The sequence below is a fragment of the Cryptomeria japonica genome, chromosome 2 (assembly GCF_030272615.1).
Source record: "Cryptomeria japonica chromosome 2, Sugi_1.0, whole genome shotgun sequence".
NCBI lineage: Eukaryota > Viridiplantae > Streptophyta > Pinopsida > Cupressales > Cupressaceae > Cryptomeria > Cryptomeria japonica.
In genome coordinates, this window is record NC_081406.1 from 577492331 (window position 1) to 577738569 (window position 246239).

Consider the following 246239-nt stretch of genomic DNA (forward strand, 5'->3'; position numbering starts at 1 on the left):
TTCAGTTTTGGATGGTTATTCAGGATGATTATATGATTGTCATATTCAATTGGTTAATGATTTGGTGCTCCGGAAGCTATTGTTTATGGTCTGGTTTGCCGGTTGATATTCTTGGTCCTGGTTGGTGATATTTGATGAAATGGTTAAGTGGTTTTGATCCGGCTTCTAGAAATGGTTCTTAACGTGCTGAAGGTGTTCTTGATCGTATCCCAATTGTTTGGTGGCTTCACATTGGCTGGCGTGCTGATTTGGTGATACCATTTGGGTCCGGTTGGTTATTTTGTGTTATTGACATTGAGGGTTTCTACCAGTTGGAGTTACGTGCTGCACTTGGCCTTGGTGCGATTTCCGATGGGTATAATTATTTGTGAATTTGAATTAGGTCCATGCTATGTAATGTAAATCATATTATTGGTCTGGTGGTATCGTGTGATGTAACTTATGCAATTATGAATTATGGGTTTAGGGTTTAATCGACCTTGCTTATCAGGGCTGATCATATATATATATATATATATATATAGGTGATATATTCATGTAATTTGTATGGGATGGTTATGTCTGCATTATCAGAGAAAGGTTTATGTGCAAACAAGGATATATCATTCAACCAAGGGTTTGACGAAAGTTTGGTGTTGTAGGGCACACACGTGCTTAACCGGAACTGTAATCAAGCATTAGGAGATGCTATTTCCACAACTCATTTCCTCCAGATTGTAGTCTGATGTTTATGTAAGTCAGTGAGACTTCCCTTTTGTGTTCAACAATGAGATCTAGGTGGTTGGTCCAATTGCAAGTGCAATCCCCATTGTAATATTTCAAATACTGCTGCAGAAGTATTATCTGACTGTGGGCAGGGTTTCCCATCGTGGTTTTTTCCTTAACCGAGTTTTCCATGTCAAAATTATTTGTGTTATGTGTTGTGTGCTTTCATGCTTTATCTTTCTCTGTGCTGTTGTTATATTGCTTTGGTAGAAAGTTTATAAACTGCATTAATTTTTTAACTTGTGGAAAACTGATTCACCCCCGCCCCCATCAATTTTCCTCCAGCTCATTCTAACTATTGGAATCATAACTTGTTAACACTATACACTATTCAAATCAACAAGCATCCAAGTATGCTCATTAAACTGGATATTAGTAAGACATGTGATAAAGTTGATTAGAGGATCTTTTGTAAATGTCTAGAGGCCTTTGGTTTTTCGAAAAAAGTGGATCAATTTAATTTTCTATTGCATTTATACTCCATGTTTTTCAGTTCTAATAAATGGATCTCCGCAAGGTTTCTTTGACTCCTCTAGAGGTCTTCGACAGGGACTATTTCTCCCTTTCTTTTCATCATCTTGACAACATCTATGGGTAGAACTTTCTACAAATATCAACGGGATGGTCTAATCAAAGGAATAAAGATTACTAATGCAGTTGAGGCGGTCACTCATCAACAATTTGCAGATGATACTATGCTTTTTGGTCAAGATGATAGAAGAGAAGCAATCAAATTTAAGAAAATTCTTAGAATATATGCTTTAGCTTTAGGTCAATAGGTTAATAAGGAGAAATCATAAGTTTTCTTTTTTAATGTGAAGAAGAGGATATAACATTAGATTCGTGCTCAGTTAAGCTTTAAAGAAGGGAAATTGCCTTGTCTTTATTTAGGTCTACCCTTAGACAAGGGTTTACTATCAACCAAAGTTTGGGATCTGATGGGAGAAAGGATGGATAAAAAAATGGAGTCCTAGAAAACAAAATGGCTCTCTTGGGCAGGTAGAATTATAATGTCGAAGACAGTTCTCTCAGTTATCCCAAATTATCTTATGTCTTGCCTTTCCCTTTCAATAGAAGCCAATTCTAAGTTAAAAAAGAGAATGAGATCCGTCTTTTGGCAAGGAATGGCAGAAAAAAGAAAAATGGCCTTAGTAGATTGGGAAAAGATCTCCAAACCCAAATCCTTGGGGGCAGGGGGGGTTGGATTGAGGAACCAATTATGACAAAACAAAGATTAAGGAACAAAACTAGTATGAAAAGTCTATAAGGACTCCAATTGGAAATGAGCAAGAATTCTAAAAGTGAAATATTTGGATGACATGTCCCTAGAAGGCATTTTCAGAGTCCATAACCCACCAAAAGGCTCTAGGGTTTGGAATTATATATATATAATTGTAGAAAACTCATCACAGATCCAATTACATGGAACGTGAAAGATGGAGGAAAATCTCTCTTTTGGTTAGACTCATGGGGTGGTTACTCGACTATAGATAAAGAGACGGTACATACTAATCTTAAGGATATTGCAAAAAACAGGTGGGGTATTTATGTGATAGACTATATTGTAATGGCAAAGGAGAACCTCCCAATGGGCTGGAAATGGAAAAGTCTCGAAGAATTACCAACAAATAGGGTAGAAATTAAGTCCTTAATAGATATTATGATGAAGAGATCTTTAGTATTAGAAGAAGGTTCTGATAGGATCATTTGGTTAGGGGAAAATTCACAAAACTATAATACAAGGGATGACTATAAAGCAATAGTTCAAAAATAGAATTTTGAGAGATTTGAAATCCTTGTATCTTTGTGTTGGGATAAAAGATGTCTTCCCAAAGCTGGGTATTTTGCATGGGCAACATTATAGGGCATAATTCTTACATCAAATGGTTTGAGAAGATTGGTTACTTAGGCCCCTCAATGTGTGTTTTATGTGAAAAGGAAGAAGAATCTACTAACCATATCCTCTTTACATGTCATTTTGCTTCCAAATGTTGGCAATGGTTATGCGCCAAACTAGGATGGATTTCTGCTTTGCCAAATGACATTTTGAATTTATTTAAAAGTTGGCCTAATCTGTATTCATCAAGTCTATTCAATTCATTATGCATTTCTTCTCCTTCCATTTTAATTTAAGAAATTTGGAAGGAAAGAAACGAAAGAAGTTTTCAAGGGAACAAATTGCCTTGTGAGAGTTTTATGAATAAACTTGAAGCGACTATTGTGGAAGTAGTGAATAGTAGATTCTAATTTCAATTGTCAAAAAAGACTCAATTCTCTTGTTGGGATAACAAAATGAAAGGAAATTAGTTTGGATTAAAAATTCCTCCTTTTGTTGGGAATGGGGGTGCGTAGGCAGTTAAATAAAGAGCTTTGTCGGTATGGATTCCACCTAAGGGAGGATGGTATAAATAGAATTTTGATGGGGCTTCTCGAGGTAATCTAGGAGCCTTTGGAGGTGGATGTATAATTCATTCATCAAATGGAGCGATTGAAGCTAAACAATCCAAATTTCTAGCCGAGGACACTAACAATGTGGCAGAAATCCAAGCTGCTATAGAAGGTCTTGCTATTTGTAAGGAACTTGGCCTAAAAAAAGTAGAGGTAGAAGGAGACTCAACAATAATAATTAATGCTTTGAGAACCGGCAACACACCTAATTGGAGACTCAATTTTTTTTTAAGAAGAGCCACAACATTACTTAATTTTTTTGAAGACATTACTAGATCAATCACATTTTTAGAGAAGCAAATGGAATGACAGACCACTTAGAAAATAAGGGAGTAGATGGCTTCAATGAGAAATACATTAGACATCCAAACCTTTTGGAGATTAATGATATAGAAGGAGAGTGATCCATTCTCTCTTTCTTCAGAATTTTGAATTATTGCCTTGACAGATAGATTCAGTATCAAATGTCTTGAAGAGATTTATAATAGATTCAGAAATAAGAAAGGTAGATTAATCATGAAGTATCATGCTAAATGTGAATTTATGTTTAGTAGATACCAACGACATGAATTCAAAGATGATGATAAATGCTATGAAGTCTCCAACAATCGACATCCTAGGGTGGGTGATATGACAACTGCTTCAAGAATTTGAAGTTTCCCTTTTACAACTCGATTGCCGCCTTTTTTGAAGAAGTTTTTTGTCAGAAGATCTTTTCAAATTTTGACTTAGATTAAGGGAAGCAAAAACCATAGGGTGGATCGCCTTCCAAAAATTAGTTGTCCTTGTCATGGGTTGAAACATTAAATTTTTTATCAGAGTATGGATATAAATCTTCCATTATAGTAGGAAAAATCCCATCTAATTTGGCAGGGTTGAATGAGACTTGATGTCTTCTTCATTAAAGACTTCTAAAAGTTTTAAAAAGAAGATGACAGAAGATAAACTGCCTATTTAGTTGGCAACCTCCACTAAATATGGTTAATAATCTCTTTGTGATGATCATTTAATAGAAAGGATGTGAAGTACATATAGGCTTTGGGGGTTGTCATATCCATGGGTATTTGTTAAGTTTGATGAGTCCTTTGGCATTCACAACAAGTTTCTGTTGCCTTCATTCTTATTCTTTGTCCTCTAGAATATAAAGTTAGTTTCTATTGCTTAGGACTTTATCTTAGCGACTTGTCTTTAGTGTCTTCTATGTTTACAGGTGCCCAAAAGCAGCAGAGAGAATGGACTCCCCGATTGGTCTCCTATTGTCAAGAAGGCAGATGACTTTTATTGGGGAAATTAAAGAAAAACGAATGAAGGAGGTGCTCAACGAATCCCATTTCATCATTTCCAGAGCAGTCAAAAATATTTTGGGTGAACAATTCATCAGAAACAACTACAAGTATAGGGATAATATGGAGATCCTTGCGGGGTTCGTGCCACCCTACTCCATTTCGGCCTACGAAAGAACAAAACATAGATATTATGTAGAAAAGTCTTCAAGGCAGATTTTCTTGGAGGTTTGAGTAACGCCTTGAATAACATTGTTGCCCATAGACTACAATGTCACGATCAGGAGTTGAAAACTGCCACCCAGGTTCCAATTTTTATACTATGAGGATGAGAAAAGCTTCAAAGCAAGGAGTTTTATTATAAAGGAGAATGCTCATTCCTTTGGGCACTATTTCGATTGACATAAATTACTGAAGAAAATTGGATCAAGTAATATCTCAAATTCCATGGTTTTTTAGAATTTGTTCTTGCAGAAAGGCTAACAGATTGGGAAGCAGAACTTAAAGATGTTATGGCTCGTGGGGATCTAGAACCATTGGAAGTGATAGGTTGCTTCCCAAAACCAAAATAATTAGTATGGAGCAACCAGATTCCAATGGTCGTTGAATGGGTGGACACTTCGATTGCTCCAGGACATTCTTCACTTGCTAGGTGACCTTCCATGACAACATTGGTACTTCATGGTCGAGTTAGGTCATTTTTTATTTTATTTTTAAATTATTTTTTAATAGATGCTAGAAATAGTTTTCTGGTTTAGCGAAGAACTCTGTTTTTTGCAGAATTTTTTGATTTATGCCCTAAATGATCTATGGGATAAATCTTTTATGTTTTTTTTATTTAGGGCATGTTGCTTCAGACTGGTAAAGACCTCTATATTGTATTTTCCACGCAACTATATATTATTGGTCTCGGCCCTTTGATGATCAAAAAAACAAAAAAAAATATTAACATACTAATCTTGTAATAAAAATAATATAAAATTAAAAATAATTTTTTTGTTTTTATTTTTCATGCATTTAAATGTCACAAACATAACAAATTAAATGCTTCTAGTTTTTATTATGAACATTTTTACATTTTACATATATTAGTAAGTGGCGTAATAAGAAATATCAAATTTAATTTTTATGTAATTTTAATTATATGTAAATTTTTAATTGACGTGTTCGATTTTAATGATTTTATGAAAATATTTAAGTATCATAATTTACATATTATATATATTATTTTAAAAAATAAATAAAAAATGAATAGAAAGTGATATCTTTCTTTAATATTAGACAAACTAGAAGGTGAGCATATATTAATAGGAAAAACATTGAATCTAAATTTCAAATATTGATATTGTATTAAAATTAAATTATTTGTTAGAAATTTTAAAAGCTTTCTAAAAATTCTTATGCATAATAATATTTTCCTAGTCAATTTAGATAATGAGTTTGAAGATTAAATATACTTAAAAATATTTTTTCTTTTTAATTATTATTATTGGTTTAGAGGGGTGATGACATGTAGAAATATGCAAAAGATGAAATATAAACAAATCAAGTTTCATTCAAATAGATTTTTTTTTTAAAGGCTAAGATATATGATCGATTATACATATTAGAGGTTGTTTAAAAGAAGCAACTTGCTTGTTTTGCAAATTACATGAACAATAAGGTATACATTAATTACATAGATGACATTTACCATCCCTAACATTATAAAGATTATTTCGATTCATATTTAATATCTTAACCATTTAATACAAGGCAAGCCCATATCTAGTGGCAACATAATAAAGGTCCATGTCAATAGAAATTCCAAGGATACCACACCAAGGTAAGTCAAGTTAAAGAAAGTTTAAAAAACAAAACCCATTGACTTATTATTATATCAAGACAATGAAGTGTTTGGATGATATTAGTTGTTCGATGAGGATCACTTCAATTCATAAGTATGCATCATTATTTTTTACCACTATACATCTCAAGTGATGCTTCAAAAGAGGGTATTGACTCTATGTAGTTGTAGCATCCTAAATTGTACTTTACAATTTTGTCCTCACTTTGGCATTCTATCCACTAAGGCCCGACTAAAGCACTGATTCTGCTCAGACCCTTCATTCATGTCACCTCTTCACCAGTTTGACCCTCTTGATTGAGATCTTGACTTTTAGGACCAGGGTGTCTGGCCATGGCACCCACACCCTGGACCTAATCAGGACCAGGGCACATACTGTTACAAGTGCGGTTGTCGTTTCACCAAAAGATTGACCTGTTAATGCCCGATACAATCACTAGACTTATATAATCCACAGGAGACGATTAAGCCATCCCACAAACCCAAGCGTTGCGTTGCACAACACAAGGAGACCAAGGGTGCACACTTTCTAACAATCCCTCCAGTGCAAGCGAGGGGTTTGAACCTATGACAAAAGCTCTGATACCACTTGTTACAAGTGTGGTTGCCGTTGCACCAAAAGATCGACCTGTTAATGCCCGATACAACCACTAGACATATAGAATCCACAGGAAGCGGTTAAGCCATGTCACAAACCCAAGCACTGCGCTGCACAACACAAGGAGACCAAGGGTGCACACCTTGCAACACATATACCTTGGGCTCCTCAATTGGGCCCCAAACTGGCCCCTTTCAACAATCACATTTTGAGAGGGGGAAATTAGATCCCATGTCGGCTTAGGTTAGACATTTAATTAAATTTTCAACAAGCAAGTATAAAAGGAGGTGTACCTCTCTCATTTCAAACCTAATTCGAATTCATAATCAACTCAAGAGAAAAAATTGAGATACTACATTCAAGTGAGCAAGCAACTAGTCTTCTATCAAGCATAGAAGCAAAAGTGAAGTCAAGATTCAAGCATTGGAGATGACATTCATGTTCTATGTTTTATAAAGACAATCTACATGAATTCCTCATTCCTTGTGAAGACAAACAAAACTTCATTAAAGGTATATCATTAGTGTTTCATTCATTTTCAGCCTTTTCCTCAAAAGTAAAGTATTTTACTACAGTACTTCATTTACATTTTCAATCCAATTTCATGGTTAATTCCAAAATCAGGGTTTGACCTAAGGCAAACCCCTATTCCCAACAATTGCCCCCTTATTGAGCAGATCAAAATATTAAGAGGAGGGGGGTGGGGGGAGGGGGGTGAATCAATATTCCACTTAAATTCTAAAACTAAAATAGATAATATGCTGACCTTAACTTAATTTTGATTATCCTTGAAATGAAACACACAAATGAATTGCATAACAATGCCACATAAGAGACACCACATATTTTTATACGAGGAAAACCCAATAGGGGAAAAACTACGGAGATGGTTAACTCAACATAATATAACTAGTTATTTAAGATTACAAAAACATGCTCACTATCCGGAGAGCTTACTACTCAGATACAATCATCTTACTATCGAAAAGGCTTACTGCCAAAAGGAGTGAACTGAGAAAATTGCATCTACCAATGCATGAAATTAGTTCCAGTTAAAACTCTGACAAAATACTGACTGCTTGTAGCAGGTCCGGTTAAGAACCACTGCAAAAACACTTCACCAACTCATTGCGCCAATCTGCTTATACTGGACACAACTCTCTAACTCTATCGCTTACCACATTAATCCTTCATTCATCTTCACAATATACTCAATCCATATCTCATATTCTTCCACATGCTCTCATATATACTCACACACTCTCAACCTATATATATATATATATATATATATATATATATATATATATATATATATATATATATATATATCGATTTGGAAATATACATCAAATTGGCCTCAAATACTTTACAAAAGAACACTCTTAATGATCAGAATACATGCTACAATCACCAAAGTAGAATACCAATATAAGTCTTCAAAGTCGACCAATCCAAAAACAAACACATCCTCGAAGTACCAAAACAATAAGCCACCAAAATGCCGCAATTATCGAAGCACAAAATGGAACAATTGGATCATAACTAAGACCAATAATTACGAAGCACAATAATCATGATCCAAGTCAACATTACATGACTCTCAACATTGCACGATTCAAAACGTGAACAATAAATCATCAAACAAATATTACCAGCAATCAAATGAAACTAGAGAGAACCAAACCATAAAAATCTGCTCACCACAGCATATCAAGACATATAACTGAAGCACAACATCCAAAGAACAACTTCCGAAGCACAGGACCAAATGTAACAACCAACACAGAAAAATATCACATCCAGATACTCATGTCCTCATAATTCCAGAGCAATAATCATATCAAAAACTGCGACAACAAGAAGAAGGATATGCAATCTATAACATACATACACACCTATCTTACATTGTTCATTGTTATGCATACATACCTATCTTCCACGGTTCTACATACATACCTATCTTTCACTGTTCTATGACTTAGCATATACGATATCTATTGTTTTCACGTCTAAAATCATCATGCTAAATAGGAAATAAGGAAATCATGATTCCTTAACTACTAAAGCAATCCTAAACATAAATCAATGAAAGTAATTAGCTTAATAAGAGATTTTAATCAAATAGATCTAATTAAAACTCCCTATTATTCGCGTTGCTCCCATTGTTCTTCTCTTCTTTGTGGTATGGTGCCTCTCTGGTATTGCGTTGGTAACCTGCAAGTGGCACAAAGATTCGAAGTTTGTGATTGTTGATAATGGAGGATTGATGCTATTTTTATAGATATTTGGGTGGGATGGGGTGAGAAATGGAACTCAAGTGCTGATTGATAGTTAAACTGATTTGATTGATCAGTTAACTCCTTTGATTGATCTGTTAAGTGGATAGATTGGATAGTTGATTGGATAGATTAAATAGTTAACTGAATTAACTAGGGAGATGACTGAATTGATTGATTAGTCAGAAAAAGGTGATTGGGAGTTAAAAGTGGAGATTGGAGAGGTAATCGAGTGGACTCGTTAGTTAACTGATTTGATTGACTAGTCCTGATTTTCAACATGTGATATAGGACTTTTGAATTGAAATTCATTTGTATTTAAATTTAAATTTTGATCCTCAAATAATGAAATTGGAATTTGGTGAAATATGAATTTGGAAAGATGGAATTAGACGGAATTAATTAAAATCGGAATTTGGGAATTTGAAGAATGAATTAATAAATTAAATAATTTAAATGAAAATATTTATTCATTAGAAATGGAATTAATTAAATAATAAAGATTATTTAATATTTGAGAAAGGGATAAATGAGGAATTATGAAGGGGATGGAAATTGAATAATTAACAATGTGAAGAATAATGATTAGGGTTTGATTTTAGAAGATTTTAATTGATTTAAAAAAAATTAATTAATTTTAATTAAATAATTAAAATTTTAAATAATTATTTAATTAATAAGATGAATAATTAGTACAGATTAATGAGATATTTTTAGGTCTCTACATTTGCCCCTCTTTGAACAATGTCAGAACAACATTGTTTCAAAGAAAACGAAAAAATTTCGGCCTCAACGATAATAGAGTATAATGCCCCAGTATGTCAATAGATGGAGGTAGGATGCCCCCTTGAGAGATTGTTTGTACATTAAAAGTATGAATGATTTCTTGAAATAAGAAGAATGTTATATGAGAAATGGAATAATGGTTAGTTGATAACATAAATGAGTTTGATTGGATAAAAGAAATGGCTAGAGTGGTTTGTAGATTGATTGAATGATTGATCGGATTGATAAGATAAAGATAAGTCTGGTTTCAGGTTGGACACATCCTATATAAGATAAAGATGATCAAAACGTCTGGTTTCAAGAAGGATAAATCCTGTATAAGACGAAGATAGATGATCGTGTCTGGTTTCAGGAATGACACATCCTGTATAAGACAATTGATAGGTGAAAGTTGGATGAGAGATAAAATATGATGAAAGTGAAGAATGGTTAGTAAGAAGTGACAAATGCTAGGGAATAGAATTGATTGATGGATAGAATAGTTGATGTGAGGAATCAATTTGAGATGGAATTAGAAAGATGTGAGTAGAAATTGAAATGAAATGATTGATATGATACATGAACTTTTGTGCCTTTATTCATAGCGCAATATATATTCATCATTGAGCCTTATTATGTAACAATGGAGCCTTGTACACCAAGGTATAAGGAACCAAGGTGTAAATGATATCCCATTGCAAAAACAAACACACTACAGACAAGGAGTGAACCCCTCCATTCTGGGTGTAGCACCAAGGGTTGAGGTATGTGTGATAGTTACAAGCATAGTTATCCTTGACTTCATTTTTGCATAGGATACTTGCCGAATGAACGTACCAACACAGACACCCACTGGAACTATTGCCCCAAACCTCATTAGTTCACACCACAAACAACAAATAAAGAAAAGGATCATGCCCATCTCGACTCCTCTAGTCACTTGTGGACATCCTTGAGTAGAATAGGAACATGATCCGTTATAAAATGATAAAGATAAGAGTAACTTGACCAAATGAGCCAACAACCATACTGATCTCTTGCCAAGATAAGTGTTTCTTGATGATGATTGTTTGATACGAAAGATATATCCATTAGGACATGATATCTGATAGGTTGCCTATTTTAGGAACGATATATCTGTAAAGACATGTTGTTTGATAAGGATGCTTAAACTGATAGGCAATTGATCAATTAAGTTGTAGACTAGCTTGATAGTTTGTTTGTTGATGCATGATTTGTTAAGCTAAATATTTTGATTTGATGCTTTTGTTGTGTTTGCTCAAATGTTTGTCTTACAAAGGATAATTTATTGTGAATTGCAATTGATTGATTGTTTTTGAGTTTTTGATTGTTGTCTCTGATTTTTAGGTTTTTTAGGATTATTTGATGTTTTTTGGATTTTTAGCTTTTTTCGATGTTTTTTAATTTTTGCTTTCTTTTTAGATTGTATTTGAATGTTTTTGATTTTTTGGTCGTTTTCTTCATGTTTTTGGATTTTTGTTTTCTTTTTAGATTGTATTTGAATGTTTTTGATATTTTTGTTGTTTTCTTCATGTTTTTTTAATTTTTAGCAATTTTTAAGCCATGCCCCCAATATGCAGACCTGTTATGATATGATGATCAACAAAATGCTTATCAAGACAATGAAATTTAGACATGAAACCTATGCTTATGCAGTATATGAAATGAAATTGCATTTTCCTATTTTAACAAGGATGATTGCGTGTGTTTATCATTCTATAATACACCAATTGAATTGTAGATGCAAAACATTTTAGAGATAAGCAATCATTTGGTTCTCAAGAACCCTTGGAACATTCAAATTAACACATTGAGTTACTAGGATTTGCAAATGGAGACGCGAAAAACTTCCCCTCTGATTCTCAAAACTTTCGGTCTTCTTTTGCCTATGTGTGTGCAATTGAGTTAATTCAAACTCTTGTGCTCATTAAAAACCCTTGGAATCCTATATGACTAGCTACGTGAGTTATTCTAACTTTAAAAGCATCCAAGATAGAGCCTCGCTGCCAGCAAGCGTCTATAGCTCCAATGAGGTTATCACTGTAATCTTGAGTATTGCTCCATTGCCAACAAACATCTATACCTTGATGGAGTTACTAGCATGTTCCCATAGCTAATCTTTTATTGCACTTTTATGAATGCCTAAAATCATCATGTTAAATAGGAAATAAGCAAATCACGAATCCTTAACTACTAAAGCAATCCGAAACATAAATCAATGAAAGTAATTAGCTTAATAAGAGATTTTAATCAAATAGATCAAATTTAAACTCCCTATTATTCATGTTGTTTCTATTGTTCTTCTCTTCTTTGTGGTATGGTAGCTCTTAGATATCGCACTGCTAACTTGCAAGGGGCACAAAGATTCAAAGTTAGTGATTGTTGATAATGGAGGATTTGTAATGCCCCGCCAGGAAACCTCGAAAGGATAAAACTAAAACACAAGAATAAAGTGCAAATATTTTTTTTTAAATTAAACACAACACAATGGTACAACGAGTTATCATAAGTTCAGAATATACAGTGGAAGATTCAAATAACACCTAAAGAGTTTCCCAACGTGATTACTTAATTCAACATTAAACTTAACTCACGCTAATTAATCCAATTAAGCTGAATAACTTAATGACAAGATAATACTTAAACAAATGATACTATCTTTCGGTAAGATAAAAATATAGATCACATGATAGGGTTCAACCATTGAGGTAACAAGTATAGGTGACATGATTAAGGTCATCCAATAAAATTTAACCAGCCATTACATTCAAACTTTTCATTAAAACATAAGTCATGCATCTAATTTCACAACGTACTTTAATTTCATCATAAATTAATGAGTTCTTTCCATGCATACTTAATTGCGCTATCAATAACTGAATATATTCCATTAATCTAATCTAAAATATTTCATGATCCAATTTACTGCATTTAATAAGATGACTACATACATGCATTTAACATTAACTTTATCTAAACCACATTATACATACTAACATAATGCCGTGCATACATGCTAAATTAAAAGGAAACATAAGAATGTAAAACACCACATAACACTGAAATGATCTCGGAGTTCACCCCTAGTGGGCTACATCTCCGAGTCTACTCAAATCCAAGACCCCTTTGCTAATTAAATAATAGAGAAGAATACATAAGGTTCACATCATTTACAATCCTGCCATCAAGGCGAACATAACCAATAATACATACGACCCCATTGGTCAAATAAATACATGAATGATCCCTCAATAGGAAAGGATCTAACTGAACATAATAAGAAGCAATTACAAAAGATCAACTAGAGCATCAACGAAACTAAATCTTCGCAACCCAAGGTCTAACATGATATCAGGTTCTCACGAGGGCATAAACATCAGGACGACTCCACAACAGTGCTCCTATCAAAACAACACAACATCACACTAGCAAACATAAGGGACAAATGTCATCAATAACTTGGTATGGTTACCATGGCAGGTCTTCATAGGTTCCGACTCCATCCATTGGGTTACCCTAGCAACCTAATCCGAACCTCTGACCCATCCAAGCCCCATGTGGACCCACACATCCTTTCGTGAAGACAAGGATGATGGTTTGCCATTTCAGGCCTTCTCACTACATGCCGAGCATGTACTAGCACTCATCCCATACGTGAGGCACAATTAACTTACTTAGTGATTCATTAACTAACTTTCTAATATGCTATTAGGTTATCACTTATTTAGACACACTTCCGATGGGTTACCCATCAACCACTTTGGGCGCGACCCCCAATCGAAAGCCACTTTCCCAAATGATACTAGACTATACTCAAACCAACTCCTAAACCAAGGAATACACAAGATCAAGAAAACGGAGTTCAACACGGTAGGAACACCCACTTGGTCAAACAAAACTTCATACGAGGTGCACTTACTGATGATACTCTAACTAGAGACCTGACAGCTATGGTCTACCACAAACCAATATTTAACACCCGCATAAAGGACATGATTGAATACAAACCATCACATGAAAATAGTAAAAACTTGAGATCATGGACATAAACAGGTACCCAAATCAACAAACGACAATAATTAACAATCACAATCAAGGACTTGCCATTTCATAAGCAAATACGAATACAAAAATTTAAACATGCATAGGCAACAACCGAAAAAGACAATCTTTTTCCATATTGATTAAACATTAAAAATCGATCCAGTTTTCTAAAGGATCTAAGTTTGATTGCAGTTATCTACCTCATCTAGTTACAGATCGTTCATGGTTATCTAACTCGCTAAGTTCATATGCATCATAACATAACATAAATAATTCATCATGAGTTTTGAAACCAAATTCACATTAACATAAATAGTCTATACGTAGAACACCCAATGATATAAAATCGAATATTCAAATTAATCAACTAACATATGATATTTATTTTTCAAAATAACATATCATTCCCATTCTTTTTTTTAAAATCACTGAACTATTCTCATCTTGGCAAAGCAAATAAATAAATATATACTTTCCAAAAATGGAAGTATATATTTAAAAAGGAAACTACGAAGTTATTCATTTTTCCATTGAAATAAAATTTCGTTGTATAAACATCAAACCAACTTAAATATTAACATATATTTATCTATATACATTAATTAATAATTAACTAATCAAAAAATATTATTTAATAAACTTGAATTAAATACTATTAATTTTTTTTTTGAATTTAAATAATTAAAACTTCATTTAAAATTTCTATTAATTTAATATTATATTTTTTTTCAGCAATATATATATATATATATATATATATATATATATATATATATATATATATATATATAAACGCCCCTTGGTAGCCCACACTACCATTGGTAGTGCTGCTACCAAATGGTAGCAGACCGCTACCATTGGTAGCGTTGCTACCACTTGGTAGCAGATCTCTACCTCCCTGCGTGGTGGGGGTTTAAATTCATTTTTACTTTATTTTATTTTATTTTTAATTTTATTTACAAAAATAAATAGAATACTCCAAATGCAAAGTCTCAGACAAAGACAAAACAAAAATACAAAAATAACCTTCCAGAATGCATGATTTTCTCAAAAATCCAAATTTAGAATAACCAGAACTAAAATAGGCAAATATTCCCAACCAAAATATCATATTTGACAAACTAAGATGGATTTACACCATTTATCCAATCCATGCAACCAATCTTGCCCAAAACAAACTAATTTCCCAGATTAAAACTTAAATCTGAGAACAATCATGGAGTTTTAACAAAGTTTATTGAGAACAACCAAGATTTTAAACTAGAGGTTTGATAAGAAAGCTAGGAGGGTTTGAGTTTGTGATTTCATGACATCTCTTCCATTTTCCACAAAATATAAGAGATTATTTACAAACACAACCAGATTTCATTCCAAAAAAATACTTAAAATCTCAAAAAACAAGAAATCAAAGAGATGAGCCAGAATCCTACCTCATTTAGCATTCCTGGAAAAGATCTGATGAAGAGCCCAACCTCCCAGCTCAAGAAATTTCTTTTATTCCAAAATCCCCAAATTTTCATTCCAAAAATATTTTTCCAAAAATCCTCTCCAAAATAATCCTCCCAAAAATATTTTCAAACCTAGGTTAAATAGGAAAAGTTTTGACCAAAAATCCCATTTTTGAATTTAAAATATTTTCATTTAAAATACCATCCCAAAATTCTTATTTTTGAATTGAAAATACTTTCTTTTAAAATTAATCTCAAAAAATCATTCTTTCCAACTATATCAAAATATATATTAAACTTGCTTTTCAAATTAAAATTGATTTTCTTAAATAGTTGAAATTAACCTTTTCTATTCCAAAACGCTAAAGAAATTAAAGCATTTATATTTCAATTAAATTTAAATCTTTCCTTTCAAAAAGCATAACTGAAAATATTTATCATTTAAAATTAACCATTTAATTGAACTTGCTACCAACTCGAACTGAGAAATTCTAATTAACGATTAATCACATAAAAGGGAACTTATTTAATTTAGTCCTTTAATTACAATGCGCAAACACACATTTAATCAAATTAAATACTAAAGATTAAATACTCAATTTAACCACACACAAAACACACAACCTAGAAAAACCAAACAGACAGACGACTTGCATACCCAACCAAAGGGGATACCGACATATGATTGACGACGCTCAGTTGAGCACGACTATGGTCAACCGAGGGTCTTACGACTACCTAATCCAAATTCTAAAGACCAAAGAGGTACACTCAAACCTGCGAATCCAAGTGGAGACGAACCTTGTACCCATGCGGTACTGCACCTGAAATCTCCTGCAACCAAGAGTCATACATGCATACATATATAAACTTAATGAAAGTGTTGGCTCGAGATTAATAACACGAAATAGGAGAACTAAACTTGCATACGAATTGGTGCGAAAGCCACATTAACAAGTACACACAAAAATCAAAACATCTGACTATAACATTATAACACGATAAACTAACCAAGGTCAAACCGAGATTAGAAATTGATTACGACAGGGGTACTACATGATTGATACTGTTTTTATAGATATTTGGGTGAGATGGGGTGAGAAATGGAACTCAAGTGTTGATTGATAGTTAAATTGGTTTGATTGATCAGTTAACTCCTTTGATTGATTTGTCAAGTGGATAGATTGGATAGTTGACTGGATAGATTGAATAGTTAAATAAGTTAACTAGGGAGATGACTGGATTGATTAATTAGTCAGAAAAGGGTGACTGGGAGTTAAGAGTGAAGATTGTAGAGTTATTGAGTTAACTGTTTAGTTAATTGATTTGATTGACCTGTCTCGATTTTCAACATGTGTTGTAGGGCTTTTGAATTGAAATTCATTTTTATTTTTATTTGAATTAAAATTTTGATTTTCCAATGATGAAGTTGAAATGCACACCTACTTGAAATGTGATGAAATTGGATTTTGGTGAAATATGAATTTGGAAAGATGGAATTAGACGAAATTAATTGAAACCCGAATTTGGGGAATTTGAAGAATGAATTAATAAATTAAACAATTTAAATGATATTATTTAATCATTAGAAATAGAATTAATTAGATAATAAAGATTATTTAATTCAGGAATTAAATCGTAATTAATTAGTTAAATGATGAATTATGAAGGGGATGGAAATTGAATAATTAACAATGTGAAGAATGATGATTAGGGTGTGATTTTAGAAGAATTTAATTAAATAATTATTTAATTAATAAGATGAATAATCAGTGCAGATTAGTGAGACATTTTTAGGTGTCTACATCTATCATACCAATCCTATGACACACCAATCCAGATCACCAGATTTGACATCAATGACAACTTAGACAAGTAATTCCAACAATCCCCCCTTTGTCATTGATGGAAAAACACTTCAAAAGAATTCAAAAGTTTGTCAAAAAAACTCCCCCTTAGATAGAGCTTCCAAAAACCTAAAAACTCCAAGCTTCTCCAAAATTCTCCCTCTTTGACATCAAGGACAAAGGTGGACAAAAAAACACAACTGTATTACAAAAAAACCTCATTTCCGCTTTTCAAATATCCTTTTATATTTTTCTTTCAACTAAGGAAGAAAATTCTTCCATGAGTTCATCGCCAAATGGATACTCAAGCTCAAACTGTCATTCTGTACAATTGCATCAACTGCTTCGGATAACGAACTAGGAACAAAGATGTTCCGTTCACACTTCTCAGCTTCAAAGAGAATACCGAAATGATGCTCTAATCGAGATTCAACAATCTCTTTTACTTTCAAGAATATACTTACCACATCTTCTTTCTATTTCTGATAAAATGTAAGATTTGATTGCAAGGAGTTTATCTTTTTTCTCTGTGCACCATCAAGTTCACTGAAAATATCAAACACCTTACCCAAGGAACACAACTCATATTCAATAGAGTCAATTTTTTCTTTGAATTGTTCCATTGTTGCAAGCCACTTAAAACAATATTTGCATACTTTGCTTGCTTTTGCCACATAAACTCTCATATTCCTTATGTCTTTAGATAATCTGTTCTGAGCATATACACATTGCTTCTCCATGTTATCTTGAATGTCTTCTTCAGAAACTGGTGCCTTAACAGACTGCTTCATCCGATCTGTAAGAACTTCACACAGGACATACGACGAGATGTCTACAATACTGTCCAAAGAAATATAGTTCTGGACCAGATAACCAGCTAGAATTTCCTCAATTTGGTCATGATCATAAGAGAGATGCTCAAGCCACAATTCACCAACCTTTTTCAATGCAACTTCTTCCTTTAGCAAACTTAGAATATTATCAACACCGCACAAATCATTTTCCTCTGTTTTGTTACTTATTCAACATGCTTGTCCTTAATCACAACAAACGATTTTGGATCATCCAAAGAAATAACCTCATGAGCAACTTCACTTTTTGTCTTCTTCATTGATTTTGGAGGAGACATCACAGTTTTCTTTTTTGAACTTTCAAGAATACTGATAGAACTAGGAACTAGACCAGAGAAAAGCTTCTTATTCCGAAACTCTAAGAAATATTCTTTGCATGCCAGATCTTTGTTTTCCAAACAAGCTAAATATCGAAAAATTTGTTTTTCAACAGAAATATTCAATTTGCATGTAATATTTTCCTTCAGAGGTAATGACTTTGTTTTTGATGAAGGAACATCAAGTTTTTAAGGGACCAGAAACCCTTTACAAGACAGGTTTTAGAAGGACCTGTAACCCGAACCGAAAGATAAACTTGAAAGATCTCTCAAAGAAACTGTACACAATAAAGACCCAGCATAACCAAACAAAAGAAGGGGAACAACAAACCCCCCACCAAGACCCTACAGTCTGCAAGAAACCAACAACCCAAACCCAACCAGGAAGGATCAAAAATTTGTCCTTCCCTTGTGGGATCTAAGTGTCATATCAAAAGAGGACTGGGACGATTTAGATTTTTTATTTTTAATAGTAATCCATCCCTCCTCAACCCTAGCAGCAACATTTTGCCAAGAAGAAGGATCCAAAAGAGAGGATCTCCCATAATCAGGAGGAACAGGGCCAGCATCCAGAGAGGCAGGAACAGCAGAAGCGGGGACAACAGAAGATCCAACCATCCAAGTTGCAAGAACAGTAGCGGTAGGGACAATAGAGGATCCAGCAGCAGTCTAGGATGCGGGAGGGTCTGAAGCCTCCACACAATCCTGAGGAATAGAGGCAACAACCAGAGGCTCATCAGCCTGAGGCACCTGTGCCACCACCTGGGAGAAGCTTTTCTTTTTAACAAAATAGTGTTCAGAGGATGCCCCCTTCCACCAAGTAGCAGATCTTTTTTTCTTTTTATCTGTTTCACACCGTGGAGCAATATGTCCGGTCTGGAAGCACTTTCGACATCTAAAGGGGATACCTTCAAAGTCGAGCGGTTGGACCCAAGATCCCAAAGAGGATTCAATCTCTAACTCAGCTGGAAGCCCTTTAGAGACATCAATGTTAACCAAAATCTGGAAAGATTCCTTATCAATCGTTAAGAATTCTCCTAAAGCATTCCCTACTTCCTCTAGTAGAGAGTTCGTCCATAGATGAAGGGGAAGGTTAGGGAGCCTAACCCAAATGGGAATCTCATTAAATGAATCTGTGGATGGGTTAGAGCCCGGGAACCAGGGATTAACCATCAAAATAAATTTATCTTCCCAGCTGAAAGGATTAATACCTAATATTTTTGATCTATCCTCTTCATATTCAAATTTGGCAATAAAAAAACCCTTGGCAGAAGGAAAGATATTAATTGAACCTTTTATGATCAATTCCTAGCTTTGAGAAATCCAAGTGTGCAGCTGAGGGAGGCTTGGCCAGAAACCCCAAAACTTGCAAATCAGACCATGCGCTTCAAACACCGAGGAAGTGTGGATGATCTCCATATCAGTATCATCAGACACCTTGAAAACCAAAGGTTTGCATACAACCACAGGCCTCAATCCATAGGCATCTCGTTCATCAGTTGAGGGCACCGTATTTCCATCCGAGACCCCCATAGAAACAACACCAGGCAGGACCCCCACAGAGCCCCCATTCACAGCCTCAGAGCCATGCAAAACATTCTCACCAGTCGTTACAGGGGATACAGGGAGCTGGACAGTCGATATCGCTGCAACAGACTTCCTTAGGGCATTGGTGGCGGCATACACAGGCGACCCTAGGGCAACAGGCTTCGTGGCGGCGGCATGCACATGCGTCCCTAGGGCAACAAACTTCACGGAGGCAGGCACCGCTGCAAACTTCGCGATCACAGTAGGCGCAGGCTTCACAGCAGGCATCGATGCTCTAATGTTGGCAAAAAAGGATTAGATCAATAATGAGGTAATGACTTTGTTAAGTAAAGCATCAAACATGCAATCAAGGAGCCAAATCTAAAAGGATAACCCTGTTCCTTAGTCATCTTGATGTTTTCCGCTAACTGTGCTCTCATCAACTCACATAAATCAAAGTTCTTAATTTCTCTCACCATCTAATGCACAATGTATACAACAATAGCGGACGTCGAACCTTCTCTATTTCTGAAGTAGATTTAATAAGAAACTCTATAAGCAACATACCTCACTATTGAATTGGAAATAGTGTCAATTATGAGTGTCTGTCAAGATTACCTATGACGTTCGTTAGGGTTTCAACTTCTTTGTTTTTGATCGTTTTCTTTACCGCTAGGGGTCCATCATCACATAAATTAGACACAACAAAAATAGCTTCTTTCAAAATTGGATATGGCTTGTCCAAAATCATATGATCATTCTCAATGCTATTCAAGAGAAATTTTATCATGTCTTCATCTTCGAACCAAGGAAATTCATTCCAAAGATCTAAAGCCTTATGTCCTAAATTCCCAATTTCTCGCATACCTTCATTTGACAAAGAATTTCCCAATTTCCTAATTTTCTCATGATTATACTCATCCAAACACACATTCTCAATTATCTGAATAGTCGCTATCTTAGAATCCATAGATAGAGATATGAAAAATACCTTGTGTACGATCTGTGCTCTGAATCTCCTTCTTTTCTTTGCTTGCTATGCTCTTCAATTTTTCTTCAACGTACGATGCAAAAATGATTGAAACATTGAATATTATCTTAATTGGAGTGCCTAGGGTTTCGCCGCAAAAAATGTCTTATCGCAATGACGTTAGCCGATACTTTACTCTTCTGCATATGCAATCTGTTGGAACATATATCACTAGCAATATCAACACTAGCCTGTGTTGTCACAAGCATTTCCTTCTCATAGGGGGGACATAGATTTTCATTGTATTTCCCCCCTAAGCACTAGCCACTAGATAAGTTTTTGGAGGAAGAAGCACCCACGTCGAACATGGGTACAGAGGACTCAATAGATTCCTTCATTTTCCATACCATTGCATTCTTTTTACGTTTATTTACCGAAGTCTTGTCATTCTTGCAATTGTTAGCAAAATGTCCATATGTGTTACAACTGTAGCACTTTAGCTTCTTCTATCCCGAGTTCACCAAATTTCCTCTGATTCTGCACTGATTAGCTTAATAAATAAATTTATGAAATTTGTGACAATGACCATGAAATGAAATATTCACTTGTGATCCATTCATTCCATTCACAAACGATTTATAGCTTTTGTTATTAACTTGATACTGCAGTTGTTAGCCTTATGTCCAAAATTTCCACATCTAAAGCATTCAATATTCCGATTCACATTTCTTTTGCAATCTATAGCTTTATGTCCACAATAATTGCACTGAAACAATAGCCATTAAATGATGAGTACCATTGAGCATCAGGATGTCGAACTAGAGGTTTGTATGTAGCATGCCTGGGAGTCGGGACTTTGACTTTTCAATCTCCATCTTTTCCTTCCCTTTACCTTTGTCTTAAAAACAATCATCGGTGAATTGTAATCCTTCCTTATCCTTGTGAAATTTCTGCATTGACAATAGTTGATCTAATAACACACTGCCTTCACTAACTCTAGCTTCTGATTTCAGCTTCAAGAATTCCTATTCTAACTTCTCAATTTCTTTAGTCTTCACATTAACTCTATTCTTCAGGCCTTCTTCCACTTTCCTTCTTTCTTCTATCTGCAATTTTAGATTCACAATAGTCTCATTTGCTTGCTTCAATTCCTTGTTAACTTCTCTATGCCTAGCTTTGAACTTCCGGATTTGATCTCTAAGCTTCTGTACATATTCATTCGCTACTTTCACATTCTCTTTCAATTCTTTATTCTAAGATTCCACGATTTCAAGATCTTCAAGGGTTGTCTTCAATTCTTCATCCAATTCATATTCTCCATGCATTTTCATAGGATCCATCTGTTCAAATCATGATCTCCCTCAAGCGATTAAGCTAGCAGCAAGCGACCAAGCTTTGATACCAATTGTTGAACAAACCAGAATACTGAGAGGGGGGTGATCAGTATTCCACTTAAATTTTAAAATTGAAACAAATAATATGCTGACCTTAATCTTAATTATTCTTGAAATAAAACACATAAATAAATTGCATAACACAACAACATTAGAGACACCAAAGATTTTTATACGTGGAAAACCCAATAAGGGAAAAAACCACGAAGAGAGTTAACTTTCAAGATAATATAACTAGTTATATGAGACTACAAAAATAAGCTCACTACCAGAGGGCTCACTGCCTGAAGAGCTTACTGCTCAAAGACAACCGACATACTATCGGAAAGGCTTACTGCCAAATGGAGCGAACTTCAAAAATTGCATCTACCCATGCATGAAATCAGTTCCAGTCAAAGCTTTGACAATATACTAATTGCTTGCAATAGATCCAGTTAAGAACCACTCCAAAAACACTTCACAAACTCACTGCACCAATTTCCTTCACATTAATCCTTCACTCATCTTCGCAATATACTCAATCCATATCTCATATGCTTCCACATGCTCTCATATATACTCACACACACTCTCAACCTATATATATGAAAATATACATTAAGTTGGCATCGAGATACTTTACAAAAGAACACTTTTAATGATCAGGATACACGCTACAATCACCGAAGAGTATAAGTCTTCAAAGTCGGCCAATCCAAAAATGAACACATCCTCGAAGTATCAAAACAACATGCCACCAAAATGCCGCAATTACCGGAGCACAAAATGGAAGACCAAAATTTTTGGAGCGTAATAATCACGATCCCAGTTAGCATTACACGATTCTCAGCATTGCATGATTCAAAACATGAACAACAAATCATCAAACAAATATTAGCAACAATCAAAGGAAACCATAGAGAATTGGAGCATAAGAATCCACTCATCACAACATATCCAAACATACATCCAGAGAACAACATCCAAAGCACATGACCAAATGTCACAACCAACACCAAAAACTCTCATATCCAGATACTCATGTCTTCATAATTCCAGAGCAATAATCATACCAAAAATTGCGACAACAACAACAACGATTTGCAATATGTAACATACATACATACCTATCTTCCACTGTTCACTATTCTGCATCCATACCTATCTTCCACTATTTTGCATACATACCTATCTTCCATTGTTTTGCAACTCAGCATATACGATATCTCTCATACCAATCCTATGACACACACCAATCCGGATCACCAGATTTGACATTAATGACAACTTAGATAAGTAATTCCAACACTTCTTTCTATGTGCAATAAATAGGTATAGAGATGTGTTCAAGAGGATCAACAAGATTCGCAAAGATGAACAGGTTCATCTTTTGACTGCGAGAAATTTGGAGGACCATGGCGAATTAATACTACTTGGTCCCAAAAAATCAAGCCACACTTGTGGGAACATATCTGAATCATCTTCTTCTTCTTAGATCCGGGTTGGTGGCTCCATACGACATCTGTAGCATATCGTTTCTATCAAATTGCTTCAATAATTCACTATCTTGTCATAATCTTTAACAATTCAAATTCAATTCAATTTGAGGAGGAAATAGCCCCATTTAGGAAGCCTAGAATTTGATCAGAATCTAGATCTATCAAGGTTAGATCTATCAGATTCCTCTTCCCCTCAATGTTATGGTTGATTAGACTTGTTAGTGGTTTTATTATCTTAATTTAACCCTAACCCTATTTTTTCTCACCATTACAACAATCATAATCAATAAAGATTTTGGCAAGGAGGAGGGTTCCACTTTCTATTTTGACTAAACCCTATGAGAGTTTACATATATGTTTGCTAATGAGCCAAGACTACCTTGCTAGTGGGAGATTGGCCTTTATTAATTCAGTGTTCAGAGTAGATTTGCAATGAACACCCTTGAGTCATATGAGACAAAGTTTAAATCTTGGAACATTTGGATCTAGGCCACTTGTAAACCATATATTGTCATGGGGGGCTTTGTAAGACTACCTTGCTAGTGGGAGATTGACCTTAATTAATCTAGTTTCAATAGTAGATTTGCAATGAACACCCTTGAGTCATATGAGACAAGAATTCATTTTTTTGAGCCTTTGGATCTAGGCCACTTGTAAATAATGTATTGTCATGGGGGACTTTGTTATCTTTGTGAAAATACAAACATATCATGATTGTTGGTATGTGGTGATTGACCGTGTTGTTTGGTTTAGGTTTTGGTGACTTTGTCAATAGCATTTCCTCCTTCCCCATCTCAAATCAATTAACAAGGGAGTGTGCGAGGGGTGAAGAAAAAATTGCCCAATATTTAATAAAGGAGTTAGCTATTTTTTTGGTATGTAAACCAACCTTTGTAAACTGCGAATAAGGCTTAACAAACTAGTGGCTATGGATTGTGTAAAATCATTAGATTCTAATCTTCTCTTTGCTAGATGATAAAAAGAAAGTGACAATTGCTTCTATGTGGACCTAGCCCACATTGGGTGAACCACATTAAATTTGTGTTATTGTGGATTATTATTTTTGGTCTTCTATTCTACATTATATTTAATATTGTTTCTTACTTCGATTTGCCTAAATCTTAACAACTGGTATCAAAGGACTGTATTTTGGTCATTTGGTAGGAGAATCCATATTCGAGTGGGAGCAATGGTGGAGGAGTGCAAGTTTAAAGTTGAAAAGTTCAACGACCAAATTTATCAACTATGGAGGATGCAAATGGAAGACTAGCTATATAGGATCTTTTCTTACCATTGGTTGGAAAAACAAAGCAATCGACGAATATGATAGATCCAAAATGAGAGGTTATGATAGAAAGGCACTAGGAACAATACAGTTGTGCTTGCCATCATCGATGTTTTTCAATATATCTAAGAGACAACAATGGTGGACTTCATGTTGGCATTAGACAAACTATATGAAAAAACCTCAACTTCCAACAAGGAATTTATTATGAAATGTTTATTTGATATGAAAATATCACAAAGTAGGTCTATTGTCGACCATTCAAATGTGTTTAACATGGTCACTAGTGTGTTAAGTTTTGTAAAAGTAACATTTGATGATGAGGTTAGGGTTCTCTTGATTTTGTGCTCATTGTCAAAAAGTTGGAATAGCTTGGTCATGGCTATAAGTAAGTTTGTGTCTAGTTCAAACACTTTAAAGTTGGATGATGTTGTTGGTATTATCCTTAGCGAGGAAATGCAATAGAAAAGCACAAGTGTGACATTAGGTAATGCTTTGATTGTGGAGAATACTACAAGATAGAGGGACAGAGGAAGGAGCTTAAAAAATCATAGGAAATCTAGGAAGGGAAGATCCAAATCTAAGGCAAGGCTAGAGTTTTGGCATTGCGGGAAGAAAGGACACTTAAGAAAGATTGTTGGTCTTGAAAGGGAAAAAAAAGAGATAGACAACAAGAAAATAACAATGAAGAAAAGGTAACAGGCGATGTGCTACAAGATGCTTTAATGCTTTCTTCAGATAATATTATTAATTCTTGGGTGTTCGACTTAGGGGCTTCATTTCATGCCACACCCCTGTTGACGGGTGTTTTGACACACTCACCATCAGTTAGGTAGTTTATACGAATACTCACCACCTCTCCTGAAAAGCAGTAAGTTTTAGAAAACTAACCACTCCAAGGCTTCTATAGTTGGGTCTAGACGGTGATGGGCAACTCAGTTGTTGATATGATTGTACCTGTCAAGGGAGGGTATGCTGGTTATAACTACACACTTCAGATTATCTTTTTTTTTTTGTATTTTTTCGATTTCAACTTTCTAAAAAATAAGCAACAAAAGATAGATCAGGGAAACAAGAAATAACAATGAAATTGATACAATAACAACTGAATGATCCACACGGTTAGTATTTCGTAATCCAAATATTATCAATACCATTAAATCAACATTCAAATGACAAACTCCAGAAGATATATAAAGTCAGACAACTTTACACACCAACGGAAATGAATATCACGAAACCATTAATCACCCTATCAATTTAATCCTCATATACCATTTGCATGCACAATATGATTCATAAAATAATAAAGCATCCAAAAGAACTAGTTACTGATTCAAATGATAGAAGTTACCAGATCATGAAAAACACAACCATACAGAACACACAAGTAGATCGGGCAATCTATAAGCTACTTTTTATATTAAACTTCAAAGAGTATCACAAAATCTTCTAAAACTATAAAAAATTGCATAAAATCTCTAATGGACTCTCTAAAAATGGACCTCAAATCATCAATTCGCGGACCATCAAAATGGCCCAAATCCTAGAATTTATAGAGTTTTCCCCTACATCCTAGGAAAGAATCATACCTACAGACTAGGGTTACAAAAAGGAAGGAGTCACAATCGACATGCAAGTCGTTGCTTGTGAATTCCAGTTAAGTGCTACTAAACTGACACTCCATGTCCACTCCCAAAACGGTGCTCCAACAACAAGTATTTCGAACCATACAATAATAGTGCCTCAAAAAGTAAGTACGAGATTCAACTCCAGTTGATAGCTCAGTTGAGATGGCGGTCACGGTGGCCTATCTGCATTCGTCTTTCAGAACTACTTGTTCATCTTTCACCTCTTCTTGTAGTTTCAGTAGTTGTTGATAAAGCAGTCCAAAGAAGTAGTAGGCAGGTCAACAATATAACCTATCCGAACTTGTATACTCTAAGTATCTCTTTTACACTTTCTACCTTTGCAACCATCACATCCATCAAGGTATCAGCTTCCCGACACTAGAATATTACATACATGTACCTATTCATTGTATTTGCAGTGAAATCGATAGTCTTTGAAAATTGAGCATCAACATAAGAATCCCACTAGATGAGTACACTCTCTTGGTGTAATACTCCGTCTTGTTTGAGACTATGACCATGCCCTCCCAACAATTTAGCCAAAAATTGTTCATACTTATCAAGTGTATCTAGGAGCAAAGGATGTTCCTTGATTACTTCAATGCGACCTTGCTCCATTACTTCCATTTTTAAATCTAAAATATCAATGTATGATTGCAAATTGGCAACCGTCTCACCTCCCAATAGATCTTCCCTAGTAATCACATCCTCTTCCAGCTTTATATTTTTCTTCAAAATCCTATATCTCTTAGAAAGTTGATATAGTTGTTGCTCCCACTGTGTAACACAATATATAAGAGCATTTTTATTAAAATGGGCTTCCTTTGCTATCTCCATTGTGTTTTGCAAGAATGCTTTCACTTTGCCCAAATGGTCCTTCGTCCAAGCTTTAACTGATGTAGCCACCTTCTTCATTTCATATATAGCTTTAATATCACTAGGAGGGAGCGATGAAGTGGATGACAGATCATCATCAATTCTGGAGTCAAGAGGCTTGGCTATTTCCATAATCAACCATTTATATTGCCTCAATTGTGCCTTAACCTCTACCTTAGTCTTGTACTCCTCCATTCTTGATTGGACAATAGACGTTGCAGAAACCAAGGTAGGCATCTCTCCCCACTTGGTCTGTTTACCCAAATTTATCGTAGACACTTGATCCCTGGGGGTAGCTTGAGAGGATCCTTAGACATCCTACAATAGTGCTGCTATATCGACAATTACTTCTCTGGAGTCTGTTCTTGAAAGATGATGAGTAGTTTTTGCTTTCTTTGTTTTCCTTTGAGACTTCGTAATTGCATCTTGTAATGTTATGCTAGGGAGGACGACCTTCTCTTTCTTTTTAAAAGTAAAACTTAACCATTGTGGGACAATGTCATCATGTTCCTCTCCCTGCACTGCTACTTCTACAGTGACCTTATGAACCTCTAAATTATGTTCTTCCTCTTCTTGTTGTTGATCTTCACCTTGCTTATCCTCCTCTTGATTCTCTTGTTGATCTTGAGGAGTTGGTGGTCTTTGATGAAATTGAGCAACTTGTTGGGCGAGACTAGTTTGAAGAGATTGATCAAGTTGTTGTTGTATTTCTTCTAAGTTTTCAGAATCCTCTTCTTCAAATGGCCTTTGTGTTTCATCTTTATGCCCTTGATCATCTCCTCCCAACTATTGAAGCAAAATCTCATGGTCTTGAGGAGTGAGGACCATCCTTTCATCTTATTCATCATCTTCATCATCATGTGCCTCTTCTCCTGTAACCTGTACATGAACTCCATTGGTTGCACTTGTACAGTTGACTCTTTTGTAGCATTTGGTTGATTCTCTTGTTGGATTGTGGCAGGCTCCTCTTGTGGTTCTTTTCGTTTCTTTTCCACTTTTCTCTTCTTTGTTACAACTGCAATAGGTTCATCATCTTCATCGGAATTTGTTTCAATATTGTGGATGATAACTATTTCTTGTGTTGGCACTGGAGTAGGTGTAGCTTGTTGTGTAGAAGAAGGGGGAGGGGGTTTCACTTCGGCTTCCTTTGTTTGAGTGGTAGGAGGCGATGGTGTTTTAGTTGTTTTAGCTTGAGAGACACCTTCACCTGGAACATGACCAATAGTAGGAAGGATGGGAGTGACGGAAGCCTGTGGGATAGCTTGTAACACTGTAGTGATCCCATGCTCCACAACAGTTTTCAAAAATTGGGATTCTTTCATCTTAGCATCCAATTGTCTCTTGAGCTCTCAGTTGTCAATTGGCGTTGGTGCTTCTTTCGGATCAGTGGAAGTGTTCTTTCGTGAATTAGACCTTGTTCTCCCTGCATATTCCTTGTGTACTTTGGTCTGAGGGTTATCAGTTGCTTTCCCATTTTTCTTCTCCTTAGCAGCACTAGGACAAATCCTTAAACTTAACCATTGCCTCATCCTTTCCAAAACCTTTGTTATAACCATTTCAATATCCAAATCTTCTTGGTTGGACCATCTGATAGTAGTTAGCGGTTTTTGATCAATTCCCTTCTCTTTGAATGTTGGATCAAGCGGCTCACTGTCATCCCTTAACTCCTTGGGAATATTTGTTTCAATTTCAAACTTCTTGATTTGGGGCACTGACAACCTATAATATCCATTCTCTCTGACTTCAAAACTATCTTGGAGGTTGCCCAAAAATCCTCCAAGGCGGGCTTATGTCCCTCATATGATTTCAGCATCATTTGTTTCAATTTACCATAGGGATCGTACCACTCACGAGCATAATCAAGCTCTTTTACACTCAAATCTTGCAGTTCTTGCTCGGTTGCCTTTGTTGCTTGAATGTTTGGACATGTATAATGTTCGAGAGAAACATGCAAGGTGATTCCAATCTTATGCTTGAATGTCAACAATGCTTGTAGACCCGCCAACTGCCTAGCATACTCCAAAATAATTATTCTGTTACTGCAATATCTGGGTAGGAGAAATGGGTTACCTGTGAACCCGCTAACCCGAAGGTAAGTAGATCGTTGGTTTTGCAAGAACCAACACCCCCACATTTTAATCATTTGCATGGCTTCAATGGTTAGCCTATATCCTACATCTCCTGTCAGTTTTATGATTACAGTATAAATAAATGCATCATTTATTCTCTTGAAATGTATTTAGCTTGAGAGATAAGTAGCTAAGTATAATACTCCCATACCCTTTTCCTAGTCCAGGTTTTTCTCCTAACCTTCCCTTAGTCTTTAATTCTAGCAATTCACCAACTCGAGCGACCACCCATACTACATAAGAAGTCATGAAGAACTTCTTTGTCTGCTGGATTGTAATCATCTGATTATGAATATTGTTAGAAATGATCTACAACCAGTCAAAATAATCTTTTCCGATCAAATTGTGGTCATATAGTGAAATATCCATGGGTGAAAATGTCTACACTCTGCCTTCCCGAAGGCTCTGCTTAGCATAATAATAAGGTATCTTTGGGACTCTTGAAAGTCTGCCCTCAAAATATTTGTTGCTTTAAGATCTGTTTTCCTTGGCTCTGATAGACATGCCTCATTAATATGCCTTTTGTAGTTAGAAGTGTTCTTTATAAACAAATAAACAACTTGTTCTTCTGTTGTCAAAAATACCTTTTCCCTTACTAGTATTCCAGAAGTCATTGCTATCATGTCCGAGGAAAGATCCACAATTACATTTCCATCAACATCTATACACTGTCTTGTTTCTTACTAATAATATTTTGCAATAGTTAGGATAAGCTCAAGCGGCTATATTGCCAAAGGGAAAACAACTGCCTCTACCAAGCCCAATCTTTTGATCCTCTTGTACGAGGCTTCTAATGTTTCAACTTGCATCTAAGTCTCAATGTCTTCCAGCTCTATGTGGCCAATCTTCGTATCAGTTACCCACTGCACTTCGTCTTCCAACTTGGAAGCCAGAGTCTACCCTTGATATTAGTATTTCATCGTTATTGACTTCTTGTCTAACTTTACTTCCTCTTTAGTCTTCTTCTTGCTTGGGGATGGGTCCATCAATATCCTTTATCCTGCAAGAAGAAATCCATAATTAGTTATTATATCATATTATAAAATCATCACATACTCTGGAACTCCGGGGTTCCCGGGTTCCGAGTTAAGAAAACTCAGAAAACAACTAACTCCGAAACTCTGGGGTTCTGAGGTTCTGGGTTTGGCAATAAACCTCAAAAGGATGGTTTCAGAACTTTGAAGTTCCAAAGTTTCGAGGTGGGTAAGAACATTATCATGATTAACTTCCGGACCCCAGGGTTCCAAGGTTTTGAGGTGGGTAAGACTGCTTAAACACAAACTCTGGGATTTCGAGGTTCTGGAATCCTAAAACATGATAAATTTCTTAAGGACAGATCTTCCGAACTTCGGAGTTCTGGAGTTCCGAGGTGGGAAAGACCAACTTTGAATGAAGCTCAAAGGTTTGGGATTTCTGAGTTTCGGAATCCTGAGATTGGGAAAACTTCTCAGACAGTCACTTCGAAACTTCGGAGTTCTGAAGTTTTGGGGTAGGTAAGATAGGAAAAATTGGGGTGCCTCGAGATTTTAGGGTTCTGAGATCTTAAAGTGCGGAAACTAGGGTTCCATGAGGCGAAAAAACAAAAGAGGCTAAAATTTATTGAAAGCATGCAAATCTAATCTAACCCTAGCTAACAAAACACGAAAAACAAGAAAGAAGTAAGAAACAAAACAAAGGAAACCAACCTGGAAAGGCGGCGAGGCGGAAAACACAAACGAGCAAGGGGGCGAAACGCGTAGGGGGAGAGCTTGAATCTCATAGAAGTAGAGTGCACAAATGAATGAAAATCATTTGTTTCGCCCTATTTATATCCACCCCCTTTTGTGACCGTACGACCTCACTAAACACAACCTCGGGACTCCAGGGTTTCGAGGTGAAAACAAAGAGAAGCTCAGAACTTCAGGGTTCAGAGGTTTTGAGGCTCTGAAAAAACACGAAAACACACCTCGGGACTCCGAGGTTCTGGAGTTCTGAGGCAGAACACAAAACAAGCTCGGGGTTTCGGGAATCTGAAATTATGAAGCTAAACACAAAAACACGAAGAACTCGGTATTCCAAAATTATGGGATTCCAAGGCTTCAACGAGACAAGAACCACAAGACTTCAAAACTTCGGGATTTCGAGGTCTTGAACCAAATAAAAAAAAGAATAGCTTGGTACATCGAGGTTTTGAAGTTCTGGGTCTTGACAGAAAGAACAAAAGAACAAATGGACAAAGAAACCATTTCAGAACTCCAAGGTTCTGAGGTTCCGAAATAGACCAAAAACAAAACAAAAGAGCATCTTGAGACTCTGGGGTCCTAGGGTTCAGGGGTGCTCAAAACAAAAGCATAAAGGAAAAGCAAAAAGAAAGAAAGAAAGAAAAAGAGACAAAACATGAGAACCAAAATTTTCAATCCAAAGAAAATGATAGGGTGGATATGCAGGGCATAATGACCCCATAGGAAATATTTTCTAGACTATGTTCAAGTTGATTTTGGACAAATTTATTTGGGTGATAATGAATGATGGCAAATTGTTGTAAAGGGTGAGATACAAATAAAATTACCAGATTGATACCAATGGTTGCTAACAGAGGTGAGCCATGTTCTTGATCACAGAAAAATAATAATTTCAACTGAAACAAAAGAGGAAATGAAGGTTGCATAGTTAGCATTACAGACCATTCATGGAAGGTCACTAAAGGATCATTGATAATAGAAAAAGGAGAAAAGATAGGTATATTAGGTTTATGTACTGATAATTCTAATTTTCTACATCCTTAGCTTCCACAGGAACAAATACATATGGCACAATAGGTTTGGTCACATGAGTGAGAAGGGGATGAGGATTCTCCATTCCATAAATCTAATTCTAGGTTTGAAGCAAGTTGATTTGGATTCTTGTAAAAATCATGTTTATGAAAAACATAAGAGAGTTTGATTTCTCAAAGTTGGAAAGGAAAATAAGAGTGAAAAGTTAGAGCTTGTGCATTCAAATTATGGGGATCAACTCAGGTACCATCTCTTGGTGGCTCTTATTGTCATGTTACTTTGATTGATGATGCAACTAGAACAATCGAGATTTATTTCAATCCCCAAAAATGTGATAAATTTGTTTTTGATTTAGGAAAGCAGCAAAAAGGTGTTATCCCTTTGTACAATAGCCTGTAGGCAGTAAAAGAAAAGCAACAAAACAAAGGTATTAATCCAAAACAAATCAACGTCGAATGGGCCAAGAACAACAAACAAGAAGTTCAATGTAAAAGCCTGCCAAACCAATAACAACCCGAAACCCAACTCAAGAGTGGCAAGACCCACCTTGAAACAAACTACAATCCAGGCAATACTACTATTAGATACATCAAAAGAAGAATCAAGCAAGGGGTCTCGTACGGTTTCTGTCCACAACAACAACATGCAATTGTAGAACATCTGGACCAAAATCACCAACAATGGAGCGATGTTGCAGAACATGAGCAGTAGGAGTAGAAGCCTTAGGGACTGAGGAGGCCACAAAAACAATAGCAGGGGGATCATCAACAACTTCAAAAGCAATAAGGGGCACAACCTCATCCTAGGAGGAGACATCACCCTCATGAGAGGAGTCATCAAAATCTACAATACTGACAGTCAAGTGATCAACAACAGCATCATTCCACCAAGTAGCAACACCTCTGTGGCGAGAGAGGGAGAAAGCAATCTGAAGCTAAGTGACCCATTGAGAAGCATCACTGATAGAAAAAGGGGAGGCCCTCATAATCCAACAATTGAGTCCAAGGCGTATCTCCCACATAAGAACCACATCCCTAGGGAGAGGCACATAGATGTCAATATCGACCAGAATGCGAGTAAAAGTCGAATGACCCATGGAAGACGTGGAATCATCAACCTTCTCCACATTTTCCACAACCACCTGGCCATAGACCACCACAGGGTAGGTCTTGGCACAAGGGAGAGGGAAGTCCCCTTGGGGTGATGAGCAACAGATCTGGCCATTGGAGCAAAGATTTGCCCACCAACAAAAAAGGGGAGGTCTGGGAGGGACTATGGCACCAATAGCATCAGAAGCCACAACACCCGCCACTGTAGTGTCAACACCAATAGCAAAATGACCCACAACACCAACACCCACAACGATTCCAACAACAACAATCACGGGAGAAGGGGTGATCCATCTTTAGCAAAAGGAACAGGTTCAGACGCATCACTGTTGGGAGCAGCAGGAGAAGACGCATTCAAATTTGCTTGGGTGGGAGAGTCATAATGGGGAGCAGAGCAAGACATCGTGAGCTATTAATTGATTTATTAATTTGATGTATTTGTTATTTTAAAAAAATGGAAAGCTTTGGTTGAGAATGAGACATGAAATAAGTTGAAGTGTCTCTTATTAGATAATGGAGGTGAATATTGCAGCAAAGAATTTGATAGTTATTGTTAAAACCATGGGATTTCTAGACAAAATACATTTCTAGGAACACAACAGGAAAATGGTGTGATTAAAAGGATGAATAAAAAAATCATGGAACGTGCAAGGAGTATGAGATTACATGTAGGATTGCCATTACAATTGTGGGCAAATGTTATGGATATTGTTGTTTATTTAATAAATAGATGGCCTTTAAGTTCCTTAGATGGTGGTATTCCAGAGGAGGCATGGATGAGTAAAAAGGTAAACTACTCATTTCTGAAAACTTTTTGTTGTGAAGTATTTGTCCATATTGACATGGAAAATAGAACAAAGTTTGAGGCAAGATCCAAGAAGTGCACTTTTATTAGATATGCAGTTAATGATTTTGGTTATCATTTAAGAGATTATGAGAATCACAAAATCATTAGGAGTAGAGATGTCATATTAAATGAGGAGGTCATATACAAAGATCGGTTGTAGAGAAAGAAATGTGAAAAGGAAAACACATAAAATATCATGCTTGATGAAATCCTTAAAAATGTAATTCCAACAATGTTAGAAAATTAAAATATTTAACAACTAGAACAACATGTACCTCAAAATCCTACAAGAAGATATACAATGTGTGTGTGTGTGTGAGAGAGAGAGAGAGAGAGAGAGGGAGAGAGAGGGAGGTTGGTAGGGAGGTAGAGAAAGGTACGTAGAGAGAGATAGAGAGGTATATGTAGAGAAATAGAGGTACTTAGGGAGTGAGGGGAGGTGTGTAGAGGGAGAGGAGACAAAGAGTAGAGAGTTAAGGATGTGAGAGAGAGGTAGAGAAAGGATAGAGGGGAGATAAAAGTAGAGAGGGAAGTAGGGAGGGGTGGTGAGAGAGAGAGGGGAGGTTGAAGAGAGATGTATGTAGAGAAAGATAAGTTGGTAGGGAGGGGGAGAAGGTATGTAGAGAGAGATATATATATAGGTATATGTAGAGAAATATAGGTACGTAGGGAGTGATAAGACAGAGTAGAGAGTTAAGGATGTGAGAGAGAGGTAGAGAGATAGGTCTAGATTTTGGGAGAGAGATAGAGAGAGAGAAGGGGGGTTGCTAGCGAGGGAGAGATAGAGAGGTATGTGTAGAGAAATAAAAGTAGGTAGGGAGTGAGGGAATTTGTCAAGAGAGAGAGGAGACAAAGAGGAGAGAGTAAAGGATCTGACAGAGAGAGAGCTAGAGAGATAGGTCTAGATTTTGGGAGAGAAAAGAGAGTGAGATAGAGAGGGAATAGAGGGGAGATAAAAGTAGAGAGGGAAGGAGGGAGGGGTGGAGAGAGAGAAGTTTGTAGGGAGGGTGAGTAAGATATGTAGAGATAGATAGAGAGGTATATGTAGAGAAATAGAGGTAGGTGGGGAGTGAGGGGAGGTGTGTAGAAAGAGAGGAGACATAGAGTAGAGAGTTAAGGAAGAGAGAGAGAGAGAGAGAGAGAGAGAGAGAGAGAGAGAGAGAGAGATTATTTGAAAATTTATAGGATCTAAAATCTAGAATCTGCATTATAGCTCCTAGAAATATGAAACCACTCTCAAACATCTTGTCAATATATACATGAAATATAACTTCAAGTATAAGACTTATACTTCAATGTTATATTCATGTATATATAAGTCATTTCCAATATAAAAAAATAAACAATATAAAAAGAAATGGGATCCTTTTTTAATTTTGAAGCGAGATCCCATTTTGTTTTTCAAATGGGATCTCATTTCGTACATTTAGGATCAAGATCTTGTTTCAAATTTTGGCTCGGGACTTTGAAGCACAACAGGGTCCTGTTTCAAACAAACGCGATTCTAGTTCATTCGACAAATTTTTGTGTTTTTGGCTAAGTCTTAAACTTTCACTCTAAGTGGACCCAACTTTGTGCATTTACCCAACACCTAATAGTCTTGGCTTCTGATTCTTCTTTTGATAAATCTTCATAGGCTAATGATGATTCCACCTAGGGTGATGTTTCACCTCATGTTGCTAGTTTTTCCTCCTAAGGCCTCATGGATCCTTCTATGCTTCTTATTGTTAGTGTGGCCCTCTTTGGCCCCATGGACCCTTCTCTACCTGTTGCTCTCGTATTGCTCCAACCTTTGGTGGCTGGTGTGTCGCCTAGTTAGCATTCTACTCCTTGTGATGAAAGACTCACTAAAGAAATTTCCCCTCTTGATCCCCCTTGTGAGGGTGTTCCAAATGATAGTATTGTCTAGATTGTTGTTCGTCAACGAAGGAGAGACCATTCTTATTCCTCTTTCTAAACTTTTCCTTGAGTTGTGGGTGAAATTTCTCCCCAACCTTAATGTGGGTTTCTAGTTGCTCTACTACAGTGTTGTAAGTGGCTTGTTTGGGTCTTTATTGTCAGTGGTTTTTTCTTGACCAATTGTGAATGACTTTTTTGGCTTGTCTTTGTATAGGGTCAGCACCCTTGTTTTGTTGCTTTTATAATAAAAAACATAACTATTTCCATGGGATGTCACCTTTTGTCTTAAATAATTATCTAAAATGGAAATACCATCCTGACATAGAATCTTTCATCTAATCCATCATATTCTTGACATGATAACCAACCTTATATTTTGGTGTTGATAACCTACTTTGAGTAAAAAATAAAAAAAATAAAATATAAATATAATTAAAATATTAAAAAATATATATACTCGAAAGCTATACTTATAGGTCTACAAAAAGGTAATTTTACATTTATTTTAATTGTTATTTACATAAGTAGGAGTTGCTAAAGTAAATTAGCCTAAAAGTTGTGCTAGATATACATTTAGTGAATAATTTTAGTTGAAAAAATTGTTGACTTATCTAAATTAGCTAGATCATATGTTTGACAAAATTGTTTTTAGTCGGAAATGCTTAAAGTTACTTGTTCTGATAAGTTGGCAAAAAGTTGTGATACAACTTTGTACTTTTACCCACACATTTACACATTTTTTTAATTGAAATAATGCAAGAAATTACATAGATATCAAAAATCAAAAGCTTGCCAAAAAATGAAAAGAAAGGCCAACAACCCACAAAGAACAATCACCGAATCCTTTCAGATGACAAATACAAAATTGATCATAAAGGACACCCCATCAAAGAGGAGCACAAATCATAAATAATGTTGCAACCCGAAGGGAGAACATAGCACAATGACAAGACAATTATCAAGCTAAACTATTACAGCTTACACCATAGCCAGTTGAGACTAAACTCCATCATCACTGCAACAAAAATACATGTCACAACCTGGATTTTAACATTTGTTGAAGCTGTTTGGAACAAAAGGCATCATTTTTGTGAAGTTGTAAAAGCTGGAATTTGATTCTATCTAGTTGGTTGCTGATCTTCATTCGTTCTTTAGGACCTCCCTACAATTGTGAGCACAAGAAAATAGTCTGAAATATGATTTTAGAATAAAACCTAAGAATTTTTCCCTCTTGGTGAACCTCATGGTTAGATAAAACAAGCATACACCTACTTTTCCATATGTTAAGCAAGATAATATGTCTCATAGAATTAGCAGATATATTTTTTTAAGATTTAGACGTAGAACAACTTCTTTCCAACATAAGGTATGGCAAAAAATATTTGGAATATAATTGAAAACAACATTCCATTTTTGTTTAGTCCAAGAGCAATCCCAAAAGATATGTTTCAGACTTTCATCTTGAAGGCAAAAGGGGCATTTATTTGGTTGAATCATCATACATCTCAATTGGTCAACGACTAGCAATTTAAAATGTAATATTTTCCAAGCCAAAATCTGTGCATTGGCTTCTTCTTTAAACAACCAAATCTAAGCACTCAACTTTTTCCACATTTTTTCTTTGAACTTACAGCTCCATTTCTGATTTAATCTCGGATTGAGTGGCAAAGAGGGCAGCAGGGTTAGGTAGACTTTTTTTAAACGAAACTGGAAAAACTGATGAATAGATAGCCACCACCAATCTTTTGAGAAATTACATTCCAATGGCGTGCAAATCTTCATGGTAAGATCACTAGGAACTAGAGATTTAACAAAGATTAAAAACCCTTTGAACTTGTTGGTTAGACCAAAGGTATTCTTAATAGTAGAGCAAGAGGCCCACTCTAGTGAGTTGAAGTCCCACAAATCCTTAAACCGACAAACTCTTTTCTTGAAGAGATAATAACCCTGTCTCTAGAAAGAAACAACAAGAGGTTCGCCCTGATACCGGATCAATTTGTTCCACCAAATTGAGGAATCACCAAAGCTAAAACCATGTTGATGGGAAAAATTCCTCCAACTCAAGTAATTGCAGACTTGCTGCCATGCCCTCCAAATAGACTGTAAGGGAAATGAGGCTTTAATATGAAAAGAGGGAGCCATTAAAATTTTATCCTCCCACTTAACATTTTGCCATTTATTCTTTGTTGAGGCTTGGATAATGCAGAACAGAACAAAATATTTCCAAGACTCATCTCCCTTGATCACTCTAATTATCCATTTAGTTGTCAGACACACCCCTTGAGTTAGAGGGATCCAAAATACCTAATCCACCTTTAGATTTAGGTTGGTTACAGTGGACCCATGAAGAATATTTGAGGCCAACAACACCACTCCAATTTGACCATAGAAAATTCCAAACAAGTTTGATAAGTTCATCATAGCTCTTTTTTGAGGGCAACCAACAAGAAGAGTAGTAAACATGTGAAGCTAGAAAAATACAATTCACCACCTAGATCTTACTAGCTAGAGATAAAAATTTGTTTTCCCAAGTGCATAATTTCATTTTGACTTTGTTAAGAAACCATTTCCACATATCAAAAAGAGAGATTCCCAAACCAAAGGGTATGCCCAACTAGCATATAAGCTCATCATGTTTGATTTCTTCCATTCCTAAGGAATCCAAGGGGGGATAGGGTCAATCTGTAGCATGAGAAATTCATTTTTATGATGAGAAAGCTTAGACCTAGAAATGGAACAATAAAGGTTGAGAGCATCCATAGCGCTATTAATCTCTTCTTCAGAATTTTGGAGGAATAACATACTATCATCAACAAAATGAGAATTTATCACAACTGAGTTGTTGGGGGTAGAAATACCCTAGATCTTGTTCATCTGGTTATATTTTTGTAACAAATAGCCCAAGGCAACAGTAGCTAGAACATAAAGAAAAGGAGAAAAAGGGCAACCTTACCTAATTGAGTATCGTAGAGGAAAGGGCTTGAGCATCTCTTTATTTATAATTAGTTTAGCATTGGCATCTGAGAACAACATTTCAACATGTTTGCACAACTTAGGATCAAATCCCAACCATTACAACATTTTAAGGATAAAACTCCAACGCATTCTATTGTAAGCTTTATCAAAATCCAACTTCACCAGAATAAAATTTTGACCTGATTATTGAGCCCATCCCATAGATTCCCACGCAAAGATAAGATTATCAAGGATAAATCTCCCACCAAGCAAACCAGTTTGCTCAAGTCTAACAATATTTTTTGCAACCGGCTTGATCCTTGTAACTAAAGCTTTAGCAATGATTTTGTAAGAAGTATTAAGTAAGGTGATGGGATGCCACCCATAAATAGTGTCTTCATTCTTCCCTTTAGGGTTGAGTTTGATAATGCCTTTGTTAATAACAGGCCCTAAAGATCTAGCCTCCAATGCCTCTAAATAGAGCAAACTAAAATCCTCCTTGATATGATGCCACATGGTTTGATAAAATCCCACAGGAAGGCCATCAACTCTAGGAATTTTGGTTTGCTGCCATAGAAAAAACAACATGTTCTAGCTCTTCAGTAGAGAGATTGTGGTCTAAGAACAAACTATAATCCTTATATAGTTTCCTAGGAATATGTCCTTTAACAATGTCTTCCAAAATTGGTGCACATCAAGCCAATGGACATCCTCTCTAAATAATTTTTCATAGTATGTTTGAAATAAGTCTTTAATCTATTCGAGCTTCGTATGGAGAATACCTATTTCATCTTGGATAGCTCCAATGAACTCCTTTCTATGCTTGTATTTAAGAAAATTAAAGATGTACTTAGATCCCCTATTACCAATGTAATCGAGCCCTAATTTTAGCTCCTTAGGCGCTATAGTTATCCAATTTATGAATTTGGGCCTCTAATGAAGCTATTGAAGTCTGTAAGTTAATATCATTAGGCCTACTATTCAATAATTTTATGTCGTAATCTTACCCTTAAGTGATTTTTCTTTATGTTTTTGTTGCCAACCCAGTCTCCTCTTGAAAGCATGAAGAAATTTAGCACATCTTGAAATGGCATTGTTCCAACAAACCCTGTAAGAATCTCCTACATTAGGCTTAGGGAAAGAATTCGAAAGCCCTACCAGAGCAGCCACACAAGAAGGATTTTTAAGGTGAGAAGTATTCAGCTTGTATGGTAACCTAGAGTCCTCATTATTGTTATTAGTCCCTTAGACCGAACAAATAATAGGATAGTGAACTAAGAGAGTAGAAGTGTAACCTACTCTAACACAAATACCACTTGGGTCCTGAACAACATGAAGGTTAGGGGAGATGTAGAATCTGTCATGGGTAAGGTCCTTATTATGAATAAGATCTATCACCCCAATGGATTACGACAAAGTAGCCATTTATTGAACTCTTCTTTACTTAATTTTGTGGGGCTGAGCCAACTGCGATCATTATGGTGTTCAACCATGTTGAAGTCTCCATCGATAACCTAATTAACATTAGGCAGATTTTTGGAAATCCACTCCCATAACTCACTCATGTCTTTTAAAAGATTAGGAGCATTAATAGAGCAAAAGCCAATAGGTTGTCCATTAATAAAAGTGAGGACCCAAACACAATTATGTAAAGGATCCTCACCTTGATTAATGACAAATCTCTTCACCCAAGGGGCCAAACCAAGGACAACCCCCACTCTACCTTCTATATGTGATGTATGAAAGAAAGAAGCTTCCCTCCATACATTGGATAGAGAAGAAGAAAGACGAAGACCACTCAACTTGACCTCTTGGAGAAAAACAATATAAGGTTTCCAAGTAACTAATGTCTCTCTAACTCCATACTTGCGGTGAGCGACAGATAACCCTCTAACATTCCATGAGAAAAATTTTAAGTTCATGGCAAATCCAGAATGGACGGAGCATCTTCTTGTGGCAAAGCATCAAAACGATTGGCTATAGAAACTAAATGGTCTATGGGACCCAAATCAGCATTAGTAGGAGATGGAGACTATGATCTTTGCCTAATAGAATGGGTTTGGATAGAGGTGTGCACATCCTTGGGTGCAGGAGACTGGTAATGTTGTCTCAAAGAATGGGAGGCATAAGGAGAAAGATGAGCAACAGATTTGGAATTACGAGGAGAAGAAGATCGACGTGCTCCAACAGAAGAATGAGGACCCACTTTTATGCCAAAACGCTCAAAAGGCTCCTTCCTCTTTATGACAACCTACCATCCATCCTCCATAGCAACATCCTTATAAGTAGAGGCAATGTGATCAGACTCATGAATAATGTTAGTATCCATAGGAACCAGGGACTGACTTGTAGCCTGGATTGAATCTTTAGGGCCAGAAGGGACTAATGGCTAGTTCATAACCCGTGGTTGGTTGGGTTGAGTTAAAGCTTGAGTTTGAATAATTTTGTTCTTTCTTCTTGGGCAAATCCCTAATTAAATGGTTGTCGGCAATAAAAACAAGCATTTGGCTTATTCAGATATACTAACAATTGAGAGAACTCAAAACCTGGTCCAATAAGTTTAATAGTTTCTGGAAACAGGTTGTTTAAGTCCATTTCGACATAGGCTCTTGGATGGACCCTTAAACTTGCAAACTTGTCAGAGTTGTTCTTACACCAAAAACCTTACCTAGTTGAGCAACGATATCCTTCAAGAAAGGTCTAAAGGAAAGATTCAAAAAGGGAAGTTCCACCCACATAGGATATTGTGAAGGACCCTCAGGATGAAAAATCTAAAGTCTAGGCTTGTAAGTAACACACTTGTCCACATATGAGCCAAGTCCATACTGAAGCACAACTTGTGCATAATTAGCATTTCTAAATTTACAGGAAACATAGCCCTTTCCCAAACCCCTCAAGGCTTTGATCTCCCATCCCCTGTTTTCCCAATTGAGTTTGGCCCATTTACACGTCTATTTTTTTAAGGTACCCCTCTTTAAAAAATAGCATAATTGATCTATGTAGACATTCAACAATACTATCTATGACATCATCATGTAAGACAAATTCAAGGGTTTTACTAGTTACTTCAATAGATTGATCCTCCATATGAGATGATTCCTTGACTCGATTTTCTTCTAGTGGGTGAGGTTCATGTTTGGTATCTGAATCGCTATTTCCATTGGGCACGCCAACATCCTTGACGGAGATTTCACCATTGGTAACGTGAACATGGTGTCCTTAAACATTATCTCACGCCCCGACCAACTTGGCAAGGAAAAGCTTCCTCCAAGGAAAACTTTCAGAAACCCCCCCTTGGACAAGGTGTAAGAACCTAGCGAAAGCTATATAATTCCCAAGGAAATTTTTAATTTTATTGGCGAATTTTTGCGGTTTACGAAGAAAAAATAATAATCTCCATTGGCGAATTAGTCGTGATCGCTCAAAGTTTGTGAAAAATCCTAGTGAATTGTAATGTTTTTAAAACAAAAAAAATATTTGCATGGGCGAATTGTAATGTTTTTAAAACCAGAAAAATATTTGCATTGGTGATTTCAACTTATTTTCAAACCATTTAAATTTTTTTTTGGCGATTTCAACCTATTTTTCAAACCATAAAAATAAAATATTGGCAATTTCAAGCTATTTTCAAAACCATAAAAAAAAAATATTCGCGATTTCAAGATATTAAGTCATTAAAACATGTGGCACATAGTCATCAACTCTTTGCCTGAAATACTGCCCATTAGAAAATCTCGCGACCTAGCGACAAACCCTTACGACTCTCTCCAACTCACAAGCTGAAAATGCTAAGCCTTCATAACCTTGAGATCTAGCAACTGAGGGAAACTGAACTGCCACTCACCAATTCTCGACCACAAAATGTTAAGTCCTCATCACCGCAACGACTTAGAGATAGTGGTAACTTTAACCCTTGTCGCATACTCGCCAACATAAAACTGTTTATCTCTTAACTGCTAGCACTTCACTCACAAGTTCACGGCTTGATCAGGTCTTAAGACTTTTAACTTTGCGCGCTGGCAATAACCATAAAACTTAACCACAAACGTCTACTCGCTAGCTCGCGACCTAAAAATGCTAACATTAAACAAACATGAGAGCTAGTGACAACTGTATGAAATGAGTTACTCGCTAACTCTCGCGGCTATAATGTATGACATCAAACCAACTTGAGACCTCGCGACCAAAGCAATTTCATTAACAATCTCCAGCTCGGTAACATAAAACGCTAACACCCAAAAAGCTAGAGACCTCATGATGTAAACCCAAACCCACTTGTCGCCAGCTCGCGACTTGATCACGTCTTCAGACATTTTACCTCGCGAGCTGGCGATAACCATAAAATTTAACCACAAACTATCTGGTCACTAGCTCGCAACATAAAAATGCTAACATTAAACAAACATGAGAGCTAGCGACAACTCTGGTGGCAAGCTAATATGTACGAGGAATTTTTAAGGCTTGGATGCCGACTCATTCTTGAGGGACTAGTTTGAAGGTTTCTCCTGAGTCGAGGTTGATTAGACAAGCGAGGACGACGGTTTCAAAGGCATAAAAGGATTGGATAGCTTCTGAGTTAGAGATGGGAGATCACGGATTTCTTTGAGAAATCAGAGCTCGGGTTGCTTGTTGTCAGGGATTTTGAAGCAGAATTTGTCCAATCAAGGAGGAATAAAATCAGAACAAAATCGTTCACAATAGATGAGCCTTAGCAGGATGTAGTGGATTTGATAGGCATGACTTCTAGAGTCTATAGTCATGTTGAAAAACACCAAAATGATGATTTTTCACGTGAATGAGCATCACCAAATGAAGTGTTAAAAGGTTATAAATACAATGGAGTAGTGACTTAATTAGTAGAAGAGAAAAGAAACCTTTTTCATTTTCTGAGAGTGGTTTTTTCCTCAGAAAGGAAGATGATGTTTGAGCAGGATCATGCATGGAGTTGTTGTGTGTGCTCTGTAATACCAGATGGTTGTTTTTTTGTTTTCTCCTATGTGAGTTTCTTTATTGTCAAAGCGGTTGTGAAAGTGAGAAGGATTGCCAGAGTGGGTGTGAAAGCCTTTTCTTATCAAGAAAGGCCAAGCATGGCACATCCTCTGCTTCTACTCTACCACAGGATGACAAGGGGTTTCAAGAAGGAGCCCACAGAGGAATGAAAGAAGGATTTGTTTGGGTGGGGAGTGGCAGCCAGTCATCTTTGTGACGACATGGAAGCTGCAACCCCTCCCCAACATATTACATTTACCCGAAAGCTCCTTTTTCCACTTTCCCTGATCGTGGGCATGAAGGCTCGAGCTCCTCTTTCCATTTTCTCTATTCCTGGGCATGACGTCTTCCTCCTCTATTTGGAAATGATTTGTTGGATAGAACGTAACATCTCACATTCCATCTGAAGGCATCAGGGTGATAATGGCATGGCTCAAGCAGTTTTGCAAGTTGTATAGTCATTGGGGTTCCTTTTCTAGTTCCAGTAGTGATTCTAGACTCTAGGTGAAGGCAGCAAGTTGTATAGTCATTTACAGAGAAAATGAAAAGCATTTAGTGTCAAGCTTTGTGCAGGTTCTTGAAGGAGTTATATATAAATTTATTTTGTGACGATCGATGAAACTAGTAATTTTATTCAATAGAAATTAAATTCTGATATATTTCTCTCTGGTGTATAATTCTATCTCTTTCAAATGATCGGAATCATGAGTTTTAACTTTTTTCATTTGTTGCATTGTTATGGTGTACGCAATTTTTCATTTAATGCTTCCTATTATGCCCAGGAATGCAAAGTTTCTGTTAATCTGGAATCATATTAAGGATTCACCTCATTGTAATTAGTGGGCGGATTATAGATATGAGTAAATGCCAACTTTATGGTGGAGGGAAAACATGTACATGATAGTCATAGAACACCTCCATATATATATATATATATATATATATTACATAAACATCCATCGCATATAAAATCATAAGAGTATTAAGAATGAAAGTATCAAACACCACAATAGATAGGAATACAACATAATTAGTAAAACATGCATGTAACTCAATTAAAGGGAATATCTTTTGAGGATCCAGTTCCATGATAGATGTTATAGACAAATCACAATTTCATAATCAAAAGTAAACAAGAAAACATATTCACCCACAATGAATCAACTATTATAATTGGAAGGTCACTTCACTAAGTCAACATCAAGACAACAGACCAGTGCCTTATCCTAGGGCATAGAGTCACTTACAATTCAAAGACAACCTGATAATAAACTTCAATAAGATTCATTTGCAGATAAATAGGAATGAATGTGCCATTACATACACAACCCAGATTCATACGTAAACTGGAAAACCCTTGACCATTCAATTCACAGTGAAAACATAAATTCAACACAAAGAAAATTATGTGAAGATCTCAAACTGCAAATGATATTGATATTATATTCATAATGATATCAGAAAGTAAATTCAGAATGCGATTCAGCTATGCACTTATCAAATTCTTGAACAGTTGAACTATTATAACTATATCAGAGTTTTCAACATCAATAAAAGTGGCCAACTGGCCATCCCTCTCTACTGATCAAAAAGAAAAAGTGAACATCCCTCTCAAATTAATCTTGGAATCCTTTTATAAGATGAGGATTCAACAAGCTTAGAATTACTGTGAGGAATCTTGGCTAGCAACCTGACATTTCTTCTTTTGCTTTAACATGGCTTGCCACCTGTCCACCTCTTTGTTTGTTGGCCAACTGAATGCCTTTACCTCTTCCAACTTTGCAACTGAATCTGTTCATCTGGCATCTGTAACTGCCCTGGCCTCAACAATAAACTTTGCATGGTCAACCTCAACCTTGAACAGTGAATCAAGCATATCGTTAAAGAAATCAGCATCAACCTGTTCATCTATATGCTTGATTATTTCTTCTTCCTCTAGAATCAAATCAAATTTGCTGGTCCAATCAGAAATTGATTTCAAATCTCCATTACTACCATAAATTGAAGGCACCAATTTACTATAACCTTCCCCAAATGTCTGCAGATTTTCATTTATAAGCACATCCTTCCCTGTGAAAAATGCATAAGCTGCATTCATTACCTCCACCATGTCTTTAGTGTCACTGATCTTGGGAGGGAACTCGCCACTATACATCATTGCAGTATCTAGCTTATCCATTAATCTGTTTCTTCCTGACCAAAGATTGAACAAAGGTCCAAGAAAAGCGACAACCTCAGAGGATGTTTTACTTGCCTCTTTCAAAAAAATGTGCAAATCATGCACTACCATCAATTTTCCTTTCAATACATTAATCCGGTGTTTCAGAATTTCTGACACAATAGAGATAGCCTTGACATTTTGTTCATTTTCAAGCTTTTCAATTTTCTCTGTGTATTCCTCCATTTTTGCTGTCACATCAGCTGGTATTTCTTGTACTTGTTCTATAATCTGTATTGGAGGGGGCTCATTTGCAATTTTTTCTTTCATCTCCACTAACTCTTCCTCCAGAGCGCCCTTCTTCATCAGTGTCTCTTCACATTTTTTAGATAATGCAATCAATTGGCTATATGTTTCTGTGTATCTTCTTGACAAATCCTTTGTTTTTGATAAATTCATGAAAGAAACTTGAGTAAAAAATGAGGCAATCTCCGTGTCAGTTGTGTTTTGCAAATTCCAGATCATTCTGTTAGCTTTCTTTTCTACTTGGATATTTAGAAGGTAGGGCTTTTGAGTGGAAGGGGCCAAAGACCAAGCAACAAGTGTCTTTGACTTAGGATTAAATCCCGATCCTCTTATTACATCTCCAATTTCAAATTCAGTTTTAAACATTGGGTTCTCTTGCTTCCTAATCTGATCAATAATAAAAATAGACTGGATATCCCAGTCAGGCATCATAATCATACCAGTTTTCTTAATCAATTGTCTTTCCCGTTCTACAGATATTTGCTCCCTGTCAGGATCATATTCCTGCAGTGCCTTGATGATCTCCTCTTTCTTTTCTACATTTCCTTCCTCTATGATCATATTTTGTCTTAATTGATTTTGTTTCAACCTTGTCAAAAAACTTTTAAATTCATCCGACTTAATAAAGTCATCATCTTTCATGAACTCATTTGACAACATCACACGCTCATCAAAGCTTTGAGCAAAGGCTTCGTTTGTTTCTCCATGTTCTTCATTCTGCCCTGCTTCTCTGAGATGTGTCCTTATTTGATGAAAGTATTGTCCTTGTTCTGTAACACTCTACCAGGGTCTCTCCTCACAATTGTACCGACCTCTTTGGTTTTTTGTTTCTTTGCAGGTGGCACTCAGGTAGATTGAACTTCATCCCCTCTCTCCACATCATCAACAGATACACTAAGTGGCCTCTTGCCATGTGAAGAATGTCCATCTTGGGGGTCTTGCTGTTGAGCAGCCACTTTTGGAATTTGAGGCATTTGTTCCATTAAAGTTTCATATAAACTGAGCATTCTGTTAATCCTCTCCAGGTACGGGTTATCAGGGCAAAAACCTGAGAAACTAGGGTCAACAACCTTCAATTCTGCTTCAACTCTCATCAAATTTTTCCATTTTCTTCTCCTTTCTTGTACTTCCTCTTTTCTCAACAAATTTCTAACCACATCTTCATCATCCAATGGTTCATGGTCCTTTATTGTGGCCCACGGTGTCATTTTTGGCAATGCACGTTTAATAAATTGTTCAGGATCACAAAATCTAGACACAACATTAACCAACCTATGTTGTTTAAGGAAATTGTTTACTTCATCAAAGGAACTCTTACCAATGGTAAAATCAGACACAACCCAAAGCCTAGGAAGAAGAGAACCCTTCCTGTGTTTGTCAAGGTATTCTTTTTCAACTAGGGTCAATTGCCAAATACACTCCATAAAAGCAATTCTAATTGGAACAAATTTTGGTAAAATATGGAGAGGTCAAGGACACCCATAGACTCTGATCACGGTATAGTAATCAAAAAAGAAAAAGTCCCCCCAGTTATGTGAAATAGACCAGTTTGGAACATATTGGTAAGGTCTCAAAACTCTCCTAACATTAATTGACAATCGTTCCCTATTTATTCCTAGCATTTCCATAATTGGCAAAACAATCCAATTTTCAAAGAAAAGGAAAGAAGAATGGGGAGAACTACTGTCCCAAACCTGGGTCCATCTTTGTATTGGCATTAAGACACAAAATTCTTCTTTGAAAAGCTCCAATTCTTTATCCATGAACTCAACATTATAGAACAAGATTAAATGCATTAGCAATGAATAATGCTTGAATGTAGGGTTGGGTGCACCACTCTGAATTTCAACTAGAGCATTATGAATGTGTTCAACCACATAGCCCACATAATTGTAATCTTTGTTAACATCTGGGTGTTGAATATCTATAGCCATCATCAGTAATTCAGCGAACACTGTTGAATCTCCATCAAAACTCAACACACTGTATAATCCATAGATTGTACAATGCATATAATGGTGGAAAGGTGTGATGTCAAATGGTGGTTTGATACTATCTAGAATTATAACTAGTTTCCTATTCACCCTAGGCATGTATCTGGGCATTGCATGCTTCTTGATAACACCTTAATATTTGTCATAATCCTCTGCAATCTGCTCCAAATCTATATCTGTACATGCAAAACTAGTAATATGGAAAGCTTCAACAAAGCTAGCTCTGTTAATTGAAACTAGGGCAGACTGGTTCTTTCTTCTGATTACCCTAGATATTGGGCAATAGCGTTTGGCCAACTCTTTGATCAAATCCACATCAACATACACATTTGGCACAATTAACTTTGCCATATTTAAATCCCAAGGGTTTGACATCGGGACACCCTTAACCCTATTATTCCAGAAATAATGAAACAGAGCAGAACCAGTCATATGAAGTGTGGTCAGGTTTCTGAATTGGCTCAATAAATCTTTCCATGCCAAATCATTTGTATTCAAAGCAACGGAAGTCCTTGGCAACAAATCTACAAATTCTTCTTTGTATTTCTTATCCTTCTTTTCCTCAATGGCCTTGGGCTTGGAACCTCCAATTCCACTCGTCGCCTTGCTCATTTTAGCTGCAGGAGAAAAACTTAGCCAATTTTCTGAAATTTTCCCACGCCCAACACTCTGAATTCTCCAACGTTGTTGCAGAGCTCAATTCACTGGATTACCTCGAAGATAGAATGCATTAATGCAATTATACAAAATCTTGGCTCGATCATGCAATTTATGGTATTTGGGCACCATCACTTCTCTCATGTCTCATTAATTGCCACACTTGCATGAACTAGCTATTGTGGCATTAATTCAAAGCTGAAGGACTCGAGCGAAATTTGAATTCATGCCCTTCTACTTGATTGGCGATTGCCATTCAAAACTTTTACAGAACCCGACAAACAAGTCCACATGTCAATCCCCATCTTTAATCGCACACTCACAACCGGTTATAACAATTTGGAAAGTAACCAGCGAGTTAGCGACAATGCTACTAAATCCTCTTAATCGCAAGCTTGCATCCCCTTTTACGAATCCTCAAACAATCTCGCGAGTGAGCGACAGCCGTTGATCTTCATCAAGTCTTTCAGTCGCAACCTCGCAACAACATTTGTAATATTCTTTCTTTACCTACGAGTTGGCGACCACGACAAATCTAACAAAAAAACTTATTTCATTGCAAGCTCGCAACTTGAAACTTGACTTAAACCCTTGTGATCCTGCGACAACAAGACACTTAACCGCCATCGCATGCTCGCAACAATTTTTGACTTAAGACTTACAAACCCGCGAGCATGCGATGACTACAAAAGCAAACCTTACCTTACTTGTCACCAGATCGCAACATAAAATGCTAAACAACTTCAAAACCTACGAGCAAGCGACGAAACTAACTAAGCCGCAATACCAACCACATCGCATGATCGCAAATTAAAATGACTTAACCGCGAACACCTCGCGACCTTGCGATAACTTATGTAAGAGATTAGGACCTTTGTCTAATGTGAGGCGTTGCTCATACATTAATCTGATCAAGGATTGATATTCTGTTAGAACTCGTTCCGCTGGTCCATGCAAGGAGATCCATCTGGTCTCAACATCCCTGAGAAGCTTGTTTCCTGTTGTTACTCCTTCAACAAATATCTGAAATTCTGCAAAACGTTTAGGACTTTGACAGAAGTATGAATGGAGCTCGTGGACCAGATCTTCAACTTTTGACATTGTAGGGAAATTGTTTACAATTCTATATGCTAAATTCATTCGATGGGCCATGCAATGAATGCCAACCATGTATGGTGCAATACTAGTTTGTAATCTTGCACAAAGATCGGTCCTTTGACCTTGCATTACTGCAACTCCATCATCTACAACACACACCAACTTCTTGGCAATTGTCAAGTCATCCATACCAACAATTTCATTCAAAGCTTTCTTAACTTCCAAATATAAATTTTTTGTTGTTGAATTGCCCCTCATTTTTCGAACACAGAGTAGATGAGCTCGGCGAACGTGTTCTTTTACGGTATACACATGCATACAAACCCAAGCAGTGTTATCTACCGCAATAACTTCATCTATGGATAATGAAATGAAATTTGACTCTTTTACAGTCTTGTAAATTTTGTTTTTCCACCTCAATGAGACAGTTTGCCATTTCCCATCCAGCGTTTATTGACCAATGTGACATAGGATAGTGAGGAACATTCAAAAAAGATAATAAATTACTAAATTCTGGGAAATCTCTCATAGGACGTCCACTCGACAGAATGTGAAAAATAACACTCATCTGAACAGTCTTTGTCAGGTTTGCATCTTTTGCTGCATGTTCAAGCCCAACCTTGATCGTATTTCCAAATCCACTATTACCAATCAGTGTCATTTTGTGGTTATGCTCTTCATATTCCGCAACATACTTAACATGAAGACATTCTTCCTTTGATTTCCATCTTACTACTAGTGTTTCCTTTCCGTCTATGATATGTTTTTCATAAACCTTACCAATATGCTTTTCTATGGTGTCAAGCTTTAGCTGCATCTTCTTCTCTCTTTTAGTTTTCCAGCTACAAATCTTACACCTGCATTCTGTTGGTTGTTCATCAGTGTTTGGCACTGGTTCAATGGATGGGTACTTTGCTACCCAATCAATCTTAAAACTCCTTGTCATCTCCCACTCTCTCCCCAATTTTACTTTCCTTTTCTTTTCTTCCTACCAACATCATCTTCAGTACTAGCATTTGCATCCGAGTGAACTATCTCATTGTGTGTATCCCTTAGAACATCTTTTGTCGTGTTGGTTTTGTCATCCTCATTTGATGCATTTAACTCAATGACAATCCCACCTTGTGGTGGTGGTGAGCTACTGTGAATGGCTTTTGCAACTGCAAAAGTTGATGGACCAGAAACTTTGCCAATTCCAAAGAAAGACTTTATGGTAGTATCTTTAAGTTTAAGTTTTGGGCATTTTGATGGTCTCCCAATCCCTTCAGTTTCACCACCCTGAGGAGTCTTACCCTTGTCTAACATCCCAATTCCTTCAGTTTCACCGCCCTGAGGAGTCTTACCCTTGTCTGACATCCCAATCCCTTCACCACCCTGAGGAGTCTCAGTCTCACCCTTGTCTAACATCTTAATCCCTTCACCACCCCGAGGAGTCTCACCCATGTCTGACTGTGACATCTTGAGTCTTGACCTCTCACTACGAATTAAAAGTTAAAACTAATACTATCAAGTATGAAGAAATGATTACTCACCTTTATGCCTTCTCAATTCTCTGAATCAGGAATCAAGAATGTTTGGGCCTGTGTTGCAAGATTGTAACTCTGGCCCTTCGCCCTACAATGAACTTCGACGTTTCAACTCAAATTGCGGAATGCGAATCGAGAGCTCCCAAGATACCAAACCTAGTTATGCACTCCTACTTGAGTGTCTCAACTCCTATTATATGACCCACTTGCATGTGGCCATTTGCCTTATCATACATCCCTTACACATAACACTTTGAATAAATGATTCCTTCGACCCTCACTTCGCACCTTGTGAGAACCCTTTTAGCCCACACCTCCCTCTATTAGAACAACTCCTTGCCTAGTATATTCATCCTCTAGCAACTTGAACTATTTTTTGTTGCCTCCTCAATGACACCCCACCATAGATACAAATATCTCCTAATCAACACAAGCACCCTACCAACTAACTTGTTCAACTTCAAATCTCCTAGTTTCCTAACCAAAAAAGGTGTCTCCCAATAGAGGACCATTCTCTCAACATAAACCATTTGTCTCTTAATCACTTGGTTGTTACTCCATTATGGCATGTATCTTCCATATTGTGGGAACTCATCACACCTAGACGTCATTCAATGCCTATCATTTAATCCCTAGGTCAATTAGATCTCTAACATTGTTAATCTATATGTTAGCTCTAGGCTTGAGGTTGTCATTCACCCATGCATCCATTCTTTCCACATATCCTCCACTTTGACACATTTCCGCAAAGTGAATTCATCCATGTCTAACTTGGCCCCTTCATGTATATGTGTGCCATGCAGTTTGTGCTCATCCCCTTTAGCCCCTTTAGTTGTTCCCTCCTTTGTGCTCTTTTATGCATCACCACAACACTTCTCTTACCTTCACACATTCATCATCACAATCCTTCACCTTCATAGTGATGTCCTTGATCTCACATTTCTACTTCCTCCTAGTTCTTTCGGTCTTTTTTTTCTCATCTGCTTCCCTCTTTCCTATGTTGCTTTTGTGCATTGCCTTCTTTACTTATTTCACAATCTACCTAACTACTTCAAAATCAAGACTTAAATCAAACTGCCTCAATTGGTAGATTTGTCAAATTATCCATTGACCTGACATTAGCTCCCATTGGTCCTTGCACTCGACCATACTTGGAACTTGTGTTGCACACACGCACCCCGTCTCCGATAGGGCCCCCTTTGTTTTTGTATGCTTGATTGATATTTTGCAACAATTCTATCTTGTTGAGGATTGGAGAGAGATAAAGAAAGTAAACTTGGACCAAGATGCATTGAGAAGATGTAGGAGGTCATTGCAAGGAGAAAGTGTCAATTTCAGAACTTGAACTTCATATGCCATTGATAGTGAACCTCATATAGCTAAGGTAAAAACTCCCACCTAAGGAATATTTGTCTTAAGAAGGCTCAATTGAGAAAATTCGGCCAAGTGTCTCTTAGGAACATCAGAGTTGAGCAAGGAAACATGAAGTGGGGCTTAATCTTGGATGAAATTGAGAATGAGATCTCAGGGCTAAACTTGGAAAATAGAAACGTATAAAGGAACAAAGGAGGAATTGAGAACATAAGTCGAATAGTTCAAAGCATATGCCTAACAAAGTCACAAAAGAAAACAATGCATTAACAATAGTAAACTTGGCTATAGGATAGATTTTTGGATTCCATACAAAAATTCTTCCAAACCCCAAACTTCATCATGCATAATAATTGGTTCAATATAAAACTTAGTGGTAGGAATCCTTATAGGAATTCCAATTACATTTCTACCACTGATGTTTTTACTGAGTTTTATTAGTAAAGCAGAAAAAATTAAAAGGAACACAAACTCAGCATAAGAAAAGTCTTTAGGATTTTCCATTTTCCCTTCTTATTACCAAGTTTATGACCAAGTTTCCCAAATATATTCCTAATACCAAAGTTTTTCACCGAGATTCTTGTTTTCCTTCCTCGGATGGAATTGTTGAACGAACTTACCGTCTACTTTCCCAAAGCCAGTTTTTGACTCGCCAAGGCATCAAACGATAATATTAGGGAAATCTCATTTGCCAGATAGTGTATTGAAAACCAGGGCAATTCCAATGTTTGATGGAATGAACCAAGCTTCAGAAGTAAAAATGTTTGCAAGTGAAACAAACTGGAAAAACTTTGTGAAAGGAATGTTTTCAAGATTCTAAAAGTTGTTCCAAAACTTGGTGAAAGGCCAAGTTCTTTTTATCATATGGAAAACAAATCTCATAGTGATGCCAGTGGTTGAGTTCTTTGTGTATTTGATTGGTACAAGTTTTAACTAAGTTGCAAGGAGACAAATTTTAATGGAATGTGAACAAATGAAAAGTCTCACAATATAATGAGAATTGAGTTTGGCGTACAAAGAGAAACCCATAATCCTAATAAAAAATTAAGAGAGCCTACCTAAAAATGAGCAAAGGGTGGGTGTTATGCTTGGATAGAAATGGAGGTAGGTTACAAATTGTTCTATGGAAACTTAAAATGACTGCATTCTTCAAATTGGGAAGGTAGTCAGTCCATGATCTCATAAAAGGGCTAAATTTAATTATAGAGTTGATATCCAAATTCTTGGAAAATCGAGTGGCCGAAATTCGTGGATATTGAAAATGGCCAAGAATTCTAATGAAAGGTTGTACCCTGAGATCCATAGAATACGTCTAGTGAAATCTTAAGGAACAACACAAAAAAGATCAAGTGATTTCAAGATTCATAAATGGATAATGGGATGCAGTCTTTGCATGATGTCTTCAAATGATTGTAGTGATTTTAATGACTGGGAAATTGACCTTTGGATATATGTAATATTTGTGAAAATGATCAACATGAACTTGCAATGAGCTCGAATTTGGTGAAATTTGTTAAGGAAAGACATCAATAGCTTTAGTGATCATGAATTGTGCAGTTTTTAATGATCATAATCAAGGTATTCACCCCAATTACTTAGTGATTCATTGATGAGTAATTTAAATAATTAACTTAATGTTGAAGGTTGACCCAAAGAGAGCTAGAAGCGAGAGATCATTCCAAGAACAAGAATTGGTGAACACCACTAGAACGACAAAAGTGAAAGATGAATATAGAATCAAAGAGTTAACTGAATGTAGAAACACGATTAGCTTTGATTGTTGACACAATTTTCAAAGGATTCACATACACAATAAAACAGTTAAATTCATTATTGATAGCCCAAAAAACTTCTTCACTACAATTCTGTAATGATTAACAAGTACAGGTAAGATGTCAAATCAAACAAGAATGACAACTTAGGAGGCATAACATGTAACCAAACACTCTACAATGCTGAATAGACAAAGAACTTCCTTGAGTTCACAATCTTACAAAGATGATGAAGTAGACCAATTATGTCAATGATTAATTTCTAGAAAGTGCTATAGGCAACATATAGAAACAAAATGTTGTCTTAATTTTTGAATTTTCAAAAATTTGACAACCCCTACAATTTTTTACTCAGAATTCGTAGTTTTCTTCTCTAAGGCATGTTTTACGAGGTTTAAAACATATTTGTTAACGCCAAATCATCAGTGGGTGTGTTCGCCATCATTGCAAGTAGGAACTTTTTGTTGTCATTGCAAGTAAAGTCACTGAAAATAGGAACTTTTAGATGTCACTGCAAGTAGGAACCTTTTGCCCAAACTGAAAGTTAACTTTACTTGCAATCGAGTCTCAGAAACCCGATTACAAGTAAACTTGTTTTTATAAAGTATTTGTGAACTTGCAATCAAGGTCCTAAAACCTGATTACAAGTGAAGTTCGCTTTACAAGGACATGATAAAAAGTTACTTGCAATAGGGATTTAGAAACCTGATTGCAAGTATGAAGATAGTTCTCTTTCATTTGCAAGTTGTGATCACTTGCAATTGGGTTTCTACAACCCGATTGCAAGCCTTTTTATTGTCATTATATTATACTTGCAATCAGATCTTGGAAACCCGATTGCACGCATGTAACCCAATGCCCTTCATTTGAAGTTTTCCTTTGGAATTTGTAGCTTGCATTAGTTGACTGCAAGTTTGTGCTTATTCATCATCCTACACTTGTAATTGGGTTTGAGAGCCCAGACTGCAAGTATGCAAGAGTCATCCTTCCATTGCAAGCCACCATCATATGAGCTTTCCATTATACGCTTACTTGCAATCGGATCTTAGAACCCCAATTGCAAGTGTCCATCTATCTTGCTAAGCCTCTTTTATGTGTAATCGAATCTTAAGGTCCCTGTTGTAAGCTTGCACCTATAATGCATGTCTTGCTCACTTGCATTCGGGTCTCCAAGACCTGATTGCAAGTATCGGATTTTTCCCTTTATGCCCCATCGTTTTCTTATTGCAAGCTCATCCCTACCACTTACTTGCAGCCGATTGCAAGCTTATACCTATTATGCAAGCCCGCTTAATTGAATTCGAGTCTCCAAGGCCCGATTGCAAATAAAAGTTTCAGCTTTTTTTCCCCAACTTGTGCTCTTCCACTTGCACATTCTAAGTTCACTTCACTCGCATTCCACCTCCCAAGATCTGAAATTTGCCTTGTCTCCACATACTCTCATTCCCACGTTTTCCCTTTGCAAGATCATTACTTGCAATCGAGTTCCTAGAGACTTGATTGCAAGGGGTTTCAATGATTGAACAAACAATAAACAAAAGTCAGTGTTGTGATATGTTAATGGTAGAAATAATGTCAAATGAAAAGAGTATGTTGTCATATACACAAATAGGATCAAAATATAATGAATCATGAAGCAGAGAATGGTGGCTAAGTCAATCTAAAATCAGGGATGACAGTTCTAGTCTCACCATTGGGAATATTTTCTTTCCTTTACTAAATGTGGAGGTCAATGCCATTGTAAAAGAGGACTTGACAAGTGAAGAAATAATGCAGCAGAGGAATCCATTGTAGCAGAACTAGGTGATGAAGAGCAGTGACTTTCACTATGACCATAGCCAATAAAGAATGTTCATTATCTTCAAGTTCAATGGTTGATCTTCATAAGGTCACTCATTATCATTCATGGACAAATGATGCAAGTTTATGTTCCAAAACAAATACCTTCACCAATCTTGAATACTTCAAATGCCAGAAGCATGAAGACCTCTTAGACAGAGGATGATGTAAATAAATTCATGTCTCGGACACCTAGATTAGTTTGAATTTTGCATTTGTAATTTAGATTTGACAAATTACATGTAATATCAAAAGATGTAATTGCAAGTAGTCACATTCTTGTAACTTGCAATTGCATGCAAACAAATTACAAGTTGAATAGCGGTAGAACTGTAATTTCAATAAGTCATAGTTAGTTAGTTAGTTAGTTGTGGAAAAAGTCTTAGTTAGTTAGACTTCCCCCACATTTTACTCACAACCCTTCTTCTATATATACACAAGGGTTCCCTTTGTAATTGGTATCTTTTTAGCAAGCAACAACACTCTGCAAAAGTTTGCCATTAGACTTTGAGCATTATACTTGTAAACTGTTTTTTCTCAAGTAATATCAAAGGGGTTTTGAGTTTCAGACTTCGTGTTGAGACCATATGTTTATATCCATTCTGTTCTTGTGTCATAAAGGCATATTTATTTGTATTTGCTTGAGATTGTAGTAAAGTTGTTGAGAAGAGCTTCACTCTGATTTCTTGCAAACTTTGTGCTGCAAATAGGAAGGGTTGAAATAGTTTAGTTATTAGTTAAAATATCTGAGAAAAGTTGCAAGGCTTTGTGCTTGTGGATGTTCCCATTTCAAGTGGTTTGAAGGTGCATCATACTACCAGACTTTGTGTTGTTATATGTTGTGCATTGTTCTTGTTTAAATCATTTTGGAAAGGTAGATAAGAGAGTGGAAAGTAAAGACTTTGAACTTTGTTTTTGTTTTCTCGTCTCAGGCAAGTGACAGAAGACTTTGCGCTCTCATGTAAACTTCGCTTCCTTTTATATGAGGATCTTTGTAATTGTAGTTCCTTAAGTTGCTATATTTGTTTTCTTAACTGTTGTTTCTTTTCTAAAAAGAGGAAAGAATATCATTTTTTTAAGAAAGAGAAAAGGATGTTGTCCCACCCAAGTTAGATTACTATTTAGTTGTTAGTAATAGTAGAAAAGGGGAAGCCTTCCCTTAAATTTGGAGAGTTTTATACTCACACACTGTGGTTGAAACCACAATTTTGCACATCCTCTCGAATGTACAAAATTTTCAACCAACACAAAAAAGACAATTCGACATGCAATGATTTATTGTCAAAAGAGAATTAATTTATTGTAAAAATAACAACTTTTGGTTGAAATTTAATAAAAGGTAAAATTAGTTATTTATCCAGTTGGCAATTTTCTCTTTTTGTAACAAAAAGCTGCTATTTTGTCTTTTTAGTGTCGAGAAACATGTAACTTTTATCTTGTAGTGGGCACAATTAGAAAGTTATTAGAAAAGTGGTTGAAATCATTTAATAAATGTTTTTAGGGTTTCTAGAAGGTAGATTTGGGCCATTGATCTAAAATGCAATATCTATAAAAGGCTAGTGACTCTCATTGTAAAAAAATTAAGCGATAGACTAGGAGTTGTTGAACATGAATTGTTGTACAACCAGTTGAAGCAAATGAATAAAGCATTGAAGTGTGATATTTTACCAGTTGTCTTCTCTTGTTTTCATGGTTCCTTTCATCAATTTTAGTTAGCATTTAGTGATTTTAATGGTGAAGAGTAATCATATTTGATGGATTTTTGGCTAAATTATCAAGTTCTGTAGGGCCAGGGTCCTGCTCATAGCCTGTGGGTTCAACCTTGCAAACCCGAGAAGAACCTGGGCAAAATTTTGGAGAATTTCAAGGAACTTGGAGGAATTTGGCACTAAAGTCAAAATTAACTTTTTTACTGTGTTTTGTTTTTGCCAAAAAGCTCTAATATGTTAAATTTAGTTATGCTATGAATTATACGACACCCCCTTAGGGAATTCATGCTTCAATGTACGCCTTCCAATATGAAAGATTGAAAACGTTCAATTTGCTGCACTAAACAACCACCTTCAAGTCTACTTGTAATTTGCTGCTGAAACAACATGCCTGGAACTAGAAGGCCCATCAAAACATGGTTTTTTCTTGAGTTTTCCCATGCAAAACCCATCAATACGCCACCTCCAAGTCAAGGCTCCACAAGATGAAGTGAATAACATCTCGAAGAGATAACAACTAAGCTACCATGTTCACACATCAGCACCCATCAGTTTGGTATATACAGTTTTGACTATTATTATGGTGGTGTATTTTGTTATGTTATTTGACTATTAGCATAGTGGTGTATTATGAACTTAACTATTGTTGCATATATGTATATATATATATTTTTTTTTATATGTTTTTGTACTAAAAAACCCAAACCCCCCCCCAAAAAAGTTCACTGAACCACTGAACCCAAACTTGAGCCCGAACCGGAATCGACAACTTAGATTTTTGGTTCATACCATTGGGAATTTGCTGATTGTAAGTTTTTGTGTATGCAGTCTGAACTTGATTATGATCTTAGTTTCAATTGTGCATATTTATTTTGATTGTGCCATAATTGAGTGTCTAAATGATTTTCATTATTGAAATTGAAGTTTGCATTGTTTCTACAACGTTGAGTATCTTCTGGTTAAACAAAAATTACTTTGTGAGGAATCTGTCGATCTATAACATCAACCATTATTGTCATTGTCCATGTGTATTATATTAGTCTTTCTAAACCCTATTCTTTTCCCCTTTTATCTTAATCAGTTTGAGAAGGAAAGTAAGCATCACCATATTAATATATATATTTTTTTGCTCGATAAAAGGTCAAAGCCATATTCTATTAATAAATAAAATTACAATCTCCGCTCAATGCGAGCGCCAATAGGAAAGAGCGGAGAGGAGAAAACCTCCGGCCTTACATATTAATATATTAGTTGTTAGTTAGCTTGTTAGATAAGTAAGTACCTTTGTGATTACCAACAAATTACATCGTCATTGAGTTCATCCAAGTACAATCAAGACCCGACATTCTGAACCTTGAGGTTGTCTCACTTGATCAATCCAAAAAGCATATGAGATTCCCTTATTTAAGAGAGGATAGGGTACACTTAGTATATTTTATTTTGCATTGTTAGAAAGTGCAAACTTCCTCATTAACAAAACCTCTCCTATTTTACTTCTCACCCTTGTGCATTCCTTTAATGTGTGGTTTCTCGACATACTCATTTTCTCTTGACTACTTTTGCACCCTACACATGCACTTGTGCCTTCATCCAATACCCTCTTTTCCTTGTGCCCTTCTTGGCCCATGATTGCAACCAATCTTACTCACCCCGAGATGCCCTTGCATTATACTCCCCAAGTAGGAAAGTAAATGAGTCATTTCATTTCTATCCACTATTTCTCCATTTCAACATAATATTCGGGACATCTTTATCGCCATCATGATCTCTCATCCCCTCTATTTCTTATTGGATTGGCTATCCTCTCCATTTGGTGTAGCTACCTCAAATCAATCATCCAACCATCACTTTTCACCTAGTATCCTCCTTTGGTGAGACTAACTCTAATCGACAGTTTTTTCATTACTATCCTCTTTGCATAGTTATTTATTTTCTTTACATCAAACTACCTCTAAGGTTTATCACATCTATTTGGTTACCTCTAGTTTATTGCTCTATCAAATTGCCTCATTGACCAATACATATTGACTACCTTGATTTATTGAATCTACCAAAAAACCTAAAACCAATGTATTGAAACCTCTTTTCCGCACTTCTCATACCTTGTGCATGATTGCCTTGAACAGGCACTTCCATTTAAGCACTATGGCCACCTTGTTCCACCTTCCTCCATGCATTGGTCCCACTCCAGGCTCTTTTGATTTGGCTCTAACTAGTAGGGATTTCTTACGTGCACATTTTTACCACTCGTACTAAGTAGTACTTCTACCTCTGGCTTCCTCCTTTTGCACTTCTCATTCATGCTATTCTCACAAAGATTCCCTTGATTCTTGTTATTGCACCTATGAGGATCCTTCTTTGCATCTTGGGCTTCCTCACATGTGATCCCTAAGCCCTCATGCATCCTAAGGGTCACAACGAACACCCATTGCTCCCATCTAGCTCTACTCTCATGTAGCCAATTTCTTCTCCTCCTACCCAAAGCCTAATCTTATTCATTGCATCATCTTCCATTGTTGAGGATCATCTACCTCACTTTAATCCACAGGGATTTTATTATTTCTCTTTCCCTTTCCTCTAATGTCAATTGTGTGTCTCTACATTGTCAAGCCTCCAATTTTTGTAAGACTTCTAACTATTCTTCAACGTCCTCTATTTTTCATTATGTCCTCACACAATTTCTTCTTCCCAAGCTATACTTTCTACAAGTTCCTAAGCTTCTCTCCATGCATTGCCACTCCCCCATATGCCTCGCTTATCCCTACATGTTTCTTTGTTTCCTTCTCTACCCATAATGTCTTGATGGAAAGCAAGCTCTTCACATGCTCTTGCACCTTCTACCCAACAATCCTTGTTGGAAGATGCATTCTCTTTTACTCATGCTCAAGTACCTCATAGTCCAGCAAATTTGTCTAATTGACTCAAGTTCAATACTTGGTTGAGTTGCGTAAATGGTGGGCACTTTGTTAGAGTTGCCTCAAGTTCGATACATTTATCAAACTACCTCCAAGTCTGATGAATTCATCAACACACTTTATCCATACCTCTTGCCACCTCCTTTAATTCCCTCCCATCGACAATCTTGTCAAAGTTTCTCCCATTAGGTCCGCACCAAGGCCTCACTTCCTCCTTATCCCAACTTTTACCTCTACTCTAACCTCCTTCCACTATCTTCTACCATTTATTGGCCTTGCATTTCCTCTTTCCTCCTACAACTACTACAATTTTAGATGTCTACATTCTTCTACCACAACTACAATTTTAGATGTCTACATTCTTCTATCCAACAACTACAATTTTAGATGTCTACATTCTTCTACCACACTCTCCACTACAAGGGACAAGAACCTCTATATGCCAATCTTCTCCTTTGCAAATCATGGGAACTTGCTTTGATACCAATAATGATGCAATCTTCGAGGCTAAGGGTCCTAGTTAAGGGATTCTTGGTCTTGAAACCTATGGGGACATACCCACATTCACACACCAACACATTTAGCGAAAGCTATAGACAACAAATAATGGCCAAAACATTTATTTATTTATTATGGAAGGATTCATTAGGTTACATTAAGATGTCATGCCCTATTATGTACACTTCTACATGAGCTCCTATTATATAGTCCACTTGTAGGTGGCCACTTGCCTCACCATTGTCCCTTACTCGTCACCCCTTGAAGATTTAGTTTCTCTTACCCTCACTTTGCACCTCACATGGGGACCCCCTAGTTTGCACCACCTTCTACTAGCATGGTTCATCAATTGTTCTTGACCCATCTTCTAGCAACAAAAACTCTAGATCGCTACCTCCTTAATAGCACACTAACATAGTTGCAATGATCTCCTAGTCAACCCAAGCATCTTGCCAATCATCTTCACCCCTTTTGGTTTCCTAGCCAAAGACCCTTCTTCTTAAAGAAGGCATCTCTTAACAAAAGCCCTTTCTCTATTTCTTTCATCTTATTTTATGGGTGCTGCCCATGGAATCTCAAAACCTTGTTTTGGCACCTAAAGATTTGGTCCTTACACCACAACTTATACCTTCCCTATTATGACAACTCATCATACTCTAGATGTCTTCAAATGCCTCACCAAGTCCCTAGATTAATTGAATCTCTAACATTGTTAATTCATCTATCAACTCTAGATTTGAGATCATTGTTCACCTATGCATCCATCCTTGCTACATATCCCCATTGTGCATTCCTACCTCTCTAGCCTTGTTGGCTCCTTCATGTGCATTCATGCAATGTTGCTTGCACTCATCCCCCTTAGCCCCTTTTGTTACTCCTTCACTCTCTTTTGTTCATCCCTGCATTGCTTATCTTTCCTTCAAACACTCCTTCACAATCCTAGTTATGTCCTTGATCTTGCAATTTTGCTTGCTCCTAGTGCATGTGGCCTTCCTTCTTGTACATTTCCCTCTCTTGCATTGCTTCTATGCAATGCCAAGCAATGCCTTCCTTACTTGCTCGACAATCCACCTAACTAATTCTAATCCACATAGTTGTCTGCAATGATTGGTGCTCTAATTAAATTTCCTCAATTTGATGATCTATCATTGGACCCATTGTTCCTTGCACTTGACCATCATTGTTCCTCTCCCACACTACTTCTCACCCTTGTGTGTGCCCTTTGTGGACTACTTTCTTACCTTAGTCATCTTGATCATGGCTCCTATGCTTTGTCTTAGAACTCACACCTTCATCCAACACCTTTTCCTTGCACCCTGCCACCAACTCAAAATGCAACATCTATATGATAGCTATCACCCTATGCCTTATTTTGCATCAAGGTATTACTTCAATCTATCAATCAACCAAACTTGGAAAGCACATTGACTACAAATTCAATCATTTAGGTGAACAAATTCATAAATTCAAGAAGCATTTCAGTTTGAGGATTATAATAATAGAGTTGCAACAGCTGGAATTCTTACTCTTCTATGAGTAATTTGCTGATATTGTTCATCCTCTTGATGGCATCAATCAAAATCTCTAGAACATCAATTTTCATGTCCTACGTGGCTGAGATTTACAATCACATCATGGATCTGATTAGGTTGTAAGTTATCCACCTTGCCCATCTAAAAAGCTCTCACCCAACTTTTGCCACGACATCACAAATTTACAAATAATACATGGTAATGGACATAAGGTTTTGGTGTCTGACACAACTGAACATTACTATCTAGATGCAGTTATACCATGCTTATTAGCAGGGGTGCCATTACTTCATCATTTTCGTTAATTTGTTCTATGTGGATTCTTATGATTATCACTGTCTATTCTTAATCAATGGCCATGCTAAATGAATGTAAGAAAAATACTAAAACTATTTCTGATGTGTGCTAAACCAACAAAGATTGAGATAACTATACTTTCACCTAGAATTAAAATCGTTTGCTTCCAACCATTCCGCTTGTTGTATACAAGGTGATCCTTGATGATCTCAACAATCTTTAACTGACACAATGATGAACAAGTAAGAGGCAAAACAATCAACTAACACGTTTACTTTTGGTATTATATGTGCATCTCTGGTACTCTCTGTTTTGCGCTAAACCAGCAAATATTTACATGACTGTCATTTCACCTAGAAAATAAATTGCTTGCTTGTGACCATGTCACTTGCAGTATTTATGGTGAAATTTTGATACTCTTGTCAATTGGCAACTGAGGCAATGATGAACAACCAGAGTCATAACAATCAACTGACAACCAATTTAGTTATCAGAAACATGAAACGCTCAGATGCTTTTAAAATGGGTTTGTCTCTAAATTTTCTTTTTTGGCCATGCATTATTGAAATGACTTTTGAATACAATTCAACATCTAGCAACATTTCTCATTGCAAGAAAATGAACTTAAACATTACCAACATTCGCTAACGTAAAATATAAAGAGCAAGATACTTCAATGAATTCAAGAAAAAATATACAGGGCAAGATACTTTCATATTTTCAAGAAAAAATATACAGGGCACGATACTTTCATATTTTCAAGAGGTATACTTCCATATACCCATGGAAAAGTCCCTACCACAATATTGCACACATATTAACAAGAACAGCAAAGAGAATACACTCAAATGACTAAATTGGCACTAATGTTGTGGAAGAATTAAACCACCGTTGCAAAAAGAACAACTTTTGTAAGTACGTACACAATTCCTCACAACCGAATGAAAATAATTATAAACCCTCCCCGTTCTTGTGTTAAGCATTAATGGGTGCACCCAAAAGAGCTACGAAGAACTGCAAATTATTAATGTAGCTAGGGAAGACACCTAGACTTTTATTTCAGAAAGCTTTCTGATAATAGGTTTGCAGACTAATTAACATATTGATTGTTCAACCTTTTTTTGACTTCTTGACCTTGCCATTCCTTACCAATGCGACATAAATGATGTAATGACAACTACTTATCAAAGTAAATATGGTGTTTCTTTGCTCAACAGTGTATTCTGATTTTCTGCCTTTTCCACTGCTGCACCTGAAGAAGGCCTGACCATTTGGACGACACCATTTCATTAAGGGAAAGAAGCACCATCCTGCCATGTTCCAGTAAATTTCAGCTACCCCGAGGCACATGATTCACTGTAAAGCACCAGGTCTTGGCATTGAGACCAGAAATCCATGCTTTGATAATGCTAAGCAGACATTTCATAATTTCATCATTCATCGCTTTTCATAAACTCTTCGATAGATTTTTGCACCTTCAGAGTGAGCATGGATCTCTCTTTCGGTCCTTATATGCATAGGATTCTCTAAAACCCATCCTTCATCATCACATAAATTAGGATGATGGATATACATTGGTTGTAATGAATCATATTGGCTGTCAAAATATTGTCTCATGTCAACTGCCACTTCTTGAACATCTGATTGCATAAATATCTATTCACAAATAAAGTTCAGTCTCCAACATAACAAAGTGATTGAATTTTTTAAAATTTCAATTAATTTCTGATAAAAAAGATAACTAAATACAGAAAAATTATAAATGACTAGTGCTTATGGCACAGATGCCTAATAGTAATCCAATGTGAAAAAGAGCTAACATGCATTTGTAGTGAATGTTACTCCTTTAGTTCTGTGGATCAGCTGTATTTGACATTTCTTATGTTAGCATCGGAGCAGTGATTTGAGAAAAGATTATGTGGTGTGAAGTCAAGGCAAGGAAAATTGACATTTAAGCAGCAGCAACACACATATGAGAAATATTTTGTGAACTTTTCCCCCTATTTATTTGCCAGTGGTTTTAACTCCCTACTTTTCCAGTCATAATATTTTTGTCCTAAATTTGCACACCCTACTTTCCCACACCCTAATTTTGAGCCCTTCTTTTTCATACACTATTTCCTTCCTACTTTAAGACATTCTATTTTGCTCTACTTTATAGGCCCACACTTTTCCTGCCCTATATTCTTCCTCTTATTTATTCAGCCCTTTTCCCGTATTTGCCACCTCCTATTTTTTCAGCCCCTACTTTTCCAGTCCTGTATCTATTGTATCCGGAAAACCCCATTTTTGTTTTGATCACATCTATACATATACCAAGAATACCTCCCTAAAAAGCTCTTAAGGCAAAAAAAAACCCTTCACAGAATCCCAAGTCCAAACCTAGCAATAACATCATAATCCATCTCACATCCAGAAGCCCACTTCGAGTTCTCCCCCAATTGAGAAGCAGAAAAGCACTTCCAAGATCCACAAAACTTGTCTCCAGAGACAAGTTGGCCACTTCCAGAAGTAGAATATGGGTAGCATCATACAAGAATTAAGCTAGGGTATCTAGGTCAAGGAGGTGGCACTTGTGCAGGAATTTAGGGATAGTGATGAGGAGCAAGAATTCCTACTAAAGGATAGACTATCAATTGCACATTGGTGTGCATTGGGTAAGCCAAAGAGGCATGGGAGGTCAATTAGGAAATTTTTTGGTCTATCAGTTGGATACAGTTGTGCAGTACATGAGGTCAATTGGTATGTTATTTGGATAACTATGTTGTTTTTGCAACAAACTGATTAATGGAGAAGTGATAGATTCAAATAAACTATGCATCCATCTACAAGGATCCAAACATGACTACAACAAAATCATTGAATCAAGATAATTAGGCTCCATTACCAACTGAAGCATGTTATGTCTACAATGGGGAGAGGGGGAGAGATGGGGATATATATATATATAAAGAGAGAGAGAGAGAGAGAGAGAGAGAGAGAGAGAGAGAGAGAGAGAGATACTATGAGAGAGGGAGAGATAGAATGATAAAGATAGAGTTGTGAAATGATATAAGAGAGAAGTAGAGAGAGAGAGAGGTAATGAGAGACATAGAGAGAGAGGGGGGGGGAATAAATATGGAGAGAGAGAGAGAGAGAGAGAGAGAGAGAGAGAGAGAGAGAGAGAGAGGGGGAGGGAGACAAAGTAGAGATAGACAAATAGAGATGGATAGAGGGAGAGATGGGAAAACAGAGAGAGAAATTGAGGGCGAGGGGGAGAGATATAAGGAGATATATGGGAAGATAAGGGGCAAGATAGGTGTATGGGAAGATAAAGAAATAAGCATATGGGGAGATAAAGGGAGAGATCGGTAGAGATAGATAAATAGGGGGATAGGGAGGGAGCAAGGGAAGGAGAGATGCAGAGAGATAGAGGGGGGCATAGAGAGGGGGTAAAGAAAGGCAGAGGGAGAGAGGGAGAGAGATAGGTAGAGGAGGGAGAGAAGAGGGGGGAGATGGAGAAAGAGATAGGTATATAGGAAGAGAGAACAAGAGGGGGAGCGAAAGCCCAATATATAGAGATGGATATAGATAGAAATAGATAGAGTGAAAGGGAGATCAAGAGAAAGTAGCAGAGATGGAGTGAATAAGAGAGAGTACGAGAGATAGAGTGAATAAGAGAGAAATTGATAGAAAGAGATAGAGAGTGGAGTGAGAGGGAGATAGATACAACAATAAAGAGGTAGGGATATAGAGTAAGACAAATGTAGTGAATAATAGGGAGATAAGATAATGAGATATAGATAGAGAGGGGGAAGGATATATATATATATATATACAGAGAGAGAGAGAGAGAGAGAGAGAGAATTCAATTATTATTAAAAATATTATATATTAACAAATATAGTATGATATTATTAATACAAGGCCTATTATGTCTAAAGATGAACATTGATGAAAGTCGAGTAAAAAATTCTCGCACAAAACCCAACAATCTTTAAAGGAGTTATTTTGAATCAATCGAATTATCAAACATATAATATTATTATAAAAATAAATTTAATAATTAAAATTATATTAAATATAATATACAATAATAAAATTTAATAAATATTATATAAAATAGTAAATATAATTACACTCTATATAATTTAATTGGTAATTAATTATAAACCAAAATATTATTTTTTTAATATCATTTAAAAATGTTTTAACAAAATTATCAAAATTTCATAACATCTACATTCAAAAATCCCATCAAAACTAGTGCTAAAGTTATTCATTTTTAGACTTAATAGTCTTTCATACATTAGGTGGACTTCTTACTTAGAATTAATTTAATATCTTAGGTTTTACCAACATGGACATGCTCTGCAAGAGAGACAATTTTACTAGAAAGCAATGAGCGGGAGTGTCGGCCCACGTTTCGCCACATGTGCAAACATATACAAGAAAACGAAATATGTACGTAATACGTATGGTTTTGCACTTTTTTAAAAAAGAAAACGATAAAAATTGATGAACAAACTGGAATTTTTTGACCGTCTTGCATCTGTAAGAAAGGTTTTTAACCATTGATGTCATAAAGCAAGTAGTTCATCTCATATAGGAGACGCCTTCGACGTAAAAATCCTCCATCATGGGTCCTAATACACATAGCAAGATAAGGAAGATCTAGCAATGCTCAAGAATACCATACCAAGTAAAGTTGTAGCAAACCTCCAAACTATGCTTAATAGTGTAGAAGTATTGCATTGTATCAGACTGTGACCAGCTCCCTTTCTGCTCATTAGACAATTTTATCTTCTCAAGATAACTCCAAATGGATAGAAAACCCATTTTCTCTTCCAAAGATGACTCTAGGAGGACAAAGGGGTCATTTCCTCTTTCGAAGGTGATACTCAAAGAAAAAATTTATATATATGGTTAAGCCTCAAAACCTGCCAAAGTTGGATATTCACAAGTTTTATGGCACATGTCCCCTATCTTGGATTTGTCAATTGGAGCAATATTTTGCAATTAAATAGATTCCATCATCTAAAGGGGCATCAGTAGCTTTACTGCAGATGAAAGATCCTAAACACAGATGGTACTAATGAATACTCAAGCATAGAGAAAAAAATAATAATGCAGCATATACATCAAGTTAAACATGCATTATGAGAGAAGGAATGATAAATCATTCTTCAATCAACTAGCGCATCACAAGCAAATAGAATAAATAGTTGAATAGATTGAAAAGCTTGAAAATATGTCTTTCAGTATATGCCATCAAGGCTCATGTATGGGACTTATTCATTGCATGGCTTAAAGAGATGAATCAAGCATGGCATTCATCTTCATGATCCCATGGATATGGAGAAAGCTATCCTCGCTGCCCTAGAAACATAATCATGAACTATGCAATGACAAAGGTTCTACACTTATATTACATAGAGAGAAGAGAGAGAAGTACTCCTTTGTAGCTCAATCAACACAAACAAATTGAATATTCACAAGTTTTAAGGCACACATTTGCTATCTTGGATTTATCAATTAAAACACGTTGTCAGGTTTTGCAGGGGGAACCTCAGGTCTGAGTCCGGTTCCTTGTGGGTTTGACAAGGTCTGACCCATAACTTGTGGGTTCGGCCTTGCAAACTCGAAAGGAATTTGGACCAAATTTTGAGGAACCCGGGAAGAATTTGACAATTAAGCTACTTTTTTAAAAAGCTTTTTTTCCCAAAAAGACAAATCTGACCCCCCAACCCTAATTTGACCTCTTAAAACACCAAAAAGGTAAAACTTATTTCATTTTTGCACAATAGAATGAAAAACAAAACTTCTTTGCTCCATTGCTAAATTTTGGTTTTTGCTTGCCATTGCTCAATGAGAGTTGAAGATTGATTGTTGCTTGTTCCTAGCTGGTTCTTGTGAAAATCGTATGCAATTGCAAGTGTAGATTCATTTTCACAGATATTGAAGAGGAAGGTTTCAACAAAAGAGGTAGGTTTTTGTTATTTTTTGTTTTTTTTTCCTTGCATTATTTTTACAAATTGAAATGAACTCTCTAGTTTTGTTTTGTTTTTTCATTTTGGTCTGTAGAATGGCAAGTTCTTCTAGTGTTGAGAACGAACCCTGTTTTAAAACGGACCTAAACTCTCCCCTTTGGAAATATGTGGAAATGGTAGAACAACTTTCAGCTGGAGGAGGTTATCTTTGGATTTGTTTTGCTTGCAAAGAACCATATAGGAGCTCATACAGTCGAGTGAAAGCACATTTGTACTTTATCCCTCAAAAAGGCATCAAATTTTGTCCAAGAAAGCCAAAAGGTAAAGGCCTTCTTGTAGAGGCACAAGTATTGCCATATATTGAAGAGCAAGCAAAAGTAGACGAAGTAATTGGGAAACAATCTTCTCATCCTTTGGCAAAGAGTAAGACTAAAAAAGGATAAATGGGCGCTCCATCATTTTCCAACCTTGATCATACACAGGGCCATCCATTCTTGTCTATACCTCACGAACAACGTGTACTATCACATAAGAGAGCAAAGGGACCATTGGAAACATAATTTCACAATGAGGATAGGCAGATTGTCAAGGAAGACGTAACTAGATGCATCTATGCTAATGGATTGACATTTAATGTTGTTTGCTAACCTTATTTGAAAAAATGGTGAGATCAATTAATGAGGCTCCAAAGGGGTTCAAGGGCCTAGGTTATGAGAAGGTGCATACTTCCTTGTTGGATAAAGAGGTGAAACATGTAGAGGACTGCTTGAAGCCTATCAAGGATTCATATATTGAAACGGGGGTGTCCATAGTATCTGACGGATGGAAAGATGCAAGAGATTGTCAATTGATCAACGCTATTGCAGTGTCCCCTAAAGGGGCAATGTTTTTGAGAGCAGTGGATTGTGAAGAGTAGGTGAATGATGGTCCATTTATTGCTAATATTCTTTTCCAATCCATTGAGGAAGTTGGCCCTCGAAATGTAGTTCAAGTGGTAACAAACAATGCCAAAAAATGTGGAGTTGTTGGGTTACTGGTTGAGGAGCACCATCAACACATTTTTTGGACACCTTGTGTTGTCCACTCACTCAACCTAAGGGTGCAAAAGATTCACAATAAAATTGATTGGATCAAACAAGTGTATGTTGAGGCTGAGGAGATCCAAATGTTTATCACCAACCACCATATGTCGCAAGGCATATTTAGGCAATTCTTGAGATTGGAGCTGTTGACAGAAAGTTAATTTGAAAATTTATATTTATTATTTAGTTAAAAAATAATTACGTTTAGTAAACTTCTTAATTTAATTTTAATTTTACTTTTTTCATATTTTCATTTTGAAATAGGTTGCTTAGACCTATTTTGTCTCCAACACACTTGTGTTGAGACAACTTGTGAAGGTTCATGCGGCACTAGCTAGCATGGTAATCTACCCTAATTGGAGTATGTGGAGGCAATCTAACACTGAGGGCAGCAAACATTTAGAGAATGGTACTAGATGACTCTTGGTGTGATCGTGCTAAGTACCTCCTGAATTTCACTGAGCCTAAATTGAGCATGATCCATTACAGTGACATGGATAGGCCATGTTTGGGTGAGGTATATGATGGAATCGACTAAATGATTGAGAAGATGAAAGTAATCATAAATGCAAAAGAGCAAGATCCAAAAGAAACATTCTTCAAACAAATGCAACAAATCATTGTGGAGAGATGGAACAAAAAAACCACTCCATTGCATCTCCTTGCCTTTGCATTGAGTCTGAAGTATTATAGTCAAGATCTCCTTACTGACACAAGAGTTGCCCCATATAGAGATCCCAAAGTTGCTCAAGTTGACAAGGCAGCCCTTCGTAGACTTTTTCCCCAAGACCTACGGCCCAAGGTGAGGGCTGAATTCATGAGTTTTTCAAGCGCAAATGATTATGGTCTTTGATGCAGAGCTGGACACCAATTTCACAAAACAACCTAAACCAATCACCTACAAAGGCACATGTGACCATTAAATGGAGATCTTTCTCCCAACTCACCTAACTTCCTCACTAGGTCTCTTAGACATAGGCCGGTTTGGGCACAAACTTGGTGTAGACTTCCAAATGACTCAATACTTCAAGGGCAGACTTGTAAAACATCTTAGGGCATCAAGACAAACATCTTCCACACTTTGGTATGAGCCTCTAACAAATTCTTTGATGAGTTGCTTCACAACTGGACTAATCTCCTAATAGCCCTACTCAGAGGGTTTTCAAGGCATAAATTTTTTGTGCGGATGGTTTTGAGAGGAAGATACATATATGCTTGGTTGGATTGGGAACCAACGTTCATAGCCAACTTTTCAAATTATGACCGTTGGTTCTCCCAAATACATCATAAAGACATAATGTAGCATTGTATCTTTTACATCTTTGTTGACAATATGGACAAAACTAGACCAATGGACCCTACATGACCCAATTACATGACAACTGGCCTTCGTAGGCCTTATTACATCAAAATGAACACTTAAACACCAACTTAGACACTTTGGCCCTTATTGGCAAGTTGGTTGCAAGAAAAAGTTGCTTGACAACTTTTCTTGCAATTTGACAACTTTTGCTAAAAAAAGGACAATGACTCCAATTGAATCTTATTACATCATGAATGGTCTATTATGACCTTATTAGACACAAACACACTAAACCCTGACATTAGACCATGTTCTCAATAGAGTGATCCACTTGTACCCGGTGCTCCTGCACCAATCTTGAAGTTCTTTGGGACAAGGGCTTTCTTGCTCATAATTATTGGTAATTCCATGGAGAAGCATACCATCACCTACAACCTATTGCCATCAAAAAATTTTCGCAAGTAAGATCTTAGTTATTAAAAAAAAAAACTATCTTGCTTGTATTTTAAATTTAGTTTTTATTTATAACTCTTAACTCTCTAATTTCAAAATCTTGATAGGTTGCTAGTTCATCTTCATCCGAGAGGAATTGGAGCACATACTCCTTCATCCACTCAATAAAGCGCAAAAGACTACAATCCAAAAAGGTGAAGGACTTGGTCTTTGTACTTTCAAACTTGTAGCTCCTCACACACAAAAAATGCCTACAAACAAGGGGAGACAAAGCAACAGGATATTGATCCAAAGCACATTGAGTTGGATGATTCAGTTTACCGCCTTGCTACACTTGGAGTTGATGATGATGACCATGAGCTACCTAGTGATCACGAGACTAAGTTTGCTAGTACCCCTGACACTGCCACTACCACAACCACTTGTTGATGAGGAAGTTTGCACTTTCTAACAACACAAAATAAAATACATTGAATGTTTCCTATCCTCTCTTGAATAAGGAAATCTCATATGTTGTAGGACTTGATCAAATGAGATGACCTCAAGGTTTCAAATGCCAAGTCTTGACAATACTTGGATAAACTCAATGATGATGTGATTTGCTAGTAATCACAAAGGGACTTACGCATCTGACAAGCTAGCTTGCATATGATATGGCAATCTAATTGATACTTCACTTCTTAAACTGGTTAAAATAAAGAGCAAAGGATAGGGTTGGAGAAAATCTTAACTAACACCTATGGACAGTGACAGTAATGGTCGGTGTTGCAAAGAGACAAATCTCTCATAAAACCGATTCCCACTCAATCAAAGACAACTCACAGCGCTACAAAAATAGTGAGATTTTCAAAGGAAAATGAAAGATTTTCGAATCAAGAACATACATCTCAATACCCAATTCTGGTGCAACTCAAACAAACATCCACAATTGAACTAACAGCAATAATAGGCTCAGACTAACCATACACAAAAAATTACAATCAACAAATCCCCAATGGTATGAACCAAAAATCCATCCAATATCCTTGCATTCACCATTAAAATCACTTAACTTTAACTAACTTTGATGAAAGGAAACATGCAAACAAGAGAAGACAACTGGTAAAACACCATACATCAATGCTTTATTCATTTGCTTCAATTGCTGGTACAACAATGCTTGTTCAACAACTCCTACTTTACTCTATTCTATTTCTAATAATTACAAAATGAGAGGCACTAGCCTTTTATAGATTTTACAATTTACATCAACAGACAAGATCGAATCCTTTCAAGGGCCCAAATTTGCCTTCTAGAAGCTCTAATTACTTTTATTTAATGATTCAAACAACTATCTAACCAATTCCTAACTACTTCCCAATTGCTCTCGCGCAAGTTACACATTTCCCAAGACAAAATAACAACTTTTTGTCATAAAAGGACAAAATTGCCAACTAGATAAATAACTAACTTTTGACTTTTATTGTATTACATTAAATTGAGCCCAAAAGTTATAATATTTATAATAAATTAATTATTTTTACAATAAATCATATTCCAACTTATAACCAGTTTGTTTACCTCACTGGGTAAACAGGAAGAATACAGAAATTGAACAGCAATGTACAATGCAAATATAAAAGAAGTACCAGAATAAGCTTTCCATTAATGTCAAAGGATGTTCATATTATATCCGTCGTTAACAATACATGTCCTCTAACACCCGGAGGTGATACAATATATGACTACCGAAGGGGTGCGACACAACCGTCGCGACTCCAACTGTTTACCTCACTGGGTAAATAGGAAGAATACAGAAATTGAACAGCAATGTACAATGCAAATATAAAAGTACCAGAATAAGCTTTTCCATTAATGTCAAAGGATGTTCATATTATATCCGTCGTTAACAATACATGTCCTCTAACACCCGGAGGTGATACAATATATGACTACCGAAGGGGTGCGACACAACCGTCGCGACTCCAACTACCTACCCGTCGGCTAACTAACTGACCGCCGTAATTCATTATTACCGACGACAACATAAACATAACATAACAACATAACATAATGACATAATGATTATTCCCGACAACATCATCCCCCCCAAGAAAAGAAGTCGACTCCGACGACTTAATACAAATTAGAGAGGAACGGCAGGAACTACTGACGCTAGTCGGGCCCAGATCTTATACACTTGCTGCGTCCTCGCCTGAAAACCCCTTTCTACCATCCGATGCTCAAGTGCGGATTTCACCAAGATGGCTTCCTTAGCCATCACAGTCCTCCTGTGCCTAACCCAAACTTGTCTGCAAAACACGTTTTTCAGTCTCAGCTTCCACCAACTGCTATTCAAATGATACTGTCTCCCTAGCCAATTTGTCCTTGATAGCCACCCATGCCGCTCTCCTGGGTACGCTGAACTAAGTCTCACGCGACTATTGCCTCCAACCTGGTGGTCAGCTCCTCCCGAGCCCTCTGTGCATCCACCACGGCAATCTCACGTCCAACCGAGACATCCTCCGAGTTCCTCAAAGCGTACCATTCATGCCTGGAGGTGGCCACAATCCACTGGCACAAATGCTAGGAGACACCTCAAATCCTCCATCACACTCCCCAAAGGCTAAAAACTGAACTGAATAACTCCCTGGTGTCCTACAACTGTGCGGACCTGCAATGCCTTCCCTCAAACTCTGTTTGTTCCCAACCTCCAAATCCGTCTCCCTCTACGGCTTATGGCATTCCCGCCAATGCTTAGCTGCAGGCTTCCTTCTCACAGTACAGACAAGCACAACACTTCCCGTGGTATTCTGTAGCTCCAAAATAAACTGGGGGTCTGGGGGCAACGCCCCCAACAGGGTCGAGGGGCAGCAGATGTCATCGAATCATTTCGAATCATTTTTCAATCCGTCGTCGTTTTTTTTTTTTTTTTTTTTTTTTTTTGTAAGGCACTGTAATGTCCCGCCATACCACCTCCAATCGTGCGGTGACTTCCCTACTTCGTGCGGTGTAATTGGTTCTTTCTGTATTTGTGCGGTGATTGTCTTCCCTTCGGCTGCTTTTCCTCCTTTGGCATGTGCGGCTTTCCCTTCGGTAGCTTTTTATCTCCTTCGGCATGTGCAGCTTTCCCTTCGGTAGCTTTTTATCTACTTCGGCGGTTTTCCCTTCGGTAGGCGGCTTTATGCCCACGCGGCCCTTCGCGGCTTCCACCGCACGGTGGCTTCCACCGCACGATGGGCTCCACCTTCGGTGGTGCCACCGCACGGTGGCTTCCACCTTCGGTGGTGTCCACCGCACGGTGGTGCCACCGTACGGTGGTCTCTTTTCCTTCGTTTTTCTTTCTTTCTTTCTTTTTTTTTTTTTTTTTTAAAATTATTTTTTGACCGTACGGTCGCCTGTCATACGACTGTACGGTTTTTTTTTTTTTTTTTTTTTCCCTCTCCTAATTTAGATGTCTTAGAAAGTCGTCTGTTCGGGTCCCGTGTCTCTGGGATTGCCCTTCATCCTTCTCGGTTTTCCTCGCTCGACAGTCTCCTGTTTTGGTCCTATACCTGGCGAGTCGCCTGCCCGGCCTCTCGAGTCTCCTTCCATCCTCTCGGGTCCCCCTCCGGACTCTCGAGTATCTGTCTGGCCTCTCGGGTCCCCTGCGCGCTTCGCGTGGTAAGGTTTCAATTTGTACCCGTTGGTGGCCAATCTATTTTCACTGGTCATTGAAAGACCTGGAACCACAAATTCTACAGGGACCACGACCTCCTTCCCGTACATAAGAAGAAGAAGGATAATAAAGATTTTGAAGGCTGCGGCCTTCCACACAGGGTTCCAATCGGTGCCGACACTCTTCGGATTATTTACGTCGCCAGGGTTTGGGGCGTCTCCCTTCCAATATTCTTTGTATTCCGGCAGGTACACCTCTGTTGGTTGCTCTGGTTCCTCTACTTCGAGCCTGTAGCTTTGGAACATTTCGTAATCTTCCATCTGCCAATGGAAGAGCCCGTTAAGTGAGCATCTCTCATCTTCAGAACATCCCTCCAATTCTAGCACCCCTTCACTGTTTGGCTCCATCGCGTTCTTGCCCTTACTTCCATCGGGACCCCCTTCCCCTTTATTAGAGTCCTCCGAGTCGGAAGAGGCGAGCTCTTCGCCGACATTTTGGGTGTGTAGGTCAATGGTATATTTTCGCCCTCCCTTCTCCATGGAAAGTGTATTTTTCTTCCAGTTGTGGTTTACCCTTGCGTTGATCAACCACACTCTCCCCAGGATGGCGTCATAGCCTTTCTTCTTCGAGGGAATGACCACGAAATCTAACAAGAATGGTTGTGTACCAATTGTCACTTGCTGGGCCATCAACAGGCCGAGTGGCTTAATGCCGTGTTGGTCCGCTCCCACCAGGTTGAATGTGGGTGGCCACAGGGTGGGCTTCCCCAGCCGCTTCCATGTTTCTTCTGGTAGTACATTCACCCCAGATCCACCGTCCACAATGGTGTCCTTCAGAATGGTCCCACAGATACCCATTTCTACCACAGCTGGGTGTCTACCACTGCTCAAGGCTAGTAACATCGGGTCAGTCGAAGGGCTGACGGAAACCTCCACCTGTGGTGTACTCTTCGTAGCGGTGGCGGGAACCCCTACCTGTGGTGCACTCGACGATGCGGTGCTTTGCACATTGGTGAGGATGGCAGTCCTCAATTGTGGCATAGAGTCTAGAAGGTCTTTTACCTTTATCGGCACCTCCATCTGCAATATTTGCCCAATGATGTTATTTTCCACTTCCGTACGGAATGATGTACTCGCCACCTCGTTGTCCCGTCGTTCGGTTGTCATCTCACGTTCAATATTGGCCTTTGCCTCCCATAATCTCTCCTTCTCCGTACGGGGGTCGGGATAAGTGGCTTTTTTCGTCTGGGCGCGGGTGATCGCCAATACTTCTTTCTCACCAGTCTTCTCAGCCTTCTCAATGTTGAGGAGATTCACCCCTGCCTGCGGGCAATTTGCGTCCTCATGGTCGCCTGGCCCACACCAACGGCAGAGGTGCTGAGGGGTGGCTTCCTTCGTGCAATCACGGGCGAAGTGCCCCCACTGATTACAGGCCCTACATTGGATAATTGGCCGGCCCTTGACGTCATACTGGATACGGCTTCCGTTATTGGTATTGTTGCTATTCCTTCCACCGCCGCGTCTGTTGTCCCGGTATCCTCCAGATGATGCATTATTGTTTGCCTCCGATGTGGATGGTTGCTCCTGCGCAAAGAGCACTTGCTGGTTACGTGCCTTCAGATTGTATGGACATTCCTTCGTAGAATGCCCCATAATCTGGCAGATGTCGCAAAATGCCTTCTTGGGACAGGCACCTTTCGTGTGGCCGCTCTCCTTACACTCCGTGCACCATAGTTCATCGTCCTTACTTGTAGTCCCCTTCATTGTCTTAAATTCTTTTAACATCCTTTCCATATCTTTTTGAAGGGCTGTGACTTTCTTCCTCGGCTTCTCGTCACTACTACTCTCTTCTTCCGATGTGTCATCATCTTCAGATGATGATGAAGGTCTATTCTTCTTCTTTTTGGCCGTCTTATTTTCACTTTCCAGGTCCATGGCCCGGTTGTATGCGTCGTCGTAGGATGTTGGAGGCACAATTTTCATCTTTCGTCGTAGCTTAGGGTTCAAACCCTCGACAAACCACCTCTTCTTCAAGCCATCGGCCGGTTGGCTTTCCATTTTCCCGACTAACTCTTTTAGTCGGCGCCCGTACGCCCGTACAATCTCCTTCTTTCCTTGCTTTGTTCCGTAGATTTCGGAAACTATCTCGTTATCATCCCGGAGAAGCCGGAATTCCTTCTCGAATGCCTTCTTCAATTCATCCCATGTAGTTACACTGGTTTTATCCAAGTCTGCGTACCAGTCAATAGCCACTCCTCTCAGTGTGGCGGGGAACTGCTTCATCCATTCATCCTGGTCAGTCACCCCGTTGGCTGTCCAGATGGTTTCGCATGTACGGCAATGCCGTGCGGGATCATCTTTGCTATCCCCGTTGAATTTGGGTAACTTCTGTTTGGTCGCCATTGATGGAAATCGTCTACTTGGAGGTGGTTGTGGCTGTGTCTGCCCTCCGGTGCTGCTCCCTTCGATGCCGCTGATGCCTCCTGTGGTGGTGACCAAAGGTACGGTGTTCTGCCTTGTACCTACCGTGCGGTTAACTTCCCCTTCGTTGTCACCCGTGCCAGGCTCCCTTCGGCGATCCTCCCTTTGTGGCGCTTCGTCGTCACCCGTGCGCGGTTCCCTTCGGTGATCCTCCCTTTGTGGCGTGAGAGATAAGTTTTTGAACCGATCTCGAGTCTCTTCAACTAGTTCTCTCCGTAACCTAGTTTCCTCCAGAAACTCTTCAAGGCTTCTCGCTCTACCGTAGTCTGGCGACGCGTAGAAATTCCCCTCGGCTTCTGCACCTTCCGTGACACCTCCTTGGTTCCCTTCGGGCAACCCTTCGGCAGGTCGTCCTTCGGCAAGTTGCCTCAGCCTCCGTCTACGTTCTACACGTTGTTCCAGAATCAAAGCCTTCTGCGCAGCCTCCCACTCGTCGGTTTCTAATTTCTTATTTCTGTCTTTATTCAGTAAATTGGGCATTAATTGTGGTACAATTTCATGTTTCTCCACACATAAATCAAAACACAACACGTCTTTTGCTGTCGTCGGTTCTCCGGGTTTACTTCACCAACGGGTAGGCCCATTGTGTCTGTGCGCCATCCGTGTCTTCCGTTCCTGAGTTCGTGTCGGCAACGGCGCCAAATGTTTACCTCACTGGGTAAATAGGAAGAATACAGAAATTGAACAGCAATGTACAATGCAAATATAAAAGTACCAGAATAAGCTTTTCCATTAATGTCAAAGGATGTTCATATTATATCCGTCGTTAACAATACATGTCCTCTAACACCCGGAGGTGATACAATATATGACTACCGAAGGGGTGCGACACAACCGTCGCGACTCCAACTACCTACCCGTCGGCTAACTAACTGACCGCCGTAATTCATTATTACCGACGACAACATAAACATAACATAACAACATAACATAATGACATAATGATTATTCCCGACAACACCAACTACCTACCCGTCGGCTAACTAACTGACCGCCGTAATTCATTATTACCAACGACAACATAAACATAACATAACAACATAACATAATGACATAATAATTATTCCCGACAACATCATCCCCCCCAAGAAAAGAAGTCGACTCCGACGACTTAATACAAATTAGAGAGGAACGGCAGGAACTACTGACGCTAGTCGGGCCCAGATCTTATACACTTGCTGCGTCCTCTCCTGAAAACCCCTTTCTACCATCCGATGCTCAAGTGCGGATTTCACCAATATGGCTTCCTTAGCCATCACAGTCCTCCTGTGCCTAACCCAAACTTGTCTGCAAAACACGTTTTTCAGTCTCAGCTTCCACCAACTGCTACTCAAATGATACTGTCTCCCTAGCCAATTTGTCCTTGATAGCCACCCATGCTGCTCTCCTGGGTACGCTGAACTAAGTCTCATGCGACTATTGCCTCCAACCTGGTGGTCAGCTCCTCCCGAGCCCTCTGTGCATCCACCACGGCAATCTCACGTCCAACCGAGACATCCTCCGAGTTCCTCAAAGCGTACCAGTCATGCCTGGAGGTGGCCACAATCCACTGGCACAAATGCTAGGAGACACCTGAAATCCTCCATCACACTCCCCAAAGGCTAAAAACTGAACTGAATAACTCCCTGGTGTCATACAACTGTGCGGACCTGCAATGCCTTCCCTCAAACTCTGTTTGTTCGCAACCTCCAAATCCGTCTCCCTCTACGGCTTATGGCATTCCCGCCAATGCTTAGCTGCAGGCTTCCTTCTCACAGTACGGACAAGCACAACACTTCCCGTGGTATTCTGTAGCTCCAAAATAAACTGGGGGTCTGGGGGCAACGCCCCCAACGGGGTCGAGGGGCAGCGCCCCCGCGGGGTCTGGGGCAGCGCCCCAGCGGGGTCGAGGGGCAGCGCCATGAAAGTCCATGGCGCACTGCATTTCTGTGATATTTTATGATGTCAAAAACCCTTCTTCTACACTCCAATATTTTCAGTGTCCAGGCTCCAGATGTCATCAAATCATTTTTCAATCCGTCGTCGTTTTTTTTTTTTGTTTTTTTTTTTAGGCACTGTAATGTCCCGCCATACCACCTCCAATCGTGCGGTGTAATTGGTTCTTTCTGCATTTGTGCGGTGATTGTCTTCCCTTCGGCTGCTTTTCTTCCTTCGGCATGTGCGGCTTTCCCTTCGGTAGCTTTTTATCTCCTTCGGCATGTGCGGCTTTCCCTTCGGTAGCTTTTTATCTCCTTCGGCAGTTTTCCCTTCGGTAGGCGGCTTTATGCCCGCGCGGCCCTTCGCGGCTTCCACCGCACGATGGGCTCCACCTTCGATGGTGCCACCGCACGGTGGGTTCCACCTTCGGTGGTGTCCACCGCACGGTGGGTTCCACCATCGGTGGCTTCACCGCACGGTGGGTTCCACCGTTGGTGGTGCCACCGTACGGTGGTCTCTTTTCCTTCGTTTTTCTTTCTTTCTTTCTTTCTTTTTTTTTTTTTTTTTATTATTTTTGACCGTACGGTCGCCTGTCATACGACCGTACGGTTTGTTTTTTTTTTTCCCCTCCTCTCCTAATTTAGATGTCTTAGAAAGTCGTCTGTTCGGGTCCCGTGTCTCTGGGATTGCCCTTCATCCTTCTCGGTTTTCCTCGCTCGACAGTCTCCTGTTTTGGTCCTATACCTGGCGAGTCGCCTGCCCGGCCTCTCGAGTCTCCTTCCATCCTCTCGGGTCCCCCTCCGGACTCTCGAGTGTCTGTCTGGCCTCTCGGGTCCCCTGCGCGCTTCGCGTGGTAAGGTTTCAATTTGTACCCGTTGGTGGCCAATCTATTTTCACTGGTCATTGAAAGACCTGGAACCACAAATTCTACAAGGACCACGACCTCCTTCCCGTACATAAGAAGAAGGATAATAAAGATTTTGAAGGTTGCGGCCTTCCACACAGGGTTCCAATCGGTGCCGACACTCTTCGGATTATTTACGTCGCCAGGGTTTGGGGCGTCTCCCTTCCAATATTCTTTGTATTCCGGCAGGTACACCTCTGTTGGTTGCTCTGGTTCCTCTACTTCGAGCCTGTAGCTTTGGAACATTTCGTAATCTTCCATCTGCCAATGGAAGAGCCCGTTAAGTGAGCATCTCTCATCTTCAGAACATCCCTCCAATTCTAGCACCCCTTCACTATTCGGCTCCATCGCGTTCTTGCCCTTACTTTCATCGGGACCCCCTTCCCCTTTATTAGAGTCCTCCGAGTCGGAAGAGGCGAGCTCTTCGCCGACATTTTGAGTGTGTAGGTCAATGGTATATTTTCGCCCTCCCTTCTCCATGGAAAGTGTATTTTTCTTCCAGTTGTGGTTTACCCTTGCGTTGATCAACCACACTCTCCCCAGGATGGCGTCATAGCCTTTCTTCTTCGAGGGAATGACCACGAAATCTAACAAGAATGGTTGCGTACCAATTGTCACTTGCTGGGCCATCAACAGGCCGAGTGGCTTAATGCCGTGTTGGTCCGCTCCCACCAGGTTGAATGTGGGTGGCCACAGGGTGGGCTTCCCCAGCCGCTTCCATGTTTCTTCTGGTAGTACATTCACCCCAGATCCACCGTCCACAATGGTGTCCTTCAGAATGGTCCCACAGATACCCATTTCTACCACAGCTGGGTGTCTACCACTGCTCAAGGCTAGTAACATCGGGTCAGTCAAAGGGCTGACGGAAACCTCCACCTGTGGTGTACTCTTCGTAGCGGTGGCGGGAACCCCTACCTGTGGTGCACTCGACGATGCAGTGCTTTGCACATTGGTGAGGATGGCAGTCCTCAATTGTGGCATAGAGTCTAGAAGGTCTTTTACCTTTATCGGCACCTCCATCTGCAATATTTGCCCAATGATGTTATTTTCCACTTCCGTACGGAATGATGTACTCGCCACCTCGTTGTCCCGTCGTTCGGTTGTCATCTCACGTTCAATATTGGCCTTTGCCTCCCGTAATCTCTCCTTCTCCGTACGGGGGTCGGGATAAGTGGCTTTTTTCGTCTGGGCGCGGGTGATCGCCAGTACTTCTTTCTCACCAGTCTTCTCAGCCTTCTCAATGTTGAGGAGATTCACCCCTGCCTGCGGGCAATTTGCGTCCTCATGGTCGCCTGGCCCACACCAACGGCAGAGGTGCTGAGGGGTGGCTTCCTTCGTGCAATCACGGGCGAAGTGCCCCCACTGATTACAGGCCCTACATTGGATAATTGGCCGGCCCTTGGCGTCATACTGGAGACACCTTCCGTTATTGGTATTGTTGCTATTCCTTCCACCGCCGCGTCTGTTGTCCCGGTATCCTCCAGATGATGCATTATTGTTTGCCTCCGATGTGGATGGCTGCTCCTGCGCAAAGAGCACTTGCTGGTTACGTGCCTTCAGATTGTATGGACATTCCTTCGTAGAATGCCCCATAATCTGGCAGATGTCGCAGAATGCCTTCTTGGGACAGGCACCTTTCGTGTGGCCGCTCTCCTTACACTCTGTGCACCATAGTTCATCGTCCTTACTTGTAGTCCCCTTCATTGTCTTAAATTCTTTTAACATCCTTTCCATATCTTTTTGAAGGGCTGTGACTTTCTTCCTCGGCTTCTCGTCACTACTACTCTCTTCTTCCGATGTGTCATCATCTTCAGATGATGATGAAGATCTATTCTTCTTCTTTTTGGCCGTCTTATTTTCACTTTCCAGGTCCATGGCCCGGTTGTATGCGTCGTCGTAGGATGTTGGAGGCACAATTTTCATCTTCCGTCGTAGCTTAGGGTTCAAACCCTCGACAAACCACCTCTTCTTCAAGCCATCGGCCGGTTGGCTTTCCATTTTCCCGACTAACTCTTTTAGTCGGCGCCCGTACGCCCGTACAGTCTCCTTCTTTCCTTGCTTTGTTCCGTAGATTTCGGAAACTATCTCGTTATCATCCCGGAGAAGCCGGAATTCCTTCTCGAATGCCTTCTTCAATTCATCCCACGTAGTTACACTGGTTTTATCCAAGTCTGCGTACCAGTCAATAGCCACTCCTCTCAGTGTGGCGGGGAACTGCTTCATCCATTCATCCTGGTCAGTCACCCCGTTGGCTGTCCAGATGGTTTCGCATGTACGGCAATGCCGTGCGGGATCATCTTTGCTATCCCCGTTGAATTTGGGTAACTTCTGTTTGGTCGCCATTGATGGAAATCGTCTACTTGGAGGTGGTTGTGGCTGTGTCTGCCCTCCGGTGCTGCTCCCTCCGATGCCGCTGATGCCTCCTGTGGTGGTGACCAAAGGTACGGTGTTCTGCCTTGTACCTACCGTGCGGTTACTTCCTCCGATGCCGCTGATGTCTCCTGTGGTGGTGACCGAAGGTACAGTGTTCTGCCTTATACCTACCGTGCGGTTAACTTCCCCTTCGTCGTCACCCGTGCCGGCTCCCTTCGGTGATCCTCCCTTTGTGGCACTTCGTCGTCACCCGTGCCCGGCTCCCTTCGCTGATCCTCCCTTTGTGGCGTGAGAGATAAGTTTTTGAACCGATCTCGAGTCTCTTCAACTAGTTCTCTCCGTAACCTAGTTTCCTCCAGAAACTCTTCAAGGCTTCTCGCTCTACCGTAGTCTGGCGACACGTAGAAATTCCCCTCGGCTTCTGCACCTTCCGTGACACCTCCTTGGTTCCCTTCGGGCAACCCTTCGGCAGGTCGTCCTTCGGCAAGTTGCCTCAACCTCCGTCTACGTTCTACACGTTGTTCCAAAATCAAAGCCTTCTGCGCAGTCTCCCACTTGTCGGTTTCTAATTTCTTATTTCTGTCTTTATTCAGTAAATTGGGCATTAATTGTGGTACAATTTCATGTTTCTCAACACATAAATCAAAACACAACACGTCTTTATTAATTCACTCTTTTGTATACAATCAACATAATTCTTCTGCTTCTAACAGTGTTCTTTATTTCTCTCCTTTCACAATTTAAGGATTATTTGTCCTTCGTCGATCTTCCCTACGTCCGTCATCCTGGCGCTCATGAAATTCTCGTAAAATTTGCTGTTGTCGATTCTCCGGGTTTACTTCACCAATGGGTAGGCCCCTTGTGTCTGTGCGCCATCCGTGTCTTCCGTTTCTGAGTTCGTGTAGGCAACAGCGCCAAATGTTTACCTCACTGGGTAAACAGGAAGAATACAGAAATTGAACAGCAATGTACAATGCAAATATAAAAGAAGTACCAGAATAAGCTTTCCATTAATGTCAAAGGATGTTCATATTATATCCGTCGTTAACAATACATGTCCTCTAACACCCGGAGGTGATACAATATATGACTACCGAAGGGGTGCGACACAACCGTCGCGACTCCAACTACCTACCCGTCGGCTAACTAACTGACCGCCGTAATTCATTATTACCGACGACAACATAAACATAACATAACAACATAACATAATGACATAATAATTATTCCCGACAACACAGTTGTCATCTCTCTGTTTCTTGTAGACTCTTTGTAGTATTGCTCTAGAATCATACACTATTTTCTGAAATTCTAGAAATGACAAATCCTTCTAGATTTTTGCAAAAAAATAGCGGTCCTCAATAATTCATCTCCAGCTCTATAGCACATTCTTCATTGGCACATGTTTGTTGATATCTCCAGAGTCTATAGGATTACCCCTAAAGTCTTTTTGTGAGCATGTTACTCTTTAATCTTCTTTAGAAAGACATCATCTTCAGAATTTTGATCTTCTTTTTCCCTATTTTGTCTTGATCAATCATTTGACGCTTGGAAATGATATCTGGAAGTCTTGAGTGGTTAGCTTCTTCAGGTGATCTAAAAACTGCATCTTCACTTGCAACCTTTGCTTTGGATCCCTCTTCTGTCTAGCTCCTTTCCAGTGACATTAATCTGCAAAACGCGAAACTTCATTACTTTGTTAGCAAGTTGTCACATGAGGAAAAGTCATGTTGAACAGTGTGAGAACGCGACAATAGTCCTCATCAATTTCAACGTCCCAAGGCATCTTCCACTTGATCAATAATAACATTCATTTACATATTCCACTAGGGCACACATCATAAGACTCCATCACTTGGTCATTTATACTCACTGAGGGATTTGGTTTTTCCTTTTGATGGAATTTGGACTTCGAAAAAGTCTTTTGGACACTTAGCATTTGGGTACTTGAAAGTTGAAGAGATTATTGGGAAACCTGAACTTGAGATGAGACCTAGAATCTTTAGATTTGGACACTTATCACTTGCATCAGGAGCTTGGATCTTTCAAGATAAGGTTACCTTTGAAACTTGGAACTCAATCTGTCACTTGGACTTGGGAAAACATCATGGAAACTTGAGGTATTTGGAATGCTGATTAGATAACTCAAACTTGCTAACTTTGAATGCTGGTTGCCTCAAACTTGGAATTTCTGCTTTGACATTTGCAACTTGAAAAGATGCTAAGAAACCTGGAAGTAAGACCACAACTCGGTCAAGGAAACCAGAATGGAAACTTGGACATGAGAAGATGATTTTGATTTTGATTTTGGAATGTAATCTTCTACAAACTCAGACTGTGGATGACAATTAGGAGTTCTGATCTGAAACTCGGTCGAATACATAAGACCTAGAAACTAGGACCTAGGAAAGAAAATAGGAATAAAACCAAACTTGGACCTAGAAACGAAAACTGGTATTCAGACCTGAACCTGAAATCTTGCTCTCAAACTCAGCATTAGGAACAAAATTGGGAATCCTTTATCAAAACTCAAAGAATCTGATCTTTGAAACTCGAACTGTGGAAAGAGATTGGGAACATTGAAACTCAGACTTGTGACAAGTAGGAAACTCAGACCTGGGATACCTTTTTGAATTCCTCCCAAAATCCTTCCTACTACCAAGTTTGGCCCTAACTCAATTGTTTTGCGTGAAGTTTGGACCTTGGAAGACAAACTGAAACTCAGACCTAGGAAACTTTTTCGAAATTATCCTGAAATCCTTCCAAATGCAGAGTTTAGGTCCTGACTCAATTGTTTTGCATGAAGTTTGGACCTTGGAAGACAAACTGAAACTTGGACCTAAGGAAATTCTTTTGAATTCCTCCCAAAATCCTTCCAAATGCTGAGTTTAGGTCCTTTTCTCTTCTTTCCCCAATGAAACTCGCAGTTAGGAATGTTTTTGGGAACTTCAGGGTTTGGAATCCATTTAGGAACAATCCAAAAACTTTTCTTTGCACTGAGTTTGAGGTAGTTTTACTGTGTTTTTACTTTGTTCCTTGGTAACTTTCTTTGGCATATGCTGTGAGCTATTTGACTCATGCTTTCAATTCTTCCTTGTGCATTTTCAATTCCTAAATTTTTGTCTAAGACTGAGTTTCCCTCTAATTTTAGCCCTTCTTCCTTATGCATTTTCAATTCCTAAATTTTTGTCTAAGACTGAGTTTCGCTCTAATTTTAGCCCTTCACTCAATGATGTTTGAATATCAACATTAATCCTCAATTCTCTCTTTATACCCTTATGTACTTCGCTTCTTCAAGTTCTTGTTAGAGGCAGGCTTTAGGTTTGACACCTTTATATCTTCATGTTTTCCATCCCTAAGTCCTCTTGAGCCATGTCTGTCCGGAACTAATCCCTCATGCAGTCCACCTACCTTCACACTTTCCTGCTTATAATGTACAATGTGTGCAATCTAAGACAACACTTTCTCTTAATCTCAGATTCAATGATTCTTAATGCTCTATGGTCTTTGAATCCTCCTATGACTGACTCAAAGTCATCTAAAATGAAACCTGACTCCTCTGGTTTGACTCTCCAAGTTTAAAGGATGTATCATGATTACTCAATTTTCTATCATTGCAAACTCTTACATGTGGAATCGTTTGATGTTCCGCCAAAAGCTTAAATTATCAATGGCCAATACAAATGCCAGATTTAACCCAACCCACAAGAGGCGGTTAAGTCGTGTCATGAGTCCCCTGTTTGCCACATACGGGTAAACGATTAAATGCAGAAAGTAAATGCACAAAACATAATGGAAATATATTAAAGAATCAGTCTCTGTATTAATTCAACAGTCCATGTGCATCAAGTGCTTATAACATCACACCCAGATACAACTATCATGATGATACTTCGAAGGAAAGGTATGCAATATATAATACTCGAAGGAATGCGACCAACCGTCCCGTCCAACTGCCCTTCGAGAAAACTAACTGATTGTCGTAACCCATAATTACCGATGACCACATATCATAATACGACAACATAACATAATGATCATTCCTGACAACATCATCCCCCCCAAGAAAAGAAGTCGTCTCCGGACAACTTAATACAAAATAGAGATGATGTTCATACATTAAATAGAACAGAGGTCTTTTTTTCTTTTTTTTTTTTCCCCTTGACATCACAATCCTCCTGTGCCTAAACCAAACTTGTTTGCAAAACACGCTTTTCAGCCTCCACCAACTGCTACTCAAATGATACTATCTCCCTAGCCAATTTGTCCTCGATAGCCACCCGCGCTGCCCTCTCGACATCCAACTCCTAGGTACGCCAAGCTAAGTCTCACGCTACTACTGCCTCCAACCTAGTGGTCAGCTCCTCCGGAGCCCTCTGTGCATCCACTAAGGCAACCTCACGTCCAGCTGAGACATACTCCGAGTTCCTCAAAGCGTACCATTCATGCCTGGAAGTAGCCACAACCTTCTGGCACAAAGGCTAGGAGATGCCTCAAATCCTCCATCACACTCCCCAAACACTGATAACTGAACTAAATAACTCCTTGGTGCTGTACAACTTCGTGTTCTTGCAATGCCTTCCCTCAAACTCTATTTGTTCGCAACCTCCAAATCCGTCTCCCTCTACCACTTATGGCTTCCCCGCTAATGCTTAGCTTCAGGCTTCTTTTTCATAGTACGGAACAACCCCAACACTTAACGTGACTTCTCTGATGCCTTCGCCCAACTCAAAAAGTGTATTGTAGCTCAAAAATAAACTAGGGGTCTGGGGGCAGTGCCCCCAACAGGGTTTGCGGCAACGCCCCAACGAGGTCAAGGGGCAGCGCCCCTTGCCAGGTCACAGGGCGGGGTCGAGGGGTAGCACCCCCGCCGCCCACACCAATTTACCACCTTCAGAACCACACGGAAGTCCATGGCGTACATCATTTTTGTGATATTTTAAGATGCCAAAAATCTTATTCTCCACTCTAATTTTTCCAACATCCCGACTCCAGACTTCATCGAATGATTTTTCAATCTGGTCATTTTTGTTTTTTTCACATGCCATCACCACCGTTTATCCTTGCCATGCCGTGGTATTTTTCCTTTCACCCTCTTTTAAACCGCCGCCGTCGTCGCCATGCTCCTTCAGGCCTACGGACTGTAATGTCCCGAGCCAATACAGAAGTTATTTGTCGTACGGTGGTTGAACCGCACGGCGATTGGGGTCACCCGAAGCTTGGTGTCGTACAGTGATTGGTCTCTCGTACGGTGGCTGGGACGGTGGATGAATACCCGCCGAGTTCCGCCCTCAGAGGCCGGTGACCTCCGTCCACGATGGTGCACTGTACGATGTCCAACCGCACAGGGCCCCACTGCACGGTGGTGCACCACACGATGTCCCACCGCACGGGGCTCCACTGCAAGGTGGTGCATTGTACGGTAGCCTCCCATGGTGGTTCCACCATACGGTGATCCCACCACCACTTGCAAAAAATATTATTTTTTTTTTTTTCAAATTTTTTTTTTTTTTTAATTTATTTTCCTAATCTAATTGTCCAAAGAGTCTTCAGCTCGGGTCCCGTGCCTCTGGGATCGCCCTTCATCCTTCTCAAATTGCCTCGCCCGAGAGTCTCCCGCTTTGGTCCTGTGCCTCTCAAGCCCCCCTCCGGACTCTCGAATGTCCTTCCGGCCTCTCGAGTCCCCTGTGCGCTTCTCGTGGTAGGGTTTCAATTTGGACCCGTTGATGGCAAGTCTATTTTCAATGGCCATCCGAAGACCTAGAACCATAAATTCTACAGGGACCGTGGTCTCCTTCCCGTACATAAGAAGAAGACGAATAAAGATTTTGAAGGCTGTGGCCTTCCACACAGGGTTCCAATCTTTGCCGACACGAATGATCTTGGGATTATCTACGTCACCGAGGTTTGTCTCCTTCAATTTTACCTCTTGATACATGGTGGGTTCTTCCTTTAGGAATTGGTGTGCGGTGGTGTCACTCACACGAGCGTCTCCCTTCCAATATTCTCTGTATTCTGGCAGGTACACCTCCTCTGTTACTTGCTCTGGTTCATCTACTTCGAGCCTGTAGCTCTGAAACATTTCGTAATCCTCCATCTCCCAGTGGAAGAGCCCGTTCAATGACCCCGTCTCATCCTCGGAGCACTCCTAGTTTGAGAATCCCTTCGTCGTTGGGCTCCATGCAGCCCCGTCCTTTGTCCCTTAGGCTGTCTTCTCCTTCACCCTCCGATTCCGATGATGATGCCAGTTCCTCACTAACCAACTGCATCCCAAGGTCTATGATAAACTTCCTTCCTCCATTCTCCATAGACAGAGTAATCTTCTTCCAAATGTGGGTGGCCTTGGCTGCCACCAACCACCCTCTCCCTAAGATCGCATCATACCCTTTTTTCTTTAGTGGGATTACCAAGAAGTCTAGTATGAAGGGTTGCGTCCCGATGGTAACTTGCTGGCCCATCAGTGTCCCGATGGGTTTGATTCCATGTTGATCAACTCCAAACAGATTGAATGTAGATGACCACAGCGTCGGCTTCCCCAGCTTCCGCCAGGTTTCTTCTAGAAGAACATTCACTCCCAATCCACCATCAACAATGATATCAGTTAGAATGGTCCCAAGGATACCCATTTCCACAATGGTCGGGTTCCTTCCAGTGTTAACTGCCAGCAACATGGGGTCTATTGCAGACCCCCAAGGAACATCCGTGCGCTGGTTGGTATTGGTGCGTGGTTGGGAGAGATTATTCAGCAACGCTGTACCCTTCTCCTTCAGCCTCTCTCGTATCTCTCTCTCAATTTCTTCCTGTGCTTCCCGTACCCTTCGCTTCTCCATCTCCAAGTCTGGGCACGTTGCTTGTCTGACTTGGGTGCGGGTTACGGCCAACACTTCCTCTTCTTTGGTTTCCTCGATATTGAGCCAGTTGACTCCAAACTTCGGGTAGGTGGCATCTTCGTGGTCTCTCGGTCCACACCATTTGCACAAATATTGTGTGGCCTCTCCCTTCGGGCAGTCTCGGGCGAAGTGCCCCCACTGGCTGCACGCTCTACATTGTATCATCGATCGGCCTTTGGAGTTGTATTGGATCCGGCTCCTTGTATTGTTATTGTTGTTATTGTTTTTTCATCCTCCCCACCGGTTATCTCGATAGCCTCCCAATGTTGCATTGTTGTTCGCATGGGAGCAATTGGTACCGCCCTATGTAGTTGGTTGTTCCTGCGTAAGCAATACTTGTTGGTTTCGTGTTTTCATGTTGTAGGAGCATTCCCTGGTGGGATGCCCCATCAACTAGCATGTATCACAATAGGCCTTCTTTGGGTAGGAGCCTTTCATGTGGCCGTCCATCTTACATTTCGTGCACCAAAGCTCCCCTTCGTTGGTCTTGCTCGGACCTCCCTTCATAACCTTCAGCTCTTTCATCATCCTTAGCATGTCCTTTTGCAAGGCTTGCACCTTTTTGCCGGACTCACCATCACTGTTGCTTCCCTCGGAAGAGATCACCCTCAGACGAGCTATCCTTCTTCTTTTTCTTCTTCGATGTCTTGGTCTCGCTCTCGAGATCCATTGCTCTATTATATGCATCTTCGTACGAGGTTGGTGGAACAATTTTCATCTTCTTCCGGAGGGAGTGTTTCAGTCCCTCCACGAACCATCTCTTTTTAAAACCATCTGCTGGTTGACTCTCCATTTTCCCCAATAGTTCCTTGAGTCGCCGACTATAGGCTCAGACCGTCTCGTTCTTGTTCTACTTTGTGCCATAGATTTCGGCTACTATTTCATTGTCGTCTCTAAGGAGGCGGAACTCCATCTCGAACGCCTCCTTCAAGTTGGGCCATGTGCCGACTTTGGCCTTATCCATATCGGAGTACCAGTCGATGGCCACTTCCCCTTAAGGTTGCTGGAAATTGTGTTACCCATTCGTCCTGGTTGATAACACCGTTCACTAACCATATGGTTTCGCAAGTGCGGCAATGGCGGACGGGGTCTTCCTTCCTGTCGTCATTGAACTTTGGCAGCTTCTGCTTACTTGCCATCCCACCGTTGGGTCTCGCTCCTCTGGTGCCTTGTGTGCTTGTACTTGGTGATCCTCCGCCTCCGCCTCCTGCACCTGACCCTCCACTCGTGGGTCCTCTGGAGAAGGTTGCTGACCCCAACAAATTGCCTTCCGTACGGTACCCTTGTGCTCCCCCAACACCTTCGTTCGTACCGGCACCTTCGGTCGTCTCTCTCCGATTGGTTGTCTCCAACCGGTTGTCCTCCGAAATGGACAAGTTCTTTAGTAGGTCTCTAGTAGCATTGATTAGGTTTAGACTTCGCCTTGTTTGTTCCACCAACTCTTCACGACTTCTTACCCTACGGTGGTATTCTGGCGAACTGTAGAGTTCTCCTTCAGCACCCTCCGTGACTCCTTCTAGGTTCCCTTTGAGCAACCCTACGACAATGTAGAGAGTATAATTCTCTCCATATATCTTTGCCTCCGCAACCTCCGTGACACCTCCTGGGTTCTCTTTGAGCAACCCCTCAGCCAGTCATCCCTCGGCAAGCTGCCTTAGCCTACGCCTTTGTTCTATCTAATGTCTGAGATTCAACGCCCTTTGTGCCACTTCCCATTCGTCACTTTGTATCTTTTTATTTTTGTCCTTATTTAGTATATTGGGCATAAATCACTTCCATACATAGCAAGCACACACCATGTACACAAAAAAAAAAAAACTTTTTATTATTTTCCCTTTCGGCCACAATTTATGTCAACATTGTGTCGGGATTATTACAGGGTTCAATTTCCCCTTCGCATGTTGCCATCACGCTCTGCGTCCCAATGATGATTGTTTTCTTCGTACTGTCAGAGGACCTGTTGGGGTCGCTCCTCACGGGCAATCTCCTCCAGGCGGGTTCAATGTGCCAGTGATGCCTGTGCAAGCAACCGGGGGAGGTGGTTCATCAACCAATTCGCTGCGGGGCTAACTTCGAGTGCAGTCCACATGGCACTTGTTGGGACTTCAGCCTCCGTGGCCTCTCTTCGGATGTAGGTCTCGATCGCCGCCTGAAGCAAGATTGAAAATTACCTTGTTGCAATGTCTTCTCCGTCGTAGAGCTATGTTTGTGCGTCGTCGGCCTCTCGATTAATCTCTCCAACGGGTAGGCCCATCGTGTCTGTATGCCATCCGCTCCTTCCTTTCCCAAGTATGTCTAGGCAACGGTGCCAGATGTTTGTGTCATAACCCCTCTTTGGACATTGGATTATTATGATTAAATAAATATGATAATTAAAACATTTATTAATTAACATTTAATAATATTGGAAAATCATCTCATTTATGAGACTTCACGATTTTCCTCTAAAGTGAGAGGGTTGTCATAACCCCACATCCTAGTGATGTAATTAATACTAGTTTTTGTGATTCTTCATCATAATAATAAATTATCATTTATTATGTAATTAATTATTGATGTTAATAGTAGTATTAATCATTCATTAATATAAAAATAAAATTAATTCTCACTTGGCTCAAAGCAACGATTGTATTGAAACCTTTGCTTGTTACACAAGGTAAACAGCATCGAGTAAGATTATTAAATGCTAATATTTAAATAGTGGCCAGGTACAAAGTATCATAAGTAAGACCTTAGCATCTAATAATAAAGATAATACTCAATGATATCTCCATTACTGATCAGAAAATGACACAAGAATAATCACTATAGATTAGCGATATAATGGAAAGGAATTGATTAACTATTATCAAGCATCGATGGGTTAAGTAATAACAAAGAAGATGATAGATACGCATCATTAATCGATTAAGAGACAATGATTAATACAAATTGTTTATTAAGAATCATATCAAAGGCTGCGATGTCACTTGAAATAATAGTAATCCATTTACAAAGATCAGCAATTACCATATATATAGAAGGGTGTGTTAAATAATGCCAAGGAATAATTGTTATGCGATGGAGTCATTAAGATAATCGTTAAGGATAAGGAGGAGACGTATCTAGGACCATATGACTCTTCACTTCATAAAATACATATAATAAGTCATTCAGGCTGACGTTGGGGAAAAGAAAACGGGCAATGATTATATAGTGTATGCTCATGAGAGGAGGACAGGCAATAACTGTTGTTCTGGGGTACGCATAGGCGAAGTGCGTGATACGTATGCCTTATATATAAACCCGATACAATGTCTATATGCAGAACTCAATAGAAATATTATTATAGATTGCAATATGTATGGGTTACATTACAATTGTTAACAGATTTGCAAGGAGATATTAATAATGGATTGGATCAGAACAGAACTGTTATTTAGTTACAGGCAGTAGCATCTTTGTTCTTTGTGGTATGCACAGGAATGTGCTTAATATATATATGCATAATATATGGAGCCCGATATCATCCTTACGTAGGATTTAATAAACTTAATAATAGTAATAATATAGTTTTAATAATAATAATAATAAAGCTGTAATTATAATTATTATATAGTGCTAATGATATTATGTGGGAATATAATTCAGAAATTATTCTTTAGACTGATCTTCAGCAGACTTATAAAGGAAATTCCTAGATAGGCAAATTACATAATATTAGCATAAGAGTGAAATATATGTAAAGCCAATATATAAGAACATAAGAATGGCAGACCAGATCTGTTATGTGTCAGATCTATTTGCCACATTACTATATTTACTTATTTACGTATCTATATAATTAGAATGATCAATGAGGGATAACATAAAGATGGATAATAATAAATATTAATATAATAATTATAGTTAATATTAATACAATAAAAACTAATTATTAATTAGTAAATTAATAAATATTTATTAAATCACCAAAACAGAGTATTTATTAATTAATTGATAATAATAAGTATTTATTAATTAAAAATTAATAAATGCGTAAATGATTTATAAATCAAAAATAGGATTAATTATTTAGTATGGTAAGATAGCTAGTACTTGATAGACTAAAGAAAAGGTAGAACAGCCTAGGTTGGATTCATGTTAAGATAGTTTTTGTCTCTTAATCGATTTAGTTAAGTTATAAATATATTAGGAAATCGATTAATTGCGGTTAAAACTGTCTTGAACCAAGTTGGGGACATTACAGTTTGCCACATACGAGTAAACGATTAAATGCAGTGTTGCCAGGAATAATCATTATGTTATGTTATCATATTATGTTTATGTTGTCGTCGGTAATAATGAGTTACGATGGTCAATTAGTTAGTCGTCCCGAAGGGTAGTTGGACGCGACGGTTGGTCGCACCCCTTCAGGTATTATATATTGCATACCGTTCCTTTGTAGGGGCATCATCATGATAGTCGTGTCAAATGTAATGTTATAAGCACTTGATGTACATGGACTGTTGAATTAATACAGAGACTGGTTATTTAATATATTTCCATTATGTTCTGTGCATTTACTTTCTGCATTTAACCGTTTACCCGAGAGGGCAAACATGCAGCAAGTAAATGCACAGAACATAATGGAAATATATTAAAGAACCAATCTTTGTATTAATTCAACAGTCCATGTACATCAAGTGCTTATAACACCACACCCAGAGACAACTATCATGATGATACTTCGAAGGAAAGGTATGCAATATATAATACCCGAAGGGGTGCGACGAACCGTCGTGTCCAACTGCCCTTCGGGAAGACTAACTCATTGTCGTAACCCATAATTACCGACGACAACATAACATAATAATTATTCCCGACAACATCCCCAAGGAGGTGCTGACCAGCAAGTCAACAATCTCCCCGTCAACACCCTCTAAAGGGAGGCTCAAACCTGTGACCCAAGGCTTTGATACCAATTGTTGGAATTGTTTGCCATTGCGCCAAAAGCTCGAACTATCTACCCCTTATACAAACTCCAGATTTAACCCAACCAACAGGAGGCGGTTAAGCCATGTCATGAGTTCCCAAGGAGGTGCTGACCACCAAGTCAACACTTACAAGATTAGAATTTGATGCAAGGCCTCTCTCTCCTCCTACCCCAACAAGGCAAAATTGTTGCAAAACACCAGCAAAGCAAGCAAAACAGAGGGAGTCCCTATCGGAGACGGGGTGTGTGTGTACAACACAACACCACTGGCATTGTTTGTGGTTCTCCTAATTTACCACAGCATAAAGAGGATGATGATGATATTTTTGATGACCCATATGATATTTGATCAGTGATGGCTGATTGTTGAAACGACATTATTATTTTTGAACTAAAACATTTATATGATGGTGTATTTTGCTATGTTATTTGACTATTAGCATAGTGGTGTATTTTGAACTTAACGATTGCTGCATGTATGTATCTATTTTTTATTTTTAAATGTTTTTGTACTGCCAAACCCAAAACCCCAAAAACAAATTTGACTGAACCCACAAAACCAAGCCTGAACCGGAACCAACAACTTAAAATTAAAGCAATGTTTTGCAATTAAATAAACTTCATTATCTAAAAGGGTACCACTAGCTTTGTTGCATATGAAAAATCCTAAATACAGATGGTACTAGTGAATATTCAAGCATAGATAAAAAAAAATAATGCAACATATCCATCAAGCTAAACATGCATTATGAGAGAAGGAAAAATAAATAGTTCTTCAATCAACTAGCCCATCTCAAGCAAATACAATCAATAGTTGAATAAATTAAGGAGCTTCAAAATCTGTCTTTCAGCATATGTCATCAAGAAGGCTTGGGTATAAGACTTATTCATTGCACAGTCATCTCCATTATCCCATGGATATGTCATCAAGAAGGCTCAAGTATAAGACTTATTCATTGCATGGTCATCTCCATTATCCCATGGATATGGTGAGCTATCCCCACTGCCCTAGAAGCGCTATCATGAACTATGCAATGGCAAAGGTTCTACACCTCTATTTACATAAAGAGATGTACTCCTTTGTGGCTCAAAATCAGCACAATCAAATCAACCCACTCAATTGACACAACAAATACGGATAAAAATGTAAAACATAAGCATGACATTCATCTCCATGATCCCACGGATATGTTGAAAGCTATGTTACCTCGAGTTTCCAAGACGGGGATGGCAGGGGGACAGCTATATAAAATATAGGGAAAATTTAAAATATATAGGGAAATTTTAAATTTTCATATCAAAAATAGATAAAGAATGTATATATACATTATATTGATATGAAAAAATGGATAAGGCAAGTATATGTACATCATAGAACCTTAACATACCACATTTGTGTTCAAAATTCATTGTCAATTCTCAATATGCATTCATAATTCAGAATTCATTGTCAATACTCAATATGCATTCATAATTGAAAATTCATTGTCAATATGCCAACACTTGTTTGCATGTAGTTCATTGCTTCTTTCTGGTTGGAGGATATTTTGATAGTCTTCCATTACTATTATGACCTACAACCGCTTCTTTATGCACTACAAAGTTTTGGGTGTTGTGAAATTCATTAACAAGCTGTTATTCATATTTCTGAGTGCTTCTGGCTATGATTCAGACCTGTTTACCTTTCACAAGTCCAATATTGCAGACCTGCAACCACTTTTTTACGCACTTCCAAGTTCTAAGTGTTTGTGAAATTTTACTAGGCTACTACTCATTATTTCTAAGTGATTTTGGAAGTGATTCAGACATGTTTACCCATCCTATTAGTGAAAATCCAGTTTTACAGACCTATAATAAAATAAAATAAATGTTTTTTTGAGCATTGGAGTCTTTTTTTTTTTTAAATGTGCTAGGAAAAGGGGGACGGTTAGGGGATGTCACAAACGTCCCCAACCATATTGGGGACTGGGGGACATCCCCTTTTAGAATCACTACCGTCCCCAAGTTTCCAGGACATTTCCCACAGATTTTGCAATTTTGGGGTCGTCCCCAAGTCTCCGGTACGAGGACGGGGGATTTTAGCCCGAGGACGCGTCCCCAAGTAACGTAGGTTGAAAGCAATCCTCGCTGCCCTAGAAATGGAATCATGAACTATGCAATAGAAAAGGTTCTACACTTCTATTTACGCAGAGGGTACTCTTTTGTAGCTCCTAATCAACACAATCAAATCAGCCCACTAAATTGGCACAACAAACACAGGATAAAATGGAAAAAAAACTTTGTAGAACGATGGAACAAGATGACCACTCTGCTACATCTTCTTGCCTATGCATTGACACCAAAATATTATAGCAAACAATATCTTGACATGTCGAGAAGGCTTCCACCATATAGAGATTTATAAGTGTCGGATGGGTACAAGGCAGCATTCCTTAGACTCTTTCGTGATCATGATATGCGAGATTTGATTTCAGATGAGTTCATAGAGTTTGTGAATGCAAGAGGTCTAAGTATTTACACTCTTCGTCATCGATTTAAGAAGGATGCTCATAGTTGGTGGTACCTCCATGGCCAACGATTCCAATTACTGCAGCCCCTCGCAATCAAAATTATATCACAAGTTTTATTTATAATTTTAATTTACTTTGTCTACATAAGTTGCTAGAAATTTTATATCTTTAATAATTTAGTTTTAATCATTTACTTTGTCTTGTCTTCATAGGTCGCTAGTTCATCTACATCAAAAAGAAATTGAAGCGCATATTCTTTCATCCACTCAATAAAGTGCAATAGGTTGCAATCAAAAATAGCGGAGAATTTAGTATATGTGCATTCCAACATGCGTCTCCTTTCACACAAGCAGAATGATTACAAAGAAGGGGAGTCAAAGATGTGGGGTATGAATGCAGAGCATACGGACTTGGATCCTTCCACTTCTCAGCTTGCAGTTGCTGCATTGGAGGACTTGGACAGCCAGTTGGTGTAGCTGATTCCATTGGCCTTGGCAGTATTTGTGAATCAACAAATGCCATTAAAGAAGAAGAAGAATAAGAATCCATTAGATGATTTTAACTTACTGTAAAGTTCCAATTGTTGCAAGTTGAATTTTGAAACAATGATACTTCAACTTGATATTATCATTTTAATATTTTGATGTTGAACTTGAAGTAGATGAAGCTATGATGGTATGATCATGATGCTATGATTACAAGTCTATGGTGTTTTTGTTGTTTATATGATATTATGTGACATTCTAATCTTAATTCATGCTTATATATAACTTTTACATGTTTTTGTACTAACGAACCCAAACCCCATTTCAAAATTTTGTCGTCCCGTTGAACCGGCTCTTCAAACCTGAACCCGAACCAGCAACCTAGATTATTATCAACAAATACAAAATTTCATTGACAGTACTTCTTATATACTTTATACCAAAATCTATAACAATATATATACTCATTATTTATAACAGAATGCAGACACAGCATAGCATAAATGTAAACCAATATATGATCATGGGTATGATACAGCATACTGTTCTGATTATTGATAGTAATTGTTTCTGATACAGACTTAACGTCTTTATTCCCTTTTTATCCTCCAATGATCCCCCCATTCTGAATCGCAGCATGTAACTATATACTTCCTTCCTTACGATGGAAGGGATGTGCCCCCTCTATTGTAATGCCTCCTCTAAGGGTGGCGTCTCTAGTAGAGTAGGCTAATCATTGTGCCTCTTACTAATTTATACCATTTGCCTCTAACTAATCATAATTAAGATAACCGCACCTCATCAAAGATGAATAACAATAATTTCAATATGCACTCCATTCTTATAGTTTCTGATAGATATCCTATGGCTTGTATGTGAATCGCTGCATTGACGTGGATGTAGATTGGCGCCTGTGTCTCATTCTAAGAAAATTGTGAAGTCTTATTCCATAACACAATTTTCTGATACTCTCTGTTGCAAGGTCATGACAAAGAAAGGGTCATAACCTAAGTCACCAGGTTCAGCCGAATTTCAACCTTGAAGTTCGAAATTCGCCGAACTTGAAATATTCTACAAAAACCTTAAAAAATTCGATTAAATTCGAATAAAAATTTAGGGTAACCGAAAACCGTTTTTTTATCTTGCGTTTTAGGGTTTCGTCGAACGGGTTTCCATTGCTATTGTAGTCACGAGAGTTGCTAGTCGTGGGAGTTGCCAATCGCGGGAATTGCCAGTCGCAGGAGTTGGCAATCGCGGCCCACGGGAGTCGCCATTGCTACCCGACGTTGCCGACCGCCATGGAAGTTGCAGTCACGGCCCACGAGAGTCGCCCGACCTGCATGGGTAGGCTTGCGCTTATCCTCTTTTTAAAAAAAAATAATTTAGGTTTAATAATTAAATACTATTAAACAATAGTATAATTAATATTTTTTAGGTTTATTATTATATTATATAATATTATAAAATACACATAATTGATGATACACATTTATATATTTATAATATTTATTTATAATGTGTGTATTGTTATTGAATATTATTATTATATAATTTATAATTTTATATTAATAGTTTTTAATTTTATATTATATATTTTTTTATTTTTTTTATTTTTTTTAGGTTTAATAATATATTAATATTATTATTATTTTATACAATATGATTTTACAAAATACACATAATACACATTTATTTATTTATAATATTTATTTATAATGTTTATTTATAAATTTATTACATATGGCGAATTTAATTCGAATTTTATACATTTCGAATTTTTTCCACATCAAACTTCATTCGAATTTCAAAGCTGTCGAACTTCGAATTCGAATTCGAACCTGGTGACTTAGGTCATAACTGCATAGAGAAGAAAATTTTCTACATTGAATATGCTCAAGAAGAGAATGTTGAGCAAGTTGTCAATGATAAAGTTCTCATTTGTTGGATTTGCATCATGCCACAATCCTTGGCAATATATCAAAAAGAAAAAGGTGTTCATGTTTATTGACAACAAAAGCACAAAAAAATTTATCAAGAGTTGGCCAAATGTTTTGAGTTCAACTACTTTATCCATCCAATGTACTTATTAGAATCTATGGGTGAGCAAATTAGCTATAATGGCTACTAGTATGCTTCCCCTGGTACAATATTGTCATCTTGACGTTTGCACATCTGTCGTAATCTCTGGTCTATAATTGTGTTATTCATTTACAGTTTTATAGCTTATTTCTCTCTATTTATGTACAGACAAACGTCAGAAATGGTGTTATAAACTTATAAAGTATATTTTGATCAATTAAACCAAATCTGAAACAATAGTTCTTACACTAACAGCTTCTCATAAATAACCATACAAAAAGCATTCATGTTGCATACAGATGGATTATTATCCAACTACTTATAGTCTTATACATATATTACATTGATCATATGTAGGTTCTTCTAATAGAAGGAAATTCATGTTTCTATTATGAAAAAACTGTAAAAATCATGTTATGCAAAACCGAAGTCTTCCATGCTGAAAAACAAGAAATCATTATATAATTTTGCAATCTAAGTATGCAATTCTAATTTGGAAACTTAAGACATTCTGAAGAACCATGGCATTTTTCATCGTGTTGGGATTTTCTAATATAAACTCTGATTAATGCAGAGTGACGCTAATTAATACATCAATCAGCAAAAGATTGTAAAATACCTGACCACCAGGAGCCAAGTTGTTAATAATTGCATCTGCTAGTGGTTTCTGAAGAATCCTTCGCTTGTGATGTTTTTTCTTGAAATGTGGATCAGGACACTGCAAGAAATGCTCAAATTAAGATTTTGAGAAAAATTATTAAATAATACACATTTAGGCAACATAGCTGTTTGATGTTTAAGTTTGCTTAGTAATAGACGACTTGTTATGCCTAAATTGGTAGCCGTTTCATATTTTGTTTCATGGTTTTTGTTTGTATTAGCAGGTTGCCAGCTTATAAATAGCAGCATCTAAATCCATGTAATAACATAGCTTGCACATAAATGCTAACATGGTATCAGAGAAGACTGAAGAGGAGGCAGGTTTTGAAGACAGACACTTGTGTAGACTTGTGGGTGGCATTTGATTGAGTGACAAGGAGTAGTAAGGAGGAGCAAGGCATATCCAGATCAGGATGAAAGTGTTGCAACTACCGCAGGGTGAATTTATCTGCTTATCCATTAACATAACCATCCACATTAAAGCAGTGCCATCAGATCATGTCAGCCTTCTGCAGGGAACTCAGGAATTGTGCAGTATGTGCAGGGGAGGTGTGAGGTATGAGATATTAGGAGTCAGGCACAAAAGATGACCTACGAATCTGTTGAAGGCCTGGACAGCTCAACATGGGTCGGTGGTGTTTCTAGCAGAGTGAAGCACAGGTTGCATGATGTGTGGTCAGGCACATCCAACACATCAGTATTTATAGAGTTTATATCGCCGTCAAACCTTTAACTTTAAATATTGATTGTCCAAGCTGCATGATTAGTTATGCAGAGAGGTGGAATGAGGAGTATAGCGTAGCAGTAATGTGGATGTTTAGATCGCATGATACTTGGTATGTCTTTAATATATTTTTAAGTGATGACATATTGGGCTAGGTTCAAATTAATTTAAATTTTAATATCTTTTGTAATAGACCTTATATTGTGACTATATATCTGTGTGTGTGTGTGTGTGTGTGTTCTATTTATTTCTTGTACAGTATTATTATATTACTCTATTGAATGAATCATTTACAATCATTGTAAATTCCCATAAGAATCCCATATATTGAGTATTTATATCTGTTTATTGAGATTATTAATTTATTTGTTTTATACATATTACTATTAGAAATATTCACGAACAAATATTAATATTCAATGGTAATTACCATTAGTGTTGACCAACGGCTTATAATAAGTTAGTGTTTCAAATCAAGATACCAAAGGCTGCAGTCAATAGTCATAACTCTGCTTTACACATCCATTGGGAAAAGTCATAACTGTAGGAGTATTTTAAAGGAGACCGATCTCTTTCCAGAAAAGGGGTCATGGAATAAGGAAAGAGAAAAAAGATAAGAAAACATCTATGGTGGTAGTAAATAGGAAGTTGCAATAGGTACGAATCTGAGAAATATCGTTACTAATATAACATAAGAGAATGCTGATAGCACAGTCCAATATGACTGTTATGATCGGAATATAATGTGGTTCAGTTTGACATAAGATAATAATATATTGCACACATATTAAAATATATTTAACATATAACCTGTGTTGCCAATATAATCTAAGGGCTGAGAATACAATACATTACTGTCTACATAATCTGTTTTAATACAGTAATTTGATACTATATTATAAGGAGGAAAAACATCAACGAAAGCAGATTGAACTCATAGCAAGTAAGGAACTCTCTGTCATAACCATCTTTAAGACATTAAGACATTCTGGGTTTTACTATTAAGAGTTAAAGGTACTCCCTCTCTTAATAACTAAGAATTATAATCTAGGGTAAACTAGGGTATTTCATAAAAAGGGACATTACAATTGGTATCAGAGCTATTTTCCTACCATCCTGTAAAATCTAGTTAATGTCAAGAGGAGGAAAAAAAATGAGTGATGAACAGCTAAGCAATGAATTAAGGGCTTTGATGGAACAAACAGCCCAAACTATCCAAGCCCTCTCTGAACAAAATCAGAAAACAAATCAGCTACTTATGTTAACTCTTCAAACCATAAGTAATAACCAGCCTAGGCCCAATCAGAGAAATGGGAGAGAAGCACATTCAAACCATTCAGAAAACAACAACCAAACAAGGAGTTCCAGACCAACAAGACCTTCATTCCTACCCAATGAGATTCATGAGGAAGAGGGAGATGAAGAAAATGCACCCCCTTCTGATAATATTGATGAAATCTTGGGAACATATTCTAGGTTGGATCCCGAATTAAGGAGACGTGTGTCTTTCAATGACTATTGTGATGCCAAAATGAAAGCCAATCCTCGCACAAAAAGGAAGAAGCAATCTGATAAAGATCTTAAAGAAAGAATCAACAAAATTACCTTGCCTAACTTTGATGCAACTGGAAAAACTTCTGCACGCTCGTGGGTACAAAAGTAGATACTTACCTATCCTTAAGTCCTATGGTAGAAGAGAATGCAATCAAATTTGGGGTGTTGCATTTAACAGGGACAGCCCAAGAATGGTGGCATCATGGTCTTGTCACCCAAGACCATCAACAAATATTCACGTATGATGAGTTCACACAAAAACTCATCAAAAGATTTGACCGAAGGCATGCACAATGGTATTTCAAAGAATTAACTCAACTTAAACAACAAGGGACGGTAGAGGAGTTTGCCACTGACTTCCAAAGGTTGGCTGTCATGGTATCAGAAATCTCTCAAGAGAGACTCACTTACCTCTTTGTGGAAGGATTAAAGGAATCAATCAAAAACATAGTAAGTGCCATGGAACCAACAAACCTAGAAGAAGCTATTCACAAGGCCCTAAAATTTGGCACCCCATCATTAAAATAGAAGTCCAAAACTATTGCATCTAAGTATTCCCATAAAGAGGATAGGCATGAGGGAATATTTCTTTCTCAAGCCACTCGAGAAGAACTTAGAAAGAAAAGTCTGTGCTTCAAATCTAAAGATCCATGGAAGCATGGACATGTTTGTAATAAAGAACATCAAGAGGAAAAGTTGTGTTACAAGTGTAAAGATCCCTGGGAGGAGGGGCATGCATGCAGCCAAAGTAATCGTAAGAATAAAAACTTGTGCTACAGGTGCAAAGAAAATTGGGAGCCAGGGCATAAGTGTGAAAGAAAAGGTGAAGCCCATCGTATTGAAGTTATACCCCATAAAGAAACGAGTAGGGAGGAAGGGGAAAACCTCTGCAAGAAAACAAGATACGATGAAGAAAATCTTAAATTCGTTCAACCAAAAGAGGACTAGACAATAAACAAATTGAGTTTTGTGGAAGAACGTATTTAGTGATCATAAATACATACACCTAACTAGCTCCAACAGCAATGAGTGAGAAAAGAAAAGAGAAAACTTGTTTTAAATTACACGACTATGAAATGTATAAGTAATCCATGATAAATTTATTGAGTAAACTGCCATGATACTAATATAAGGAAGTACAAGGAGGGAGAATGGTGATGAGGTCCTCCTCTATGTAGACCACCTCATGGTAGTTCACCGATGGTCCCATGAGGCCAAGGGGGTGTAAGAGAGAGTCCACCGCTCTTGGACTTAGAGGGGAAGGACATTCAAGACACCCTATTGTATCTTTCCAAACTCTATCATGATTGATTATTAACAAGGGGATAAGGATGGAAGTGATGAAGGGGAACGGGGATAGGATACCTCACTAGGTAGACCACCTCATGGTAATTTGACTAATTGTCCCATGAGGCCAAGAGGGCTCTGGCTTTCACTCCACTCTTGGGCCTAGGGTAGAGGCTCTGGACACCTCATCATTCCTCTTACTCCCACGTTCTTATGATTGAACTTCTATAGGGAGTCAGACCAGACCCTGGTTAAGTTAATTTATATTTGATTATCTTTCTTTAGAGATTTATATTATTAGTTCCAATGGTTTCCTAACCTAATGCAGGATTTCAAACAAGGTTTGACAACATGTGTATTTGTTTGTATACTCCGTGCTTGCATATATTCATACATATGTTTTAAGTAACTGTGTATACTCCATGTCTACATATATTCATGTGTATACTCCATGTCTACATATATTCATGTGTATACTCTGTGTTTTCAAGTGTATGCTCCATGTCTACATGCATTCATGTGTATACTTCGTGTATGCTTCATATATTCATATGTGAACTTGTGCTATTTTTTATTAGTAGATGACTCAGTTTGAGAAAATTGTCAATTGCTTGAAGACAAGCAATCTTGAGTAGGGATGATTGTAATAGCCCTTATATTGTGACTATATATATATATATATATATTTGTGTGTGTGTGTCTTTTATTTATTTGTTGTACATTATTATTATATTGCTCTGTTAAATGAATCATTTACAATCATTGTAAATTCCCATGAGAATCCCATATATTTTGAGTATTTATATCTGTTTACTGTGATTATTAATTTATTTGTTTTATACATATTACTATTTAGAAATATTCACAAACAATTATTAATATTCAATGGTAATTACCATTAGTGTTGACCAATGGCTTATTATAAATTTATAAGTTAGCGTTTCAAATCAAGATACCAAAGGCTGCGGTCAATAGTCATAACTCTGCTTTACACGTCCATTGGGAAAAGTCATAACCGTAGGAGTATTTTAAAAGAGACCGATCTCTTTCCAGCAAAGGGGTCATCGAATAAGGAAAGAGAAAAAAGATAAGAAATCTGTGGTGGTAGTAAATAGGAAGTTGCAATAGGTACGAATCTGAGAAATATCATTACTAATATAACATATTAGAATGCTGACACCAGAGTCTGATATGACTGTTATGATCGGAATATAATGTGGTTCAGTTTGACATAAGATAATAATATATTGCACGCATATTAAAATATATTTAACATATAACCTATGTTACCAATATAATCTAAGCGCTGAGAATACAATACATTACTGTCAAAATCATCTGTTTTAATACAGTAACTTGATACTATATTATAAGGAGCAAGAACATCGAAGAAAGCAGATTGAACTCACAGCAAGTAGGAACTCGTTGTCACAACCATGTTTAAGACATTAAGACATTCTGGGTTTTACTATTAAGAGTTAAAGGTACTCCCTCTCTTAATAACTAAGAATTATAATCTAGGATAAACTAGGGTATTTCATAAAAAGGGACATTACATGTTTTGGTTGAGACTCAATTAAAATCTGAAACTGTCAGATTTTCTGTTCTAGTTTTTCAAAGTCATTTGCAGTAGTATTTCAGCCTTTGCATTTGCAGAGTACTGCAAGAGTTTTTTAATTTTTGGAAGCTAAATGGTCAAGGTTCCTGGTCAATGAGGACTAATATACAATATTTACTCATTCCCAAGTCCCAAAAGTCAAATGGGAAAAATAACAGTTTATAGAATCATAAAACACTCACCATTTCTAAGTATAGATACCTCGACCAGACAATATCAAACAGAGAAACAATAGCTGCTTGCTGACCCCATGGATTTTGACAGAAGACATGAACAAGCTTCAATGCTTCTAAAGTTGTCAATCACAGACAGATTAATACCAAAAGTCTGAAATGGTACGTGGGCACCAACTCTGGGAAAATCTATAAACAAATACGAGACATCAGAAGCTGGACATATCTCACATCTAAATAACCTATTGTTTGCATCTAAGTTGCCAGAAGCAGGATTAGTTTCCAAAAACTTGATGCAATTTAAGGATCTTTGGTCAGTTATCAGCTATTCAAAAACAAATGGATGATAAAAATATTGTAGAGTTGCTCTTAAAACGGCTACCATCATCCTGAAATCCATTTGTTGAATTCCTAATCTAATTGCAGGGATTCAAATGTTTGTTTTGAGAAATTATCTACACATCTTTTGCAGAAAGAGTGGAATTAAGATCAGATGGAAGCATCAACTTCAGACATCACAAAGAATGCATCAGTGCATGGATCAAGGGTAAAGGCCAACAGAACACTAGTAGCTCATCAAGTGACTCCTACAAAGGCAATAATGCATCCAATAGATCAAATTGGAATAGAAACTTCCAAAAAAGAAAGAGTGACAAGGGACTTAAATGGTAATCGCAAGCTAATGCTAGGCATGAGTTTTTCACAGTCCATGAAAGCAGTATAAGTGCTTTTGCATTCAATTGTATAAATTCTTTTGTATTAAAAAAAATACACAATTGAATCCAAAAGCAATCATACTCAAGCTAATGTTGTTGAGAGCCTTGATGAACAGGATTTGCATTTCATGCATCACATTTTCATTCAGTTGAGTCCACAATCTGGTATTTTGAATAAGTGTATCTATACACAATACATGTCATAACAACTAGTATGTGACCTTTACTGAGGATAAGAGTAGAAATGAATCTGTTTTATTGGGTGATGATTCATCATAGTAAATGATGTGGAGATGTTTGTGTCACATTGAATAAACTATGAGTTGTACTTTCAAGGATGTTTCATATTTTCCTAACATGACCAAAAATCTTCTATCTATTTAGTGAAACAACCAAAGAGTCCAACTCTATACAACATTTCAAGACAACAAATGTATGGTCACAACTCTTCATGATTACAAGGTTTTTGCAGTCAGCCTTGAGGAGAAGGGATTGTCTAAACCTGTTGACCCAAGTCATCAAATGCTCATGCACTAGGAGAACTGTTGAATAGAAACGCACTTTGACACGAGATGTGGACACCTAAAGTATTTACCTATACTTAAAACCAAAGAGTCCAACTCTATGCAAAATTTCAAGGCATTAAATGTCTCATCACAACTCTTCATGATAACAAGGTTATTATAGTCAGTACTAGGGAGAAAGGGTTGTCAAAACTTGTCGATCCCAAGTCGTCAAATGTCCATGTACTACCAGCAGTGCAGAATAGAAATGTAATTTGGCATGAGGTACATGAACATCTAAATTGTCAATAAGACTAACATGGTCAATAGGCTTTTGTCCATTCAATAAAGCCAAGATGTCTGTACAAGATGTTAAATTGGAAAAAAGAGTTGACACTCATTCGATACTAATAAAGCCAGACATGCAAAATGGGTTTTGAATCTAGAAAATGCTGATTTGAATGGTCCAATGAAGATACCTATCAGCAGTGCAGAATAGAAATGTACTTTGACATGAGGTACATGAACATCTAAATTGTCAATAAGACTAACATGGTCTATAGGCTTTTGTCCATTCAATAAAGCAAAGATGCCTGTACAAGATGTTAAATTGGAAAAAAGAGTTGACACTCATTCAATACTAATAAAGCCAGGCATACAAAATGAGGTTTGAATCTAGTAATTACTGATTTGAATGGTCCAATGAAGATACCTATTGTATTTGAAGTGAAGTATCTCTTGCAATTGGTTAATGACTTTTCCCGGAAAATCTGAGCCCATTTTCTATAAAAATAAGTATGGATTTTTTATCATGGTGTTGGTGTTTTAATTTATCTTTGTTTAGACAACAGGAAATGGAAAAATGCGTATGGTAGAACCATGCTTCAAATTTGGAGGGAAAAATGCTGTAGATATAAACTAAACCTAAGCTAAACTAACCCTTGACACAGACTATAGAGAAAATATACAAATATTAACACTATACAATAATTTCATGGTGGCAAGGGGGTTACCGTTAAATGAAAGACTACTTGCTTACATTTTTGCCTCAGATTACAAGTACTAGACTGATAATATTCATGTTTTGCAAGCAATATTTTCAAATTTAACAAATGTAACCAACCTATCTAAACACACAAATGACAACTTTCAAATATTTAATTCAATTCTGAAATAAAAGACAACTTGAACAAAGAACAACACACAAGTCCAAAGACTAAACAGCTAATTTGCACACAAAGGTTATAACCTAGACAAATACAATGAAATTTACACAAAGCTTGACACTTATTATTCATTCTCAATCAAACCAATGAATTTACCACACAGCTGAACCAGCTTGAATAATAATTTCAACAGCATAAGCTCTGTACTGATGTTGTATCAGTCATCTAGGCTGTAACTTTGTGTGCAAACTAGCTGTTTATCCTTTTGAATGGTGTGTCATTCTTTGTTCAAGTTGCCATTCCTTTCAACATTTTGTTTGCACTAAACAGGTAGTCTTTGTTTAAGCCAGCTAGAAGGTTTTGATTGTGTGCTTAGACAGGTTGCTTTCATTTCTTAAAATTTAAGAATCTTGCTTGAATTCTGGTACCTATAATCTGAAGCAAAGACATAGGTAAGTAGTCATTTACTTATGAGTTCTATATATATAAAAAGTTACTTGTTAGTTTTTCTTCATTCTAAATTCATAATCCCAAGACGGTGAACTGGAAGCCAAGAAATGGAAGGAAACTCACATACTTTATGTAATATTTTGTAATTAATCTGTAGTGTCTTATAGAATCTAAATAATTATCCTAAAGATGAACTGAACAATCATCTTGAAGATGTATTGAAAGGTCATATTGTTGATCGATTTGTACACTGTTTCTCATTTCATGAATATAATTTTGGGTTTCCATCTCCATTTTATTTGCATTTTCGCAATTCAATTACTTGGCTTAGCATTGGTATCAAAGCACAACCTATTTTTTTCATTTTTGTCGTCCTTCAGTTTTGGCACCATTCATTTGGGTCAATATACAATTCACCCTCATTCAATCCAAATTCCTATTATATTCTTGAAATGACTATATTTAAAATTTTAAACCATAAAAAAAAATCCTAAATAAATAAATAACTGACATCTCCATATTTAATACTTTCATATTTAAAATTAAACTTCATTCCTTGATAAATAAATAAAAAACATATGCTTTAATGGTTTAAAATTTTAAATATATAATACTTTTATATAAAAGTATTTATTTAAAGTTTAAACCTACTGAAGTTCCAAATTCCCATTGTATAAAAATAAATAAATTAACACATACGCATCCATTCCATGATAATTAAATAATACTTTATGGTTTAATTTTAAAGTATTAAAATACTCCATCCAAACAAAGATCAAAAGAAGAAAATAAATGCAACAGAAAGAGCAGCAAATGGTGACACATAAAAGCCATTCCTTCCATCTGGATGAAATGGTGATTCTTTCTAAAATTGTAGCCTAAGTTGCCGGTTCCGGTTCGGGCTCAGGTTCGGGTTCAAGATTCGGGTTCGTGGGTTCGGCAAATTGTTTTGGGGGGTTTTGGGTTCATTAATACAAAAACATATAAAAATAAAAAAATATATACATATATGCAGCAGTAGTTAAGTTCAAAATACACCACTATGCTAATAGTCAAACAACATAGCAAAATACACCATCATACTAAGTCACAAGGTTCGAATTCGAATTCAAATTCGACAGCCATGAAATTCGGATGAAATTAGACAAGGGAAAAATTGGAAAAAAAAAATCGGATAAAATTCGCCTTACATAATTTTGTTTATTTTTAAATATATGTATACTTCTTATAAACTATCAAAATAGCTTAACATTGCTAAATAGATTTGAAGTCATTATAAAAAGATGGCACATTTATAAAATATAAACCATAAGAAACATGTGAAATCATTAAACAAAACATTATATTCTCATTATATAATAGCTTAACATTATAAATACATTAAACAAAACATTATATTGTCATTATGTAATTGCTTCTTAACATTATATAATTGCTTAACATTGCTTAACATTATAGATTTGAAGTCATTATATTGTCAGGCAATACTGAATATGGATTATATGAATACCAAAACATTAAACCAAACATTAAACATTAAAAATTGGGGCCAACCAAACATTATATGAATATTGAATACGGATTATATGAATACCGTCGGGCAAACCAAAACATTAATAATTGAAGAAGCCTTCTTGAACACGACTGGACGGCAACGATGGAGGAGGTATGCACGGCAACGATGGAGGAGGTATGCACGACAGCGACAACAAACACAGAGATAACCCGCCACAAACACAAAGAACCCGCCGCAGACACGGAGAACCTGCCGTAGACTCAGAAATCGCTGCCACAAACCCGTCATAGACTCAGAAACCCTAAAAAAATGCTTTTCAGATTTTTCCTTCAGTAAAAAAAAATGATGTCCTTGTCCGTACGAATTAATGGTCGAATTTGAACGATTTTTTTATAAATGTTTGAAATTCGATTAAATTCGAACGTCATCCATGAAAATCGCCGTATTTTGTGACTTAGCCATCATATATTAAAGTTTTAGTTCAAATAACATAACAGAATAGTAAATACACCACCATATTAATGTTTTAGTTCAAAAATAATAATGTCAAGATACAACAATCAGCCATCACTGATCAAATATCATATGGGTCATCAAAAATATCATCATCATCCTCCATATGCCGTGGTAGATTAGAAGAACCAGCTAGGAACAAGCAACAATTAATCTCCAACTCTCCTTGAGAAATGGCAATGAAAAAACGAAGTTTAGCAATGGAGCAAAGTAGTTATGTTTTTTCACTCTATTGTGTAAAAATGAAATAGCTTTTAACTTTTTAGTGTTTTAACTTTTAAGTCATCAAAGTAGGGTTGGTGGATCGAATATGCCTTTTTGGCATTAAAAAAAAAATTTTAAAAGTAAAAAAAAACACTTTTCTGCCAAATTCTGCCCAGGTTCTGCAAAAAGGGGCAAAATTCTACCCAGGTTCTTCTGGGTTTGGCAGGGACGAACCCACAGGGATTGGGCAGGACCCTGTCCAGACCCAGGAAAAACTGGCCCAGGACCAGGACCCGGGGGGAACCAGACCGGGACCCGGGGAGTCCAGGCAAGGAACCGGGTAACTTAGATTGTAGCTAAGAGCGAAAAGCTCCTTCATCTCAAGGTCAATCATGGTGGGCTAAAACAACTGGCAGTGGCCAGGTTTCTATCCTCTGTTGCATGAGCTGTGTAAGGGCAGTTTGCCAAGTGAGAGTGACATCACAAGTGATTAGTTAAAAGAATGATAAAAAATTAGAAAACCATTTTTCTGGGTGCATTCACTCAAGAACTGAAAAATTCACCAAGTTTGCCTGGGATAAACCCACAGTCCTCTCATGTCTCCAAGCAAAATCCCTGATGAATCAGCTCCAAATCCAGACCAGGACTATACTTGGATCTGAGCCTCCAGGCTGGCAAACTGGTGACATAGATAAAAACTGATGAACATCTTTGAGATTCAGGGTTTAGAAGAAATTAATTGTGATCCCAATCTCTACATCAAAATCACTAATGATGACATAGCAATCCTAATTGTCTTTGTCAATGATTTTGCCATCATGGAGAGTGGAGACAACAGTGTTGAATACTGAAATTTGTTTTTTTTTTTGACATGACATATTGGTATCTTACATTATAGCTTAGGTGTAGAATTTTGACAGCTTGATCATATTAATTGTCTCACAAACTATGCCAAAGCAATCCAATAAAAATTCAAAAATAATGGAGTGGAATCCAAAATCTTCACCCATGGAAGTTGGGATTAAACTCTCACAAAATCCATATTATTGTCAGCTGGTAGGCAGTTTGATTTACCACAAGAAAAACCAACGCACTTACATACCCTTAGTTGCAAGGAATCAGATGAGTCAGAAAAGGGAGGACTTTATCATGTCTAAAATACTAAAATTTATAATGTGTTAAATACTAAAATTTATCATGTGTAAAACACTAAAATTATTTTTTGTAAACGGCTGTGAAATGAAAAAATATGCAATTTTTATAACTGTTAATATTTAAAACTATTTTATGTACTTCACAGTTGACACTCATAGAACCATACTGTGGCTTTGAAAGATTTTCAAACAAGGTTCGTAAGTAAAGCATAAGATACTGTTAAATAAGTATAATGTAAGCACAAACTGATTAAAACCAGTTCCTTACCAGAATTGAGACACATGTCAATGGACCTGGATATGTGGAAATTAAGGCTCCAAAAGAGACTGTAGCATTGGCAACCATGAAATGTCTGAATGCAAGAACAAACTAGACATTAACACGTGGATTTAATATGTAGAGCAGACAAAGCAATAATATTTTTTACAGAAATTGATGTGAAGCATTCAACTTCTCAACCTTCATGTCAGAGAATTCATCAGAATTAAATGCTAAAAGAGATTAAGTTTTCTGAATTTATAAAGAAGCAAACAATTACATGTTTTTGATTGCCAACTCCTTTGCCCAAAACTGTGAACGTTGTACCAACTGTATACCAAAAATCAAACAGAAAGCTTTTGCATCAACAACGAAAAATATCTAGTAGTATCTTCTAAAAGCCAAATGTATGAGATATTACCATAAAACCAAGTGAATTGAACCTATGAAACAAATGCCAATGGTCCATAACTACTAGGAATTTTAAGTTTAACAAAGTATCAAAATGTATTGAGGCACAACTGATAGAGCTGTTATAACAACAAAAATTGAAAAACTGGAGCTTGGAGTGCGATGAAAGAACCTTATCCCGTATGTCCAATCCCAAGAAATTTTTTGTTCCACAGAATCTTTTAGCAAGCAATATCAAAAACCTGCCACTTCCTGGAGATCCATATCAAAAAATTACCCCCCAATAATACTTTTCTAGTAGCCTAGCCAGTAAAATCTCAGTTGAAAAAAATCTATGCACGTGGAGAACATGTTGCATTCTTATGGGTGTAGAAAGAGAATATCAGTAAGTGTGAATGAAACTACAAATTACACTGTAGTATGTACAGCCAATGAAGATACTGGAAGAAAGGGTTGCCTGAAGCCTTGCCAATATCAAAACAAAAGTAATGAATAAGGCAGATAGCGCAAAAAATTTATAAGTTTGTCTATTGTCAGCTAACACATATAAGCTAGAACAGACAGAGAAACACATTGCATTGAAACTTTAATTAGGCCTCCTGCAAAAGATGACAACAAATTAAATAGCGAACTTTCTTCCTTTGGAGTATATCCTGATTACCCTCCCGTACATATCAAGAAAGAACAAAAAAATTCATCAATGACTCCAAACTACTGGAAAGGGGGTTGTGGAAACTTGATAAATGTCATGTCCCCGAATAAGGCCCAGTAGAAAATCGTTTGAAACAAGTGTTTTTTTTTAAAACACTATAGATCAATAAATAATATTAGATATATTAATATTAATAAATATTTTCTCCTGAAGGCCAACCTGTACAAGTTTGTTTGTTATTTTCCTTGGGCCAACCTGAGATTTTCTTTTATTAATGCCTATATATATGAGCTACAGGGTTCTTTTGGGATCGTCAAGGATTTAAGATCTGAAACTCTTTCTCAAGATGCGATAAGTCTGAGACAAAACCCTCAGCTCTAGTCAACCCAGGCAGAACGAAAAACTCAACTTTTAGCGCTATTCACGATTTCTCTTTTTGAGCCAACTCAACTTTCACTGGTATTCACAACATAATTCTCCAGGATTCAGCGCTATTCACTGGAGCATCTACAATATTGACTATGGAGATTTAATGTTGTAGAAGCACAGGACACAAGGAGACACGACTTGCATCAGAGAAGCGCTCAACTAAATCCAATCAGCACCTACAGCCATGCGATAGAGGATTCATTATCTTACATCTCGCAGTTGCAGCATCGTGCCACTTCCAAGGTGCCAATATCCCATATCAATACATTGGACCAACGGCACAAAGGCATGCCTAAAATTAGAGACCACCAAGGACTGGCACACTTCGTTTAAGTATGAACCCTTTTACTTCTGTTACCAGATCAATGTGCTTTTTATGATGATTAGAAACTCAGAACTGTTATACATATAATCTACTTCTATTTGAACTGCTTAAATGAAGCTATTCGTGTAATAAAGGCATCCTAATTGTATGGATTGTTATATATACATTTTGAACTGAGACTCTGGATCATTTTGCTGTTGGCTATTTTTCTATGAAAAATCATTCTAGAATTTCAGATTGGTTTCTGTGTTGTTGTATTTCTGCTTGCCATGAACAATCATTTTGGATTTTAATATTATTTTTTTGTGGGGTATATTTCAGTGGTATCAGAGTGTGGCTTCCTGCCGGCCTGTGTGTATGATTCATAAGCCACATAGATGTAAGGTATCATCAAAGAGAGGAGGAGGCTGCCATGGGTGACAAAGAGGAAGACAACCCTCAAGAATTCATTGAAGAGACCAAAGAGTTCCAGACCAACAAGAGGGACACCATCCTGGAAATGGTCCAACTTTCAAGAGAACTGAATTAGCAATTGAGTTGGTAGACCTGTACAGAATGGAGTAGAAGGGAGCATCTCTGGTGGTGAAAGGGCTTCAGCCAACACAAGAACTTTTAGGGCTAGATTTCTGGAAAAAGAAGGGGGAGCAAGCAGGGAGGAAGAGCCACCTGACCAGGAAGATGAAATTACAAGACTTCATGATGAATGCAATGCCTTAAGCGCTGTCATACACAGATACATAACTTTTACAGAATACTATGAGATGAAGGCGAGAAATAGGCATAGGAAGAGAAAGTATGAAGAACGAGAGGACATTCAACACCATTTGGGAAAGATCACCATTCCTACTTTTGATGGATCCAGTAGCTCTTCACCAAGAGCTTGGCTGCAGAAACTCATAGTCTTTTTTGTAGAAGGCCTAGTTGAACCCTTCAAAGGTTTAGTAAGGGCATTTGATCCGAGTTCATTGCAAGAAGCCATCAAGAGAGCTCTAAATTTAGAGGATTCGGTGACCAAGGACAAATTCTATTCCAAGAAAGCACCTCCTATTCTGCCAAAGAGACCATTTTAGAAGAGCATGCCACCTCCCAAGGTATTACCTCCTAAGCCAAACCAAGTAGAGGTGTCTAAGAACGAACTCTAAAGTAAAAAGCTATGTTTCACATGCAGAGATCCATGGCAACCAGGACATAGATGTTTGGGGAAGGGACAAATACACTATATAGAGCTAGTCTCTGATTAGGATAAAAAAGATGATGAACCTGAGCCAAAGATAGCTGTAGATGAGATTGAGCATGGTCACCAAGGAGGGGAGCATCCAAGAGGTAAACTAGCAGCACTATCAGGAGCGCCTGTGTTAGAAGGATCTTGCAAGGAGAAAAGGTGACAGTTCTTATTGATAGCAGGGCTACTCACAATTACATTGAGAAGGGGTAAGTGACTAAAATAGGATTGCAGACATAAGAATTCATTTTGTTCAATATTATAGTAGCAAGTGAGACAATTCTTCCTTGTAACAGAAGGATTCAGCAAATGGAGTTCACCTTAGGGGAATACAAGGTGCGAATCTATGTTATCAGCATGGGTGATACAAAGTTGCTCTTAGGAGGGCAATGGTTGTACTTGCTCGGCAAATATAAACAAAGTTACCAAACTATGGAGTTAACTTTCAAACCTAATCGGAAGGAGGTATCTCTACATGGCCTTTCTAATGGGGGACCCATCATGGTTTCACCTAAGATGATGGAGAGAGACTTTCGTAGAGATCAAGTAGCATGGGCAGCTGAATGTTTGAATATGGATACAAGTCCCTCAAGGATGGGAGACTCTACCATGTTGATATCCAATTCATTTTGGACAAGCATAGTAAGGTTTTCAATGACATTCCCTTTGGTCTACCACTGGATAGAGGACTCTTGTTAGAGTATTGGGCGACTACAACACCCTCGGGATCTATGGGACCAAAATAACTTCCACAAGAGAGTGGCAAGAAGATTGCATCACAATGCAAGCTTGATCATATTGCTAATGGACATAAAAATGTACATAATGAGCCTTGCTCATTTTGGCAAGAGTAGGAGACAAGACAACACAAAATGTGCACAAGTGTCTCAATCTCATAGGAGGTTAGGTTAAGTCAACAACTACACAACCACCCAATTAAGTGTCGGTTACCTAAGTGTAACTTAAGTGAATGTAAGTAAGGAAACTACATACACCAACAGCGCGCCCCCCCCGCCCCCCCCCCCCAACCTTAAGTGCTACTTAGGGAGTATAAACATACAATATGGGTCCTGGCTACTAAGCCATGTTAGGTGAGCATCATGTACAATGCAAAATGCAATCTCTCACAAGCGGAGAAAAGGAGAAAACCACATGAGAAAAAACTCTTTTTCCAAAAGAGAGAAAATAAAACAGAAAATGATGATGCATGGAAGACTCAAGACCCCCCAAGGACTACATACATGATGTATAAACAATCAAATATGTCCCCATAGGAAGGAAAGACGGAAACTACATAACCCCCCCATAGTGGACAATTCCTATAGAAATAGTGAGTGCTTAAAAGAAAAACATAGTACAATGCCTACAAACAACATTTCTCCCCTTAGGAAGAAGATAAACCAAGTGCAAATACAAGAATGCTTCCCATTCTGGATAGGAATTAGAAAGTGAAATCCAAATGTAGGATAATGATGTCTTTGAAATCTGCTCATATGTTGCCAACTCCATGGATAATGAAGATGCCACAAACCAATCAAGTGCACACCCAATCACAATAAAAGGTGACAATGGACTAATGGAAACTGATTTTGAACAAGCTCCAAAGACAAAGATGAAGCAACAACACTAGTGCCACAACTATCATTAAATAAGAGAACCCTCAAATGTGTCCTCCAAATCTGAAATCTGAGACTCCACAAACAATGAACCAATGTCTGACAAATAGGAATCCCAGTCAGGAAGAAAAATAGATACCTCTTGCAATGCTTCACTAGAATCACCAACAAGAGATGAATGTGTGATCTCAATTGGACAAGCAGGAGCTGTAACTGGAGTTTTTGGATCATCAAAACTATCAAGTGTTGGTTTATATTCAAACTCCTCTAAGGTACGAGTATCAAAGGGAATATTGTCAACATCAAGTGGAAGAAGCCAATTTGAAGCAGGATTTTAAAGCAGGATCATTTGGGAATGAACATGTGGATCTCCAAAAATCTCCCAATGAATGGGCCAAACTATGTGTCGGCACTGAATACCTCCGAACTTGGGGTAGATGTCATGGAAGAATCTTGGATTAATGCTACAACCAATCAACCCTATGATATGATCATTTCTATCACCCCAAACTGATTGCTTCCACTATGACTTTGGCTTAAGAATAAGTCCATAAAGATGAGGCAAAAGATTAAACCATCTACAATGTGATGATTCCTTTTACGCATGACTCATAATTGTCCTTAGTCAAAGTGATAACAAAAGGATGTTTTGCATAACCCATGATTACATCAATGATACGCTTCTCAAATCACAAATAGAGATCAAAAACATGAAATATAGCTGAAATGAAGTAACTAGATCAATGTAGCACCTCCTCAACTGTCAAAACATCCAAGTAATCCACCAGTATGCAAAAGAAACAAAACTAAATCACATATTTCCCTGGGATAGAATCTGGAAAATGTGCATGGATGACTTTTAGTGCTCCTCAATACCTTTCCAACGCTGCTAGAATCACGAGAATCGAAGATTGTGGCACAAAGTTATGAACTCGGGAGCCAAAAATGATGATCTAACTTTGATCAGCATAAACACTATTCAAATGGCAAAATATTGAGAAAATTTCACCACCATTGCAGAGTTGACAAAATCAATTTTCCATCGATATCTCATTTGCCAAATTTTGCCTCCGTTACCCAAGTTATGAACAAATGGAAAATACCACCCTTAGAGGTATAAAGAGGGCAACAAGAACATCAGTTATAAGTTTGAATTTTTTTTAGCGCAAAGCACTTTGGGTACTCTACGCCAACCACATAGGATAAAATAAAAATACCAACAACCTACATACAAAAACATTGATCAAAATAAAATGCCTTTCCAAAGACGAGGGCCAACCAAACAGTGCATCAATCACCAACATTTAAATTTGTCAACAAGTGATGCAATAAAAATGCATCCCATCAAGGGGTACTGGATGTTGCGGGCCAAACAATAAAGAAAGGTCGAGTAATAATGAGAGCCCAATAAAAAAATCTCCACACAACATAAAACAAATGCACAAACCCGATCAATAAATAGACCCCACCTAATATATATGATGCCTCAAAAACTGAGATGATGAGCCCTGAGAAAAGCCAATATAACTATTGCTTGTGTGAGTCGATGAGGTAGACAAACGACCCAATTGACACTTTAAGGAAAGGAGGCCGCCATATATAAAGGAAAAGAACGTGCCTATCACATTTAGGTCAGTGACCAATGAATGACCACAATGGACAGATAAATGGTGAATTAAGGCAACCCAACAATGCCCACGGATTGTCAATAACAAAGGAGCCAAATATGTCTTTCAATGCGGCTAACAAAAACTCTATAGTTAATAGGATAAGGTCACAAAGCCGATCAATGGTTGAAATCTAGCTCACAAAGTCCATGAAGCCCACAAGGTCAAGGAATAGAAAGCTTGCCAAGATTGATATGGACTAGCAAATACAATAAAATTATAAAACGGTTCTTCACGGGCCCTATGCAAATTAAGATGGCCAATAAACTTGTCTTTTGGAGAGTTATGCCAATGATTTCAACACGGGTCTCAAACCCACCGAACAATGAAACCTCTTGATAACAAACCACCATAAACACTCACGAGTTGGCAGATGCATAATCAAGGTGCTTCAAAAAATTGTTGTGAAGACAATGAAGCCACAATCTTTGGTGAAGTTAACACACAAGGATGATAAGGTACAATGCATCTAGCAAGAAAACCTTATCATTGCCTTCACCAACGAAGAGGAAAGGTGCCAGATCTGATATGATTATATTTGCACCCTCAAATGGACAGTCACCAATATAAAACACCGCAGAGAGAAGCCACAAAAAGATGCAGGTGTAAGTGCATTGTATATGCGCTGTCCAGCCATACACAAAGTACAACCAATGATATATACATCGGGTTGCAAAGGAACAACGCCTTTGTCCACAATGTGTTCTAGAAGCATGAAACATAGGCTGCTACAAAAAAACACAACATCTGCCAATATACAGATTTGCAAAGGAAGAATAAGCCCGACACAATGAGACAACCACCAAATCCGCCTATAGAGTTCAATAAATAAAACTCTAAACAAGTGAAATATGCCTGCAAAGGAGCTAGATCTAGCAAGTACTGTGCAAGAGATATCACACAAACTCACGACAAAGTGTGTCCAATACAATATTTTGCCCAAAATAATATTACTATCCAAATTTGACTAAATTTGTTGAAAATGAATGAATGAGAGAAAAACATTTCTGCAATTTGCTGCTATTCGAGAGGGGCCAATGGCCCTCCAACTAAAAATTTTTTGCTTTTGAAAAAATATTACCTGGATATAGGCATATTTGTAGTCAAAATTCATCAAATCGACCTCCCGGACACATTGGTGATGCCCAATCAGACTCAAACTACACCCAGCAAGAGCTTCAAGCCAAAATCATGTCCCTTGAGGAGTCTTCAAACCTAGAGAGCTCTAATACCATGTTAGAGCATTAGGTGACTCTACAACACCCTTACAATCTATGAGACCAAAATAACTTCCACGAGAGAATGACAAGAAAATGTACATGGAAATGTACATAATGAGCCTTGCTTATAAAGGCAAGAATAGGATATGGACAAGTGTCTTCTGCTCTTTCCTTTATATGAAAGGACCATCTATGTACATTTTCATGTCCATTAGCAATATAATCAAGCTTGCATTGTGATGCAATCTTCTTGCCATTCTCTTGTGGAAATTATTTTGGTCTAACAGATCCTTAGGGTGTTGTAGAGTCACCTATTACTCTAACAATTCCAGCATATGATTGAGATTGAGGGACCAAAACCCATCATCACAACTCCATATCACCATCCCAGAAAATAAAAGGAAGAGATTGAAAAAGCAATAGAGACCTATTAGAAATGGAGCACATAAGGCCTAGCTTTAGTCCATTTGCTTCATCCATTGTTTTGATCAGGAAGAAAGATGGGACTATGAGAATGTGCATCTATTATAGAGCACTCAACAAAAGGACAATCAAAAACCGCTACCATTTATACAAGATTGACGAATTGATTGATGAGCTTCATGGTGCGGTGTATTTCTCCAAGATTGACTTGAGATCGAGGTACCGTCAAATAAAGGTGAGAGATGAGGAACAAAACAGCTTTCAGATGTCACTACGGGCATTATGAGTTCATGGTCATGCAATTTGGATTAACCAATGGGCCCACCACTTTCCAGTCATGCATGAATTTTGTATACATTCTTCAATTGAGGAAATTTGTATTGGTTTTCTTTGATGACATTTTAATTTACAGCAAGACATGCAAGGGCCATTCGAAACATCTAAATGAAGTGTTTAGCATACTCGAGCAGCATTCCTTTTATGCCAAGGTCTCCAAATGTGAGTTTGGGTTGATTGAAATTTTATATTTGGGGTTCAAGATTAGTGCCCAGTGGGTTAGTGTGGATGAGGAGAAGATCAAGGCAATCCAGGATTGGCCTAAATTGAGGAATTTGACACACTTGAAAAGATTTATGGGACTTTGCAGCTATTACAGGAGATTTGTATAAGGGTTCTCACAACTTGCAGCTCCTTTGACAAATTTGACAAAGACGGGGGCATTCTCTTAGAGTACAGCAGGATTTTGATAAACGCAAGGACGTAATGAGTTCATGTCCTATTTTGGCAATTCAAGATTTCTCACTTCCTTTTATTTTAGAATGTGATGCTTTAGGAGAGGGCATTGGGGCAGTCCTGGTTCAAGATAAACACCTCATAGCGTTTGGGAGGAGGAAGCTCAAGGAGTTGGAATGGAATTTCTCTATTTATGACAAGGAGATGTTGGCTATCATGCATGCACTAGTCAAATTTAGGCAATACTTGGTTTGTGGGAAGTTTGTGGTCAAAACGGATCATAACAGCAAAAATGGGTAAGTAAACTTCAAGCCTATGATTTTGACATTGAGTGTGTAAAAGGGAAAAATAATATGGTGGCTGATGCACTCTTTAGGAAACCTTATTTCTATTCTATAACTAATATATCTCCTGATTGGAAGGCTACTATAATGGCTGAGTATGTTAAGGATCCAATTGCTAATGATACTTTGGAAGGAAAGTTGCAAGATGATAGGTTCAAGGTGGTGGATGAGTTCAGCCTCTACAAAGACCGGGTGTATCTTATACTTACATTCAAGATTAAGGAGAGGATTTTCAGGGCATGTCATGGCACACCACTTGCTGGTCACTCGGGTTTCTACAAGACATACAAGCAGGTGAGAGAACGTTGTTCATGGAAAGGGCTCAAAAAAAATGTGTTACAACATGTAGAGTGTATGGTATGCCAACAAAACAAAACAGAACATGTTTTACCAGCTGGTTTGTTGCAGCCCCTACCCATTCCAAATCAGAAACGGGAGAGCAAATCCATGGATTTTATTACAGGGTTGCCAAAGGTACAAGGTAAGGATTGTATATATGTAGTTGTTGATAGGCTCACTTTCATGCAATTCCTTCAGAATATAAGGCTCCACAAGTAGCAGATTTATTTTTTAGAGAGATTTTTAGACTCCATGGTTTGCCAAAGAACATTGCAAGTGATAGGGGATAGCAGATTTCTCAGCTTGTTTTAGCAAGAACTCTTTCAATTGTCAAGCATGGAGTTAACACCAAGCACTAGCTATCACCCACAAACTGATGGGCAAACCAATGTAGTGAACAAATGGATAGAGAGCTACCTAAGGAGCTGCGTTACATGGCAGCAAACAGCATGGATCAAGTGGTCGCACTTGGGAGAATCTTGCTCCAATACAACACATCGCATGTCAATATGTATCGCTCGCTTTAAGGCACTTTATGGTTATGATGCTACCTCATTCATGGATTCGATCCTTACAGATAGTAGAGTTCCAAGAGCAAAGGATGTGGTACTACAAAGTATGGATATCTTGAAAGCTCTCAAAGAAAGGCACCAAACAAAAAGGATTTTTGAGGTTGGCGACATGGTGTTCTTGAGGCTGCAGCCCTATTAACACTCTTCTCTCAAAGGGAGTGGAGCAAAGAAGTTGAAACCACAATAATATGGACCCTACAAGGTGTTGAGGACGGTTGGTGAGGTAGCTTATGAGCAGGAACTTCCATCCAATAGCAGAACACATAATGTTTTCCATGTCTGATGCCTCAAGAAGGCTCTTGGACAACATATCTCCCCTTCAGTTGGGTTGCCACCATTGGACGACAAGGAAAAGTTAACTCTTGAACCTAATACCATTTTGGATGTGAGGGAAAAGAAGCTGAGAAACAAGGTCATTCTAAAATACTTGGTCAAATGCAAGAACCTACCAATGAAAGATGCAACATGGGAAGTTGCGGATATCTTTGAGCATCCAAAACAAGGTTGCTTGAGGACAAGCAACATCTTGGACGGGAGGACCGTCATGTCCCCAGAAAAGCCCCAATGGAATTTTGTTTGAAACAAGAAATAAAAGTTGTTTTTTTCTAAAAACACTATATATCAATAAATAATATTAAATCATAGATGACTCACTCGCCGAAAACTCGGCGAGTGACAAAAACTCACCAAGGTTTTGGGCCTGGCGAGTAGTAACGACTTCTACTCGCCAAGAAAACTCGCCGAGCTTTTGGCGAGTTTTTGCCAAAAACTCGCCCGCGTTTCCTTATCAACCGAAAACGGCTTAAAAATGCTTTTATTTTTTGTTTTCCAATATTATTTTGGGCTGAGAAGGGGGAAACTCATTTGGAAGGCTTGGAAGGTGATTTGGGGTGGTTATTGAGTGATTCCAAGTGGATTTGAAGGGGATTTGAAGGGAAAATCAGATTCCTGGTAAGTTTTTTAATTTTTTTTTCTATGTTTTTTTAAAACAATTTGTTTATTTTTTGTTGCATTTAGATTGATTACAAATGATTCCTAGGTAGTCTAAATCATTTCTAAGTTATTTACACAAGATTTAACACAAGTTTTGTTGAATTTTCACAATTTTTTCGAAGAATCTAGTTTTCAAAAAAAAATTCAAACCCTACCTTTTTTTAAAAAAAATTTCGAATGATGTCTAAATTTATTTAAACTAATGTAGATAGTTTGCTTAGTGCTAAATTGTTTAACTAAAACGTTAATTTTTTTTTTTCACTTTGTATGTGTAGGTTAAGTAAGCATTAATCATGGCAAGGGAGCAATGGCCACTAGATCCATGCCCATCTGGATTTATAGGCACCCGTCCTAGAGGTGCTAGAGATGGGGCATGGAGGTATGCCTATGAGGGACCCAATCCTGGGTCAATTATATGCATAAAGTGTGAGAGAATACTTCATGGAGGCATCAACCGCCTCAAATACCACCTTGCAGGAATAGATAGGCATGATGCTAGAGCATACCCTGGGACCAGTGAAGAAATAAAAAGACAAATGAATGCCCTACTTGTAGCTGGGGAAGAGAAGAAATTGCAAAGGGAGAGGACAAAGCTAGCCATGAGATCAGCCATAGCTGAATCTCAAGGTGTTTCTATTGACCTTGAAGAGGAAGAAGAAGCACTTGAGGGCATAGTGGGCTCTCGGCGTGGCCCACGTATCCGCAAACCCACCATCAGCTCGCCCATTGCTTTTGCTTCCTCTAGTAGAGTACCTGGCCCTATTCCACTTCCATCACAACAATCAAGGTCGATAGGTGATTATTTTGTGCCCAGAAACACACCTGGAGCACAACCATCATTAAAGGCTAGTGGATGGAATAAGGAGGTACATGAGAAAACTGACATTGCAGTTGCTGATTTTTGGTACTTCAACAACATTGCATTCAATGTGGCGGATAATGCTTATTGGCTGAATTTGGTGACTGCTATGACAGTTTCAGGAAAGGGGTACAAGGCCCCTTCTCGCAGGGATTTGAGCGGGAGGTTAGTAAATTACTACATAGTCCACTTGATTTCATTTTTAATTATTTTTTAGATTTCTTGTTTATTAAATCAAAATTGTGTACTAATACCTAATTTCACTTTGCACTTACAGGTTGCTCACAAATGCAGTTGTTAGGGCAAGAGAAGTAGTGATGGAGGATCAAAAAATTGATTGGGCAAATTATGGCTGCACCATTCTTTCTGATGGGTGGACAGATGGCAAGAACCGCACCATCATCAATTTTTTGGTCACTTGCAAAGACAATGTAGTGTTCTTGAAATCTGTTGATGCCTCCAACAAGGTGAAAAATGCAGAAACATTGGTTGGAATGTTCGAGCATGTCATCATGGAGGTGGGGCTAGAGAATGTGGTGCAAATCATCACAGATAATGCAGCAGCATATGTGTCAGCAGGTAGAATCCTTTTGAATTATCACCTTTAGGCATTAGCAATATTCTCATTTGTTGTGGGTTTTGTTTTACTTGGTTGCATATTTCTTAAGAATAAATTCTTCTTTTGCAGGAAGAATCCTCCAAGAGAGGCACCCCACTCTTTTTTGGACACCTTGTGCAGCACATGTCCTTGACCTTCTTTTGGAGGACATAGAAAAACTTGAGTGGGTGACTCCAGTTATGGAAGATGCAAGGAGGATCACCAAATATATCTACAATCACCCTTGGGTCCTAAATTTGATGAGACAACACACGCAAGGGAAAGATTTGGTGAGAGCTGGTGTCACAAGGTTTGCAACGATTTTCTTGACGTTGCAAAGCATTCTTGCTGCATTGACTTCTTTGAAACAAATGTTTGTGAGTGGAGAATGGCTTAACTCACCTTATTCAAAGAAGCGTAAAGAAGAGGCTGTCGCATGCATAGTCCTCGACAACCAATTTAAACAAAGGGCTGCAGAGATTGTGAAGGTTGTTACTTCAAAACTTTAATTTTTAAATTTTAGTTATTCTTGATTCAAGTCTCTCATTACTAATTTGTAACTTCATTATTTAAATTTTGATCTTTTTGTAATTTGTATTTTTCAATTGTAGGTGTCAGAGCCCTTGGTTCGAGTTCTTCGCTTGGTGGATGGGGATAAAACCCCAATGGGATATCTTTATGAGGCCATGGATAGGGTCAAGGAGTCTATCAAAAATTACTACAAGGGGGATGGGCTCAAATTTGATCCCATTTGGAAAATTGTTGATAGGAGGTGGAACAATCAGCTCCACCAACCCATTCATGCAGCAGGGTACTTCCTCAACCCTCGTTTTAGGTTCGAGGGTTCTTACTCAGATTCGAATGGAGAAGTCATGGAGGGCCTCAGTACATGCATTGAGAGGATGGTACCTGATGTTGAGGAGAGAGACCTCATTGTGAGTGAGCTCCAAAATTATGAGGGAGGAAGAGGTAAGCTATTCTCTTCAAAGCTGGCTAGGAGAGGAAGAACCACTCAAACCCCAGGTATAACATTTGCCACTTGGATTTTGGGATCTAAAGACTAAAATGATTGATAAATTATGTTTTCTCTTTTCTCTTTGCTTTCTAACTTTTCCATTTTATTTATTTTGCAGATGCTTGGTGGCAAAATTGGGGTGGAAACACCCCACATCTCAAAAAATTTGCCCTCAGAGTCTTATGTCAGCCTTGCAGTTCATCCAATTGTGAGCGAAATTGGAGCTTGTTTGAAGCAATCCACACGAAGAAGAGGAGCAAGTTAGCATAGAAACGGCTCAATGACCTTGTCTACGTGCAATATAATCTTCGATTGCGCGTAAAGAAGGAAGAGGAACTAGAAGGTGGTCCAATTGACTTGGATGATATAGATCCTTACAGTGATTGGACATCACAGGAGCAGCTCCATTGTTTTCCGACACTGACATCACTGATTTGGAGAGGCAGGCTATGGAGGAGGGGGGTGGATTTGGTTTCAGGCTGGATGACATTGAGGAGGATGAGGATGAGGATGAGGATTCATTGCTAGTGCCAGAGGCAGGTGGAGACATAGCTTCATCCAGGATGCAGGATGAGTCTCAATCAACCATACCGAGCGAGGAGGCACAGTCACGCCCAGTCCAACAACAGACTTATACGACTAGACAGTCTAGACCCTCTAGTTCTACCTCTCCCCATGTTTTTGCTAGAGCTGGGAAGAGGAAGTTGTAATTGTAATTTGTAATGATGTATTTACTTTTGTTTTTACAAAAACTATTTAGTAATTTACTATTTTGCTTCAGGCTTCCAGCCATCAGCATTCCTCATGAGGATGCGATTTTGTAGACACTTTGCATTTAAATATATCTAGAATCAGCTTGTTTCTTTTGTGTTATCATTTATTGACTCATTGGATGCATCTTCTCATTAAAAATTGCAAAAAAAATGCGTTTTTTACTAAGTTTAAGCGTGTTTTTAAGTTGCCGAGTTTTTCGCCAAGTTTTTCCAAGTTTTTCCCGAGTTTTCGCCGAGTTTTTTTCCCAAGGGCTTGGCGAGTCGAGCCGAGTCGGGAGTAGTTCAACTATGATACTAATATTAATAAATATTTTCTCCTAAAGGCCAACCAATGCAAGTTTGTTTGTTATTTTCCTTCAACTGACCTGAAATTTTCTTTTATTAGCGCCTATTATATGAGCTACGAGACTCTTTTGGGATCATCACAGAATTATGATTCCTTTAATTAATTTAATTAATTTATTCCCTTATAATTTCTTATTATAATCAACTGGGAATAAAAATGCATCAGACGTCCTTGTTGGAGAATCAATCAAAAAAAGGGGACATTACACTTTGACCACAAGTTCCAAGAGAAATAACATAATCTCAAACTCTAAATTGAGATTCACAATCTCGTGCTTGTATACAATATTGATTGTGCATGTTTTGAGATGGTAGCATTCCACACACTCCAACACCAAGTCTAGAGATATAACGGTGCTTGGGAATCCAATCGCAATAACCAATCTAGAGGCAACAAGAGGATCCCAATTATATCTTTTCAACGACTCCAGCCAAACTTTAGTATCAATTTTATTAAAGTCAGTATCTCATACTTCTTCAATGTCATTGATCATGCGATAAGGCTTGTCATTCATCTTGTATTGCATCATCGTTATTAGTTTAAAAATGAATCTAGAAACAAAGATCTTGCACATGAAAAAAGGTTTGATCTAATGATGGAATTTTTTCATTGATTGTCAACAATCACCATGTGTTCATTGCAGCATTAATATTACCGTAGGTTTATGAATACCATGTCAAGTTGTTACTAATATCATACACCATTTACTAAATCCTAATACATCTCACAATAATTATTCTAAATCAGGATGATTTACAAAGTACAAACCACCCACATTGCTGTGGGATTTACACAAACATAACCATCATTATTGGCCACAACATTTAATGCAACCACTAGTGGCTTGACTAGCAAATTGCCACCTCAAAAATGAAGCAAGCTGCCTCTTGTCTTTCACTTTTTCGTTGAATCGGATTGCATATGAGTTATGTACTTATGTTTCCTTGCTTTCCTCGGGATGGCAGCTCCCTTTGGCAGTAACCACAGCTAACAGAAATAGAGAATATCAAAAAAAATAGAGAAAGACTATTAATTTTTTTCAAGGTTGTTGAGGTCTCTATATTTCTTGGGATCATTTTCCTCGCTTGGTTGTCGCTCTGCATCTAAGACTCTTCACCTCTTTGCATGTTGTGCAAGAAACATTAAGGGATGATTATAGAGAAAGTCCTTACTTGCAAGTGTATTGATGTTGAACTAAGTGTCTTTTTCTATATACTTAGCAGCTACATGCAAGAAGATATCTTCACCTACCAAAAAAGGTGACAATGAGTTGTTTCCTTTGTGCTATATTCCTTTTGCCAAACTTTCTACTCAAGTTATGATATTCAAAAGCACAATGAACCATATCTCCTGCTACAACTGCCCACCTTTAGTGTGTATCCTCTTTCATTAGGTGGTCAAAGAAATTACTTACATTTTTGCTCACAACCATACAGTTCTTGTCCATGTTCTTTCTTTGCACTCACCACCTTCCCTAGATCATGATTCTACTAGAACAAAAATCCAAAGATACAAAGAGTATTTGCAGGCAATAAAACAAATTCCACAACAATTTTAAGTCATACCACGATAATTGCTTCCATGTGGTCACAAGCATCAACTTTTGGTGACTATCACAACACATTTGATCATGAAAAAAGGGTGGAGAGTGAAAGTTGATCAAGCAAGAGGGCAAATGTAGCAAGGGTGTGCCCACCACATCATGTCAAGGTAAACACAAGACTTTCACCGCATGAAAGGAGTAATAAGAATGGACATTGCAAGTCCAACTTGCCACATCCTTTACAAGGGATTCACTGTTCCCTTTTTATTTTTATGCCTTATATCTTCCCATTTTCACGAAGCAATTCTAGGTCCATCAAAGGGAGAGAAGGAAACAAAATGTCTTGCCTTAGTGACATGATCAAGATGTACCTCCATAATCAAATGTACCACTACAAAATTGAAAGAAAGAAAAACAAATTATATTGGAAGAAATAAGACCTGGGAAGAACTAGTTCTTACTTGTGTATTAACTAAAGAGTAAACCGGACAATACATCAGAAATTAAGCACTAAAACTTACAAATCTGGTCCATAAGTAGGCAATATAATGAGCTGGGATTTGGAAACATTGAAACTAGAACGCTTTGAAGGAAGCACAAAATGAAATGCCAACTAGAATTTTGTAGACTTGAGAGTAGAGATGGATTGAGGATGACTAGAAATGGCTGGTGATAAGATTTGGAATCCTTTTGATGAAGTATGCGACAACATGGTACATTTTTTGTGTAGGGATGGTGCAGCTATTGTGTGAGAGTGGCACAGGTGACCATGTGCCTAGTGCTCCTAAAACTCTCAGCCAAGCTCTATCTTCAATCTAGGACCCTATTCCAACTCATAATTAGCTTTCCTTCACTCCCAGTTAAAAGATTTACAAATCTAAACTAAAGGGACAAAATAAGTTGCTGTCCTTTTTAGGAGACTGCCTCAATTAGTCCCTCATTGAGAATATTTACCTTTCCACAAAAGCACTAATAGGAAATTAACAAGTGTGTGTGTAGACCTAGTGATGGTCTAGTGATGTGTGAAACAATGGTGATTAGACAAACAAACCCCAACGGATAGATTTGGGACAAAGTGGTGTGTGATTGTAATAGAGGAGAAAGGGAGATGAAAAAGGTGATCACAAAGGACAAATTAAAGGGTTAAAGGATTCAAATTTGGTAAGGGTTTCAAGCATGGGAGTCTACAAAATTGGGATGGGCACGAGGGTTTTTATGGTGGGGAATTGGAAATAGAGAGAACAAGATATGGCAATGAATGTGGAGAAGGAAAACAAGGATAACATTACTCAAGAGCTTCAACAAGATTTCTTAGCTTCAAAGCTTCAACCCTAAGTCCACTACCTTCTTGCCTTGATGATGTATCTAGAATTGATATTTTGGAAGTCAAGAGAGGAAATTGATTTCAATGAGTGAAAAGTCGGAAGAGCGGGTTTGATTATGACCTTTTACTATGTTGTTAGGGCTCATGGTGATTGATAACATAGTAAGGATTAGGACATTAACAAGAGGAAAAAGTTGTGTTTGATTTGTGGGTGAAGTCACTTGTGTAAGGGAGGCATCAATGACTTTTACAAGTGCCTTTTCAAGGTAGAACTTCCAATTCCAAGGAATTGTTTAGGTTGAGTTCCTATAGCTTGGGACACTTGCATTGTCAATGTATGATCACTAGAATGACCAAAAATGTGTGGGGAATTGACACCAAAGTGGGCACAAAAATGTAAATTGGAGATTACAAGGTATGCAATTTCCATCATTACAACTGCAAAGTGGCACTATGTAGCCCACTTGCCACATAAATCTTTGTTGAATGACAACAAATGCAATTAGAGAGCACAAACTTGCATTTTTTCCAGTGTTCCACGGATGTTGGGGACGGGGAGACGGGGGGACGCAGTGACGGGCTTTGGGGATGGGGATGGGGGGACAAAGGGAAAAAGTTTCGGGGACGTGTTTTGGGGATGGGGGGACTTGGGCCTGGGAGGGGGAAACGTGTTTCCGTGGAACACTGATTTTTTCCCATCACCCTTTCACATTATCCTCTACCCATACTTTTAATGTATGTAGGGATCTTACTAATGTGCTTAAAGTGGATTGCTATAAAGCGGGGTGCTTTATATAGTTTTTATACATTTGATTTATCATAATAAGGCTTTATTTATCTTGGCAAAAATAACAATAACTTTTTATAATGTTTTAAAAGACCCTTTTCCTATTTCAATTATAATATTTATTTGCATGGTCCTTTGTACAAAACAACAAAATGAGCCCACTGCTTTGTGAAGTACTTTGCCCAATCATTTGAAATGGAAAGGTTGATCAAGTTAAAGGTGAAGGTCCAGTGATGGTCATGAAATTATTGTCCTTTTCAATTCTTGCGCATCCAACCCAAGAGATACTACAAAAGAGAGTTAAGTGACAAGTGAGACAACAAAAACGATGGCAATCGATTACGATGATTTTAGAACGACTAGAGAACATTAAGACGGCTTTCAAAACAGCAGAATTATGACTACAAACACTAACTTGACTACATGTATTAAGTCAATTTGCAAAAAAGGTGGTTAATTATGGCTCTAAGGGCTAGCATGCCCCTAAGGTATCCAAGGAACCTTAAACTTACAAGGTGATACACTACAATTAGTGTCAAATCCATTGGGAAATGGAGTCAACATGGCAGAAGAGTATAAACAAACCAAAATTGACAAAAACCATCAAACAAGAAGAAGAAAGGAAACAAACTATACAAAACAAGCCAAAATTTTCCTAAACCTAAAGTGGTAGCACAAAACCACCTAATTCAAAAAATATCTCAAGTGTTACTCATTATAAGGCAAATGAGGAAAGAACCATCCAAAACACAAGATAAAATGAATTATCTCCACATGAAATCTTAACCCGAATGAACCCAACCACAACAAGCCCATTTGCCATGTGTTGCTTTGGGTTCTCTATGCTTGTCCCATACAAGGACAAGAGCAAAAGGATTTGAACTCTCTTGTAATTGCTTTCTTGTCGAAAATCTTCTTTATTTTCTCTACCATTTCCCAACATTCTTCTAATTTGGTGAGCTAAAAGATCCTTCTATCCAAAGCATCCCCAAAATCAATCTCTTCCACCACGTGAGCCAATTCAAGTGTTGGCAGTTCAAGAGTGATTTGCAATGTAACATTAGTGTTGTACAACAACTAGAATGTCTTTGGCGTGATATTGTTTGCCCATAATGCATTGAACAACCTTTTGTGCAACATTTGTTGATTCTTGTCCACTAACCTCCTCATTATTCTTGTGATGCTCTTCTCAAAAGATTCAGCTTGACCATTACCTTAAGGGTAATAATCAAACAAGTATGCCAAAAAAATCCCATACTAATCGAAAAAGACCATCAATTCCACAAGCAAAAAATTTGTTGTGTTATATTTGTCCAACTTGTGTGTGACTTAAAAATAAACTACAATGTTCTCTTTGATGAAGTTACACACTATCTTAGAAGTGGTAGTCCTGACAAGAATTCCTTCTACTCAGTTTGGAAAATAATTCATTGGTACGAACAAAAGTATGGGACTTTGTCGAATGAGGATTTACAGGACTAATGAAATCAAGGCCCCATTGTTGAAATGATGCATCAATTATATCAAATCAAGAGGCAATGTTGCCAATTTTGGACAAACAACAATTTGCTAGAAAAGCAAACGCTTCTCATGCTCATCCTCGAAAATATAATGCAATTAATAGTTAATTCTCAAATTTGTATATGATTATACATGATCAAAGAATGGACTCCACAAACTTGATTGTGAAATTGTTAAAGATTTTCTTTCTAATTACAAACAACACAATGAAGAAACATTTTTATCTTTGGCTCTCTTGTTCAAGACCCCATTCCAAAGGAGGTAATTGGCAATGATCAATTTCAAATTCACCTTTGTTAGAAGGACTGCACTGAAAACCATGATCAACCAAGTACTAATCAATTTTCAAGTACCATGCATGAGGAGCTTGTTTCAGTCCATAGTGTGCTTTCACAAGCCTACGTACTGTTGACGTGGATGAAATCGCATTGCTGCAAACTCCATACGGCCAACGCAGAATAGAATAGCCGACTGATTATCCTACTCTCTCTTGAGATAAGGAAGTCTCTAATGCTGTTTTCTAAGTTTGATCAAAGGAGACTATCTCAAGGTTTCTTTTGTCAGGTCTTGACTGCAGGATCTCTCAATGGCTTGATGTGTTTATGCTGGAAACACAAGGGGACTTACGATTTGCAACAAGCTAGTCTGCTGTGATTATCGAATTACGCAATAAAGAACAAAAGGAAAGGGTTAGGAGATCTAAAACTAACAACACGGGTATGCGGGTAGACGGATTCAACATAACCAATTCCTGCTTGGCCAGAATAGCTCACAACCTTGTAGGAACGGTGCAATCTTCAAAGGGACTTGGAAGATTTTCAGACTGGAGACGCACGGCTAAGCACCCAATTCTGGCGCAGCTCAAACGGACACCTGCAATTGAACTAAGCACAATCGAAGGCTCAGGTTAACCACACAAAAAGATACACAATCAGTATATCCTCAGTGGTATGAGCCCGAATCTATCAAATACCTACACACCCAAAATAGAAAGATCTATCTGAAATACTAAAAGAAACCATGCAAACAGGATGAAAACAAGACAATAAACACCAAATCAATGTTTATATATTGATCTCATCTGCCTATTACAACAATTTCTGCAGCATCTCTATGCTACTGCTAAGATCTAACCTATTCTAACTCTAAAATCTAACTATCTAACCATCTCACTATCTAACAATCTCTAACAATCTCTAACCCTTTACAAAAGAAAGGCCTCTGCCTTTTATAGATATTACAATTTTGAATCAGAAGCCAGGATGGACTGCATCCAAGGGTCCTGATTTGTCTTCCAGAAGCTGACAGCTTTGACCCATGCCGAATTAATTCTCAGTTATCCAACCAGCAACTATCTCAACTACCAACCACTTTTGGCTTTAATTCAGGTCTATCTGGTCTTCTTGGTGATTGGGAACAGTTATCCACAAAAATATCTTGCACGGAACCCATAGGCAGTTTACAATAAAGCAATTTCAGTTTTAGGAATTGAATTCCTAGAATTAAATCCATCTGTGCACTCTCTTGAGAATGCATAGACTGAGTGTTCTTTTGCTTTTTGCCTTCAATTTCGCCGGTGGACATCATTTATGTTCAATGGCATGGTTCCCAAAGCTTGGTTGCTCTTGCGCTCCTGCATCTTTTCTTTTCCAATCTTCAGCGCCTGGCCTTGAATTGCGATCCTTCCTCGATTTGTGTTTCAGGTCTTTCTCCTGGTTCTTCGATGACGTCCTGCGATCAACCAATTTCATTTCATTAAATAAATTTGAAAAATTAAATAATTTAATTTAACAAACATTAAATTTAATTACGACGTCTGGCTTGAGAAGCTCTTTGCGAGATGTATCTTGAAAATGCTTCTCTTTCTCTTCGATTGTGAAATCTGATCCTTGGTTTTTTACTTATGCGTGATTTTACCTTTGGAGTCTTGGGCCTTTTAAATGGGTTTATGGCGCGATTCTGAAGGTTTGGAGAACTTAGACGTTTTTTGAAATTTCATCATATTCTCCAATTTAGCCTCCCAGGGTCCGAAATTGGCGTTTTAAGTGATATTTCGGACCATTTGGGGATTTTCAACTCTTCCAAATATTAAATTTCAGCCCCATGGTCCGAAATTGATGTTTTGGACGAAATTCGGAGCTCTTGGGGTTTTTGTTCCAGCTGAAGGGTAATTTTCGGATTATTAAACACTTCTGCAAATTCGGAGTTTCAAGGCGTTTTTTTTACAAATTTCGGAGTTAAACCCACCCTTTGCAAATTTCAGAGCATTTGAACTTTTTTTTGCAACTTTATCAAAATTTCGAATTTTGCCCTTAGGGTCCGAAATTCGGCCCTCCGGGCGACTTTGCCAACTTAAGATGAAACTTGGACCTTTCAACGTTTCTACGAATTCTAAAGTGAAGTTCGGATTTGTAACGTTTTTGTAAATTTGGAGGTTTTAACATTTTTGTTTACTAAGGCGCTTTTAGGACCATCCAACACTTTTGCAACAAAACTTCGGACCCTTTACCCCTTTCTTGCAAACTCTACGAATTTCGGACCTTTCAAGCGTTTTTATAAATTTAGAAGAAACTTCGAATTTCGGCCCTAGGGTCCAAAATTGGTGCTTTAAGTGAAATTCGAACCTAAAGGCACTTTTGCAACATTTCACTTTTTCGGACCTCCTGCCAGTTTTATCAACTTTTTCACTTTTGGCCCAGGGTCCGAAATTGGACAGCTTAAGTGAAATTCGGACCTCTGGGGCATTTTTGCAACTTTTGAACTTTTTCACATTTTAGCCCCAGGGTCCGAAATTGGGCATTTGAAGTGTTTTTCGGACTTTTTCTCAAGAAGTGCGAGCTTGGGCACTTGGGCAAGTTTGTCCAGATCTCCCCGGAGGATCATTTAATGGAATATAACATTTAAGTATAAGTGATATTTCTTATACTTTAAGTTATATTCCATATATACTTTCAGGATGTTTGAGAGTGGTTTCGGCCCTCCAGGAGTTATATTGCAAATTCTAGTTTTTGGAGGTTTCCTCAGTTTTTCAGAGTTAGCCAAATTTCAGGCTCAGGAAATTCTAGAGTTAGCCAAATTTCAAGATCAGGAAATTCCAGACTTAGCCAAATTTCAGGACAAGACAAAAAGGCACAAACTGGGGGGTCCCTGTCCAAGACGGGGATGGGTGTGCGATTCGCACAACACGTACCTAATGCTCTTTGTCGGCAACCTTGAAACCAGGAGGTTGCGTCATGTAGACTTCTTCCTGCAACTCACCATTGAGGAAGGCACTCTTAACATCCATCTGATGGACGTTCCATCCAAAATGAGTTGCAATAGCGAGAAGAAGACGAATTGTACTCATCTTAGCAGTAGGAGCAAAAGTCTCCTCATAATCGATGCCCTCCCACTCTGTGAATCCTCAAGCAACCAATCTGGCCTTATATTTATCCAAAGTACCATTTGCATGATACTTGACCTTATACACCCATTTGCAACTAATCGGTTTCTTCCCAGGAGGAAGATCAGAAAGAACCCAAGTATGATTCTTTAGAAGACTATGGTATTTTGTCTCCATAGCCTTTTCCCACTCTGGAATTCCTTTAGCCTCTGAATATGTCTGAGGCTCATAGATGCTATGGATATTGGCCATAAGAGAAAAATTGACTGTGTTTTGTTGCTTACTCTTCCTACGAGTTGATCCACCCTCAATGAGTTCATCATCATGAAGATCTTCGATAGTCTTGGCCCACCACTTAGGCCAGACTAGAAGTACCAACATCAGGAATAGGAGAAACAACATCTCCTGGGATTTCTGAAACAAAGTCATCTGGATGTGAGTCCTGAGGAAAATCAGGAGGTGCTATATCATGACTAGTAGACTCCTCATCTACAAAGTCAGAATGCTCTGAAACCCTCGCACTAGGGGAACTAAGAGGAAGACGAACACCCTCATCAGAAACCTTCATAAGCTGATCCACAGGACTAGTAGTAGGAAGAAATAGACCAGTAGCCTCATCAATCACAACATCACGACTGAATATGAGACGATCTGTCTCCACATCAATCAATCTGTATGCCTTGTGATTGTCGCTATAACCAGTAAACATCAGTTGCTGGCTCTTGGAGTCCATTTTGGCACGCTTGGCTTCTGGAATCCATACATGAGATGTAGAACCAAAGACTTTCAGATGCCCCACCTTAGGCTTATGTCCTGACCAGGCTTCTTCTAGAGTCATCTTCTTAACTGCATGTGTAGGTGACCGATTCAAGAGGTAGACTGCAGTATAAACTGCTTCAGCCCAAGTATTTCTTGGGGACATTTCTATAGTCCATCATAGAACGAGCCATTTATGTAATGATGCAATTCCTATGTTCAACGACACCATTCTGCTGAGGGGTGTATGGTGTGGTGAGTTGGCGCTTAATGCCATGTGTAGCACAAAATGTAGAGAAGTCAATGGAACAAAACTCGCCCCATTATCTGATCTTAGAGTGACAATCTGAGAACTAGATTCTTTCTCAACTAAGGCCTTATACTGCTGAAATGTACTAAACACGTCTGATTTATTTTTCAAAAAATACACCCACATTTTTCTACTGAAATCATCAACAAATAATTAAAAGTACCTGGACCCAATAACAGATGGAGTGTTCATTGGGCCACATACATCAGCGTGAACCAATTGTAGGACCTTGGAGGCTCGCCAAGAATCACCATCCAAGAATGGTGTCCTATGCTGCTTCCTAGCTTGATAGGCTCCACCAAACTCCATGATTTTGAGTTTGGATCTCAGGTAGACCAGCAACCAAACCCTCCCGAGACAGTTGAGAAAGATAGTGCAGATTCAAGTGCCCATAACGTTGATGCCAAAGTTTGCTGATGGAATTACTCCTGGCTATGAGAGTGTGCTCCTGAGAATCACCGGAATCAGCAAGTCTATACAGACCATGATCCTCAAGTCCCATAGCGATTGGAGCACGAGTCTCCCTATCAACAATGTTGCAGGTGGACCAATTGAAAACAACATCCAACTAGGGAGAATGCCTCATGATCTGGCTAATGGAGAGAAGATTATGTTCCATGCCCGAAACATAGTAGACATCAAAAAATATTAAATTTCTCCTTCTGGAGTGAATCTGAACCAAAGTATCAAAACTCGCCGCAAGTCAGGCAAGTTTCCCAAGTTGGCGAGCCGAGTGAAGCTCGATGAGTTTTGGTAGCTCGTGACTTGGACAAGGCGAGTTTTTCGCATAACTCGCATGACTCGCGAGTCAAGCGAGTTATGGACAAACTCGCCGAGTTCGAGCTCCAGGACTCACACCGCGGCAGGTCACGTTTTGACTTGCAAAAAACAAAAAAAATAAGTTTTTTGACATGTTTTTTTTTGTATTTCTTTTTCATTTAACCCTAAAAGGTCTTCTAATGGGCTATATATATGAGGGTATGGATAGGGCCAAGGAAGCCATTAGATCCATATATGCAGGAGATGAGGATAAGTATGGCTCCATTTGGGAGATTATTGATAGGAGATGGCAGAACCAGCTTCATAGGCCCATCCATGCAACAACCAATCACCTCAATCCGGCATTTCGATTCCGTGATGACTTCAAGGCAGATAAGGAGGTTCTTAGTGGCCTGTATACAATGGTACAGAAGTTGTGTACTGATGGCACAGCCTCAAGTACAACACTCCAGCTGGATAAATATAATAATCAAGAAGAGGCAATCTTTGCAAGCAGCATCTACATAGAGGCTTGAACACAATTCCAGGCAAGTAGAAATAAATGTGAACTTAAGATTCTTAAGTTTATGGCTTATGCATTTTAATTTTTGATTTTATAATCTAGCCTTACAATTGGAAATGAAACTGATTTTTTTTTTCTTTTCGTCATTTCAGATAGATGGTGGCAAATGTTAGGGCCCTCAACCCCAAACCTTCAAAAAATTGCCATTTGTATTTTGAGTCAGCCATGCAACGCTTCTCGATGTTTGGGCCCTCAACCCCAAACCTTAAAAAAATTGCCATCCGTATTTTGAGTCAGCCATGCAACGCTTCTCGATGTGAGCGCAATTGGTCCATGTTCGAGCACATCCACTCGAAGAGGCGTAATAGATTGTCTGTGCAGAGGTTGAATGATCTTGTTTTTGTTGATTACAACCTTCATCTTAGGACAAGACAGATTTTGGACACTGACTCCTCTTCGATCACTCTAGCGAAGATCGATCCAGAGTCTGAGTGGATCACTGAGTCTACCAATCCCGTCTTCACTGAGGAGGACCATGAGTGGGTTGACTAGGCAGACAGAGAGGCTGAGATTGTGGCTATGGCAGAGGAGGATAGAGCACGATTAGGCTCAGGCACAGCTGATGTTGATCATTGTGGCACCTCACAGGCGGAGACTATGGCTACTCAATCATCTAGGACCTACCTTAGACGCCTTTGTAGGAGGCAGACAAACTACTCTGAGGCTGAGGCTGAGGATGAGCTAGAGCCTGAGCCATAGACTTGCTTTTGTTTATAGTTACATATATGTTTGGGAACATTTGATGTCATGGATTTTATATACATTTGACAACATTTATAACTCTATATATCTATGTTTTCTATTTCCTTCAGCTACAATTTACATTTCTACGCATGTGATGGATGTATGTTTATGTATGTGATCAAATTAGCTTCTATTTGAATGTTAGTGTCTTTAAGCTTTATTCAATAATGGGTGCATGAAACAAGTTTTAAATCGCTAAAAATCTCGAAATTTCAAAGGTATTTTTATTTTGCCGAGTCATTGTCGAGTCGTTGCCAAGTCATAGCCAAGTCATGAGTCGAGTTGGCCTAGCCGAGTCTAAGCCGAGTCCGAGTCGGAACTTTGATCTGAACATTGCCCTTACCAGCAACAGTATACTCTTCTCCTCAGCCAAAGATTACTGAATCAATGAATGGTTCATATTTGGTGAACCAATCCCGACGATGAGTAAAATGCCGAGAAGTTCCTGAATCAATATATGATGCAGAAGATTTTTTTCGATCTGCAATTCTTTTGGCCGTAAAAGCATAGAATGCAGATTCTTTCTGCTCAGAGTGCTCTGCGACATTTGCCTTTTGTTGAGACCCTCCCTACTTCTTTTGTTCAGAAGCCAATCGAACCCGACAATCAGCCTTCATGTGACCATACTTATGACACTGAACGTTCTTTTTCTTCTTGTTGTCCTAAGAAGAACCAGAGCCTTTTGACTGAGAAGATTGAGCCTTCCCTTTGTTCTTAGCAGAAGATTTGGCAAAGACGCTTTCTCTATGGAGGTGGAACTAGTACTGCTCCCAAACTGTTGTATCCAACGATTTTGTTGTAGCAGCTTGTTGCAAAGATCTTCAAATTTGAGATCAACATTGGTGGAGGTGATATTCGGCGTCTCAATGAAATGCTCATACAAACATGGGAGACTCTTAAGAGTAATGACCACCATATCTTCTTCCTCCATTTTATGACCAATAGCTTCCAGCTGGTCATGAATATCCTTTATCTTTGTCAGATGCTCTTGAAGAGATGTTTTTTCATCCATCATGATCGTGAAGAGCATATTCTTGAGAAAGAATGCACAACTCTTAACCGACATTTCATGGAGATCTTTCAAGTGCTTCCAGATCTCAGCAGCTCTCTTGTTGGACGACACTTGGGGCAATTGATCATCAGTCACTGAAAGTTTGATTAGCATCACCGCTTCACGATTGTGCTCATCCCATTTGTCCAGGTCTTTTCCAGCAATGGTAGGACGAGAGATGGTGCCAAGAACAACTTCTGCCAAGCGCCAAGCAGCGATATTCAAAGATAGTCATCATGCGTTGCTTCCAAGTATTGTAATTCTTCCCATTGAACTTTTGACTGCCCTCGAGCAGAATATTTGTCAAAGATGCCATCAAGGAAAATTGAGGTCAAAGTTGGTTGATTGAATGATGGCACGAATATCAAGGTAGGAGGAATCACCGCATGAAATCACATAAACACGACACGTGCAAGAAAACAAAGGCATAAAATTGGCACTAATTTTGAGGAAAAAATTCTGGCTAACACAGAAAAAGAAGATGAAGACCTAGAAAAATGCTCAAAAAACCCACCAAGAATCTGCGATCAAAATAATATTTCGACTAGAAATGAATTGTCAAAACCCTAGCCGATGTTGTTGAAACCCTAGTCGCCGAAATCAAAAACCCAAATAGAAAATCTGCAAAGGTTGTGGGTGGATAAAAACGCGGAAAATGGCAGAAGAAATCCGCATAAGGCAGAGGACCCACAAATACCACACAAAATCGCAAAAAATCGCGAATCTAAGAGTCGTGCAGGTCACAGTGATAGGCGTCGAGCAGGTTGCAAGCCACTGGGTTAAAAAAAACGCGAGACAAATCACGCCTAAACCCTCATGGAAGACAAAATCACAAACCCTAGCCGTCGCGGGCAATAAAAACAACTGTCGTCGCGCGAGATACACCGTCTGAAAGAGTCGTTGCACGGGTAGAAAGACAGGCGTGAAAACTGAAATCACATGGTAAAAAAAAAAAAAAACAGATCGCGCGAAAAGAAGAGACGTCACGCCCTAGCTGCCCAAAAAATCAGAAAAAGTAGTCGCAATGGAAAAAATAACAAAATCAAACGCGACGCGAAAGTAATTTCCATCACACAAGCGCAATTTCAGACACATGAAAATGCTTAACAGAGGTCGCAAAATTTTTCAAACAACGAATTCAAATGCGGGTAGGAAAAAATTCCCAAAAGCAGACCCACGGAACCAGACAAAGACACTGGAAAACCCTAGGCAATTTTTTTTATAAAGAGGACGAAAAAAATTCTTTACGAAAAAAATTTCACTAAATAAAAATTTAGGATTATTAAATTTTTCAAAAAGACAAAATTGCCTGTGCTCTGATACCATGTGAAAATCAGAGATTCACTGGTAAAATGCAATTGTCCATTAACTGAGAAAAGAATACAATATATAGGAATTACAAAGCACTGTAGATATTAAAGAAATCACCTACTTCTAACTACCTACAACTGTAGACATTTAAGATGTCTAACAACCTCTACCTACTAACTTGACCATTAACAATGTAGAGATATATTATTCTAACATTTATGTGCTCCTAGCAATCTTGATATGTTAGGAAAACAACAATGTCTATATACCACTCATACATATTTTGAGTGAATAAAACCAATGGCAATGTATCATCTGAATTTGCAGAAGCATAATTTGATTGAGATCCATTTCTGACTATCAACCATGACAACCATTTACCTTTCACCAACTTAGTCAATTTGATATCCAAATCAAACTCTTGAACTTCAATTATCCATGCTCCCATTTTTTTATCCTAATTCATTTCAAGTCAAGATGGAGTTAACAGTGGAATCAGTTACATATATCATGGTATGTGCATTAAGGATATAGAAACAAAAATGTTTCATTGCTTTAACCAATGCATATGCATTCTTTTCAATGAGTAAATATTTGAACTCATAATATTTCAATGCACAACTTATAAACAAGCTCGATTGTCCAATCTTATTCTTATTTTCTTGCACCATAATTGCTGACAAGGTGTGTTCAAACTTCAAATGCATAGTTGTAGATAATAAATTCCTTTTCAAACTAGGGCACACGAGTAGAGGAGAAAAGGAAATTGCATCTTTGATATTTTGAAAGGCAAGCTTGCCTTCTTGACCTCATTTGAAGACTTTTCCTTTCATAACCAATGAGATTGAGCTCAAGATTTCAATAAAATCAAGAACCAATCTCCTCAAGAAGATGATCTTTCCAAAGAAAGACTACACATCTAGCTTGCTTGTACGAAGTGAAAGATCTTGGATAGCTTTCACCCAATTAGGATCAATTTCTGTATCATCCTTTGATATGTTTTGATCAATTTTTTTATCTTCCTTTGAGATGATGTTTCCCAAAACATCACCTTCAATAACCCCGCAAAATGGCTTCTTTGAATTGATTGGAATGTCATATTTCAAACACTTTATCAAATGTTCATTGCGGTTTTCTCTCTTCTTTGAGAGGATAGTTAGGTCACACAAATATACCACAATGACTTTATTTTTTGAGTCTTGGAAAGCATAGTCCATAGCCGTTTGAAGTAGCTCCTACATTGATCAACCACAAGGCATCCTATTGTAAGCAAATGTTCCTCGAGATATTGTGAAGGCGATCTTGAATCAATTCTCTTCGATTAGTTCAATCGAATTGTATCCATGGAAGTCATTTGAAAGTGACATCTCTGATACAATGAAATTTCCAAGATCTAATCCATTTTTGAAAGGCAAAAGTTGTCTTTTTCAAACATTAGGTTCAAGTTGCAAAACTTTACACAAAACCTAATCTCTCCATTCTTCCTACATAGAGGGACAATATTAGCAATCCAAGCAGAGTTCCTTACTAAGAAGATAATGCATGCATCCAAAAGTTTACTGAACTCTACTTTTATTATATTCAATCATCAAATTGAAGTGCTTTTGATTTCGTTGGAATGGTTTGGCCTCCAACTTATGTAGGATGGTACAAAGCAACTACTCTAATTTGAAAGACTTGAGGTCACTATAAGACCAACCAAAAATGTCTTTGTAATCCTTGAACAAACTATCAAACCAATGTGTTTCTTCAAGGGAACAACATTTACCCATGCGAACATACCTAGGTTCTTCCCAAGTTCCAAGGTTGATCTTATCCTATTCACATGTGTACAAAGAACTTGCTTCAACTTTGTTTTTAATGTACTTATTATGACAATAAAAAAGATCTTCAAGAGACACTAGACCTTTAAGACTTTTATTATCTTTAAATAACAAAATGTCTTCTTCATGCTTGATGGTGTTCTCAAAAATGGCTTCATGCAATCTTGATGTACTTCACTTGAAATAAGTGCCTTTGAACTCATTAGAATTCTTGAGAAATCTGATAATGTGCTCATTTTCATTAAAAATTTGCCAATTGGATGCATTCTCCAGTACCATTGTTTGGTAGAGCAATTCGATGGTGAACTTAGAGTCATGAAACTTTGCATTGGACTGGAACATTGATTTAAAAGTCAGTGAGTTAACATGTTGATTCTACTTCCATGGTATGACAATGATCAAAAAGACATCAAACAATTCAACGATGTCCCATATTTTAATGCGATAATACATCAAGCTATCATTCTTTGCTTGAAACCGCCATCAATTATGCATCTCCAAATCCCTTCAGATTCTTGGTCTTCATATCCCATGCACTTACCAACCCAAGAAGCAATGCTTTGTACTCAACAATATTGTCAGTATAGTCAAACTATAGTTTGTAGAAGGGGTATTGTTGACTATTTGGAGCTCAATAACAACCATATATACAAGAGCTACCATCAAAGTACATATTCCATACAATTTTCAAGATCATCTAATGATAGAACTTTGTTTCACCAACTTCCTCTATTGACATAAGCATACATGTGATCGGTCCAATTTCTTCATAAATTAACCTCACCTTTAGGGTCATTAGACCTATAGACAACTGACCACCTCTTGGGTTCTACTTGTGGCTAAATCTAATCACCAATCGGTACTATCACATGTGACCAATCTAATGAAAAGATCCCTCCAAAATCACTTTTGAATTGGCAATAAAGAAGCATTTTGTAATCGTCTAGAACATTGCCAACCAGAATGGTTTTGAAGATCTTTTTTGCAAGGTGAGTAACAAAAGGCACCACAAATATTTGATTTTCGTAGCTAGGGTTGCAAACTTCAATTCAATGTAAAAAGAATTTTGCAGAGGTTCTTGTGCATGACAATCCAAGTGCCCTCATTAACATTGAGTGGCATCATATTGTAAGACACATTTGTTGAGCAGATGATAAACACTTCATTACTTTGAGTGCGATGATGTTGTTGAATGCTCCCAACTCCAAGTCGCATTTGTTGAGCAGATGATTGTTGATCATAGGCTTGTCATTTGCAAGGCCAAAGGCAGACCGCACATGTGAAGCATCACTTGGCTCCTTACTAAGATATCACATAAATTTTTATTTTTGTCCCAGGAGTTTCTTCAAGACCTCCAATGGAGAGATATCTGTGTGTTTACCTGCCACATCACCTACAATATCATATTCTTTAGATGAAGTAGTAAGCATTAACTCTTGGAACTACATCAAAGGGAAATTAAGCAGTTTGGCTTGATGATCTTGTTTCTCCAATTTTGTCCCTTCCCTTATCATTTGCTGATCTTGTTTGGACCAAGAGAGCTTGACTAGCAACAAAATCTTTCTAACCACAGAATGTGGTCCAAAATGTCATTGGCACATTATCTGTTGCAAATGATTGTGTATCACATTCAACATTTGAAGTTTCTCCAAAGAACCTTTTTTGGACTCTCATCATTTATGAACATGTCTCCCCTTCATGGTCATCACTATAATGGAAGAAACAAAACTGTTTCATTGCTCCAGCTTGGTTATTTATCAGAATGGAGACAACTAAGGGGTGGCCTATTCCTCAAATTTAAGACAAGGCCTTAATGGAATTAATAGCCTTCTTTCACAATCTTGTGGAGGGTTATTTTATGGTTAGACATTTCCCTATCACTCACCTTGAGCACTCTTCAGAATGGTAACTTCATTGCTAGCATCTACAAGATATTATATCATCTTGTGATGACTGTACAAGACTCTTTAATTCTTCTCTCATCTTTCTGGCTCGAATCATCTAGATTATTTAAGTGCACTCTCTTTAATGCATATTTCATCTCCAAGTTATGAGCATTCATAAAAAAACATACAGTGTTTGCCGCACTAAGGCTTGCAGCCACTGAAATTCTGTTGGTCAATTAGGCGATTCTTGCTACAAATTCACACATAGGCTCTTTATCTTTTTCTTAATATTTGAAAGCAGAGAAACTAACTCGTGCTTGTCTTTCGCAGGTCTGAATCAAGAAATGAACTTTGTCCTCAGATTGTTCCAATTAGTGATACATCTGGCTAGAAGATGTTCAAACCAATCAGCAGCTATGTTGATAAGGCTATTTACAAATAATCTTCACGTGCTACACCAAGAATTCCACAAATGGAAGTGAAGCCCATCAAGTGTTTCATCCAGATGAGGGGAACCATCACTAGAGAACTTTCAAAAGTTCTTGCAAGAACCTGATTGTAAATAATCAAGCTGGACCCGATTTAGTCACTCGATCTGATTTGCCCATGTCAACAGTGCAGACCTTGGATGCACAATCTGAATTGCAGAAAACTGGAACATTCAGGAATGTCCCCTTCCATGTTCACGTCTCAGGGACACAAGGTTTGGGAGATGGGGCATGTTTCCATGTGACCCTAAAATTTGACAAAAAACTAAAAAGTAAATATAACAAAGAGCATGTGGTTTTCCTCAAGTTCGCATACAATTATATAAATTACAAGTGGAGGGAGATATTGATAAAGAAATGGAAGCTTTTAGAAATGGTATGGGAATCTATATTATTACAGTAATTTATGTGATTATCTTTCTAAATTTTCACAATTAAATCTTGTTTTTCAAAATTTTGACTCTCTTTAGGGGGTGTAGGAATGCAAAAAGAAAACTGCACAGAACTTCAGTTAAACGTACATGAGAGACCAGTACAAAACTTCAGTGAAGGTATTAGGCAATGACAGCATCAAGATATCATACTTACTGAGGATTACATGACATACCACAGCCAATATCCACCATAAGAGGTAATCTTGTGTCTTCAAAAATATTCTCCCAATTAGGTGGTTCAACAGGGGTCTGTCAATAACAGATATTCCAAAAAACATAAGATTGCAATCACAAGCTCTTCACTGTGACATCTTTGTAGTACCAATAAAAATACACAATAACATGCTAGTCCATACATTAGATGAGAGCATAAGAACATATTTCATAATTAATCCCACTAACTCATGAATAATTTAGGCTTAATCAACAAGAAAAAGTTAATAAAAATAGATCAAAGCAAATATCATATCAGAACTCTTTTAAATGAACTTAAAGCAACTTACGCAAGTTAAAATTTTAGTTAAGCTTAATGTGACTAAAGGAAACAACCATGATGAATGGGTAACTGGGCATTGATAAAAGTCATTCTAGAAAACACAGATAGAGAAGATTAAATCATAAAATTCCCACTTGCCAGATAAACAAATAGTATCATCTGAATAATGGGCTCTGATGCTCAAAGAAAGTAGATATCAAGTTGTTTACGCTTGGATGTAAAATTAATTTTCAAACTTGGGGCTTGCAAACTAGGAAGTGATTGTCTCCGCAACAAAAAATAATAAAAGAGAGCCAACTAAAATCCCCAAACTACACATAGGACTGACTTAAAACAAAAAAAATAATAACAGATGGATGGCTGCAAATATGAAGTCAACAGTACAAACATTAAACTAATTTGAGGTTAAAATATTCCAACCTGTGACTGAATAATGGTACCGTCTAAATTTTTCCTTGGGTGCATAGACTTTCACAATATGTTTTCAGGTTTACCAAAGTAGATTGGTATGTTCATCCAGAAAAATTGATATTTCATGATATTGTTAGGTCGCTTTAAGAAGACCTGAAACTAAACTTCATAGTGAGGAATTCAAACCTAATAAAAGAATACCTAAGAAAAAACTTATACTTATGAGAATAACCTTACATATAATTTAATAAAAGTTTATCAACACAGCCTAAAGCAGATCTTAAAGACATAATTAAACAATTACCAGCTTATTAAAGGGAAAATTATGTAACTCTTAGCAATATGCTCCACCCTGTTCCATCCGTTGGAAGGCCCATAACAACATAATATGATTGATAGTAACTTACTAAATTCCATTAACAAAATTGTAGAGTAGCATAACCTCTGCAGGGAAAAGATTATTCTACTTCAACTCAACATGCAGAAATGGGTAAAATACTAGGAAACCCGGGGACGCCTCCCCTACCTGAAAACCCCCATCCCAGTCCCAGGGATGTTTTGGGGACTTGGGGACGGCCAGGGGACGTCCCCCCCCCCCCCATCCCCAAATTGTCAGAATTTTGAGGGGACGTCCCCGAAACTGGGGGACGGCTTCCCTAGCTGTGGGGAACGTCTGTACGTCCCGAGGACGGCTGGGGACAGATTGGGGACATCCCAGCCGTCCCCCACATCTAGGGCTAGGGAAAAATATTAAAAAAATAAAAAAAAGTATTTTCAATTTTTTTTAATTTTTCTAACATGGGCCCTCTATCAATTCAAATTTTTCAAAATAGTTATAAAAAATTATTGAAAATACAACTATCTATATTTTTCTAACATGGGCCCTCTATATTGAAAAAATTTAAAAAACGACTATGAATTTTTTTATTATTGAATTTGATTAGTTATGAAATCAAAATACGACTATCTATAATTTTCTAACATGGGCCCTCTATCAAAAATTACAAGGCAACATTAAATTTATTAATTCATATCAAATATTTATAATTTTAAATTAATTCATATTATAAATTTTAAAATTTATAAATAGAAAATAAATTAAATAATAATATTATACTTTGCTTTTTAGTATTTACTTAGTACTATTTTGATTTCCATATCACAATTGACAATGAAAAAGTATGGCAGCAGTGTAGCCTTTGGGCATTTTGTATTTTAGTTCTTTAATGTCTAATATGATATGCATATTGACAATGTGAATGAATTGAAATTCTGAATTATGAGTGCATATTGAGTATTGAGTCTATTGATAATGTTGTATGTTCGATGTTTGCATTCTAAAATGTTTTCATAGTATCATACACATGCTATATCCATGTTTTCATATGAATATAATGTATAGATGCATGCTTTATCCATGTTTTCATATGAACATTTAGAATTTTCCTATATATTTAAATTTCCCCTATATTTTATATAGCCATCCCCTTTGCCGTCCCCCCCCCCCACCCCCCCGTCCCCAAATTTGGCAAAAAAAATTGTCGTCCCGGAAACTTGTCCCCCTGTCCCCCCGTCCCGGAAACTTGGGGTAACGTAGGTAAAATGCCAAAAACATGAGTGTAATGTCCCTACTAGGTAGAGATCATTAACCTACAAAATAGATTGTTAGAATACAGCAAACATATATATATATATAGAAGTAATCTAAATTGCAATCTAACTTTAATATACTTAACATAATCACAACTTTTATCTAATAAAAAAGATACGATTGCCATACAAAAGTATGTCCTTAGGCGGTCATGAAGCTCGCCTTCTTGGAGCCCATCTTGGTTCCAAGCCCTCCAGGAAGTCGAAGGTGAATTCGGCTCCTATCTTGAATGTAATTTCTTACATCCAAGCCTTCCAAGAAATCGAAGGTTAATTCAACTCCTGTCTTGAATGTAATTTCTTACATCCAAGCCCTCCAAGAAATCGAAGGTTAATTCGACTCCTGTCTTGAATGTAATTTCTTACATCCAAGCCCTTCAGGAAATCGAAGGTTAATTCGATTCCTATCTTGGGTGTCTTACACCCAAGCCATCCAAGGAAGACCCTATGTCAATTCCTTGCCTTGGATGATGCATCCCATCATCCAAGTCCTGAGAGGGGACCGGCCAGATCCGTCTCTTCTTGGATGAACTTAGTCAACCAAGCCATATATATGCATATAGATATTCAGTATATACTGCCCTCCAAGGATTATCATAATCCCTTCATTAGACTAAGGGAATTTCTTCCCTATAACCTTCACCATATAATCACATTAATATTACATTTTATAATTCATTATTGTTTTCCATTCCATAATTTACATCTTCATTTACATATTCTTTAATCTTTCTAATGATCCTAAATATACATACATATTCTACATAGATTTCTATCTTTATTGCTACATTCATATAAGTAATCAACAGAGATATATGTATTCATAAAAATGCATGTGTGTGTGTGGCACACACGTCCACACACATATATACCTTAAGACTTCTTAACCCCTCTTACCTGTACGCAGATTGTAGCTTGCGGTTGGAGTTCGCACTATAGATGTCGCCTGCAGATTGGGAGGCATACCATAAAGAACACAAATGTTACTTCTTGTAACTTGATAACAATTCTGATCTGATCTTATCAATGGTGATGTCACTAGATGCTTTTGATTCCTTCCCTTTATATCTCTCAATTTGAGGGAGAGGTCACACCTTTTCATCATGTATGCCCTTTGGCAAGAGACATGCCCTTTCACCATTAGCACCCTTTGAAAGAGTGTAACTCTTCATTATTTCTACCATTTGAAAGGGACACATCCTTTCATAATCAGATCTGCACTTATTATTTAAATCAAATCTGCACTTCTCATCACCAAATTATCCCCCCTCCCAAATGAGGTTTTCTTCTCCCTTTTATATATCATTGTTGAGGGAGTCACAACTTTTCCTTTCATGTCTTTTGACTTTTCATTAACTTAATTAATTTCTTATTAATCATATTTAATTATATCATTTTATATTTTAATTTTATTATTATCATTTATTATTAAATTCTATTTCAAAGTGGGGATATTATTATCATTTATTATTAAATTATATTTCAAAGTGGGGATATTATTATCATATATTATTAAATTCTATTTCAAAGTGGGGATATTACAATGAGTGTGTTCTTAAATAGAATATTGAATTTACTAATACCAGATTACATCATGTAGCAAACTAGTCTAAAAAGACTTTTAACTTTACTAATATTCAAGACCTACCAAAAAGCCTCCAAAACTAGTCCTAAAAAACTACCTATTTTATTTTGTCTTTTTTTGTTTACTATAAGAGGGAAGAAAATGGGGGGAAACTCCTCAATTAATTCACCCTCAATAGTTAATAGTGATTAAACAAAGAAGAAAGTTTCATCTTCCAGTTAGTAGCTTGACCACATGCTTCCAATTTTTTCCTATTCCACAATCATCCTTGAGGTTGGCCAATGGAATACCAAGATGCCTCCATTGAAACACAGATGGCTAACTAGAATCATACGTATCTTTGTTGTTGCCTAAGAATACCTTGCATCCAAGAAAAACCCACCTCCATCTTGTGTCACACTAAAACCTTTATAAGACAATGACAGAAATTCATGTATTCTTGTTGAAAGGAATTTGCCCCAATCATAAATCTTACCCTTCCCAATCCCAGCATATAGTCAAACATCCATATAGTAATATATGAGGCCCTAGTAGCTGCTACCAAGCAACGTCTCATAACATCAAAGATGCACCTCAACTCATGAGATGCTAAATACTCCTTGATGCCCCTGCATCCCATGGCCTACATCTGTGTCAATTTGTCTTGTGTCAAATCTACCCAACATATTTGTTTGACTGCATAATCCTTTTAAGCCTATGTAACATAGGCACTACATTAGTCACTAGCAAACCATGTGAAGGTACACAAAAGATTCTCATAAAGTCCTCATCCCTACAAGTAATTTTTATTTATTTATCCATATATTGTACATATTAGCATCAGCTCTCTAGATAGTAGCTAGATACCATCCACACCGGGTATAGTTTAAATTACATGATACTGAAATATGGCATAAGTAGGAATTTGTCCACTCCTACTCTTCTAAGTGCCACTTTGAGTTCATGATAATATGGCATCATGCCATATCCCCGGTCCTCACACTATACCAAAACATAAAATATTATCTTGGAACAAGACTTCACAATCTTCTCTAACCCAAATCAACCAAAGAATTAAAAAATGGCTAAGCCTAGTGGTCGACATCCTCTTGGGGTGGTGAACCATAAATCATAGATGGACCTATCAGAACGGTGGACACACAGGATGTTGGTGGCATTATTGTACATGAGAATAAGACTAGTTAATTATGTGTAATTATCTTGGTTAGTTGGCAACCGAGGGGTGGTCGTTGCAATGCGACGGTTGGCGCTCACACCCCCTCGGTATCTTTATATACTTTGGAATGTAGCTTGTAACACACAATTATGAATGGAATAACATCTCTTATACTTGTCTTATATCTATGGCATTATTATTCTGCATTACGTGCTTTATGTTTTAAGTTATTCACCCGAGAGGGTAAACATTTGGCGCCGTTGCCTAGACGTACTCAAGAACGGAAGACGCAGATGGCGCACAGACACGATGGGCCTACCCGTTGGTGAGGTAAACCCAGAGGCCAACGACGCGCGAACAGAACTTTACACAAGGGAAGACACCGCAACGAGAGAATTTTCAATTCTGCTCCAGGTAGCCATCCAGACCTACATCCGACGAGAGGCGACGGAGGCGGAAATCCCACCGAGTGTCGTGTGGACAGCATTGGAGGTGAGCCCGGCAGTAAACCGGTTGATGAACCATCTTTCCCGGTTGCTTGCACAGGCATCGCTGGCACAACAAGCTCGCCTGGAGGAGATTGCCCAGGAAGAGCGACGCCAACAAATCCTTCAACAGTACGAAGACAACAGCCAACGAGACGCAAAACGGGATGGCGCCAGGCCAGGAAGGAATTGAACCTTGAACCTTCTATATTCAAATAAAAGTGTCATTGACACGAGTTGTATCTGAGGAAATGAATTAATAAAGACATGTTTTGATTTATGTATTGTGAATTATGGAAATGTACGGCAATTAATGCCCAGCCTATTGAATAAAGATAGAAATAAAAAAGCAGAAACAAACGAGTGGGAGGTTGCGTAGAGGGCCTTGATTCTGGAGCAGCAAGTAGAATGTAGACGAAGGCTGAGGCAACTTGCTGAAGGACGACCTGCCGAAGGGTTGCCCGAAGGGAACCAAGGAGGTGTCACGGAGGTTGCAGAAGCCGAGGGGAATTTCTACGCATCGCCAGACCACCGTAGGGTGAGATGCCACGAAGAGTTTCTGGAGGAAACAAGGTTACGGAGAGATCTAGTCGAAGAGACCCAAGATCGGTTCAGAAACTTATCCCTTACACCACAAAGTGAGGATCACCAAAGGGAGCCAGGAGTGGGCGCAGGTGACAACGAAGGGGAGGATAACCGTACGGTAGGTGCCACACTCGGTAGGCAAAACACGGTACCTCCACTCACCCACGCAGGACACACCACCGGCACCGGAGGGACCGGAGGGAGCGGCGCAGGGGCACAGACACAGCCACAACCAGCTCCAAGAAGACGACCCCCATCGATGGGGAGTAAACAGAAACTGCCGAAGTTCAATGGCGAAGGGAAGGAAGATCCCGTCCGCTATTGTCGAACGTGCTAAACCATATGGTCAACGAACGGTGTTACCGACCAAGACGAATGGGTAACACAGTTCCCAGCAACTTTAAGGGGAGTGGCCATAGACTGGTACTCAAACATGAATAAGGCCAAAGTCGGCACATGGCCCGACCTGAAGAAGGAGTTTGGGACAGAGTTCCGCCTCCTAAGAGATGACAACGAAATAGTCGCCGAGATCTACGGAACGAAGCAGAACGAGAACGAGACTGTCCGAGCCTACAATCGGCGGCTGAAGGAACTATTGGGAAAAATGGAGAGTCAACCAGCAAATGGGTTGAAAAAGCGATGGTTCGTGGAGGGCCTAAAGCATTCCCTCCGAAAGAAGATGAAAATCGTTCCACCTACATCGTACGAAGACGCATACAATAGAGCGATGGATCTCGAGAGCGAGACCAAGACATCGAAGAAAAAGAAGGAGGAGGATAGCTCGTCCGAGGAGGATGACTCGTCACAGGAAAGCAGCAGCGACAGCGAGGCTGGCAAACGGGTGCAAGTGCTCCAGAAAGACATGGAGCGAATGAGGAGGGAATTCAAAACAATGAGAAGCACCGGTCGGACCGAAGGGGACATATGGTGCACTGAGTGCAAAGAGGAGGGGCACACAAAGGGTACTTGCCCGAAGAAGGCATTCTACGAGATTTGCCAAGTGATGGGAGACTCCACCAAGGAGTGCCCATACAACATGAAAACCCGGAATACGCAAATGAACTAGGTGTTGTTCACAGGGCAGGCCACAACGTCCGCACCAACAAGTACGAGCCAACAAACGAACAAAACGGCATCATCTGGAGGATACCGGGATAACAGACGCGGCAGCAGAAGAAATAATAACAATAACAATAACAATAACAGAAACCGGATCCAGTATGACGCCAAGGGCCAGCCAATGATCCAGTGTAGGGCCTGCAAGCAGTGGGGACACTTCACCCGCGATTGCACAAAGGAAGCCAACCCTCAGCACCTCTGTCGATGGTGCGGCCCAGGTGACCATGAGGACGCAAATTGCCCGAAACCTGGTGTAAACCTCCTAAACATAGAACCCACGAAAGCAGAAGTGTTGGCAATCACAAGGGCGCAGGCCAAACAGGGTGCATACCCAGATCCCCACACGGAGACAGCAAGAGTGCGGGAAGCAAGAGACGAGATCACAAAGGAAATGGCCGCACAAGGACAGAACAGCAACCAGACCTCAAATCTGCCACGAACGAGGGGAGAAGAGGAAATCTTACGGAAAATATTGCAGATGGAGGTACCCGTGAGAATACAAGACCTCCTGGAGACAGTGCCGCAGTTAAAAACGGCTATCTTAAACTCTGTACCCTCACAGGTGAAAATGATGGAGGTCGTGAGCCCCACAGCCGACCCTACGTTAAGAGAGGTCCTAAGCCCCACAGTCGACCACATGTTGTTGGTAGTCAACAACGGACGCCAACCGGCGATGGTAGAAATGGGCATACTGGGGACTACCTTGACAGACACTATTGTGGATGGAGGGTCAAGAGTAAATGTGCTCCCACAAGCCACATGGAAAAAACTGAGAAAGCCTACGTTGTGGCCCCCCACGTTCAACCTACAAGGGGCAGATCAGCATGGGATTAAACCCCTTGGTACCCTCATGGGCCAGCAAGTGATGATTGGCACGCAGCCATTCGTGCTGGATTTTGTAGTATCCCCTGAAGCAGAAAGGGTATGACGCCATCCTCGGGCGTGGGTGGCTCATTGCAACAAAAGCAAACCATAACTGGAAGTGGAATACTCTTTCCTTGGAAAAGGTGGGGAGGAAGTACGTGATCGATCTCCGTACACAGATGGTGAGTGAGGAGTTAGCATCCTCCTCTGACTCGGAATCTGAGGGAGACCAGTTGGCGGAGGGCGAAGACGGACGCCGCATGGAGCCTAGTGACGAAGAGATGTTAGAACTGGAGGCATACTCAGGGGACGACGGGGACTCCTTGAATGGTCTTTTCCATTGGCAAATGGGAGACTATGAAATATTTACACCCTCATGCAATGTATTGAGCATTGAGGAAGAACCAGATGTATTTCCCCCAGAATATGGCGAGTATAAGGAAGGGAGGGCCTTGGTGAACAAGACACTGGGACACCAATTCCCAAAGGGGGAGCCCATTAAATACCAGGAAGCCAATTTAAAGGAGACAAACCTCAGAGGGATGAGTGACCCCAAGATCATCCTTGTCGGAGATGACTGGAATCCAGCGCTGAAGGCTGCAGCCTTCAAAATTTTCCTTGAATACAAGGATGTCTTTGCATGGACGTACAAGGACCTGAAGGACGTGCCCCCAGAGTTATGTGTACACCGAATAACATTGGTACTGAGAACCCAGCCGGTGAGGAAGCGACCTTACCGTATGAACAAGAATTATGCTGCACGGGTGAACAACGAAATTGAGCAGATGTTGGAAGCGGGCATAATCTTCAAAGTTCAGACAAGCGAATGGGTATCTCCCATTGTGATTTCCCTCAAGAAAGAGGCCAATTAGATCCGGATCTGTGTAGACTTCCGATGTCTGAACGCTGTCACTATTAAAGACCCGTTTCCCATACCCTTCACCGACAACATCTTGGAGTAAGTAGTTGGACATGAAATCTATTCCTTCATGGATGGGTTCTCTGGGTACAACCAAATATCCATCGCGGAGGAAGATAAGTTGAAAACAACCTTCGTGGCGGAGGACGGGGTGTATGCATACAACCGAATACCCTTTGGTCTATGCAATGCACCTGCCACCTTTCAACGCATCATCTTGCACATCTTCGACAAGATGTCGGTGGGGAACTTCAAAGCCTTCCTGGATGATTGGTCTATTTACAGTGGACAGGACACCCACCTAAAAACCCTCAGGGAGTGCCTAGAGAGATGTCGGAGGGCACGGTTGGCCCTCAATCCATAGAAATGTAGATTCATGGTACCACAAGGAAGATTGCTTGGACACATTGTGTGTAAAGAAGGATTGAAAACGGACCCGGACAAGATTCGGGTAATAGTAGAAATGGAACCTCCTACGAACGTCACCGGGATAAAATCCTTCCTTGGTCATGTGGGGTACTACAGGAGGTTCATCAAGAACTTCGCTGGGGTGTCCCACCCGTTGGATAGGTTGACATGGAAAGGGGAACCATACATCTGGACAGAGCAATAGAGCAAGGCCTTTGAAGAGCTAAAGACAAGGTTGATGGGAGCACCCATACTGGCATACCAAAATTGGGATAAGGAATTCCATGTTCACGTGGATGCTTCAAACTACGCCATCGGGGCTAGACTAGCCCAGGTAGGAGGACACGGGTTGGACCACCCCGTTTATTTTGCCAACAAGTTGCTCTCGAAAGCGGAAAAGAACTATAGTACCACAGAACACGAAGCCCTCGATATGGTCTATGTCGTACAGAAATTCTGTCATTACCTCCTGGCCACACCATTCACATTTTACGTAGACCACCAGCACTCATGTACTTGGTAAACAAGCCTATTATCCAAGGGAGGATAAGCCGTTGGCTATTGCTACTACAAGAGTTCACATTTTCAATTGTGGTAAGACCGAGGCGAAGCCATGTCATAGCCGACCAGCTGTCCCAGATTAAGTCAGGGGAACCTCCAGAGGGAGTAAATGATGATTTTCTGGATGCGCACTTGTTCCAAATAGCCGTACTTCCTTCATGGTACAAGAAGATTGGAGAGTACCTGTCAACGTCCCGATTTCCGGAGGGTATGCCTCCAGGGGAACGGAGAAAGCTCGTATTAAGGAGCAGGACTTTTTCACTCATCAACGGGTTACTCTACAAAATGGGGCCAGACCAGGTATTAAGGCGTTGTGTCATGGAGGAAGAAGTCTCGAGCGTATTAAGGGAGGCACACGAAGGACCCGCAGGTGGACATATGGGCCCAGACACTACAGCCCACAAGGTGCTTCTGGCAGGACTGTGGTGGCCAACCGTACATCATGACGCCAGGGAGTGGGTCGTGGGGTGCGACACTTGCCAACGGGCGGGCAAACCTCTGAAGCGGGACTTCATGCCCCTCAACCCGTCGCACACACAGGAACTCTTCAAACAATGGGGACTCGACTTTGTAGGGCCTCTCAAGGCTAGCCGCACATGACGGTGCCAGTACATTGTGGTTGCGACGGAATACGTGACTAAGTGGGTGGAGGCGAGGGCTCTCCCAGATAACTCTGCAGTAAGCACGACGAAATTTATCTATGAACAAATCATTACGCGATATGGCATACCTATCCAGTCAACCAGTGACCGGGGGGGCCACTTCGTGAACCATGTCATATGGCTGTTGACCTCAGGGTTTAAGATTTTTCACTCATTATTTAGCCCGTACTATCCATGTGCCAAAGGCCAGGCCGAGGCCACAAACAAAATATTGATATCAGTAATTTACAAGTCCTGTGGAGTAGAAAAGGAAAATTGGGAGGAGAGGTTACCCTCTCTACTATGGGCCTACAAAACGACTTACAAAGTGACCACGGGTCAGACTCCGTTCCAACTCATGTACGGGCAGGAAGCGATGGTGCCAGCAGAATTCATGGTGCCAAGCCTTCGCATTGTAGTAGAGAACAGACAAGGGGATATGGAGAGCCTGAGGGAGAGACTGTATGCCTTAAGTAAGTTGGACGAAAAAAGAATGCTAACACAATGGGCCACAGAGGCAGCCCAGCAGAGACGGAAGGTTTGGCACGACAAGCATCTTCGACGAATGAAGTTTACTCTTGGGCAGCTAGTGTTGAAATTCAATGGGAGGAACGAAATCAAACCAGGAAAAATTTAAAGTGCGATGGCTGGGGCCCTTCAAGGTACGCGAGGTCAATGCCAACGGGGCAATCAAGTTGTGGACACTCGACGGGAAGGAGATACCAGACGCCGTCAATGGGTCAAAATTAAAGGTTTATCACGAACGGAGGGAACCTGGACCCTCCAGTCTGGATGTTCGTCAGTTTATTAAAAGATAAACAAGAAAAAAAAAATTTATAAAAAAAACATACGGTCCGTACGACGAAAAAAAAAAAAAGAAGGCGTGGGACCACCAACGGTGGAACCACCGTGCGATGGAACCACCGACGGTGGGACCACCGAAGGTGGAACCACTGTGCAGTGGTTACACCGACGGTGGGCCCACCGACGGTGGGCCCCGGCGGTGGAGCCATCGTGCGTTGGTCGCCATCGGCAGTGAATGCCACCGTGCGGTGGACACACGCACACATAAACCCCCGCACAAACAAAGTGCAAAACACAAAAATGCATGCAAAGGAAAAATACGCAGCCCATGCACGCGAGGAAAAAAACAAGACGCAGCCCACGTCAGAAGTAAACCACGCAGCCGCCACGCACGAAGAGAGACACATAGCCCACAAAGCAACACAGCCATACACAACAGAAGAAGGTCGTTACAAAGGTGTCCAACGACCGTACGATTTTAACTAGAAATCAATTATACCAGAGATTAATGGATTCAGCGGGGAAACGAAGTTGGGAAAAACAGTTGCAGGCTTCCTCTAGTAGCAGCCAGATGGATAGCAATACCAGGGTTTTATCGTCAGATGTACGTGTTGCAAGAAGCACCATGGATGCCAGCGCCTGACAGAAGCAAAAGCAGAAAGCACCACAAGCTGCCATAAGTGGGAAAAATACGTTAACACCCCAGAATATCACCTTTGAAGGCCTGAATGGGTCAGAATGTCGGAAATGGTGGCCGGACACTCCCGACAATGATCTGGTGAAGCAAAACCTCCGTAAGGCAGAAGTGGAGTGGGCTATTCGGATGCCCGTGTTTCCTATCCGCAAGTACGAGGGTGCCCTACGATTCATGGTGAACACCTTCGACAGACACACACACACACCAGTACTCTTGAATACCTCGGGAGGGATGTTACCATATCCTTCAAAGCGGTGGAATTCACGAGAGTATTCGGCATTCCAGACAGACAGGGTAGGAAAATAGAGTTGAAGGCTAAAAAGATGAAGCAGGAAGAGAAAGAACGGTGGATTAAATTAATCTCCAGGAACTTGACGGCAGCAGAGTTGGACAACGTGGCTAACGCCACAAAGGGTCAAGGAATCCGTAAAACCTTTGTTGCAGAGGGCCACTGGCGGTGCATTATGGATGTCATATGGCATTGTGTATGATTGGGTCGCGTTACTAGCAGAGCGCATGTATGAGTTCTTGACAATGCAGCATCGCACATTCTATATGCCCCACTATGCTATAGGGTTGTTCCTGGAGGCCACGCGGAAAGCAGTGCCGGAGGCAGAGTTGGAGGTAAGGCCACAGGGACCGTTGGCAGCAGGTGAGCCTCCAATAATGTATTGGAGACACTTGGACATTGGGCACTCTTCTGCGAAGCGGAAACATGCGGTAGATACGAACTCGGCCTCAGGGGAGCCTGACAACAGGAGGGATTCCAGTAGTACAGAAGATTCAAAAGCGGACGAGGAGGATGATAGAAGCAGGGCGACGAAGGAGCGGGTCCTGTTAGCCCCACCCCTGCTATCGATGGGCACGCCGATGCCATCATCTGGAGTGGGTGGCACCTTTATTCCGACCTTCGGGCAGTGCCGCACGCCAGTTACACTTGGCCCCCTCCAGCAACAGGTAGCATCACCAGGCCCAACCACGGCAGCACTTACGGAGGACATGGCAGAGTCAGGGACAGAGGAGTCACCGCATCGGGTAGTAGTCGCCAAGGAGAAGGGGCTGAGGGAGGTAGTGGATACGGAGCCTCAGGTGTGGTTGGACGTTGTGGGGACTGAGGCAGTGGTGACTGTTTCGACGTCTTTGTTGGAGGAGCCAATGACAGCGACCCATCCCCCGGTCGTAGAGATGCGTGTCGACCCGTCGGTCGTGGCTATGGAGAGCTGGCTCACACGGGGATTTTAGATGACATTCGCACAACCGAAGGGAGCTGTTGTATTCTCACCGTGTCGGGAGACTAGAACCGAGGTAGTCGACTTGGACGATTCCTCTGGCGAGACACATGTGCCAGCATTTGGGCACGCAGCAGGAGAGGTCGTCTCTGCCATCCAGGCACCAGGGGATGGTACACCTCTAGTGACGGAAGAGGTACCTTCATACCCGCAGGATGCGGTTGTGTCAGTTCTACCAGAGACTTCACAGCCTTCGGAGCACGAGGGGGAGGATATTGAGACCTATCTAGCTGACATGGTGATGAGGGGTAGACAGGTGGTGGCCACTGCCCAAACGCACGCATTGCAGCAGGTTGTGGTGGAGTTGGAGAGGGCCTTACGGTTTATGCAAGTGGGCTGCCCCGCAGACTTTACTACATGCTTTGAGTCTCGGGGATGGCCGACTACTGAGACGGAGGAGATGCTCCAGGCTTGGATGGTGCGTCAGCCCATTGTGGAGAGTCGGGTGACGGCAGTTGTCCGAAAGATTGAGCAGGTCTATCGGGACGCCTAATATGCACTACGGCGTACACAGCATGAGTCTGCGGTCCGCGAGGCTGCTAGAGTCGCGTTGGAGAGGGATGTGGCCACTCAGCAGGCCTCCTGGGCAGCAGAGAGGGCCCAGTTGTTAGCTCAGCTAGAGATGACCCGCACAAAGAAGGCGGAGGTAGAGACTCACCTGTCAACAAAGCAGAGTGCGAGGAGCCTCGTGCAGCAGGAGTTAGAGGTAGTCACTACCAAGAGGAGCCTGTTGTAGACTCGATTGGTCGGTATGACAGCGACAGTGGATACCAAAGAGGAGCAGCTGCTGGAAGCTGCGCATATGGTGAAGACAGCTTTGGAGAAAGTATTGGTGGCGAAGCGGGATGTGACTGCACGTACTCAACAGGTTTATGAGCTCCACGCCCGCTTGGCAGCCCAGACACCGGCGTCTCAGCCTTCTACTTCAGGGATGCTTCCCCAGCCCCCTCCTTATTTTTTTCTAATGTATATATTGTATAGGTTGCATTGTCTCCATTTTTGTTGTTAGTCGCCTGGAGACGACTTTTCTTTTGGGGGGGGATGATGTTGGCGGCATTATTGTACACGAGAATAAGACTAGTTAATTATGTGTAATTATCTTGGTTAGTTGGCAACCGAGGGGTGGTCGTTGCGGTGTGACGGTTGGCACTCGCACCCCCTCGGTATCTTTATATACTTCGGAATGTAACTTGTAACACACAATTATGAATGGAATAACATCTCTTATACTTGTCTGATATCTATGGCGTTATTATTCTGCATTGTGTGCTTTATGTTTTAAGTTATTCACCCGAGAGGGCAAACACAGGATGGTCAACAATATGAAGAAAGACCCATGTAATAATTAAGACATAAGACATTATCAATAAGAAAATAGATAGGCCGATCAACTAAGGCAAGCATATAAGAAGATAACATCAAAACAAACAATCAGATATTGTGGACATATGACAAACAAAGATGTCTAGCGTAAAACATATATCATATATATGCCAGCCATTGTAATAATATTATGGCCAATGCCAAGTGGACTTAACAGTCGATATCTAGTTATTAGTTTATTAAAAAAGTTAACAAACATTATCAAAAGGTGTGACTATTGACTATGTGATATTAAGCATGATCGAATATGTGTTAATAAGGTACAATTAGAATTCTTTAAGAAAAGTCAAAAAGAATATGTTAAGAAAAGTCACAACCAGTTAAGACACAACTTTTTGAATAGACGTATGAAAGGTTACGTAAAGGGTATATAAAAAAAATTAAAAAATCAGTTTTGTATAGGGTGCGTAGTGTGGAATACAATGCTGAAATAATAATTCAGAGAAAGAATAACAAGATAGGAAGAAATACGAAAGAAGTCGAGAGGGAAAAGATCATCAAGGCTGCCAGCAAGAAGATCATCCAGACTGCCAGAAAAATAGGAAGGGGGAGTAAGAACAGGACAGGTACGTATTCTGAATTAGTATTAAATATAAGAGTCAGTATTATATATATAGTTATATATGTATATATAGATTCTATATGTACATTTTTTAATATAAATCATTGTGAATAATCTTAATCAGATTGATGACATTAATTAGATATAAAGTTAAAAAGGCAAATAACATACAATCATTCAAACAGCATTAAAATTACAATACTATTAGACATGACATATATACATATCGGTTCATGAATCTAAGGATACATAAGGCAATCAAATTCAGTCTGCACAAACTATTGTAGTATTGTAAAATCATACAGTGCTAATAATATAAGGAATAATGTAATGATTGTAATAATAAATGATTAACATTGATACAACGTAGCACTAACAAAAAGCACTAATGACAATCTAACATAAGACACTAATATAATATAATGTGATAACTATATCAAGTATAATGGATTGTCATAATGAGACAAGTTGAATAGCAATATCACAATAGGTTCATTGTATATGAGGAACTCTCTCCTAAGTACGCCACTCCATAGTGGATGTCTAACACCTGCCACATGGAGCCAAGGGGGGTGAAGCATCTGCTCTTGGGCTTAAGAGGGAAGGTGGTTGTGATGAGGGGGAACGGTGATAGGATACCTCACTGGGTACACCACTCCATAATGGATGCTTAACGCCTGCCATATGGAGCCAAGAGGGATGTAGCCTCTGCTCTTGGGCCTAAGTTGGAGGATCTCTTGGACACCCTATCCAACTAGCCTACCCTAGTGCACCAAGAAATTGGATAATAAAGAATGGCAACTAACCTACAATCTGATTTTATCTAACAGATGTAATGGTAATGAATACGTTATAGAGTTGTATCACTCAATCTAATTCATTAGCATATTTTTCACATTATAAGTATTACTTCATATGTGTTCTCTAATTTTGCCTTGCAGGAAAACAGAATATAAAGGTACTCCCATAAATTTAATTACCTATTTTAGATTTGGGCAAATTTAGGTTAATCTAAAGTATAACTAATTAGGGAACATTAAACATCAGTAGGACTTTGTCCACTCCTACTCTTCTAAGTGCCACTTTGAGTTCATGAATCATCTGATTTGGAAAGCACCATGTCCAAGATTTTGTTGTTAGACAACTCCCCTGGTCCAATTTCTTTAGTTTAAGCAACCCCTTAACTTTCTTGGCTGGATGCTTTGTCATGTCCCTTTTTCAAAATCAGAAGAAAGATGGTTTTCTCAAGGAGTCATTTGTAGTCAATCCTCTAATATTTTTTCTTCCTCACAGCAACCCCTTTCTTCATTCTATTATTGAAATTATTGTCATTGTGAATTGTGTAACATTTGGTATGAAGATCTTGCAACATGATACAATGTCAGGGAATGAATCAAGGTAGGTGATGTCATGTCCCCTCTTTAGCTCTGTCTAGCAGAGACATGTGAGTTAGCCTATTATGGAGTCTTGTAGGTTGGCAATGGTGGATAGAGACTCAGTCAGGCTATTCAGTGTTTGGATTTGGTGTTTTTGGCAGTAGTAGACCAGTTTGGAGCAGTTCCTTGATTTTAGGAGGCAGTTCCTACTTTTTACGAGGTTGTGACAGCGTCCTGGGTTGGGGTTCCATGAGACCATTCCTTGGTTTCAGTTTCAGGAGATTTGGGTGTGTTTCCTAGTTTCTAGGAGCATCCCTAGATTTTAGGGATGAGACTGCCAGTTGATCCATGATTTCCGACATCAGTCACAGACAGGTGACAGGTTCCGTTTCGGACTTTTGGAGTCATTTGAGCCTTCTGCAGCTATTTGGGTTATATTTTTAATATATTTAAATATTTCCTAAGTTAGCGTCTAATTAATTAAATAAGGCTATGTTTATAGCCATTTTGAAGTAATAAGGGGTTTTTGGCTTCATCTGGATGCATATGCCCATGTGTTATAGCTCGTTGGAAAGGTCTTGAACTTTTCTAAATGTTTCCCATTTGTCAAGGACCCTTTTGATGAACAGGATTCTTTTGTATTAAAAAAGTGGTGTTTTCTCTATACTTGGCGACTAAAAATGAGAAATAAGACTTTATAAGCCTAAGCGCACTTTTCATACACTTTTAGGGTTCGAGCTAGAGGGAAGGAGTTATAAGGAGATGGTAACCTAATTATCAAGTATCTTTTACACATTTCATCTTTGATTTGGAGAATTTGCTCTGGAGAGCGATTCAGCATCTGGGACGAAAACCCCAGGGTCTTGCCTGTCCGGGACGTAGCCCCCAGCAGAGTGGTTATTTGGTTCTTGCATTCAGTTTTCAGTGCCTTAGAGTTGCCATTTCTCTTCCCACGTGGAGATATGTAAGAGCTTTGGATGTTTGCCACAGCTTCCTTCTTGATTTCAGTATTCACTCTTCATTCAGGTTGGACTCATTGCTTATTGTAATCTTCCTGGAATTGTTTGGAATCACTATCTAGACAATTATTTGATTTAAATAAATCAGAAATCTGCTTCGTACGATTCTGATTTGGCTGTGTATGAACATTTATTTCCAGTACTCTTTTCATGTACTTGTTCTTCAATTATTACTTGCTGAAAAACTATCAAAAACACAAAAATAAACAAACCTTCTGCAACTTCTGTCTATTCTCTAAAACCATCAAAGGAAACACAGGAAAATATAGTTTATTAATTTAAAAACTACAGCAGATCAGCAACGGGATCCATCAAGGATCTTTCAGGTGATTGAGCAATATGTCAACCAAAACTGTTCCAAATCATGTCTTGTGGTACTTGATACCTTGCCGCTTATTTGTCAACCTGTCCTCATATAGGAAGATCCCACAAATAACTGAAGTCTCGTGTGAGATCATTCTTACATTCTTGGTTTTTATCTACCAGTTTGTCAATTGGTTGGCCCACTTATTTTGCCATCTTCTAATGTCTTTGTCAATAAGTTTTGACTAATGTTTTTATTAGAATAATATCTTCGTCTTATTTGTTTCTATTTTGTTTAATGGTCAATATTGTGCATATCTTGTATAATTAGATTCTTTCTAATTCTAACGAGTTTCTTATTAGAAACTTCGTTCATTGTAATTCTATTTAATGATCGATTTGATCATTAGTAAATACATCTATTTTTTTACCAGTTCCATGTGTTACAGTAATATGGTATCAGAGCAGGTTAAGAGTTGTTTTCTCGATTTTTGCTTCCAAAATCGATTCTGTATGAAAATTCTTACTTTTTGTCAGTAATTATTCTAGGCGAATTCTTTTCATGAATCTTTTCGCATGCATTTTGTGAATGGTTTTTCACGTCATTCTTTGACGCGTTCATGCCGTAAAACTCTTTCATTAGTGCACGTCTTTTTTTTCCGCTTCCAAAATCGTGGCCTGTGTTCCTTGTCGCGTTTGTTCACTTCAAGCGATCTATATTTTTTGTTCGTCACTCGTTGTTCCTATGTTTCACCCGCAAGCCCTCCTAGCGCCTTTTGTTCGTCGTGATTTCCGCTCGTGGCGCCTTCTATTCATCGTGATCTCTATGTTCTGCCTATGCCTTCCGCTCTGCGCCTATGACTCGCGACACATTGATCGAGACTCGCGATTTTCTGAGTGTTTGCAACCCGCGAATTTCTTTTTCACGTCGTTATACCTCTTTGTGGCGAGTTCTCGGTGGCCATCTACATCTTTTGGCCACGTTCTTTTCTGTCTACTCGCGATTTCCGGGCATCTAGGGTTTTGCAAATTTCGTCTCTGCAGCTTCTTCGATGCATTTTTGCCATCTAGGGTTTATTATGAACCCTCTGTATTTTTTCTCAATGACTAGGGTTGTCCGAAAATCCATTCTTAGAAAAACATTTCTGGGTTTTATGAAAACTGATTTTGGGTACCTGTCATGATTTTCTGGGTCTTCACAAATCCATACATTGGGATCCATGTCGAACTAGTTTTCAAAATTTGCCTCAAAATCAGTGCTTGTTTACTGCCTCTGTCCTCTTGCACACATCGTATTTACGCGATTTCACGCATTTTCATCTACCTCGATATTCGTGTCATTATTTGGTCAGCTTTGACCTCAGTTTTCTATAATGGCATCTTTGACGAATATTATGCTCGAGGGCAATCAAAAATTTAATGGTAGAAACTACAATACTTCGAAACAGCAGATGCTCACCATTTTTGAGTATCGCGTTATTGATCAATTGGTTCTTGAAAAGGCCACCCGTCCAACTGCAGCCGGTCCTGAACAGACAAAGTTTGATGAACAAAATCGTGAAGCAGTCATGCTCATCAAGCTCTCAATGAACGAGGATCAGCTTCCTCAGATACCTTCCGGCAAAATAGCTACCGAGATATGGGAGCATCTCAAGACGTTGCATGAGACGTCTCATAACAGTAGAGCCTTCTTTCTAAAAAATATGCTCTTTTCTATTGTCATGGATGAGGGCAAATCTCATCAGGATCATCTCAATTGGATCAAGGAAATTCGTGACCAGTTGGAAGCCATCGGCCGGAAAATGGAGGAAATGGTTGTGATAACTCTAAAGAGCTTACCAAAGTCCTACGAGCATTTTGTCGAAACACTCAACATCACCTCAATTGGTGTTGATCTGAAGTTCGTTGATCTCTGCACAAAACTTTTGCAACAAGATCGGTGGAAGCAGCAGTTCGACAGCGGTAATAGCTCATCCGCTTCAGAACAAGCATTCGCAACTAAATCCTTTCAGAAGGATAAAGGCAAAACACAATCTTCTCAATCTTCTCAGCAGAAACCCTCTGCTCCATCATCAGAAAGCTCGAAGAAGAAAAATGTTTAGTGCAATTACAGCCATAAGTTTGGTCATATGAAGCTTGAGTGTCGTAAACGTTTGCCTGCACAGGCTAAGCAAAGTGGTTCGCAGCTGAAAGCAAATGTAGGAGAGCACAATGAGCAGAGCGAGTCTGCCTTTTACGCCTTCATGGCTAAAATACCTACAGACCCTGTCAAATCCTTCGCTTGGTATATTGATTTAGGTGCCTCTCGCCACTTCACTCATCATCGAGATTGGTTCACTGATTTTCAGCCTTACTCAGATTCAGTTATCTTTGAAGGTGGGGAAGAGTCCACCGTTGTCGTAAAGGGCAATGTGCAAATGCAGTATGAAGGGAGGAAATTAATTTTCCTCAATGTCGACTATGTTCCAGGAATGGAACTCAACCTTCTCTCAGTCAATCAAATTCTAAGACATTCTCCTCGACTCCACGTGACCTTCAATTCACAGTAGTGCGGTATCATTGATCGGAAGATTCAAACAACTGTTGCTATGGGTCTTGAGGATCATGGTCTTTTCAGACTAGTTGACTGAGGTGATTCTTAGGAGCTTGCCATGGCAGCCAAGCGGTCCTCTGTTAGTACACTCTAGCATCAGCAGTATGGGCACTTAAATGTGCACTATCTTTTTAAGCTTGTTCGGGAAGATCTTGTGATCGGACTGCTAGAGATCCAAACCCAGAACCTTGGAGTGTGTGGACCATGTCAGGATAGCAAGCAGCATCGGACTCTATTTTCGGATGGCGACTCCTGGAGAGCTTCTAAGGTACTACAACTAATTCATGTTGATATCTATGGGCCTATGGCTACTCCTTCTATTACTAGGTCCAAGTATTTTCTACTTTTTGTTGATGATTTTAGTAGAAAAATGTGGGTGTATTTCCTTCATAAGAAATCAAAAACGTTTGTTGTGTTCAAAAGTTCAAAGCATTAGTAGAAAAAGAGTCTGGTAATCACATTATTAATCTTCGAATTGATAATGGGGGAGAATTTTGTTCTTCTTCCTTCTCCCATTTATGTGGACAACATGCCATCAAGCATCAACTCACTACACCTTACACCCCTCAACAAAACGGTGTCATTGAGCGGAGAAAATGCACGATAACCGAAATGGCCCGGTCTATGCTTGAACACAAGAGTGTTCCGAAGAAGTTTTGAGCCGAAGCAATTAACACTGCAGTCTAACTTCTGAATCGGTCTTTTACTGTGGCTGTGAAGAAGAAGACTTTAGAAGAGGCCTAGTTAGGCTACAAGCCCAGAATCAGTCACTTGAAGGTTTTGGGCTCTACTTCTTTTGTTTGGATCCCTAATGCTATGCGCACCAAGTTGGATGCCAAGAGCCAGAAACTCATGCTCACCGGCTACAGTGATAATCACAAAGCCTAACAACTAGTTGATATTGAGACAGATTGTGCCATCTTCAGTCGGGACGTAGTTTTTGATGAGGGTCGAGGACCATTTCAGCTCTCTCCTCCAGTTATGGATTCTGAGGATCAGCCTTTGAAGGTTTCAGACTTCGGTGTTCGTCTTCCATTAGATCCACCTGATGGGAGGGCTCCAGCTGTTCCAACTACTGCACCTTCACTAGTTCCTTCTCCTGCAGGATCACCTAGACATGCAACTGCACCACCTGATTTTCCACAAGATTCATCTGATCTCCTGTTACATGAACCTGATCCTATTGCACCTACTGCATCTGATGTTAGCACTTCTACTCTCTGGCCTAAATGGTGGGTTAAGACATTTGTTGATCTTCATGATGATGACCTCATCAAGGGTAGAACTTCTCGGAAAAAGAGCAAGCAACCTGATTATGTCAATTTTGCTCTGATGGACAACATTCACAGTGTGTATAAACCTCAAACATACACAGAGGCGAAAGGGACACCTGAGTGGGAACAAGCTATGGCAACTGAGCACCAGAGCTTGTTGAAAAATCACACTTGGGTTCTATCAGATCTTCCTCCTGGGAAGAAAACCCATTGGCTGCAAATGGGTCTATAAAGTCAAGTACAAGGTTGATGGTACTTTGGATAAGTACAAGGCTTGTCTCATTGCCAAAGGCTTCTCTCGGTGTGAAGGAATTGATTACGACGAAACCTTTGCTCTGACTGCAAAGATGAGCACCATCAGATTATTCCTAGCCATGGCAGCTCAGTGTGGCTGGAAGATCCATCAAATGGACGTCAAGAGTGTCTTTCTGAATGGTGAGTTACAGGAAGAGATCTACATAATGCAACCTCCCGGATTCAAGCTTGCCAGAAAAGAACACCAGGTGCTCAAACTGGTGAAAGCACTCTATGACCTGAAACAGGCTCCTCGAGCATGGTACATGAAAATTGATAAGTACCTCATAGATCAGGTTTTCCAGAGGAGTCCTTCCGACTCAAATTTGTATGTCAAGACTACTAGCAATGATATCATCATTCGGGTTATTTATGTTGATGATCTCATCCTCACTAGCAGCTTGGCATCTTTGATTCAGGGAATCAAGCAGACTTTATGCTAGTCTTTTGACATGACCGACCTTGGGCTTCTGCACTACTGCCCAGGTGTTGAGGTTTGGCAGCAATCTCATGGTATCTTCATTTCTTAGTCCAAATATGACAAGGCTCTACTAGAGAAGTTTTGAACGCAAGACAGCAAACCTGCATCTACACCTATGTTGAAGAACCTGAAGTTGTTGGCCAAATCTGGTTCTCCAGTTCAGAATGAATCCGATTTCAGGCAGCTAGTGGTCAGTTTAATATATCTCACCTCCACTAGACTTGATCTGAGCTATGCAGTGAGTTACATATCCCACTTCATGACACCTCCTACATCAGAACATTGGGCTGCAGCGAGGCTGATCCTGCGCTATGTCAAGGGCACTTCAAACTTTGGTATCCTCTATGGACGAACCAAAGATCCGAGAGTCATCAGTTATACAAATTTGGACTGGGCAAGCTCTATTGATGACAGAAAGTCCACATCCGGATATGTCTTCAGTTTGGACACAGGTGCTATCACTTGGACTAGTAAGAAGCAGCAGGCAGTAGCTCTTTCCTCGACAGAAGCAGAATATCAAGGAACAGTCAAAGCAACGTGTGAGGCAATTTGGCTTCGAAGGATGCTTTCAAACATCCAACTGTCTCAAGCCGGTCCTACACCCCTCTTCTGTGACAATCAAGGGATGTTAAAACTCGCTAAGAATCCAGTCTTCCATGAGCGGACCAAGCATGTTGAGCTTCATTGTCACTCCATCCACAAGCTGGTTGAAGATGGATTTGTGGATTTGCAGTATATTCCTACAAAGGATCAAATTGCAGATATCCTCACCAAGTCCCTACTTCCGGATAAATTTGTTAAGTTCAGGGGGCTGCTTGGAGTCGAAGACAAATTGACCATTAAGGGAGGGTATTAGAATAATATCTTTGTCTTATTTGTTTCTATTTTGTTTAATGGTCAATATTGTGAATATCTTGTATAATTAGATTCTTTCTAATTCTGACGAGTTTCTTATTAGAAACTTCATTCATTGTAATTCTATTTAATGATCAGTTTGATCATTAGTAAATACATCTATTTTTTACCAATTACTTGTGTTACAGTAATAGTTTTCCTTTAGCTGTAATGTCCCCTTTATGTTAATACCCAAAAACAAGGGAACAATTAACTTGAAATCAATTGCAAGGGACTTCTTTCTTATTCAATCGATAAGGCCTTCAATCTATGAATGCTTGCCTAATATGTATGATGAGGTAGTGATTCTATATGATCTTGAGATATGGATGGTTACTCGTTTTATCTTGTGACTTATAGCAAATCAGATATGCAATGTGCCTGATATGTTTCGCTGGTAAATGAGCATCCAAAGATCAAAGGTTGCTTGCTCTAAGTGAGTGAATCCACAAAGGAATAAGAAATAAAGATGTTTGATCTATAAGTGTCGGTGTTTCAGAAATTCATATTCAATGGCTTATGCGATGTAGGGGTAGTTGTTTCTGATTGAATTCACTATGGATATGTGACCTGATCTTCTATCTGCTATTGGATAACCTCCCCTTGAATCTGCATAATCGGGATTGAATGAATTTGATCTGCATTATATACTTTCATTTTCTCCTTTCGTTGAGAGTTGTGACTATTCATTAAGAGATCGTGTCTTCCCATTATGAACTAATCGCATATCTTAACATATGTTTAGCTTGCTTTACTAGATCGGTTATTAATCATGAGTTTAATATTAAACATTTTTTCTCTCATTGATGACTGCAATTCTTTAATCGTAGAAGATTATTGTTGTGAATCAAGGGGATGACTAGGTAACTTGGCTGGTTCCTTCTGGTTCCTGATGCAGGAGCATCCTCGGTTCATAGCAATCTTGCATCAACCAAAAACATTTTCTTTCCTGTTTGCAGTTTCAGTTTTCCTTTATGTGTGTCCCAGTTTTGGCACACCGGTTTCCTGTGGAGTTGGACTCTTCTTGAAGACCTGATCACTTGGCTTGCTTTCTAAACGCATCTCATTTGGATCACTTTCCGACAAGATATCGCTACCGGTTTTCCTTGACAGTTTCTGGTTACCAGTTGCCTGAGACCTATTTTGGTGATCTACCGGAACCCATTTCGATGCTTGCGGAGTCTTGGATGTTGATCTCAATGTTTCTTGACGTGTGGCCGACCTTCTGCATTTCATCCTTTGGATTTTCTGAAGGCCGACCTCATTCATTTCTGCACATTTGGGTTTTGATCCTTTTGGGCCGACCTGATCCTTTGGATCAATATATATATTTGTAATCATGCTTTGCATTGGGGGGAATCGATTCAGAGATAAAGGAGTATCAGATAGATAGTGCTTAAAAGATATATCATTCGATTCAAGGTCCCAATGAGACCTATTCTACCAGGCCTGTGTGCCGGTATGTTGTAACCCGGTTGAAGCCGGTTGGATGTAATTGACTTTTCATGCAATAAAACAATTTGTTCTGCATTTGCTTCCATCATATCTGTGTGTTTCCGTTGTGTTAACTCTTGCTGACCGGTTTGGACTGATCTCTTTGAGGTCCCTCCTCGCCGGTGACTGCTTCAGCTCCTCATCCCTTGATTGACTTCCTGCAAATCTGATGTTCATGATATCCTCTTATCGGATTATCCCTTACACCCGAATTGGCCAATCGCTGTCATAAGATCTATAATGTCAATATGTAATGTCCCTTATTAGGACTTAACTTAAAATTTGTCTAGATGCTGGATATAACAGATCTGAATCGGATTAGAATCTGATTTTCGATCATGTATCTGCTGCTTATCTGATCTAAACGTTGTCTTCTTTCACTGATTGCTGAACTTATTTGGAGTGATGATCTTAGGCCAGTTTGGAATGTGTATTCCTTTATCGGCTGCTACAATCTTTTTATCTGTTGATGTTCTACTCAGAGACTGATTGCTTCACAGAAATAATCAGCAAAGCCTTTATCAGTTCAATATCATAAATCTAGGACTGCTCTGTTATGAGTCTGATCTTAATTCGCACTTGTTGCTTGATATGACCTTTTTCCCAGTCTGGATTGATGTCCTCTTTTATTATTTGCTGAAGATGTTCAATTCTGATTGGATGCCTTTTACTATTTCAGATCCGAATTACTAATTTCTCTTCCCACTCCTTTTCCTTCATTCACATCCCTCCTTAAATATGCTTCTCTTGTTGCTGAAGAGTTGTGTCTCCTTAGACAGTCACCTTCTTTTCAAGGGTACTGTCTACATAAATTTTCTTTTTTGCTCCTTAACTAATATTAAACATATTTGAGTCTCTTCCTACATTTTTCATCTCAAATGAAATTCTCTTATCTCCCTTTTATATCTCATGTTTGAGGGAGTCACAACTTTTCATTTCATGCCTTTTGACCATTCATTAAACTTAACTAGATTTTAAATAAATTAAATTTTATTTTATATTTTAATTATTTTATTATTATTATTAAATCATATTTCAACAAGGGGGCATTACACGATACCACCAATTGTCTAATGATTAATTGATGATACAATATTCTCCTTCGTTTGATGGCCGATTTTAATTAGTCTTACATGAGAGAACCAAGCATGTTGAGCTTCATTGTCACTTCATCCGCAAGCTGGTTGAAGATGGATCCGTGGATTTGAAGTATATTCCTACAGAGGATCAAATTGCAAATATCCTCACCAAGTCCCTACTTCCAGATAAGTTTGCTAAGTTCAAGGGGCTGCTTGGTGTAATAGACAGATTGACTATTAAGGGAGGGTATTAGAATAATATCTTCATCTTAGTTGTTTCTATTTTGTTTAATGGTCAATATTGTGTATATCTTGTATAATTAGATTCTTTCTAATTCTAATGAGTTTCTTTTTAGAAACATCGTTCATTGTAATTCTACTTAATGGTCAGTTTGATCATTAGTAAACATATCCAATTTTTACCAAATACTTGTGTATTATGGTATCAAAGACGTAGGTGAAATTTTTTCAATTTCTTTGAAATTATTTTCTAGTTTTTAAAACCTGTCTAGGGTTTATGTTATTCCTGGGCGCTATGTCTGTTTCACGGGTTCTAGTTTTTGCAAATCGCGCGTATGTGGCCGCGATCCGTTTTCTGGTGAAGTTCGTGATTTTTTTCATTTTTAGAAACCGCGTCGCGATTTTTCGCGATCCGTCCAATCTCTACAATTTTTTCAAAGATTTTTCCCGCAATCTGGGTTTTTTGTTTTTTCGAATCTAAATGTGTGAGAGCCGCGCGATTTTATTTTGTGCCCGTTCTGCTCTTTGCGCAATTTTTTGCGCTCGTTTCTACCCGTGATTTCGTCTTTCCACGTCAGATCTGTTTTTGTTTTGCGCGGCCTTTCGGCGGCATTTTTCAACACCCTTTTCCATTTCTTTTTTGCACGTCTACAGTTTGTGTTTCACGCCGTCTGCAGGGCCTCGACACGAAATTTATGTTCGCGATTTTACACCTCTGTGTGCATGACTGCTATCTGGGTCTTCGACTACGCTTTTCGTGGTGACCTTTCTTCTTGTCTAGGCACGATTTTTTTTTACGAGTGTGATTTTCAGCTCTACAACACGATTTTTCGTGTTTGGTTCAATCTTTTCTATGTCGCCTAGGGTTTTTCACGAACCCTCAGTAACTGTTTTGCGGCCAAGGTTTTCTAAAAAATCTTTTTGAAAATTATGATGTTCGGGTTTTTTGGGGTTTTTTGAAAACTCATCTAGGTCACTGTCAAAATTTTTTGGGTTGTCAACAATCCATAAATTGGAATCCGTGCCACCAAAAATTTTCAAGATTTGTCTCTAAGTCAATGCCTTTTTCTGCCTCTTTTCTTGCATGCCTCGCGTTTACACGATTTTACGCATCTTCTACCTCGATATTTGTGCCATCATTCAGTCAACTAGCTTTGACCTCAGTTTTCAGCAATGGCATCTTTGACGAATATTCTGCTCGAGGGAAGTTAGAAATTCAATGGCAGAAATTATAACACCTGGAAACAACGGATGCTCACCATTTTTGAGTATCGCATTATTGATCAATTGGTTCTTGGAAAGGTCACCAGTCCCACTGCAGTCAGTCCTGAACAGACAAAGTTTGATGAACAAAATCATGAAGCAATCATGCTCATCAAGCTCTTAGTGACCGACGATCAGCTTCCTCAGATACCTTCCAACAAAACAGCTACCGAGATATGGGAGCATCTCAGGACGCTACATGAGACGTCTGATAGAGCAGAGCCTTCTTTCTGAAAAATATGCTCTTCTCTATTGTCATGGATGAGCACAAATCCCTTCAGGATCATCTCAATCAGATCAAGGAAATCCATGACCAGTTGGAAGCCATCAGTCAGAAAATGGAGAACATGATCGTGATAACTCTGAAGAGCTTACCAAAGTCCTATGAGCATTTTGTCGAAACACTCAACATCACCTCAACTGGTGTTGATCTAAAGTTCGCTCGTCTCTGCACTAAACTTCTGCAACAAGATCGATGGAAGCAGAAATTCGACAGCGGTAATAGCTCCTCCGCTTCAGAACAAGCATTTGCAACTAAATCCTTCCAGAAGGATAAAGGTAAATCACAATCTTCTCAGTTTTCTCAGCAGAAACCCTATGCTCCATCATCAGAAGGCTCGAAGAAGAAAAATGTTCAGTGCAATTACTGCCATAAATTTGGTCACATGAAGCTGGAGTGTCGTAAACGCTTGGCTGCACAAGCTAAGCAAAGTAGTTCGCAGCCAAAAGCAAATGTAGCAGACCACACTGAGCAGAGCGAGTCTACCTTTTAGGCCTTCATGGCTAAAAGACCTGCAGACCAAGTCAAATCCTCTACCTGGTATATAGATTCAAGTGCCTCACGCCACTTCACTCATCGCCGAGATTGGTTCACTGATTTTCAGCCGTACTTAGATTCAGTTATATTTCGAGGGGAAGAGTACACCGTTCTTGGAAAGGGCAATCTACAGATTCAGTATGGCGGGAAGAAATTAATTTTCCTCAATGTGTTCTATGTTCTAGGAATGGAACTCAACCTTCTCTCAGTCAGTCAAATTCTACGACATTCTCCTCGGCTCCATGTGACCTTCAGTTCACATCAATGCAGTATCATTGATCAGGAGACTCAGACAACTATTGTTGTGGGTCTTGAGGATCATGGTCTATTCAGACTAGTTGATTCTAGTGATTCTGCGGAGCTTGCCATGGCAACTAAGCGCTCCTCTTTTAGTACACTCTGGCATCAGTGGTATGGGCACTTAAATGTGCACTATCTTTCTCAGCTTGTTCGGGAAGATCTTGTGATCGGACTGCCAGAGATCCAGACCCAAAACCTCGGAGTTTGCAGAGCATGTCAGGCTGGCAAACAGCATCATACTCCCTTTTCGGATGGCGACTCTTAGAGAGCCTCTAAGGTACTCCAACAGGTCCATGTTGATATTTGTGGACCTATGGCTACTCCTTCTGTCACTCGGTCCAGGGATTTTCTACTTTTTGTTGATGATTTTAGTAGAAAAATGTGGGTGTATTTTCTTCAATAGAAATCAGAGGTTTTTGTTGTGTTTCAAAAATTTAAAGCATTAGTAGAAAAAGAGTCTGGTAATCATATTGTAACTCTTCGGTCTGATAAATGGGGAGAATTTTGTTCTTCTGCTTTCTCCCATTTCTGTGAACATGGCATCAAGCGCCAACTCACTACACCTTACACCCCTCAGCAAAACGGTGTCATTGAGCGGAGAAACAACACGATAACCGAAATAGCTCGGTCTATGCTTGAACACAAGTGTACCGAAGAAATTTTGGGCTGAAGCAGTTAATACTGCAGTCTATCTTCTGAAACGGTCTCCTACTTTGGCTGTGAAGAAGAAGACTCCGACAAAGGCCTGGTCAGGCCGCAAGCCCAAAATCAGTCACCTGAAGGGTTTTGGCTCCACTGCCTTTGTTTGGATCCATGATGCAAAATGCACCAAGTTGGATGCCAAGAGTCAGAAACTCATGCACACCGGCTATAGTGATAATGACAAAGCCTACCGACTAGTTGATATTGAGACAGATTGTGTCATCTTCAGTCGAGACATGGTTTTTGATGAGGGTCGAGGGCCATTTCAGCTCTCTCCTCCAGTTGTGGATTCAGACGATCAGCCTTTGAAAGCTTCAGACTTGGGTGTTCGTCTTCCATTAGGTCCACCTGATGGGAGGGCTCCAGCTGTTCCAACTCCCGCACCTTCACCAGTTCCTTCTCCTACAGGATCACCTAGACATGCAACTGCACCACTTCATTTTCCACAAATTTCATCTGATCTTCTGTTAGATGACCTTGATCCTGTTGCACCTCTTGCATCTGATGTTGGCACTTCTACTCTTCGGCCTAAATGGTGGGCTAAGACACTTGTTGATCTTCATGATGATTAACTCATCGAGGGTAGAACTGCTCGGAAAAAGAGCAAGCAGCCTGATTATGTCAATTTTGCTCTCATGGCCAACATTCACAGTGTGTATGAACCTCAAACATACACAGAGGCGAAAGGGATACCTGAGTGGGAGCAATCTATGGCGACTGAACACCAAACCTTGCTAAAAAATAACGCTTGGGTTCTGTCAGATCTTCCTCCAAGGAAGAAACCCATTGGGTGTAAATGGGTCTATAAGGTAAAATACAAGGGTGAAGGCACTTTAGATAAGTACAAGCCTCGTCTTGTTGCCAAAGGCTTCTCTCAACGTGAAGGCATTAATTACGAGGAAACCTTTGCTCCGACTGCAAAGATGAGCACCATCAAATTAGTCCTAGCCATGGCAGCTCAGTGTGGCTGGAAGGTCCATTAAATGGACGTCAAGAGTGCTGGTGCAGGAGCACCTCATGACTAAGATAATAAGGGAAATAAAGGCTAAAGGACACACATGAGAATATGACCTTTCAATCTATGTAATAGGGTAGTCTTGTTTGTTTGATGTTTGATTTGTTTGTAATAAACCCCACCATGTTACCCAATGACATGGATTTGGCAAATTGATAAGCCACCATGGGCATATGGGCCTAGGGGTATTTGGTTGAGTATTTTTCTAAGTGTTTATCTGTTGGAGATGTCTTAGGAAGGTTTATGACATGTTGAAGCACCTCTAGGTAGTCGGATTTAACATGTCAAAAGTTGCTCAAACTTCACAACTTTGTTGACAACTTTTAATAACTACTTTTGGTTGCAAATAGCAACTTCCTTCCAACGGTCACCTCAGTACAAAAGGTGGTTGATAACCATTGAGGAAGGTATAAAATATCATCCCCAATCATCATTGGGAGGAGACAGAATGACTTTGTAAACTTTTGGCATCATTGAAGTAATATATTTCTGAGAATTTCTTGCAATTTCGTTATTCTACGCGGTGTATCGTACTATACGATTATTTTGGAGTTAGGAAACCAGTAGGATGTGTTAGAGTGGCCAATCACCTTTCAGATGCATCAAATCTGAGGTCCTAATTCACCAAGACAAGGAAGAAATCGGCAAATTTTTGGAAGTGCTCTAGATTTGACAGTCTTGTCTAGGGTGTTGCAAAGAAATGGCCTTACCTTGCTGATCCTTCATTGGTGGTTCATGGCTTTGGAGGGGATGCAAGAATGGCCAATGTATTTTAGGATTTTAAAGGCCTTTTGTAGGTTAGGACCAGTTGGAGGCGAGGGTTTGATGCATTAAGGTGGGCAACTCCATGTGGCCACCGTGCACGTGTAAGCAAACAGGTCTCACATCAGGGGTTAAAGGTCTAATCATGGCCTAAGACTTAGGAATTGGTGTATTTGCAATAACCTAAGAGTATTCCTTGAGTTGTTTTAGTGAGTTAAGGTCTGTGTCTACACGCTCCTTTGTAAAATAGGCCTAATTGGGCTATACCGGTCTCCTAACCAAAGTAGGGTTTGGATTCTTGTGTTCCCCACCGGTAAGAACCCTCAGGATATGTTTTGTAACTCTCAAAAGGGTACTCAAATCTAAGATTTGTTGTCTGGTCCTTTGGAGAAATAAAGAGTTAAGTGTGGAAAACCGGTCTGGCAAGGCTACTAGGTTTTGTAGGCATTGCTGTAGTAGTCACCCAAACCGGTAGAGGGAACCTGAATTCAATGATTGAAGGAGGTCTCCCTGACCTAGGGGACTTCAAATCAAACCTTAAATAGCCATTGTTGCATTGGAGAAGGGACCAAACCATTGTTGACCTTGTACCGGTAAATGAAAGAGACCTTGTACCGGTAGTCTTTTTGTTTAGAAGAAAGGAATGTGGGACTTGTCAAACTGATATTCCTTAACCCCTGAAAGTGTTGTATGATTGCTAGGGTCCTTGGTGTGTTCTTGGATTAGGGGAACCTATCCTATACCTATACCGGGACTCTGCATCAAGTGCCTTCCTGAATGGTGAGTTACACGAAGAGGTCTACATGACGCAACCTCCTGGATTCAAGGTTGTCGGAAAAGAACACCAGGTGCTCAAACTGGTGAAAGCACTCTATGGCCTGAAACAGGCTCCTCGGGCATGGTACATGAAGATTGATAAGTACCTCACAGATCAGGGTTTCCAGAGGAGTCCTTCTGACTCAAATTTGTATGTCACGACTATTGGCAGCGATATCATCATTTTGGTTATTTATGTTGATGATTTGAATCATCACTAGCAGCTCGGAATCTTTGGTTCAGGGAATCAAGCAGAATTTATGCTAGTCTTTTGACATGACTGACCTTGGCCTTCTACACTATTGCCTAGGTGTTGAGGTTTGGCAGCAGTCTCATGGCATCTTCATTTCTAAGTCCAAATATGTCAGGGCTCTGCTAGATAAGTTCAAAATGCAAGACTGCAAACCTATATCTACACCTATGGAGAGAGGTCTAAAGTTGTCGCCCAAATCTGGTTCTCCAATTGAGAATGAATCTGATTTCAGGCAACTAGTGGGCAGTTTAATATATCTCACCTCCACTAGACCTGATCTGAGCTATGCAGTCAGCTGCATACCCCGCTTCATGACAGCTCCTACATCAGAATATTGGGTTGCAGCGAGGCGGATCCTGCGCTGTCAAAAACACTTCAGACTTTGGTATCCTTTATCGACGAACCAAAGATATCAGACTCATTGGTTACACAGAATCGGACTAGGCAGGCTTTGTTGATGGTAGAAAGTCTACATCCGGATATGTCTTCAGTTTGGGCACAGGTGCTACTTGGACCAGTAAGAAGTAGCAAGTCGTAGCTCTTTCCTCGACTGAAGCTGAATATCGAGGAACAGTCAAAGCAGCTTGTGAGGCAGTTTGGCTTCGTCGGATGCTTTCAGACATTCAACTGTCTCAAGCCGATCCTACACCCCTCTTCTGTGACAATCAAGGGGTGTTGAAACTCGCAAAGAATCCAGTCTTCCATGAGAGAACCAAGCATGTTGAGCTTCATTGTCACTTCATCCGCAAGCTGGTTGAAGATGGATCCGTGGATTTGCAGTATATTCCTATAGAGGATCAAACTGCAGATATCCTCACCAAGTCCCTACTTCCAGATAAGTTTGCTAAGTTCAGGGGGCTGCTTGGTGTAGTAGACAGATTGACCATTAAGGGAGGGTATTAGAATAATATCTTCGTCTTAGTTGTTTCTATTTTGTTTAATGGTCAATATTGTGTATATCTTGTATAATTAGATTCTTTCTAATTCTAATTTGTTTCTTTTTAGAAACTTCGTTCATTGTAATTCTATTTAATGATCGGTTTGATCATTAGTAAATATATCCAATTTTACCAAATACTTGTGTACTAGGGAGATGGATTGCAACACTACGTTAATTGAACTTGCTCAGCATTCTCCACAGCCTTCATGTGGAATGCATGAGTGGTGATCAAGATTGGTTTCTGACAGTGTTGATGTTCAACAAATGAAAACAAATTGTTAACTGGTTTTTCTTCTATAGGTCGGTACAGTGATATTACATTGCTTGAAAGCATTGCTCTGCCTAATCAGACCTTCTAACTACAAATTTAGATAACAGTAAATGCTTGTGGTGGAATTGAATGTGAAGCAGTGAAAGAATTATCATTATCCTTTTCAGACTGAAATATAAATGTGGATCTGCTCTGTTGTTAAGATACAGTTTGATTTCGTTAAGAAGTGGACTGAACTATGTAAACTTCCTGAATTTGGTTATTATGCACACTTTCTTGACATGAATCAAATATTTTCAGCTTACAATGACAGCCACACATATGCACTCTATCTTTCTAGTGTGGCTAACTGCTAATATATAATGGACAAAGTGATGATAACAATTCCAATACCTACAGTGGGATAGTAAATGATTAAAGACAAGCCAGAGGTAAGACGAATTGTTTCACTGTTCCACTATCACGAGGAGGTTAATGGTGATCAAATTGTAGCAACTGTAACTATCATTTTCCTTCTATGCAATATACTTTGGCAGTCATGTTAGTTTTGTTAAATGTTGCTTTGAATTGATCTTGCAATCTAGATTGGAGACTCATTTTGAATCTGTTGCCTGAATTGGATTTTGTTTTGACATCAAGCACTGTTTTTAGCCCATTATCTCTATTTACAAAGGGTGTGTCTCCCACTCAACACTAATTCGCCTGTTTTTTAAAAATATAAGGACAATTCAATTAATGAATTAGTTCTGTAAAGTTACTTTACGTGTATAGATAAAGAGGTATACACACACATAAACTCATCAAGGGATGCCAGTATTTATAAGAATACAATGGTTAAAAATTATTGAAAATAGATCTTTACACATAGTAACCAATAATCAACGTTCCAACTTTCTTTTTGCAGTAGACTGGAGAAAGCAAATCATAAACAAAATTACAAAAATACTGGTAATTATCAGCTGGTAGGCAGAACATTTATTATCAACAAATACTATAAACCAACGGTATAAATATTTCTCTCTGAAATTCTTGGTACAAATCCTTGGGTGTTTCAAACTTCAAACAACTAGAAAGTCTTTGATGAGAAACATTTCTGCACTGAAATAGCAGGAACAAGGGATGTAATTCTCCATACATAATTTTGAGATGTGCCTTGAATTGAAACATAACTTGCCCCTGCACATGAACTTTAGAAATTTCAACAAGGTGCAACCATCAAAGACCAGGGTCAACCTGTTCCATGTATCTGTCTGTACTTGCAGTAATGCTTATGTCGAAGTGTGAAAACAATTAAATGAAAATAAAAAACAGAACCTGGAATGCTTTATATAATGGCACCAATTTCCAATAATGACATCCAGAAAACCCATTGGGTAAACAAAAAAGCAAAAACTATGATTCAAACTATTTAACCACTTCTATAAAGGGCTGATCTATTAATGATCAAAGTATTTCAGTCACAGGGCCAGAGATGTGGGCAGTGGCAGTTGGCACTAATTTATCCGGTATAGGGTAATCACATGCCCAGGGTCTTCACCCCGTTTCCCAGAACAAGCATGTCCCAAGGACAACAGGATGTGGAGAAAATGTCTCTCCCTCCCCACCACCATCCCCCTGGCAGGACCTCAAAGGGGTCAATCTGAGGGCAGCTCTGTAGATGCAAGGACATCCCTAAGGACATTCCCCTCTGAGAGACATGTCCTGGTATATCCTGCCATCTCTGGGGCAGCTGGGGAACATGAAGAGGTCCCTCAACTGTCCTGAGGACAATAGGACATCCCCCCACAATAAAAAAAAGGCTTTTGCACTTATAACTATATAAAAAGTAAAAAAAGAAACATAAAACCCAAAATCTAAATCTAAAAGGGATGTCCACAAGACCCCCCAATTTAAAAACATATACCCTAATACATACTCTATTGCAATTTCCAACAAAGGAAGGGAGAAAGAGGAAGAGGAAGTCTCCTACAAACTGTTAAAAAAAAGCAAGGTTGCTAGGAGGCCGGTACTAGTACTGGTACGAGAGATTGGTACTAGTACCGATATGTCTATTTTTTAAAATTGGAGACGGAAGTACTTGGAGATGCCATTTTTAATATAATTTAATAATTTATAGAAAATATCATGACATTGAATTATTGAATTGAGTTATAAAAATTCTTTGTATATTATTTCTGTCATCAATTGCTTTAGAGAGGAAGATTTGCTCTTCCTTTATACCTATCGGTGGTGCCCCTTCACCAAGGTCACCACTCTTCCAAGTTGGTCTCCAATAATTATATTATTAATAACAATATAATAATTATTATATTATTATATAATATAATAATTATACAATATATTTATAATAGTTTATATTATCACATAATAATATAATTATATCATCTCATAATAATATTATCACAATAAATATAATATAATTATATTATCACAACCTTTATGTCCCCTATGCCGGCCCGAAGGAATCCGACCATAGCATCAACACTCCCTCTTAGTTGATTAGGCCGATTAGGCCACTTACATATTTGTCTTCCTTAGGCTGGAAGTGATGACCGACATTGCCAATCTTCAACACTCCCTCTCAACTCGGGAGGATACTTCCAACTGCACAAGACATATCACCTCATCGGGATGACCAACACAATGACTATACTCATGAGCAAGCAGGAAGCTTATCACCTCATTGTGATATCACATCACCTCATCATGATGTTTGACCACAATGGCTACATACATATGTGGAAGAGAAAAATATCATCTCACTATGATAGTAAGTATTATGGCATATCCACGGATATCACCTCACATGATATCCACCATAGAGATTTCCTCATGTAATATCCACCATTATGGCTTATCCATAGATATCACTTCAAATGATATCTGTTGCCGGGAATAATCATTATGTCATATTGTCGTATTATGTTATGTTGTCATCGGTAATACTGAGTTACGGCGGTCAATTAGTTAGTCATCCCGAAGGGCAATTGGACACGACGGTTGGTCGCACCCCTTCGGGTATTATATATTGCATACCTTTTCTTCTTAGTAGCTTCATCATAGTCGTATCTGGGTGTAATGTTATAAGCACTTGATGTACATGGGCTATTGAATTTATAAAGAAGCTGGTTCTTTAAAAAAATTAAAAAAAAAGTGGTGGTGGAACCACCGTGTGGTGGGACACCGTGCAGTGGACTACCGGGTGGGACACCGTGCAGTGGGACACCATATGGAGCACCGTTGTGCGATGGGACACCGTACGGTGGACTACCGTCGATGGAGGTCACCGGCCTCGAAGGGTGTTCATCTACCGTACGGCCAAATAGCATCCACCGTACAGCCTTCCCAGACACTGTACAAGAGACCAATCACCGTACGACACCAAGTTTCGAGTGCAACAGTCGTCGTACGGCTCAGCCACCATACAACAGACCACTCCATCGTACAACAGATAACCTCTGTACAGGCTCAAGACATTACAGTCCGTAGGCCTGAAGGAGCACGGCGATAACGGCAGCGGTTTAAAAGAGGGTTAAAGGGAAAATACCACGGCATGGCAGGGATAAAGGTGGTGATGGCACATGAAAAAAAAAAACGACGACCAGATTTAAAATCATTCGATGGAGTCTGGAGCCAAGACACTGAAAAATTAGTGTGGAGAAGCAGGTTTTTGGCATCTTAAAATATCACAAAAATGATGTGCACCATGGACTTCCACGTGCATCTGAAGGTTTTCAATTGGTGTTGGCGGCGGGGGCGCTACCCCTCGACCCCGCTGGGGGCACTACCACCAGACCCCCAGTTTATTTTTGAGCTACAATACACTTTTTGAGTTGGGCGAAGGCATCAAAGAAATCACGGTAAGTGTTGGGGTTGTTTCGTACTATGAGAAAGAAGCCTGAAGCTAAGCATTGGCAGGGAAGCCATAGGCCGTAGAGGGAGACAGATTTAGAGGTTGCAAACAAACAAAGTTTGAGGGAAGGCATTGCAAGAACACGAAGTCGTACAGCACCAGAGAGTTATTCAATTCAGTTATCAGCCTTTGGGGAGTGTGATGGAGGATTTGAGGCGTCTCCTAGCCTTTGTGCCAGAAGGTTGTGGCCACTTCCAGGCACGAATGGTACGCTTTGAGGAACGCGGAGTATGTCTCAACTGGACGTGAGGTTGCCTTGGTGGATGCACAAGGGCTCGGGAGGAGTTGACCACCAGGTTGGAGGCAGTAGTAGCGTGAGCCTCAGCTTAGCGTACCCAAGTCTTGGATGCCAATAGGGCAGCACGGGTGACTATCGAGGACAAATTGGCTAGGGAGACAGTATCATTTGAGTAGCAGTTGGTGGAGGTTGAGACTAAAAAGCAAGTCTTGCAGACAAGTTTGGTTTAGGCACAGGAGGACTGTGATGTCAAGGAACAAAAAGAACTCCTTGCGGAAGCAATAATGGTGACATCCACACTTGAGCATCGGATGGTAGCAGAAAAGAGTTTTCAGGCGAGGACGTAGCACGTGTATGAGTTTCGGGCTCGACTGGCGTTAGCAGTTCCTGTAATTCTCTACCTTGGTTCTGTTTAATGTCATCTCTATTTTGTATTAAGTCGTCCGGAGACGACTTCTTTTCTTGGGGGGGATGATGTTGTCAGGAATAATCATTATGTCATGTTGTCGTATTATGTTATGTTGTCGTCGATAATAATGAGTTACGGCGGTCAGTTAGTTAGTCGTCCCGAAGGGCAATTGGACGCGATGGTTGGTCGCACCCCTTCGGCTATTATATATTGCATACCTTTCCTTCTTAGTAGCATCATCATAGTCATATCTGGGTGTAATGTTATAAGCACTTGATGTACATGGATTGTTGAATTTATACAGAAACTGGTTCTTTAATATATTTCCATTATGTTATGTGCATTTACTTTCTGCATTTAATCGTTTACCCAAACAATATCCACCATTATGGCATATCTAATGATATTACTACATGTCCACAATCCACAGATTTCACGTCACATGAAATCCACCATGCATATCTCTTTATGTAATATCCACCATTATGGCTTATCCATGGATATCACATCTCATGATATCCACCATTATGGCATATACATAGATATTACTACTAGAGACATAAACCATTATGACATATCCATAGATATCACGTCCCATGATATCCATCATAATGGTATGATCAATCAATATCGTAAGATCGTCATGATCAGATGTACAAGTGTTCACTATTGAGAGATCGTCACCTCACAATAATGTTCACAAGGGCTCATCAAGCACTAATGTATCTCAACTAAATAGCGTTCCTTTTCACCATGTCTCTAACATAGTGATACTTGATCTCCACATGCTTTGATCCATCATGAAATGCACGGTTGGAGTCTACATCACTCCAAGCTCACCAAGTATCATGAAACTCTATCCCATGAATCAAAGTCCTCTAGCTGCTATAATTTCCTAATCATTAGAGAAACCATCTTGACATGGTCCACTCCCTCTGAACCAAAATGACCAAGATCCTCAGAAGTCAACTGAAGCAAATCCTCTAGCTGCTCCCTTTGTCAGGGAAGCATACACTTCTTTACCAGAACTGTTAAATGTTGTCGTCCAATGTGAAACTCACAATAGATATAAACACGATGACCAACTCCAACCAAACGCCTCATCACAAGGAGAACTCATAGTGTTTTGCCAATAAAGTGTAATTCAATGCATTGCAAAAATAATAGACATGACAGAATGCAACATGATAGAATATAAAGAAACTCAGATCTTCATTGATTCATAATAATGTCAGTACAATGACGATGACCATACTAACCCTGTCTCCATGACCAAGGACTCGCTAATATATAAAGGTGACCGGTCAGTTACCCGATGTCAACTGTCGACAATCGACGGGTTAACTGTCGTCATTAACTCTAATTACATTAAATATCTTATTGCTTAATTACCCGGCAACATCATCCCCCCCAAAAAGAAATGTCGTCTTCGGACGACAGACAACAAAATGGGAATGATATGCCTACAACAGATAACAACTACGAACCCCACAAAATAACTACTACACACAGACTACTGAGGGGGTAAGGGAGGCGTCCCTGATGGTGGAGGGGCTGGGGCTGCTACTGCCATCTGCTCCTAAAGCTGTACCACCTGGTCGGTCCGGTATCGGAGGTCCTACTCAGCCTGCAACTGCCGCTCCCGGGAACTCACTCGAAACACTGCCTCCATCAATTCCTGATGCTTCGCCTCCAACTCGACTGCCAGGGTAGCAACTCTCAATTCTGCTAAGGCGCTCTCATTTGACTGCACTACCAACTCTACCTTCATGGCACTCAATTCTCCTCTCACGGTGGCAAGGATCTCAGCTGTACTCCTAGCATGGGTGCGCTGCTGCTCTAACTCTGTCTCCAATGCAGGGATGCGAGTGGCCAACTCCTCCTGAGCCCTATCCACCTTGAGTTGAGTCTCTCGAAGCTCGAGATACCTATCTCGTATAGCCTGCTCAATCCGTCTGACCACAGACTGTGTCTAACTCCCTCCAGCCACCTCCTGGCTCTGCCACTCTACTCGCATCTCTGGAAGATCAAGCGTCGGCCATCCATGTTGCTCAAAACACTGCTGAAATGCCACTACTACTCCAGATGTAGCAAATGCAAGGAGTCTCCGCAAAGTGAGCTGTCCGACAGACGACTCTACTGTCGAGGCAACCAGTAGCTGAACCTCCTCCATCCTGGCTAAGAACTGCACCATGGCAGTAGGTCTCCCCTCTCCAATTCGTCCAACCTGATGCTGCTGCTGCAATGATACCGCCCCCTCCTCCACCAGCGGTGTCTTTCTATCGCCCTGCTTTCTAGTGCCACTGCCCAAGTCGATAACCCCTGGAGGTGAAGGAATACAAGGGTAGGAAGGTGTGGGTGGTGCCTGCCTGCATGAGGATGAAGGTAGAGCCGCATATCTGTCTAGCCATGAATCGACATCGTCCCCCGCCGGCCTATCCTCGACCGTCCTCTGGGCCTCCTCTATCCTAGGTTTCGTCAGGATGACGGGCATGCATACTGGTGCACTCGCTGGTGTCGTCATCTTGGCTGTGACTGGCGATGGCTGGACTGGTGGAGGCCGAGGATGCATCTGACCAAACCCAAGTATGGGGATGGTAGAGATGGTAGCCACTGTGACTCCAGATGATGCCAATGGTCCTCCCTCTCCTCCGACGGTCAGGAATGCTGGAGTAAATACCACTTGGCCTGTCCTGCCAGCTCCCCCTCCAGGCATTCCACGATGCCCCCTCGGTACACTTGCCAACGATACTGTCTGAGTGGTGGGGGTCTCCTACGGCGGTACTGGCTGCTCGGTCTATGAAAACCTGAAGGTGCTATCTTCCTCTGAATCATCTGACCCCTCACTTTCCTCCTCACTAGTGCCATGTCGTCCTGAATCCGTGTCACTGGCCGACACCACTACGTGAACCTGTCTCCTCCTCTTCCTGCTAGTCTGTCTCTCGGCAGTAGTCAAAATATCCAGCTCTGACCAATAAAATATAGCTGGCTTAAGGGAGTCGATGCTATCCCGCGGCTACCATCCTCTATGGTGTGGTGGCACCTGTACCTGCACGAAATCTAAAAATAATCCGATAGCGTGATGTGACATATAAAATACTTTATGTTTCAGCATCATACAATCGTGGGCTCTGTCTGACAGTAGATTGGCCCAATCATACACCGTGCCCTTTCTGAGTCCTGTCATCAATGCGATCATAGGTACTACCGCATCTGATGCTCTACTGGCGCCAGTCAGCCTACTCTGTACTACGTAAAGTAAACATTGCCAGATGCCAGATTTTAAAAATGTCTTCTTCAGACCTCTTCCCTTTGGATCCAAGATGCGACTCCATTCTTCTGTAGTCAAGTTGTCCCTACAAATTTCTTTTAATAGCTGGGTTCTTTCCTCGGACAACTTTGTTACCTTTTTGTCAATCTTTTTACCCTTGTCAGGAATGTCAAATACTCTCTCAAAATCATCAAAGTTAAATGAAACAATGATGTCAGTGTGCTGGAAATTGAATGACGATGTGCGAAGTTCAGGATCATATGTTTTAATCATTTGTCGTAGGCAGGGTTCGAATTCCTTAATATTAAAAATGGGCATCTGAATAGCATCATGGACACTAGCTTTTGCTAATTCAATTTTTACCTCAATATCTGACGGGCTCGTGGCATTTTCCCACCATTTCCTGCACACCGTTCCAGCCAAACCCTCGAATAGAATTGTATCTGCGGTGACCTGCGTAACTCTTCCCTTTCCTGCATCCTATGCAATTGCTTTGCCCTTGTCTTGGTCGCCCATTGCTATAGCAGGTTTCTTTCCGGCTTCCTTCTTGGTTTGCTCTTCTCTTTCTTGCAATTTCTTCCTCCAATCTAGCTTTTTCAATCCCCTAGGTTCAGTCGCCATTAATCAAAATAAAATAAAAATTCCTTGTCTAGGGTTCGATTTGTAACTATTTCGAGCCTTAACTGTCTTTCGTTTTGTACGGATTTGCCTTGCTAATGTGGTATGGCTGATTTGATTGTACGGCTATCACCTGACAATTTTCTAACTGGCAAGTAGCTGATTTGTCCATACGGACGTCATTATAACCCGACAATTTTCTAACTTGGCAATTTCCTGAGTATTCATGCCATATAAAACACTTAATGACAAAAATAAAAAAATAACTACTTTTTTCTGTACGTCCCTTTTTACTTTTTTTTTTCTTCTTTTTTTTTTAACTCAATTCCGTACGGCCTTTTCCGTACGACCATACGGATTTTTTTTTTAATTTTAAAAAATTCCATACCATACGGCCGTACGAGCCCACTGTACTGTTATTTTCGTACGATAGCATTTTTATATTTTTTTATTTTCCGTTTTTTTTCCTACAGCACCGTACGGGGTTGTACGGACCTACCGTACGGTCCTTTCCATACGACCGCACTTACCTGTCCGCCTAGGCGGACCTCATCTCTTGCCTCCGTTGGTGATAGATTTTCAACTTGGAGCCATTTACAGCATCAAGCACCTCCATCCCGTCCATTGTCCACAGCTTGATGGCTCCGTTCGCGCCAACTTCGCAAATCTTAAAGGGACCTAGCCATTTTACCCTGAACTTGCCCGGCTTAATTTCATTTCGACCATTAAACTTCAATACCAATTGCCCCGAGGTGAACGGCATCCTTCTTAAATGTTTGACGTGCCAGGCTTTCCGTCGTTGCTGAGTTGTCTCCGTCGGCCACTGTGCCATCGTCCGTCTTTCATCCAACTTATTCAGGGCGTATAGTCTCTCCCGGAGGCTTTCCATGTCGCCTAACCTGTTGTCAATGGCAATTCTGAGACTTGGCACCATGAATTCCACTGGCACCACAGCCTCCTGGCCATACATTAATTGGAATGATGTCTGCCTAGTGGTTACCATGTAAGTTGTTCGGTACGCCCAAAGTATCGACGGTAGACACTCCTCCCAATCTTCCTTCTCAACCCCGCAGGACTTATAAATTACTGACACCATGATTTTGTTGGTCGCCTCAGCCTGGCCGTTTGCCCGAGGATAGTACGGACTTGATAGAGAATGGAAAATTTTGAATTCGGTTGTCAACAACCGAATAATGTGCTTTACGAAGTGCCCTCCTCTATCACTTGTCAACTGTATAGGTATTTTGTACCGGGTGATAATCTGTTCATAAATGAATCTCGCCGTACTAACGGCGGAGTTGTCTGCCAAGGCCCTTGCTTCGACCCATTTGGTCAAGTATTCGGTCAAGTATTCGGTCGCCACAACAATGTATCTACATCGTCGAGCCCGGCTTGGTTTCAACGGACCAATGAAGTCTAACCCCCATCTTTCGAACAGTTCTTGAACATTCGACGGGTTGAGTGGCATAAAATCCCTCTTTAACGGTCGTCCAGCGCGTTGACATGTATCACAACTTGTCACCCATTCTCTAGCGTCATTATGCACTGTCGGCCACCATAAGCCTGCTAGTAAGACTTTCCTTGTCGTCGTGTCCAGTCCCATGTGTCCTCCTGCGACCCCTTCATGTGCTTCTCTCAGGACTCCTGGGATTTCCTCTTCCAAGACGCATCGTCGTAGGATCTGGTCAGGTCTCATCTTGTAGAGAAGGCCATTTATAAGTTGGAACATTCTGCTTCTTAGTACAAGTTTTCGTCTTAAGCCTGACGACATTTCCTTAGGAAATTTTGAAGTTGACAGGTATTCGCCCACACTCGTGTACCAGGCAGGAAGGACGGCAATGCGAAAGAGATGGGCGTCTGGAAAATCCTCGTTAACACCTTCAGTCGGCTCTCCAGACTTGATCCGTGATAGCTGGTCGGCGATGACATGGCTCTTGCCAGGTCTGACAATGATGTTGAATGTAAATTCTTGTAACAACAACAACCATCGGCTAATCCGCCCCTGGATGATTGGCTTGTTCACCAGGTACATCAACGCCTGGTGATCCACATAAAATGTGAATGGTGTCGCCAATAGGTAATGTCAGAATTTCTAGACAGAGTATACCATCTCGAGGGCTTCTCTCTCCGTCGTGCTGTAATTCTTCTCTGCTTTTGACAAGAGTAGGCTTGCAAAATACACTGGGTGGTCCAACCCATGGCTACCAACCTGCGCCAGTGTGGCCCCTATGGCAAAGTTGGATGCGTCGACATGTACATGGAACTCTTTGTCCCAGTCTGGATATGTCAGGATTGGCACACCTACCAACCGTGACTTTAACTCCTAGAAAGCCTCTTCTTGGGCCATCCCCCAGATGTACGACTCCCCCCTTCGTGTCAGCATATCAAGTGGGTATGATACTTGGGCAAAGTTCTTAATAAACCGCCTATAATACCCAATGTGTCCAAGAAATGACTTGACGCTAGTGACATCGTTGGGCGCCTCCATCTCCACAATAACCCATACCTTGTCAGGGTCAGTCTTCAGTCCGGCCTTGCAGACGATGTGCCCTAGTAACTTGCCTTGAGGCACCATAAATCTGCATTTCTTGGGATTTAGGGCGAGGCGGGCTCGTCGGCATCTTTCCATGCATTCGCCAAGTGCGACGAGATGTGCCTCTTCCATGCTGTAAATGGACCAGTCGTCCAAGAATGCTTTGAAGTTTCCTACGAACATTTTGTCGAAAATATGGAGGATTATCCGTTGGAAGGTAGCTGGCGCGTTGCACAACCCAAATGGCATCCGGTTGTATGCATAGACGCCATCTTCTACGACAAAAGTGGTCTTCAATTTGTCCTCCTCTGCAATGGAAATTTGATTATATCCCGAGAATCCATCCATAAATGAATAAATTTCATGGCCTGCTACTTCCTCGAGGATGGTGTCTGTGAATGGTATGGGAAATGGATCTTTAATTGTGACAGCATTCAAACACCTGAAGTCTACACAGATTCTTATCTGATCGGCCTCCTTTTTCAAGGATATCACAATGGGTGATACCCATTCGCTGGTCTGGACCTTGAAGATGATTCCTTCTTCGAGCATGTGGTCAATTTCGTCATTTACCCTAGCGGCATAATTTTTGTTCATCCTGTATGGCCGCTTCCGTACAGGCATGGCTTCGGGAACCAGAAGGATCCAGTGTACACAAAGTTCTTGTGGTACCCCTTTGAGGTCTTTATATGTCCAGGCGAACACATCCTTGTACTCTGTGAAAATTTTGAACGTCGTCGTCTTCAAGACCGGATTCCAGTCGTCACCGACCATAATATTTTTCTATTCTGAAGTTTCTCTAAGGTTTGTAATTTTAAGTGCGGATTCCTCGTACCTTATGGGCTTACTCTTGTCGAACTGGTGCACTGGTGCGTCATCCACAGGGGCATCCCCTTCCTTGTATTGTACGTACTCTGGCGGGAACTCGTTCTCGTCAAGTTCTTCTTCGATCTCCAGCACATTGCACCCGTACAATAATTCATAGTCTTCCATTTGCCAATGGAGGAGCCCTCTCAAAGAATCTGTCTCGTCCTCAGAACAGGCTTGAATTCCTAAGATGCCTTTGTCATCTGGTTCCCTGCCATCCTTCCCTTCGTCCATACTGTCGTCCCCGTCGGACTCTGACTCTGATGCCAACTCTTCACTAACCAGTTGGGTTTTGAGGTCAATGATATATCTTCTACCGGCCTTTTCCAAGGACAAGGTGTTCTTTTTCCAATTGTGGTTTGCTTTTGCCGCCACCAACCAGCCTCTGCCAAGGATGGCATCATATCCCTTCTTCTTCAATGGGATGACCACAAAGTTCAAGACGAACGGCTGTGTTCTGATCGTTAGTGGTTGCGCCATGAGTGTGCCAAGCGGCTTGATGCTGTGTTGGTCTGCTCCCAATAAATTAAAGGTGGACGGCCAGAGAGTAGGTTTGCCCAATTTTTTCCATGTTTCCTCTGGCAAGACATTTACTCCCGACCCGCTGTCGACAATGGTGTCGATCAAGATGGTGCCCAGTATACCCATTTCCACCACTACTGGGTATCTACCATTGTTGATCGTCAGGGCTAATGGGTCTGCCGCCGTCTCACCAAGGTTGTCCCTTCCATGTGTTGGTTGTCCGCAAGTGTGGCATACTTTCCAGGAGATCCTTCATTTTGACGGGTATCTCGACCTGTAGCAGTTGGTTTATAATATTTGTTTCTGCTTTAGAGTGAGAAGTACCTGCAAGCCCGTGGGTGTCCTTGTTCGTCGACATCTCCTTCTCCAGTTCCGCTCGTGCCTCCAGTGCCTTTCGTTTTTCCGTACGAGGATCTAGGTAAGTGGCCGCTTTCGTCTTGGATCTTGTTATGGCGAGCACATCCTCCGTTTCTACATTCAACAAATTCACTCCAGATTTCGAACAGTTGCCATCGTCATGGTCCCCCGGACCACACCACTTGCAAAGTTTTTGTGGCACTTCCTCCGCTGTACAGTCCCTGGCAAAATGCCCCCATTGGTTGCAAGCCCGACATTGTATCATCGGCCGCCCTTTAGCGTCGTATTGGATTCGGCTTCTATTATTAGTATTATTATTATTGCCTCTTCCTCCTCGCCTGTTGTTCCGATAGCCGCCAGACGACGCGTTGTTGATCGCAGGCTGGGACATGTCGGCTGGCGCAGACGGTTCCGTAAAGAGAACCTGTTGGTTATGGGTCCTCATATTGTACGGACACTCCTTGGTAAGGTGTCCGGCAATCTGACAAATATCACAAAATGCTTTCTTCAGACAAGACCCCTTGGTGTGTCCGTCGCTGCGGCAGTCCATGCACCATAAATCCCCTTCGTCGGCTTTGCTTGTGCTTCCTTTGGTCGCCTTCATCTATCTCATCATTCGCTCCATATCTTTCTGGAGAGCCCGTACCTTCTGATTAGACTCTTCATCACTGCTACTGCTTTTGTCAGAAGAGGAATCGTCGTCTGACGAGGATTTCTTTTTCTTTTTCTTGGACGTCTTCTACTCGCTTTCTAAATCCATTGCCCTATTATAGGCATCGATATATGAAGAGGGAGGTACGATCTTCATTTTCCGTCTAAGAGACATCTTCAGACCTTCCACGAACCACCGTTTTTTCAGTCCGTCTGCGGGCTGGTTCTCCATTTTTCCTAGCAGCTCTTTGAGCCGTCGGCTGTAGGTTCGAACCATCTCGTTCTTCCTCTGTTTCGTGCCGTAAATTTCGGCTACAATCTCATTATCGTCTCTTAGGAGACGAAACTCCGCTTGAAATTCCTTCTTCAAGTCAGGCCATGTGCTAATTGTAGCCTTCTCCCTATCGGAGAACCAGTCGATGGCCACGCCCCTTAGCGTTGCAGGAAACTGTGTTACCCACTCGTCCTAATCAGTAACACCATTCGCTCCCCAAATTGTTTCACAAGTGCGACAGTGGCGGACAGGGTCTTCTTTCCTGTCCCCATGGAACTTTGGAAGTTTTTGTTTTTGCGCCATGCCTTGTCTTTTTACTACTGGTGGCTGCTGTCCTACTCCGGATGGATTAGATCCTATAAGAGGTGCTTGACCGCCGTGCCCCGGTGTCCCTCCGACACTCTTGGCAGCCCTGGTGTCTTCTCCCTCCCTTACCTCCTCCCCACTCCGTGAGTTTTCCTAGCCTCTGGTGTGCGTGACAAGTCCCTCAAGTCCCTCAAGTCCCTCAACTGAGTTTTAGTACACTCTATCCTGTGGCGGGTTTCCGCAAGTAACTCCTCCCGACTCCGTGGGTGGCCGTCAGCCTCACCGTCCCCTTCGGAGCGTTCCTCCTCCCTTCGCTTATACCTCCGTCACCTTTCCGCTTGTTGTTCAAGGATCAAGGCACGTTGGGCTACTGCACATTCATCTATATACTCTTGCTTATTTTTGTCTTTATTCAATGTATTGGGCATTAATTCCCGTACGGCTTTATAAATAACGACATATAAAAGTAGAACACTTTTATTCATTCATCCTGTGGGATACAAGTCTATGTCAACAATATGACATAATCATTACAATGAGTGTTCTTTATTCTGCCCCGTACAGCTCAAGGTTCAAGTGTCCCGTCGCATGCCATCCTGTTGCGCTTCCCAACGACGGTTGTTTTCTTCATACTGTAGGAGAATCTGTTGGCGTCGTTCTTCGCAAGCAATTTCCTCCAGGCAAGCCCGCTGTGCAAGTGAAGCCTGTGCGAGCAATTGGGGGAGGTGGTTCATCAACTAATTCACCGCAGGGCTAACTTCCAGTGCGGTCCACACGGCACTTGTTGGAACTTCCGCCTCCGTGGCCTCTCTTCGGACGTAGGTTTCGAGGGCCACCTGAAGCAAGATTGAAAATTCCCTTGTTGTAGTATCTTCGTCCGCCTCAGGGTTAATCTCGCTCGCGAGTAGGCCCATCGTGTCCGTACGCCATCCGCTCCTTTTCTCGAGTCTATCTAGGCAACGGTGCCAAATGTTTTGCCAATAAAGTGTAATTCAATGCATTGCAGAAATAATAGACATGACAAAATATAAAGAAACTCAGATCTTCATTGATTCATAATAATGTCAGTACAATGACGATGACCATTCTAACCCTGTCTCCATGACCAAGGACTCGCCAATATATAAAGGTGACCGATCAGTTACCCAGTGTCAACTGTCGACAACCGACGGGTTAACTGCCGTCATTAACTCTAATTACATTAAATGTCTTATTGCTTAATTACCCGACAACACATGGCACATGGGAATGAAGCTCGACTTAGAAAATCAACATCGTTCAACAAGGAGTCGCACCAAGATAGATAGAGCACATGCCATTGGAAAACTCCGGTCACAAAAGAAACCTTTATCATGCTCCATGCCGCAGCAAAATAGCATGCCATGATGGTTCTTCAAAACATATGACCAAAAGAAAAAACATATTTCCAGGTGACTATAGAAATGATGCTCACAGAGTTTCCCCAATTACAAAGATGGCCACACACTAACTACTCACAACAACCATAGTCCACGAAAAGAATGAATAAGCTCCCACACGATGTGTCAGGATGGCTCTTCAAGTCCAATATCAACACAATAAAGAAAACTCAATTCCATAGAACAAGGATTTGAGGTGCTTCTGATCAAGGACTAACGCCTTGTCATAGTCTTGTACAGCATCCACGTACTCCTTCAACCTCAACTTTGCCTCTGCTCTATTAGAATAAGAATACACAAGAGCCTCCTTCACTTTCTCCTGAATGTTGGAAGCAGCCAGCACTTGGGGCTCAAACTTGTTGCGCGAGAGAGCCAAGTCTATGCATCTGGAATAATAGTCAATAGCCTTGTTCCAATCCTCATCCCAGAAGCACTTGTTGTGCAATTCAAGCAAACTCTTAGCCAATGAAGTTTCTTCATTTCCTGGAAAGGAAGCTAAAATCTTGACGTTTTGAGGATTATCAACGCGCAGCATGAGCACACCATCCTGGGTGCCTTGCTTGAAGTATGGCTGTTTGATTGCAATCTTTGAGCCTTTGGGATAAAGACTGCTCGGAATTTATTTCTCATTAATTCTTTCTTTATAAAATCTTTGTCTTGCTGCCTCAGAGATTATAAGTTACTTGCTGCATATTGTCATCAGATAAATCACCACTTCTATATTTATTAAATTGTTTCCTTGATAATATCTTTATCATAATCGAACTAATTTTGATCTTTGTTTTTTTTTTGCTGTGTGCTCGATATAAATACATCTTGTTAAATTGTCTTCTCATAAGCACTCCCTTTACTTCTTTTATGAAATCCTCATAGTCGGCTACCATTTTAATTTATTCTTCCATAGTCTTAATTAAATCGCTGCTCTTTAATAAGTCCACCATATTATATGATTAAGTCGCTATCCAATCAAATGAGTCGGCTAGATTCATATTTTCAAGGTATGTGAATATGCCCAACATGTTAAGATTGCAAGATTATTTATTTCTTCATATATCGTTGCATATTTAATTATCATGAAGTCGCCATTCTAGAGGAAGTCACTAGAGCATGTAATTAAATTCTTTCATAATGAGAACATTATTATCACTCGCTTTGTTCCAGCATGATCGATACTTTCTCATGAAACAATTATCACTTTGACCATTAGTGATAATCGCTGCTTTTTTTGAATCAATGTTTGACATGAGCATAAACTCATTCGCTACTTTTCTGATTCTTGATCACTCCATAATACATAGTAATTGCATCCTGCCGGTAGATGAAATCGCTGCGTTCAAACTCTAATTTGTTGATGATGAAATCACTGCCTTCGTATTAGTCGCTGCTTTAACACATCACTGACTTAGAATTTTTTTTTTGCTCAATAATCGCTGCTCTCTTTGTATCAATCATTGAATGGATTGTTAAATGAATACACTAAACACGCGTCCTTCCAACATAATTTTATTATGGAATTGACCAAGGAAATAAATCGAATAGCTTTGGTAAAAGTCTTTCTTTAATATGCTGCATCTATAGGCTGGAATTGCTGTATGTTCAAAATGGTCGCTTGCCTTAGCTTTTCTCAAAATAGTAATCAATCGCATCACTATTTTGTTTTCTTGTTATTTGTTGCTGACTTGTATTTTGACAAGCTATCCAATTGCTTGTATTGTTCTTAAATCGGCTATCATAAAAAACACTTAGTATATTTCTTCTTTTGCAGTCGGCTGGCGTGTAAACATATAAACTGGTTGTTCAAGTCTTAATAAAGTCATTCAAAGTCTTCTAAGATCGACCATCCTCTAAGAGAGCCTTTGAGTCTCCAGTAATGCAACTTCTCTAATGTAAGGGTGAAAGATTTCAACTAAGCATCTCGTGGAATGAATACGAACCTTCAGCTGCAACAAAAGATGAGTTCATTGAGGTTTAAGTCGAACACAAAGCAAATTGCCTTTCTTTAACGATCGATCCCTGTTCTCTTCCATTAGATGTTGCTACTATATCAGGGCCTTTTCCCGGGTTTCGTACCCGCTCTGATACCATGTTGAATTGAGGTATACAAATTCTTTGTATATTATTTCTGTCATCAATTGCTTTAGAGAGGAAGATTTATTCTTCCTTTATACCTATCGGTGGTGCCCCTTCACCAAGGTCACCACTCTTCCAAGTTAGTCTCCAATAATTATATTATTAATAACAATATAATAATTATTATATTATTATATGATATAATAATTATACAATATATTTATAATATTTTATATTATCTTCAACATGAACTTTCAAAACAAGAACAATGGTAAAGTTTTAAATTAACTTTAAAGTTTAAATACACAAATGACAAATGTCATTGTGTCAAAAAGTCAAAGGGTTTATAGTTCACACTACATATTTGATATTAGATTACATATTGAAATTGAGAAATCTTGATAGCTTGATATCATCTACACTTCTATGTCATGATCATCCATATCAAGGTCCTCAACTATGATGCTCTTCAAATACTCGTCACTCTCAAACTTAGGATCCTCTATTGGTAGTTGAACTAGGGGTGAATCACTAAGGCCATCTACTTCAACAACTTCATCCACCATGGCTGCAACTCCTGCATCAAGTGAAATTTAGTCCCATTTTGCTGAAGGACCCTCGTTGTACCCAAAATCTACACGAGAGAAAACAAAGTGAGCTATGAATGTACATGAAGTTCTCTACTTTCTTTGACTATATTAAGTTCATCTTTAGTGAATGATTAAAACCATAAGTACTCCAATTTCTCTCACAATATGAGGAGTTGACCAATTGCAATTTAGGGGTTCCACCAACATTGTATAGGGTCTTTCTTTGTTTGCATATCATATAAAGTTTCCACAAAAGAAAAATCACCATGCCCATGTGAAAATTTATTCCACTAACTCCTCATAATTGAAGCATCCTCACCTTAGCCATAAATCTTTTTTATTGCAGCCCAAGATCCCTTCATTACCTCTATATCCTCATATGGAGCCCTCTTATTGGTCACTTGTATATCATACCATTTAGGATTTAAGGCATAGGCAGCACAATGAAGGGGTGTGTTAAGTTTGTTTCATCTTCCATGCACCCTTTCTTCTATCAAAGGATATAGAGAAAGATATTTTGCATCTACTATTTCCTTGACTCTTTGACGCATGAAATCTATTTCTTCATAAATTTATCCCAAATATGGCTTTGCCTGAATTTGCAAATTGATCACCTCACATATGGGCTTAATAAAGTCCACAACAAATTTAATATCAGCCCAAAAATGGTCATCAAGCACCATACCTCTCACCTCAACTGCAGTGTTTGATGTAGATTGTCTCTAAGCTGCGCATGCATCACTAACTATTGTGGAACACATAGCTCCTTTGACTTCACAAAAACAATCAAAAAGAATAAAATACGAAGCAAACCATGTATCAGCAGGTTTGAGAAATTCCACCATGTTAAATTTTCGATAAATGGCTAGTGTGTGGTAATGGTTACATATGAACATCTGTATTTTTCTGCCCTTTTCTATGAGATCTGAAATCCACTAGAACTTGTCAATATCTTTGAATGCATTACTCAACAAAGGCACACAACATGGTGTCCAAAATGTATCCTTGTACTTTTTTTGCACCAACATGTATGATGCTTTACAAACAATGGGCAACATCTGCAACAACATGGACTACATGTAATGCCCCCTCCTCAATGTCATCATATAGCTGGTTATAAAGAAACTCTGCATTTTTTTCCTTGCCTTGAACAATCTATTGCCTTCAAAAGATTAGGCCCATTGCTACATGTTACCATGATATTAAGTAGTGGACGATTTCTAGCATCTATCCACCCATCCATCACAATACTACATCCTTCTATAGACCACACTCTTTTCATTGGTGCAATTCATTTGCTCTAATTGAACTTTTTCTTTATAAATTAAAGTAGTGTGAATTTTTTCATACGCAGCTGGTTCATTATTAATAGCTTGGACCATCTCTCCATAGAAAGGTGAGTGAGCAGCATTAAATAGCATTCCATATGCATAAAAGAAGAGTGCAATCACTGCATCAACTTTCTCAACATTACACATAAAATAATCTTCCAATGGGATTTGAGCTGTCAATGGGGTTTGCAGTTTATGAGTCATTATGTGAGTCGACTGGTCTCTACCTATTAGCCATGGCTAGCAGATTGACTTTTCCTCCAACAAGAAGGGAACTAAATTCTTCTAACTGCCCTGCATCTGCTCCTACTTTCCCTTCCAGGGCATGGTTTTCTTCTAGCTTCCCGGCACGTTAACTTTAAACTGTTTAAGTTTTAGGTTATTTTGTTTTATTTGTGGGAGATGGTGCCTTTTACATGGGAGACAACAGGAGTCTTCAGGAGACCATGGCTGAAAGTCTCCTACATGACATTACAGATGCATTTCTAGTAGCAGAGACACGTCCCGATTGCTGAGATGTATCCCCAGGATCAGAGACGAGTCTCCTAGTAACATTGAAAAAAAGTCATTTGACATTTATTTATATTTTTAAAATAATGTATGTGCCATAAAGGTCCCTGTGGCGCTGCCCATCAAACCTGCTAGGGCACTAATTAATTTAATTGTTTTGGACTGCATCAGATTAAATCCCAAATAATCGAATTCCATTCATGCTTTTCATTTGTTGATATAATCTTCACTCCGAGTAATACTACTCTGGTTACAATCAAATGAACTAGAAAGTAAATATAATGATCTTGGTGAATATGTTTGGATTCCTGACACATATGCATTGGCACTGCAATGTGTTATGGACCTCTTAGTCAGGTTCTATTCTTGAGTGAGTCCCTTACTTGGGAACATATTGAAGATCCAGACTGATATTAATATAATGACCAATTCAAATTTTGGTCGGCATTAATGTATCTAATTTTATTTTGTTTGATGAATAACATTGGAGCCTGGTAGTTTTTCTGCAGATGATGAATGTCAAGAGGTTTTATTGTCTTTGAAAACAGCAACTATAGAAACAGTACCCGAATTCGCTCAGATTTTTTATAGCGTGGCTAACATTGGACAGTGCAGAAGAGATCCCAAAGTCTACTAGTGGAGTCTTGGTCAATTATACAACTTCCGTTCACGATATAGGCGAATACATTTTCAGAGTTAGTGTCTCTCACGAAAAACAGGATATAAAATTAAAATTTTGTTTAAATTTTCAGTTGATTTTCCTCATATTGTTTTCATAAATGATAATTGCAAATTCTCTTTTACTATTTTTTGCATTCCCGGTGCATTAAAGAAAAGCCAGAACCAAAACATTTTTAAAAAGATCATAAGGATTTACAGATAATACCATTAGAGATGCTTTCAGAGGGTTAACATGTTGCCGAATCCGAACACCTCCAAACTGTAAAAGAAAACCAGATATTCAACAATTCAGTAAAATTAATGCCAGCATAATATACCAAAATGCAATCAAACGAGAAACCTAATTAATAACAAGCTCCCTTCAGAAAAATTTGCAGAATGGATACCAGCCCAGACTTGTAAAATACCTTCAAACGCCAATAAATCATATTATGTTCGAGAAAAAATTCAAAAACGCCGTTAAGATCCTCATTAATTGAAGAAATGTGAAAAAATATTTTTATAGAAAAGCAAAAGGCTATATAAAACATTTGTGGGTTTTACAAAAATATGACAATGACCTTGGGCCTTGATCGATCAGCAATACGTAGAAATTTATAAGAGGAAGCTTACCTTCTCTCCTATATTTTGGTTAAGGTTGAGTTCTGCGTATTCTATCTCCACCAGCTCGTGGCTCTCTTTTATCGCAGCCTTGTTTGCTCTTTCTGTACATAAAACTCTAGTATGTTTCCATTGGGCAATGGAAAATCTTGCAACAAGGAAGGATTTGCTGAGATGTGGGGTAGGAATAGCAGTGGGATAGAAACAAGTTGAAATTGCAACACATCTGGTTCCTGCCATCTTATCGACAGCACACTAGTCTTTGTGGTGTTTTGCCAAAGGAAGTTCACTCATCCCTGTGTTCAGTTTTGAGACATTTAGCTATATTTCTATTTATTTCGAAATAGCTTTTTTAGTTTATTTTGGTTAGTTAAATAGTTATTTTTTCATAAATATTCAATTTTTTTTGTTCATTTGGAATTTGAAATTTTTTGAAATTTAAATTTTGAACATGTAAAATAATGATATGAATAGTATTAATAACAATTTGTGCTAGTTTTATGTCTCCTTTTTATTTAGTATTTATGTGTATTTTATTACTATGTAGTAGGTGTGGCTCCCTTGATTACTTTTATCAATCAAAAAAATAAAAAAGGATAATGCTACTGAAAATTGGAAGGAAAAATGGAGGCAAATGTTAAAAAGGAAGGAAAGAAATTTGTGAAACCACATGGCATTTTTGTCAATATAGAGTTATTTCTAACCCTTCATTTTTTCATAGTCTATTTTCGATTTGTAAATAGCTTCAAATTTCCTTTTCTCATAATTAAAAGTTTACGTGGGAATAGTCCATCTACTCAAATTTGAAAAAAAAAACACTTAAGCAGTTGCGTTGGGACATGAGATTATGACATGAAAAAAAAATTGTTTTGTTTTGTTTATGTGCATTAGAAAGTTCTATAGTATCGGTTTAAATTTTATTTTGGACATGAGATTATGATTTGAAAAAAATAAATATATAGTTTTGTCTTTTTTGTGTATTAGAAGGTTCTATAATATTGGTTTCAGTTTTATTTTTTATAGATTAGTGATTTTTTAGTCAATGTGATGATTATTGAATTATCTGATGTTGGGAAACTAATGTAATTATTTCACAATTGCTAATTTCAAGGAATTTGTAGTTTTGCATTGTCTCTTAAAAGAGACGCCAATTTTGTTATGTCAATAAAACTAAGTAATTTCTAGACTATAAATGGAGAGGATCTTTTTCACACATGTTCATTAATAACATATTTAAATCTTAGTTTAAGAAAACAAACTAAAATTGCATAACCAATAAACGAAACAAGAAAACAACATGAATATAGAGTAAACAATGTGAAAGGAGTCCAAAACAAATACCCTGGAGAAACCCTTGGTGGATTTTAACTCCATTTGCAATGTGTGCAAGTTCACACTTACATACTTTAAAAAGGGTTTACATGATTTAGAAGCCATAAAGGATTGTATACATGGATAATGCACTATTGCCCTACTTCTAACAAGCCCTCTAAATGGTCTTGGAACTATTCCCCTACCTTTGCTAATGTGATAGTAATCAACATAGAGAATTTGTAGGATGGAAACTCTATATATAGCCCCTTATAATACACTACAATCAACTTAAATTAATTTTCTCATGTTTGCACATTGGATATATACACATTTATGTGCTTAAGACTAAAAATTTGTACCAAAAAAGAGGAAATTTTGAGAATTCGAACGTGCAAGACACAATTTATCATAACAAATTTTTTGATTCCAATAGAGAGGTATTTTTGCATTTTTCCTAGCCTTGGTAAATTCCTTATAGTAAATGACAAAATTACTATAATATTTATGTTTTTGTGGCTCGATGTAGCTCGTGATTTCAATAAAAAGGAAAAAATAGTCAATTTTTAACGTTTTCTAACACATAAAAACCTACACATATGTGTCTTGTAACACCTTAAAAAATCCCCAACATCCATGAAGTTGTCAACTATCCCAAAATATGTAAGTACAAAAGTTAGCTCCTATACAAATCGCACATCCCTTATATGGAGGCTTTTGGGCCCCAAAATATCAAGAAATCAGTAGATGGTGGAGGAACAACCCTTCAACTAATGATATGCATTTCATCTCTACTTCCACCATAACAATAAATTTGACAAATCTATGTGCATATCTTCCTCCAAGTATCTCAATGACAATAAAAAAATTCTTTAACAAGAAGAAACTATTTTGAAATTAATTCCCTCCAAAGGTGTAATTTATGTGTTACCACTAGTATTCTCACGAAACCCTAAGATCTTATAGTACTACTTGTTTCCATGAAAAGCATGCAACATGAAATATTTGTCACTTTCAATGACCTAGTATTTGTTCCCTCTTCTATAGAAAATTAGATTTTCGTCATACAGGAGGTGCCAAGTACAACACCATAAATGTACATGTGAAAATTTGCCAAGATCTAGAGGCAATGGAAAGCACAAATAAGAGAGAACAAAATAGATGATAGGAATAAATTGTATTCTACCAAGATGCAAAATATGATCAACTGGATCATTACAAGATGTTCAATTATTGCTTGTACATACAATGTAGATGAGCCTGCTTATATAGACAAGGGTAGGGATATGTGAGCACACAAACATGACATGTGGCTCAATAAGAAACAAGGGTAGGTAGGAAATAGGTGTGGTAGGTAGGAGAAACAATATAATATTCCACATGAGGTGGATCACCCACCGAAGGTGGAATTATCACACCACAATAAGTGGATATGATAGAGTAGTAACAAGATCAACACCATAAAAGGTGGAAAATCTCCTACACACACTATCCCAATGTGGCACAAACACCCAAGTGTCTCATACCCAAACTACTATTAAATGCATGTACCTAAGTAAACTTAAGTAAAGTGTAATAATATCCATGATGAATAATTATTTACACCAACAATACATAAGAGCATTATCTACTAAAAAATCATCAATATACTTAGAATCAATAACAAACTTCAATTTATGTTTCTATTTTACTAGCATTTATGCACCTTCTTTCACTCAACCCAATCTTAGTTTGATAAAAATGAATCAAACAACTCACCAAACGTAATACCACTTACAATAATCTTGATGTTGAATGATGCTTCTTTTCCAAATTAGCCAAATTTCTTAGTAGTCCATGAAGCTCAAAATTGCTTCTAAATTGTACTTAATTTTCTCATATATTTTAGCCACTACATTATCTTCATGCCTGGAGAGAAAAATGTTTTTCTTGTATCCTTTTTAACTTGCACGTGAATGTTCTTTTCAAGATACAACTTCCAACAAGAGGATTCTTCTTGGTCACCTTACCACAATAGTCACAACAAACTACAAATTTATTCTTAGTACTTGTGAAATTTACCTTCTTTTCCTAGGTTTTTGGTCCCTTGACCTTATGAGAGGATAGAGAACTATCTAACTCAAGTTAGTGAGTATGACCACACATTTCATCTATGCTTAATTCGGAAAGCATATCAAGTCTAAAAGATGAATATGAATACTTATATATTTCATTAAATTTCTTTATATTGTACCTTTTCCATTTATATGTCTCTTCTACAAAATTGACTACTACAATCTTGTGTATTATGACATTCTTTTTGTTTTAAGAACTATCAATCCATAGATTTTTTCTCTTTATAGGGAAAGAATGAAATTGCTTATTCTTAATCAATTCTTTAAACTATTCCCAGGGAAGTTTATTTTGTTAATGTCACAAAGTACAGGATATTCCCAAACCAAATAAAAGCATGCTTTCTTATTCCTAACCTAGTAAAAGACATATTTTGTTTTAAGGTGATAAAGTTTGTGTGCACTCACTTCCCCTTTAAATTGTGGGATCTATATCTTAGCCCCCTATTTGCACAAAGGCTTATTTGGAAGACACATTATGTAATTTGAATGCATTCCTTAATTAGAAATATGTATGCTCTTTCCTCTATCCAAGCTCTCCATAAGTGCTTCAGTCAATCTCTTCATGGCCTCCATGGATCGAGATATGTTTGCAATGCTATTCTCCACCTTGAGGAGTATTACTTCAACATAAAACTATTACGTTGTCATAATTCTGAATTCACTTCTCTACCTACAAGATTTGACATATCTTTGTAAAGGTAATATATATTTTTTATTTGGCCATGCTGTGGATATGAAGTTGTAAAATAGAAAACAAAAAATTACATGTTGAGAAGAACAAATATGCTATGATATAGCTTCATCTATAATCAACGAGGCTATTCCTCAAACTTGTTTTCCAAATATAAAATTAAATTCTTATTTTATGAGAGAAAGATAAATTTTCCTAAACAATTAATGAAACAAGGAAATGGGGATATAAAGAAAGAACTAACATTAGGAAAGAAGATAAAAAATACACTAGAGAAACCCCTGATGTGAAAAAAGTCTAGTTAGAATGTGAGCAAATTTGTAAATTTGTGTACTCCAAAAAGTGTTTAAAAGGGGTAAAACCCACAAAGGATCATCACAAAACTTTAATACATTTCTTCCTACCTCCAACAACCCTTAATATTATCTTAAAATGTTTCCCATGCACCTATTGATGTTACAAACACATCAATTCAAAGAATTCATTTTGGAAACTCCATCTATACCCCCCTATAATGAACTACGATGACTAAGATTGATTATCATGCTTCCATATATTGGATATATAACATTATATTTCTTTAGGGAGCTAAAAATACTAAGAAAAAATTCAAAAATGGAGGGAAATGGATAATTAATATGTCAAGTTGAATGCACACAACCAGACATGATAAATTCATGTGGTAGATGACAAATTTATCATAATGTTTATGCTTTTGTCATTGGTTGTAACTAAACTTTTTTCCAAAATGGAAAAAATACTCAATTTTTAGAGTTATCTTCCATACTAAAGCTTGTATATAGATGTCCATACCACCTTAAAAATTCTCCATTATCCAAGAATTTTGTATCATCCTAAAGCATTCTAAGAAGTACATTATGTGGATCATTCATAAATCATTTTTTTAGACATGTAATTTTGCAAGTCATTGTTCTAATGAAGTGTGACTTATTTAGATCCTTTTGGATCTCACCTCTCTTCTTACATAGTTTTTTAGGTTCACAAATGCCTAATGAAACCTTAAATGAGGAAAGGCTTTCCCCACCTCTTCCTTTTAATGTCATTTGGATTGCCTCAATGCATTTCCTTAGAGTCAAACTTTTTAAGACTCGCGGTTTTCTTTAATAATTTTTTAAGCATTGTGCCTTTAAGAAGTATATCCGAGTCTCTCTTTTCAAAGTCCTCCATAAAGTGTATTATTTTTACCTTCTAACTAATTTTTTTGGGCACAAGCTTCATAAATTATCATGCATTGATGGTGACCATCCCTTATCTAATATGTGTGTGTGAAGACCTTAAGGTATGTCATAAACAAGGTTGCCAGGAGACCAGTACTAGTACTAGTACAAGGAAATGGTACCAATACCGGTACGTCTATTTTTGAAAAATAGGAGAGGGGGTACTTGGAGATGCTACTTTTTTAATGTAATTTAATAATTTATTAATTTTCCAACTATAAACCTAAAACTATTAGTATCACAAAAGTTAATCATCTATATTTTGTATTCAAAAGTTTTCAAGACGTCTCTCGTATGAGAGACACACCCTAGTCCTTGACATGCATCCCAAGGGGTCAAAGACGTGTCTCCTTGCAACTATGATTTTAAGTTCATTCTCATCCTCAAAGTCAATTCCCAATAACATGGCCTATATTTTAAACTTTGTAAAGTTGTCCTATAATCATTTTACCATTGTCACATTTGAGATACAAACATTTAATTTTTTCATTAGTCACATGCCTGATAAGATAAAAATTCTTACATTCCATTTCCTTAACTTTTTCTCATATAGACACAAAAAGATTTTTCTTTTCTTTTCAAAAGATGATAAATAACTCTCCCACTATACAAGAGCTTGTCACAACATTTTTTAGACATGCAACTTAGATATCTTTTGTGTCTCATTAATATTGTACACAATAAAATGTAAGTTCTCGATCGCATCATTTTATTGAAGGAGACAAAATAAGTTTTAAAATGGAGTTTCCCATCCATGTTACTGAAAACCCTATGATGATTGTGAAAGGCAATCGTGGTATTACTCCTTTAATGTCAAGGGTAAGGATGGTGTGGAGGGTAAAGAACATAATGGATAAAATCAAAAGATAATTAAGGTTGAAAGTGACCTATTGCCATTAGGTCCTTTTATTCCTATGAACCCTATTACTCTTAGTAAATAGTGCCCCCTACATGTCGTTCATAATATACCTATAAAAAATATGTCTATGCAATTGGATCTCAAGATAATCAAAGTGATGAAGGTATAATACATATGATGATAATTTTGTAATTGAACCTTTAGCAAGTAAATTGCATAGGTTGAGCATTGTCCCTTGTTTTGAGCAGCAACTAGTATTATTTCTCAATTATGAAGTCCTGCATGAGTAGGAATAATTCATAAATAGGGTTAATATATTAATTTCATGCATTCTAGCCAATATTAGTTGGTCTTCATGCTTGATCATGAAATGTTGGGCAAACATGAATAAAAGTAATATTGAGAATTTCCCAAGTGCTCAAGGTTTTTTATATTTCTTTGTGATAAATAAGAGGATAGATCATATGTTTTCAAAAATGGACCTTGGTTTTCGGATAAGGCTATATTAATTGTTAAGCCTTGTGTTTTATCATTTAACCTAATGATAAAGATATTTTCAATAATGCCTATTTGGATTAGCCTTGTTTATCCCCCTTTGCAATTTAAGGTGGATATTTGTATTTAGGGAATACAAAACATGCTTAGGAAATTTTTCTCTCAAATAAAATATGAATAATCCAATTCTCTCAATATTAGTAAGATTGCAAGTAGAACTAGATATATTGAAAGGGCTTCGAGATGAGATATGGTCAAAAGTAAAATACTAGATTTAAAAGATGGTTATAGATTATGAAAACATTACATTTTATTCTAGAAGATTTTTTTAGGTTTGTAATATGATAGCCAAGTAGAAAATGGGAAAACTTGAATTATCAAAGCAGGCAACATGGTGCCAAGGTGTTATTACCCTAACCCTATAGTGGTATTGGATTATGATTATTCATATTATGGATACCTTGACTTTTAATTAAGTCATATGATCATTATTATATCATTATCTAGTTAATTAGGTTGGTGTAAGTGCTATATTTTGGTATAAAAGTGGGCTTAGGTCATATCCAAGGCATACATATGGTATTTATATGAGGCATAGGCTATTATTATCGTTATGTTGAGTATTGTATTCCTATTGAGAACTATTGGATGTATCCCCATTGAAGTGGATTAAGAGGTGGCCCTCCTTAAAGTGGCATATTATTATCAAGTCATATTATCATTATTATATTACTCTATATTAGATTAAGTTGGCCTAGTTGTTATGTTGTGATATATAATTGGGCTTGGGTGATATCCAAGGCATACATATGGTATATATAGGAGACATAAACTACTTATTATCATCATGTTGAGTAGTGTGTTCTTATTGAAGACTATTGGATGTATCCTCATTGAAAAAGATTAGGAAATTATCCCCTTAAAGTGGTGTATTAATATCAAATTGTAATGTGGTGAAATAGGTGTTCACAAGCTTATGCATACAAACTAGGAACAAACCCTATTTTCAACATTATATTAGGGAGAGATGGATGAATCCACTTAACACAATCACAAATTTGATTAGAAGGACTGAACACAAATGGATTCAAGGTTCTACTTGTTTGACTTGAAATGGATACTACAAAGTTAAAAAATATGCTAATCTAGGGCTAAAAATGGAAAATTGACATAAATTAAGATGAACCAGCAATTTCATATTTGACATGCAATTGTAATTATAGATCTTAAATGAGGAAAATAAGTAGAACCTATGATTGGAATTTGAGCCTAAAAATGTGGGATAGGGAGGCTCCAAAAAAACCTTATCCTCAGAATGTCGGGTGTGGACAAAAATTATCTTTTCGGGATCAAAATGTGGTCCTAAATATCATCCTAAAAATTCACTAGAAATTTATCAAACATAGATGTGTGGAACGGCCATGTCCTCCGCTTTTCACACCTGCAAAAGTTGGATTTGATCGGCTTTGTCTACTTTGTAATTCCACAATTACAACTTTTGAACCTGCCACCTGCACACAGAAGAACAAAAATTGGATTGTTGATAAAGATTAGCCTAAGTCAAACCCCGGGTTTGGAATTAACCCTATAATTAAAAATGAATTTGAAATGAAATAGAAATGTAAAGTATTTTTTGAGGGCAGAGGCTACATCTAAATTGAAATGCTTAAAATTGAAATGTGATACCTTGATAATTCTTTCTTTGAAGTCTTCATGCAAGGATTGATGTTGTCATGTAGGATGTAGGATCTCTTCATGAAATCTTGATCATGGATGTCATCTTGAATGCTTGAATCTGAATGGTTGACCTCTCTTTCAATGTCTTGAAAATGCTTGATTGTTTGGTCACTTCAATTGAATCTTGCTTTTAAGAAATTGAATTGTGAACTTATAGAGAGATAGATGGACTTGTTCAAATCAACAAGTAAGGCTTTCTTTTATACGTCTCCTCACCAAATGTGTATGTAATTTCGAGACATGCAAACATGGGAAGGGAATTTATGCCCATATGTTATGACTATTATTGGGACCATTTTAGTGAGACAAGGGTGCCCAAGGCGCCATTATCTGTGGACAAGGGTGCTTGGGGTACCATTGTCCAGCCAAACAGGGCTAAACAAAGGTTCACAAACCAAATGCTAGGTGAAAGATGCAATTTGAAGCCGGTGTGAGCATAATCAAACATGGTCAAAGGATGGAAGGCCGTAATGCCAAAGTGAGGCCTAAGTGAGGATAAAAATTGTATAGGGATATAATTTGATGCTCTGCAAAAAGGATCAGAAAATCTGTTTGATGGCAACACACACAAGAGCACAAGAAACAAACATTAGTGTTAGCAACAAAAGATTATCCTAAACAGGCATATCAAGAGAGATATTAAGCATGAAATAGAAAGCATATAAACATAGAATAAAATAGCTAATCAAGATGCTCATAGTTGCTCCTCCCTTGTTCCTCTCCTCTCCAAGTCCCAAATGAGTGTAGCTCTCAGCTTTAGCACTAGCCATGGATGCCATATGGAGATTCAAGATAGTTGAATATGATAAGCAAATGCTATGCAAGTGTAGATAGTGATGCTATGAGAAAGCTCTATGCTAATACCAGTATAACAACAATACTCTAATGCTTCTCTTTTTTTTTGCTTGAGGAGAAGGGTTCTATTTATAGAAGAAATGGGGAAATGAAGGGTTAAGATTGAATGGTTTAATCAAGGGCCAAGTTTGAAAGTTGGGGATCCATGTGCACAATTGGCACCAATAAAATGGTAACAAGTGTCAACATAGGATTGGGTTGAGAGAAGAGGTTGGAGGCATTAAAGGCCTGAGAAGACCTCATGGTTATCTAGAGGCTAAGGGTCAAGTCCAAATTAAGATTACCCACTAGATTAAGAGTTAATCCAAGGATAAACCTTTGTGCAAATGTTTAAGAGATAATCATGGTCAAAGCATTAATGGCCTGATGAGACCTTTGGGTTGGGTAGAGGTTGAGTCAAAACAAATGTTTTAACCATGTGGGAGGGTTTGAGGTAACCATTAATGGTTATTGGAGACTTTGGGGATTAAGTGGTTGAAGGTTGAAAGCCTTCAATGGTTATCAAAGACTTTGAGCCATTTAGTGGTTGAAGGTTGAAAGCCTTCAATGGTTATCAAAGACTTTGAGGGTTTGAGAAGTGACTTCCCTTTTGCTTAGGAATGTGACAAAGTTTAGAGAAGGGGTTAGGTTATTAAGAAGTGATTAGAAAATTCTAGAAGGGGTTTAGGCATGCAAATGGATTTTGTAGGAAAATGCAAGTGGGAGAAATTTTGGTATTTTCAATTAAAATAAAATCATTTATTTCAATTAAATGGTGTAATTTGCATTTGGATAAATATTCAAATAAATATTAATTTATTTAAATGAGAAAAATGAAGATAAAGCATTAAAATGCTTGAAGACTTTGAGGGAAACCATTAAAGGCTTGAAGACTTTAAGGAAAACCATTAAAGTCTTAAGAAGACTATAGAAGGAAGCCATCAAGTTTGAAGACTTTAAAGCCATCAAGTTTGAATACTTTAAGGGAAACCATTAAAGGTTTCAAGTGGGTGAGGATAAATAAGATTTTAAATAAATAATTTATTTAAAATAGTTGTGCAACTTGCTTTTGTAGGAAAATACGAGTGGGTGGAGGATAAAGGTGATTTAAATAAATTATTTATTTAAAATAATTGTGCAACTTGCTTTTGTAGGAAAATACAAGTGGGTGGAGGATAAAGGTGATTTTAAATAAATTATTTATTTAAAATAATTGTGCAACTTGCATTTGTAGGAAAATACAAGTGGGTGGAGGATAAAGGTGATTTAAATAAATGTTAATTTATTTAAATGTGAGAGGTGGGATTTTGGGGGAATTTAAATAAATATTAATTTATTTAAATGTGAGAGAAGATTTAATCAAATAAATATGATTTATTTATTTAATTAATGGTCTGAATTTGGTTAAGTGAATTAAATCAAATAAATTGAATAATTTATTTAATTAATAGGAGAAGAGGGTTAAGATAAATTAATTAAATATTAATTTAATTAATTCATTAATTGATGGTTAAATAATCAAATAAATACTAAGTATTCATTTAATTAAATGGACAGATTTATGACTACATTTGCCCCTCTTTGAGACGGTGCAGTTTATCGCGTCGTTTCAAAGAAAGAAAAATAGGTGTGAAGAAATGCCCCATAAAATGTAAATTTAATGGGTGGTATGCCCCCTCGAGAGATCGGCCGAATTTTATTATTATTATTATATTTTTTTTTTTGAAAAATCGGGCAGTCTCTCGAAAAAGAATGAGAAGTGGAGGGGATGTAGAATAGAAGAAATTAGAACTAATGATGAAAGAATGGGAGAAAATGGAGTGAATATGAAGAAACAACAAGCCAGCGAGTACCCTGAGGTCATGCAAGAGATACATAGCAGATGTAGTGTGGGGTTTGGATTGATGCTATACAATTGATCAAAATTGGTTGGACAATCTGGTGCAATCGGTTTAATTGCCCCGGTCAAGTCAAAGCGTGACAGTTGATGTCAGTTGTTTGCTTGGACATGATAAAGTCTGAGTAAGTGAATCAAAGTGACCTGTTGGTGACTTAGACAATTGATGTAATTGTCCGATGAAGTCAAGGTATATGAAGCAAAATACTCGTTGAGACGTAGACAATTGATGTAATTGTCCGTTGTGATTGTGTTTGATTGGTTTGATCAATTGATAATGTGTGCGTGTGATGGATGGTTGTGGGGAATCATGGCAACCCTGTTGAGACTAGGTCATTATGATAAATGCCTGATGTAGTCTAGGATTACCATGATCGATTACCTGTTGAGACCCGAAGATACTTGATCAGAGTATCTGTTGATAGTCTAGGTGTGTGGGAGTCGATGTATCTATGTAGACAGAGTAACTTTCTTGACTTAATTTTGTGGATGAGTGAGGATGGGAAGCAATGAAGGGATTAGGATGATGTTGATGATCAAGATAGGGAGGGTGAGGGGGGATTTGATGTTAGATAGAAGATATGGAGGACTAGGACCGAGTCCTATGGAAGAAGATGAGTAAAATAGAGTATGCATTATTATGACTATGTATGCATGATATGCAGCTATTATGAATGTATGGATGGGTGGAATGCAACGAAATGCAATATACACAGATGAGATGGAATGACGATCCATGGTGCTTTATTTTTCATCATCGAGCTTTAAAATGTTGTAAGAAAATACAAGCAACTTGACATAAAGATTCAAGATGACCAGAGTATTTCTTACATGGATTTTGATATAGCAAGTTAATACAAGCAACTTGATATAATGGATCAAGTTGACCTGAGTATTGCTTGCAGAACAGACAAGGATTATCTCCTTTCATGCATGACTTGGATCGTCCTCCTTGATCTTAGGCTGATCATATCCTGAGACAAGTGCATACCGTAATAAGAGATAAAACCTTTATCCAGTTTGGATGAGGTAGGAGGAACCAAAGAAAGAGAATTGTACCTGCAGACAAACAATATATACATAAAGAATAAAGAATAAGGATCCTTGGTAATGATTCATGCTCATATGGTCGAGGTATACGCTGTAGTCAGCAAGCCATAGTGATCTATGACTGTATTTTTGCCTATGATCACGTAACTTAGTGAACTTCGCACGTAAACACCATTAGTACATGCCCCAAAACTTCATCGGAATAATGTGCAAATGATACAAAATAATGCTGAAAGATCCTGATATAAATTACTAGACCATAAATCAACCAAGTATTTGATAGCGTAAACAGAATTTTCTTGTCAAAGAAAATGTCATCTTGTCTTTGTTTTTGTAAGGAAGGATGCATCCTTGTTGAAGACAGTTTTGAGTGTTGATGTTGTTTGGTTTGATTGATAAATGGTCATTTTGTTAAGTATGTCGCAATGTTTGTTTGGTATCTGCATGGACGAGTATGTACAATGTGTTGCCATGTTTTTGTTGGATTTTTCAATGGTTTGTCGATGTTTTTGGATTTTGAATTGTTTGGAATGTTTTTGGTATTTTTGTTGAGACATTTTTGAATGTTTTTGGATTTTTGCGAGATTTTTTTTTTTTGAATGTTTTTGGATTTTTGACGATTGCTTTGAATGAAGAACTTAATGAATCATAAGACAATGTAGAATCCACTTCCATCAATAGGTTGAAGGCATTGCCCCCAATTTTAGACATGACTATGAAAAAGCGGGATGCAAGATGTATGGAGTACTATCATAATTGCAGAGGAATAACAAGCCATGGTTTTGGATGGATGGATGTATGTATGAAGTAGATGTGATCACAACAAGTCTGAAAGACAATGGAGCCATAGCCTTTACAAGTGGCGCCTGTTTGCCAGGTTTTCACCATCGTACTTACCCAAGGTGCCACCGGAGTGGTTGTTCACCATGTGGATGCATGATTTTTCTTTACTTTTTTGAATGTTTTTGTATTTTCTTCAGGACATTTTTTTTTTGAAATGTTTTTGGTATTTTCTGGTATGTAGGGGAGCCTGATGCTCTATACACCTTAGGTATAAAACTGTTTTAGGTGCATGCTGTTGATTGGATCTGCAAGCGGTTCTCCTTCTGATGTAGCCAATTGATATGCCCCAGACCCGAACACAGCAGTGACAACATATGGGCCCAGCCAGTTTGATTCAAACTTGCCCTGATGTTCTTTGTTTGGTTGGTTGCGAGGATTCTCTCGTAGAACAAGATCACCTACCTCAAATGTACGAGATCTAACTCGGTGATTATAGTTTCTGCTCATGCGCTGCTGATAGGCTTTGAGGTGATTGTATGCAGCTTGTCGCTTCTCATCGAGTAACTCTAAGTCCTGAAGATGGGATACTCTGTATGCTTCATCATCTATCAGATTATGCAAGGAAACCCGTAATGATGGTATCTCAACCTCGATAGGTAAGATAGCTTCTGCACCATAGACCAATGAATAAGGAGTTGCGCCTGTAGGGGTCCGAATGCTAGTTCGATATGCCCATAGTGCTGGATTCAATTTGAACATGCCAATCACGGCCGGCATCATTAACTGTCTTTTTGAGGATTCTTAATATGTTTTTATTGGATGCTTCGGCCTGACCATTGCCTTGTGGGTAATAGGGAGTGGAAAAGCGGTGTTGGATATGAAATTTCTCACAAAGTTCACGGACATCCTGATTTTTGAAAGGAAGACCGTTATCTGTGATGATGGACATGGGCACACCATACCAGCAGATGATGTAGTTGAGGATGAATGAAGCGATCTGCTTGCCGGTGACTTGGGTAAGTGGAACAGCTTCGATCCACTTTGTGAAATATTCGGTGGCGATAATAATGAATTTATGGCCATTGGATGAAGATGGATGAATCTTACCCACAAGGTCAAGGCCCCATTGACAGAAAGGCCATGGTGTCGTGATTGGTTGCAGTTCCTAGGCTGGTGCATGTATCAGGTCGCCATGAACTTGACATTTCTTGCATTTTCTGACAAAGTAGTAGGAATCATTTTCCATAGATGGCCAATAATATCCAGCTCACATGAGTTTCTTGGCTAGTGACGGACCACTTGAGTGAGTCTCGCAAATTCCTTCATGTACCTCTTCCAAAGCCTTTGTTATCTCATCTTGTTCCAGACATCGAAGGAGAGTACCATCAAGACCGCGTCGGTATAGGGTTTCGGCAATAATGGTATATCGAGCAGTTTGGCGAATGAAGGTTTTTCGTTGGTTATTCGATTGGTTGGGAGGAAGGGTATGATCGCGAAGATAGGTGTAGAACTCACCGTACCATGGGGATTCAGAACCGACAAGGTGACATATCATCTCAGATTCAGGGATATCATAAGCGGGGATCCAAAGCTATTCTACCAAGAACTCGTAGCGTGTTGAATTATGTGGAAGATTTAGTAGAGATGCGATGGTAGCCATGGCGTCAGCAGATCGATTCTGATCTCTTGGTATCTACTCAAAAGTGATAGTAGTAAATGATGTCTTTAGAGTGTCCACCATTTGCTTATATGGCATGAGTTTATCATCCTTTGTCTGATATTCATCTGTTGCTTGTCGAATGACCAGTTGTGAGTCACCATATACTTGTAGTTCTTGTAATTTCCATTGTACGGCTAGCCTGAGTCCTGTGATCAGGCCTCATACTCTGCTATGTTGTTTGTGCATGGAAATGCGAGCCTGTAAGACTTCGGGATACTGTCACCTTGGGGTGTGATAAACAGAATGCCTGCCCCCGACCCATGCCTAGTGTACGAGCCATCAAAGAAGAGTTTCCATGGTTGTGTTGTTGTGATCATGAATATCTCTTCGCCTGGAAAATTGGAAATAAGAGGATGATCGCCTATGAGAGGTGCATCGGCCAACTGATCTACAATAACTTGACCTTTGATAGCTTTACGGTCCACGTACTCGATGTCAAATTCACTTAGAATCATCACCCATTTGGCCAAGCGACCTGTTAATGCTGCTTTGCTGAGTAAATACTTGAGTGGATCAATCTTTGCAATGAGTTGTACCTTGTGTGTCAACAGATAGTGCCTCAATTTTGTGGCTGCTAAGATCACTACTAGGCAAGCTCGCTCAATAGGTGTGTAATTGAGTTCATAGCCAACTAGTGTGCGAGAGATGTAGTAAACAGCACACTCTTTTCCTTCTACATTATGTTGTGCCAGTAGTACACCCAATGCTATACTTGTCGCTGAGATATATAATAACAACGGTCTACTTGGATCTGGTGGCATCAGCAATGGTGGATTCATGAGATAGTCTTTAAGCGTTTGAAATGCTTGCTGGCATCGGGCATCCCATTGAAAGCGGATGTTCTTGTGTAGCAGGTGTGCAAATGGGTGACACTTATCAGCCAGTTGTGCAATGAATCTTCGGATGGATTGAAGTCGTCCTTGTAGGGTCCTTAGCTGACTGATATTCTTTGGAGGTGGCATGTCCATGATTGCCTTAACCTTTGCTGGGTCGACCTCAATACCTTTGCTTGAGACAATGTATCCTAGAAGCTTCCCGGAGGTTACTCCAAAGACACATTTCTTTGGGTTGAGTCGAACATGATATTGTTCCAGTCTATCAAAGATTCTCTCTAATATGTCCAAATGACCTTCTCTAGTGAGTGATTTTGCTAGTAAGTCATCCACATAATCTTCCATCATAGTATGCATCATGTCATGGAAGATGGTGGTCATTGCTCTTTGATAGGTTGCTCCTGCATTCTTGAGGCCGAAAGGCATTACATTCCAGCAATATGTGCCCCATGGACATGTGAAGGTTGTCTTATGTTGATCTTCTGGTGCGATCTTTATCTGATTGTATCCTGAAAATCCATCCATGAGTGAAAGCATGGCATGTCCCGCTGTTAGATCCACTATGATGTCGATATTTGGTAGGGGGAAGTCATCCTTAGGACAGGCCTTATTTAGATCTCTGAAGTCAGTACAAATGCGGATGCCCCCTTTTGGTTTGCCAACTGGCACAATATTGGAGATCCATTCTGCATAATCAATTGGTCTAATGAAACCAACATCTAGGAGTTTCTTGAGTTCTGTTTTGACTAGCACTGCAATCTGGGGATGCATCTTACGAAGCTTCTGCTTGACAGGTTTGGCTCCTTCTGCGACGGTGAGGTGATGCATGACTAAATCAGGATCAAGCCCAGGCATGTCTGCATATGACCATGCAAAGTTGATCTGACGCTTCTGGAAGAACTCTATAAATTTAGGTTGTTCCTCTGGAGTGAGAAGAGATGCCAGATGTATGAGATGAGGATTTTCAGGAGTCCCCACATTGTATTCTTTGGTTTCCTTGATGAGAATCGTTGATCGTTCCTGTTGTGTACTATCAGGGAGAATGTCAAACCCTTCATCCTCAGGCACCTCAGAGAGGTTTTCACCATTGGATACGCTCTTTCTTTTTACTTTTGTTGGATCAAACAGTGCCATAGTGTGGTTTTCACTGGAAGATCCATGTTTTAGTGTTATATTTTTGTAGCTGAAAGGTTTGGCATCCGCCCCGAAGTATGTTGCGCTATTAAGTTCAATGGCGAATCCAGCTTTGTGATCCCCGCTTGGTAGGTTATCCCTTAATTCCAAAAAGTCAATGATAGGCTCATCGTTTTGGAAGAAGTCAAGACATGGGGGATTTGGTTGGTTCCATTCAATGAGTTCAGGGTGGATAATGGGCATTACTTCATCGATTAGGTTAAGTGCATTAGATGTATCAATGAGGGTTAAGACGTTATGGTGAAGGTTGTTAATGGTACTCTCCCTGTCAGAATCAGGCGTAGGATGAGACGTAGGGTCTGTGGAAGATGTTTCCAGTTCAGGAACCCAAGCGGTCTTTATCTGTGCTTCTCCGTAAATAGGGATGTCTTTGCGTGGCGGAGGTGGTGATGTGTCTTCCTCATCTGAAGTATTAAGCTGTACCAAATCAAATTCCCATTCATGTGAGTCGGTCTCTGAATCACTTTCCAGCATCCGATTACTATACCGTACTGGGATGTCCTTTGAGTTAAACACTGCAGGTGTGATCGGTTTATGTACCTTTGTAATGATCGGTGCTGCAGGAAGGTCGATGGGGATTAAAGGATCTGGTACGAGGAGTATTGGTAATGTTGACTCAGTGGCTTCTGCTAGAGCTACTGGTGCCATAGATGTTGCTACAGGTTCTGATACAGTTGTTGCTGCTAATGGTGTTGCTGATGGGATTACTGGTTCGTTTGGTGGGATGAGTGGCATTAGTGATGGTTGTGTTGGGGTTTTGAGCCTCAGTGGGGCAGTCGGGATGGTGCTTGATGCCGCTTTGATAATGAAAGGTGGCCTTTTGGCAGTAGGCTGACATAATGGTTTGTTGGGTTTTCCTTTGAATTTGAGTTTAGGAAAGATCTCTTTTTCAAAGCCTAGGCCTGTATTACCTTTGGGCTTTAATTCTGGCAGCAGAGGTTCATGTCGTCCTTGTTTGCAATATCCTAAAGCACTCTTACCATCATACCCCATTCTTTGCATAATGAGGAGGCCTTTGCCATACTGCTCTGTAGGAAGTTTAACTTGTGGTAGATCAGTAGTGATGGGATCTTTGTAGATCCATCCCGCGAGGTCCTCATCTTGGGTTTCTTCCTCTTGACTCTTTCCAAGGATGAAAGGCGTCAAAGCACATGCTGGCGTGATCAGTGGTTGCTGGAGTAACTGTTGTGGTTTACCATGTGTTCTAGGAGAAGTGGGCATCTGTCCCACACAAAAGAGTTGACTCAAGTTGTATTCCTCGGGACCTTCCTCTGCTATTTTCATCTTAAGCTTTTCTTGCTTTGGTATAGTGGTGTTCGAACTGGCAAGAGAGGCTGGACTTATATATGATGTGGAGGAAATGGCTTCCCTATTATTAGGAACAGTAATCTCTGGTTGATGGCTGATATTATGGCAAAATGCAAAGGGATTTGCATCGCCCAGGATTGTGATCTCTACACCATTATGTGGGAACTTGATACATTGATGGTAGGTAGATGGAACGGCTTGCATGGAATGTATCCAAGGTCTTCCTAACAATAGATTGTATGGCAGAGGAAGGTCCAGAACCTGACAGATGATGTGCTTTACTACAGGGCCCACTCGAATTGGTAGTACCACAGCTCCTTTGGATGAACGCTCCACATCGTCATAGGCTTTGATTGTGATCTTCTTATGAGGATCCACTGATTCTACCGCATAGCCCAATGTTGTGACCAACTGTAGTGTACAAATGTTCAGGCCTGCTCCATTATTGATCAAGACTCACTTGATCCTATGCTGGTTAATAAATCCTTCGATGTGGAGTGAGGCATTATGAGGTTGCTGGAAGGAAGAGTTGTCACTTTCGGAAAAAGTGAGACAAGGTGAGGACTTTAGATTTCCAACCATGGCTTGAAATTGGTCTGTATTCAAATTTGCAGGGACTGACGCCTCTTGGAGTGCTTGATCCAAGATAGTTTTATGAGATGGCGATAGACGCAAAAGCTCTAAAATGGATATAAGCGCAGGGGTTTTGTCTAATTGTTCCACAAGATTGTACTGCTTTGGGATGGAGGTGGTGCCTTGTGGAGCTGCCTTGATGGTAACTTTGTCGCGACGCGTAACAACATTGCAATTTGAGTTGGGATTTTTGAAGGTTGTAGTTGCAACTTGTTCATTGGCATCATACAGATGATTTACAGTGTGATTATACGCAGCTTGCATATAATCAGTGGTATCAGTGCCTCGTCTGGAAGTGGAAGGATCCCTTTGATCTTGTGATGGAAGTGGATTTTTGAACATCAGATGATCATTATTGGTTGTTTTTGGGTTATGTCCTTCAATTTCAATTTCTCCTCGATCAATAAGATCCTGAATGAGATCTTTCAATCGGTGACAATTACTTGTCTTGTGTCCTCTTCCTTGATGGAATTCATAGTGTTCAGTATCTCTCCACCATGCCGGTTTGACTTGAGGCTCATAGTTTGATAGCTTTGGTAGAGTGACCAAATTTTGAGAAATGAGTTGTCGCAACACTGTTTCAATGGGTTCCCCTAAGGGAGTGTATGTGCGTTTCTATTTTTGCTGACGAGGTCTAGGTTCATCATGAGATGTGATGCAACCTTGATTAGAAGGAACATTTGTGTTGTTTTGAGGTGGAGGATTTTGTCCTGCAAACCAAACCAAAGGTTGTGCGTTTTGGATAGTCCTGGCATCCACAACCCCATCATTGACGATATTCTTGTTTTTATTCCAGAAGTTTGGTTTATCGTTGTTGAAGCGTGGGCGAGGACCATCTTTTGGTTCATTAAAGATTTTGATGAGTCCCTTCTTGATAAGTGCCCTTTCACACTTCAAACCCTTGGTGATCATATCATTAAAAGAGTCTGTGTCTTTGACATCCAGGTGAAATTCCATTTCTTCGTTTAAGTTGGAAATGAATATTTCCACTAGTTCTCGTTCAGGTAACTGAAGAGAACATCTGCTAGACATTTGACGCCATCGTTGCAGGAATACTGAGAATTGCTCACTTGGTTTTTGTTTGGTGTTGCATAGATCAGCCATGGTGACATCGCGTTCAATGTTATGAGAGTAATGAGCTAGGAACTTCTGGATGAGTTCCTCAAATGTTCTAATGCCACCTGGTAGTCGGGAAAACCATGATGTGGTTGTTCCTCCCAAGCTTTGGGGAAAAAGGCGCATTAGGTAGGTGTCTTCATATGCCACTTCAAGACAAGCGGAATGAAATTCTCTGACATGATCACGAGGATCTCCCTTTCCTCTATATTTTTCAAATTTGGGTGTTTTGAATCCTCATGGAAATGGTGGCATGTAAAGATCCCTATCAAAAGGATAGGGAAAGATGTCATTGAGAGAGAATTGGTTAATCTTGACACCACTATGAAGCTGTTGGGCGAGAGTCTCGACTTGTTGCCGCAACATCTCCATTTCATTTGGAGGAGGAGGTGGTGGGTTACCTCGAGGAATGTTATATCTGATGGGATCTCTACCTCTTTCCTCTTCATGGCGACTTTGTCTTTCTGATGCTTGTCTTAATTGGGCAAGATCAAAGTCAGAGGGGAGTTTTGCTCCTTCTTGAGCGAGTCTTAAGAAGTGAGCATCCGCATTGCTCCTGAGTATTTCGTCAAAAAGTCTGTTAAAGAGAGGGTTATGCTGAGCCCTTTCTATTGTTGCAGGAGTGGGAGTACTTGGGTTTTCGTCATCTGCATTTCCTCCAAGTGCTTCTTGAAATTCATTGAGATTTTCCTCTTCTTCTTCTTCCCTTTCTATTTCTCGTTGCCTGGACTGTGATCGGGTTTGAGCCATTTTGCTTGCAAGCTTTTGTTGAAGTTGATTGAAGATGATGATGAGTTGTTTGATGAAATGAAAGATTGATGGTTGGTGATTTGTGTTGCATGTAGATCTCTAGCACTTTTAAGGTAGATGTAACCAAAATTCCTTCTTTGAATTGCTTGCTTGTTTTGATAAGGTTGGATGTGATAAGGTGTAGAGAAATCTGAGATGTGTTACAAATTTAACTACCTAGTAATGAGAATATTCACTCATGAACTAGTTTTAACCTGCGTAGATGTGTCTCTTAGGATGAGCTTATCCTAGATGTAGAAACAATCTAAAAAGTGATGTGATGTGTTTGATTCAAGCAATATCTAAAAAGAGAACTTGGAGCAAGAACCTCTTAATGTTTTGAGAGTTGGAATGGATTGATGATGAAGTGATGATGTATGAGTGAGATAATGGATGAAATGTTTTCAACTTCAATAAAAACTTTGTGTTACAAATGGGACAAACTCTACCTCTTCCCTTTCGGGTGTTGGTGGTATTTCTCGAGCTATGTTGTATGTGATACAAACGTTTGGGAAGAAGTTGGGATTAATCTTTCCTCCTTGGTTTTTGTGATAACTTAGAGCTCTATATTGCATAAAAGCTCAGCGGTTCAATGATTCAGAATCAAATTTGTTTGTTTTTCCTTGAAGGTAGAGACGCATGTGACGCAGAAAGACTCTATGTGAGACAAAGATTTGTCTATTTATATAGAAGAATTTCCTCCTTTTTATCAAAGCCTTTGAGCTCAATGGTCTTCTTTTCAAGTTGATATTCTGATGACGCTTCTTCTTTCGCAAGATGTGAAGAATGGTCATAAAATTTGACTCTTTGTTGTTTGTACCTTGTTTTTGATGTTTTTGGTTGCATGAATACTTTGTTTTTGGAAGTGATTTTCCGATTTGATGTTTCTTTAAAAAGAAAACAAAGCAAGCACACAAACACAAGAATGTTGCCCCAAAGGCACAAATGAGTATGGGTCTAGATCAACCCAATCCTTGGACTTTTATATAACCCTTCCTTTAGATGTATTTTAAGGTGTATTTCCAAAGCCTGAAGTCGGCTCAATTTGCACTTGGTCTGTAAAACGAACACACTTCAAACACTTTTTATCCCTAAGGTCAAATGGCCAGTTGTGATAAATTTAGCCCACATCTTGATATTTCTTCGACTTTGGTACTACATACCTTACGAATCCCGCCTTGGCAGGTAAGGATGTGATATACTAAGTCTTGCACGAGCATAACAAATAGATGATCCCTATGATGGGGGAGTCACCACTTTTATCAAGCCACAAGTGACTTTTCAAAAAGCTATGTTTCTACTCAAGGAAATATGTATGGTGAGTATCTTGGGAGCAAAACCATCTATGCTCTTGCACTAAATTATATCACAAATATCCTCAATCAATAGAACGGGTGGGCTACTACTTAAAGGTGTTTAGTCATGTTCGATGTTTTTGGACATAAGTTCATTTTGCAGTGACTCACTTAAGAGCCTTGTAACTGGTGGTGGGGCCCATTTGTCCTTTTGGCTAGTTACACTGTAGGAACAGCTATACCCAAGGCTACAGCTTTCGCTCTCACCTGATTTCTATAGCGGCTCGAAGGATTTACCGCTCGAGGTCGTTCCCAAGAGTATCGATCCCTTGGCAGGCCTCTCTTAAAAAGATAAAATTTTGAGTGTTACTAACACTTTTCTCTTGCACCTAGGACCATGAAAGCCAAGGGAGAGGATAGTGTGTGTTAGAGGTAGGACCACTCGACTGACTTTTTGCACAAGTGTGCCAAGTACGAAAGACACTTGTTCTTTTTAATCCACCATTACAAATGTGATCTAACTATTTGGAGATGTTGCTCCAACAGCCATGGTGTTCTTTTTAACTTCAAAGGCAATGTGTTTTATAACCTAGAATTCGGAAATCTTGGTCAACTTAATGAAAAACATGTTTGCTTGAAGTAAAATTTGTTTTTGCAAAAATCAAAACAAGTGGATTGTTCTTTTTATTTGCCCAAAAATTGAAGTGTGGCTTGTGATTTTTAAGTTTGATGTAAGAAAGAAAATTTGTTTTGTTGATTTTAAGCACCAAAACAAAATGTATCCCTAACTTGCAATGAAAGCAAAATTTTGAAGTTTGTTATTTTTTTTACTTTGCAATAAAGAAAGATGAATTTTCTTTTTAAGCACCAAAAACAAGTTTGAGGTTCATTTTATGCACTCTAAAATAAAATGTGAGGTTTATTTTAACTTGTGCAAGAAGGAAAAATGGATTCTTTTTAACCAACTTTTGTTGAAAGAAAGTAAAAAAGAAACTTTTAAAGCATTTAAACTAACTCCTTCCCCTACACAAAAAGATTAGAACCTGCATAAAAGACAATTAGTTAGAAAAATCTGCATGTTTTGGTGGGCTTCTACAAGCCTAATTTTTTTCTTTTTGGTTACAAGGTGATTTGTACAACGTTCTGTTACAATAGCGCTAGTCTGCGTTTGAACAGAGGCGCTATTTAACACAAACGCACTAAAAGAAAGGGAAAGACAGAGAAGGGAAAAGTGCTGAAACAAGGTGAATAGCACCAAAACAATGTCAAACGCGCCAAAACAGTGTCAAAAGCGCAACCTGTGTGACATTTTCAACATTCAAACATGTTATTGGTTAAAAAAAAAGTTGATCTTTTTGGTGTTTGGATTCACGTCGGGTTCACCAAATGATGTCATGGAAATGGGGACAAGGTAACAACAAAGTTCAATGTTAATAAGTTAGTTTCAACCATAAAAACCAAACAAAGAACTAAAAACCATTCCAAACATATCAAAAGAGATTTCAAAAAGCATGAAAGAAGTTTAACAAAATAAAAGAAAGGAGAAGAGCCTCCCTAAGATGCTTCCATGATGCCTTTCGATGCTTCTCTCTTGTTTCTCCCCTCTCCAAGTCCCAAATGAGTGTAGCTCTCAGCTTTTAACACTAGCCATGGATGCCATATGGAGATTCAAGATAGTTGAATATGATAAGCAAATGTTATGCAAGTGTAGATAGTGATGCTATGAGAAAGCTCTATGCTAATACCAGTATAACAACAATACTCTAATGCTTCTCTTTTTTTTTTGCTTGAGGAGAAGGGTTCTATTTATAGAAGAAATGGGGAAATGAAGGGTTAAGATTGAATGGTTTAATCAAGGGCCAAGTTTGAAAGTTGGGGATCCATGTGCACAATTGACACCAATAAAATGGTGACAAGTGTCAACATAGGATTGGGTTGAGAGAAGAGGTTGGAGGCATTAAAGGCCTGAGAAGACCTCATGGTTATCTAGAGGCTAAGGGTCAAGTCCAAATTAAGATTATCCACTGGATTAAGAGTTAATTCAAGGATAAACCTTTGTGCAAATGTTTAAGAGATAATCATGGTCAAAGCATTAATGGCCTGATGAGACCTTTGGGTTGGGTAGAGGTTGAGTCAAAACAAATGTTTTAACCATGTGGGAGGGTTTGAGGTAACCATTAATGGTTATTGGAGACTTTGGGGATTAAGTGGTTGAAGGTTGAAAGCCTTCAATGGTTATCAAAGACTTTGAGCCATTTAGTGGTTGAAGGTTGAAAGCCTTTAATGGTTATCAAAGATTTTGAGGGTTTGAGAAGTGACTTCCCTTTTGCTTAGGAATGTGACAAAGTTTAGAGAAGGGGTTAGGTTATTCATAAGTGATTAGAAAATTCTAGAAGGGGTTTAGGCATGCAAGTGGATTTTGTAGGAAAATGCAAGTGGGAGAAATTTTGGTATTTTCAATTAAAATAAAATCATTTATTTCAATTAAATGGTGTAATTTGTATTTGGATAAATATTCAAATAAATATTAATTTATTTAAATGAGAAAAATGAAGATAAAGCATTAAAATGCTTGAAGACTTTGAGGGAAACCATTAAAGGCTTGAAGACTTTAAGGAAAACCATTAAAGTCTTAAGAAGACTATAGAAGGAAGCCATCAAGTTTGAAGACTTTAAAGCCATCAAGTTTGAATATTTTAAGGGAAACCATTAAAGGTTTCAAGTGGGTGAGGATAAATAAGATTTTAAATAAATAATTTATTTAAAATAGTTGTGCAACTTGCTTTTGTAGGAAAATACAAGTGGGTGGAGGATAAAGGTGATTTAAATAAATTATTTATTTAAAATAATTGTGCAACTTGCTTTTGTAGGAAAATACAAGTGGGTGGAGGATAAAGGTGATTTTAAATAAATTATTTATTTAAAATAATTGTGCAACTTGCATTTGTAGGAAAATACAAGTGGGTGGAGGATAAAGGTGATTTAAATAAATATTAATTTATTTAAATGTGAGAGGTGGGATTTTGGGGGAATTTAAATAAATATTAATTTATTTAAATGTGAGAGAAGATTTAATTAAATAAATGTGATTTATTTATTTAATTAATGGTCTGAATTTGGTTAAGTGAATTAAATCAAATAAATTGAATAATTTATTTAATTAATAGGAGAAAAGGGTTAAGATGAATTAATTAAATATTAATTTAATTAATTCATTAATTGATGGTTAAATAATCAAATAAATACTAAGTATTCATTTAATTAAGTGGACAGATTTATGTGACTACACAATTTACAACACTAAATTTAGCCCTTTCTTTAGCTGGAGTATGAGCCAACACTCATCCTCTCGGTAAAGTACAAAATAACAATGAAAATTTTTCATCAAGATATCAAAGAGGCAATACACACCAAGTCCCCATGGACTTAGGATCTTATCAATCTAATATCAAAACAAAAGGAGCAACACATGAAGAGAAGAGAGATCGTGACTATTCTAGCGTAGTAAGGCTTACACTTACTACGAGTCACGTTGAGAGAGAAAAATTTGAATAAAAAAATTAGTGCAAAAATTACAAAGCAAAAGGCTTGATTTGCAAAGTAAACTAAATAATGGATTGACATGTCGTCATGTGTGATCAAAGCGTACAAACCAAGCCTTGTGTTGTGTGCACAAAGTGTAACAAAGATTGGAGTGTATGTCCCCACATTAAAGCGTTTTGTGCACACCTTACCAGGAGCAATTGCTTTAAGGTAGCATACATGCATCTAAAAGACAAGTATGTTTCCAAAATGATACACCTCCAAGCAAGGACATATCAAGATCAATGGAGAAAATGAAAAAAAAGAAAGCACATAAGGGATCCACTAACTGGGGTCAGTATGTGAATTTGATAAATCAAGTATATCAAGTGTAAAGGCATTGAAATGACCCCATCCCCTAAAGGTAGTAGAACTACGAGCACAATGGAAGAAGAACACATAAGATGAACAACAAAAGCCTTTTTGGGTCAACATAGAAGAGACCAGAAAGGGAGATCTCAACGCTTTGCATCATCCCCAAGTAGACAACACAAAGGCACATTTATGACAATAGCACATGTACGCCATTACATAAATATGACATATAGAAGAATTGAGATACAAATAGAATAATGTCACAACATTTTTGGTCTCTATATTACCTTGTGCCAACGGAGCAACAAGGGTCATTGAAAGAGAACCTAACATAACAAAAAGACATATCAAGCAGTACATCACAGGGAAAGCACATTACATGCAAGCAAACACATAAAAGAGAATACACTGCACACAAGTGAGGCAAGTCTAGCAAGTCATCCACCTCCCAATCTTGCTTAACATGGTGTAGGGATGGTAGACAAGATGCAAGAGGAGCCACAACAATTACAATAGATGGAGCTACAACAAGTTCCAAGATTAATGCTTTTGAAAATCTTGAAGAGAGCTCATTATTAAACTCAATAATCTCATGCACATCATTAGTGTCATTAGTATCATCATTGTTACCATCAACAACACTACTAGCATCAATGTCATCATAATCATCCAAATTAATCATAATAGGATCTTTAATGCATAAATGAAATGAATGCTCATTTTCCTTAGACAATTCTAACTTTTAACATGGTCGATTAAGATGAACTTCCTCCTTTGGGCTAGGTAGAGGTTGGACAAATGGGATCAAGTCAACATTGGGCATCTTAGAGAAGGAAATCGGTAAGGAAGCAAGATCACGAGCCTTAACATGACATCTTCGTCAATGTTCTCTTGCACTATGATTTGTCTTGGTTTGACTTGAAACTTGTGAAGGTTGGGGATCAATCAACATAGGCTTGTTTTCTTTCCTTGTAGGGGGAGGAATAGAAGAAACCTCATTAGGCTATGAGATACAAGAGGTTGGACACTTTCCTCTATAGGATGTAGGAGGTGGGACTGCAACATGTATGAGAGGAATAGATGGAGGAGGAAGAAGTCCAAGTCTTGGATGAGGAAGATGAATATCCATAGGTGAAGGATCCTTAGGTTTACTTAGGGCTAATATTCTTTCATGTTTAATGGTTAATAAGATAAGAATAGAATATCCTTACGTGATTGCAAAGGTTTTGGTTTCTTAGGCCAAAAGAAAACTAAGATGAAGTTTGCAGAACTCGTCGAGGGCCTATAAAGACTATGATTGATCGTGATAATTTGCCTATCATGAGGGAAATTCAAACATTTATGGATAGTAGTAGGGATAGCTTTCCTGGAATGGAGTGAAGGATGCCCCAACTTCACATGAAATTGGTTGGAGGCAAGAATAATGGCAAAGGTAGTTCATCTAAGAACTTAGTGCCAAGCTCAATGGGAAGAGTGAAGGAACGTATAGTGAAACAAACAATGCCACCATGCACCTTAATCATATTTTTCATAGTATCTTGATAAAATTGTTGAGTATAAAGATGTTTTTCAGTAATAGCATTCACCATGTACATATTAGATCAATGAACACTTCTCATGAGAGCTTTCCTTTAATTTTTGTAGTAATGTATAATGGTATATCAAGTGCATCAATAGTTTCTCTTGTGTCAAAGGTATTGTGACGTTCAGGTTTGGACATGGATTTCTCAATAAGGTTCACAATATTAGTAGCCTCTACACGCATCTCATCAGGAGCTATATTAGTTGAAGGTTTAGGCTCGATGACATTGGTAGAATGAGAAGGCAAAGGATTGGTAAAGATTTGAAAGTTTTGATTAGTAGGTGTCACGATTTTTTTTATGTTATCATTCACACCCTCTATAGTTATGGTATTTGTTGGTGCCCAAAACCACAAATTGGAAAACCAAAGACTTGCCTAATCCTCAGTTGATCCAATCAGTCTTGGCCAACGAACAGGGATGGTCGAAGACCAAATCCCTCTGCACTTTAGGCTCCACTAAACCCAGGTGGGTGTAGCTTACACTCTCAAGCACAAAAGAGGTTTATTTTAAGTGAATTTAAACCGTGGGAATCAACAATTCGCAAGGATGGCAAAAGTTTTTCCTGCAATTATGCTAACAAAAATGCTTTTTATTGAATACCTTTAAAACTGATAAAATAAGTGTGAATATAGTTGTGATATGTAAAATATTACTGTTAGGACTTTAAGCCATTATGAAAAAGAGCAGTACTGATAGAAATTAGAAGATTTGTTTCTTTGATAAGGACCTAATGCATGCAAACTTATTCAGTAAAGATTAATAACAAACCAGTGCCTTATCTGACCATTAATGAATAACTTTGTGGACAAGAATCACTATCAACTCAAGAGACATTTATAAGACCATCACTGTGAAAGTTTCATTATGTGTTGCATGAACAATAAAAAACCAATCTTACATTCAATATAGCATCATGTGATGGCACATCACAAGAAATCTAAAAGATTTATCAAGAGGACACATGATTCCATCAAACACAAAATTACACATAACAATCTGAAGATAAAAACATGAAATCTTGTATATTAACTTCTGGAATAAGAATGTAAACAAAAACTGCACTTACAAATACTGCAGTACATTCAGTTTGCACAAAATAAACTCCTCATTCCTATTAGACTTTTCTAAAACATAACACTTGTCGCCTAGCCAGCGATAGTATATTATCTCTCCTATGATACAAAAATGACTCACTACATATATATGAGCCAAAGGATTCAAATGAAAGGACACACCCTTTCATCTTGTTAAAATAAACTTGACTAAAACCTAACACCTAACTGGTTAACTACTAGATACAAAATATAAAAACTAGTTATGGTCGTCCAGTATTGTATCACATTTTTGTATGTGCTCCAAATACTTGTTGTCCTGGTGAGTGCTAGTATTGAATACAGTATCCTTGACAACGATCTCCATGGTAACCATTCTCTCCATCTCCTCACCTGTCTCCTTCATATCCAAAACATCTGCCCAGGCAACATTAAGGGATGTGTTGAGTACATTCTGGCATTTTGTAATCCAAATCCCTTTGTCCTTTAACTGCTCTGCATCATCCACAATATCTGACATGCCACACCTAACAATATCCTTACAATCGGTAAATTCCTGCTTAATGTCTACACCAAATGCCTTATGCTTGTTCAACCTTCACTGGATATTCTCAACAATTTTCTCATCGACACTCTTCTCTTTCAACAATGCCTTCAATCTCTTCAAATTTCTTTCATGAGAAGCCATATTATCCTGGGTTTTTTGACAATTTGTCCAAAATTCTTTGAGGACCTCCGACAAATGCTCAAACCCGTTTGTCAACAAAACACAAGCAGCATCTACCCTGGCAGTCCTGATTTGCCCTCTTAGGTTAATGTTTTCTTTCATTTGGTCCTCATATTTCTTTTTCCTCTGCACACCAGTATCAATTATCTATGGTACTTCATGACCACGACTTCTCAACAGGTCTTCATATAAATTCTTGTATTTCTGACCTTCTTTTAACACCCACTGCATTTGGGCCTTATTCAGTTTTGCAATGTCAATCCCCAAATCTGCGGTGACAATTGGATTAACTTCTCCCACTTTTAGCCTCATCATATGCCCAAATGCCTTATCTACATCTATAATCTTGGGTCTTTTATTTGTGGGGTATAGGGCCCAAAGCAACATTTCCTCTTCATTTGGATCATATCTTGATGCAATAAAAATGTCATCAACTCACTATATGTCTAACTTTACATCCTTTCTATCAGACTATAACAAGCTGTCAAAAATGAAAGAAGCACTTAAGTCCCATCCTAGGAACAAAATGATATCTGCCTCACTGAGAAGTTGTCTCCCTCTCCGTGGTGTCATTGTGGCCACTTTTGCATCAATGTCTCCTTTCAATTTCTTAAGCATTTCTGCTTCATTTTCTGGGCTAACATTTGGGATGCTTTCCCTCAAATTTTTCCCTTTGTAATGGTACAAGAATGACTTAAACTCTTTGGATTGTACAAAAACTTCATCTGCAATGAAAGTTGCATGCTCTTCCATTCTCACATCTGTGTTGGCATTTATTCTTACAATGGCTTGCTCCTGGCTCTCTGCCACTTCTTCTAGTTCAAGTGCATGGAGGGTAGATACAACTATATTCTCATCAGACCCACTCTCAGAGTCTCCTTCTTCTTTTAGTTCTTGAAGCCTCTGCTTCTGCTCTTCCAATTTTTGGTTCAATTCCTTTAAGACTGCATCAGCCTCATCTCGCTCCTTGTTTCTAAATAAATCTTCAGCCTCCATAGTTATATGCAAATATTCTCCTAGGTTTTGGCTCTTCCTACAATGGCGGATATATCCCTTTGGATCATAATTTTTCCAAGCTTGGTGTCCATACAAATTGTACTCCTCTACCAGCTTCTTTTCTATCATCTCATAAGCCTTGGTGGATACAATGGTGAAGTCTCCAAAATGCAAAGTGCCAGGCATAAATACCTGCTTGTGTGCACCACCCAAATGCTTTGCATTTGACATACTAAGTTGCCTAACAATCTCTAAATAAGCAATCATGTCAGGAACTAATGTAGGCAACATATATGGAACACCCTCAAAAAAATAAACCTTGAAAAAAGTGAAATTCTGGCATACAAACCAGTCACCCCAATTCTGGTTGACCCTAGTGTCTCCAAAAGCATGGGGTCTCAAGAATCTTTTAATCTCCTATGAGATAGACCCATCACATTCTACTCCAAACAATCTGTACAAGGGCTTGACAAAATTTACTTCAAACAACACATAGTGTGATTTGTCAAACCGTGAGTCCCATAGGGATACCCATAATTGAATTGGTTGGTTTTGTCCCTCTTTGTTCTTGGAAGTCACCTTTAATTCTCCTGGCCACAAACCTTGCATTTGACCGTAAAACAAAACCATATGCATTAGCAATGAGTAAAACTTGAAAGTAGGATTAGGCTCTGTTTGCAAACTCAAAAATCCTTCACGCAGCTTCTCTGCCAAGTAAGTTGCATAATCAAATGGCCTTGGCTCATGCATTTCAATGTTTGCAACCAACACCAATGGGCCTATTCTTGTAACATCAAGAACTTCTTCCCAGTTGACCTGGCTGCATGCCCAATATGTGTACTGCAAGTATTGTTTGAATAGAGTAATTTCGAAATGAGGACCATCTTGCTCCGTGAGTCGTCCCTTCTCCTTTTTGTGAATTGCCAACTTCCACACTATGTGAGCGGTGTCCATTTGGGTATATTCTCCTTCTAGGTCTGTGAAGGATAGGGGCATGTAGGGCTCATAAGACATGCCGAAAACCTCCTGAATAGACCCAGTAGATATCCAGATGAATGGATCCCCATTGTGCAATTGGATGTATCTTTTTTCTTTGTTGTATTTCCTGGTGAGCAATTCCAATAATCTGAGATTCAGAAAAAAATTTGGGACCACCAATCTGCCCAAATTTGTCGTCCAAGGGTTTGACAATGGCATCTCCTTGTTCCGCCTGAGGTAGTGATATAAAAACAATTTGTGGCCCCTTATGGTTGTCCAGATATCTCCAACCCCTTTGTACTTATCTTACAATTGATCCTTGGGCAGTAAATTGGTTTTAGACCTCCTTGACTTAGCACCAGATGACTCCATCTGGTCAATCATGTCTTGGTTCAATTTTCGCTTCTGCACACCCTCCATAGACTTCGTCTTTTTTTATTTAGTTGACTGTGTATCTGAAATCTCTATGACCTTTTTCTTTCCTTGTGAACCAGAAGCCTCCATGATTAAATGCTCGGATTCTTAAATTACCCGCGCTTCTTGTTTGCAAATTCAATGTTGGCGGCTGAAGAAACTGTGAATAATTTTGGCACGAAAACTCTTTCTTTATGCTGGATATGCAACGGCTAGAGTCTGTAATGATCAAGAACTTGTTAGATTTGCTTCGTGCGGATCCAACCCACCTGATCATGAGCATTAAGTAATGGCTGTCGTATCAGACATTCTAATGGCTAATCGACATAACCCCACCTGATAATTCAATTACTTGGCACCATCCGTATTTTGCGTTCCTTCAATTACCTTTTTGTCTTTTTGATCGGTATAGGTCATTCCGATCAATCCATCTGATCTCACTCTATCCGTTTCACTTTTTTCCTCAAGGCTTGACTTATCCCGATGGATCCACCTTTCCTTTTTATTAGTCATCTTTTCTTTATATCACATCGGGGTATATCTCTCTGATGAAATCTTCTTCGGTTTATTCCTCCAGTCGCTCCATCGACCTTCAGAATGAAGTAACTTGATACTTCATCCAATGATCCCATGACCTCTAACTTTCTTTTTGATCGGCATAACTTTCACCGATTGCTTCATTGGGTGTCAGAGTAGCATATTTTCCTTGCTTCCGATAGTTATAGTCTCCCCAATAGATCCACCCTCTATGGCATTCCGCCCATCGGGCATCGGCACAATTCTAAAAATGTTTCTCTGGTAGCATAAGCTATCCCGATGAGTCTTCTTGCACCTTACTCTCCTTATCGGGTTGCTTCGGTCTATCAGCGCAGGCTTCCTCGATGTAGTCACTTCATTTGTGTCGAGCTCATCTTCCTCATTGGGCATCAGGATAACCCAAAACACATCTCCCTGACAATGTATGTTATCTCGATGAGTCTGACTCTGTTTTTTACTTGGTATCACTTTATCAAAGAGAGTCTCTCCGATAGAGTCGCCTTCTCCATTTAGTGCATCGGGTATTGGGGTAACATAAATTGGGACCTCCCGATAACCCGATGTCACCTCTATGAAGACATCACTCCATCGGTTGTCGGCAAGAGCTTCCACCAATAACCCCATCGGGTATCGAGATGCTATTTTTTCCTCCTCGTTGATAGTGTATGTTATCCCGATGACTCCAACCTCCTATCATATCATCATCGTAACTTGCCCTAATGGATTTCCACTTAGTCGCACCTTTTCCCACCACTCACGCTTTAGGAAACACCTTCAGCATGAGTTAATCCTTCCTCCTTAGGCGATCTCATAGGGATGACTTACGCCGATAAGCGAAATTTTACAATTTTTGCAAAAGAAAGCCCTCTTTATGGATGCAACTTTTAATAATCATACTGAAGGGTTTCTCCCACACCATTTCCCTCTTTGCAAATGCTCACAACCCTACTCTATGTTGACCTTCCAAAAAGTACTCTTGCAATGAGACTAATTGTGAAGATGAGGATTGCCAGAATGCCATCATACTCAACACTTCCCTTGAATATGCCCAAGTGATACCTTTTTATGAAGACGTTGCAATACATCACCTGCACATACAGTCCAACAATAAGTGCTCCTATGATGAAACAATATGCAAAGGCATCCATATATAGCACAAACATATTTTGTAAAAATATGTGCTAACAGTATTGAAATCAAGAAGGTCTTGGATCACATTCTTCAACCTATAAAACTTCTCAATATCATGGCCAGTTTAACGATCATATTAGCAAAAGGCTTTATGATCAAAGGAAGTTGGTAAAGGCTTAGAAGTATCTATGGGTTTGATGGGAGAAAACTTCATCACATTAACATTAATTTATCTAAGCATTATACTGTGCAATAATTCAAATTGAGGAGTAAAATTACAATGTATAAAGATTGATGATAAAGCAGCCACACCTAAAGTTGTGGCTACCACTTATGTATCAATATGATTGAAAGAATTATTGTTGATATTGATGGAATTCTTGGTTTGTTTATGAAACTTTTGAAATGAATGATACTAAGTATTCTCATTCTTATCAATTGAAGCCATTGATGAGGATAATTTAAATTGACTCGCTTGAAAGATTGAAAATAAAAAAATAGAAGCTTATCTATAATATCATTTTGCAAATTATTAATGATTTTTTTTTGAAAATCATCATCAAGCATAGGATAAGCAATTTGTGCATACAAATGTTTATATCTACCGATGAAATCGGTCACTTTTTCTTTAAGTTCTTACTCACAATGCATCAACTTAGTTAAAGTAATTTGAGGACCAATATTATTTTAAAAATGTTCCACAAATGCATTAGCCAATTATTGAAAAGAATGAATTGGTTGATCAAGGAGGCAAGGCACAATACCATTGCAAAGTCATATCTCTAAAGGTACGAGTGATTAGTTTTGTCATAAGTTTGTGATCATGAGAGAAATCGAAACACAATGTTTGAAATGTTTTCACGAGTTTGGGGATCACCTTTTCCATTGTATAACTCTAAATGGGGAACATCCAGGTATTGAGGGGTAATAATACGAACTATGTCATCAGAAAGTGGGCTAGCTACATCACATGTGTGAACATTGGATTTGGATTGGGTTAAAGAAGCCAATTGTTGTTGTAAGGATGAGACACTTTGAGCTGAATTGTTTATAGTGGCTTTAGTGGATGAGTTGGAATTGGACATGTTGGATTGTGATGGAGGTGTAACATGAGAATGAATGGGTGGATCTTGAGAATAGGAATGTGGAACATTATGGTAGGTGGGTATACGAGATGGTTGCGACACAAATAGAAGGGTAGTGGAAGGAGGTATGTACGAGTGTTGATTGATAGAATTGTCCCATTACTAACATTTGTAGGGTTAACATTTTATGTAGAGGTAGCCATGATGGAAGATGTATATGTAGGAACATTAGGAAAAGATGTAGGCATAGGAATGAAATGCTCAACTTGAATTGTAGGATTGGAAAGACCAAGAGCTTCGACACAACTTTTAATTGGCATAACATTAGAGCCAACAATATGGGCAATGCTATGTAACAATTCCACGCTAATTTCATCACTTTAAATCATTCTCCTCAAGCCTTCAATCAAGGGGATTGCCTCACTATTCGAGTGTTCTTGACCCATTCATTGTTGAAGCTTATCCAACTCATGGTCAAGCTTCCCCAATTGATCAATATTTACTCAAGTTAATGAGTCATCGCCATCGTGAGAAGTGTGAGGGGAATGATTCTCCGTAATGTTAGCTATGTCTTGTATAGGGGTAGAGGATTCACCTAAGTTCCCTTGGAATAGGTTATTCAACCCATGCTCGTGCCCCTAAGTGTTTAAACTTTGGGAAGCCATAAGTTTATAACTTATTCTCACTAGAATATTGGATGTGGGGGAGAGGGTAGCGAAACTCCTACACAAAGAGGGTAAAGCTAAGTGAATAGAATTGTACTCACAATACCTCTCGTACGATTGCTAATGCAAGAAAAAGATATGATTAAACAATGTAATTTCAAAATAAAATGGTTGATTAACCAAGAAATTGAACTAAAGTAATGATAAATGTGATAAATAAATGCTTCTAAATCTGAAAATAAAATGCAATAACAATCAAATTTGAGCATATAAATAAAAAATTAAGCAACCCACAAGTCAATTTTATCAAAATATTTAGGGTTTTTTTTTTGAATTAGACCTCTAAATTATGTAATTTAAGTGCATAAATGATCTATGGTTGCAAATGTGATAGAATTAGATGCATACAAATAAGATCTAAAAATCAAAATAAAAAGTAATGCAAGTACTATGTTGGGTTCACCAAAATGTGGTGTGGTGAAATAGGTGTTCATAGGCTTACGCATACAAACTAGGAACAAACCCTATTTTCCAACATTATATTAGGAAGAGATGGATGAATCCACTTGGGACAATCAGAAATCTAAGTAGAAGGACTGAACACAAATAAATTCAAGGTTCTCCTTGTTTGAGTTGAAATGGATACTACAAATGTTTAAATGGAATGCTAAATCTAGGGCTAAAGATGGAAAATTGACATAAATTAACATGAATCAACAATTTCAGATTTGATATGCAGATGTAAACACGGATCTAGAATGAGGAAAATGAGTAGAACCTGTGACTGGAATTTGATCTTGAAAACGCAAGACAATCTAAATGACCTAGCCCTCGAAATGTCAAGTGCAGATGAAAGTTGACTTTCTAGGATCAAAGTGCAATCATAAATATCCTCCTAAAGATTCACCTAAAACTTGTTGGGCATAGATACGTGGAGCAACCTTATCCTCCGCTATTGACGCCTACAAATGTTGGATCTGATCGTTTCTATCTACTTTGTCTTATTCCACAATTACAACTTCTAAACCTACCACATGCACATAAAAGAAAAGAAATTGGGTTGTGGATAGGTGTTTGCCCAAACCAAACCTAGATTTGGAATTAACCTTATAATTGATATTGAATTAGAAATGAAATAGAAATGTAAAGCATGCCTTTTGAGGGAAAAGGCTAGATCTAAATTAAAATGCTTGAAATTGAAATGTGATACCTTGATGAGTCTTACTTTTAAGTCTTCATGCAAGGATTGATGTTGTCATATAGGATGCCTTCATGAAATCTTGATCATGGATTCCATCTTGAATGCTTGAATATGAATGTTTGACCTCTCCTTCAATGTCTTGAAAATGCTTGATTGTTTGCTCACTTGAATTGAATCTTGCTTTTGAGAAATTGAATTGTGAACTTGTAGAGAGATAGATGGATTTGTTCAAATGAGGTGGTAAGGCTTGCCTTTATACCTCTCCTCACCAAACATGTGTGTAATTTTGAGACAGGCCAACACGGGAAGAGAATCCAACCCATATTGTATGACCGTTGTCAGGAATCAAATTGAGCCCCTTTTAGCGAGATAGGGACACCTGTGGCACCTTTGTCTAGTTAATGAGGCCTAAACAAAGGTCCACAAACAAGATGCAAAGTGAAAGATGGCAAATTTAGCTGGTGTGAGCAAAATCAAACATGGTCAAAGCACGAAAGGCTAGAACACCAAAGTGAGACCTAAGTGAGGATGAAAATTGTATAGGGATACAATTTACGAAGATACACAAGTATATATTCATCTTTTTAGCAAGTTATTTCATAACGAGTGGTATTACAGAATGATCCTGGCACAGTAAGATAAGGAGTATTTTTTCAATCTTGGATGTCATTTTGTGAAGTGCATCTCTTTGATTTTGCTGATTTTTTTTCTAATTTTTAGAGAGTTTTCAAGAATATATTGAGGAATCTATAGAAAATTTTTAGAGAAATTGGAGTTAAGTTAATATATTCATTATAGAATTAGGGTTTTTTGCGAAATATATTTAGAAAAAACATCTCTCTTATTTAGTTAAAGAAAATCTTGAATTTTGGATGGTTTTTAAGGACATGTTAAAGCATACAGTCCAAATTTTCAAAGAAATTGAAGCAGTATTAAAAGATTTATTTTAGATTTATGGTTTTAATTAAATTTATTTGGGAAGCACATGGATAATATTTTCCTAAATTTCAAAGGGGTTTTCAAGAACACATCGAAGCATCTACAATCCAAATTTCAAAGAAATTGGACTAGAATCAAGGAATTTATTGTAAATCGGGGTTTTTGATAAATTCATTCTCAAGGCTATAAATTAGCCATTTTCTTGGATATTTCTATTGGAAAGTGAGATTTAAGTCTTGATAAGTTATGAAAAAATTTAGATCATATTTTTATTTCATTTGTATGATTTATTGCAAAGTTATTTTTCTAGAACTTCACAACGAAGTAGCAGAAGGAGAAAAAAAAGAACGAGAACAAGAGAAAGAGAAAGAACAAGAACAAGAACAAGAAGCAAAATAACAAGAACAAGAGAAAGAGCAAGGATACAAACAAGAACAAGAACAACAATAGAAGAAGAAGCAAAATCAGCAAAAGGAGATGAATCTAAGTAGAAGAAGAAAAAGAAGATGAAGATGAATATTTTTTCAAAAACGCCCATACTTAATTAGCATTGAAGATAATGCTTTTGTAAGGAGGAGGAATGATATGCCCCTAACCCTATAGTGTGTATTGGGTTATGAGTAGTTAGTTTATGGCTATCTCCACTCTTAATTAAGTCATACATTATCATCAATATATTCTTAACTAGTTAATTAGGCTGGCTTAGGGGTTGTATATTGTTGTCTAAGTTAGCTTGGATGATATCCTAGACATAAGTATGGTACATATAGGAGGTATAGGTTAGTTATTATCATCAAGTTGAGTATTATGTTCTTATTGAAGATTATTGGAGGTAACCCCATTGAAGTGGATTAGGAGGTTGCCCCCTTGAAGTAGCATGTTATTCCCAAGTATTTACATCATATTACTTATAATATTATTCTATTGTTCCGGCTATATCATTACATAAGGGGTGCATTAGTCTCGTCTTTTGATTAGCATATATATCAATAGTTCTTCAAAATATATAGAGGATAGCGTGTGTCGATTTATACCATAAATCAATGCTTGGTGTGGAGATAGTGCTTGAAATAATAAATTTTATGTTTGATCTACCTCCTCCCTTTCCTTGTTAATATTCATAGATAGTTCATACCCCTTCATCCTATCAATAAATCTTAATAGACAATATATTGAGGAAAAAACTAAAAATAATTGGTCAATTAACTAATACACGGAGGGTCCAAGAGAAATCATATTCCAAAAATAGTTTCCAATAAGTGTTAAGACCTAAGCAACCTGAATAACATTTAAGGTGATTATTTGTTTTTAGATTATGTACAAAATTACAAATAAATAAGAACAAGTGGTTGATGAAATCTTCAAAACTGTTACTAGTAGTAGTCAATCAATCTTATTGGTAGTCTTCATATTCATTAGAAGAAAAGAAAGTGATAAATGAATGGATGGAAGATGAGTGTAAAAATAATATTGCTAAAAGATAACCATTTTTTTATATAAAATTTAGACTTCATAATAAGAAAGGTAAAATTTAGTCTTTTATACCAAACATATTTAATTAGGATTCGTAGTTTAAGATTACATTTCTATGGAATTCCTTGTGTGTTTGGCTTAGTTTCCCCTTCGGTATTTTAATTTTTAAAATTGAATATGAATGAATTGTGTATTAAAATGTCCATAATAGGTGGTTATATATGGCCTCCTTGATATAGGTTTCAACTTTAATTAAAACCATAACTTTAGAATGCACGGTTATGGAATTTTTTTCTTTCAAAAATTAGGAAATGAAAATTTCGTTGCACACAGCTCTAGTTGGGCATGTTTAGAGTCAAAGAGCATATTTAATTTTTAATATTTTAAATTTTGAAAAAGTTCAGCATTCTTAATAAAGCTTTTGGAAAATGTATGGTTTTTCTTTGGAAATATTTTTGAAAAAAAATTAAAATTGTGAATGGTTTTGAATGAATTTGATTGGAAGTAAAGAGGTCTTCTTAATGTTTTTTAATTCAGAATCTTTTAGGATCATTTAATTAATTATCTCAATTTTGTACATTAAATTTGTGTCATTCAAATAGTGTTTTGGCATGATGAATCTAGGATTTGAGGTATAGGGTGTAAGAAACGAATGGCTTTTCATATTTTTTGGGATACAAAAGGGATCCCAATAATGTACGAGTGAATAGTTACTAATATTAAATTATGATTAAACTTCATTAGGTAAATAAAAAGAATTAAAATAATAGTTATACATCTCATTTTGATTACTTCTGAAGGCTTAATATGAGCATGTGGACATGATGTACTCTAAATGTCACTAAAGATTATCAAGGACATTATTCTCTCCAAGAGTTTTGGATATTATTGATTGGGTACCCTTGCAAGCTAAGTGGGATGCATACTCAATCTTGTGTAGCCATTCCTTCAAGCTATTATGATGACACTCCTTGCTTTCTCCCTAGGATCTTCATCCTTGTCATCATTGGATTGACATTCGATGTTAGAACCATTTCTATAAATGTTTGCAACTGGATGATACTGTGATTGCGTGCATTTATATCCTTATTGTATGTTTTATTGTTAGCACGTTTATGCTACATGAAGTGCATTATATCTTATACTTATTGATGGTGACAGTTTCCCCTTGAGCCTATTATTCTACAATTGGTTGATTACATGTTGGTGTGTATGCATTGATGTTTATCATGCTTGTTTGGTGTATATGTTATGATGGTGTTCTTTGTGATTGGCATGTTTGTGAACCATAACCCCTTGTAATATAGTGTGTTTGTGCCCAAGGGACTGTCTCCTAGCCAAATGAGGTGGACATGAAGGTACCGCATGGTTGGGTGGCACTCAACCACCACAAGAGATTGGAGGACTCAAAGGATTCTTCTTGGAGAGCATGATGGAATCTCATTGTACATTCCAAATGGTATACCTCTCATTATTCTAAGTTGTAAATATTATTAAATGGGTCCTTGAGACGATTGTATTTAGATCATGGTATTGTATTTGATTAATTATTGGTATGGGTTACAATCCATCCATGTTTAGAATGACGCCCATTGTTTGTAATGCTTTGTAGATGTCATTTGGTATCTTTCCACACCTCATTTTGAATGGGTGTTACTATGTTTAGAATGTTGATATTATGTTAACATTATTCCATTAGCATACCCATACCATCCTCCATTAAGTTTTTGTACCCATCTTGATGGAAATGTCTTAATGAAATAAAATATCAACAAGTGGCATACTCTTGTGCTAGGTTTGTCTTGCAGTCCAATTCATATCCATCTTTGTTCCACCATAATTAGTCGTTTATCCAAAGGAGTTTAACCTATGAGAAAAGATTCACCTATTGAGTAAACAGGCTCCTCAATAAAACCTCTAACTAACACCTTGACAAATTCAAACTTCTAGAAGGCAAAGGCAAACAATTTTTCAAGTGGATTTTGTTAGTCCATTCCTACATAGCGTAAATTTGAAGCAATCAATATAGAATTTGCAAGGGTCAATATCAATCTACATCATATTTTGTAAAAGTCTATGACTCTTAAAACATCCATCAAATCAAGACAATTAATTTTTCAACAATACAAAATTGATTGACAACAAGAACATCATCAAGAGAATTGAAGCATCATTGATCCTAGAGTTACATATACCTAATTTGCTTGTTTGATTTCAACACATTTCTATCAATTATCTATCTTGACTCTTTTATCTACTAGTAATTTGTTCTCAATTAGTTGAAATTATTTAACTCATTTTATTTTTTTTGTGGTCATCAACCATACAACTCATTTACTTGCATATAATTTATTGAATTTTGAGGTTTATTAGATCCATCATATGGTTATTGATCGAGCAAAAAAATCCTACAATTTCATTGCATCGCACTTCTTACATAACATTAATATGCTTGTATAAAAAGCATCAGCGCATGTGCATTTGCAAGTATGGGTTAATGTACATACAAAACTATGTCATTATGTCTCATCTCCAAAAGCTACATCGATGCACCATAAAACCTCACAAAATTTTCAATGTGAAAACAAACAAAAAATGATGATACACGATAATACGTCTCTGAGATTTTCTCTATGTCCCCATACCGGAGACAGCTCAGGAAGTTTCCTCAGGTTTGACATTGTTAGAGTTATCATGTATTAACTAATAATTATTTATTTAATTATTAGTCTATTATACTCTAGGCTTAAGCTAAACTTAGGCATTATCCCTTTAGGGTTTCTTTAGGGTTGCTGATCTCCTTTTATAAGGATTGTATTGTACTTTTTATTTATTCTCTTTGAATGATAATCTTTTTCTTCAAAGACATTATTGGTTTTTTGCCTCCATTCTTCTCTTGTGACAGGTATTTTGCTTGCAGGTGTTCTTGGGATCTTTGAAGTTGTATTTCTCAACTTCTTCATGATATCAAAGCCTACATCTGCTGCTACTTGTTCCTGATTTTTTAGAAGATTTTTTGGGGGTTAGGGTTTCAAGTTTTTCATAACTTTTTATTTAGATCTGGGGTACTTCTTTTTTTTTGGGCATTTCGGGCTCAAACAGGCCTCGTCGTTGAGCTCAGAACACCCCAAAACCCCCCATTTTCATATTAAATTTGTCCAATTTGGACAACTTTGGCTCAGGGATTTTATTTTTTATTTTTTTCCCTTTTTCTGGGCACGAATTTCAAGAAAAAAAAAATAGCAGTTTAACAGCATACCCAGGCCGAATGCAAAAAAAATTATAAAAAAACCATTTTTTTTTTAAGCACAAGGGTGGGGGGGGGGGGGGGGGGGGGGTTCAACAGCCTTTGCAGGTCCATACGGCCCACAGCAGGTCGTGGACCCTGCTCTTTGGCCTCCCATGCCTTGGGTCCACTGTTGCCCTTGCCGCTGTGACGGCCCCCGCCGGCCAGCTTTCTCTTTTGGCCACCACCGCCTGTTACGGCCCCCACCCGTGACGACCCTTGCAGCCGCCCTCCCAGTCGCCGCCTCCTACCTGCCACCACCGGCCCATGCCGCCTTTGTGCCCCCGCCAACGTTTTCCAGCCCCAACCGATTTTTTCTAGCCCGCCGATTTTTCCCAATGAGGAGGAATTTTTACGAGTTTTTTAGGCAACAGATTTTTTTGTCGACAGAAGGATTTTTCAGGCATCGGATTTTTTTTCTTCCGGTGGACAGATTTTTTTCGGTAAGGATGAAATATTCTCAAAATATTTCGCAGACGTCATGTTAACGTCAGTGGTGCGGACAGCGGTGCATGGCCCCTTTAAACCCTCTTTGTGCCCTAAAAGAGGGGTTTTTTTTCATTTGGCCATAACTTAGGCATACGATATCATTTTTTGGCGAATGAGATATCGTCAGAAAGCTGGTTTCGTCTACTTTCCAGAATTGTGGGTTTCATCACATGGTTTTTCTGTTGGTACATTCTATAGCCATTTAAGGTCAGAGGTGTTGTTTTCAGTCCCGAGCTCCTATCTTTTCACCAGTTTCTTTGTTTTTCGCAATTCCAGCAATGTTGAGACAGTGTTTCAGAGATCTTCACATACATCCATGCACTTTTTCTAGATTTTACTCCAGGTACATTTTATTCAGTTTTTTGTGTTTTCACACTCTGGTGAATTACTTGGACATTTGAGTTCCTGAAAACTTCTCGTTTGAGTGGAATGACTTCTTGTTCATTGTTCTTCATGTATTTCCAATCTTTTATTTTTTTTTAACATTGAATACATTATTTTTTAAGCATTTTCTTTTTTTGCAAACGCACTGAGAGAAAGTGCCACTATCCCTTGCATGCTTGGGATCTTGCACATCTTGTGCCTTATTGTACTTGCACTCCATTATAAAGTGTCATGGGGGGGTTTGATGTTTGCCTTTGTTTACCGTCTACCTTTGTCACGCGAGTCTTCCTTCCACAACATTATTCTCATGACGTGTGTCAAGTGAGTGTTCCTTCCACGACACTAGCCTTTATATGTGTTTGTACTTTTTGCTGCACTCTCGATGTTCTTGGTTCTTCGTCGTGCAGTTTTTCTTGGCATTCAGTTTCAATGTACCTGTCACCTCTCCCTTGTCAACATTATGGTGTGGTTTCTCATGCTAGTTGTTGGTTCTAAAGCTTCCTTGGTTCATTGGAGTGAGCTATGTATTCAGTATTTGTTCCTATGTACTAGGCAGATGCAGAGGCTGGTTATCTATGCATTTCGGTGAGATGGATCATTTACCATATGGACACTCTTTCATTCCTATTTTTAGAAGCAACCTTCCATCTTCGATTGATCAGCTCTTCAAACTTTGGTGTTTTTGTCATATGTATCTTCGAGTTCAGTTGTTTGCCTTTGTTTGCCATTTGATTCAAGTAGTGTTATTTGAGGGCACTCTTGCAGATTACAATATTCTCTACTTGATCACCTTCTATTTCAATGGAGGTTCTTCAGATCGACAGTTATTCTTCAACAGTGTTTGCAGCTTCCTATTTCAGTGGTGTTCTTCATGTTCATAATTTGTTCCTTTTTTTCTGGGACATTCTCTTGTTTGGAGGCTTCTTCAGTCCTTCACTTGTATTTCTCTCTTTAAGAGAGGAGTTTTTCCCATGAGGTTTTCTCCTGTTCTCCAATTGTGAGAGATCTTTTGTGCTTGGGTACCTCATTAGGCCTAGTTGTTGGGACTCATTGTTACTTTCATGCATTTTTGTTTACATGCATTTTTTAGTCCTTAGTTGTTTTTAGCTACTCCTTAAGTTCATCTTAAGGGGGGGTGTTAGAGTTATCATGTATTAGCTAATAATTATTTATTTAATTATTAGTCTATTATACTTTATGCTTAAGCTAAACTTAGGCATTTAATAATATTGTAGTTATTTAATAATACATTATCCCTTTAAGGTTTCCTTAGGGTTGCACACCTTTAGGGTTGCTAATCTCCTTTTATAAGAATTGTATTGTACTTTTTTATTTATTCCCTCTTTGAATGATAATCTTTTTCTTTAGAGCCATTATTATTTTTTTGCCTCTATTCTTCTCTTGTGACAGGTATTTTGCTTGTAGGTGTTCTTAGGATCTCTGAAGTTGTATTTCTCAACTTCTTCAGACATTGTAAACAATACATACTTTGAATAATTTATTGGGGTTTCAATGCAAGTATATAGACAACTTATTGGGGTTTCAATGCAAGCATATAAACTATCCACAAGAATGCCTCCAACGTGTAATAACATGAAGATTGTTGTGTTCTAAGGATTCTATCATATATATATAATTTTACATATTTGTCCGTTGTCATCCCCAAAACTGGCCTCGAAAAATCTCATCCCCACATCCTAAAACTTGGTGGTAAATACACAAAAGACATTTGCCTTGCTTTAGTTTTA

At 38.6% G+C, this 246239-nt stretch overlaps 1 protein-coding gene across 12 annotated transcripts; it reads right to left on the reverse strand.

Annotated features, from left to right (window-relative positions):
- Positions 1-11852: 11852 nt before the first annotated feature.
- Positions 11853-202075, reverse strand: LOC131051075 (uncharacterized). Of its 12 annotated transcripts, none has more exons than XM_057985464.2 (10): positions 201770-202075; positions 201363-201416; positions 181734-181774; positions 146952-147046; positions 114143-114222; positions 113840-113889; positions 113569-113653; positions 111508-111699; positions 101682-101780; positions 11853-12351 (listed from the first exon to the last, which is right to left on the reverse strand). In XM_057985464.2, exons 1-10 carry the CDS (start codon positions 201995-201997, stop codon positions 12298-12300), a joined length of 978 nt encoding a protein of 325 aa, XP_057841447.2. In that variant the 5' UTR covers positions 201998-202075; the 3' UTR covers positions 11853-12297. The 12 variants fall into 12 exon arrangements, with proteins under 12 accessions (XP_057841447.2, XP_057841454.2, XP_057841486.2 ...); XM_057985471.2 differs by lacking the exon at positions 11853-12351 and adding an exon at positions 15992-16331; XM_057985456.2 differs by lacking the exon at positions 11853-12351 and adding an exon at positions 37342-37572.
- Between the last annotated feature and the right edge of the window lie 44164 nt (positions 202076-246239).

Bases quoted from the DNA above. Each gene is read 5' to 3' on its own strand.
- LOC131051075 (XM_057985439.2), bottom strand. From the start codon at position 201,997: ATGGCAGGAACCAGATGTGTTGCAATTTCAACTTGTTTCTATCCCACT. The intron at 181,775-201,362 runs GTATTATCTGTA...GTTCATGTGCAG, and splicing joins CTCTGAAAGCATCTCTAATG to GGGCAAGTTATGTTTCAATT. The intron at 114,223-146,951 runs GTAAGTATGATA...ATGGATCTCCAG, and splicing joins GGTATGTCATGTAATCCTCA to GAAGTGGCAGGTTTTTGATA.